The sequence below is a fragment of the Myotis daubentonii genome, chromosome 3, assembly GCF_963259705.1.
Source record: "Myotis daubentonii chromosome 3, mMyoDau2.1, whole genome shotgun sequence".
Taxonomy (NCBI): Eukaryota; Metazoa; Chordata; class Mammalia; order Chiroptera; family Vespertilionidae; genus Myotis; species Myotis daubentonii.
This window is the reverse complement of record NC_081842.1, coordinates 132,634,443-132,922,800: the sequence shown is the minus strand read 5'-3', so window position 1 is coordinate 132,922,800 and position 288,358 is coordinate 132,634,443. Positions and strand designations below refer to the sequence as shown.

The 288,358-nt window shown below is 38.3% G+C and overlaps 2 pseudogenes; both read left to right on the top strand.

Moving 5' to 3' along the window:
- Positions 1-86,599: 86,599 nt before the first annotated feature.
- LOC132229710 (Y-box-binding protein 1-like) lies at positions 86,600-250,036 on the top strand (annotated as a pseudogene).
- Positions 250,037-278,896: 28,860 nt separating this feature from the next.
- On the top strand, positions 278,897-280,281 carry LOC132229709 (pyruvate kinase PKM-like; annotated as a pseudogene).
- Positions 280,282-288,358: the final 8,077 nt, after the last annotated feature.

Below are 288,358 nucleotides of genomic sequence, written 5' to 3'. Positions count from 1 at the left end.
AATCAATAAATGAATAAGCACTTCAGGCTCAAGAAAAAATACATGCAATAGAACAGTCAAAAATATGAAAACTTGGCAAGTAGTTCTTGAATTTATATTATCTTGCTTGAGTTATTGGAAATCATTCTTGTTTAGTGTTAATTCAGATAGAAGTTGCTGTGTTAGTCAAAGTTTACACTAAACTGTGGCAATCTAAATTGTGATGTTCATGGCAAAATAGATTAATTTTATTTATATTATATAATATATAGTGCATATTGTTGTTCATTAAGTTACCAATAACCTATTGTGGTAGATTAAAGATGGCCATATATTCTTTGCTGCTCTTCTCTTGCAAGAGTGAAGTATATAGTTTCTCCCCTTGAATCTGAGGGGGGAGGAGTCTGTGAAAACTTGACCAATAGAATACAATAGAAATAATGCTGTTACAGTTTCTGGTTGTAAGGCAGGCCTTAAAAGACTGGCAGCTTCATATCTTGTTTTATTGGAAGCCTTGCACCTATTAGAGCTGTGAGTTGCCATGTGAAAAAATTCAGCTACCTTGCTGGAGAGACCAAAAGGAGAGTCCCTGTGACTGTAGGAGAGAGAGAGAAAGAGAGAGAGAGAGAGAGAGAGAGAGAGAGAGAGAGAGAGAGAGAGAGAGAGAGAGAGAGAACCTGAGCTGACCCTAGGCTTTAATTTGTCCTTGCTAAGGTGCAGGGCATGCGACTGGAGCTGTTTTGAACACTGCAAGTCAGCTCAGAAAGTGGCCAAATAGCACTAAGCTGGTTCCAGCTGATGCTGTGCAGCATTCTGCTGAGTCATGCCTAATTTCCTGATCCACATAATTGAGAGATATAGTAAAACGCTGTTTCAAGTTACTAAATTTTGGAGTTGTCTGTTCTGGAGAATAGATAACTGAGAACTTATTTAGCCCCTTCTCTGACCAAGTACTATATTGAGAGCCAGAGAACTAAAGTTATGGCCATCTCTTTAAATTGCTTGGGTAGCTTCCACAAATTGAACCTTGTGTGCTTAAAGGGGGAAAAAGAAATCACTGTATTTCTAAATTTTGCTTTGGATCACCCAAAATCCACTTGGGTCTTCTGTGAAATGGCTTCTTATTTATGTTTCAGCAATGTTTTGTGCATATAAAAAGGTAGATATGTCTGAAAGTGAATAGATAGAGGGATGCTATGGACTGAATTGTGTCCCTCCCCAAATTCATATGCTAACTACATCCTAAATCCTAGCACCTCAAAATGTGGCTGTATTCGGACATAGGGTCTTCAAAGAGGTAGTTAAGTTAAAATGAGATCATCAGGGTGGACCCTAATCCAATATGAAGGTGTTATAAAGGGGGATTAAAACATACAAATGGAGGGAACACCATATGAAGATACAATGAGACAAAGCAACCCTGTGAAGACATTGATCTTGGATTTCTAGCCTCCAGAGCTGTGAGAAAATAATTTTCTGTTGTTTAAGCCACCCAGTCTCTGGCACTTTGTGATGACAGTCCTAGAGAACCAATACAAGGGCTTATGAAGAACTGGTGACAATGAATTGTCCTTTTTTTTTTTCCCAGTGGGAAAGAAGCAACAAAAAATAGACTTCAAACTCTCCGAATTCAGTATGTAAACCTGGCATCTTCAAAATAAAGTCCGGCTCCCTGTTCCTTGGTGGAGCCACATTCTATGGAGGGCACACATAGGCATCTCAGAAGCTCCAGAGAAAGCCTCACTTAACTCACTGTGCCAGCGGAATATTTCATGTATTGCTAGCATTTTGAGAAGCATATCAACCAGTTGATATTTATACACCAGCATGGCAAGGTATCGTTATAATAGTAGATGGGCACCATTTTTGTTTTACTGAAGGGAAATCCAATATGAATATAATAGCAACTTTTCAAATATGAAATTTAATCCATGCATATAAATCAAACTGAGAATCTATTCATTATTAAAAGGGTGGCATATTTTTATTACGCTGAGAATGAAACACAAATACTGTGAAAAATTTAGTGCCTTTTCTTGAAATTTTTAGACACTTATCATACAGTCATCTAGCTGGTAAGAGCAGTCATTTTAAAATATTGCCATGAAATTAATAAGTTTGAAGTTTTATGCCTGAAAAGGGGATGCTCCATTTCAGTGAAGTAGGCAAATTTATTTTTTATTTAAAGCTTCCTAAATACTTAAGATGTTAAAGTACTTCGGTAATGGTCTGATTCCAATATGTGTATGAAGAATATAGCTCATATTCTTGTCATTATTAGTCATGGCCACAGTGTTCTTCCCTGAAGTACTTTCAGAAAACTGCGTATATCAGAAACTGATTAAAATGACCTAAAGTATTAATTCTTAAAATATGATGTTCCAAACATTTTGCAAGTGGTTATTTTCTATGTGACATTTAATATCAAATAATTGAAATGATTTTAATAACTCATAGGAAGGAGTGGCCTTAGGAAAAATAGAGCCTGGATCTGATTGCTTTTATTGATTATTGATTATTACCATTAATAATGGATAGACCTGCAGTATATTATGTCATGCAGCTTTGGAAAGCTTTCCATTATATCAGTTGGAGAAAGGCCTTTTCTTTTTTTAGAAGATGAGGTGTTTTTTTAAAAATATATTTTTATTGATTTCAGAGAGGGGGAGAGAAAAAGATAGATAGAGAGAGAGAGAGAGAGAGAGAGAGAGAGAGAGAGACATTAATGATGAGAGAGAATCATTGATTGGCTGCCTCCTGCATGCCTGCCCCCAACTGGGTATTTAGCCCACAACCTGGGCATGTACCCTTGACTAGAATCAAACCCTGCACCCTTTAATCCACAGGCCAACGCTCTATCCACTGAGCCAAATTAGCTAGAGTTGGGGGAAGGGATTTTATGCCAGTTCTTAAAAGAGCCATTTCTGCAGATCAAGGAGTTCCTGGACTTGTGAGGAACTTGACTGCAAATGGCTTTTTCTGAGTGGCATGGGTAGTTGTGGGGCATTCTGCTTTCAGTAGTAATCTGCTTCTGCTATTTTGTAGCATTCAAAACTTTAGGAAAGTCTCTTAACTTAGCCTCAGTTCCTTCATCTGTAAAATAGGATTAAATATTGTGATGTATAAATTACTTAGTGTAGGAAATAATTAATAGCTATAATTATTTTTATTATTATAATCCTCCAAGTAGAATGTTCTCTGCTTTCCTTCAAGAAGTAATAGTTAATCCATTCTTCATTCTCTCCTCTAAGAAAACTCATTTTTCACTAAATTAATTTGATGCTATTTGTCTCTATTTCTTGCTAGTGGGTGATGTGAGGAATTTCAAGGCTACCAGTGTAAGAAGTCACTTTATCAGCATGTCACATTCTCTGGCAGAGAGGAAGAGTAACGTGTATTGAGTGTCAGCAGTGTGCCAGTTACATTGCTATGCACTTAATGTACACTATCAGTGCAAACATCACACAACACAGTCCATCATTAAATATATTTCACAGATGAAAGAAACCGAGGATTTAGAGATAAGGACTTGCCCAGGTGTTCCAAGCTGAGATTCCAATCCAGATGTGAACTCCACACTTCAACATCAAGTTTCACAACCTACTTTACAGGAAGCAGCAAGAGCGGATATATCCATGTTCTATATTTGTAAATTACTCATAAATCTCTATTTTCTTTTGTGTTTTTATCAGACTTATTTTTTCTTCTAAAGCCAAATTTCTCTTTTTCAAAATTTTAATATTTTTTAATATGATTGATTTTACACAAAGAGAAAAAGACAGCTTTGTTATCCACTCATCTACTGATGGCGCTTGGGCTGCTTCCAAATCTTGGCTATTGTAAATAGTGTTGCAATGTACATAGGGGTGCATATATTCTTTCAAATTAGTGTTTCTTTTTTTCAGATATATTCTCAGAAGTAGAATCATTGAGTCATAAGGCAGTTCCATTTTTAATTTTTTTAGATAACTCCATACTGTTTTTCAAAGTGGTTGTATGAATCTGCATTCCCACCAACAGTGCACAAGGGTTCCCTTTTCTCCACACCTTCACCAACACCTGTTTGCTGATTTATTGATGGTAGCCATTCTGACAGGTGTAAGGCAATATCTCATTGTGGTTTTAATTTGCATTTTTCTGATGATTAGTGACTTTGAACATCTTTTAATATGTCTATTGGCCATCTGTATGCCTCCTGTGTCAAATATTCAGGTCTTTGGCCAATATTTTAATTAGATTGTTTTTATTTTTGTTGTTGAGTTGTGTAAGTTCTTTTTTTTAAAATATATTTTATTGATTTTTTACAGAGAGGAAGGGAGAAGGATAGAGAGTTATAAACATCAATGAGAGAGAAACGTCGATCAGCTACCTTCTGCACACCTCCCTACTGGGGATGTGCCCGCAACCAAAGTACATGCCCTTGACTGGAATTGAACCTGGGACCTTTCAGTCCACAGGCCGACACTCTATCCACTGAGCCAAACCAGTTAGGGTGAATTGTGTAAGTTCTTTATAAATTTTGGATATTAATCCCTTATCAGATATACATTGTTGAATATGTTCTCTCATTTAGTGGATTGTCTTTTAATTTTTTGATGGTTTCCTTTTCTTTGCAAAAACTTTTTAGCTTGATGTTGTCTCATTTATTTATTGTTCCTTTTTTTCCCCTTGCCTGAGGAGCTATAGCAGAAAAAAAGAAAAACTGCTATGAAAAATGTCTGAGATTTTTCTGTCTTTGTTTTTCTTCTAGGATTTTTATGTTGTCAAGTCTAACATTCAAGTCTTGTATCCATTTTGAGTTTATTCTTGTATATAGTATAAGGTGGTGGTCAATTTTATTTGCATGTATCTGTACAATTTTCCCAACACCGCATATTGAATAAACTATCTTTACTCTGCATGTTTTTGCCTGCTGTGTCAAATAGTAATTGAAAATAAAGGTGTGGGTCTATTTCTGGGCTCTCTAGTCTGTTTCATTTATCTATATGACTACTTTTATGCTGTTTTTTTTTTAAAAAAAACTATGCAATTTAAATATATTTTTATTGATTTCAGAGAGAAAGGAATAGGGAGAGAGATAGAAACAACAATGGTGAGAATCATTGATCAGCTGCTGCCTACAAGCCCCTTAGTGAGGATCGAGCCCACTACCCAGACATGTGCCCTGACCTGGAATCAAACAATGACCTCCTGACTCATAGGTCAGTGCTCAACTGCTGAGCTTCACTGGTCAAGCAATATCATGATCCCTCCAGCTTTGCTCCTCTTTTCCAAGATTGCTGTTGCTATTTGGGGTCTTTTGTGGTTCCGTATAAATTTTTTGAATATTTAGCATAGTTACGTGAAATATGCCATTTGTATTGGGTTGAACATGTAGGTTGCTTTGAGTAGTATAGACATTTTAATGACGTAATTCTTCTTGTCCATGAACATAGTATGTGCTTCCACTTATTTGTATCTTTTTCAATTTCTTTCTTCAGTGTCTTATAATTTTCAGAGTACAGGTCTTTTACATCCTTGGTTAAATTTATTCTTCAGTATTTTATTATTTTTGATACAGTTGTAAATGGAATTGTTTTCTTAGTTTCCCTTTCTGATAGTTATTTATCCTATATAATAAAGAGCTAATATGATAATTACACCAGATGGCAGAATGACCTTCCAGAATGACCTCTGGAATGACCTTCCGAAATTACTAGTGGGTGGGAGGCAGGGCCATGGGGCAGTGAAGCTGGGGCTGCAAGAGCCTACTCTTCTACTCTTGCAAGAATTTCATGCATCTTGCCTCTAGTTGGTATATAAAAATGCAACTGATGCCCCCCCTCTTTGCCTCATTGACCCCCATACTTTCAACAATAAAGATAAATAACAGCATTAAAAATAAAAATGAAACTGATTTCTGGATATTTATTTTGTATCCTGATACTTTTCTGAATTTATTATGTTCTAGTTGTTTGTTTGTTTTTGTGGACTCTTTAGAATTTTCTACATACAGTATAAAATCATCTGCAAATAATGATAGTTTTACTTCTTCCTTTCCAATTTGAATGCCTTTTATTCCTTCTTCTTGACTAATTGCTATGGTTAGGACTTCCAGTACTACGTTGAGTAGGAGTTGAAAGTGGACATCCTTGTCTTGTTCCTGATCTTATGAAAAACACTTTTATTTTTTCTACATTGAGTATGATGTTGAGTGTGGGTTTGTCATATACAGCCTTATTATGTTGAGGTATGTTCCCTGTTTTCCATTTTGCTAATAGTCTTTATTATAAATGGGTGCTGGATTTTATTTTCTGAAATACTTTTTCTGCATCTGTTGATATGATCATGTATTTTTTATCCTTCATTTTGTTTATGTGGAATATTGCATTTTTGACTTGTGGTTATTGTGCCAACCTTGCATTCCCAGAATTAGTCCCACTTGGTCATGGTGTATGAATTTTTAAAATATATTGCTGAATTCAGTTTTAACTATAAAAATTTTTGACTTTTTATGCAGACTCACCTTTTTTATTTTATTAAAAATGCTATCAAAATGCCATAAATCCATCTTTGCCCTTGTGTCTGTTCCCTTTGTTTGTTCACAGCTGATGTCTTCAGTGTTAAGAATTCCCTAGTTATAAAATATTACTTCTTGTTCACTTTGCATGCAATTCAATATCATGATGAATTCCCTAAAGAGAAGTAGCTTGCTTCTATATTTGAACTCACATTCAGAGGGAATTTATTTTAATATTTCAACATCTGTACAAAATGCTTTACAATTACTTTTAAGGCATTAATTCTCATATAAACACTGAGTAAAGTCACCAAGAGTAAGTTGGGTAAAGAATTCTCCAAGATTACATGGTCTATTAATTGCAAACCATAGTGCTGTCTTTTTCTATCCATCTGCCTCATACATGTACCAAGCAGTAGGCAATGACTTTGAATTTATGGGGTCCTCAAATTATGGTGGTGACTGGAAAGAGATTTATGTTCAAGCAAAAACATAAAAAGACTAATAAAAGACAGTTTAGTAAACTGCAAAATCAGATCATGCCAAGCCTCTGCTTAATGTCTCTCAATGTGTCTCTCTGTTGCATTTAGAATAAAATCCAAATTTCCTACCTAGGCCTTCGAACTTTATGTGATCTGACCGCTATACCACTCACTCATTTTATTTTGTATTAGTTTTCTGCTTGTGTATTTGATACTAACCGCATTTTTCTGTTCTCATTCTTGCATCAGGGCCACTGAATTAATTGTTGCTTCCTTCCTAGCAGATTTCCTCCTTAAACCTTGACACAGCCAGTCTCAGGTAAAGTGTTACTTCCTTAGACAAGATTTTCTTAACAGAATAGTCCCTCCTCTGGTCATTTTCTAGCAGCACCTCACTATTTTATCATCATTATTTCAACATCAGTAATAATTAGAGCATTTATCACTATTGATATTGTCTTATTATTCCTTGCTTATCCTCTCCCCCACCAGACTATAGCTCAACAAGAATAAGAAGCTTGTTTGTCTTATTCAATTCTTTTTATCAGCAGTGCCAAAAGTGAACTTAAATACAAATTGTGCAGTTAATAATGTTTTTGAATGAATAACTGTTAGATGTTGCACAGGTATTACATTTGTTTGCTAGATATCTTTGGTAAAATATGGCTTTCCCAAAGGGAAATGTTGATTAGCAATTATTGCCAAAAGTTTTCTCCTTTCCCAATGATATATTTGCCTGTTCCTTGTAAAACCATTTGTGGTTAATTTGTTGGTCTTTGATCTAATCATGCTACAGATGTTCAGAAATGCCATCTTTCTGTGCATTGAGGCTCAGTCACTAGGGTTTGTAAAAGTAATGGGCTGTGCCCAATTTTTCCCCAATGTGCTCAACTCTCAGGGACAATGAAAAGAAAGATCTATCTTTTGCCTAACAAGGAGAAACTTAAAAGAAAATTCAACTTTTTGTTTTCTCAAAGAAAAAAAAAGTGGGGGTTGGGTGAGAAATCCCAGAACTGAATTTTCTAAATTAAAATATTCAATTAGATTTTGCCATTTCCCTAGAGTGCAATATTCTTAGTTGTACATTTGAGTAGCATGTGAAGGGTGAGTTATGACATATTGAGGCTGAGGTCAGGTAATAGAATTGTGATATAATGTGTTGACATGGCATATATTTCCCCTTGATTTCAGTTATATTTGATGGGAAATGGTGAAAAGGCAAACTTTTAATCAGTAATTATTCAGTTATGAATCAGTTTGATTTTAGATATAGATGTTGCTCTAATCTATGGAAATAAATTGGATATATAATCAAAGATACACAAACCTATCTTGTATTTGTATCAATATTGGACATATATTATTTCTTTTCTTTTCTTTTTTTTTGTTTTGTTTTTGAGTTAAATACATACTTTTTTTTTTTAAAAATTTGCCCCATCACTCCTTTTTTTCTTTTTCTTTAAATATTTTTTTCAATTAAAGTTGACATATAATATGTTAGTTTCAGATGTACACCCCAGTGATTAGACATTATATAACTTACTAAATGAGACTTACCGATAAGTCTCATATCCATCTGACACCATACATAGTTATTAGACTATTATTGATTATATTCCTTATGCTGTAGTTTACATCCTCATGACTATTTGGTAACTACCAATTGTACTTCTTAATCTTTTCCCTTTGTTCCCCCAAACCTCCTTCCATCTGGCAACAGTCAAAATGCTCTCTGTATCTATGTGTCTGTTTCTATTCTTCTTGCTCATTTACTTATTTATTTACTTTTTAGATTCAGTTGTTGATCGATATGTACTTATTGCCATTTTATTGTTCATATTTTGATTTTTTCTTCTTAAAAAAGACCCTTTAACATTTCATGTAATACTGGTTTGGTGGTAACGAACTTATTTAGCTTTTTCTTGTCTAGAAAGCTCTTTATATGTCCTTTGATTCTAAATGATGGCTTTGCTGGGTATAGTAATCTTGGTTATAGGTCCTCGATTTTCATCACTTTGAATATTTCTTGACAATTCCTTCAGGCCTGCAAAGTTTCTGTGGAGAAATCAGCTGAAAGTCTTATGGGAGCTCCCTTGTAGGTAACTAACTGATTTTCTCTTATAGCTTTTAAGATTATTTCTTTGTTTTTAACCTTTTGCGTTTTAATTATGATATGTCTCAGTGTGGGCCTCTTGGGTTTATCTTTTATGGTGCTCTCTGTGCTTCCTTGACTTGTATGCCTATTTTCTTCACTAAGTTAGGGAAGTTTTCTGTCATTATTTCTTCAAATAGATTTTCCATTTCTTGCTCTCTCTCCTCCTTCTGGCACCTCCATTATACAAATATTGGTACACTTGAAGTTGTCCCAGAGGTCCTTACACTATCTCATATTTTTTGATCCTTTTATCTTTTTGATGTTCTGACTATTTTGTTGTTTGTTTGTTTGTTTGTTTGTTTTGCTTCCTTATATTCCAAATTGCTGTTTTATTTTTGGCTTCATCGACTGTACTACTGATTCTTTATAAATTAATCTTTATTTCAGTTAGTGTATTCTTCATTTGTGACTGATTCTTTTTTATGGCTTCCATGTCATTTTTTATGATGTTGAAGTTCTCTCTAAGTTCATCTACTCTACTCCTAAATTCATTTAGCATCCTTTTAAACAGTGTTTTGAACTCTGCATCTCATAGATTGCTTGTCTTCATCCTGTTTAGTTCCTTTTCTGGAGTTTTGTTCTGATCTTTCATTTGGAACATGTTTCTTTATCTTCTCATTTTGGCAGCCTGTCTGTGTTTATTATTAGGTAGAGCTGCTGTGTCTCCAGGCTTGGTAGAGTTGCCTAATGTAGTAGGTATTCTGTAGGGTTCAGTGGCACAGCTTTCCTGTTCACACAAGCTGCATACTCGAGATGCATCCCCCTGTGTGGACTGTGTATTCCATCCTGTTATAGTTGAGCCTTGATTGCAGTTGGCACATTGTGATAGGGATTTATGCCCAAGATCTGTCATAGAAAGGATTGGCTGTGACCACTGTGGAGGTTCAGCTGTGCAGGGACCCATCCCATGGAACAGGATTTACTTCAGCAGGGTTCTGATGCTCTCTGAGTCCACCCCTTGAGTATGTCACTTATGGAGTTGGCTGTTGATACTTTGATGTGGTTTGAAGTTTTTCACTAGATGTGCTGGTTCTGGGGCCTCCCAGGAGTTGCAAACCAAGGTTAGCCACTGCCTATGTTCTGCTGGGGCCACCTGGCATGAGCTACAACATGATCTGCAGATGGCTGCTACTTATGCTGGGCTTGGAGGTTCCCTGGAGAAGTCAAGCTGTGAACCAAGTCTTGCTGCCCCTAGTGCTTGGCCTGGGGTTACTTATTAAAAAGTAAAGGATGTGCTGCATCCAGATACTGCTTATTTGAGAGATTTTAGGAAAGTCTGAAGCATGAGCCAAGACAGATCATTCATATGAAGAAATCACTGCAAAGAGCTTGAGTGGGCTTACAAATTGGGTTGATTGTCAGGGAATCACCAGGGTGGGGTGAATGGGAATAGTCAGGTTGATGGAGACTCAGATATGGCACCTGCCTGTAGGCTCTGTAAGGGAAGGACTCAGGAAGGGAACAATGGCCCCTGCCAACCTTTCTGTCTAGGAGAAAGCTGCCCCTCTAGCTCTCGCCCTGATGCCAGACACTTCAGTTCCTTCCCATATGTCCCTGCTGCCTTTTGAACTGGTACCGCAGTACAGGAGGACAGAGTGAGTGAGTCCCAGTAAGTCTGTGCATAGGGTCCTTTAACAGGAACTGCCTGGGATTCCAACAGCCCTCTTTCTCAGTGAGCTACAATCCCTACTTGCTTTTACAGCCAGAATTTATGGGGATTTTTTTTCCTGGCACTGGAATCCTGATGGGGGCCTGATGTAGGGCTGGAAACTCCACAGCCAAGATATCCTTCCTGATTTTTATCTACCACATGTGGGTGTGACATGCCCATTCTGCATGTCTGCCCCTGGTACCAGTCTTGATGTGGCTTCTTTAATTCCCTAGTTGTAGGACTTTCATTCAGTCATATTTCAGGTGGTTCTGAATAATAGTGGTTCAATAGTTTAGTTTTAATTTTGATGTGGTGGTGGGAAGATGCAAATACTGTGTTTACCTATGCCACCATTTTGACTAGAACTGGCTCCCTGGCCTTGATTTTCAAAGTGTGGTCTGAACAACCTCCTGAATTACCATTACCTATTGTTGTGAAAATTCCGATTCCCAAATCTCACCCAGACTTACTGATTCAAGGATGAGAATGAGGCTTCAAAATCTGCATTTTAATAAGCACCCTTATGTTATTCTTACACAAACTAAATTTTGGAGACAGTTTAGGGACTTGAGAACATTATTGTATAATTGCTGATATTTCTCAAATAATTAAACTAGTTCTTGAGAAATCATAAAATTATAGAGACTTTTAGTTTGAAAGATCATAGAATTGTACCCTCATTTTAGAAAACATTTTATTTAGAATTACTAATATGTAAGTTACCTGTTGAATCTAACCCTTCAGAAAGACTCATTCTTAAATGATCCGGAATAATGGTGTTTGATTGCTTTTTCTTATCTGATGCCTGAACTCAAAGTGAGCAATTTAAGAGACAATAGGCCCAATAGAGGAAAACATGTGGAAGAAGAGCCCTAGCTCCTTAGTTTATAGGAATCACAAAGAGCAGTCAAAAGGGTAGAGAGAAATGACCTTTAGTCTTTTTCACCATGAGTCCTAGGTAGGCTGTCTGGTGTTGCACCTCCCACATTCAGGAAGGGTAGCATGAATGTCTCTGTAGCAAATCAAAAATCAATTTTGTTCTACCTTCTACATCTATGTTCTGTGTGACATTGGAACAGGTCCCCTTTTCTCAGTTATATCATTTGTAAAATGGAGTTAATAGTAGAATCTACTTAATAGGATTATTTTGGTGATTGAGTTGATAAGGATAAAGAAATTTAAAAAGTACCTTGCATTTAGTAAGCTTTCAGTAAATGTTAACTGTTGATATTATACTAACTTTTAGGATTAAGGAACTAAAAAAAATCTAAAACAGGAAACTGGAACTATTATATTTGCACATGAGAGAACTGGTTCCAGTGGTGTTTGAAGTAATATTTTCTCTTTTTCTATTCAGAAGCTAGGATAGTTATAGCTTTTCCCACTTCTGTTCTTGATCTCTAGGCCAAGATAAGTTTCCAAGGGTAATTACTTTATTTTATCTCACAGTGGAAAGACTGGGGCTTAGAGCTAATTTGCCTATTTATTTATCTTGACTGGGGGAATGGAAAGGAAAATAATGGTACTATAAAACTCTCACTAGATAACCTAGATTGCCTTGCACTGTGGCATAAATTTCTACTCATTTGCCCATAGTTTATTAAAAAGGATTATTTTACTATTTCTAATGCAAATTATGTATATTTGGTTACTTCCTTGACTACCCTTATTCCCTATTAAATGTTAAACCTGGAAGGAACCATTTAGTTCATTTCTCATTCTCCCTACTTGCCACCTTCCCTCCATCACCACTGCCTTTCTTACCCCCTCCCCCCTCCCCCAGTACCACCACCAGTGTTTTATAAATAGTGAAACCAAGATTAAGAGATGGTAAGTTACTTACTTAGGTGGTAAATTGGAATTTGATATTATGTTTGTCTGATGCCAAAGCATGTTTTTAACCACTAGGATAAATAGCTTCACTTCTAAATTAGAAAAGCATTTGAACAGGCATAATTGAACAACTAGGATTAAAATAACTTATCCAAAAAGTCAGGAGAACCATTTAATATGTATCTAGAAGAACTGCAATCAAACAAATGTCCAAACATCACCATTGTAAGCTTACCATGAAGCATTATTGGGTATTCCGCTTATCTACCTACGTGCAGATATATGAGTATTTGCATGTTTCTCTACTAATGGCTTTATCATTACCCTGACAGAAACCCACTAGATCCTTGAGTTTATATCTTGTGACTTAAATCTAAGTCATGGAAGTTATCTTGGCACAATAATCATGTTCATAGAACAGTTAAGGCTGCACTTGAATAAATCCAGTGCAAGGCCAGTGAATTGGCTCAGTTACTCTACAATAACAAAGAATCCAAACACCTCAGTGGATTAATATAATAGAAGTTTATTTTTCACTAAACCTACATATCTGCTTCAAGACAATTAGACGCTCTGCTTTACCCATTCTCATTCTAAGTCAAAGACTGGTTGAAAGATCACCATCTGAAGTGTTACTTATCACCATGGCAAAGGAGAAGACAAGACAAGTCTGGAGGATGTAGAACTAAGCACAACAAATGCTGTCGTCCAGAAGTGGCACATGTTATGTCCACTTTCAGATCATTGGCCAGAGCTAGTCAAATGGACCGTCCAGCCACAAAGGGGCTTGAAAATGCAATCCTATCACATGCTTAGAAGGTGAAAATGTGTAAATACTCTATGAACTGCAGTAATGACACTGGCTGCTGAGGAGGGAGTGGAGCTTTCTTAAGAACTGTTCACAAATGGATGGATTTACCTTGTGAATTGGTAAACATTCCCATCGGTGCAGGTTTCAGATAAAGAATGAACAACTGTCTTGTAGATTATAGAAAAGATATGTGACCAAGGGACTGAGTATAACACTTATTCTAAAAATTTGTGTTGTATATGCACCAGCATTTTTAGTAGATAATTTGTATTTTTCAACAAAATTTTTGAAATGCTCTTTTCTGAGGTCACTGTATATTTACAACTTTTTTTTATTATTTCTATTATTTACTTTAAGTATTAAGTGCTTTAAAATTCTTAGAGTATCTTAAAATTGTTAGGAAAACTTGTAAGTCCTCAATCTATGTCTTGGCCCCCACCAATATCTCTTCCTATACTTCTGCTTGGGAACCTGAGGATTAGAAATGATCGCCTTCTATGACTCTGAATCTATTTTACTTCATCAGTTTATGTTGTTCATTATATTCCACATATGAGTGAAACATGTGATATTTGAACAGACCATCCAACCTCAGGGGGAAGGGAGTGGGGGCGGGAAGGAGGGAGAGATCAATCAAAGGACTTGTATGCATGCGTATAAGCATAACCCATGGACACAGTCAGTAGCGGGGATGAGGGCATGTGCTGTTGTGGGGGGTGGTGGGAACAAGCGGGGAGAGGTCAATGGGGGAAAAAGGATTCATATGTAATACTTTAAACAATAAAGTATTTTTTGAAAAAGAGATGATCACCTTAAATATATTGTCCAAGGTGAAGACACCAAGAATCTTTAGTTATAATGAGCAAAACCTGGGGAAAGAAGAGGAATTTTCTGATAAAGAGGCTGTCATGAGAAAATAATATTGACTGTGTACTATGTGTGTGCATGTGTGTGTGTATCTGGGCAGGCATTTGAGAAAATTTTCACCACAATATTTAAATTGATTTATATGTGTAGTGAATATTAACATGTATTCAAATATATGTTTAATGAGAAATAAAACTAAAAGATTATATTGTGGTGAGGCTGCATTATGGTTTTTAATGTGATTCAAAGGAATTACAATTTAAATGGTAAATATAAAGTGGTAATATGATGTCAATTAGGTAAGAAACAGCCTACTAAGGAACAAAAAGGTAGACTTCTACTGAATCAAACTTTCTGGGAAATTTTGGCCAGAGTTTTTAGCAAAGAAGCTAGGCAAAAAATGAAAGTAGAATTTTCCATAAGACATAAAATATTTTTATTAAATTCAGAATTTCTAGATAAGGCAATATGGATATTTAACAAAGCCAATAATGAGCTTTTCTGTTAAATATCATAGATGACCCTTTATTTTTAAGATTTTATCTTTCATTTTAATTGGTTTCACAAAGATATGCCTAAGTATTATTTCCTTTTTATTTTTTCTTCTTAGGATTCTAAACTTGGTTTTGTGGATTGATGTCTTTCATCAAATTTGAAAAATTCTCAGCAATTGTCTCTCCAAATACTTTTTTTCTGCATCATATATTTTTCTTCTCTTATAATTTATTGTCCCACAGGTCTTGCATGCTCTAATCTGTGTTTTCTTTTTTAATTCTTATTGCCTTTGTGCTTCATTTGAGATAGTACTGTTGACCTATCCTTTTTCTATTATGTCCATTTCTACTGATAAGACCATTGAATAGATTTTTCATTTTTTTTTCTGTTCTAAAACATTTTGAAGTTTTCTCTCCTGAAATTTTCCTCCATTTCATTGATTATTTCTATGTTTTCAATTTTTCTTTATCCTAATTGTAATGATTATCTACTGTATTTGTTAATTCTATATCTCAGTCATCTATGGTTCAGTTACCATTGACTATTTAATTTTGTTTATGCATCACTGTTTCCTGTGTTTATGAATGTCCCATAGTTGTGTATTATATGCCACACATTGTGTATAAATGAATTGTAAAGACTGAAGTAGAAAATATTTATTCCTTCCTCCTTTCAAAAAAACTGCCTCTGTCAGACAGCTAGGATGAGAGGCTGATATCTCTAATTTATAATTAAGCTAAATTGGGGTTAGGTTGTAGTTTTATTTAAAAAATTAAATTTGGAGGGGGGGGTCACATTGATCAACATGATCATATAGGTTTCAGGTGTGGGTTTCAATGTTACAAGATCTGATATTGCACCACATCCACCACCCAAAGTCAAATCTTCTCTTATCACCATATATTAGGAATCCCTTACCAGTAGTTTTAAACATTTTGAGGTGTAAAATATTTCTCTTTTTCGCTAGGTGTGGTATCCAAGCACCATGTATCAGATGCTATTCTGCTCTCCAGTCCTGCCTCAAGATTTCTGTCCCACTGGAGATCTCTCTTTGACTTCCAGCTCTGACCTAATTGCTCACATGCTGCTGAGCACCAGATAAAAGTCCTGAAGTTGAGAATTGGTAAATAGTAAAGATTTTCTCTGTGTTTGGGGCTTATATGTATCCAGTATTTCACATTAGCCCAAGGTTGTTAGAAGTTCAGCCAATTTTTACTGGCAAAGTCTCTGACCCAGTAACAATTCTGTTCCTTCACTTGTTACCTTGGATTCAAAGCTGCCTAGACCTGTCCTAGAGCTTATCCCACTCTGATATTTAGTTTCTATTAAATATCCATCAACTCCCCAGTTAATAAATATACATAATATTTAAATTTAACTGGTATTTTTTCTGTATTATGGTGAAAGCATGATCATGTTTATTATACACAGAGCAGAATGTTGATGGCCCTCTGTTTTTGAAATCACTTTATCAATTTTTTTTTCTTATTCTAAAAACGACAATCATTATAAAAATTTTAGAAAGACCAGAATATTGAAGAATACTTCATTCAATATGCTTTTTTTTTATTTTGTAAGGCTACACTAATCCTCTTTGAATTGCATCAATTTAAAAGTATTTGGTGTTTAAGTGGAAAATATTTTGCTTTCTCTTTTCTCAGTCCTCCATGCCAAATTCAGCCATCAACATTTTTGTTTGCTTCTTGGATTCTGCTTGTTCTCCACTATCCTTTCACATATACCTTGTATTATATGGAAGATAAAATGCATCACCCTTATGGTATACAGTGAAATGCAGCTAGCAGTGTCTCTTCCTTCAGAAAAAAACACTCTTCATGGTACTAAAAAAGTAAAGATTCTATGAGGGCATTATGATCTCCAGCTACCAGGACCCTCATGATGAGATGGTATTGATAGTTATCTGGAGACCAAATGTATTTATTCCCTTAATATATAGTATTCAATTACAAGTTTATTAAAAATATTCATGGAAATGTCACATCATACGATAGCTATAGAAATATTCAGGTGTGTGGAAAGGTACATTGAAACTTAGTGATCCTTTCTTGCCAGAGAAGAAAAGAATGAGTCCCAAGCTACACATTACAGGGAAAAAAGATCTCTCCTATGATATGCAACTAGGGAAAGGTACTAAAAGAATAAATAAGTTAAGACAACTGTTGTTAGATAAAGTCCTTTATTTGATAACATATGTCTCTTCTCCTCCTTTTCAGTCAATATCAATGCATAGGTTTAGTCTTGTTTATATAATTTATTTGGGAGCTGTCAGTGTATTTGCCCATGACCTTTCTATCTTGTAAAAGAGGTTGAAGTGAAGTTTCTTTTGTGCATGAGCACTGACTTATTTTTTACATCATTATAGGTAACACAAAGCAGTGTGGTGTACTAGGTTATGTTTGTCATGCACACAATGTTTTACATGTTTATAGATGAGCCTAAACCTTAATAGGTTATTTTCTTCTTTATTAAAATAAACTCCAATCTAAGTTATCTTAGAAATAGCTGGGATAAAATCTTAAAATACCACACGATCTCACTCATTCGTGGATAATAAAGACCATTATAAACTTATGAACAATAATAGATACAGAGGCAGAGCTGCCTCAAACTGATTGTCAAACTGCAGCAGGAAGGCCAGGGAGGGTTGGGGGGCAGGAGGGAGGAGGGTAAGGGATCAACCTAAGGACTTGTATGCATGCATATAAGCATAACCAATGGACATAAGACACTGGGGCGTAGGGGAGGCCAGGAAATTGTCAAGGGCGGGGAAAAAAAAAGAGGACACATATGTAATACCCTTTGTAATACTTTAAGCAATAAAACAATTTAAAAAAATCTTAAAATAAATAACAGTTATGTGCACTTCATAGTTTATGAACACTTTTATATTTATATTAATTATAAAAGTTCACAATTCATTAACTCTGTGATGAGGAAACTGGAGTGGAAACAAAAAGAAAAGTGACATCCAAAAACATAAGACAATTCATTATAGAGTTGGATATGTACCAGTCAGATTCTTATTTCATCTATTTTATTTAGTGAACACATCCACTAAGATAAGGTTAGTATAAAAGAAACCTTAGTTTTCACTCCTAAAAATAGGAATAAAAATATTGAAATAGCATCAGTTCAGCTTTATTTTTAAGCGATAGTTCAAAATAGGTTTTTGGTTCCAGTTTTTCTTCTCTTCCTCATTTAGCTTTTATTTTCTTATCACAGAGGTTACTCACAGCCAACTAGCCAAATGAAAAGTATGGCTTGATTAAGAATCTCTCTTGTCAAGTAATTTGTGCCTAATGTTTTTAGCTTTCCCATGGGCTGTTGTAGAAAATGGTAAATCTGGTTTAAATGAAACCTGATCCTGTTAATGGTTTAATAGCAGCTGCCACAGGGTTATGGCATTTTTCAACAGATGCTTCTGTTTCATTTTAAACATAAACTAAGTCTTGGAATATTTACATAAATCATATAAAATATGCCTATACACTTTTGGCTAAATATATGGTTATACAATAGTTTTAGGCAAGTCCTTATCTTTGCCCATTCATAATTATTTACATAGAATTTTTAAAAATCCTATACTATGCTCTATTTTTTAAAAAGACTATTTATGTCTTGCACATTTCTAAAGAGTTTTTTTTATAAGGGCCCAAGGGTGGGCCCCATCTCTATATCTGGGACCCTGGGCAATGACTTGGTCAATTTGATCATTTCATCCATCTTTATGCCTCACAATATTTATTTAGCACTGACAAATTGCTTATACAATGATGTGCATTATTGTGTCAACTGAAATAAACAGAATAGTCACAAAATTAAATGGGACACTATTTTTCCTTGAAGAGGTAGACCTTGTAATAGTAATTCAAGCTATTGTTATGCCTAGGATTACTTTCCCTGGAGTGTGATATGCAACCATCTTTTTAAAAAAGTATTTCTTCTGCATCAAGCATTTATGCTGGGTACATAAATGATACAAAGATGAATGGCAGGCAAGTAAAACAATGACTATGACAAAATATAGAAACAATTATACAATAGAGGTACCAGTTCAAGCAAAAAGGACTGGAAAGTATAATATACCATGTTAGCTAATGTACTAGCACTACAAGTTTGATTCCTGAAGATCATAAAGCACAGAAGTTAACTGGCAAGGTCAAATTTTGTTATATGGGTTTCATTTTCATTGTGCTATGGTTGCTCAGTATCTTGGGATGGATAGGTTATATACATGAATGCATTCAATGGAAAGTTTTTAAGGGCAAAACATAGAAGTACAAACTATCCTTTTACTTTAAATTGTCTATGACATCACTGAATATGCGTGCTTCTAAATCCAAGCCTCCCAATCTCTCCTTGTCTTAATATCTTTCCTAGGTTCTTCCTCCTAAGAAAGATGTGAAACCTGGCATGGCATTGTTATTTGAACTCTTTCTCCTTCATGGGAAGTATGTCTGACTTGACTGTGTTGTGAGTTGATCAGCCTTCCCTTTGTGTGATAACAACTTTGATATAGTGGAGGGAAAACTCAAGTGTCCCTTTCTACAAGGACATTATGACCAGGAACTCAACAGCTTCAGGAAAACTGAAGATTTGATTTGTCTTGGTTTGGAGCACTGGCTGTGCAATCTCTATTTTCAGGTTTGTAGTATGATTTTGTAAGTAGAAAAATAATTTAAGATTTTTCTAAAGCTGCTTCTCTCAGGTCTTTAGCTTCCTTTCATGCTATTGAAAATTTCAACAAATCATAAGCCTTTAAAAGTAATTATATTTTAATGCTGATTTATGATAAAGCAGATTAAATTTATGTTTACAAATAAGGAATGCAATTCTAGAGTTAGCGGGAATCTTAAAGATAATTTAACCCAGACTTCTATGTTAAGAATGGGCTAGGTGCCCTAGCCAGTTTGGCTTAGTGGAAAGAGCATTGGCCTATGGACTGAAGGGTCTCAGGTTTGATTCCAGTCAAGGGCACATGCCTGGGTTGCGGGCTCAATCCCCAGTATGGGGAGTGCAAGAGACAGCCAGTCAATGATTCTCTCTCATCATTGATGTTTCTATCTCACTCTCCTCCTTTCCTCTATAAAATCAATAAAAGTATATTAAAAAGAGAAATAAGCCAGTCAGAGAAAGATAAATATCATACGATCTCACTCATTTATGGAATATAATGAACAACATACTGATGAACAAAAACAGATCCAGAGACAGAGAAGCATCGATCAGATCATCAAATATCAGAGGGAAGGTAGGGGAAGGTGGGAGTAAGGGGGAGAGTTCAACCAAAGGACTTGTATGCATGCATATAGGTCTAACCAATGGACACAGACAACAGTGGGGTGAGGGCATGTTGGGGATGGGGATGGGGGGCAATAGAGGGTAAGGACAAATATGTAATACCTTAATCAATAAAGAAAAAAATACAGATATTCCTTTCACAATGGTTTAAGAAATCCTGATTATTTTAAATAGTTTATTATAACAGTTCTTCACCTCTGACTTTGCGAATAAATATTCAACCTTTATATACATATATATATCTCCTATCTAATAAAAGAGAAACATGGTAATTAGCCATACGTCTGCTACCCTTCCCATTGGCTAATCAGGGTGATATGCAAATTAACTTCCAGCCAAGATGGCGGCCGGCAGCCAGGCAGCTTGAAGCCAACATGAGGCTTGCTTGCTTCAGTGATGGAGGACTCCAACATTCCCCGCCTGCCGCTGCCGGCCTCTGAGCTTGCAGTTTAAGAAACATTGTTACAAATATAGAAGCTAAACAAAACCCCAGAAACCTGCTCTCAGCCAGCTGGGATCTCAGAGCTGGAGTTGAAAAAGTGTTTCGATTATAGAACCCAAACAAACCAGATACCTGCTTTCAGCTGCCGAGGCCTAAGAGCTGGAGCCAAGCCTCAGAGGTAAAGCTGGCCCAGAATTAAAAAATAAAAAATAAAAATGGAGCGGTTGGGAGCTTCAGTCACCCACCAGCCTGAAAACAGCCCTCAGCCCCTCACCCAGACTGGCCAGGTACCCCAGTGGGGACCCACCCTGAAGGGTGTGTGACCAGCTGCAAACGGCCATCATCCCCTCATCCAGGCTGGCCAGGCATCCCAGTGGAGACCCCTACCCTGATCCAGGACACCTTTCAGGGCAAACCAGCTGGCCCCCACCTGTGCACAAGGCCTCTATCCTATATAGTAAAAGGGTAATATGCCTCCCAGCACCGGGATCAACGGAGCCGCGAGGCCTCCCGGCACCAGGATCCAAACCCCCTGATCTCCCTGTGGCTCTGTGTGTGACGGGGGGCGGGGCCACAATCTCCCTATCCGCCCTGCTCTGTTTATGACAGGGGAAGGCGCCCCAACTCCCTGATCAGCCCTGCTCTGTGCTTGATAGGGGGAGCTCCCCAACCCCCTGGTCTCCCTGCGGCTCTGTGTGTGACAGCGTGCTGCGCCCCAACCCCCTGATTGGCCCTGCTCTGTGTGTAACAGGATGCAGCACCCCAACCCCCTGATTGGACCTGCTCTATGTGTGACAGGGTGAGGCGCCCCAACCCCCATCCCCCCGGGCCCTGCTCTGTGTGTGACGGGGTAGAGCCATAACCTCCCCATTGGCCCTGCCCTGAGTGTGACAGGGTGTTGCGCCCCAACCCCCTGATCCGCCCTGCTCTGTGTGTGACAGGGGGCGGTGCCCCAACTCCTCTATCGGCCCTGCTCTGAGAGTGACAGGTGGGAGCTCCCCAACCCCCTGATGGGCCCTGCTCTGTGTGTGACAGTGGGGAGCTCCCCAATCCCCTGATTGACCCTGTTCTTTGCATGACAGGGTATGGAGCCCCAACCCCCTGATGAGCCCTGCGTTGTGAGTGACAGGGGGCAGCACCCCAAACCCCTGATTGGCCCTGCTCTGTGCGTGACAGGGGGTGGCACTGCAACCTCCCCATCGACCCTGCCTTGAGTGTGACAGGGGGCGGTGCCCCAACCTCCCAATTGGCCCTACCCTGAGTGTGACTGAGGATGGCATCACAACCTCCCAATCCGCCCTGCTCTGTGCATGACAGGGGACCGCACCCCAACTCCCCAATTGGCCCTGCTCTGAGCCCGACCAGGGGCTGCACCTAGGGATTGGGCCTGCCTTCTGCCACCCGGGAGCAGGCCTAAGCCAGCAGGTCGTTATCTCCCGAGGGGTCCCAGACTGTGAGAGGGCACAGGCCGGGCTGAGGGATCCACTTCTCACCCGAGTGCACAAATTTTTGTGCACCGGGCCTCTAATATATATATAAATTAAAAAGAAAAGAATGGGCTAAGATAGCCATTCAAGCCCCTTAGTTTCAGTTTAGAGTCTCCTGAGGACAGATTTAAGGTATGTTTCCTTATCAAAAGTGCTTTTTGAGCTTCAGTTGTGTGTTGGTCATTGATTGTTCTAAAATACAAAAGTAAAAAGATCTGGTTTCTGCCTTCAAGTTACTTGCCATTTTTTTGATGAGACATACATGTGTTCACACAAAATGTTCATACATTCCTATAGCATGTGAGGGGACATCAAAAAGCTCCCTTTGCCATACATATCATTTCAAAGCAAGCGCTCTTGTTTATCTCAAATCAAACAAAGAACAACAAACAGAAAAAGAAAAACTTGGGCACACACCATTTATCCTATATAATAAAAGCCTATATGCTAAGTACCCATTCATCCATTCATCCAATCAAAGCATAATATGCTAATGATATGCTAAGGCCATTCAACTGCTTGCTATGACGTGCACTGACCAGCAGGGGCAGACACTCTGACAAGTAGGTTAGCTTGCTGCTGGAGTCCAGCTGATCAGGGCTGAGCAAGATGGGCCAGACATGCCCTGGAGCTCTCCCATGGTCCTTCCCCAGCTGGCCAACCTCCTTTGTCCCTCCTTGGCCCTGATCATGCACTAGTGGGGTCCCTCAGCCTGGCCTTCACCCTCTTGCAATCCAGGACTCCTTGGGGGATGTCAGAGAGCCAGTTTCAGCCAATCCCACAATCCAGGCCAAGGGACCCCACTGGAGCACAAATTCGTACCAGCCTCTAGTTTATATATATTTGGAATTCTATTTTATAACCAAGTCTTTTAGCAGAAATGCCATTACATAAAATTATTCAAGGCAAACACCATGGAGGATCTAAAAGAGAAAATAATAGCATACTAAGTATAAATCATTCCAAAAAAATTGTTTATTTTTGTCCTATATGTCCAAATATGTTCTTCCTGATTGTGATATTTTCTTCCTTACCTAATATTTTATGTTTTCAGTCTCTACCCCCTTCTCCTCTCAACTCTAACTGATGGAATTGTTAAACATGGACATTTCCAGGAAACACATAGTCTTGTTCTACAACTTAGCAGTTTGATATCCTTCTTATGTGATGGCTTTCTTGTTTTCTACTTATTTTAAGTTGAACTCACTAGCAATTTTTTCTTTTAGCTAATTCCATTACAATGATTAGCTTAAATATCTTTTTGGGGTAGTCTAGGTATGCAATTAAGAAACCAACTCATATGAATTCAAGGGAGTATTGAAAAATCACCAAAAATTTGAAGAAAACTATAGAAAAGTTACAGAAAATATTGAACAAACCAGTGACTTAAATACTGTACCGAGATAAAAATGAAAATATAACCATAAAAGGAAATAAATTGTGGTATAGATTATTAGCTAACGTGGAAGGTATCTATAAATTTCCTCTAACTTTTTCATTAATTGGTACTTAAAATTCTGTGTTCTATAAATTATGGCATGGAAAATTATCAGTAACTTTTTTTGTAAAACATAATTTGTATGGTAAAGTTATCTATACTAATAAAAGGGTAATATGCTAATTAGACCAGAGAGACCAGATGTCCTTCTGGACAAAGCCACAGTGGCAAAGGCTGAGGCAGAGGTGGTTAGGGGCGATCAGGCTGGCAAGAGAGAGCAGTTAGGGGGATCAGGCCGGCTGGGGAGAGCAGTTAAGTGTGATAAGGTTGGCAGGGAACAGTTAAGGGTGATCAGGCCAGCAGGGGAGCAGTTAAAGGCATCAGGCAGGCAGGCAGAGTGGTTAGGGGAAATCAGGCAGGCAGGCAGGCTGGTTAGGGGCAATCAGGCAGGCAAGCAAGTGAGCAGTTAGAAGCCAGCAGTCCGGATTTCAAGAGGAATATCTGACTGTCTAAACTGTCAGTTGGACATCCTTTGAGGGGTCCTGAATTGGAGAGGGTGCAGGTCGGGCTGGGGGAACACCCCTTCCCCCCCACTGTGCACCAATTTTGTGCACCCGGCCTTTAGATGATCATAAAGAGATACATATCTTATGTTTAAGATAAAATCAAGAAGTGATGTTTAAAATTTACAAAGTCAAGAAAAGTAGTTGTTTGATAAACAACATTAGAATAACTTGATTTTGCTAAAATTTACTTGATTTTTAACACATTACTAAATTTTTCCTTCTTTTATCTTTGATGCCGTACTTAAAAAATACTTTGTGAAAAGTAAAGATTTATTTTCAGATCCACTAACCATTAACCATTACAGATGGACATGATTGTCCACTAATGTTCTTATATGATAGTGAATAACAGGAATGTTCTCCCTCTGTAAACTTATAGGACAGTGATGGTAAACCTATGACATGCGTGTCAGAGGTGACACACGAACTCATTTTTTGGTTGATTTTTTTTTGTTAAATGGCATTTAAATATATAAAATAAATATCAAAAATATAATCCTTTGTTTTACTATGGTTGCAAATATCAAAAATTTCTCTGTGACATGGCACCAGAGTTAAGTTTGGGTTTTTCAAAATGCTGACACATCAAGCTCAAAAGGTTCGCCATCACTGTTATAGGAGATAGTGAGTGAGTCTTTTTAATGATATGTGAGACATTATTTTATGATTATAAGACAGAATATGTAGAAATGTAGATGTTTCTGTTTTATTAAGGTGAAAACAAAAAAATTCTCATCTTGAAACCCTATTTTCCTCCTATTGACAATTCTGAAGTACAGTCATGTGCCACTTAACAATGGGAGTACATTGTAAAAAAACTTGTTGTCAGACAATTTCATCCTTGAAACATCATAGACTGTACTTATACAAACCTAGATGATATAGCCTACTACACACCTAGGCTTATGGTATAGCCTGTTGCTCTTAGGCTACAAACCTGTACAGCACATTTTTCTACAGAATAGTATAAGATTAAATTAAGCACAAGATAAAATGATGTAACCAACCAACATGGTAAACACAAGATGTATGACACTGCTGCTGGCATACCATGGCATACTGTAGTACAGCAATTTTTAATAAATAGAAAGAATATACTCTAAAATAATGACAAAAACTGTAGAATAGTAAATACATAAAATAGTAACAGTCATTTGTTATCATTATCACATATTATGTACTGTATTTAACTGTATGTGTTATACTTTCATACAACTGGTAGCGCAGTAGGTTTGTTTACACCAGCATCACCACAACATGTGAGTAATGTGTTGCACTACAACCTTCCAACAGATATGACATCCCTAGGTGATAGAAATTTTTCAGCTCCATGATAATCTACATATCATCATATGTATTGTCCAGTATTGAATTAAATGTTGTTATGTGGAGCAAGACTGGATGTGGATTTTTCTAATGTGAGTTTTCCTAAATGCAAACATTTCTGAACAAGTAAATGTAAATATGAGTACTCCTTTTGGAGTTACTCAGCAAAAGAGTAGCTTAGAATGGGGGAGAGTAAAATAGATTTGGAACAGAAATATAGTACTTGCAATGCAGCCTTAGATTAAAGGAAACAAATATAGTCAAATGAATCCTGATATTTTCTCTCCTGTGTCTGTTATGAGAAGGAGACTTCCTCTCAGAGAGGGGTTGGCAGAACCAGGACATGTGCTTAGCCATGATCTCACATGTTCTACCATGGTGTTATCAGGGGTAAAATTCAGGCTAACAACCCTGAGCATGCGGGAGGAGATTGGAGAACTATTTGATTCAGCCACCACAGCATGTGCAGAAAAAATATAAGAGAGAAATTTATGCAAGCAAGATAGCCTTTTACTTTTTCCCATAAAACCTTTTCTATCACTTTTCTGAATATTTTATTTCCTGTGTCATTATTTCCTCAAAGTATTTTATTATTCAAATATTAAACATAGAGAAAAGTTGCAGTAAAAACCCATATATTTGCCACTAGATTCTTTACTTATTACTTATTCTTGTTACTTATTTTAGAATTTAATATCTAAATGTTTTGGAGGGATAATTAATAGTGAAAGAATATTTGATAATTCCATCTCAATGCAAATATTAGACAGTTATTTGGAATAATAAATTAAAGTATAAAATAAAACAAAGAAAAAACTAATAAACATATAAAATAATGGCAATATCTGAAACAATTATGTAACTCTGTTAATATAAAAAAGTTTATTTATTCTTTTAATCCTCACCTGAGGATATGTTCATTTTTTTAATTGACTTTTTAAGAGGGAGGAAGGAGGAGAGAAACATCGATGTGAGAGAACAACATCGACTGGTTGCCTCTTGTATGCACCTGAACAGAGGGTGAACCCACAACCTAGGTATGTACCCTGACAGGGAATTCATTTCACAACCTTTTGGTGTACAGGAGGATGCTGCAACCAACTGAGCCATCCGGCCAGGATAAAAAATTTATTCTTTTAAAGCAAGCAAATAAAAAGCTTTGGTAAACTGAGTTCATGATTGACCTTTTCAATTTTGCAAATTGTTTCATTGTTCCAGAGAAAATTACCTGCATATGTAATAGTTTAGGTAACAGATTTACTTCTTAATAGGTAATTAAACTTCCTCTCTGTTTGGATGATCCAAAAGCCCGTGTAAAACATACTCAGCTTCCCACTGAATTTCCAGTTTGTTTAATGGCTGAAGTAGAGAAAGCAGAATCAGGTATGGAAACTATAACTGGACTTTCAAGGGAGAAAAAGAGAAAAACATCTGTGCATCAATGGGTCATGAAGCTAAATCCTCATTACACTCTTCTCAGGGATAGTTGACTATTTTTTAGTATTCTATGAATAATATTTCAAGTTTTGTTATAGTACATAAAACTAGGTAATATGTTTTAATCATTAATGCATTTCTTTCTATACCATTCCGTTTAAGGAAAAGGTAGTTATCTATAACAATACTAGAGGCCCAGTGCATGAAATCTGTGCATTTGTGGGGGGGGGAGAGGGTCTCCTCAGCCCAGCCAGAGCCCTCTCACAGTCCAAGAGCCCTTGTGGGGGATATCTGACTGACGGCTTAGGCCTGGTCCCCATAGAGGCAGGAGAGGACATCCTTAGCACTCTTGCATTGAGCGCCTGCCCCCTGGTGTTCAGTGCATGTCATAGCGACTGGTCATTCCACCATTCAGTCGATTTGCCTGGTGCACAAAATTCTTGCATGGGGGGTGGGGAGGAGTCTTTCAGCCCGGCCTGCACCCTCTCGCAATCTGGGACTGCTTGGGGGATGTGTGACTGCTGTTTTAGGCACGATCCTGCAGCAGGATTGGGCCTAAAATGACAGTTGGACATCCCTCTCACAATCTGGGACCGCTGGCTCCTAACTGCTCGCCTGCCTGCCTGCCTGATTGCCCCTAACATCTCTGCCTGCCTGCCTGATCACCCCTAACCACTCACCTGCCTGTCTGATCACCCCTAACTGATCGCCTGCCTGCCTGATCACCCCTAACTCTCTGCCTGCCTGCCTTATTGCCCCTAACTGCCTCTGCCTCAGACCCTGCCACTCAGCTTCATCCAGAAGGCCGTCCAGAATGAAGTCTGGAAGGCTTTTTGGCTGTCCAGTCTAATTAGCATATTATGCTTTTATTAGTATAGATTATTTTTCATATTGCATTACCTATTAATCACATAAATAAATATGAAACTATTTAATAGAAACAAATTTTTCTCTATGGCCTTATTGCTCTAATATACTTTTTAATTTTTCTGGGGGACAATTTGACATTTTTGCCTAGTCTATATTTTAATTTATTTTTTTTTTTGGCATGCTCACAGGAATGGTAACCAACAAATGGCTATTAAAGGGAAAATATTCTTAGAAAAAGGTTCTCAAATAATATTTTATTTATAAGCCTCTGTTTTCAAAGGTTGGTTTAATCAAGGGCTAAATAAGCAAATAATTTTCTTAGAAATATTCAGTGTACACAAGTTTCAATTATATTTTGCAAAAGAACTATTTTTATTATTAGTAATAATTGTAGGGGATTGATTGATAGTAGTTGCAATAATAATAGCAAGAATAGTATTATCAGCATAATACTGACATTAGAAGCATTACTAGTAAAAAAAAAAAAAAACATGCATTACATATTTTTAATGTGCCAGGCACTGTAAGTGGCTTATTTTTATTTTTTGAAATTATCAAATATTTTAAACATACTTCACAGAAAATAACATAACATACACTAGTACCTAGTACCCAGCTTTGTCCATTCTTGCTATTTTGCCATATATTGCTTCATATCTTTTCTTTTAAAAAGTAACAATTTACATGTAATTAAAGCCCTATGTGAACTGAAGCTTGATTCTATTTTCAGCCCTCTGACTTATTATTTTCATGATATTTTAATACACCTCCTACGTATGTATGCAATTGTAAACAGTACATGCTGGGGTCCAGCCCCAGTGGGCCAGGGGTTCCCAAAGGTGTGGACGGAGTCAGCAAAAAATGTTTTACACAGAGACAGCGTTCAGAACTCTCTAGCTCTCTTTAGTCTCCGTGGATCTTCCTGTACCTGGCTGAGGCCACAGAGAAAGATCCCGAGGCAAACTGAGCCTTTATTTTATAGTAAACAAGGTAGTGGTTACCAAAGTTACACTGTTCTTGTGAGTTTCACTTGTTTTGGCCACTTCCTGTACCTCCCTCAGCCCATTAGATTCCCAGATAAGATCTAGGGAGCATTATAAGGTCAAGCCTAATTATGCTAAGAGGACTGTGCCCTCTAAGCTGGGACTTGTTTGTGACTTTGCCAACAAGTCAGTCTGAGGCTTAACCCTATAGCAGCGCCCCACAAAGATGTATCTTTTCTATGTATTAAACATTTATATAAATATGTCACACTTTACATCTTCTTCTGCTACTTCATTTTCTTTCAATATTATCTTTGAAATTTACATACACATAATATATTCATTTCTGGTTTAATGATTTAATTGCTGTATAGATTTTTTTGCATGATTATAGCAAAATTTTTTTAAAAAAATATATTTTATTGATTTTTTACAGAGAGGAAGGGAGAGAGATAGAGAGTTAGAAACATCGAAGAGAGAGAGAAACATCGATCAGCTGCCTCCTGCACATCTCCTACTGGGGATATGCCCGCAACCCAGGTACATGCCCCCGACCGGAATCAAACCTGGGACCCTTCAGTCCGCAGGCTGACGCTCTATCCACTGAGCCAAACCGGTTTCGGCAGCAAAATTTGTTTATTCTTTTTTTAAATTAGGAATTCACTAACTTAATTGTGGTTCAAGTGAAAGTATTGGCAATAAGTTAGAGTGTATATCAAACATACCCAAATTCTTAAGTATTACCTGGAAAATCAGTTTGTCATATATATATATATATATATATATATATATATATATATATATATATATATATATATATTGGCCTGGTGTATGAAATTTGTGAATGGAGATGTGTCCCTCAGCCCGACCTGCACCCTCTCCAATATGGGAACCCTCAGGGGAGCCCTCTCCAATCCGGGAGTTTCTGTCTGCCTTTACAATCATATGAGCAAATTGTCTGAGATCCCCAACCCAGTTTGGTTTGGTGCTCACAGAATAATAGAGGTCTTTTTTGTTCTTTGTTTCATTGGTGGAGATTTCCTAGAAGTTGCAGGATATCTTCCTTTTAATTTTTCCTCGACACTCTGACTTTACTTATGTCTCTCACCTTTGCTTTACCTCCATCCCTCACCTGCAACAGTAACTTGCTCCAGGCTCACTTTACTCTAGTGCAGTGGTTCTCAACCTTCTGGCCCTTTAAATACAGTTCCTCATGTTGTGACCCAACCATAAAATTATTTTCGTTGCTACTTCATAACTGCAATGTTGCTACTGTTATGGATTGTAATGTAAATATCTGATATGCAGGATGGTCTTAGGTGACCCCTGTGAAAGGGTCGTTTGACCGCCAAAGGGGTCGAGACCCACAGGTTGAGAACCACTGCTCTAGTGTCTAGGGCAGTGATGGGGAACCTATGACACGCGTGTCAGAGGTGACACACAAACTCATTTTTTTGGTTGATTTTTCTTTGTTAAATGGCATTTAAATATATTAAATAAATATCAAAAATATAAATCTTTGTTTTACTATGGTTGCAAATATCAAAAAATTTCTCTATGTGACATGGCACCGGAGTTAAGTTAGGGTTTTTCAAAATGCTGACACGCTGAGCTCAAAAGGTTCACCATCACTGGTTTAGGAGATCCTGCAATGTGTCTGCCACCAGCACTATGATTTCCAGCATTCTTGGTGCTCCCTGCACTCTGGGCTTCCACTTCTGGTCTAGGAGCTGCCACCAGAATTATGATACCCTTCAACACTTCATGTAACACTGGTTTGTTGGTGATAAACTCCATCAGCTTTTTCTTGTCTGTGAAGCTCTTTATCTGACCTTTAATTATAAATACAGTGGTGCCTTGACTTATGAGTTTAATTCATTCTGTGACGGAGCTCGTAACTCAAATTACTCATATGTCAAATCTTAAAGTGAAGGAGTGAGACACGTGATGCTGGGCTGATGTTGTGGCATTCACTGTGACGTTCGCTGTGCCAACTAGCGGTGGGGTATCTGAAGCTGGCTCATAACCCGAATTTTAGCTCGCAACTAAAAGCAAAAAATCAGCCAAGAGACGGCTCATATCTCAAAAAACTCGTTAGTCGGGACACTCGTAAGCCAAGGCCCCACTGTAATAGCTTTGTTGGGTACAGTAATCTTGGTTATAGGTCCTTGCTATTCATCACTTTTAATATTTCTTGCCAATCCCTTCTGGCCTGCAAAGTTTCTGTGGAAAAATCAGCTGACAGCCATATGGGTATTCCTTTGTAGTTAACTAACTCCTTTTCTCTTGCTGTTTTTAAGGTTCTCTCTTTGTCTTTAACCTTTGGCATTTTATTTATGATGTCTTGGTGTGGACATCTTTGGGTTGCTCTTGTTTTGGACTTTCTGTGCTTTTGGACTTGTGAGTCTATTTCTTTCATCAGGTAGGTGAAGTTTTCTGTCATTATTTCTTCAAATAGATTTTCAATATCTTGCTTTCTCTCTTCTCCTTTTGGCACCCTCATAATGCAAATGTTTGTATGCTTAAAGTTGTCCTAGAGGCTCCTTACACTATCTTCATATTTTTTTATTTATTATTTTTTTGCTTTTCTGATTGGATGTTTTTTGGTTCCTCATATTCCACATCATTGATTTGATTCTCAAAATCCTCAGTTCTACTGCTGAATCCGTGTAAATTAGTCTTTATTTCAGTTAGTGTATACTTAATTTCTGACTGGTCCTTTTCCATGTCTTTGAATTTCTCACTAAGATAAATTCTCATAAAGCCCCTTGAAGCTCTCATTAAGATACTTGAGCATCCTTATAATCATTGTTTTGAACTCTGTATCTAGTAGTTTGCTTCCATTTCATTTAGATTTTTTTTTCTGGAGATTTCTTCATTTTTTTTTCATTTGTGACATGTTTCTTTGTCTCTGCATTTTGGTTGCTTCCCTGTATTTGTTCCTATGTATTAAGTAGAACTGCTATGTCTCCTAAAATTGGTGGAGTGGCTTTGTATAATAGGTGTCCTGGAGGGCCCAGTGGCTCAGCCTCCCTAGTCACCTGAGCTGGGCCCTCTAGGTATGCTCCTGTGTGGGTCTACACCACCATGTTGGTTCTCTGTTTATTCTTATTATCCATATTGTCTCCAGTTTTACTCTATTGCTAACAAGGCTCTGATGATTCTTCTTGGACTTGTGCTCCTTGTGCATGTGGGTATTAATTTCACTACAGTATATCGATCGAGGAGAAGAACACTGAATCACAGGGCACACACTTCTTAAATTTATAGCAGAGTGACTCATTGCCATCCAAAGTAGTTGTGTCAATTTACTTTCTAATAGCTGTGTAGGTGAGTTTCTTTGGCTCATATTCTATAAATCCTTGTTAATATCAGTTTTGCCAGTTCAATTGATATAAAAATATATCTATTTATTTTAATTAGAATTTTCTAGAATATAAGTGAGTTTGAACATTTTTCCCATATATTTTTGTTGACAGCTAGGTTATATTTTGTGAATTGTCTGTTCCTATGCTGTATCCACTTTTTCTTTTTCTTTTTTCCTCATAATTTGTATGTATCCTGGTGTCTTGCCCCCCCGTCCTCCCAGTGGGATGAGCAGTGGGAAATACTTGATTTCTGATTCAATTTTTGATTGTCATGATCATTCAATTATTAACTCAATTAAAAACTAATTGCATTAGTTAGTCATAGTATTATGTTATCTTTTAAAAATTTATTTCCTTTTGTTATAGTTTTATTTGCTAAGTGTATAGTTTTATTGGCTCTGTGTATTATTCAATTGATATGTACATATAAAAACACATATAAAGTGCTATTATAATTTTTAAATACTACTGAATTTAGTTATATTATTCTTTTTATTACCACTATGAATTAATAGATGTCCTGATTTTTACATTTTTCTTCATTTTTTAAAAAATATAATAAAATTGCAATAAATACATATTTATCAACAATTGCATCTAATAATCAAAATAAATAAACAGGGAATCTAATGAACAAAATAGACTGATGAATAAGATAAAACCAGAGACATGGAAACATGGAACAGAGTGACAAATTTCAGAGGGAAGGGGGGACAGGGTGGAAAGAGATTAACCAAGAATTTATATGCATATATGCATTTCTTAATAGACACAATCAATAGGGTGGTGAAGGCCTGGGGTGGGTTAGCAACAAGGTAGAGGGGGGAAGTGAGGGAAAAATTGAATACATCTGTAATATTATCAATAATAAAGATTTTTTTTAAAAATAAAAAATAATAAAACTGCTCATTTGCCTTTATTAATACTTTTCATTAAGTTTTTGTTTTATGTGTATTTATATTCTTAGCTTTATTAACTCCTTACTACTGTATTCTTTAGGTTTTATTTGTGGTTACTTTTTAATCTCCTTGATGTAAAACTTTAACTCATTTATCTTCAGTTTTTAATTGCCTGATAGTTATGGGTGAAATCACCAATTATGATATGATCTATCCATTTTTCCCTGTAATTTTGTCAGATATTGCTTTATATATTTTAATTCTACTTTTAAGTACATTCCAGTTTATAATTGTTATAGTTTTGTGGTGTTATTATTTCTTTCATATAGATGTCGTCTCCTTCTATATATCTATGAATGCTTTTGTATTTATATTGTAGTTCTTCTATTATTAATTCTATAATCTGAATTTTCTTGATAAATGTTTTAATGACATATATTATTTTCATAAACTATACTAGAGGCCTGGTGCACAAAATTTGTGCATGCGGGGGTCCCCTCCGCCCAGCCTGTACCATCTCCAATCCAGGACCCCTTGGGGGATGTCCGACTGCCAGTTTAAACCAGCAGTCGAACATCCCTCTCACAATCCTGGACCACTGGCTCCTAACTGCTCACCTGCCTGCCTGCCCGATTGCCCCTAACTGCCCCCCCTGCCAGTCTGGTCGCCCCTAACTGCCCTGCCCCCCACACTGGCCTGTTTGCCCCACACAGCTTGCTGTTTGGTCATCCAGTTGTTTTGGTCATCACAGCCCCTGGCTTTATATATATATATATAGATATTTAAAAAATAAAACTCATTATCATGCTGTTTGGGATTTGTCTTAGCACCATAAAGCTAGATTTTTTGTGTGTGTGTGTGTGTGTACTAGACAAGTAGATAATGTGCTTTTTAATAGGTAAGTTTACTTTTTTATAATTATTGCTTTCTGTTATATTTGTACTTATTGATAACATTTAAGTTTTTATTTTTGTCTTCTATTTTTCTGCTTTTTTAAAAAATTACCTTTTATATTAATTTCTTTTTAATTCAAAATAATTTTCTTTATTTTACTTATCTTCTGCTGTTTAAAATCTATAGCCTTTTTTGTTAATTATTTTAAACATTATAGTTAATTTTCTTTTTTTTTTCCTGTTTTTGTTTTTGTTTTTAATATTTTTTTTTTATTGCTTAAAGTATTACAAAGGGTATTACATATGTATCCATTTTATCCCCCCGCCCTAGACAGTCCCCTAGCCTCCCCTATCACCCAGTGTCTTATGTCCATTGGTTATGCTTATATGCGTGCATACAAGTCCTTTAGTTGATCTCTTACCCCCCTACCTCCTGCCCCCCAACCCTCCCCGGCCTTCCCGCTGCAGCTCGACAATCTGTTTGAGGCAGCTCTGCCTCTGTATCTATTATTGTTCAAAAGTTTAGAATGGTCTCTATTGTCCACGAATGAGTGAGATCATGTGGTATTTTTCCTTTATTGACTGGCTTATTTCACTTAGCATAATGCTCTCCAGTTCCATCCATGACGTTGCAAATGGTAAGAGTTCCTTCCTTTTTACAGCAGCATAGTATTCCATCGTGTAGATGTACCACAGTTTTCTAATCCATTCATCTACTGATGGGCACTTAGGCTGTTTCCAGATCTTAGCTATGGTGAATTGTGCTGCTATGAACATAGGGGTGCATATATCCTTTCTGATTGGTATTTCTGGTTTCTTGGGATATATTCCTAGAAGTGGGATCACAGGGTCAAATGGGAGTTCCATTTTCAGTTTTTTAAGGAAACTCCATACTGTCTTCCATAGTGGCTGCACCAGTCTGCATTCCCACCAGCAGTGCACAAGTGTTCCTTTTTCTCCACATCCTCTCCAGCACTTGTCGTTTGTTGATTTGTTGATGATAGCCAGTCTGACAGGTGTGAGATGGTACCTCATTGCTGTTTTGATTTGCATCTCTCGGATGATTAGTGACTTTGAGCATGTTTTCATATGTCTCTTGGCTTTCTGGATGTCCTCTTTTGAAAGGTGTCTATTTAGGTCCTTTGCCCATTTTTTGATTGGATTGTTTATCTTTCTTTTGTTAAGTTGTATGAGTTCCCTATAAATTTTGGAGATTAGGCCCTTATCAGATATGTCATTGGCAAATATGTTTTCCCACACAGTGGGTTTTCTCGTTGTTTTGTTGATGGTTTCTTTTGCTGTGCAGAAGCTTTTTATTTTGATGTAGTCCCATTTGTTCATTTTTTCTTTAGTTTCAAGTGCCCTAGGAGCTGTATCAGTGAAGAAATTGCTTCGGCATATGTCTGAGATTTTCTTGCCTTTGGATTCTTCTAGAATTTTTATGGTATCCTGTCATACATTTAAGTCCTTTATCCATTTTGAGTTTATTTTTGTGTATGGTGTAAGTTGGTGGTCTAGTTTCATTTTCTTGCATATATCTGTCCAATTTTCCCAACACCATTTATTGAAGAGACTATCTTGGCTCCATTGTATGTTCTTGCCTCCTTTGTCAAATATTAATTGAGCATATTGGTTCGGGCCAATTTCTGGGCTCTCTATTCTATTCCATTGATCTATATGCCTATTCTTGTGCCAGTACCAGGCAGTTTTTGAGAACAGTGGCTTTGTAATACAACTTGATATCTGGTATTGAGATCCCACCTACTTTGTTCTTTTTCAGGATTGCTGCAGCTATTCGGGGTCTTTTTTTATTCCAGATGAATTTTTGGAAAGTTCGTTCTAGATCTCTGAAGTATGCTGTTGGTACTTTAATGGGAAGTGCGTTGAATTTATAGATTGTTTTGGGTAGTATGGACATTTTGATGATGTTGATTCTACCAATCCATGAACACGGTATGTTCTTCCATCTGTTTATGTCTTCCTCTATGTCTTTTTTCAACGTCCTGTAGTTTTCTGAGTAGAGGTCTTTTACCTCTTTAGTTAAGTTTATTCCTAGGTAGCTTAGTTTTTTCGGTGCAATGGTAAACGGGATTGTTTTTATAATCTCTCTTTCTGAAAGTTCACTATTGGTGTATAGAAATGCCTCAGATTTCTTGGGGTTAATTTTGTATCCTGCTACATTGCCAAATTCATGTATTAAGTCTAGTAGCTTTTTGATGGAATCTCTAGGGTTTTGTATGTATAATATCATGTCGTCTGCAAATAAGGACAGTTTTACTTCCTCTTTTCCAATTTGGATGCCTTTTATTTCTTCTTCTTGCCGAATTGCAATGGCTAACACTTCCAGTACTATGTTGAACAGGAGTGGTGAGAGGGGGCATCCCTGTCTTGTTCCTGTTCTTAGGGGAAATGGTGTTAGTTTTTGTCCGTTGAGTATGATGTTGGCTGTGGGCCTGTCATATATGGCTTTTATTATGTTGAGGTATGATCCTTCTACTCCCACCTTGCTGAGAGTTTTTATCAAAAATGGGTGTTGAATTTTGTCAAATGCTTTTTCTGCATCAATTGATATGACCATGTGGTTTTTTTCTTTCAATTTGTTTATGTGATGTATCACGTTTATTGATTTGCGGATATTGTACCATCCTTGCATCCCTGGGATAAATCCTACTTGGTCATGGTGTATGATCTTTCTGATGTACTGCTGGATCCGATTTGCTAAGATTTTGTTGAGGATTTTGGCATCTATGTTCATGAGGGATATTGGCCTGTAATTCTCTTTCATTGTGTTGTCTTTACCTGGTTTTGGTATTAGGGTGATGCTGGCTTCATAGAATGAGCTTGGAAGTGTTCCTTCCTCTTGAATTTTTTGTAGTAGTCTGAGGAGGATAGGTTTTAGTTCTTCCTTGAATGTTTGGTAAAACTCCCCTGTGAAGCCGTCTGGTCCTGGGCTTTTGTTTGATGGAAGCTTTTTGATGACTGCTTCAATTTCTTCCATAGTTATTGGCCTGTTGAGATTTTTAGATTCTTCCTGATTGAGTTTTGGAATGCTGTATTTTTCTAGGAATTTGTCCATTTCCTCCAGGTTGTCTAGTTTGTTGGAGTAGAGCTGTCCATAGTATTTTTTAACAATCATTTGTATTTCTGTGGGGTCTGTTGTTATTTCGCCTCTATCGTTTCTGATTTTATTTATTTGGGTCCTCTCTCTCTGCTTCTTGGTGAGTCTGGCTAGAGGTTTATCAATCTTGTTTATCCTTTCAAAGAACCAGCTCTTGGTTTCATTGATTTTCTGTATTGTTTTTTTGGTCTCTATGTCATTTATTTCTGCTCTAATCTTTATTATCTCCTTCCTTCTGCTCACTCTGGGGTTTTCTTGTTGCTCTCTTTCTAATTCTTTGAGTTGTAGAGTTAGATGATTTACTACCATTTTTTCTTGTTTTTTGAGATAGGCCTGTAGAGCTATAAACTTCCCTCTCAGGACTGCTTTCAATGTGTCCCATAGGTTTTGGATTGTTGTGTTTTCATTGTCATTAGTTTCCAGGATGTTTTTAATTTCTTCTTTGATCTCATTGGTAACCCAATCAATATTTAGTAGCATGCTATTCAGCTTCCAGGTGTTTGAGTATTTTGGGTTGTTTTTATTGTAGTTTATTTCTAATATTATGCCATTGTGGTCTGCGAAGACGCTTTTTATGATTTCAATCTTCTTGAATTTGGGGATACTTTGCTTGTGACCCAATATGTGGTCTATTTTTGAATATGTCCCATGAGCACCTGAGAAGAACGTATATTCTCTGGCTTTGGGGTGAAGTGTTCTGAAGATGTCTATTAAGTCCATCTGATCTAATGAGTCATTTAGGATTGCTGTATCTTTGCTGATTGTTTGTCTATAGGACTTATCCAGTGCTGTCAATGGTGTATTAAAGTCCCCTACTATGATTGTATTGTTGTCGATCTCTCCTTTGATATTTTCCAGGAGTTTTTTTTATGAATTTGGGTGCTCCTACATTGGGTGCATATATGTTTACCAGGGTTATATCTTCTTGTTGTATTGATCCCTTTAGTATTATGATGTGGCCTTCCTTATCTCTTGTTAAGGCCTTCACTTTGAGGTCTATTTTGTCCGATATAAGTATTGCTACCCCAGCTTTCTTTTCCTTTCCATTTGCCTGAAAGATATTTTTCCATCCTTTCACTTTCAGTCTGTGTGAGTCCCTTCTAATGAGGTGGGTTTCTTGTAGACAGCAGATGTATGGGTCATGTTTTTTTATCCATTCAGCCACTCGATGTCTTTTGGTTGGAGCATTTAGTCCGTTTACGTTTAAAGTTATTATTGAAAGGTACTTGTTTGTAGCCATTTCTTTTTGTGTGTGTGTGTGGCTGTTTTCTTTCTGAGCTTTTTATTTCTTCTTTTTATACCAGTCCCTTTAGCATTCCTTGCATTGCTGGCTTGGTGGTGACAAACTCCCTTAGTCTTTTTTTGTCTGTGAAGCTTCTTATTTCCCCTTCAAGTTTGAATGATAGCCTTGCTGGATAGAGTATTCTTGGATTCAGTCCTTTGATTTGCATCACTTTGTAAATTTCAGTCCATTCTTTTCTGGCCTGATGTGTTTCTGTTGAGAAGTCATTTGACAATCTAATGGGAGATCCCTTGTATGTAACTTTCCGTCTCTCTCTTGCAGCCTGTAAGATTCTCTCTTTGTCCTGAACATTTGCCATGGTGATTATGATGTGTCTTGGTGTGGGTCTTTTTGGGTTCACCTTGTTTGGGACTCTCTGGGCTTGTGTGACTTTTTTCTTCCCCACCTCAGGAAAGTTTTCTGATATTATTTCTTCGAGTAGGTTTTCTAATCCTTGTTCATCTTTCTGTTGTTCTGGTACTCCTATTATTCGTATGTTGTTTCGTTTCATGTTGTCCCAAAGCTCCCTTAGGCTCTCCTCCTGTCTTTTAATTTTTTTCTCCAATTGCAGTACATTTTGGGTGTGTTTTGCTTCCTTGTCTTCTAATTCACTTATTCGGTCCTCCGCTTCTCCTAGTCTACTGTTGATACTTTCAATGGAGTTTTTCATTGCAGCTATATCACTCTTCATTTCTTCTTGGGTCTTACTTAGGTTGTTGATTTTTTCATCTGTTTCTTCTAGCTTCTTCCATATGTTATCGATTTTTTCATCTGTTTCTTCTAGCTTCTTGCAGAGGTTGTCGATTTTTTCCTCCATCCGGTTTATGCACTCTAGGATCCTTATTCTGAATTCTTTATCTGTCATGTTGCATGCCTCTGTATTACTTAGCTGCTTTTCTGGAGAGTCCTCCTTCTCTTTCCTTTGGGGGTTTCTTTGTCTACCCATGTTTGATCTCACTGACATATCTAGACGTTGAGTTGTTCAGTGGTTGCTCCCTTCTTGGCAGTGACTCCTTGGTCTGTGGTTGCTCTTCGGGCGGTTGCGGTAGCAGCTGCTCTTCAGTTGGCAGCAGCTCCTCTGGTGGGTGCTGTTCACAGCTGTGGTGGCTCCTCCGGCTGGTGGGGCGAGGTTTCACGTACAGCTGCTGTTCCTCAGCAGAGGATGAGGTGCTCAGGAGGTTGCTGTTGCTTGGATCTGCAGGGGAGTTCTGCTCTTCCCGGCTGTAAACCCTCTCTCCAGCTGAGCAATTTCGCCAATTCGGTGTGAGTGTTACTAGCTTCAGCTGCTCGTTCCATTTGCTCCGGGACACGACCTGGGACACGTCTGCCTATATCGCCGCCATCTTGGTTCTCTCTAAACATTATAGTTAATTTTCTTAACTACACATTTAACTATAAATTATCTTTAAAATCTAAGTTTATCCAGTACTTCTCTTCTCTTGCTGGATGAGGCAAGGACTTTTGGTATGCTTTAGCTACCCATTAAACACCTCCATCTACTGTTACATTAGTATTAGGTAGGCTTTCAGTTTCTCTTAATTAAGCAAAAAAAATCTGTATAATAAAAGCAACTGTTAAGGTGAATAACCAGAATGACTGATCACTATGATGTGCACTGACCACCAGGGGGCAGACACTCAATGGAGGAACTGCCCCCTACTGGTCAGTGTGCTCCCACAGGGGGAGTGCTGCTCGGCCAGAAGCCGGGCTCATGGCTGTTGAGCACAGCAGCAATGGCAGGAGCCTCTCCCACCTCCACAGCAGGGCTAATGAGCAGTGAGCTGAGCGGTAAGGAGTGGAGAGCAGGCAGGCAGTAAGGATCGAGGGGTCCTGGCCTGCGAGAGGGTGCAGGCCAGATTAGGGACATCCCCCAGTGCACGAATTTTGTGTACCGGGCCTCTAGTGTAATTACATTTTTATTCTCTATAGAAAATTAACTTACTGACATTCTTTTTTTAATATAATATTTTATTGATTTTTTACAGAGAAGAAGGGAGAGGGGTAGAGAGTTAGAAACATCAATGAGAGAGAAACATCGATCAGCTGCCTCCTGCACACTCCCTACTGGATATGTGCCCGCAACCAAGGTACATGCCCTTGACCGGAATTGAACCTGGGACCCTTGAGTCTGCAGGCTGACGCTCTATCCACTGAGCCAAACCGGTTAGGGCTTACTGACATTCTGGATCGATATCTGTGTTTCAAAATATTTTTAATATAGCATGTCTTCACTCTGGTTCTCTTTTTCTGAATTTTGAAATAATTTTTTAGTAAGTCATTTAGTTTGGATCTGTGAGTGGTAAACTATTATAGCCACTGTAAGCTTCAAAAATCATTATTTTATCTCACTTTTGATACATTATCCACGTATAAAATTTTAGGACAGTAATAGTTTTTCCTCACTATTTGTAAAAGGCGAAAGATTTATGCGATCTGAAGAGAAACCAGAGCATTTCCTCACTATTTGATCCATTTTCTTTTTGTGTCTATTGTGGCTGATGAGAAATTGGTATTGAGGAGAGATTAAAGAATCTTAAGAAGGGAAATTGTGTATTTCCATTTCTATTTTAGGCAGATCCCTCTCATAATGTTTAGGAGAATTTATTTGAAGAGGACATATCTAGAAATAGATCAATTAGAAAAGATTTAGATTGGTCCAGTTAACAGATAAGGATCTGAATTAGGGCAGAGATATAAAGTTGTAGAAGAGAGTATACACTTATAAAATATTAAAGAGGTGCAGTAGAACTGATCATAGAACTAAGGATAAGAATGTTCCTGTTGATTAATTAGTGAGATACAATTAAGGATGATTCCTAATTTTTTAGCATGGGTAGATGTGGATATCAAACAGCAGATGATAAAAGAAGGAGGGATAAGATTAGAAAAAAATCCATGAGCTTGATTTTGGACCTACTGTTATTATATTGTATCTAAATAAAATGTTCAAGAGACCATTGGGAATGTGTAGGTGAAGCTCAGAAGAGAGCTGGAGAGTAGAGAAGGAGAATCAGTATATTACAGAGGCATAAACACACAGACTCTAGCTGGAGTGGTTGAGTTTAACCAGAGAAGGAATGTAGAGTGATAGAAGTGTTGGGTTGAGGGCATAGTTCAAGGAAACGGCAGTGTTTTGTGTAAGGATGTTGGGGGTTTCTACCATAATGGTCAGACTCAAAACCTACACTGACTTTTTAGGTGACATCTCCCTATCTGTCTTGTTCTGCCTATGAGCTGGGCAACACAGAGCTTCATGTTCAATCTCCATGTTCTTATGTTGTGGCTGGGGCTTTCCAAATTTCTTAGTGATTATGCCTTGTTGGGTCAAATACAAGCTCCACTGATTCCTTGGCTCAATTTCTAGAGCCCTTGGGGAAAACCCTGAGCTTTGGTATCCATACCTGACCTGGTTCCCTTTGAGTAAACCATTATTATCAGCTAATGATTACTAAAATGCAACCGCCTCCTGACAACTAAAAGTGACTTTTAGAGTTGTGTATACCTGAAAATGTTGAAATTTTATACACAGAATTCATATATATCAAATTATGCCAGTTGGCTTTAAACAAATATTTGTGAAAATAAATTAGAAATGAAATATGTAATGAAGCTAGGTAATAAATGCCAACTTATAAGGCAACCTAATTAAAGTATATTGTTTCTTATACTTGAGAACTTGGATTTGCTTTACTTATAGGCAGAGAAGGTAAGAGGTGACCCACATCATAGTCTGATTTTGGAGGATAATGAATAGAGATAGCAGTCCTCAGAAAGTACAATTTTAAGCATTCTCTGTTGGAATTTAATAGATTTAAGGCTTTAATTTTCTATTTTAGATGCAAATATCCTAGGTGGATAACAATATGTGTGCTGTTGTCAATATGCTTTGTGTGCATAAAGGGAAAGTGAGGAGCAGGGGGAGGGGGGTACAATGAGCCTACGGTACTGGCGGTTGGAGAAAGACCAGATCCTATATAATAAAAGCCTAATATGCTAAGTGTCCAGTAGTCCAGTCAACTCTTCAACCAATCAAAGTGTAACATGCTAATGATATGCTAAGGATGCTCAACCAATTACTATGATGTGCACTGACCAATAGGGGGCAGACGATCCAGCCAGTAGATTAGCTTGCTTCTGGGGTTCTGCAGATCAGGACTGAACGAGACAGGCTGGACATGCCTTGGAGCCCTCCTGCGGTCCCTCCCTGGCTGGCCAACATCCTGTGTCCCTCCTAGCCCTGACCATGCACCAGTGGGGTCCCTCGGCCTGGCCTGCAACCTCTCGCAATATGGGACCTCTCAGGGGATGTTGGAGAGCCAGTTTTGACCTGATGGCAGAATGACCAGTTGCTATGATGTGCACTGACCAACAGGGGGGAGACGCTCAACACAGGAGCTGCCCCCTGGCAGTCAGGGTGCTTCCACAGGGGGAGCACTGCTCAGCCAGAAGCTGGGCTCATGGCTGGCTAATGCAGCAGTGGTGGTGGGATGTCCTACTGCTGGCTTAGGGAGTGGGCCTAAGCCATCAGTTGGATATCCCCTGAGGGCTCCTGGAGTGCAAGAGGGTGAAGGCCAGGCTGAGGGATGCCCCTCCCCTCCCTCGTGAGTGTACAGATTTCGTACACCAGGCATCTAGTAGTGCATAAAAGGCCAGCCCATGGGAAAGAACAAATCTAAAAGTTTTCTGTTAGTTGCAGGTCATATTCTTAAGACATAAATAATAAATTAAGAGAGTAAAAGAAATGATTATGGTCTCACTAGACAAAAAGGTAGAAAACTATCACAGTTGATTTTTTGTTTAAAATATTAAGTTTAAATGTCCTGTCAACTCTGAAGCCACCATGTGGGACACTTAAAACAGGCATTTGCAATGTGGATTTCTTCATTTATTACTTCCTTTTTTATTCATTTAATGTTTTAGATTTAAGCATGGAACTAAAAATCTTACGTTGGAATGTTTAACTTTGAGAAAGTAGGTTCTGACATAGTAATGTTATTTTAGCGATACTGAGTTTTAGGATACTGAGACAATGAGAAGCAATTACTTTTACTAACTTTTTAAATTTTATTTTACAAATTAGATGTATTTTTATTTTCTTTTTTTCTTTATTGATTAAGGTATTACATATGTGTCTTTATCCCCCTCATTGCCCCCCCCAGCTCATGCCCTCACCCCCCTGATGTCTGTGTCCATTGGTTATACTTATATGCATGCATACAAGTCCTTTGGTTGATCTCTCCCCCTTACCCCCACCTTCCCCTACCTTCCCTCTAAAGTTTGATGGTCTGATAAATGCTTCTCTGTTTCTGCATCTGTTTTGGTTCATCAGTTTATGTTGTTCATTATATTCCACAAATGAGTGAGATCATATGGTATTTATCTTTCACCAATTGACTTATTTCACTTAGCATAATGCTCTCCAGTTCCATCCATGATGTTGCAAATGGTAAGAATTCCTTCTTTTTTACCACAGCATAGTATTCCATAGATGTACAACAGTTTTCTAATCCAATCTCTGCTGATGGCCACTTAGGCTGTTTCCAAATCTGAGTTATTGTTTTTTGTTTGTTTGTTTTAATTTATTTTTTTAAATATATTTTATTGATTTTTTACAGAGAGGAAGGGAGAGAGATAGAGAGTCAGAAACATCGATCAGCTGCCTCCTGCACATCTCCTACTGGGAATGTGCCTGCAACCCAGGTACATGCCCTTGACCGGAATCGAACCTGGGATCTTTCAGTCCACAGGCCGACGCTCTATCCACTGAGCCAAACCGGTTTTGGCCAAATCTGAGCTATTGTAAATTATGCTGCTACAAACATAGGGGTGCCTGTATCCTTTCTGATTGGTGTTTCTAGTTTTTGGGATATATTCCTAGAAGTGGGATCACTGGGTCAAATGGGAGTTCCATTTTTAGTTTTTGAGGAAACTCCATACTGTCTTCCATAGTGGCTGCACCAGTCTGCATTCCCACCAGCAGTGCACAAGTGTTCCTTTTTCTCCACATCCTCTCCAGCACTTGTCATTTGTTGATTTGTTGGTGATAGCCATTCTGACAGGTGTGTGATGGTACTACATTGTCATTTTGATTTGCATTTCTTGGATGATTAGTGACTTTGAGCATGTTTTCATATGTCTCTTGGCCTTCCTTATGTCCTCTTTTGAAAAGTATCTATTCAAGTCCATTGCCCATTTTTTTATTGGGTTGTTTATCTTCCTTTTGTTAAGTTGTATGAGTTCCCTGTAAATGTTGGAGATTAAACCCTTACCAGAGATAACATTGGCAAATATGTTACCCATGCAGTGGGCTTTCTTGTTGTTTTGCTGATGGTTGCTTTTGCTGTGCAGAAGTTTTTTATTTTAATGTAGTCCCATTTGTTTATTTTCTCTTTGGTTTCTATTGCCCTAGAGGTTGTATTGGTGAAGAAATTGCTTAGGCATATGTCTGAGATTTTGCTGCCTGTGGATTCCTCTAGGATTTTATGGTTTCCCATCTTATATTTAAGTCCTTTATCCATTTTGAGTTTATTTTTGTGTATGGTTTAAGTTGGTGGTCATTTCATTTTTTTGTATGTATCTGTCCAATTTTCCAAACACCATTTATTAAAGAGACTGTCTTAACTCCATTGTATGCTCTTGCCTCTTTTGTCAAATATTAATTGAGCATAGTGGTTTGGGTCAATTTCTGGGTTCTCTAGTCTAATCCATTGATCTATGTGTCTGTTCTTGTGTCAGTATCAGGCAGTTTTGAAAATAGTGGCTTTGTAATACAGCTTAATATCTGGTATGAGATATCTCCTACTTTGTTCTTCTTTCTCAGGATTGTTTTGGCTATTTGGAGTCTTTTTTTATACCATATGAATTTTTGGAGAGTTCATTCTAAGTCTGTGATATATGCCATTGGTATTTTTAATGGGGAGTGCATTGAATCTATAGATTACTTTGGGTAGTATGGACATTTTAATGATGTTGATTCTACCAATCCATGAACACAGTATGTGCTTCCATCTGTTTATGTCTTCCTCTATCTCTTTTTTCAGTGTCCTGTAGTTTTCTGAGTACAGGTCTTTTTACCTCCTTAGTTAAGTTTATTCCTAGGTATCTTATTTTTTTTGGTGAAATGGTAAATGGGATTGTTTTATTAATCTCTCTTTCTGTAAGTTCACTATTGTTGTATAGAAATTCCATAGATTTCTGGGCGTTATATTTGTATCCTGCTACATTGCCGAATTCATTTATTAAGTCCGATAATTTTTTGATGGAGTCTTTAGGGTTTTCTATGTACAGTATCATGTCATCTGTGAATAATGACAGTTTTATGTCTTTTTTTTCAATTTGGATGCCTTTCATTTCTTCTTCTTGTCCAATTGATATAGGTAGCACTTCCAGTACTATGTCAATTACTTTTAGCCCATTTTTTACCAGATCATTCTTGTTTTCTAGTTTTTCCTCAGGGCACTGCGGCTATATCTTCCAAACCTACTGCACTGTGCTGTGAACTTGGCTTCTAGAATGCAGATCCCAGTTTCCCTAAAAGGAAGATAGGTAACATCCAAGAAACATGAATACTGACATGTTCAATAAGAGGACACTACATACCATGAGAGGAAGAATGTTTTATGCTTTAGAAAAATGCTTTGGAAAAGGCTGATTTTAATTTGCTCTGCTCTGAGCTCAGGGATTGATTGAAGCCTCCCATTGAAAGACTGCACAGGGACGTTTTGCTCCAATTCAGAATAAATTTACACAAAAATAAAACATAAGATATCTTTGAATGTATGTCTGCTACATTGCTTATATTTATTTATTTTTCTTGGAGGATTCCTAAACATATTATTAGCAGTTAATATCCCCCATGGGTTTGTTTTCTAATATATCAGAACTGTGATACAGTATGTTGTTTCTGCCACTGATATGTTGCTAAGAGATTTAATAATGGGTAAAAAAACACAACATGTGGTAATTCATTTCAAATTAAAAGTTTATTAAACTCTGGCTTGATGGCTTTCTGGCTATTTACAATTAAAGGAACAGACCTTAGGGAAGGGGTGACCACGTGGTGTGTGTTCATGGCTGCAACATTTCCCTCTGAAAAATATGTTTATGATCTTCCACAAGCTGTCCCACATTGATAGGCTCCAGATGTAATCTGCTGAATCTACTACAGCCCCCAAATCATGGAAAAAAAGTGACTTTAATGTTCACTTCTAAATACACATGTGCATGCATGTGCTCTCACACACACAGCACACGCATGCACACACCTCAAGAAGATTCTGAGTTTAATCCGATAGTTGATGTTTTAAGTGCTGATAAGCTTTGCAAAGAGGTGGATGCCTAAGGCCAAAAATAATTATGAAATGCTGGAAGAAAAGAGCTATGATATAACTTTTGGGTTATTACCATTTTTAGGCTGTCTTACTTTTTAGGAAGCAAACTAGGGAATTATTTGTTATGCTTGATAATTTTATTTTGTATGTGTCTACATTGCATTAACAATGGTCTCTGGCACGATCTATGTGTTTTGTGATGTAGAATTTAATTCAGGAGAGTTTTATCATGCTACCACTATCAGCAAAGCATGTTTCTAAATGATGTGAGATTATTAATCAAAATAACATGAAATCCCTGGCCTCCAGGGGTTTACTTGATCTCATGCCCACTCCACCACTGAGATCTGTACATGTCCACATGCTGACTAGATGATGGGAGGGCCTACCAGCACTTTATTCACATGCAGGACCAGAAAGCTTTGTGGGAGAGACCAAAGGAGTGAAGCAGATATAAGTGCTAAGTAGCAAAGATTTAGTTGTTAGGTGAGAAGGGAGGTTGTGGGAAATGCATGTTTTCTGTCTATCAGATTTGTTTTATATTTCACCATTTCAGTGTGGGATTCCCCAGGAGAATGGAACTGCATGAAACACTCTCTAACCTGCTAAAAGAGAAAACCTTCTCACTGAATTTCTATAAGACAGGAAGTATACTGTTATAGTCTATACTATCCTATGAGACAATAAGGCATACTATATACACAATTACAGTTACAGAGGCCACTGTGGGACAGTATAAATGAGTACATTATGAGCTCATATGAGAGAGGTTGGCAGGTGCCCAGAAACAAATGAGTGAGCTTTTGAGGGCAGTTGAAATTTGCCTGAAATTCTTTTTAATGTAACCCCAATTTAAATCCTATATTGGTAAGATCTGGGGAACTGTATGTCAATTTCACAGTCATGTCCTAGGGAAAGGCAAACATAGATGGAAATTGTTTTGGGTAAAAACCTGGGTCTTTTTACCCAAAAGACAAGGACAAGACTAGTTTGTGCTTTGGACAAAGATAACATGTAGTTCAAAAGGTGAACACAATGAAAAAAAAAGTCATGAGAAAAGTTAGGAAGTCAGAATGGCACCAAGTATCTTTGAGTAACTGTTAGGAACCATTGGATTCCAGCATACATGAAGGGATGGATTTGGGCAAGGATAACTTTAAGGCAAGAAGTCCAGTATATTACATTAGCTCAAAGAAGAGATGGGTGGGGCCTGAATTAGAGTAATATAAGATAATACAATTAAGAAAATTTAAGAGACATGTTAAAATTGAATCAACAGGATTTGGTAGGTGAATAGTTATGTCATAATTTAAAAAAACCATGAAATTATAGTCTTGAGTATTTCTATCTCAGGTAAGAAAAATAGTACTACCCTTATCAGAGATGAGGTACTTAAAGGAGCTGGTTTCAGATAAATGTTTACCAATGGTTTGGGTCAAATTGAGTTTAACGTGTTGGTGGAATTAAAAAGACAATTACTAGCGTGGAGTTAAGAAAATGGACTTAAAGTTCAGAAGAACCATATGATCTTATCCTGATAAAAGGGGAGACTAAAGCAATAGGAATGGGTGAGTTTACCAAGGAAATGTGAGAAAAGTGTAGGAAATCTTTATTTAAGGAATAGATGAGAGAAAGAACAAAGTAAATTGCAAATGAGCAATCCAAACAAGTAGGAGAAATATCAGGAGGTATGACATCATAGAGGTCATGGGATTTTAAGTCTCAAGTAGAGAGAGGGTGGTTACATAAGCAAAATATTCTGTAGCAGTGCTGCTCAAACTTTACATGCATACAAATCACCCAACTATCCAGGCCAGTAGTCGGCAAACTCATTAGTCAGCAGAGCCAAATATCAACAGTACAACGATTGAAATTTCTTTTGAGAGCCAAATTTTTTAAACTTAAACTATATAGGTAGGTACATTGTTATTAACTTAATTAGGGTACTCCTAAGCTAGCCTTTGTTAAAAACGTCCTCAATCTGATTGAGGTACGTTCGCTGAGGTGGACCCCTTCCAACTCTCCCATCCACGCTTGTCTTGTATACTTGTTTCATCTAACTCCTTTCGTTCATCCTCTCTATATGTCCAAACCATCTGAACATACCTTTCTCAATCCTCAACACTACATCTTCTTTCACTCCACAATGTTCCCTAAAATTAACTTAATAAACTTTACTTAAAGTTATAAGTCAACTTCTCACTGTACGTGTGCGCCTGCACGTGGTATTTTGTGGAAGAGCCACACTCAAGGGGCCAAAGAGCCGCATGTGGCTCATGAGCCACGGTTTGCCAACCACTGATCTAGGCGAAATGAAAATGCGGATTCAGCAGGTCTGAGATGGGGTTTCGATCCTAAAGTTTCCACACGGTGCAGGTCCATGTGCTGCTGGTGTATGAACCTCATTTTGCCTTAGCAAGACTCTGGAAATACTGACTAGGATAAAGATGAAAGCATAGTTTGCTTTGACAATAAAATGAATGTTGATACTCTTTGAGAGAATAGTAAGAAACAAGGGCACAAAACCTGGTTATTATTTAACAGGAAAGGAACAAAAGGGGGGGATACCAGATAATATAAGGGTGCTATTGATACAGCTTTGCAAAAAAACTGCATTTAACATTCTCCAACTCTGCTCCCCACTGATTGATGGGGGAAGGGACTAGATAAAGGCAGTTTAGATGCATGCCCAGCAAAGTCTGAGTGTTGTGGAAAAATGCTTGCCCATCACACAAACCTGGAAATAGATAATTGGCCAGTATGGGCATGGCCACTACAAGCTCACAAAATCTAAATACATATATAACTTCAAAACAGAGAAAGCTCTCTCTGGTCTTGGCTCCAGGGTGCCTGGCTCCCGTGGCTCCTATTGCAGGGCACACTCCCCTGCGCCCACATGGCGCACGGCCATGATGGACTCCACACATGGACTAATAGACTTTCATCTGTCCTGAATGCTAACTCCCACCTGGCCCCCTGTCAGGACTGGCTTGGGGGAAATGGGACATTGCAACCTGAGACATGTAACTCCATGCAAATAAAACCTTCTATATCCCATCCTCCTGTGGGGGCTTCTGAAAATGCTTATTTCGGTGGTACCCCAAGAACCTCCCATGAGTGACCAGGGAGTTTAATTCTCCAGTAACAAAACCAAACTGTAATGGCCACAGGAGGAAGGAAGAGAGAGGAAACAAAGGCAGTGCATATAGGGGGAGCTCTTGAGTATGCGATAAAGGAGAGATTTTCAAGAGCAAGCTTAACGGAGTCATGAGTTGAGGGAAGTTTGCTGTAGATTTTAGGATGGACACTTACCTCTCACTTCATAAACAAAGGGGAAAGACCTGGAGGAGGCAAGATTGAGAACAAAAGAGAAAGAGGGAAATTGTTGGGATGAGTTTCCACCATAAACAAGATAGAGGAGACTGGTGAGTATTGGGAAGGAGAAAGAATAATTCTTCCTCTGAGGTAAGAAAAAAAGAGAAAATAATTCAGAGTAGATTAAAAAAATCCCCTCCAATGTTTTATATGCAAGAAAATGTTTGTAAAATTAGAGCAACAATAGAAAACTAAAAAAAAAAAAACACCTTTGTGAAACTCAGGAAAAATCATAAATCACTGAAGAACAATGATGTACTTTGGAATTCTAATTTTAAATGTCTTAATATTATTAAATAGTTTCCCTTCTGGTCCCTCTGAAAATAAGTGATTGCTTTCACAGTTGGTATAGGTTTTGGCTTGAGGACAAAATAAGGATGCAGAAATCAGGCTCTGAGACCTCTGGAAGGGCCGAGCCACCCAACTGCAGAAAAGCACTTACTCAGAGCATGAGAGTTTTGGCATTCTCTTTTCATCTAACATTATTAAGAAAATTTGGGACTGGGTTTTACTGCTTACAGATGTCTCAGTGATACACAGGTCAAATATACACACTCTGAGACTCCCATAAGAAGGGTACCATGTATCCAGGACGCCAATTCAAAGAACCTTTGAGATAACATACCTTAACTTTGGTATATGATGATTTTCTGCTTCAGCTAGTGATCCCATGTTGGTACTCTATTTCCAGCTATATTCCTTTGCCATTAGGGCATTCACCCACTTTTGTAAGTTTACTTTGTTTGGAGTATAGATATTTGATGATGCCATGATCTCTTTTTTCACTAGAGATTCCTTGCCATGCTTATAATGTATATAGTAGCATACATAATAGGAAACAAAGAGTCATTGGTTATCATATCATGTACCACACATAGAAATCAATTAATATTATGTGTTTTTTTTAGTATAAAAACAGACTATCCAACCTAACTGATTAAAAAAATGTTAAGTTTCACTCAAAATCAACCAAAATGTTAATAAATTCTGAAAGAAGTATATTCATACTTAAATATAAATTTGCCTGTGTCTATCATTCAACAAACTTAATGAAAAGGTGCTTCTTGAATCTTCTGTGAAGCTTAGAACAAATACTCATGTCTGGGCTCTGCCCCAGAACAAATATATCAAATTCTCTGGAGGCAGGACATGGACATTATTATTCTAAAAACAAAACAAAGAAACAAAGCAAAAAAACCCAAACCTCCTGTGATTCTAATGTGCAGCCAAAGTTGAGAAACACTGATGTGCAGCTGTTGATGGCTCTGATTTTCTTCAATTCCTTAAAGTATAGCAATGGGTTTCTACTTCCTGGCATTCTTTCATGCTGTGTCCTCTATCTGGAAGAGTCTTTTACTGACATGAACTTTTCATCCTTTATAATCTAGCTTGCAACTTCCTTTTCAGAAAATCCCTATCAGTGCCTCCGGTGACTGACCCCAATGTTCGTTTCCTTCATAGCAATTGTGTCCTAGTATTTCCCATTTGTATGTTTCCCCATCTAGACTACATTACTCATTATCAAAGCCAGCAAATAGAAAGGAATAGACTTGAATTCAGAAAACCAGTATGAATCACCAGTTGACTACTTAATATTTGTGAAACCTCTGTGAGAAAGTTTTTCATGCATGAGAATTATGAATAGTGATAGCTGAATTTTTTACTTTCAGATTTATGGGAGAATAAAATAAGATAATAAATGTTAAAGTGATCCATTCATTTTCAAATTAGTTTGATGATATTGCGTTACCTGAAACTGCTCTCTGTTGCAAGCAGAAATTCTGGGTCCTCTCTCGTTTTGGTTCCTAAAGATTATTAGCAAGGCAAGAGCTGGCCTAGTTATGTGCAAATTGCAGTCTTGCTGTAAATGATACACTCTTTAAAAAATTTCTTTTTATTGATTTCAGAGAGGAAGGGAAAGGGAGAGAGAGATAGGAACATCAGTGATGAGAGAGAAATCATTGATTGGCTGCCTCCTGCACACCCCACACTGGGGTTCGAGACCCCAAGCAGGGCATGTGCCCTGCCTGACCTGGAATCAAACCATTACCTCCTGGTTCATATAGTGACAATGAACCCTTGAGCCACACCAGCTGGGCCTGACTCCATTTTAAATGAAGTTTGTTTATTAATTTTCATAGATTGTTTGCTTGTTTGTTTTACTGTTGAGTTTTGAGAGTTTATACATTCTGGATACAAATCCTTTGTTGAATATGTAGTTTATAAACCGTTTTCCCCAACAGGAGTTTGCTTTTCTATTTTTTAACACTGTCTTCCACAGAACAAAAGTTTTGCATTTTGATTAAGTCCAACTAATCATTTTTAGATAGATTATACTTTTGACATCATGTATGTGAACTTTTTGCCTAACCCTATACCTCAGGGTTTTCTCTTCTGGTTTTCTGAAAGTTCTCTTGTTTTATACTTTATATTTAGATTGATGATCCATTTGGACTTAGCCTTTGAATAAAGTTGAGGTTAAGGATGAAGTTTTTTTGTTTTTGCACCATTTGTTGAAAATACTATTCTTTCACCACTGAGTTGCCTTGTACCTTTGCCAAAAATCAATTGGCCATACGTATGTGGTTCTATCTCAGGGACTTATTGGGTGGCCTGGTGAGAAGGTTGTGGCCTCTCTAAGTTCTGGAAAGAAGAGAAGACAAACTAATTAGTAGCAGTGGGAGCCGTAGAAGCTCAGACGGAGAAGAGTTGAAGGCCCGTAAAACTTAGAACAGGAAGCAATGGACAGGCTGGTTAGAATTTCATTGATGTGCATTCATTAAGAGATCTGTGTGAGTAGATGTGGCCAGTTTTAGACAAGCCACCACACCGTGTTGCCTGAAGTCCTTAGGCCCCCATTTCCTCATATAGGAGATAAGGAAAGCAATTTTCAGATACTAATAATTACCTTTATCATACTGAGGCATACTTTTAGTGAATAATTTGTGAGTCAGTTGTTACCCTGCTTCTATGGAGGAATTACGAATTTGATATTTGAAAATATAATATATGACTTTGCTTTTGACAGTTGGAGTTGAATTCGTGGAGAGATGGTCCGAAATAATTTCCTATTATGTCTAATTACTTTCAGGTAGCTTGTAAGGAATGAGTATTTCTATAAAAAATATATATAAGATTTTAAGAATTTGGAATGGCCACTTCAGAGTCACCATTAGGTGAAAAGTTGGGGCAATTTTTAGAGATAGCATTTGTTTTCTTAGATTTCTTAAATTCTCAAACAGCATAAATGGATGTCAGTTATCTGAATGCAAAATTCAGCCTGAGGGAACCATGGTATGTTTCAAAGTTATCAATCTGCACGAAAGATAAATACCTGCAATTTTTAAATGCCTTATTTTAATATGTCATGAAAAAGTATCAAAATACTTTAAAGTTTTAAAAATATTTTTTAAAAAGCATCAATTGTTCAAGGAAAATTCCTCCTTCCTTCCTTCCTTCCTTCCTTCCTTCCTTCCTTCCTTCCTTCCTTCCTTCCTTCCTTCCTTCCTTCCTTCTTTTTCCTTCCTTCCTTTCCTCCCTCCCTTTTAGATCAATGAAGTTATCACCTTGTAACTTCATTTACAAACTGAATAAGACTTCCAATAGCTGCAACATTAAACTCACCAAATTAGGCCTCAACTGGAAAATGTCCACACAGACGTTAATTGGAGGTGTAGTAAGGATTGTGCCATTAAGTGATTTATTTTTAAAAAAAGTTATGATTTGTTTTAAGCATTGTCTTGTTTTGTGAACTTCTTCACCATCCATTATGGTTAATTGCAACAACAAGATTCAAGTAGATCATCTGTTTTGATCCACTTGAATCTCAAAGTCATTTCAGACAACTGCTGGAATTGAAAAAGCTTTAAACAGTCATGCAGGTCTTTAATTGTAAATTAGTTTTGACAGAACTACGATGCAAAGTCCCGTTTGGTTCCAGAGTGATGCTAGCTGACAGCCCCTCACTGCTCCAGGAGCAGAGGAACATGTGGAAGGAATTGTTCTTTTACATTTCACAGCTTGTCATTTCCTCTGCAGGGCAGCCCCTGACCCCTCCGAGAGATCCTGACACCCATAAGGGAAGTGTTCCCACTGATGTAAAGGAAGTGGAGAAGCAGTTTAACACTAAGAAAGGAGGGAGGAGGGTGTGTCAAAGGATCTGGGGGACAGAGAGAGGAGATGGGCTTAAAACGTTTCCAGCAGGTTAGAATCTTCTGCTGTGTTGTTTCCGTTCTTGAAAGAAGACTGAAAAATTATTTGGAAGGGTTTAAAACATTATGAGGTTTTTAAAAGCTACATTTCAAAAATCTTTTTTTTTTAAGTGGAAATGGCAATAAAAATGAATGTGTCACATGTGAATGATCAAAACAAAGGTTTGAGGGAAAGGTCCAAATGTGTGTATACTGCTTTCTTCCAGTGTGTTTCTAATTACAGAGTGTGTGTGGATTAGATCCACACATCAGATTACAGCTCGTGTTTTCAGGACATTTTACACCCTTAACATTTTATTTGCTCTCATATATTCATCACAGTCAATTTTCCCCTGCATCTGTGCTATTAAACAGTGCAGTAAGGAACATAAGAAGACAATTGGGTGTATTATCATTCAAACTGGTTTACCTTTCTCTCCAGTGAATCAACATAGACCATTTTAAAAAATCCTCCATTATCAATATTTTAGGAGACACTCATAAAGTCAGTTTTGAAAGTACTTCCTTTTCTTTTTCAAATACTTGAAAACCTTTTTCAGGATGCATGCTTTTCTGAATGTGGGCTTTAATGCAGGGGTAGTAAATACTTACTCCCCACCCCCGCCTTGTTTTGTAGATGCGGTTGTGGGTGTGTGTGTATGTTCCTAAATCTATCATGGTGAACATGTTAAGAAACACAAGCATGCCATGTGTATTCAGCAATTGTTCAAACAGATGTAATATCCAAGCAAAGAATTTCTTTTGTTCTCAGCCGCTCTCATTTAATCTGTTGATACCCAGTGCCTCAATATTTGACAAATGTCCTCACACAATAATACTGCAGGAGTGGATATCGACTGGATATGAGACACTACAAGTGACCCAGCAGGGTAGGAAAATGCCAACATATCTGAACAGCTTCCAAAGCCGTGGTTTAGGAAAGGTTACTGAGGACCTGCAACAAGATGGACTTATCTTTGGCCCCACTGTTCAACCAGAACATTTCTAGAAGTACCCATAGTTAAATGCACAGTTTGGATAAGCTGGAAACAAGAAACTATAGAGCTATAATGTTCTTCTATTCCATATTTATAATATGTGATTTTTATGCTTGAGTGGGAAGAATTTACTCCTTAGACGTGACAAAGCAGCAACCTAGCTTTCCAATTGTTCTAGTGTGTAGCATTAGTGTTCACTAGGACTCCTTTAATTTTTATTTTACTGTGATAATAATACTTAACATGAGATCTACCTTCTTAACGAAATTTTAATTGTACACCACAGTATTGTTAAATCTGTTGTCCAGCAGATCTCCAGAACATATTCATCTTGCAGAAGTGAGACTTTATGCCTTTCTATTAGCAACTAATTTCTTTTCCCCCAGCCCTTGGCCACCACCATTCTATTCTGATTCTATGAGTTTGACAAGTCTTTAGCAGGGTAGCATTTCCATTAGTTAAGTATGGTCCTTGTCAACTGATAAAATTATAAGTGGGAATAAAAAATAAATGAGTTCACTTACTCTTTCTAAACCTGAGGCTGGCTTTCAAAACTTTAATAGTATGACTGATTTGCTACCTTTCTTCCGGTTTCTAACATGGTATAAGTATGTGATTGACTGTGTTCAATGTGGAAATAATTGAAATAAAAATTGGCAGAAAATGACAGTGTTTTTATCTGGAGTGATTCATTCAATCTAAATAGATGGTACAAATAAAAAAGGAAATATAAATTAGGGAAAAAAAGGATTTTGAGTTAAACAGTTAACTATTTCCTTTGGCATAAGATAGGAGAAAATTAGACTCTTTTGGAATTCTATTCATTTTCTTAGAGAAATCAGTCTGTTCATGAAAGCTCACACCTTGTCAATGAGGGACAGCGGATGTTGGGCTTTGTAGCACCAACACATGACTCATTGTTTTTGAATATTTTGTATTACTAGCCAACAAGTTTGACCCACTTTTATTTGTAAAATCACTGCTATTTTTGTTAAGCTTATTTGCTATATTTTTATTTTACATTGAATTTAAAAATTCAATGAACACTGGAGCTTAGCTATTTTAACAAAATTTGAGCAATTAGAATTTTGCAGGTTTGAAGTTTTAGTGAAAAAATCCTGTATTATTTCCGACTTACATAGAAATAATAATATAAAGGAAATAGTGCTAGTTTTAAAGACATTGGTAACTCCTGTAATGTAGTTTAGATAAATAGGTTGTAGAAAAATAATTTAGTGAAAAACAATAAAGAGCCCCAAAACACTAAATTTCTTCTTTCATTATATCACCCTCTTTCTCCAAACAGATTTATTCATTAGTTTTGTTTAGTTAGACCAGCATACTGTTTTAAAAGCTGTCTTCTCCAGCTTTAAAATGATATTAATCACACATAAAACTTCCTCAGGCCAAATATTTAAAGGGTGTAAGCATTTTCTTTTTGAAGCATAATTAATTATATCTCCTTATACCTTCATCTAGACTTATAATAAAACATTTTTTTCCTTTTTTCCAACTTGCTGATATTAGGCATCATGTGTGTGAATAATTGCCATGGAATATACTTTTAACCAAGTGTGGTGAACTAGTTGTTGGAGAGAATAGGAGTTGATCCTCTTGATCAAAAAAAAATTCTATAGAACAGGTCATGTTTGATAAAACTAGTATTTGTTGGATACATGGTTTGCAAGTAATTTCTCTCAGTCTGCATCTTGCTTTCCTATCTTCTTAACAGGGTTTTTCACAGAGTAAATATTTTTAATTTTAATGAAGCCAAATTTATCAATTTTTCTTTATTGGATCTCTTTTTGGTGTGAGTCTAAGAATTTTATGCCTAGCTCTATACAGCAAATATTCTCCCCTGTTTATTTTTTTCAAAAACTGATCCATTTTGAGTTACATTTTATATAAAGAGTGAGGTTTAGGTAAATTTTTATTTCATTTTATTTGCTTTTTTTTTTTTGGCCTATAGATGTTCAATTTCTCTAATACAATTTGTTGAAGAGCTACCTTCCCTCCACTGACTTGCTTTTGCAACTTTCTTAAAAATCAGCAGTTTTGCATAATTTTCTGGACCTGTTTCGGGCTTCTTGATTCCCTTCCATTGATTTATACCTCTGTCTCTCTGCCAGTATCACACAGTCTTGATTACTGTAGCTGCACATTAAAGCTGTATAATTCTTTTCATATATTGCTGGAATCAATTTACTAACATTATGTTGAGTATTTTTGCATCTAAGCTTCTGAGAGATAATAATCTGTAGTTTTGCTCCATAAACTGGCATTCTCTGGTTTTCTTGTCAGAGTTATAAAGGCCTCATAAAATGAGTAGGAAATGTTTCATCTATTTCCCAGAAAAGATCATGTAAAATTTGTGTTAGTTCTCTGGTAAATTTTGGCAGAATTTTTTAGGGAAGTCCCCTGAGCCTGGGATTTGAAAATTAATAATAGTCCTAAAATGGCTATAGGACTATATAGATTATCTATTTCATTTTGGCTGAGTGTTGGTTACTTATAGTATTTGAGGAGTTGGTCTATTTCTTTAAGTTGTTGAATGTAGCAGCCTAAAGTTATTCCAGGAATTCCTTTGGTTTCCTTTTTAATGGCTGTAGTTTCTATAATGATATTCAGTTTCATTCCTGATATTAATGAGTTGCTGCTTCTCTCTTTTTCAGTCTTGCTAGAGTTTTATTGATTTTTTTTAGGAATCAGTTTTATTTATTTATTTTTTGTATTGATTTCCTGTTTCAATTTCATTGATTTCTGGTTTTATTCACCATATTTTCACCTACTTGCTTTGGGTTTATTTTTCTCTTTTTCTAGGTTTTTGACATGAAGTATTAGATTACTGATTTTTTTTTTCTGATGGAAGCATTTAGTGCTATAAATTTCCCTCTCAGCATTTCTTTAGCTGCATCTCTGAAACATTGATATGTTGTATTTTCATTTTATTCAGTTATGTTCTACATTTCCTTTGAGACTTCTTCTTTGGCCTACAGATCATTGAGAAGTGTGTTGTTTAATTTCTAAGAGTTTAAAGATTTCCTCTCCTTTTCCTATTATTGATTGCTAGTTTGATCACAGAACATACTCTGTATGATTTGAATTTTTTTTCAATTTGTTGCAATTTTTTTATGGCTCAGGATATAATATTTTTGAATGATCTATGATCACTTGGGAAATAAAAAGTATGCTGAGCTGTTTGATGAAGTGTTTTACTTGTATGTGTATTTAAATTTGGTTTTCTTTCTTAATTGTGCTATTTAGATCTTCCATATCCTTGCTGATTTTGTTTCTAGTAGTACTATTATTTGATGTGAAGGGAGTGTTAAAGTCCTTAACTACAACTGGGATTTAAAAGAATTTTTCTTTCAGTTCTATGAGTTTTTACTTCATGTCTTTTGAAGCTCAGCTGTTTGGTGCATATGTATTTAAGATTAGTATGTTTTACTAGTATATTGATTTTTTAATCATTATGTAATGTTCCTATCTGTATGGTAATTTCTTTACTATGATTTCTATTTAATATAATAATATTATAGCCAACTTTACCTTCAAAAAGTAATGTCTACATGGTATATTTTTAAAACTTTTAATTTATGTCATTAAATTTTCAGTACATTTTTGGTAAATAGCATATAGTTAGATCATTTTTAAAATTTGCTTTGCCAATATCTGCCTATTAATTGGTATAGTTAGACCATTTATATTTAAGGTAGTTACTGATAGATTAAAGCTTAAGTCAATCATTTTAATATTCGTTTTTTCATTATGTCCTCTGTTGCTCTTTCCTCTGTTCCTCTTCTAGTGATAATTCTTTAGTTTTCCTTTATCTGAGACTGTATTTTTCCTTCATTCCTAAAGGGTGGTCACTGGATGTAGCATTTGTTGTTGACAAGTTTTTTCTTTCAGTACTTGAAAAGTGTGCTATTTTGGTTTGCACAGGGCAGCTTGTGCGTGTGGGGCTCCCACTGGACCCTGTTGGTGATGCCTGAGAGGCAGAGGAGCTTCCCACGCCTGGACACTTGGTGTTTCTGAGTAAGGAAGGGAGTCTCCAGCCCCAAGGTATTAGGAAGCTTCCTAGACCAGGCCCTAGCTGTGGTGGGATCTCCCTCTGGTTCTTGTGGGGGAGGACTATGTCCTCCAGCAGGGAAGAGGAGAACATCCTCTGGATAATTATTTTAGTTGGGCTCCTGGTTTGTCTTTCTCTCCAGTGATGCTGGACTCACCTGGTGTTGTTGGAACTTCCTTTCGGTGGGTAGATAATGAGCCTACCTGGATCATTATCTACTATTAGGATGGGATCAGAGATGTGGGTCTAGGTTAATTTCTTTTGTTGGGAGGGGTGAGGGTGGGTGGAAGATCCCCTGCTCTTTATTGTCACTCCAATGCTGGGGTTCCTCTTTACACCTTCCAGAATCCCCCTTTGGTTGCTTCCACACCGCTTCCAAGGTATATAGTTGTACATAGAGGGAAGGAGAAGGGATCAATGAGTCTATGCCTGTGGTCACAACTAAACGTCCCCCCTCCTTTTTGTAGGGCCCTAAAGCACTTTAAAAGTTTGTTAACATTTCACTTAAGATTAGAGGAACATGGAAGTAAAACATATTTTAATTGTGCCAAAATATAGATAACATAAAACTTACCATTTTAACTACTTTTAAGTGTACATTCAGTGGTATTTAGTACATTCCTATTGTGCAACCATTACCTCAATCCATCTACAAAACTTTTCATTTTCCGTAACTGAAATTATACCCATTAAACAATAATTCACCATATCCTCCCTCTTTTAGCCCCTGGCAACCACCATTCTACTTTCTGTCTCTATGAATTTGACTATTCTAGGTATCTCATTGAAGTGGAGTCATACAGGATTAATCCTTTAGTGATTGGCTAAATTCACTTAGCACAATGTCTTAAAGAAGGAGGTAAAATTTGAATTGGTAACATTCATTAATCATTGAAGTTCTTCAAAACAGTTTTGAGGAGAAAGGTTTAAAATTAGTAGCTAATTTGGGACGTTAAAGCTTATAAAGCCTGGTATACAGTATGAACTCAACAATATTAGCTAATTATTATTATTTTCTTCTGGATTTTATTATTCCTTTTCTCCCTAGCACAAATAACTAATAGTCAGAAGTTAGGATGTTGAGCACAGTTTTGGTTTTGTTTCTTTTTGTGACAACTAGCCCTGATGCCTGTCTGCTACTGGAAATATGCAACAAAATACTTAATAGGGAGAAATCAGATAGTGCAAATTTAGTGGGAACTTGCATACAGAAATAAGACAGATGTACAAGGAAATAGTGACTCCAAAGGACACACTGGATCAGATGAATTTAATTGACATTTATAGAACATTTCACCCAAAAGCTGCAGAATACACATTCTTCTCAAGTGCACATGGGTCATCCACTAAGATAGACCACATGTTTGGACACAGAACATGTCTCTACAAGTTCAAGAAGTTTGAAATCATATCAAGCATCTTCTCATATCACAGTGGAATAAAATTAGAAATCAAGCAGTAAAAACACCCCAAAATAGTTAAACACATGGAGGGTAAATAGCATGCTATTAAACAGTAAATGGGTTACCCATAAAATCAAGAACGAAATAAAAACTTCCTGGAAACAAATGAAGATCAACATACAACAACTCAAAACCTCGGGACAAAGCAAAGGCAGTGCTGAGAAGAAAGTTCATGGTAATATAGGCCTACTTCAAAAAACAAGAACAATTAATAATGAACAATTTAACCATACAACTTAAAGAATTAGAAAGAGAATAACAAGAAAAGCCCAGAGTAAGTATAGGAAATGAAATAATAAAGAATAGAGCAAAAATAAATGAGATAGAGACTAAAAAACAATACAAAAAATCAATTTAACTAAGAACTGGTTCTTTTTTTTTTTTAAATATATTTTTATTGATTTTTTACAGAGAGGAAGGGAGAGAGATAGAGAGTCAGAAACATCGATGAGAGAGAAACATCGATCAGCCGCCTCCTGCACATCTCCCACCGGGGATGTGCCCGCAACCCAGGTACATGCCCTTGACCGGAATCGAATCTGGGACCTTTCAGTCCACAGGCCGACGCTCTATCCACTGAGCCAAACCGGTTTCGGCAAGAACTGGTTCTTTGAAAAGATAAACAAGATGGGTGAACCATTAGCCAGATGCATCAAGACACAAAGAGAGAGGACCCAAATAAATTAAATCAGAAAAAAAGTGGAGAAGTAAGCACTGACACCACAGAAATACAAAGGATTATAAGAAATACTAAGAATAACTATATCCCAACAAACTGGACAATGTTGATGAAATGGAAAAATTTGTACAAAAATACAATCTCCCAAAATTGAATTAGGAAGAATCAGAAAACCTGAATAGGCTGATAACAGCTAATGAAATAGAAGCAGTAATAATAATAATAATAATAATAATAATAATAATAATAAAAGCCCCAGCAAACAAAAGCCTGGGTCTGGACAGCTTCACAGGGGAGTTTTACCAAACATTCAAAGAACTAACACGTATACTCCTCAAACTATTCCAAAAAAATACAAGAGGGAGAAACATTTCCAAACTATTTTATGAAGCCAACATTATCCTAATTCCAAAGCCAGATAAAGACAGTACAAAGAAAGACAATTATAGGCCAATATTCCTGATGAACATAGATGCTAAAATCTTCAACAAAATATTAGGAAATCAGATCCAGCAATACAGTAAAAAGATCACACACCATGATCAAGTGGAATTTATTCCAGGAATGCAAGGTTGGTACAATATTCACAAATCAATAAACCTGACACATCACACAAAAAAATTGAAAGACAAAAATTACATGATCATATCAATAGTTGCAGAGAAAGCATTTGACAAAATCAAACACCCATTTTTGATAAAAACTCTCAGCAAAGTGGAAATAGAGGAAGCATATTTCAATATGATAAAGGCCATATATAACAAACCTACAGCCAACATCATACTGAATGGGCAAATACTAAAACCATTTCCCCTAAGAACAGAAACAAGACAAGGATGTCTGCTTTCAAAACTCTTATTCAACATAGCACTGAAAATCCTAGCCACAGCGATCAGACAAGAAGAAGAAATAAAAGGTATCCAAAATGGAAAGGAGAAAGTAAAATTTTCATTATTCTCAGATGACAAGATAATGTACATAGTAAACCCTAAATACTCCACCAAAAACCTACAAGATTTAATAAATCAATTTGGCAATGTAGCAGGATACAAAATCAACACCCAAAAATCGATGACTCCTTTATACACCAATAATGAATTCTCAGAAAGAGAAACTAAACAAACAATCCCATTTACTATTGCAACAAAAATACTTAGGAATAAACTTAACCAAGGAGGTAAAAGACCTCTACTCAGAAAACTACAGGACATTGAAAAAAGAGGTAGAGGTAGATATAAAAAAGTGAGAAAATGTACCGTGTTCCTGGATTGGTAGAATTAACATTATTTAAATGTCCATACTACCCAAGGCGATCTACAGATTCAATGCAATCTCTATTAAAATACCTACCGCATATTTCACAGTTCTAGAACAAACACTCCAAAAATTGATATGAAACCAAAAAAGACCCCAAATAGCTGCAGCAACCTTGAGAAAGAAAACAAAACTGGAGGGAATCACAATACCAGATATCAAGTTATACTACAGAGTCACTGTAATCAAAACATCCTGGTACTGGCACAAGAACAGGAATACAGATCAATGGAACAGAACAGAGACCCAAGAGATCGACCCAAGCCATTACACTCGATTAATATTGACAAAGGAGGCAATAGCATACCATGGAGTCAAGACAGTCTCTTCAATAAATGGTGTTGGGAAAATTGGACAGATACATGCAAAAAATAAATGAAATTAGACCACTAATTTACACCATACACAAGAATAAACTCAAAGTGGATAAAAACCTTAAATGTAAGTCATGAAACCATAAAAATCCTAGAACAAATCATAGGCAGCAAAATCTCAGGCATCTTTTGTAGCAATAGGTTTATGGATACATCTCCTAGGGCAAAGGACACTAAGGAGAAAATAAACACATGGAGCTACATCAAACTAAAACGCTTCTGTACAGCAAAAGAAAGCATCAACAATATTAAAGGGGAGCCCACTGTATGGGAGAACATATTTGGCAATGATACATTTGATCCAGAATATATAAGGAACTCATATAACTTAACAAAAGACAAATAATCCGATTAAAAAATGTGCAAAGGACCTAAATAGACACTTCTCCAGAGTGGACATACAGAAGGCCAAGAGACATATGAACAAATGCTCAAAGTCATTGATCATCAGAGAGATGCAAATTAAAATGACAATGAGGTATCACCTCACACCTATCAGAATGGCTACCATCAACAAATCAATAAATGACAAGTGCTGGCGAGGATGTGGAGTAAAGGAAACCCTGCTAGTGGAAATGAGTGGTGTAGCCATTATGAGAAACAGTATGAAGTTTCTTCAAAAAATTAAATATGGAGCTGCCATTTTACCCAGTGATCCCACTTCTAGGAACATATCTGAAGAAACCTGAAACACCAATCAGAAAGAATGTATGCATCCCTATGTTCAGTGATGGTGAACCTTTTGAGCTCGGCGTGTCAGCATTTTGAAAAACCCTAACTTAACTCTGGTGCCATGTCACATATAGAAATTTTTTGATACTTGCAACCATAGTAAAACAAAGACTTATATTTTTGATATTTATTTTATATATTTAAATGCCATTTAACAAAGAAAAATCAACCAAAAAATGAGTTTGCGTGTCACCTCTGAGACGCGTGTCATAGGTTCGCCATCACTGCCTATGTTCATAGCAGCACAATTTACAATAGCTAAGATCTGGAAACAGCCCAAGTGAGTAGATGAGTGGATAAAAAAGCTGTGGTACATCTATACCCTGGAATACTATGCAGCAGTAAAAAGAAGAATATCTTACCCTTTGAGACAGCATGGAGGGATTTGGAGAGTACCATGCTAAGTGAAATAAGTCAGTCAGAGAAAGACAAATATCACATGATCTCACTCATATGTGGAATCTAATGAACAAAATAAACTGATGAATGGAGTGGATCCAGAGACATGGAAACATGGAACTGAGTGTGGAATTTCGGAGGGAAGGCAGGGGAGGGTAGGTTGGAGGTAATCAACCAAAGAACGTGTATGCATATGTGTATAACACATGGACACAGACAATAGGGTTAGAGAAGGCCTGTGATGGGGGGCATGGGCGGGGGCGGGCTAGAGGCAGTCAATGAGGGGAAAAGGGAACATATGTAATACTTTCAACAATAAAGTTTTTTTTTTTAAAAAAAAATCAGATCTTGACTCTTATCATTTAGTGTCTTTTGTCAAGTTTTTTAATCTCTTAGTCTTTGTTACTTCACCGATAAATGAAAATAACAGGCCCTATTTGTAGAGTAGTGATAATTTATGTATGTAAAGTTTCATACAAGATGTAGTAGCTGCTTACTAAATCACTCCTGTGTTATGGAGTTAATCACCATAATGTCAGACACACTTGGATATATCCTGCTTAGCTGTGGTATTGGTCAATGACTCTCTTTTTCCTTACCTGTAATTTTCTCTTAGCAATAGGACTTACTACTAGGTAAAAGAATTTACTACTCTAAATAGCTTTGGATGTTCTAAGTTCAGTGAAACTCTTAAAATGATGATAACCAAGAATGCTCATAATCAGCATATTAAAATTTCTGAATTCTTTCATTGTGCTTAAGATGGAGAGTTTAATATTTGTTAAGAATAAGGAAAAAGATACTGACTTTCATAAAAGGGTAAAATCTTCTTAAGGGTGACAGAAATGGGTGACGTTTAAAATTATTTTTGGAAAGAATTACCAAGTATATTTTGCTCTTACAATGCAATATTTTATTAGGCAAGACATGCTTGTATGAATCTGTTTTTATACTACAAAGCAAAATATTTGGAGATTGCTTCTGGATTAATATGATGGCAAAAATATTTGCAGTTCTCTGTTGGCAGTAAAGTTATTCAAAATATCTTGAATTAAATAAGTAACATATGCAAATCTGTTTTTGTAAACTGAAAAGTACTATATAAGTTATGTGTTACTATTGATAAACTGACTGTGATATTTATAAGTGGCACCAAAGTGTCATATAGGTTTGAGGTTCTATGCAGACAGATTGTGGCTTAGTGGTTTGGATAGAAGTGTGAGTAGGGATATTTTTATTGCATTCCTGCTGCCAATGATATTAAACATCCTCAATATGAAACCATTAAAATTCTTAACACTTCTGAGAAACCAATTTATGCACTTTACTTTTCCTTAAAAACTTTGGACTTTAGAGGGAATAATATTAGCCAAACCTATGCTCCAATTTTATGATACAGTACTTGCCCTTTGTCAACTGCTAAATTTTGGAATATCAAGTTGTTGATTTATTTTTCCCAGGTAGAAAAGAGAATTTCCTAATAATATGTCAAGCATTTATCCATCTATGTTTGCAGCATCCAAGACATTACTGTTTATAAGTTTAAACCATGCTGCTCACAAAGAATGTTATCAACTCTGGTTTGTTCAAGTTGATAATTCTATCATTGCATAGAAAGTGATTAAAACAGTTTTGCTTTTTAAACTAGAAACTAGGTGTAAAATATCACATTTAAAAAAATTTTGAGCATCTATTTCTGATGTAGATAACCAAGGCTAAGATTTTGGTCTGTGGTTTCAGCCATGGTCATTGCAACATGCCATTGAGAATTCATACTTTGGTGCTCATTTTGGCCTTTAAACTGTTCATTTGTACTGTGAACTAGATTATGTGCTTCTGACTGTCAGTTAGCTAAATACATTTCAAGTCAATTTACTAAAATAGTCACTGTTTAGCAGTATATTTGGACAGAGTTGACACCTTTGACATTTTCTAAAATGGCAAAAATAGCTGTACTTAAGGGTATGATTTATGAATGTTGTGTGCCTACAGAACTTCCATCTGATTATGGTTTTTGTTTTAGCTACTAAAACTCTTTCCACAAACTGCTGAGAGGGCAACTAATTAGTGCTGTGTGATCAGATATCTAACACAGACACACACGGAGAAACACACAAAAATAATATCAATCCAAAACCTGTGATCACATTGCTTCTTAGAATTGCCTCTAACAAGAGGAGAACAGTTGAGACCACAGCAAAGACAGAGAAAGTAAGGAAGAGAGGGGAAGATTGATAGTATAGAGCTGCCTTTATGAAACACATATTCTTTGGTATAAATAAGGAAAGCAACTTACATTGATTAAAAAGTATTTTGAATCCTTAGTTGTCTTCTAGATTGCTGGCCTCTATTAAAAACTTCTTAAAATAATAGATAGCTTTAATTCTTCAAGGAAAAGAAAAATTATATCATCTTAAAGATTTTCCATATTTATTATATAGATGTGACTTGACTGCAGGGGGAAAAAAGAGCAAAATCTCTTGTATTGCAAGTTTTAAATGTACCAAGCTAAGGTTTACTTAATTAGAACCTCGAGGCAATAAAGGAGCCCTTTTTAAAATTCTGTGATTCTTAATATGCTAAATAATGCAAAGCTTAGACTCTTCAAGCATGAGACACACATCTGGCAGCTTAACATTTAAATTACAGGGTGGGGGGAATTCCTCACTTCAGTAGTAATTTTCTCAAAGAAAAGAATAGGAAATGGATTTCAACTAAATTTAATTTCCTTTTAGATTTCCATCTTGTCTAATTGCAGGCATTTTTAAAGGATCTTTGTATTTGTGTACATATTTTCTGTACATTTTATTAATCTTTAATTTGAGATGATTTTCACTGTTAGAACTCTTGAAAAATAGTGCTATATTTTACTTGTTTTGAAAAATCTTCTTTCAAATAATGAAAATGGTATAGAAAACAAAGAGAAAATGAAATTTCAATGACCCACAAAAAATATTGCTGACAAAAAGTCAGTTCCACTTTTAAGCTTTTAATTTTTTTTAGTATGAATGTTTTCTCTGTTTTGTCATTTCCTGAATATTTTTTCGTGCAAAAGTTATTATAAGCAGCATTCTTTCTTTGTATTTCTCCAAAGGACAGTGTCAGATCCTCGATTAATTTTACAAAGGTCATTTGGAAAAACTATTAAAAATATGCCAAGTAAAAAGATTAGCACAACTCAGGGAAAACACACTTTTATAAATATATGCATTTATATATAGGTAGGGTACTGTAATGTTACAGTTTTGACAAGTGTTTTCCTTGTGCACCTCATGCATTATTAAAAATATGATTGTTTCATTTATTTTTCTAGGTTATCCCTGCTGACACATTTCAAAGGCATCAAGAGGTTACTGTTATTTGTAATTATTTGATCTTTTTCTCAATATACAAGGATCTGATAATTAAATTGAGTAATAGTTCACATGAAATAAAATGGACTTTCAAAATAATCCATATTTGTATTATTAACACATAGACATGGGTGCTAGTTAGCCCATGACAAATGCATGTATCCATTTCCACTTTTTAATTAAAAAATTAAGCAATATTGCAACTTTCTATTTTAGCTATGGTAGAATAGCTGGAGCTAGACTAGCTCTTCTGCTCTAATCCACCATTAAACTGAGCAGAATGCATGAAGCAATTGATTGGGGGCATTGACCATTGGAAAGCATAAGAATAGAAACTTTTGAGACAAATCCTGGCTCTCTACCTGGGCACAGTATTCTAACTGTAGACCAGTGAATTAGAATGGAATTCAAGCGGAGAAAGTTCCACTGAACTGAGGAGACAGCATTTGGCATTCGGGGCAACTGAAACAGCTGGGATCTGTAAGTAGAGAGAGCAGGGAGATAGGCAGAGAAGAACCCAAAGTCAGTATAGGGACTTCCCCATGAGCCCTTTGGTGACTGTAGTTAATAATACTCTCTTGCATATTTCAAAGTTTCCAAGAAAGTAGGTCTTAAAAGTTCTCATCCCAAGAAAAAATATATAACTATGTGTGGTTATGGATGTTCACTAGACTGTATAACATATACACATATATTAAATCATTATATCGTTTACCTGAAACAAATATAATGTGATATGTCAATTATACCTCAAAAATTATGAAACACAAACTGGCAAAAAAGGGGAAAATTAGATAAATCCTTAACCATTGTTTGAAATTTTAACATCCTTTTTCATTAAATGATAAAACAAAGAGACAAAAAGTAAATAAAAAAGATATAAATATCTGAATGATACTATCAACTAACTTGATCTAATTGATACTTACAAAGCACTTCATCTAACACAGCAATATACACATTCTTTTCAAGGGAACATAGAATGCTTGCAAGACAGATCATACAGTAGGTGAGAAATTAGATCTTAATATATTTCAAAAAATTTAAATATAGGACATGTTTCTCTGACTTAATAGAGGAAAATTAATATATATCAAGGCAAGGATGTCTAATCTCATCATTTTATATATTGGAGTCTTAACCAGAACAACAAAACTTCTAGAAGTAAACATCGGGGAAATCTTCATAATCTTGGCAAAGTTTTCTTAGACATGATACAAAACTATTTACTTTAAAAAAAAGAACAAGTGATACATAGGAGTTAACAAAATTAACCCTTTTCTCTTCTTGTTGCCATTAGAAAAAATAAAAGGCAAGTTACAAACTGAGGGAAACCATCTGGAGTACCTGTATCTGACAAAGTTTGTATACAGATTATACAATTTTTACAATTCATTACTAACAAGAACAGCTCACTTTTAAAAAGTTATGATTTGGACAGAAGTTTCACAAAAGGAGATATGGAATGTCCAAATAATTCATGAATAATGCCTAACAATCTGTAGCCATCAGAAAGTGCAAATTAAAACAATAATGTGCTCTAGCCGGTTTGACTCAGTGGATAGAACATCAGCTTGTGGAGTGAAGGGTTCTGGGATCAATTCCAGTCAAGGACACATGATCTGGTTGAGGGCTCAGTCCTCAGCAGGGGGCATGCAGGAGGCAGCTAATCAATGATTCTCTCTCATCATTGACGTTTCTCTTTCTTTCTCTCCCTTCCTCTCTGAAATCAATTAAAAATATAAAAAATAAAAAAATAAAACTGTAATGTGTTACTACTTCACATCCACTAATATACTAAAATTAAAAAGCTTAACATCATCAAGTACTGATGATGATTTGGCAGAAATTTTCAGATATTACTGGTAGGAGTAAAAATGGTACAACTACTTTGGAAATCTTATAGTTTTAAAAATTAAATACTTATCATATGACCCAGTAGTTAATTCCACTCCTATGTGTTTTCCATGAGAAATAAAAACATATGTCCACAAAACACTTGGCCATAAATGTTCACAGTGACTATCCTCACAATAGTCAAAACTTTGATACACTGAAGCATCCATTAACAGATGAATTAGTAAGTGAATTTTAGGGCATTCCTCAAAAGGAATATTACTTAGCAATAACAAGTGATGAGACTGAAAATACTATCCTGAGTGGAAGGAACCAGCAAGAACAGAGTAAATACTGTATTATTACATATGTATGAAATTTTATACAGAATTCTAATCTGTAATGATAGAAATAAGATGAGTGGTTGCCAGAAGTGTGTGTGTGTGTGTGTGTGTGTGTGTGTGTGTGTGTGTGTGTGTGTTTTAGGGATAGGGTAATTAACTCCTAAAGGCATGGGGAAATTTGGGGGGTGTTATACAAATTGTTTTGCGATTTTTACTTGTGATAGGAGTCACACAGTTTGTTGAAACTCATTGAATTAAAATGTGTACATTTTATTCAGTGTAAGTTAGAACTCAACACATTAATTTTAAAAATAAAAATACATTAAGGTATTCTGGATTTAACCCAGGGAAATGCAGAGTGTGTGGTAGCAAAGTTGCCAATGACATCATGATGCTATAAAAATGTTTATAATCCAAGCAAAAAGTGAAGTGGTCCTTGCTCTTACCTTTTAGCATGAACATATCATGCACAGTGTAAGTGATGAGGTGAGATCTGTAAAGGGAGTTTGTGGAGAACCATCAGTCCTCTGTTGATCTTATTAGCACCCCTGCCTCCAGTCTTAAATGATTGGTTCATATGTCTAATCAGGGCTAAAAAATTTTAAAAAATGTTTTCAATCTCTTTTTTTTTCTTTTTTCATGTTGGCCCTAAAAAAATTAGAAGGAGGGCAGAACTTGGTTGGATACTTATTTATTTCTGAGTGCTACGCTTCTATCCATTCTCCTCCATCTTGAGAATAATGGTTATTGATCCCTACAGAATTTGATCAGGGGCAGGGCAGGGAGAGAAGGCAGAGAAGGGTTTATCTCTCTGGTGCTGTCATAATTGTAGGAGTTGTTAGGTTTTGGAAAATATGACTCTTTCATGGAATGCTTTCCTGCTTTGTTTAGACATTCCCCTTCCATATCCTTCTTTTTATCAGGGATCCCTCTCTTTGGCAGTTTCTTACCACTCTTTTGTTAGAACTACACATTTAGCAGTACACTTCTAAATTTGTTTCATATATATATATATATATATATATATATATATATATATATATATATATATATATAGTGATTTTGAGTGCTGAGAGAAAGAAAGTAGTCATAACTGAATGGAGAGACACAGTAGAACACAACACTAAGAAGGGAAATGAAAGGAGAAATGAATATTATCACAAGCTAATCAGCACACTAAGAAAAGAAAAGGAAGAAGTAGAAAAATAAAATAAACAATAAAATAAAACATACTTATATAAAATGTGATAATTCCCTCAATAAATGACAGTGTCACACTGAGTTTAAAAGGAAATTCCAGCTATATAGTGCTTACAGTAAATATACGTGAGAGTGAAAAAGAGAAGCTGAACACCTACTGATGAACTGATACCAGAAAATTTTAAAAAATATAAAAGCTGTTTTTTAGAAATAATGTCAACATCAGGTAAGTTGGTATTTAAGGTTTAAAAGAATCTAAGCAGTAAAAAAATACATTATTTTAGTGTAAATTTATAATTTATGAAAAGATATATGATACAACCTATGTGCACCAATAACAGAACAGCTGACTATAAAACCTAAAATGTCATATATATATGGATATATACAAAATACAATAACAGAAGCACCCTTTCTGACCATCTACACTAATAAAAGAGAAAGTTGTAAATTGACCATCACTTTGTGACACCCACCAGCCAATCAGGGGTAAGTATGCAAATTAGCAGGACAAAGGTGGTGGCAGCCACGAAGCCAGCTGGAGCAGGTGGGAGGCTTGGGTTGCCCTCAGCAATAGAGGAAGCCAAGCTTCCCTCCTGCCCTGGCTGGCTGCTGAAGGAGGGGCCTGTGGGCAGCTGCTACAGAGCCGGCCTGAGCAAGTGAAGCTGGGTCGCCCTGGCCGGCTGCCAAGGGAGGGGCCTGCAAACGGCCCTCAGCCCCTCACCCAGGCTGGCCATGCCACCATGGGGTGACGGTCCCCGCTGGGGGGCATGACCAGCCTGAAAACAGCCCTCAGCCCCTCACTCAGGATGGCCATGCCCCCCAGTGGGGATCCCCACCCCAATGGGGGCATGACCAGCCTGCAAACCACCACAGGCCCCTCGCCCAGGCCACCCTGCCCCCCAAGGGAACCCCCACCCTGATCCAGGACACCCTTCAGGGCAAATCAGCCGCCCCCTATTCATGCACCAGGCCTTTATCTATACTAATAAAAGGGTAATATGCTAATTAGACTAGGAGACCTTCCGGATGTTTTTCTGGACAAAGCCATGGTGGCAGGGTCGAGGTAGAAGCGGTTAGGGGCCAAGAGGGGATGGCAGTTGTGGGTGATCAGGCCAAGATGGGACGGCAGTTGTGGGTGACCAGGCCATTGGGGAGGGCTGGTGGGGGTGAGCAGGCCGGCAGGCAGAGTGGTTAGGGTCAATCAGGCAGTAGAGTAGGTGAGTGGTTAGGAGCCAGCAGTCCTGGATTGCGAGAGGGGTCCCAGATTGGAGAGGGTGCAGGCGGGGCTGAGGGACACTCCCCTTACCTGTGCATAAATTTTGTGCACTGGGCCACTGGTAATCTAATAATATTATAAATTAATTGTTGAAAGCTGATTCATTGGTACAAAGGGTTTGGGAAAAAAGATCTTCTTATATTTTGTTTGTATTTTTTTCTGTTTTCTTCTATTCTACTCCCTTTCTCATCTTAATTTTGGCCATATCAACTGCACCATCAATGAATTCTGTTTTAGACTCAAAGCAAGGAACTTTTTGCAATGGTTTACATGATCCCAATCTCAAATACTTAAGTGTCAGGCTTGTCAAAGAAGCAGTACCTATCACATTTGACTTTCCCTAAAGAAGGATATTGTTTGGTTTCTGACTTTAGTTTGGTACAGTGCACTATATCGGGTTCAAAAGATACAATGAAACCTTTGATGTTCAAAATGAATAATCCATAAAGAACTTGGCCGGGGAAAAGAGATTGGCTGGGTCACCTTTAGGGAGAAAAAGCTTACAGACATGGAGACTATGATATTGTTCTGGCAATATCATGAAAAAATGTGCACACAGGCCATTCCAAAGGGCAAAGGCTGGCAGCATTCAAACTCTAGATGAAGAGAAGAGGGCAGGCAAGCAAGGCTTTACCTGCTCATGGTATATGACACATGTATACAAAAAAATATAGATGTTGGGTAGTATGGACACATTGATGCTGTCAAATCTTCTAATCCATGAACATGGTATATTCTTCCACTTGTTTGTGTCTTCCTCTATTTCTTTTTTCAATGTCATGCAGTTTTCTGAATACAGGTCTTTTACCTCCTTGGTTAAGTTCAATCCCAGGTATGTTATTTTTGTTGTTGTTGCAATGGTACAGAAGATTGTTTTTGTTTTGTTTTAGTTTTTCTTTCTGAGAGTTTATTATAGGTGTATAAAAATGCCACTGATTTCTGGATATTAATTTTTGTATACTGCTACACTGCCAAATTATTTTATTAAATCTAGTAGTTTTTTTATGGAGTCGTTAGGGCTTTCTAAGTACAGTGGGGCCTTGACTTACGAGTGTCCCAACTAACGAGTTTTTCGAGATATGAGCCGTCTCTAGGCCGATTTTTTTGCTTTGAGTTGCGAGCTAAAATTCGGGTTACGAGCCAGCTTCAGATACCTCACTGCTAGTTGGTGCAGCAAACGTCACAGTGAACGCCACAACATCAGCCCAGCATCACCTGTCTCACTCGTTCACTTTAAGATCTGACATACAAGTAATTTGAGTTACAAGCTTCATCAAGGAACAAATTAAACTCCTAAGTCAAGGCCCCATTGTACAATATGATGCTAACTGTATATAATGACAGTATTACTTCCTCCTTTCCAATATGGATGCTTTTCTTTTTACTTTTTGTCTCGTCTTTGTGGCTAAGACTTCCAGTACTGTGTTGAATGTGAGTGGTAAAATCAGACATTCCTGTCTTGATTCTGACCTGAAGGGAAACACTTAGTTTTTGCCCACTGAGTATGATGTTGGCTATAGGTTTGTCATATATGGCCTTTATTAAGTTAAGTTATGGTCCCTCTGTTCCCACTTTGCTGAGAGATTTTTTTATAAAAAATGGGTGCTGAATTTTGTTGAATGCTTTTTCTGCATCTATTGTTATGATTATATGTTCTTTTTACCTTTCATTTGTTTATGTGATGGATCACATTTATTGATTTGTGAATATTGTACCAGACTTACATCCCTGGAATAAATCCCACTAGGTCAAGGTGAATAATATTTTTAATATATTGCTGGATCTGATTTGCTAATATTTTGTTGAGGATTTTGTCATCTATTTTCATCAAGGATACTGGCCTGTAATTTTCTTTCATTGCAGTGTCTTTATCTTTTTTTGGAATTGGGATAATACTGGCCTCATAAAAAGCTTGGGAGTCTTTCTTCCTCTGGAATTTTTAGGAATAGTTTGAGGACAATAGGTATTAGTTCTTCTTTGAATGTTTGGTAAAACTCACTTGAGAAGCCAGAGCAATCTATAGATTCAATGCAATCTCTATTTAAATACCAATGGCATATTTCACAAATCTAGAGCAAATACTCCCAAAATTTGTGTGGAACCAACAAAAGACCCTGAATTGCTGCAGCAATCTTGAGAAAGAAGAATAAAGTAGGAGGGAACTCATCCAACTTAACAAAAGGAAGAAAAAGAATCAAACCATACTATAAGACCATTGTCATCAAATCAGCCTGGTACTGTACAAGAAACCCCAGAAATTGACCCAAGACGTTATGCTCAAGTAATATTTGACAAAAGAGGCAAGAACATACAATGGCGTAAACATAGTCACTTCAATAAATGGTGTTGGGAAAATTGCACAGGTACATGCAAAAGAAAAAATGAATCTAGATCACCAACATACACCATACACAAGAATAAACTCAAAATGGATAAAAAACTTAAATGTAAGTAGTAAAATCATAAAAATCCTAGAACAAACCATAGGTAGCAAAATCACAGACATTTCTCTTAGCAATATATTGCCGATATATCTCCTAGGGCAAGGGAAACAAAAGAGAAGATAAACAAATGGGACTACATCAAACTAAAAAGCTTCTACACAACAAAACAAAGCATCAATAAAGTGAAAGGGGAACCCATTCTATGGGAGAGTATATTTGCCAATGATACATCTGATAAGGGGTTGATTTCCAAAATATATAAAGCACTCATTCAATTTAACAAAAGGAAGACTAACAATCCAATTAAAAAATGGGCAAAGGACCTAAATAGTCTTCTCCAAAGTGGACATTGAGATGGCCAAGATACTTATGAAAAAATACTCAAAGTCACTAATAATCAGAGTGATGCAAATTAAAACAACAATGAGATATCACTTTACACCTGCTAGAATGACTACCATCAATAAATCAACAAATTACAAGTGCTGGTGAGGATTTGGAGAAAAGGGAACCCTAGTACACTGCTAGTGGGAATGCAGTCTGGTGCAGCCAATAATGGAGTTCCTCAAAAATTAAAAATGGAATTACCATTTGACACAGTGATCCCACTTCTAGGAATGTATCCTAAAAATTCCAAAACACCAACCAGAAATAATATATCCATCACTATGTTCAGAGCAGCACTGTTTACAACATCTAAGATCTAGAAATAGCCCAAGTGCCCATTAGTAGATGAGTGGATAAAAAAAGCTGTGGTATATTTACACAACAGAATACTATGCTGCTGAAAAAAAGAAGGATCTCTTACCCTTTGAGACAGCACAGAGGGATTAAACTGAACAAAATAAGCCAATCAGAGAAAGACAATAGTATCATAGCATCTCACTCATATGTGAAATCTTATGAACAAAATAAATTGTTGAACAAACTAGAACCAGAGGCATAGAAGCATGGAACAGATTGATAAATCTCAGAGTGAAGGGGGGAGAGGGAACAGAAAGAAATTAACCAAAGAATATATGTGCATATATGCATGACCCATGGACATAGATAATAGTAGGGTGAAGGCTTGAGGGTTGGTTGGTATAGTATGGAGGAGGTCAACAGGGGAATGAAGGGGGAAACATCTGTGATACTTTCAACAATAAAGATAAATTTAAAATAAATAAATAAACTCTTTACATACATTAAAAAAAAAAAAGATGTTGGGTCAACCTTTTTGTCAAAGCTGTGGTTCTATGGAGGCACTCCAATCTCCAGCAGCTTCTGGGCCAGGCTATTTGTTAGAAGACCCTGAGGCACACCTTGGCATATGGGTTCATTAAACGAGGGGTCATCAAGTCAATGACTTAAGAGGCATAGAGCTTAAAACCTGATTTTTTTGATAGCTCTCTTCACTTGTTTATAATTTAAGAAACATTTGTTGATCTCTGTGATCAAGATTATAGGAGAAACAAAGGTAAACAGGGTACCTTGTATGCAAGGAGTTTCTGATCTAGGTGGAAGGTGATATAGCATCTAGTGGGTAGAGGCCAGGGATGCTGCTAAACATATTAACATAACAAAACACAAGACTGTCCTCACAACAAAGAATTATTCAATCCAATCAATCCAAAATGTAAATAGTGCTTAGGTTGGGAAACTATAATATAAAATAAGTCATGCAAAATATGAAAAAAATAAAAGCATCTCGGGTGGGATGCACTGGGTACAGGCAGAGAACAGAACTCCTTAATCTCGAGTTTTTATATTGAATCATTGGTTGGAGGTGCAGAGGAGTTCCTTTGAAAATTTGATCCCAGAAATATAGCTAATGATAGAGAACCTTACTGGGATGAGGGCAGGAAAGCAGCTCAGACACAGCTGCTGCTCATCAATTGCATCCCTGGGGTGAGACCCATAGTAGACTTCTACTTGAAGTTTATACATTGAATTAAAACCAGGAGCATAAAACATCTACGAGCCTCCTTCTTAGTATCATTTCTTTTACCCCCACTTGTCAGGTCTTATGTAAGCACTTACATTCCAGCAATGTAAGCTTACATATCCTCTGAAGTGAAAATCTGTAATATATTTTTGCACTTTTTGTTTTTAACCCCAGGAAGCATTTTTAATAAAATTTGTTCGTGCCCTTTGGACTGCAGTCTTGGCATCTTAGAAAAGGACCAGGAATTGCACAATAAGGTAAGATAAAGACTGTAGAAGTTGGCTTTGAAAAGATCATGACAACAGCAGTCCCTGATTATTAACTATGATTTCTTAAAATATATTACCAGGTAGAATGTAATTTGGTCTTCAAAGGAGGTTTTGAAATGCAGGACATGTTAAGCAGCTGACACTTATGAAATCAGTAGTGCCAATAAATTTTTATTACATCCGAATCAGACTTCTTTAAGCTGTTGAAGATGTTAGTAAAATTAATCAGTCTACATTCCTTTTTCCAGCTTGGGCGGGTGATTAGAAAATGTGCTGATTGTCCTGTGTTTTGTTTGGCATGATCAAGGCTGCCATGAAGTCTGTCCAGAAAATATCTTGAAAAGTTTATATAAATTACATAGCCAGGGCTTCCAAATGCTAGCTAAATTAATTTTACTGGTATTTCTGTATCCAGTTTTTAAATACCTAACCATTTCCAAAATCTATATTCACATAGACCATGTGACTTTTAGTTATAAATATTCAGAAAATTTAGCTTGGATGGAAAATTAAAGTGAAAAGATTGCCCTCCAACCTTACCCTTTCCAAGACAAATGATGTGAATCATTATCTTAATTCTCCATTATTCTGAAAAATAAACATAGAGACAAGTATTATGCTGTTATCTTTAAAATAAATTTTGTTTTTATCTTTAAATAATGGACAACCATCTGATTTAATAAATGACTGAGTTTTTAATGTCCAGATGCATTTACAACTGTGGTTGTTTCTATACTGCAGTCTGTATTAAAGAAGAAAACTTAGAAATCCAAAGTTTGGTGAAATTTGTAACAATGGAAGATAATATTTATTCAGTGCTAGAAAATTACTAGGTGCCAGGTTATGCTCTCAGTCTTCTCTATCAAATGACTCATCTTATTCTCACAACGTAATGGGATAGATACTACTATTATTTTCATTTTCCTTATTTTACGGCAGACAAAAAAATAAGGAATGGGAGATGGATTAAATTAGCCAAAATAACCTTGTTAATAAATATATAGATGGGCGTTGAGCCAGCCTTTCTGTTTCTAGAGCTCATATGTGTATCCATCATGAAATAATACTTTGAAAGAGTTGTGTATTTCTTTATTCTTTCATCCAGGTATATGCTTTTTAATTCGTGGATCTTATACCATTAATTTAAGGGCTAGTGTATGAAAACAAAGGACCATTTGATGAGAAAAAAAATTCACATACTTTATACATATTATGTAGTAGGTACTTCTATGTATACTCTTTGGGAAACTAAAGAAAGGATATCTCCTTGACACTCTAAGATATTGTTGATCTAATATTAGCCTTTAATATTTTTTGGTACAATTTTCATACCAATTTTTGGCCTTAAACTTTGGGATTACAAGGAAGGCTAAAGTGGGTAAGGTGAGAGAGACTACAAAACCTAAACTCTATTTTTTGAGTTTACATGTTTAATTAAGGAGTTCCCTTTTCTAATTTCATCTTTAATAATGCATATATTTTAAATGTGAGTCAGTTGCTTGGAAAAGCAAGCTTTTAGTCACTATTTCCTCTTTCTAAGGCTCTCTCTTTTGATGAAAGAATCCCCTTGCTCTTCATCTGTCCAGATGGGCAGATGAACAGTGCTCCGCAGAGCCCTGCATAAACAATTGGAATTTGTGGTCCGAAGTGTCCAGAAATGCTGGTTGTTTTCCTAGAGGGCAGTAACAGAAGCAGGGTTGTTACTTGAGGAGTCTCTCCAGGTGAATCTGAGCTACACGGACAGGGTATGATACCTCTGGATACTGCTAATGGAAAGCCTGTCCTGAAAAATTCCTTGGTAAACACATCAGACATGAATTAAATAAAGAAGAACTAGTATTCTTGTTGGATGGTCTCAGGATTTAGGCTGGATTTAATTTGGAGCTACATGTTTAATTAAGGAGTTCCCTTTTCTAATTTCATCTTTAATAATGCATATATTTTAAATGTGAGTCAGTTGCTTGGAAAAGCAAGCTTTAGTCACTATTTCCTCTTTCTAAGGCTCTCTCTTTTGATGAAAGAATCCCCTTGCTCTTCATCTGTCCAGATGGGCAGATGAACAGTGCTCCGCAGAGCCCTGCATAAAGATCCTGTAAGAGTTTGGGGAAAATGCCACTGCTAAGTGGAGCCTAATTATGCTAGCACCATATTGCTTTTCCACTGCACTGCCATTGGCCTGTGAACTGCAAGACTGCTTTCTCCACGCAAAGACTTGCCCTCTCACGGGTTCCATCATTGTCAGGCACTTTGAGAAGGTGACTTAAGTCTGAATTTCTTTAGGAATCAGCTTGTGCATATTGGGACTATCTCAATAAGTTCATTGTTGTGGGAAGACAGAGACAAAAACACATTCAAGTTACAAGTGACTGAGTGCTATGGACTAGGGGGATTATAATGCTTACTAAATCTAAGTCTGAGACTCCCTATTTAAATTAAGTGTTTTCCCTTTTTTCATCTTTTCATGGTATTAGGAATTAATTTGGATCTTCAATTGATATTAAATTCTAACCTAGAAAATTCTTAGGGTGGCTGTGAAAAAATAGAGTTAATGCACTTTACACATGAAGCATCAGTTGTTCAAATAACGGATGCCCAGAAAACAATTGGAATTTGTGGTCCGAAGTGTCCAGAAATGCTGGTTGTTTTCTTAGAGGACAGTAACAGAAGCAGGGTTGTTACTTGAGGAGTCTCTCCAGGTGAATCTGAGCTACATGGACAGGGTATGATACCTCTGGATACTGCTAATGGAAAGCCTGTCCTGAAAAATTCCTTGGTAAACACATCAGACATGAATTAAATAAAGAAGAACTAGTATTCTTGTTGGATGGTCTCAGGATTTAGGCTGGATTTAATTTGGAGCTATGATTTTTTTGGGGAGATGATAATAACAGCACTGATGGAATTGAACATGATGTCATATTTATTTGCTTTGATACCTCAGATGCACCTGGTGTTTGTTGTTATCTATGACGTGCAATTCTGTGATCTTATTAACACAGCTTCTTAGCAGAGTACCCTCACCCCAAACCTTCCTCCTGTGCATTTTTTTAAAGTGCACATTACTGGGGCAGGCATTAAAGCTTCATGCTGCTGACTTCTGATCTTCCCAGGGCAGTTCAAAAGCACAAGTAATCCTCAGGATTCAGCCCTTTAGTCACTATTTCCTCTTTCTAAGGCTCACTCTTTTGATGAAAGAATCCCCTTGCTCTTCATCTGTCCAGATGGGCAGATGAACAGTGCTCCGCAGAGCCCTGCATAAAGATCCTGTAAGAGTTTGGGGAAAATGCCACTGCTAAGTGGAGCCTAATTATGCTAGCACCATATTGCTTTTCCACTGCACTGCCATTGGCCTGTGAACTACAAGACTGCTTTATCCATGCAAAGACTTGCCCTCTCAAGGGTTCCATCATTGTCACTCTTCTTCACTAACTGATTGGCCCATGGAAAGAATTATGGTCAAGGGGCAAAACTCTGAACAGGATAGGGACCCCAGGCTTTGCTTCCTACCATACAACACAATTAAATGGGCTTATCATGTCATGAGATGCACGGCTTTGAAATTAAATATATTTTGCCTTCTTAAAATGTTTACTATGTAGCAGCTTCATAGAAATGCTATAAAGAATGTGCAAGAAAGGATGTTAAATGTTCCATTGATCACCCATGTTACATACAATGCATTTTGCCAGATGCTACTTATATCCTTAATATTCTAAAGCATTAAGTGCTATACTCCCACTCCCAGGAATATTTTGAAGCTATTATTTCAGTTTGTCTTCATAAAAATCCTATGATCTGTATAAAAAATATTATCTTCATTTTCATATAAAAAATAAATTCATGGATTTTAAATAATATAAGTTGCAAAAATCTTGGGTAGACTTGCATGTCTTCCAAACATCCCTTATTGGCCCTTTTCACTGCAACACTGTACTCTTTAGTTTCCAAAGAATTTTAAAACACTTCTTGTCTCTCATTTTATGTTGTGTTTAAAAGAGTGCTAATTAATTGGTTTTGGTTTGTTTGTTTTTTACCAATTTTGTATAAGAATGGCAAGCCTCATAAAGCAAGTTTTTAGTTCATGAACTTGAAAATCATAGTCTGAATTTTATCAGTTTACATTTGAATATTTCCTGTTGATTTCTTCAGTGGGTCAGACTCTGAGCAGTCATAGACATAGTATATAAAATGTGACATTCAGGAACAAATTTGCACCACCAATTTCTCTTTTAAATATAAGCATTCATTTTTCTAAAACATTACTATTGAAATAATCTGTTTTTTAAATGATGATTTTATTTGGCTTTAGGGTATAAAGAGGACATAGAACTGTAATGGATCTATTTTCTATCTTTTAAATGTTGACAATATCCTAGTTAAAGCATTATTCTCAGGTATAGATTCAAGACAGAAGTTTGTGGTTGGCAGATTGTTTTACTTCCTTCGCATGAAGAGGCTCCCACATGCTGGACTCACATGAGAATTTTCCTGAACATATTCACCTCCTTTTTGGATTAAAAACTTTCATTTCTTTGTGTTTTTGTTCCTTTTTAGGTTCATTTCTTTGGAGATGAACTAGTTTTTATAATTTTATGTCTTCTAAAACATCTATTTGAAGGATTTTTAAAAACATATTAAGATATTTTTTTGAAAATCAAAGATTCATAAAATTTTTGCTATTTTTAGAATCCACAGGTGTTTTCATTTGTGACTAGACAGCTGGAGATGGAATTCATTGTTGTTATTTTGGTATAAGTACTTAATGAAATACCTCTAATAGCTATTTTGGAGTATTTATTATATGCTTATTACCATTTTAGATACTGTGAAAGATAGACAAATATACTGCATCCCATTTCCACCATGAATTTAGATGAATAATAAAGACACATACACACAGATGAAACAAATAGAAAGCAAATTCATGCACTCTATCAAAAAACAGCTATACTTTAACAAATTAGGAACTTTAGGTAGAACAAATATATGGTGCAATTTTGGGTGGCAATTTCAATTTTCTATACAGTGATCAATAATAATACAAGTATAATATGCTAATTAGACCAGATATCCTTCTGGATGTCCTTCTGGAAGAAGCCGGGGCTGTGAGGGAAGTCCGGGTCCCAGGTGGCCAGAGGGAAGGAAGGCCTATTCTTGCACAAGTTTTGTTCATCAGGCCTCTAGTATTGAATAAAGTATTTGAACAACTCATGAAGCTATGCAAATCAAGTATATTTCGCTAGACAATTCAAAGCTCTCATATTTTAAAAGAATTTTGCCAATTTTTAATTTATTCAGGAATCAAATAATTCAAAATACTAACACTGGCTTCTTTTCTAAGAACATATAAGATGGGAGTGGCACTGGTACTGTGGGAGGGCCCAGAGGCCCCAGGGCCCTGGGATGGGAGGCCACAGAGGCTTCTATGAAGGATTGGGCAGCTGGCATCCGGACCAAGGTTGCAGCCAGAGTGACGGCCAGGGCCAAGGCCACAGAGCTCTCAGAGGCAAGGCCGGGGACAAGAATTGATTCTCGTCACCAAGTTGGGCCTCCAGGTCAAAGACATGAAAGTCAAGTCCTTGGAGGAGATCTGTTTCCTCCCTGATCAGCAAGGAATCAGAACATTAACTTTTTCCTGGGGGCAGTGCTCAAGGATGAGGTTTTGAAGATTATGCCCATGCAGAAGCAGACCCACCCTGGCCAGAGGACCCGTTTCAAGTCACTGGGGACCACAATGGACATGTCGGTCTGGGTGTTACTGCCGTCTGTGCTTGGTCATCATCCTGGGCAAGCTCTCTGTTGTCCCTGTGCAGGAAGGCGACCAGGGGAACAAGATCAGCAAGCCCCACACGGTCCCTTGCTAGGTGACTGGCCACTGTGGTTTTGTGCTAGTGGCCTCATCCCTACCCCCAGAGCCGCTGGCATTGACTGAGCCCCTGTGCCTAAGAAGCTGCTGCTGCTGGCTGGTATCCACAACTGCTACACCTCAATCAGGTGCTGCACTGCTTCCCTGAGGAATTTAGCCAAGGCTACCTTTGAAGCCATCTCCAAGACCTACAACTATCTCACCCCCGACCTCTGGAAAGAGACCATGTTCACTAAGCCTCCTTATCAGGAACTCACTGACCATCTTGTAAAGATCCACATCAAATAAATAAGTAAGTAAAAGTTTTTGTGCAGAGGACCTGGGCTCCAGCTGTGGCCAACACATAATTTTATACGAGAAAAATAAAGTGACTTAAGCCATTTAAAAAATACTTACACTAGCCCTAGCCAGTTTGACTCAGTGGATAGAGCATCAGCCTGTGGACTGAAGTGTCCTGGATTCAATTCCAGTCAAGGGCACATGCCTGGGTTGCGGGCTCTAGAGATTTGATGACACATTGCTTCCCCTGTGTTTCACTCTAAGGCAGTGGTTCTCAACCTTCTGGCCCTTTAAATACAGTTCCTCATGTGACCCAACCATAAAATTATTTTCGTTGCTACTTCATAACTGTAATGTTGCTAATGTTATGAACTGTAATGCAAATATCTGATACGCAAAATGGTCTTAGGCGACCCCTGTGAAAGGGTCGTTTAACTGCGAAAGGGGTCACGACCCACAGATTGAGAACCACTGCTCTAAGGTTTTTCTGACTACTATAACCTGCCTGTGAATCCAAAGCAACATTTTGCAGTTTCAAAATATTTCAGCTACATTATTGTGAAAAACCATCTGTGAACTGATATCAAGGAATTCCAGGCAACTATCCTCTTGCTAATGATAATTAAAAACATTTGAGAAGTATGTAAAGAAAAGAAAGGGTTTTAACACAATGATCTTATAAATACAAGTCATGCCTAATTTTCTTCTTCTGCAAGCTAATGGTTTTCAAATGATTTTGCAGTAGCATTTTGTAATAAAATCTTATAGGAGCTCTCAACATATAAACAGTTGAAAGTTGAACTGTTTTGGTGGAAGCGGAAGAAAAGCTCGGTTAGGTTAGCTGCTCCCTTTCTCTGTTCCTACCACAGCAGGACTCCCAGGAACCCCTCGTAGAACTGCAGGGCTGTTTCTCCCATGGGATAATGTGTTTTCTGGACCCATCAGCCTGGGCCACACAGTTCTCTCGAGGTCCAGTAAATTAGCTCCACAGACATTGTATAGTCTCGGGCTTAAATTTATGTTTTTGAGAGTCACAGGCGGTGGAATTGAGGAACTTGGGTGGCAGTGCTAGAATGAAGAGGCCTGTTAAAGCAGAGAGCAGAGGTTGCCAAGGAGTCCTGGTGGCCTTCAATTCTCTGGCTCCTATGTTCCTGAAATCCAGCTGCCTTCCTGCCTTCTCCATTGGTTGGTAGTTCAAACCTTCCTTCAAATTCCTTTTTACTGAAAACTAGTTCAAGCTGAAATTCCTTTATTTGCAACCAATATTCTTGCCTTAATACCAATACGATGGCCCCATTCTTTTTTAGTTCTAACAACATTTATAGAAGTTGTTTCATGTGAGATAAGACAAGCATGTGTGTGACACAGTCTGCCATCACAGATGTGAGAATTCAGTGAGACAATCTGGATTGTAAAGCAATAATTTCAATGCAAAAAACTATGGCTAATTATGTTTCTGTATGGTCAGTGATTCTATAAGTCATTCTGCAGAAGGTATCACTGAATATAAACTTTGAATCTCCTAAAAAACTTCATTCTTTCCCATTTCTTTAATTTCACTGATAAGGGAGAAAGCCTAACTGACAATTCTGCTTGGAGAACGGGAGAAATTGAAGGTAATTCACAGGATATATCTTACTTAGAGGAACTGCACAAACAAAGATTTTCAGTTTGATATGTAACTGCATCTTTCTATTTTAAATTTACATTTTTTTTAATTCAATTAATCTTTACTCATTCTTTCTTTCAGTATTCCTTTATCCAACAAATATTGATTGCATGCCTATTACAGGCTATACAATTTGTGACTTGGGAAAGTTCATAGTCCAATGAAGTATATGGATGTTTAAAAACAATAATATGATGTGATAATCTTACTTTTTAATTGCACATATTGTCACATATACACATGGAAAAAATGATCAACAAATTGTTTAAGAATAGTGGAAAGTTCTCAGAAAAAGTTTGAGCCAAATCTTGGAGAGAAGACTACAGTGGAGAAATGGCGACAGTTTTATGTGGACAGTATCTGGAGATGGAATTGAAAAGCATGGCTACGGTTGTCACATGCTGTAAACATGATTTCACTTGTGTATCTAAGCAAATACTAGTTATTGCTCTCTTTACCTAGAGGTGTATATACAGGTATATCTGTCTATGAAAGCATGCATATAACAAATATGGAAATATATGTGAAAGACTGAGCAATGGAGCTTTTCAGAAGTAAAGATTACAGGATTTTACAATGGTGGTAATCATCAGTGGTTGGGGAAGGAACATCGGTGAGGGATGTGTGGAGGAAAGGAGAATATGGAGTAGCTAGTTAAAATATTCTGTTCCAAACTACTGCCCACCTCAAGACTCATGCCCTGAATGGTTTTTCCATTGGACTTTTGTCTGCCTTATAAATAAATAAAGTAGACTTGCTTCCTAAGGAGTTTTCTCTTACGCTTCCATCCTGGAACCACTATTGAGAGGACCTGGTATCAGCTCAAGTTTTGTTTATCCAGTCACATTTTTTATAAGTCCTACTGGTTTTCACTTAAATTCAAAAGTCTAAATATTTTAACCAAAGCTTTCCTCTAGCAGCTGAAGTGTGGTCTTCAGGCTAAACAGTGAGTTGTTCCTGGGGTCAAGAGATGCAGGCCTGTGCTTAAGGAATATCAGGCAGGAAGGAGAGCCAAGAGCCTAGAGGACAAGAAATATGCATGTCTCTTCTAAAACTGAAAGCATATACAATTAATGCAATTTTCAAGTAAGAAAAAGATAATCTCTCTGTTCTTAAGAAATCTTGGTTTGTAATAGTTTCTAGGGGGAAGATGACAAGTACACACACATTAAATTTCATTCAGTAAAATAACAGTAAGAGCAGATGCAAGCTACTGACTATGGTGTGCAGATGAGAGAGATGGAGCTTCTGTTCAGTCATGTGTTAAGTTCCTGACTCCTGTTTGAAGTTTGCCTAGACTGTCGAAGCAGCTCAATTAAGATCTTAGGTTCCTAGTTCCTCCATTTGTCCCTGTTGCTTCTCTATGTTATCTCTGATGACACAGGTCTCTGTTGGTCTGCATTGGTTGGGATGACCTAGTGTATGCAATTTCACACTATCATTATTATTTTACACATAGATTTAAAAGATTAAGAGTTTACAAGGATATCAGAGATTCCGTTTCTGATAGATCCTTTAAGGTGCAACTCTGAGGTGTTACTCTTAGTAAACTTTTCCCCATTCTCAAAGTCAAGACTAGGGACTGCAAGTACAGCTCCAAGGACAAATTCTGTCCCCCATCTGTTTTAGTAAATAAGAGTTTAACTGGAACTCAGACACACTCACTTGGTTGTGTATTGTCTTTGGCTCTCTTTCCCCACAATGGCAGAATGGAATAGTTAAGGCAATGACAATGTGGACCACAAAGCCTAGAATGTCTACTGTCTAGCTCTTTACCAAAAAGTTTGCTCACACTTGCTCTGCACAGAATTAGATGTTTCTCTGTCTTCTCCTGACACTCACATTATGCTTAAAATATAAATATGCTTGTCTCCTTCACCAGGTCAGGTTCCTTATGTGCTTCGGTTTTCTGTTGCTGCATGATCAGTCACTGAAGGCTTGGTGGCTTGAAACAGCCATCTTATTTGCTCACAATTCTGTGGATTGGGAATTCAGGCAGGATACATCATGGAAGATTCATGCTCCACCATGCTGGAGGCTTCAGCTAAGGTGGCTCGGTTAGCTGGGGTCTTTAATTGGGACCATATATCTGGGGCCTTGGGCTTGCTGTCAACTGAGATCCTCACTTTTCCACCTGGGTCTCTCTCCACTGATGCTTGGGCTTCCTCACAGCATGGAGCCTGGATTCCAAGTGGCATTTTGCAAACCCAGAAGGTGGAAACTGCAGATATCTTAAAGCCAAGCCTTCAAAGTTACACAGTGACTTACACCGTATCCTGTTAGTCAAAACAAGTCACAGGGTCAGAAAGAGGAGGGATAGACTCTACATCTTGATGCCAGAGTAGGAAGGTGACATTGCAAATAAGCATATTTGGAAGAAATATATTGAGGGGTTTCAATATATTGAAACATTACCTACTGAATTTTGCTTCATTCATTTCTCTATGCATAGCTTATAGCATAGTGTTCAACAAATATTTCTCAAATAAGCTAAAAGAAATGAAAGACTGTCAGATTCGTAGATAGACCTAAGTATGAATTCATTTTGCCACTGCTCTGTAACCTTGAACAATTTGCTTAAATTTTCTGACACTGTTTTGTCCCTTATCAAACTGGAATAATAATGCCTGTATTGTGGATTGAATGGTTTTTATGAAAGCTGAGAGATAATGTATTTAAAGTAGCCTGTGTAGTGATTGGAAGATGTAGATTTTTAACAAAGGCAACCCCTTTTAATAACATTAATAATAATACATTTCGAGGGAAATGTATTTTCCAAGGTTAAATTAGAGGGCATAGGTCACTCTAAAATGATTTCTCACTTTCTACCACTGCCCCTCTGTTCTTCAAACACATTAAGCTCTTTATTACATAAAGGCCTTCACATTTGATGCCTCCTTTTTCTGGATGTTCTCTCAGTTCTCAGTGGTGTGGTTAGCTGCACATATTGCAGATCTCAGCATCATTTTTCCTCCCCAGTGAGTCCTTTTCTATCTATGCTGCATGGAGTAGTACCCACCCCTCTTCTGGTTGTTTACTTTCTCATCTCCTTGTTTATTTCTTTTAAAGTACTCATCGCAATTTAAATTAACATTTTATATTTATTTTATTTATTTGCTTATTTCTGTTTACTCTCACTAAATAAAAGCTGAAGGTAGGCAGGAACCTGTCTTGTCTGCTTAAACCTGGGTCTCTGTGCCCTAGGTATAGAATGCTGGTTTATAATAGGCAATCAGTACATAATATGGAATGAATAAAGTATGAATGAGTGACCAGTTAGCTTCCATCTCTTTCTCAACTCCCTGGGCTGTCATACCTATTTATTTATTTCCAATCTCTTACTTCTCTTGAGATTGCTACCATTAAAAAAATAATATGGGATAATTAACCTCTATATACATTTTTTTAAACCAGATTTGAGGATACGGGGGCTACTGAGACCTTTATAAACTCAAGTTTTAAATGGTCTGACATACAATCTGAACAATTTCCTTGATGTTTTATTAGAGCCGGTAAATTATTTATTGGGGCATCCCTTACTGGAATCCTGTCCAAATCCCCATAAAATAGTTTTCACACAGAATACTGTACTACCAGCTTCAAAGATATAGATAGAATGTTGTGTGGGAAGTATGTGCTCCAATGCAGCAAACTTAAAAGCATGCGTTTTCTTTCTCTCTCTCTTATATGGTCCATTTCCTCCCTTCACCCTCCTCCCATCCATGTCTGAATTGAACTTGCTGATTTGGGTAAATTTGGTAAGCTGCTAAAGATTCAGTAAGTCATAGATTTTTTTTTTTTTTAGGTGTAGGTCCTTTAGCTAGTCAAATGTAAGTTTATCTCATTTGTAGCTACAAATAATAATGAAAAAAATACTTCCAAAATATAATTTTAAGACTGTTACATTTTCTCAACAAAAAAGATAGCCAACTTAATCCCTTTACCTTTTTCACCCAGTCCCCCTAACCCCCTCCTCTGATAGCTGTCAGTCTGTTCTATGTATCTATGAGTCTGTTTCTATTTTGTTTGTTATTTTATTTTGTTCATTATATTTCACAAAGGTGAAGGGATTAAGCAAAAAAAACAAAACAAAAACAAAATACAAAAAAAACAAACAACAACAAAAAAACACAATAACACAAACTCTTAGACACAGACAACTGTATGATGATTACCAAGGGGAAGGGTCGGGGGGAGGTAGAAGAGGGTAAAGGAGGGTCAAATGGTGATGGAAGGAGACTTGACTTGGGTGGTGAACATACAATATAATATATGGATGATGACTTATAGACTTGTGTACCTGAAATCTATATCCTTTAATTAACCTATGTCACCCCAATAAATTCAATAAAAAAGAAAGGTACCCAACTGAGTTGCCTCGGAGTGTGTAAATGAGAACACTGTTCCAGAACAGTTTATGTGGGTGGGCCTGCTGCCAGCAGTGTCTGGTGATCATAGGCAAGGGTCCTCTTGGCTGTTCCTGGTGGAGTTGGAATCATAGCCATCTTTTCTGGGCCAAAGGATGTTTAATTTTTTTTTAGATATATTTAATGGCGATATAGGATGACTATCTTTTGCTAACATTTTAGATAACACAAGCTATCAAAAGTGTGTACCTCAATACTTTTGTAGTAGACGCTTTATTTCCATCTGTCTTAAGCTCCCATGATACCCACATATTTTTTGTGTGTGCAACTCAACATATGAATTTTGGGTGTTCAGCATCCTGCTCTCCCCATCAGACTTTAAGTTTAACTGTACATTTTACAGGAACAGAGATTAAGTCAGTCATGTCCTTTCTGGCCTATCTACAATGATTAATAAATTGCAAGCGCTTAATAAATATTTATTAAATTAATGTATTAAAAAGTGAGGGGCAAAATAAGAATGTTGACATTTTCAGAATTAAGATCTGGGTAAAAGACCAATGGCGTAAAACTTAACTTTAGATGTCTTGGACTAGTTTTTGTACTGGGGTTGTTTCTACCTGGTGAGCATGTTTCTCCCCCAAGAATTCTTCCACTCACTCCCTTTTCTGATAACAGAGCACCCTACCCACAACACATATCCCAAGGGGTTGGGCTGTGATGTATATTAAGTTTCTATGACCACTATGATTGGTTCAGGGCTGGGCATGAACTAAACCAGGCTGCCCAAGCCCTATCCCAGGATTTTATATTTTGTTACTTGGCAATAGAAATTCTTTCTTCTCTCCACAGTCAACCTGGAATGATTTAGGTTGATATTCCTTGTGGCCTTGGCCACCCTTTCTTTTTACCACCCCTACTCCCCCTATCTCCTCTTGTTGATATTTTTCATTTATTGCCTGTTTAAAACAAATATATGTAGAAGTCTCATGATGCTTTGCAGGTGACACGTATTCTATTCTATACAAAGGAAAACCAATAAAAGCTGCATCAGAGAGACTACTCAAATTCGCATTAATGATGGGTCTATATGGATAAAATTATATGCCTACATGAGAACATGCATTTTAAGTAAAAAAAAGATACTGTCCACAGGGACATTTTTAAAATTTATTTTCCTATGAGGGGAAGAAATTTAGCGAGAAATTTTACAATGTCCATTCAGTTATTTACATAAATAACAACTCATTTGCTTGGGTCAACAGAACTATAGGACCTCCATGCCTGTGGAGTGAATTGGTTCTCTGTTTCCTAATGCAGTACCTTAATGTTTGCACAGTGGCTTCTTTAAAGAAGTAAGTCAGATTATGTGCAAAATTCCTCTGGAAGTAGTGCTAATGAATGCTTCGTACTGTAGATATCACTCCAGTGGTTTAAAGAAGTTAACATACTTTTCAGAGGTACCTAACTCCCAACTGGGGAGAAGGTTCAGTAACAAGACAATCTTAAAATGTTTCCATTACCATTCAAATACAACTGGGTGGGTAAGCGACCAGAGAATCACACACTTTTGGAGCAAGAAGGCATCTTGGGGATTATTTAGTTCAGCCTTGTCGGTTTACACACATATAAAACTGAGACCTACAGAAGTTAAGTGACTTGCCTTAGGTCATACAAGTAATGGAAATAACCATAGAACCCACCTCCTTTCCATCTCAATCCAGTCCCAATTATAAAAAATAAATGCTCCCTAGAACTCAGCTAGTGTTTTATGGTTTCCTGTTTGTGTCTCAATTGTAAGCTGTTTTGGTATTTATCAATATATGATTAGAAAGTGCTGATTTTTGAGAAAATGCAAATAATGGATTAATGTGTTTTCTCCTGCCATGGGGGTGGGGAGTGGGCAGATGCCAAAATGTTTGCAAAACACACATGTTGCTGGCCACACAGAGTGAGATCTTTGTGTGTTCTCAGACAATGATTTATGAGACCGACCTGAATTTGTTGCTTAAGGAAAGTATGAGTTAACCATAAACATCACAACAGGAAAGTCGTTCTTTAATAAAATGATACACTTTTCTTTTTATAACACACATGTGATTTGACGCTGAAATAAAATGCAGATGCTACTTTGATTGGCGTATTCCCTATTGTGCTTTTCCAAAACACCTTCACATATGGTCTGCCTCATTCCTGAGAAATGACTTGTTGTTTATGTCATACAAACAGAACAGATTGATTTTACAGTGAGTAAGGAGGATGATGAATTGTACGTTGGAGAGAAATCCTGTCTCAGCAATCTAAACACTTGAAAATAAATGTTGCCTTTTAGGAAAGACTATCATCATACACCCAGGGTCCCTTTATTTCATACCCCTTCCTAAGGGTTAAATAGATCGGCACATACAATCGCAGAAAACAGAAGGGTAGTTCCAATCACCAAAAATATATATTTACTTTTCATCATTTAAACATATCCTGAGACCTAACTGTAAAACGAATGGCAGAGTTGTCCCAAGGAACCAGCCCCAAATATCTAATATTTCAATATTGTGTCTGTGCTGTTTCCAGAATAAAACGTTACTCATCTGGGTTGGACAATAGTATTGTTTGTTTCTCAGGAAATTTTAAATATAAAGTCCTTATGTTAAACAGTTTTCCTGAGTTCTCCAACTTTATCCCTTCAGAATTATTTTGCACAATACAGAGAAAATAATGTCTGTGCCCACTCCCATGACAATAGGCTAACCACATCTATTTTTGTAGAATTTTTCAGTTTATAAATCTCTTAATCGTCCTATACCTTTCTTTTTTCATCTGGTGCTCACCACAACTTTATGATATGATATTATTAACCTCATTTTACAGATTATAAAGCAGAAATCCAGAGTGAATAGATGGCTTATATACCAGCACACAGCTAGTTCGTCTGCATCCCTATCCAGTTCTCTTTCCTCTGTAGCATGATACCTACCTTCCTGGTTGGCCTTAGATGGACCTGAAGACTTCAGTTTGTGCATTTTGCATTTAGTTCTTAAAATTTGATATTTTGAAGTTTGTTCCTCTTGCATGTCTAGGAGAGCTGGATGGATGTGGGGTGAAGATAAGATGCCGCGGAGGGGAAAGCTAACTAAGCTAGCCACAGAATGGCCCATCAGAGCAGAATCCCGATGGCGGAAGATCCCTGAAAGTTATTTATCAACTAGAGGCCTGGTGCACAAAAATTTGTGCACTCGGGGTTGGGAGAGGAGGTCCCTCAGCCTGGCCTGTGCCCTCTCACAGTCTGGGACCCATCAGGAGATAAGGACCTGCTGGTTTAGGCCTGCTCCCGGGTGGCAGAAGGCAGGCCTAATCCTAGGTGTAACCCCTGGTCGGGCTCAGAGCAGGGCCCATTGGGGAGTTGGGGACCCGCCCCCTGTCATGCACAGAGCAGGGCGGATTGGGAGGTTGCCATGACACCCTCAGTCATGCTCAGGGTAGGGCCGATTGGGGGGTTGGGGCACCACCCCCTGTCACACTCAAGGCAGGGTCCATAGGGAGGTTGCAGCGCCACTCCTGTCATGCACAGAGCAGGGCCGATCAGAGGGTTGGGGCTCCGCACCCTGTCACACTGATCTCGGTGCTGGGACGCCTCGCTGCTCGCTGATCCCAGGGCCAGGACGCCTCTCGGATCCCCTGATCCCTGGCCCGGAGGCCTCTCGGCTCCGCTGATCACGGGCCGGGAGGCCTCTGGACTCCGCTGATCACCGGGGCTGGGAGGCCTCTCGGCTGATCACCGGGGCTGGGAGGCCTCTCGGCTGATCACCGGGCCAGGAGGCCTCTGGACTCCGCTGATCACCGGGGCTGGGAGGCCTCTCGGCTGATCATTGGGGCCGGGAGGCCTCTCGGATCCGCTGATCACCGGGGCCTCCGTCTCCGCTGATCGCCGGGGCCGGGAGTCCTCTCAGATCCGCTGATCACCGGGGCCGGGAGGCCTCTCGGATCCGCTGATCACCGGGGCCGGGAGGCCTCTCGACTCCGCTGATCACCGGGGCTGGGAGGCCTCTGGGCTCCGCTGATCCCAGGCCCTGAGGCCTCTCTGCCCTGCTGCTTCAGGGCTGTTTGGCTTCACTCTGCTTGGAGCCTGAGTATGCAAATTAACCGCCATCTTTTAGCTTCTATAATTGAAACATTGTATCTTTTGGAGTTGTTGCTTCAGGAGCTCAGAGCCCCGCAGCTGCAGGGATCCTTGACTTTCTCCATCGCTAGGGCAACCAAGCCTCCTATTCTCAGCTGCCTGGCTGCCAGCCGCCATCTTGGCTGACAGTTAATTTGCATATCTCACTGATTAGCCAATGAAAAAGGTATCGGTCGTACGCCAATTACCATTTTTCTCTTTTATTAGTATAGGATGATTCACATACAAGTACACATTTATTGACTGGCACCTTTACCTTATTATCTGTGGCTAAAGCATGACAATCTATTCCTACTGAGAAGGAATAAATCCTAGTGACTAAGAATACAGGCTCTGGACCATAATATCTAAACTCAAACAAATTAACTTTCTGATTTACAAGTTGAGTAAACTTAGATAAATTTCTCAAACTCTTTTTACCTCAGTTCCTATAAAAATACTTATTTGTAAAATGAAGCTAGTAGTACTGACCTTATTTTCATGAGTTCAAATATGTATGTAAAAATAAAATAACGGTGAACTTCTTATAGCATATAGTAAATGCTCAATAGATGCTAGCTAATATTATAACTGAGGCTTCTTTCGCTCTGTTATCCTCCACATCTATATGCTTTCCAGCTTTATTTTAATGATTAAAACAACTTCTTGTTTGTTTGTTTGTTTTTGGAGGGGGCAGGAAACATTGCCAGTAACTAAAAGACTTGCAGTTAGAAAATAGGATGTTAGTAGTAGAAAAAGAAGAATAAACAGAATGTGTTAGTTTTCCATTGCTGCATGACAAGTTATACAAATTTAGTAGCATAAAATATCACTTAAAAAACCTCATAGTGCCCTAACCAGTTTGGCTCAGTGGATAGAGAGTCAGCCTGTGGACTGAAGGGACCCAGGTTCTATTCTGGTCAAGGGCATGTACCTTGGTTGCGGGCACATCCCCAGCAGGGGGTGTGCAGGAGGCAGCCGATCGATTTTTCCCTCTCATCGAAGTTTCTAACTCTCTATTCCCTCTCCCTTTGTCTCTGTAAAAAATCAATAAAATATATATTTTTTAAAAAAACTCATAGTTTTTATAGGTCAGGAGTCTGGGCATAGATTGGCTGGTTCTCTGCCCAGGATCTTAAAAAGTTGTACTCAAGGCATTGGCTGGGCTGTGTTTTCATCCGGAGGCCTAATAGGGGAAGAATTCCCTTCATGCCCATTCGGGTTGTTGTCACAATTCATTTCCTTGTGGCTGTATGATGGAGAGCCAGGCTCTTTGCCTGCTATTGCCTGGAGGTTGCCCACAGTTCCTAGAGGCCTCCCATAGTCCTACGCAGTAGAGCTTCTGCATCATCATGGCCACTACTTTACGAAGCCCACAGGGGAGTCTCTCACTTCAGGGAGAACCCCTATGGCTTTTACCTGATTAAGTCAGGGCCTCCCTGGATAATCTTTCACTTGATTAACTTGATCCCTGCACGTTTGCCATTTTCTGTTGACTAGCAGCTAGTCATGGGTCCCACCCACACTCCAGGAGGGTCATATAGAGAATGAAAACCAAGGGGCAGGAATAATGGGGATTGGCTCATGGGATCCGCATCTGTCTATGCTGATAGGAAGATGATCAGATGGGCTGCTGCTCTTTGTGGCAGTATTGGGTAATTGTTTCTCTACCAGCAATAAAATGAATCACTGCATATCGAGTGCAATCTAGTTTGCCTATCAGTTGAAATTTGCACCTGCTTCTTTTCTAGACCTGAGGCTGAAATGAGCCATGTCTATGATTGATCTCCCATAGCCCCCCATGTTCTATATGCTCCCTCCTATCTCTCAGAAGATTTTTCAGTTATACTCTAGTGTCTTCACGCCTTGGTATGTGACCATGTACCTATTATTTCTTATACAGGTTAATTTGGTTATATTTTCCTAAATAGCGTTTCTTCTGGGGTTTAAATTTCATGTCTAATTTTTATAGTGCTCTTGGTGATCAATTAACTCAGTTTAAAGATTATTCCCTAAAAGGGTTTCTCTCTGACATCTTTAAATTTAGATATAAGAAGCTATAAAAACTCTGATAAATGGTCCCATTTCCTGGACCACGTAGTCCACTACATTAATAAAAAACATCACATCACCTTTTTCCTCATCTATGTCTGCAAAAGTAAAATGACAATGCATACTTTACTTACCATTGTCATTTCCTAGGTTAATTTAAGGCTTTAACCCTTACAATAGAAGCAGGGTAATATGTTGTGTGGACACTGTTGGTGGCACCACATCTGTCATTCTTCTTTTCTGTCTTTCTAACTGGTGGTGCCACCTCCAATGATTGAAAATGGTAGGTGTTTCCCAGTCTCTTGTGCACTATGGGTGGTCATGGACCCAGTCTGGCTGATGATATATAAGAAGATACCAGCTTGGGCTTCCTTCCTCTTAAAAGGGAAACAAGCAAGAAGGAAATCCCCTTTCACCACTCTCACACTTGTTTCCTCTCATTCATTGATGCTAGCAGCTCCTGAGGATGTTTTGTAGCATTAGAGGAAGAAAATAGGAGAGAAACTCATCCAGCCCCCCATCATGTTGAGCCATCGCATATGACCTCTTTCTACCTATCCCATGGTTCCTTTTACATGAGGTAATTAAATGCATATATTGGTCAATACTTTTGGATGACCATTTTGTTGTTCATAGCTGAAAGCAATCTTACTGAGATAATGCACCTCTGATAATGTAGTTGTGATGCATTGAGGAGCTGGGTTTTTTTTTCTCATTCAATATTTATCATGTTTACGTGATGCCCTAGATTCTGGACACATAGTTTCAGAATACTTTCATATTGTCTGGAATCCACCGAAGCATAATGTGTAACTAGTTGCTTTTTAGTTTAGTACAACTTGGAAAACGGGCACAGTATGGTGCAGGAGATTCTTCTCCATGGATACCACTCTGATTCAGCTGGGGCGGTGGAGAATGAGGTGAGTAGAATTAATTTAGCCAACTGTCTGGAAACCTAAGGACACCAGTGATAAGATTTAAATATGCAGGAGCTCCAGATTATGAGTTAGTCTAAATTATAGCTGCATCACTTAAACAATGAAAGGGCAAAGCTGGGCATGAAGAAATGTTGGGATCTATTTAATGTAAAAACTCAAATGACCAGTAAAATAGATAACGTTCTGTTGTAATGTTTGCAAACAACATCAAGAAAACAATTGAGTGGGTGTATTTTGAGCTTCAGGCATTGTAAATTCTTTCACTCTCATATACTTTATGCCTTCTTTAATAAACTGGGGAGTCTTGGGCCAGCTTCATCGGTGACGGTAGGTGGTCATTCATTTCACAATCCACTAATTTTCATGATTATTCAGTATTTTATGTTACCTAAACTGCTTTGAATTTTGTCTTACTCAAATTGTAATATGGCAATAGCTTATATGATTTCAGAATCATTAATTCAATTGGGGTTTTCAGCATATAAAAGTTACACTGTTATTTCTCCAAATACAAACAAAAAATTAAAGGTCTGAAATATGCTGATGGTATATAAAACATTTTTTGAAATATACATCAGTGATCTGTTAACCAAATGTGTCTTGTTGAAAAGATACAGAGTAACTACGAAATTCTTATGAAGGAAAACAATTGATATCAACTATAGTCTAAGCTGCCTTTTAAAGAGGCAATCATATGTTTACCTTAAGTTTATTTTTAGCTTAACTACAGAATTGTACATTATATGGCATAAATAATAATGTGGCTACTTAATATTTAAGATGTTTTTGTTTTAAAATATTTTCTTCATTTGACATTTTATAGGGTTTTACAGGAATATACTAACACTATGCTCTACCTCTCAATCCCTCCTTTCTGCAATACTCCATCCTACCTAAAATTTGATGCTTACTGACAATTTTCTGTTGAGTTGTCATAACAATCTATTCTAATACTTTCAGGGATGGGTCTCTTGTTATATTTCAAGGCCACCCAATTTATTATGAACATTTTGACAGTTTCAAAGTTTTTTTTCTAATATTGAGTTAAAATCCATGTCCCTGTTTTTAAAATTATTAGTGACAGTTTGATTCATTAAAATCCCATATAAAAAGCAATCAACTTATTGCTCTATTTATCTTCTTTCTTCCTTCCTTTCTCCTTTCCTTCCTGCCATCATCTATCTTTTCAAAAGTCTATCTCACCATTTAAAGATTTGTTAAATATATGTAAATCAATTAGTTTTAGATGATCATATCTCAATTTCAATATCCCTCACCTTCTTATCCAATCACCCCTTACAGCGATGAGCAACTTCACAAAATAGGGCTCTACAGAGAATTTGGAAGAACTCAAGGATGTAGTTCCCACCCGATAGCAGCCCAAGGAATACAGTATATTCTTTTCATGTATGGACTGAAAAATATCATGGTTTAGTCTATTACGGGGTTAAAATAGCAACAATATCATCTGGCAAGAGGCTAACCCAGGGGTGGGCAAACTTTTTGACTCGAGGGCCACAGTGGGTTCTTAAACTGGACCGGAGGGCCGGAACAAAAGCATGGATGGAGTGTTTGTGTGAACTAATATAAATTCAAAGTAAACATCATTACATAAAAGGGTACGGTCTCTTTTTTTTTAGTTTTATTCATTTCAAATGGGCTGGATCCGGCCCGCGGGCCATAGTTTGCCCACGGCTGGTAGTGTATGAAAGTGAGTCTCTTAGCTAGTGATGAGTGAGCCTAATCAAACTGCCATATCTATACCTAACACAAGATCTTATTTAATTCTCAAAATATCAGGATGAAGTTGTTGATATGTCTTCTGCATTACAAATATGAAAGTGATACAATTTTCTGTAGAAACAATTTTAAACTGGGAAAATTTCCAAAACCTCTGAATATATTATTCAAGAATATCCAAGTGAATGTTGCAGTAAGAGAGAAACGATGAATATATGTGATATTAATAGTTATATTGTTTGATAATTAACATCTTCATTTTTTCACTCAACATATATGTCCAAAAGCCATCTCCCTGTGTATGGTTGGGAAAAACCATAGTCATTTCACTTCTGCTTCTGAATTGTCATCTATGGCAATACTTTTTCCAAGGTAGCCATGCTCTTGTTAGCGTTTCCCAACTCCCCTTTGATCTCATTGGTTCTACTGGGCCCTTCACCACCCAGCCTTTTGGGTAACTATATTCTTGGGTTGATGTATTTCTGTGCTGGACTCTTTGAATGAGTGATCTGGTTCAGGCCACACCTCCATTCTCTTTCATAAATTTCCCATAATACAATCATAGAGGCTTGCTATTATAATTGATTCTCTAAGAGATTGAAGTAACTGAAGAGAACACAATGTAGGAGAATCAATTAAAAACTTAATGCTAAATATAACTGCTCTCAAATTTCAAGGGGGAAAATATAACCTTTAAATTAAACCATCTACAGGAAATTCCCACATGGATATTCCTCACTTGTCTTCCAAATCTTGTCTTCTTTTCTTTATTATCAATCTTCACCATGTCCACTTACACTCTCCTTTATGAAAACCCCATTCTCTTCACATGGGGTTTTCCCCTATGGTCAGTCTTCTCTCTCCCCCCCAGCCAATCAATAGGCCTCAAAACTCCCTTAGAAGGAAGTTTCCCAGAGATAGTAGCTATGGAATGAGAATGGTAGCTACGGAATGAGATAAGAGTCCAGTGTGCACTTGACCCTTCCAAGTGCATTTCTCTTTTTTAAAAAAATATATTTTATTGATTTTTACAGAGAGGAAGAGAGAGGGATAGAGAGATAGAAACATCGATCAGCTGCCTCCTGCACACCCCCTACTGGGGATGTGCCCACAAGCAAGGTACATGCCCTTGACCAGAATCAAACCTGGGACCCTTCAGTCCCCAGGCTGACGCTCTATCCACTGAGCCAAACCGGTTAGGGCTGCATTTCTCTCTTTAGCCTCTGTAAGCTTGAGGTACAGCTTTGTCTCCTGTTTTGCCTGATAGTCAGTGAATAACTGTTGTATACAACACACACAAAATAGTACATGCACACATACACATTCACCTCAAAAACAGCTCATATTCTTAGAACAGTCCAGTCTATGTTTATATTAAGGAAAATAAACATTTTTCTAAATATAATATCATCCTCACCAATTCCCAGCCCTCAGGATGCTACTAATTTGCAGCACTGGGCAGGATAATTGTAGTTTCCAGAAGCATCTTTTCAATTTCAGAATAGGTCTTAGTGCTTAAGAAATGTAACCCATTAGAGGGCCGCTACCCATGAATGCCCACTTTTTAGCTCTATCAAAACCCAGATTATAGCTTTCGTTTACCTCATACTATGGAAAATTACCAGGTAGGACACCTTTCTTGCTTCCCTATACAGAAGTTTCCCTATATGGGCTGACATATGGGGCAAGAAGTTGGACTTCAAAGCCTATTATTAGTCTAGCATTAGTTTTAAAACAGTTATTGGCAATTTTTTTCTTATGACAGGAACTAATAAGCAGGTTTCTTCATATTTTGCCATTATTTGACGATAGTTTATAAAATTTTATAAATGCATCAATATACATGAATTTGGGGTAAGCATTAACATTTCTGTTTGTCTGACTATAATGAAAGGACACCCTGACATCAACCCTCTCTCTAAATAAAAATAAAAATTTTACCCTCATCCACATATTTGTCATTAAGCTTTTATTCTCCTTCTCACACTGTTTTGAATTTGAGATAGCAACCTGCCCACTCCCCCATCCCCTCCAACCTTTATATCAGTTCAGTACCTAAGGACTTTATATTCTTTCCCTGTAACATCCCTAAACAAACATCCCTCTTTTACTTTTCTTTTTTTAAAAAAAATATATTTTATTGATTTTTTACAGAGAGGAAGGGAGAGGGATAGAGAGTTAGAAACATCGATGAGAGAGAAACATCGATCAGCTGCCTCCTGCACATCTCCCATTGGAGATGTGCCCACAACCCAGGTACATGCCCTTGACCGGAATCGAACTTGGGACCTTTCAGTCCGCAGGCTGATGCTCTATCCACTGAGCCAAACCGGTTTCGGCAAACATTCCTCTTTTTCATTGCTTTTGTGTGTGTGTGTGGTTCAGTTATTGTGGTGTTCTATCTTCTAATCTCCTGATCCATCCTAGACACTAACTAGAAAGATGGATTTCTTAAACCTGAATCACCATGCTGTGCTGCTTCCAGCTGTGAATGAAAATAACAAGTGACTGCTTTAACACAATTCTTTAACACAGCAGATAGGATGTGAGGACTATCTAGCAGGCATCACCTCCAAATGCCAGATAGGTGGAGTTCTTAGACAGGGCCACTGAGTCCTATGGCAAAGACCTGTGTGGGAGAAAGCCAAGGACTATGCTGAGGCTGTCGGGAGTGTGGGCTCTACTACAAGAGCACAGGTGAAAGGGTTTCTTTTTCTTTCTTCTTCTTTTTTTAATCCTTTCAGTGGTTCTCAACCTTCTGGCCCTTTAAAATACAGTTCCTCATGTTGTGACCCAACCATAAAATTATTTTTGTTGCTACTTCATAACTGTAATGTTGCTACTGTTATGAAACTAATGTAAATATCTGATATGCAGAATGGTCTTATGCAACCCCTGTGAAAGGGTCGTTCGACCGCCAAAGGGGTCGCGACCCACAGGTTGAGAACCGCTGCTTTAGGAGAAACATTTGTTGTGACCTGTAGATGTAGAACAGGAGAATTGGGCTTAATAATAGTAAATCTCAAATTTTTATTCTTACCTTGGGTACCTTTCTGATTCTCCCTGATAGCAGATCGGAATCAAGGGAACAACTTAAGAATAGCGGTACTTAGGATATTTTAAATTAAAGTTGTTTGGGGATTTATCAGGCCTCAGAAGTCTCCTCTCGGTAATTCAGTTTATGGATTTGGAAATAGAGATTTTTATTCTTATTTTTAGTTTGATATATGACCATTCTGCTTGCATGTGCTCCCTCTCCCTCTCCCTCCACTCTTTCTCTCCCCTATTTATCAATTTTAAATTTGCTCCTCAACAGTTAAGGCAAACAATAAATGGCTTAGCTTATTTTCAGATTTTCCCCAAAACTGAGATTTAATTTAGCTTCTCTTACTCACCAAATACCTCTATTATTAATGTTTCCCTCTCATACTATCCCACCTCACTCCACCTCACCCCACTCTCCACAGAGACTAGTAAATAGTCTTTTCATCTCTGCTGACCGGTTTTTTCTTCCTTTCAAACACATACTATCTTCTGCCATCTTGTACAATTTTAATAATATGTCTGCATTACTTAATCCCATTGCTCATCCACTTGCTACTTTATCTTTTTTTTCTTTTATCTCTAAAACTATCATCTTTTGAGCTGAGACCCAAATCTAAATACCTCCTGAGTTCTAGACCAAGATTGCATGCTAGTTCCTTATCAGTCTTTCAAAGTCAAAAGATACTAACTTGAACTCACCAACCTTCTCCATCAACCAGATCTGTTTCCTAATCTGAAAAACAAATCACTTGCAAATGGTCTCTATTGTTGTACTCACTCTAAATTTTGGAATCTAAATTTTCCCTATCCTTTGTTTTCTGTATTGAATCATTGATTTGCTCAGAAAATAATTGTTTGGCACCAATGAATGTACTCAGTTCTGGAGATACAAAGATGACTAAAATGGTCATTTATTCATCATTATGTATTTGATGTTTGTTCTTAAATTTTGTGTGTCATTTTCAAACATGTATTTTTTATTTTTTTATTAAATCTATTGAGGTGACTTTGGTTAATAAAATTACATAGGTTTCAAGTGTACAATTCTAATATACATTATCTGTATATTGCATTGTGCGTTTACCACCAAAAGCCACATGTCTTTCTGTCACCATATATTTGGCCCCGTTTTTACCTTTACTGCTCCTTCACTCTACTTCCCTCTGGTAACCACCATACTGTTGCCTATGTTGTTTTATTTGTTTGTTTGTCTCAGTTGTTGCTTTCAGTTTTATATCCACATATGAGTGAAAGAATTTGGTTTATGACTTTTTCCATCTGGCATTTCGCTTAGCATGATATTTTCAAGATCTGTCCATGTTGTCGCAAATGGCAGTATTTTTCATCTTTCATAGTGGCTGAGTAGTATTCCATTGTATATATGTACCACATCTTCTTTATCCATCATCTACTGAAGAACAATTTGGTTGTTTCCATGTCTTGACCACTGTAATTAATGCCACAATGAACATAGGGGTACATATATCTTCAGAAATATGTGTTTTAAATTTTTTGGGGGTAGATACCTAGAAGAGGGTATTATGGTAACTCTTATGCTGATTTTTTGAAAAACCTCCTTACTGTTTTCCATAGTGGCTCTACCAGTTTACATTCTCACCAGTAGTGTATGAAGGGTCCCTTTTCTCCACAACCCTCCAACATTTATTACTTGTCTTGTTGATAATAACCATTCTAACAGGTGTGAAGTAGTATCTTATTGTAGTTTTGATTTGCATTTCCCTAATACTAATGAATTTGACCATCTTTTCATTATCTGTTGGTCATTTGCATGTCTTCTTGAGAAAAGTGTCTGTTTGTGCTCTTTACCCATTTTTTTCATATGGTTGTTTTTAAATATATTTTGGACATTAACCACTTATCAGAGGTCTTGTTTGCAAATATCTTCTCCCATTCAGTTAGTTGTCTTTTTGTTTTGTTGATGATTTCTTCTATTGTGCAGAAGCTTTTTGGTTTGCTAAATAGTCCCATTTATTAATTTTTGCTTTTACTTTTCTTGCCTTTGAGGTAAATTCATAAAATCTCTAAGACCAGGGTCCATAAGTTGTAAGTACCTATGTTTTTTTTCATGTAATTTTTTATTTCAGTTCTTATATTTAGGCTTTGATCAATTTTAAGTTGATTTTTGTATATGGGGACACATAGTAGTCTAGTTTCATTCTTTTTCATGTGGTTTTCCAATTTTCCCAGCACCATTTATTGAAGAAGCTTTTTCTCCCCCTTCATTGTATGTTTTTGGCTCCTTTATTGAAATATTTGCCCATATACATGTGGGTTTATTTCTGGGCTATCAATTCTGTTCTGTTGTTTTGATTATTGTTGCTTTGTACTATAATTTGAAGTCAGGGAGTGTGAACCTTTGCCTTTTTTCTTTTGTTTTGTATGGCTTTACTTTAAAGGTATTGGGCAACATATATTTTATTTCTCATGCTTTTTACTCAGCCCTATGTCTTCAAGATTGCTCCATGTCAATGTGTATAATATCTCAATAACTAATATAATGCATGTAATATTCTAACAGATTCTAAGAGCCGTGCACTATTTCATGGTGTGCATTTACATTTTGTTTGTTGGTACAATACTTCCAAAAACATTATCAGTAACAAATTGAAGTAAATATGTCCCTTTCTGAGAAAATATACCTACAAATAGGATTGCCAAGTCATAGTGTACAACTGTGCTTATATCCACAAGTCTTATATCTGCCAAAGGCACATGAGAATACTGTTGTTTCTCATATCCTCCTACATATGGTATTACCCAATTTTCTAATTTTTGCCAATATGATCAATTGTAATTGGTATTTTGTTGTTTTAACTTTTCTCTAATTACAAAGGAGCTTGGGTATATCTTTAATATACTTATGGTCATTTGGGTTTCTCCTCCTGTGAATCTTGTTCATTTTCCATTTTCTATTTCTATTTCTATTTCAACTTTGTCCATTTCCTATTGAGTTTTTTGCACTTTTCTTGTTAATTTGTGGAAATTTCTAGTAAAATATAGATATTTGTACCTTGATGGTATTAGATGCTTACTATACCTTTTCTCAACTAGTCATATGTCTGTTAAATTTTCTCTGTTGGCCCTTACTAAATTAAAATCTTTAATTGTAATATTATTTCACTCCATTACTTTTTACATTATGATTTATGCTTTTTTTGAGTTATACTTAAAAGTTCTTCTGCATTATAGATCAACATATATCATTTTACATTTTCTTATTCTAACATTATAATTTACTAATTGCATTAACATATCAATCCATTTGGAGCTCACTTAACCCAGTTTTACTTTTAATCCTCATATCAAACCAATTTTCCCTTTTATCTCTACTTAATAGTATGTCTTGGCCAGGCCAGCATGGTTCAGTGGTTGACTATTCACCTATGAACCAGGAAGTCATGGTTTGATTCCTGGTTAATGCACATGCCCAGGTTGCAGGCTCAATCTCCAACAGGGGGCATGCAGGAGGCAGCCAATTAATAATTCTCAATATTGATGTTTCTATTTCTCTCTCCCTCTCCCTTCCTCTCTGAAATAAATAAAAATATACACTTTTGAAAAAGAGCATGTCTATTATTTATCACATAGATGAGGAAACTGAGGCTTGGGCATTTAAATATTTTGTCTTGTGACATAAGCAAGGACTAGTCAGAGCTGTGATTAGTTCATAAGTGCTCTTTCCTCTATATTTTCTAAAGGAGGCTCCTTCTATATTGTAATTTCCTTGAAGGCAGAGGCTGTACATTGTCATGTTTTATGCACAGTATCACTGAGAACAATGACTGGCACATGTAATTGCTCAGTAAGTATTTTTTAAGTTGTGGTATTTTTGTTCTATCACTTCTGTTCTTTTACCCTCTGTAGATTATCACGAAAGCTGTAGAATTAGTTTTTCATCCATTCTGCTGACAAGCCCTTTCCCTAAAGTGCTGCCATTTGATTAGTTTGGCCTCAGCCTCTAAAGGCTGGACACACTCCAGGGCCTGCTGGTGGAGATTTGATACTGCCATTTGACTTGGAGAGTGGCATTTTGGTGGCACTACTGGAATCAGTCCAGGAACTAATGGGAACATCAATGATGAGTTCAAATCTGGGACACATTAAAGTAATTGTGCGGATAGGACAGCTCTGGAGACATGAATTTTCATCTGTATCTTGATGTTACATTGTTGCCACATCCTGAATGACAAGCTTCCCAATGATGTATTCAAAAGCTTAATGAGAGAATCTATATCTCCTATCCAACTGTTCATTGCTTTGGTATGGAGAAAATTCAGTTCCAGTCTTTGAGTTTCTGCCATGGACGGCAGTATCTGGATGCCTCTGTGATTTTTCCAGGTGTTGGCCATATCTGACCTAACTTCCTGCCAGCTCATAATGATGTGGCTCTGGTAAGAAACTATCAACTCATCTCTGAGCCTGTATGTTCATGCATTTCAGCACAACCATTAGCATTTGTCTGGAGCACTGCCTTAGAGTTTTTAGTGGTGGTTGACTGTCGAATGGGGGTTGGGGGGGGGGCAGAGCTGTCCATGAGAACAGAATTTAATTTTTTTAAATATATTTTATTGTTTTTTTCCAGAGAAGGGAGATGGATAGAGAGTTAGAAACATCGGTGAGAGAGAAACATCTATCAGCTGTCTCCTGCACACTCCCTACTGGGGATGTGCCCACAACCAAGGTACATGCCCTTGACTGTAATCGAACCTGGGACCCTTCAGTCCACAGGCTGACACTCTATCTACTGAGCTAAACCAGTTAGGGCTAGAATTTAATTTTTATGATGATATAGTTAGCTTTGGTTGTATTATTAGTTGGGGGACAAAAACCAAAAAGAGAACATATCAGATCAAACCTTCAGTATTCCATATTACTTTATGAGATTGACTCAGATCCACAAACCTACACCAATACTCATACAGTCTTAGATGTCAGAGTATGACCAGCACTTAAGAGCCAATGGGACATGGCAGACTGGGTAACTCTGGAGTTTTTATTTGGGAAGAACCAAAGGATAAAGAGGAAAATTATTTATTCATTGTTCAATGTAAGGATACAGATCAGATTTATGAACATTGGCTATGGAGTGGATACTGCGGATACAAAAAGTGTATCAGGAACAGCCTCTACCAGCAAGATATCAACCATTTACTCAGGGCCAGGAGTCTATTATGGGTACTGTTATTTTGAAGATAGAGTAACTAAGAGTTAGGAGAGTTGAGTAACTCACCAAAGTTTGCTAATATAGTAACTATCATATATAGGAGTTAGATACAGGCCTTCTAATTCTAAGTCATGAGCTCTTTACACAATGATGCAGCTACCCAAGCATCAGTGACTTAGTATTAAAGAAACTGGAGGAATAGGAAAGGAACTTCATCACCTGGGCTGAGAGCTTTAAGAGAGGATCCTGAGTCACTGAGGAACCAGCCAGTTTTGCCTGTAGAAACAGTTGCTGGAGTAGTAGGCACTGAGGACAGATAGATCCACAGCAACAGATTTTTATGCCAAAGGAGAGGCATCTTTCATTGGACTTTTTATTATAAATTCCTCCCTGGCGCCAGGATTGGTTTAAAGTTGGGAGTGGGAGGGGTGACAAGCCAGGCCATAGGGATTTAATAATGCTCAGTTACTATGTTTAGAGAGCTAGGTTTAGAAAACATAGAGCAAACTATATCATTTTATCCTTTATCTAGTTTCTTTTGAAAAGTATGTTTTGAATGCTTTCCTCAAAGTATTTGGATACAGATTTAATAGAATAAGTTCCTTTATCAAATCAACATGCACTATTTCCTTGTAGGAACTAAAAGCATCATCAAACCTCAAAGTTGAAAAGGATACTTTACTAACTAAACATTTGCAACCACAAGTGAACAAAACATATTATGCTTCATGTAGACCAACTGTAATTATGCAAAATAAAATGTTTAACTCATAATTGCCATTGGTTTGAGATGGTTTTATTTTTCTGTACTTTTGTGGGATGTTCCTTGGTAACATTAAAATATATATATTCAGAGAGGAAGGGAGAGGGAGAGAGAGTGAGAGAAATAGAAACATCAATTATGAGAATCATTGATTAACTGCCTACTGGGGATCGAGCCCAAAACCAGGGCATGTATCCTGACTAAGAATTGAACCCCTGACCAGGAATCAAACTGTGATCTCCTGGTTCATAGGTCAAAGCTCAAAAACTCTGCCACACCAGCCCAGCCCTTGGAGACATTTTAACCTAGAAATATAGCTTAGCTCAGTGGTTAAGAGCACAAGGTATGTAATTTACTACTTGGTTTTAAATCTTGACTTTATCAATTAATGATGTCCTAGAATAAGTTTAAACTTTTTGTGCCTCCATTTTCTCTGTTTTCTGAGGCAGAATGGCAGTATTAATTTTATGTGGGGGTGCAGAGAATTTTATTTGGTTCTTTAGAAATAATTCATTTGTGAATCAGCATTTTAATGTGTTAGAAATTCTTGATCAATCCTTTTACTTAAAGATACAGGATAAACCATTTTTTATAGGGCTTTTAACTACCTACTAATGTAATTTGTGATGCATTGTTTACCAGTTAATCCCCAAATTACTCTTAACTTTGAAGTTTTCTTTCAATAAAGGAAGATGCGTTGACCTCACGTGTCCAGTATGCTATTTTTTAAAAGGGGATAGATGCCAATTATAAATGGATGTACTATTTCTCTACTTAGCCTGATAGTTTTCATTTGTATTTATTACAGTTTTAAAAGAATTGAAAGCAAAATGTATAAAGCCTTCAAAATGGGTTCTTGTTCTTTATACTCTCTTCATTCCTGAAAATAAATTTACATGCTTTTGTGAGTTTAAAATTTTGCCACAGTTTTCAAAAAATAATTTAAGCCAATATCCTAAAGTTTTATGAAATAAATCACTGTTCTTAAAATTATCTCCATTCCTGGAAAGACTATTTCATATTCCTGTAAATGAGTTTAAGGTTATTACTTGAAAGTCTAGAAGGAATTAATAAGCAGGTTGAGGGTGGCCATGGGTGATGCTACAGAAGGATTCGTGTGTCTTACTTCCACCATCACGTGTGAACTACTGTCACATCTTCCACTCTGCATCCGGTGGTACCACAGTGAGTTCCAGGGAGAAAGGCTTTTTCCCTTTTTAACTCAACCTGATGAGCTAATGGGTTTTCATCCAAGGCTAGGAGAAAGCATTTTGAGTATCAGTGTTTCTCAAAAAGACTTTTTCTTTGTTTCACAATATTTAGAAAGTTGACATGGCATGACAATATCAGGAAGTCATAATTCTGGTCAGAGCATTCATTCATTTTTTTTTTAATGACTGGATTACAGACTATTGTGCCCCTTTCCTCATGCTGCATAATAATATTTCTGGTGAATTGTTAAATCATAGAAGTAAAATAAATTATAAAATAAAGAAATTACATGGTAATATGATTTGATAGCTAGTGATTAGGTGTCTACAGTAACACTGGTAAAAATCAGATCTTGATAACAGGCAATTTTAAAATAATTTCCCAAGTAAGATCAAGTGTAGTTGATTCTATGTACACACTGTGCAGTAGTACTGTTAATAAAGGTGATAATGGGAGTGATGGTGTTGATTCTTTAATTAATGATATATAGTATTTGTATAACACTTAAGAGTTAGGCTAACTATTTTAACATATGTTATCCAACTTTCTAAAACAATCATAGAAGAATGTGTTTCGTTTTTATTTAGAAAACTAGAGGCCTGATCCATGAAATTCGTGCACAGGTAGGGTCCCTAGGCCTCGTCAGTGATCAGGGCCGATCTGTGGGGTGACCAGTGGGGTGATCAGGGGGCTGCCCTCTCACCAACCCCACCACCCTGTCGCTTCCCTCTGCGGGCGACCAGTGGGGTGATGGGGGGGGGGCCCTACTGGCACCCACCTTGGCTGGGGGCATCTCCTGCATTGAGCGTCTGCCCCCTGGCGGTCAGTGTGTGTCATAGCGACTGGTTGTTCCATGGTTGTTCCGCCATTCAGTCTATTTGCATATGAGGCTTTTATTATGTAGGATAATAAATTATTGCTCAGAGAACATTAGTCATGTGCCTTATTCATACAGGACACTTTTTGCCTCCATAAGGCTTCTATTTACTATTTAGGCCTATGCTTAACAGTTGATTATATAAGACTATTGTAATTTGATTAGATAAGTGCTTCCTCAGCACTTTTTTTCTTCTCCTTTCACATGAAAGGTTTTTAGTTACTTTGAAAAACTGGCCTGCATTGTGTGACACTAGTTTCTCTTCATAAGCTCCAAATTAACTTCAGAAACCTTTCATTTTTTTCACTAAGGCTACTAATGTTACTGAGGAGATGAGGAGATCTCAGTTCTTGTCTTCTTGAAGGAAAGATTTCAGTCAGGAGACAATGTGTAGAAAAGCAAGCAAGAATGTATTGACAGCAACAAAAACATACTTAGAGCAATGAAACAAGGAAGGGCATAGAGGAAGCAAAAGAAGAGACAAGCTAGACTGCTTTGACTCCCTGAGAAGTCAGAGAAGAGGGAGAAAAGGGGGCCTTGGAGACAGGTTCAGGGCATTAGCCCAGGACATGCTGCTGCTGCCCATAGCTCCTCTAGTTGCAAGTCTCCTGGGGTCCCTTAGAGGTGGTGTGGGAGAAAAAGAGATGGAAGGGAATAAGATGGTTATACTCCCTGGGGGAAGAGCACACTGGGACCTTTGTTTTCAGGGGTTTTAAAGGCTGGGCATTTAGGAGAGTTCAATGGATCAATAGAATGTTCATCTGCTTTATGCTGATGTAAAAAAAATGAGATTTATTCTCTTAATTTGTTTGTCCTTGAGTGTGGACGGTAAATGACACTTAATTGTACTTCTGTTATCTGTCTTCCTAAGTAGGGCGATTTAAGCTATTTACTCTTTGGTTGGGAAAGAGAAGTGCAAACCATTTACTCTTAAGTGTCCTTGGTTTAGGGAAGATAGGATTTACTAGGTATCTACAAACTGCTTTTTAACTACCTGTCTTAGTTTCCCTATTCTACTTGACCTGGAATTTTTCTAGTTTCTTGCTATTCTATAACACTAACATTATAAACTAAAGGCCTGGTGCGTGAAATTTGTGCATGGGGGAGTGTCTCTCAGCCCAACCAGCACCCTCTCCAATCCAGGACCCCTTGGGGGATGTCCGACTGCCGGTTTAGGTCCCATCCTGGGGCCTAAACCGGCAGTCGGACATCCCTCTCACAATCTGGGATCTCTGGCTCCTAACTGCTCACTTGCCTGCCTGATCACCCTTAACTGCCTATGCTTGCTGGCCTGATCACCCCCTAACTGGCCCCCTCCTGGCCTGGCAGCCCCAAAACTGCCCCCCTGCCAGCCTGGTTGCCCCCTAATTGCCTCCCTGCTGGCCTGGTTGCCCCCTAACTGCTCCCCTGCCAGCCTGCCTGATTGCCCCTAACTGCCCCCTGCCGACCTGGCCACCCCCTAACTGGTCCCCTGTTGGCCAGCCTGATCACCCCTAACTGCCTCTGCTTGCTGGCCTGATCACCCTCTAACTGCCTCCCTGCCAGCCTGGTTACCCCCCTAAATGCCTCCCTGCCAATCTGCCTGATTGCCCCTAACTGCCCCCCTGCCAGCCTGATCACTCCCTACCTGCCCCCCTGCCAGCCTGGGTGAGAGGGTGCAGGCTGGGCTTAGGGACACCCCCAGTACACAAATTTCATGCACCAGGCCTCTACTATGATAAATAATATGGCAACATTAACAGTGGATTCTGAGTGTCATATTTTGTCCAGGTGTAGAATATGAATTTTCTGTTATTGAATTTTAGTTCTGCACTTTGGTATAAATTTTTGCCTTCTGGGAGATATTGATTATCTCAGATATAACAGTGGATATTATTCTTTATAATTAGAAAAAGTTCTCTTTGGGAGAACCAAGATGGCGGCGATATAGGCAGACGTGTCCCAGGTCGTGTCCCGGAGCAAATGGAGCGAGCAGCTGAAACTAGTAACACTCACACCGAATTGGCGAAATTGCTCAGCTGGTGAGAGGGTTTACAGCCAGGAAGAGCAGAACTCCCCTGGTAAGGTAAAAAACAACAACCAGGGATTTGGGCAGGAAAGTTTGCCAGACCTCTGAGCCCAGAGAGTCGGAGGGAGACCGCGTGGCAGACAGCCGCGTCCCTTGGGACAGGCACAGCCCCTGACGGGGGGAAAGGAGAACCGCGGGATTCCGGGCGCCGCCAGGGAAATTGAGAGCTGGGTTCTGTGATCACGGAGGACTGAGCCTAAAGGGGGCAGCCTGAAGAGCTGACCTGACCATGCAGTCCCGGTAAGAGAAGAAGCTTACAGAAACCAAGCCTTCCCCATTTCCGCGGCCGGCATTTGTTTGTTTGTTTTCACTGAATCCTGTTCATGGGACATTTCGGATACAGACACTCACCTGTGCTGAAGAGAGGGAGAGTGTGCGGAGGAGTGGAATCTGGGGAGAGACTGGGGAAAGAGGGGGAGCCGGGAGAGGTGGTAGTGAATTGAGTGCTGAGACACCCAGAGCCCGGGACTGGGGCAGCCACCCGCTCCTGAGAGGGAGTCTCCTCCCCCCAGCCCCCAGGCAAGGAGCACAGCCACACCCAGATTCCACCCTGTACGAGATCAAGGATTAAGATAACCTGATCAGTTCCTGGGAGTTAACAGGGTCTGGCCTATAGGGGGATTTTCAATCCCAGCAACAACATAGCGCCGGTAACTAACTATTACACAGTCAGCTCTGGGCAGTGAACTTCCACTGGACAGACAGGCCCTATAGCCTCAGAGGCCAACCCCAGAACACTGCCAACCAGAGGCTGACCCACAAACTGACTCTTTGCTAAACACAAAATAAGGCAGTCTGGGAAATAAATGCGGCCTGCTTTAAAATAAGGACTGTGGTTTACAACACAGAGGAACAGTATATCGCAGGGAAACTCAACACTCTCCTGAATACCTGGAAGGTCTAAGGCGAGCCACACTGAAGAATAGAAGAAACGAAGGACCTTCACTACTGCAATTTTTTTTCTTTTTTCACTTTTTAACTAAGAAACCAATTTTTTTTTCATTCTTTTTTTTTCTGTTCTTTTTTTTTTCTTTCTTTTCTTCTTTTTCCATCACCTGATTTTACCCTTTTAATTACTACCTTCTTATTTTTTAACCAGTATTATTACTGCTACCATTTTACCATTTTTTAAAGTGCCATTTTATTTTTTCTTTATTTTATTTTGGGATTAGTGTTCACCATTCTATTTTCATCGTTATATTATTGGTTGTTTCTAGTTTGCATTCATATCCAGGGAGCTGTTGCTGGAATTTGTTGGGATTAATGGCTGTTCTATAGGAGTATTCTCCTCATATAAAAAGTCTCTTCCCTCTTCCACTTCATTCTCTCTTTTCGCTCTTTTTTTTTTCTTTCTTCTTTTCTTTCCTCGCTTTTATTTTCCCCCTTCCTTTTTCCCAATTTCATTTTTGCACTCCCTTTTTTCGGTCCCTACTTTTCTTTTCCTTTTTCTCTTTTATCTTTTTCTCTTCCTTCTGCCTTATCCCCTAATTCTCTTAATTCAGGTGGTCACCTTTAATTGGGGTTATTAATATCGTGAATATATTTGTGTATAGTGCCTGGTACGTGGTGCCTTGTTGTGTTGTATTTTGTGCCTTTAAATCAACGCAGCAGATCCAAGCAACAGCAACCTCCTGAGCACCTCATCCTCTGCTGAGGAACAGCAGCTGTACGTGAAACCTCGCCCCACCAGCCGGAAGAGCCACCACAGCTGTGAACAGCACCCACCAGAGGAGCTGCTGCCAACTGAAGAGCAGCTGCTACCGCAACCGCCCGAAGAGCAACCACAGACCAAGGAGTCACTGCCACCAAGGGAGCAACCACTGAACAACTCAACGTCTAGATATGTCAGTGAGATCAAACATGGGTAGACAAAGAAACCCCCAAAGGAAAGAGAAGGAGGACTCTCCAGAAAAGCAGCTAAGTAATACAGAGGCATGCAACATGACAGATAAAGAATTCAGAATAAGGATCCTAGAGTGCATAAACCGGATGGAGGAAAAAATCGACAACCTCTGCAAGAAGCAAGAAGAAACAGATGAAAAAATCGATAACATATGGAAGAAGCTAGAAGAAACAGATGAAAAAATCGATAACATATGGAAGAAGCTAGAAGAAACAGATGAAAAAATCAACAACCTAAGTAAGACCCAAGAAGAAATGAAGAGTGATATAGCTGCAATGAAAAACTCCATTGAAAGTATCAACAGTAGACTAGGAGAAGCGGAGGACCGAATAAGTGAATTAGAAGACAAGGAAGCAAAACACACCCAAAATGTACTGCAATTGGAGAAAAAAATTAAAAGACAGGAGGAGAGCCTAAGGGAGCTTTGGGACAACATGAAATGAAACAACATACGAATAATAGGAGTACCAGAACAACAGAAGGATGAACAAGGATTAGAAAACCTACTTGAAGAAATAATATCAGAAAACTTTCCTGAGGTGGGGAAGAAAAAAGTCACACAAGCCCAGAGAGTCCCAAACAAGGTGAACCCGAAAAGACCCACACCAAGACACATCATAATCACCATGGCAAATGTTCAGGACAAAGAGAGAATCTTACAGGCTGCAAGAGAGAGACGGAAAGTTACATACAAGGGATCTCCCATTAGATTGTCAAATGACTTCTCAACAGAAACACATCAGGCCAGAAAAGAATGGACTGAAATTTACAAAGTGATGCAAAGCAAAGGACTGAATCCAAGAATACTCTATCCAGCAAGGCTATCATTCAAACTTGAAGGGGAAATAAGAAGCTTCACAGACAAAAAAAGACTAAGGGAGTTTGTCACCACCAAGCCAGCAATGCAAGGAATGCTAAAGGGACTGGTATAAAAAGAAGAAATAAAAAGCTCAGAAAGAAAACAGCCACACACACACACAAAAAGAAATGGCTACAAACAAGTACCTTTCAATAATAACTTTAAACGTAAACGGACTAAATGCTCCAACCAAAAGACATCGAGTGGCTGAATGGATTAAAAAAACATGACCCATACATCTGCTGTCTACAAGAAACCCACCTCATTAGAAGGGACTCACACGGACTGAAAGTGAAAGGATGGAAAAATATCTTTCAGGCAAATGGAAAGGAAAAGAAAGCTGGGGTAGCAATACTTATATCGGACAAAATAGACCTCAAAGTGAAGGCCTTAACAAGAGATAAGGAAGGCCACTTCATAATACTAAAGGGATCAATACAACAAGAAGATATAACCCTGGTAAACATATATGCACCCAATGTAGGAGCACCCAAATTCATAAAAAAACTCCTGGAAGATATCAAAGGAGAGATCGACAACAATACAATCATAGTAGGGGACTTTAATACACCATTGACAGCACTGGATAAGTCCTATAGACAAACAATCAGCAAAGATACAGCAATCCTAAATAACTCACTAGATCAGATGGACTTAATAGACATCTTCAGAACACTGCACCCCAAAGCCAGAGAATATACGTTCTTCTCAGGTGCTCATGGGACATATTCAAAAATAGACCACATATTGGGTCACAAGCAAAGTATCCCCAAATTCAAGAAGATTGAAATCATAAAAAGCGTCTTCGCAGACCACGATGGCATAATATTAGAAATAAACTACAATAAAAACAACCCAAAATACTCAAACACCTGGAAGCTGAATAGCATGCTATTAAATATTGATTGGGTTACCAATGAGATCAAAGAAGAAATTAAAAACATCCTGGAAACTAATGACAATGAAAACACAACAATCCAAAACCTATGGGACACATTGAAAGCAGTTCTGAGAGGGAAGTTTATAGCTCTACAGGCCTATCTCAAAAAACAAGAACAAATGGTAGTAAATCATCTAACTCTACAACTCAAAGAATTAGAAAGAGAGCAACAAGAAAACCCCAGAGTGAGCAGAAGGAAGGAGATAATAAAGATTAGAGCAGAAATAAATGACATAGAGACCAAAAAAACAATACAGAAAATCAATGAAACCAAGAGCTGGTTCTTTGAAAGGATAAACAAGATTGATAAACCTCTAGCCAGACTCACCAAGAAGCAGAGAGAGAGGACCCAAATAAATAAAATCAGAAACAATAGAGGCGAAATAACAACAGACCCCACAGAAATACAAATGATTGTTAAAAAATACTATGGACAGCTTTACTCCAACAAACTAGACAACCTGGAAGAAATGGACAAATTCCTAGAAAAATACAGCATTCCAAAACTCAATCAGGAAGAATCTAAAAATCTCAACAGGCCAATAACTATGGAAGAAATTGAAGCAGTCATCAAAAAGCTTCCATCAAACAAAAGCCCAGGACCAGACGGCTTCACAGGGGAGTTTTACCAAACATTCAAGGAAGAACTAAAACCTATCCTCCTCAGACTACTACAAAAAATTCAAGAGGAAGGAACACTTCCAAGCTCATTCTATGAAGCCAGCATCACCCTAATACCAAAACCAGGTAAAGACAACACAATGAAAGAGAATTACAGGCCAATATCCCTCATGAACATAGATGCCAAAATCCTCAACAAAATCTTAGCAAATCGGATCCAGCAGTACATCAGAAAGATCATACACCATGACCAAGTAGGATTTATCCCAGGGATGCAAGGATGGTACAATATCCGCAAATCAATAAACGTGATACATCACATAAACAAATTGAAAGAAAAAAACCACATGGTCATATCAATTGATGCAGAAAAAGCATTTGACAAAATTCAACACCCATTTTTGATAAAAACTCTCAGCAAGGTGGGAGTAGAAGGATCATACCTCAACATAATAAAAGCCATATATGACAGGCCCACAGCCAACATCATACTCAACGGACAAAAACTAACACCATTTCCCCTAAGAACAGGAACAAGACAGGGATGCCCCCTCTCACCACTCCTGTTCAACATAGTAATGGAAGTGTTAGCCATTGCAATTCGGCAAGAAGAAGAAATAAAAGGCATCCAAATTGGAAAAGAGGAAGTAAAACTGTCCTTATTTGCAGACGACATGATATTATACATACAAAACCCTAGAGATTCCATCAAAAAGCTACTAGACTTAATACATGAATTTGGCAATGTAGCAAGATACAAAATTAACCCCAAGAAATCTGAGGCATTTCTATACACCAATAGTGAACTTTCAGAAAGAGAGATTATAAAAACAATCCCGTTTACCATTGCACCAAAAAAACTAAGCTACCTAGGAATAAACTTAACTAAAGAGGTAAAAGACCTCTACTCAGAAAACTACAGGACGTTGAAAAAAGACATAGAGGAAGACATAAACAGATGGAAGAACATACCGTGTTCATGGATTGGTAGAATCAACATCATTAAAATGTCCATACTACCCAAAGCAATCTATAAATTCAACGCACTTCCCATTAAAGTACCAACAGCATACTTCAGAGATCTAGAACGAACTTTCCAAAAATTCATCTGGAATAAAAAAAGACCCCGAATAGCTGCAGCAATCCTGAAAAAGAACAAAGTAGGTGGGATCTCAATACCAGATATCAAGTTGTATTACAAAGCCACTGTTCTCAAAACTGCCTGGTACTGGCACAAGAATAGGCATATAGATCAATGGAATAGAATAGAGAGCCCAGAAATCGGCCCGAACCAATATGCTCAATTAATATTTGACAAAGGAGGCAAGAACATACAATGGAGCCAAGATAGTCTCTTCAATAAATGGTGTTGGGAAAATTGGACAGATATATGCAAGAAAATGAAACTAGACCACCAACTTACACCATACACAAAAATAAACTCAAAATGGATAAAGGACTTAAATGTACGACAGGAAACCATAAAAATTCTAGAAGAATCCAAAGGCAAGAAAATCTCAGACATATGCCGAAGCAATTTCTTCACTGATACAGCTCCTAGGGCACTTGAAACTAAAGAAAAAATAAACAAATGGGACTACATCAAAATAAAAAGCTTCTGCACAGCAAAAGAAACCATCAACAAAACAACGAGAAAACCCACTGTGTGGGAAAACATATTTGCCAATGACATATCTGATAAGGGCCTAATCTCCAAAATTTATAGGGAACTCATACAACTTAACAAAAGGAAGATAAACAATCCAATCAAAAAATGGGCAAAGGACCTAAATAGACACCTTTCAAAAGAGGACATTCAGAAAGCCAAGAGACATATGAAAACATGCTCAAAGTCACTAATCATCCGAGAGATGCAAATCAAAACAGCAATGAGGTACCATCTCACACCTGTCAGACTGGCTATCATCAACAAATCAACAAACGACAAGTGCTGGAGAGGATGTGGAGAAAAAGGAACACTTGTGCACTGCTGGTGGGAATGCAGACTGGTGCAGCCACTATGGAAGACAGTATGGAGTTTCCTTAAAAAACTGAAAATGGAACTCCCATTTGACCCTGTGATCCCACTTCTAGGAATATATCCCAAGAAACCAGAAACACCAATCAGAAAGGATATATGCACCCCTATGTTCATAGCAGCACAATTCACCATAGCTAAGATCTGGAAACAGCCTAAGTGCCCATCAGTAGATGAATGGATTAGAAAACTGTGGTACATCTACACGATGGAATACTATGCTGCTGTAAAAAGGAAGGAACTCTTACCATTTGCAACGTCATGGATGGAACTGGAGAGCATTATGCTAAGTGAAATAAGCCAGTCAATAAAGGAAAAATACCACATGATCTCACTCATTCATGGACAATAGAGACCATTCTAAACTTTTGAACAATAATAGATACAGAGGCAGAGCTGCCTCAAACAGATTGTCAAACTGCAGCGGGAAGGCCGGGGAGGGTTGGGGGACAGGAGGTAGGGGGGTAAGAGATCAACTAAAGGACTTGTATGCATGCATATAAGCATAACCAATGGACATAAGACACTGGGTGATAGGGGAGGCTAGGGGACTGTCTAGGGCGGGGGGATAAAATGGATACATATGTAATACCCTTTGTAATACTTTAAGCAATAAAAAAAAAAAAAGATAAAAAAAAAAGAAAAAAGAAAAAAGAAAAAAAAAAGTTCTCTTTTTTTCTTAATGGACAGAAAACTAATTTTCATGGACATATTTCCATTCAGTCTCACTAATGAACAACTTCCTGTAAACATTACATTTGAATTTTAAAAGCAATGAATAATGGTCTTTATATAGACTGTCAATCTATATATATAAAAGCCAAGTGACCAGAACAATGGAACGACAGGAACTCCCCGAATGACTAGTCACTATGATGCACACTGAAGTGGTCAACCAGCCAGATCAGGGCCTGGATTGGCCTCCCCCTCAAATTCCTGTGCCCCCCACATCTGTCCCCATCCCCAATCGGCTACCCCCCCAACTGGGGGCTGGGCTGACCAACCTCCCATGACCCGTCCCCTCAGACAGCCAACTGACCTCAGACCCTGCCCCCAGCCAGCCCTGCCCTAATCAGCCCCAGGCTGGCCAAACCCCACCCATGCATGAATTCATGCATCGGGCCTCTAGTCTCAACATATAAGACAATTTTTCAAAAAAAAAATCACAAACCAGAACATTAAAACAACCATTTTAGTTGTTTGATATAAAAACAATTTAATGTTTACTTATAAAATTTATGTCTCTGAATAATAATGATAAGAGATATATCTTTTTTGTATATATTTCTTTATTGATTTCAGAGAGGAAGGAAGAGGGAGAGAGAGATAGAGACATCAATGATGAGAGAGAATCATTGATAGGCTGCCTCCTGCATGCCCCCTACTGGGGATCAAGCCCACAACCTGGGCATGTGCCTTTGGCCGGAATCAATCCCAAGACCCCTCAGTCCACAGCCCGACACTCTATCTACTGAGCCAAACCAGCTAGGGCTATAAGAGATATATCTTGACAGCTTATATAATATCTCCTTTGTCTTAGTAAATAATAGGGTGATAAATAATATTTTGGCAAATAACTAAGCTCAATGTATATTCAGAGGTATATCATACTTCTGTTCAGGGCTCCCTGTTTTGTTTACTTTAACATGGAAAAATTCAATTCTTTCTAAATGAGAAATTCCAGAAACTAGACTAATAGACATCTGTTATTTGCTTTGCCTCAAAACAAAGGTTTTGAACATTAGTTTTTTGTTTTTTTGTTTGTTTGTTTTAAGCTTCAGAATTGAAGCTGTCTACTGACAGTACTTGAGAATAACTTTAACTCTAGGTAGTGTTTGAATTTCTTTCAAAAACATCACAGTTAGACTCATATTCCTCTGGGCCCTCTCTGCAAGGGACATAATGAGGTGGTCACTCTGCTTAAAACCTCTTCCCTCTCCTTTTGACCTTGCTGCCTTCTATTCGTTTTTCAAATGAGTGTATCATTAAATCCCCATTTTGATTCTTATAACACTGTATTCCTCTCATTTTTAATGTCTACCATTGGTGAAATTTACCTTTATTTGTAATTAAATTTGTTAATATTTCTCTACCCTCACTACACTGGAAACTCCATGATGGAATGGACTATATCTGTTTTGTTGTTGTTGTTGTTTGTTTCTCTGTTTAACTATTTTATTCTGACCACTAGCACATTGACTCTAGAATTATAAATCTATAATAATAAAAGAGTAATATGACAATTAGACCAGACATCCTTCTGGATGTCATTCCAGACATTCTTCCAGATGAAGCCAGTGCCGGAGTGAAGCCTGGGTCCCGGGTGCCTGCTGGTGGCCAGAGCAAAGCATCCCGGGTCCCAAGTGCCTGGCAGCAGCCGGAACAAAGCCTGGGTCCTGGTTGCCTTCCAGCGGCTAGAGGAGGGAAGCCCGGGTCCCAGGTGCCAGAGGGAATCTGGTGCCAGCAGCTGGGGTAAGGAAGGCCTACTCTTGCATGAATTTTCATGCACCGGGCCTCTAGTATATAAATAAAACAGCTTGGTAGATGGATCAGTTATTTAATGGAAAGAACCTAGCCCTGTCCACTCTTTAGCCATAATTATTAACATCCTTTCTATATACAAATGCAATCATATTTTTCCTAAAATACATTCACCTTATTCTGTTATGGCATCAGAATCAAATCAACCAGATCTCATAATCTAAATCAGAACCAGATCTGAATTAAGTTTCTTGGCTACAGCTACTCAAGTATAGCTCCTCTTGATCTAGAGACCAGTGAACAAAAGGTCTGATTATCTGAATCTTGCCTCCAACTCACACACACACACATACACACACCTTGAAGGGTATAGACATTCTCTTCAAAATGGGAGGAAAAGTGACATATCGATAATTGTTCCATAGCAATTTTGAAATCCAGCTGGGCTCATGCTTTTTGTGTTTTTTAAAAATCTTTACTATTGAGAGTATTACAGATATTTCCCCATTTTCACCCCATTGCCGCTCTCCACCCAGTTCCTGCCCCACCCCAGACCTTCACCACCATGTTGTCTGTCCAGAGGTAATGCATATATGCACATAAATTTTTTGGTTAATCTCTTCCTGCTCCCCACCCCCTTTCCCTCAGAGATTTGTCAGTCTGTTTCATGTTTCCATGCCTCTGTTTCTATTTTATTCATCTGTTTATTTGTTCATTAGATTCCTTGTTCATTTATTTTGATTTTTAGTCTCAATTGTTTATAGATATGTATTTATTGACATTTTTCTTCTCCTTCTTCTTCTTCTTCTTCTTCTTCTTCTTCTTCTTCTTCTTCTTCTTCTTCTTCTTCTTCTTCTTCTTCTTCTTCTTCATATCCTGCAACATTTCAGGTAATACTGATTTGGTGGTAATGAGCTCCTTTAGCTTTTTTATTGTCTATGAAAGTCTTTATCTGACCTGCAATTCTAAATAATAGCTTTGCTGGATAGAGTAATTGGGTGCAGGTCCTTGCTATTTACCATTTTGAATATTTCTTGCCAGTCCCTTCTGGCCTGCAACATTTTTGTTGAGAAATCAGCTGACAGTCAAATGGGTGTCCCCTTATTGTTAATTAATTGCTTTTCTGCCGAAACCGGTTTGGCTCAGTGGAAGGAGCATCGGCCTGCGGACTGGGGGGTCCCGAGTTCAATTCTGGTCGAGGGCATGTGCCTGGGTTGCAGGCACATCCACAGTGGCGGGGGGGGGTGCAGGAGGCAGCTGATCAATGTTTCTCTCTCATTGATGTTTCTGACTCTCTATCTCTCTCCCTTCCTCTCTCTGTGGAAGGTCAATAAAATATATATATATAAAAATTGCTTTTCTATTGCTGCTTTTAAGATTATCTCTTTGTCTTTAACCTTTGGCATTTTAATTATGATGTGTCTTGGTGTAGGCCTCTATGGGTTTCTCTTGTTTTGGACTCTCTGTGCTTCCTAAATTTATAAGTAATTTCTTTCACCAGGTAGAGGGAGTTTTCAGTCATTGTTTCTTCATATAGGTTTTCAATATTTTACTCTCTCTTTTTTTTCTCCTGGCACCTCCATAATGCTAAGGTTGGTATGTTTGAAGTTGTCCCAGAGGTTCCTTTGAACTATGTAAGTTTGTTTGCTTCCATTTCATTTAGTTTAGTGTGGTTGTTTTTTTTTCGTGTGTTTTCTTTTTTCTTCTTTTTTTTTTCTGGAGATTTCATCTGTTCTTTCATTTGTGACATGTTTCTTTGTATCTGCATTTTGGCTGCTTCCCTGCCTGTGTTTGTTTCTATGTATTAGAAAGAGCTTCTATGTCTCCTGGAATTGGTAGAGTGGCCTTGTATAGTAGGTGTTCTGTAGGGCCCAGTGATTCAGCCTCTCCAGTCACCTGAGCTGGACACTCTAGGTGCCCCTTGTGTGCATAATCTTGTAGTTGAGCCTTGACTGCCATTGGCATTACTACAGGAATTGACCTCCAGGCCAATTGGCTGTGAAGACCAGTTCCAACTGCAGTGGAAGAGCTGCTGTGCAGGAGACACCTGTATGGAGCAGGACTTGCTTCAGTGGAACTTTGGTGTTCACTGAGTCTACCCCTTGAGTGTGTTGCTTGTGAATGTGTAGAGTTGTAATCTGCTATAACTTGTTTCATAAGTCCATTTCTTCTAGGAATTACTTCCTCCACCGCTGTGATTTTACCAAATAAATGTTCTTTTACAGTTTGGATCTTGGTTCTAAATTTTTTCCTAGCCAGAACCCAAGTACCAAGGTTGCTGAACTCAGGTTTGAAGTCTGACCCCATGGGTCAATCACCTCGTATTGTTTCTGCTACCTTCAATGGAAGTATTTTGTTATACAAAGCTTGATGCACCAACTGATAAGCTAACCACTCTGCCTAAAGTAATTCGTCAGATCTGCAAGATTTTATGCATATTTTTACCATAGTTACTATAAATGATGATTTTGCAAATTGTTCAGTATCCATATGGTATCAATTTTCTCACTGCTTTCCCTTCTACAAAGTTTCCTTGCTACTTTCTCAGCCTTCACCCATAATCTCATCTACTAATACCAATGCCACAGGTTTTAGATTTTTGCTATCATAGTATATTTTTTGGTACCAAATTTTTTAATCAGTTTTGTATTGCTAAATTTTTATACAAATTTTATATATAAAATTTTATATATAAACTAGAGGCCCAGTGCACGAAATTCATGCATGGGGAGGGGGGTGTCCCTCAGCCCAGCCTGAACCCTCTCCAATCTGGGACCCCTCGAGGGATATCCAACTGCTAGCTCCCAATTGCTTGCCTACCTGCCTGCCTGATTGCCCCTAACCACTTCTGCCTGTCAGCATGATCACCCCCAACCACTCCCCTGCCAGACTGATCGATGCCTAACTGCTCCCCTGCCAGCCCAATTGCCTCTAACTGTCCTCCCCTTCAGGCCTGGTCACCCCCAACTGCCCCCCCCCTGCCGGCCCGGTCACCCCTAACTGCCCTCCCTTGCAGCCTGGTCGCCCCTAACTGCCCTCTCCTGCCAGCCTGGTTGCTCCCAACTGCCCTCCCCTGCAGGCCTTGTTGCCCCTAAATTCCCTCCCTTTCAGGCCTGGTCCCTCCCAACTGTTCTCCCTTGCAGGACTGATAACCCACAACTACCCTTCCCTGCTGGCTATCTTGTGTCCACATGGGGGAGGCCATCTTGTGTGTTGGAGTGATAGTCAATTTGCATATTATCTCTTTATTAGATAGGATTTTATACAACACCATCATATTTGCTCACAATTCTGTGGGGGTAACAATTTGTGATAGGCTTATTGGACAGTTCTCCTGTTAGTCTTGCCTGGGATAACTCATATGGTTGCATTCATCCTGCAGGTCAACTGGGAATGGATAGTCTATGATAAGTTCACTCATGTGTCTCTCAGTTGGTACTTGTCTCTCTCTCCCCATGTGCTATATTATCCTCAAAGAGCCTGATTTATACTTCTTCACATGGTGGTATCAGAGTTCCAAGAGGGCAAGAGCAGAATATTCAAGAACTCTGGAGTCCTACACTCAGAAACTGTAAAATGTTCCTTCTGCCAGTCTGTTGGCCAAAGTAAGCCTCTGGCTACCTGTAATTCAAGAATAGGGAAATGGAATGTCTGTGTTGATGAGAAGAGCAAGAAAATCAAAGTGCAAAGGGATATGTGCACAGGTTTGGGAAGGATTTTTTCATACATATAGGGTTCTGTCAGGAAAGCAGAGACATTGAGAATGCCATGGGATATGTAATTTATGATAGGAATTACACTATGCACAAATGTGTAAGAGCTGGGGAAGTGATGATCTGAAACGGGGAGCTGGAGGAGTGCCATAGGAAAATTCACTCTCCAATCACCTTGAAATGTGGGCTCAGTGACAAGTCAGGGCATATAAGAGAAACTGAGGGGCCAAGTACAGCCAACCACTAAAGTGGAATAGCAAGGGGAACTTTCAGAAGCACCTATAGAAATGTGGCCTCTTGGATCAAATATATGATCATGAGTAGGAAACAGCTGTTGTTCAACAGAGTCAGAAAAGCTACCCTCATTGCAGAGAAGAATGAGGACAAACTATATACTGCTGAGCACCTTTGTATTTCACCATCACTATCACTGGCCATAAAAAGACTTTCAAAAAGTAGTGGGTATTGCTCTGGGGCCTGCTCTGCCTCCTTATCCCCACCCTGCCCAGTGATCACTGCTGCCCTCCACTGCAAGGGGTGACCTGGGCCCAGTGGCCCAGGTGGCATATCCAAGTGGACTGACTTTCCCGCTTCAAGCTGAGCTTTGGTACATGTGCCCAGCAGTTGGCAGAGGGAGAACCGTAGCTGTGGGCACGTGTGTGAAAGGTGAATCACAGTGTAGAGTCCCTGGGGGCCTCGGTGAGTTTTCACTAAACCAGAGGGTTTTTTGCATCTGGTGAAGTGCAACATTAAATAGCAAAGTAAAAATGACCACAGATTGAGAGAGGAAGAAAATGTTTTATATTTTAGTACTGTTAATGGTGTTCCCCCCTGCTATTTGAACAAGAGATCTGTTATGGGCTGAATTGTATTCCCCAACATTTATCCTGAAGCCCTGACACATACTATCCGAGATTGTAACTGTATTTGGAGATCACATCTTTAAAAAGGTGATTAAGTTAAAAGTGGTTGTTAGGCTGGGCCCTAATCCAATAGGACTTGTGTCTTTATAAGAAGAGGAAATTGGACCACAGAGACATCAAGGATGCACCGACACAGAGGAAAGACTGTGAGGATACAGCGGAAAGGAAGCCACCTGAAAGTGAATGCTGCTGACACCTTGTTTTGAACTTCCAGTAACCAGAATTATGAGAAAACAAATTCCTATTGTTTCAGTCGTCAGTCTGTGGTAACTTATTATGGCCCTAATGAACAAATATGGGCCCCACATTTTCATTTTTTGTTATGCACTGGTTCTTGAAAGTTATGTAGCTAGCTCTGATTTTTTAAATGGATAAGTTGACTCTACTTTGGGTGATTTTAACCTAAAATTATATAGGGAAGGAGATTCTAGAAAACATTATTCCCAGTTTATTCAAGTTGACAACCCAGCATAGGAAAACAAACATTCCTAGAAAAGCAAATGCATGCTATTCCATGCCCTGGCAATATTTGTGGAATGCAGATTGTATACTTAATACTTCCCTGGGCACAGAGGCATGTACACAAGCAGACATATGTGCCCTGGTTCTGCTGAAATGAATTGCTGCTTACCAATGCCTATTCATGGTGTAGAATTGGCAGACAACCTGAACACTGTCATAGGTGTTTTTAATCAAGATTGAATTTTGACATTTCCATTACCAAATAAATGGAAGAAAATTTCTGTGTTCTGAAACCATGATCCTTCCAAACATATACAGGATCTGACATGTATGCTCCTTATCAGGAGGTTATGAAGCCAGAATATATGAAGCATCCATGACATATCAGCTAATAATACATATTCATCCCGTCTTTATTGTTAACCTTTGCTTCAGTGCACTCACACCAAGATTGTATGTTCTATAGCTGTGTTTAAACAGCTTTTTAATTTCAGTTGTTGCTGGAAGCACTGTATTGGAAATTAGACATTTTTAGTACTTCATTTATTATTGATTTACTCATCTGTCTTGTATATAGATGCCGTGTCACTGCAGTATGGACTCCTAGCTCTGGATGTAAATGCCAATGTTTGGAGGGTGCTTGTTGGCAGCGTAAAGTCCTAGAATTGGCCATGCCAGCATTAGTGCCCGGTGGCCTTTGGCTTTCTGGTTTTTAGTACATGAGATAAGAGAGAAGAGTAATACTCTGATTTTTTTTACTGAAATTTCTGAAAATAGTTAATTCAAATAGACCACAGGCTTCAATTTCCCATGGGAACAGCATAGTTTAGCTTTGATATTTATTTAAGTGATGCTCTTGCAGCCTTCCAGTAAATGCCTAAGCCTTCTTCTAAGTTATGCAATTAATAGGAAAACAAATAAGCATTTGACTTCTTAAGATACTTAAAGATCCTCAAAACATTCAAAAATCTGTTATTTAACACTCCCTGGTTTTAAAAACATAATTTCCACAGATCTTTCCCTAGTGTACAGTACCAAACAGATAAATGGTTTTATGATATATATTTTAAATATTAAGTATTGAACAAAGTTGAACTATTATCCCAGAGGATTCTGATTCCCCAGACAATTCCATAGGCCTTACTTTTTTCACCATATCATAGGATTTAAAAGAAATTGCATCCTAAAGTTTTAATAATTAATATTAGTATTGAAATCAAGTCCCGACTAAAGCTAAAATATGAAATATTTCCATTATGGAAGCAGAAAACTTTGAAAAGCTTCTGAAAAGGGAACCCTGATCTTCGTTTTCATTTTCATACTGTTTCAAAATCCAGCACGAATAAATGTGGCCATATCAAGTGACACCCCTGCCACTGGTGGTGCATCACATATTTATATTTAACCACAATTTGTGAGTCACTATTTTGGGTTAGCCTACTGATCAGCATTGTAATATGGAGCGATTGCTTTCATGTATGTCTTGAGCCATGTTTTTATGTAGACACTGCCCTCTGGATTTAGCATTTAGTGTAATTCACCATCTGACTTATTCATTTGTTTATTAAATCAAACTTTTCAAAGAAAGTCTGAACTTTATAGGGGGATACGTTTTCCTTCAAGATTGTGAGTTTGGCAGCTCTTAACAATGAGCTCCCCTGGGTATACAAATTCTGAGAGAAAATCCATAATAATTGGGAATATTATAAAGCATTATAATTTTTAAAGCAGAGATAATAGTTAGCTTTTTCTTCTTATTTTCTTTCTAAGAAGTATATAATTGAGGATATCAACAATAAAGAACATTGAATTCTTTCAAATATTTTTTTAATAATCACAGATGGGAGGCAGCTAGAGTTTCTCTGGTCACCTGCCACTATCCTCTTCTCCAATTCTGCTTTTATATTTTTATAATTCTCAAACTATTCCTTCAAAGTCTACCTCAATATCCATTTTCTCAGCAGATGGCCCCTAAGCATTCCCGGCTACATTGCCTTTTATCCTCTCCAAACATACAAAACTTGCCAATTAGGCATCAACAATTGGTATGTAGCATGTCTGCTCTCCCCAGGAAAAAAAAAGAACAGGGACAGAGTCCACAGCATTTCTGCTTTGTTGTTCTCAGTGTCTAAAATAGTGTTGGTTGAACCATAGGTGATGAATACAAGAATCTCCAAAATATCCATACAGATATTATTTGGCAGAGGCAAGAGCTGTCCCTGACCACAGTTCTGAGGTTGGATATAACTTCCTGCTTAGTGGTATTAGTTTCCAGGTGGCACTGTTTGCAGGATGGAAAAACTGTCACAGCTGAATCACGGAGGGCTTTATGCTTGCTCAAGGGACTTGGGGATTCAAAAGGAAGTAAGAACCTATGTTGGAGACAAAGGTAGACATTACCGACAGTAGTAATATAGCAAATGATACTTGTTATTTGTTAATCCTGTACAATTAACTCTGACATGGGGAAAATATGGTTTGCAGGGCTATAATGTAATCACAACATATCCCAGGAAATCATGTAGGATTTAACAGCAGGTGTGAAATTAACCAATGCTATTTTCACAAATGCTATAATTAACCCAGATTTCCAGGAAGGGGTCTTTAAGGTTCTGTAGAATTCTCTGTAGTCGTTTATCTTTATGCATTTGCTCCTAAAATGAGGGGTGTGCCCTCAAACGGGTTTTCTCCATGTGTTTTGACCTGCTCATAATTCTAAGCAAAGAGGTAAAATGTCAGAACCATGTTTGTTCATCTACAGCTATTCCTCTTTTCTTCCCTGTGCTTTTAAAATGTGTGTTGCGGGTTTCTGTTAATGTTTAATTTTGCTTCCAGTAAAGACATTCTCTATATTTGGCTTTGTTGTATTTGCCACTGAAGAATGCAGAATTTATTATTATGTGCTTTAAGCAATCATTTAACACTGACATTTTAAGTATGACAATAATCCAAGTAATTGTCACCCATTTAGTTAACTGAAAATATCGTTATTTCCTGAGACAACTAATTATAATTCAGTGTTACTATATTTTAATTGTAGATATGTTTGCTTTTGTGTTTATTTTGATTTAGGCTGTCTTCAAGGACATCCCTAGTCTCAAATTTGGCAATCTGCTCTTATTCTCTCTCTGCTGCTTTCTGAAAATAAACAAAAACACTGCAGTAGCAATATTGAAGAAAAACAAGAAGGTTTTTATTTTCACAAGCTTTGCTCATGACTTCAGGATGCTGGATAACATGTTGTTTTTAAAACAATCTGATGAGCTGCTATATAAATGGGGATAAATTCCCAAACATACTCCAAGATACTAGAAGATGAGTTCAGATATCTCAGGTACTAGTCTTCTGTGTAGATCTTCACTGTGGGAGGAATAAGGTCTTTCTCTTTTGGTTTCATTGACTTGGGTTCAAGTTCCCAGTATGGCGTTTCCCCCACTTGGTCTTCTAGTATGATTTGCTTTACATTGGGATTATTGCACTGGCCCTTCATTTTGAAAATCCCCTAAATTCAGGGCATTTATGATTTCCTAATTCATCTTTCCATTCAGAGCTAATTTAGAAAGAGGTTGTCTTTCATTCACTTTCATCAAGCCATTTAATACACCGAAGTCCAAACTTACCTACTGAGTGTTTTTGTTGTTGTTGTAGTTGTTTACCAAGTTGGACCTAATAAGTAGTGTCATAGTTGTAAGGAATAGCACTACAGGAAATGTTACATTTCACATAATAACATATTTTATGCTGTTTCTTTTCTAAGCTTATTGTGTGTACATGTCTGTGATTGCATTCAAGGAGATGTAATTCTAGTGCTGTGAATTGTTTCAGAACACACACACACACACACACACACACACACACTTAGCTGGGAAATGTTGTGTAGGAAATCTCATGGCAACTTCTCTAATGACATTTGTTTCTCATGATATGTTCAGTGTGGGCATTTAATGATTATCCTGTCGCCTACAAAAATATACAAACGTGTAGCAGCAACCACAATGCCAACACCTAAATCAATATATAATTTAATTATTTTCTTTCACCTCTGTTATTCAACTGAAAAATGGTACTGATTATTTAAAACAAAACTAGCAAAAACTTAGGTTGTTTTGATTTCATGACTTTTCATGACTTTGGTGACATAATCAAGGCAAACATAATGATGTGTTCTACATTCTTCTGGTATTTCTTAATTCATTTTAATTTTGTTTATTTAATATATTTTTATCTATTATCAATTGCTATTCTAGGTTTTGCAAGCTCTTACAAATTAAATGTACTAAGTTATCAGTATCAGTAAAAGATAATTTAAACATAAATAATTTTAAAAGGAAAAGCCGAATACCGTGGTCTACACAATGAGGAGTTTATTTTTTTCACATAACAAGGAGTAGGTAAGAAGGCAGTTGATAGTATTGATTCAGCAGCTTAACTCTGGAAGGATTCTGGCTCAGCTTCTCTGTGATTCTCTCTCTTTACCCCTCACAATTTCAAGAGCTCCAAATACCAAAGTCACATTCAAAGGCAGGAAGAAGTTCCAGCTAGGAGTGAGCTTCCTCCTCCTTTATCTTCTACCAGGGAGATTATTAGCATTCTCAGAATTTTGGGGGCATCCTTCCCCTTGCTTCTCATTGTTGAGAACTGAGTCAGATAGCCAGCCACTCAGTTGCAAAAGGGAGCTGAAGAAGAGACTATGTAGGTTTTTCTTGCTTCTGTAGTTGCAGGTGGGCAGGAGACAGATTGGAAAGTACTTCTGGGTAGTCAACTAATCATTGCTTCATGGTCCATGTAAACCTTGCAATTATTTTAATGAGCTGTTTTTGTTGAATTACAGAAAAAAATTTCCCCTCAACCCTCAAGCATGGCAAATGCTGAATTCATATTAAGATTTATATTAAGTTTCTTTGGTCAAAATAACAATATGTTAATATAAATTTGCTCAAATAAAAAGGAAAAGTAGCAGTGGATAGTGGTGGAAGATAAAGAATAGAACTGACCTACTGGCCTCAGAGATGATTTGACCCAGAGACTCAATCATTCTGCCAAGAATGCTTTTCCCCATTGTCATAATCTGACATGGAACCACAGCTCATTCCATCTTATTCAGGTCTCATCGACTGCCATCTCCACACAAGTGGCCTTCCATAGTCACCCAATACTCACATTCCATATGATTATCTATCCTACTTTGATCTTTTCATAGCACAGTTTCTGATTATGATCTTAATTTTTAAAGTAAGCTGCATGAACAGATGACTTATATTGCCATGGTACCATGGATGTACTGAAATCCCTCCCTGAGCATAGGGGAGGGGTTCCTTGACTACCAGCTAATGGAAGAGAAAAAAGGCCAAGCATTGTTCAGCGATGAGAGGTATAAGCAGCAAGTGGATTGCTGCTGTATTATAACTCACTCAGGAGTACCCTGCTAGATAGTAAGCAGGGGAAATTCTCCAGTGCAGAGTTCATCCTGGTGCAACTAGTTATCACCTTTTTCTTAAAAGTGACATGACCCAAGTATATATACTCAAAGTAGAGATAAATGTCCTATCTGATTGGACAGGGTCCTAAAAGGGAAAAGATGAGAAAATATGAATAAAGACTTTTGGGGATTTACCTTTGAGTAGATACAAAATGTGAAGATTTTTGTATTGCATGGTAATACCCATAAGTAGCATCCATCCTGCAAGAGGCACTAAACAAACAAGTAGACAAAACTCAGATGTTTTACATCAGCCAGTCTCTATTATTGACCGCCTTAGTGCTGGCACAATGAGGTCATGAGCCAAACAGACATGTGGAAGATTTGGAAGTTATACATTGGTCTAACTAATTCAGCATCCATTCACCATGACTTAAATGATTGCTGCCAAATGTCCAACCTGCCATCAATAGAAATCTTGCCCTTGACACAGCACCATCCCCCAAGGAAACCAACCAACCACTGGTGGCAAGTTGACTATATAGGACTCTTTTCTCCTTGGAAGAGGCAGTATTGGAATCAACACACTTTCCAAATTTTTACTTGTAAAATTATATATATATATATATATATATATATATATATATATATATATATATATATATATATATATATATATATATGTACTAGATGCCAGGTGCACAAAATTTGTACACTCAGGGGGGGAGGGGGGCCCCTCAGCCCAGCCTGTGCCTTCTCGCAGTCTGGGACTCCTCAGGGGATGACCACCTGCTGGCTTAGGCCCACTCCCAGGAGGATTGGGCCTAAGATGGCAATCAGACATCCCTCTGGCAGCCCGGCAGCCCTTGGGGGATGTCCACTTGCCAGAGGGGAGCAGGCCTAAACTGCAGTCGGACATCCTTAGCGCCGCTGATGAGGCAGGACAGGCTCCTACCACCACCGCTGTACTGGCAGCCATCAGCCTGTATTGTGGCTGAGCAGAGCTCCTCCCATGTGAGAGTGCCCTGACCACCAGAGGGCAGCTTCTGCATTGAGTGTCTGCTCCCTGGTGGTGGGTGTGTGTCATAGTGACCAGTCATTCTCAGTCGTTCTGCTGTTAGGGTCAGTTTGCATATTACCCTTTTATTATATAGGATAGAGGCTTGGTGCACAGGTTGGGGCCAGCTGGTTTTCCCTGAAGGGTGTCCTGGATCAGGGTGGGGGTCCTGCTTCGGTGCCTGGCCAGCCTGGATGAGGGGATGATGGCTGTTTGCAGCTGGTCACACCCCCTTCAGGGTGGGGGTTCCCACTGGGGTGCCTGGCCAGTCTGGGTGAGGGGCTGAGGGCCGTTTTCAGGCTGGCGGGTGACTGAAGCTCCCAACCTCTCCTTTTTTTCTTTTTTTTTTCTTTTTTCATTCTGGGATTTATTTACCTTCTATGGCTGTCACTGGAACTGAGAGCCGGCTTTAGCTCTGAGACCTCGGCTGCTGAACGCAGGTATCTGGGTTTGTTTGGCTTCTATAATTGAAACACTGTTGCAGCTCCGAGGCCTGGCTGGCTGAAAGCAGGTTTCTGGGTTTATTTTAGCTTCTATAATTGCAACATTGTTTCTTAGAGTGCAGCTCAGAGGCAGGCAGCAGCAGGCGGGGAACCTTGGCTTCCTCCATCACTGGAGCAAGCAAGCCTCCTGTTCGCTTCAGTTGCCTGGCTGCCGCCCACCATCTTGGTTGGCAGTTAATTTGCATATCACCCTGATTAGCCAATGGGAAGCGTGTTAGAGGTACGGTTAAACCATGTTTGTCTATTATTAGATAGGATATATATTTGTTTTCATTGCTAATTGAGTATGGCCAGTTTCACTATATGAGGATTTATAGAATATATATATATATATATATATATATATATATATATATATATATAGTGACCGTCTGACTGCCGAACCATCTGACCATTAGCTATGACATGCAATGACCACCAGGGGGAAGATGCTTAATGCAGGAGCTGCCGAGCTGTGGTGACTTGGCAGTGGCGGTTCTCGGGTGAGAACATGAGAACTGCCCTCTCGCAATCTGGGACCCCTCAAGGGATGTCAGAGAGCTGGTTTCTGCCTGATCCCTGCAGGCCAGGCCAAGGTGGTCCCACCTGCTGTAGGGACCCCACTCACTCCACAAATGCCCTACAAGCTACGGCACCACCCCAGGTGTGGCTGGCCAGAGAGGGACCACCGGAGTTGGTTCCAGGGTGTGTCTGGCCCGTCTCGCCAATTCCTGCCCCACCAGCCAACTTCTTTCCTTTCAATGTGCACAAATTTGTGCACCGGTTCACTAATATATACATACTAGAGGTCCAGTGCATGAAATTTGTGCACTGGTAGGGTCCTTAGCAGCTGCTGGCTGGGTTCTCCCTCCCTTCCCCTGGCCAGCCCTGGCACCTGTTTGAACTCCCAGTTGAGGGGATAATTTGCATACTACAATTTTATTATATAAGATATATTGATTTCAGAGAGGAAGGGAGAGGGAAAGAGAAACATCAATGGTGAGAGAGAATCATTGATTGGCTACCTCCTGCAAGCTCCCAGTCTGCAATCTGGACATGTGCCCTGACCAGGAATCAAACCATGACTTTCTGATTCATAGGTCAATGCTCAACCACTGAGTCACACTGGCTGGGCTATAGGGTGGTTGTTAACCTAGAATGTGGAGCAACATTGCTTAGAACAAGGAATTCGCTGTACTGCAAAGAAGATGTAGTTATGAGCACATGCTCCATTAATCCTAACACATTCTCCACTATCCAGACATTTCTAATCTGATAGAATGGTGAAATATTATCTTAGAGGTATAGTTGAGATGCCAGTTTGAAAATGTTATCCTGTAAGGTTAGGGCTCCATTGCTTCACGATGGAGGATATACCCTAAATCAATGACCATGACGTGGGGTGTCTCAGTACGTAGAATAATTGGGAACCAAGAGCTGAACTGAAAATGACCTCACAATTACTCCTAGTGGCCCACTTGGAACTTTTGGGTTTCCTGACTTAACAATTCTAGACTTTATAATCCTGGAGGCCCTGGTTTCCAGAAGAGAAGTGTTTTCACTAGGGAAATCAGACTTTTTGTGCATAGAGGCCAGCAGGCAAGGAAAGGAGTCACCACAACTGGCAAGATGGGAAGAGGAGCTGCTGCTACAAACTGGGGCCAAGGAAGAATAGGTTTGAGTTTCAGGCGATCCATGTGGGGCACGTCCTGGTCTTCTCATGCCCAGCTTTAATGGTCTACTGCCCGAGAGGAGCATGCTGTCTGGGAGTTCAGACCCTTCAGTAGTCTTCATTCAGACCATTCCACCAGGAAAACCATCTATAACAGCAGAGGCGCTGTGAGGGTGAGGGGAATCTGTGAGTTATGGTAGAGAAGGGTGATACAGAGTTTCAATTATAACTCTGAGATCAGCAAAGTCTTTTGCATGTTGTGATCATTTTGTTTGTTTCAGGATGACATCCTGGAATTATTATAGCAGTTGTAGCTTTCCTGTAATGCTTTCATAATATTGTTTGAAAATTCCCTTTTAACAATATGCAGACAATTCATTTATAAGAATGTCATTTCAATATAACTTTGAATATATCAAAATATTTATAGAAATGGGCCATTATTTAAATGTTGTATAGGATATTTATAATTTTTAAATTAATGTAGTAAATATTTTCTAAAGGTTCTTTATAAATAGTAAGTTCACAACAAATAGGTCAGTTTCTCTTTATATCTCTCTTCTATTTCTGACATTCGAGTTCAGTTTTACCAGGTGCATGAACTATGATTACTTTGGAAATATGGCTCAGAGGTTAGATATTTCCCCCCAGGGGAAATGCTTAGCTAAATTAGACATTGTGGAAGGTCAATTTCCAGAAACATCCAGTAGTATTTGGCCATTTGTAGATGTTTGAATATGTGCACACACATACATGTATTGATACAGAGACTCAAAAATTACTCAGAAAGAATTTAATTAGCTCTTTAATTTCTAGATTTCCTCAGAGCTATCAACACAAATTACTTTTTATAATAGGTGGCTAAATAAAACAACTCAGGATTAAATTGGAAAGAAAAAGACTTAATATATTATGTATTTTGTTGTTCTAAGTTATGAGACTATATGTCCCTCCATTTTTTGCTCTTTATTTTGAAGTTTTAAAATAAGTATGGATTAATAATCACTAAAACTTCTCTTGACAATTGGAAGGATTTAAACTTTTTTTGTAACAACAAGAACACTTCTCTGTAAGCAACGAGGGAGAAGAGACTGAAAGTCAGATTACTTAGTCAGAAAAATACTATTATTATTGATAATAAAATAAATAATTATATTAGTTATCTTAAGTGGACACTTATTATGAGACTATTATTACATTATCTTTTTTATTTTTCTCTGAACATTTGGAATAGATATTATTTTTTAAAGCATATAATTGTATTTATTTTTAAAGATAGAAGAAGAGAGAGGCATAGAAATAGAAACATAAATTGGCTGTCCCTTACTGGGGATTGAACCAGGCATGTGCCCTACAGGGAATTGAACCAGTGACCTCTTGGTTCATGGGTTGATGCTCAACCACTGAGCCACATCAACAGGGCTGAAATGGGTATATCTTTTAAGCATAGATATCTTATAGGCATTATCTTATTTTGGAGAGATTAAGTACTTTACTCAGGTTCACACAAGCATGTTGTTATGGAGATGAAATTCAAACAAAGTCCATAATTTAAAAACTTATACTTTAAAAATGATACTATACATTTTCATATATATATATATTCTTTATGCTATGTGCATTTTTCAATTCAATTTGATTTGATTCAATTCAGTTGAACCAAATCTTATTGAACACTAATAAGACCTACTTATTGCTCCAGACACCTGACAAGATGACAGTGATAACACCCTTAGCTTTCTTGTCAACATTTTGTCATTATTTTTTCCTAACTTGTCCTCATCTTCATTATTTCATCTTTATAGTTGAGAGTATTACCGATGTCCCCATCTTTCCCTCATTGTTCCCTCCACCTAGTTCCCACCCCAACCCAGGCCTTCACCACACTATGGTCTGTGTCCATGGGCTATGCATATTAATTCTTTGGTTAATCTCTTCCTTGTGTTGGAATGAGATGATGTGAGACTCACAATGTATTTGCCATGTGTCCACATTTTGCTAAAAAGGGCAAAATTAAACTTGATCCCACTACAGTATCTGGGAGTATTATGGTTCTTTTAATAGTTGATAATAGTATATCAACTTCCTGTTTCAACTCATACACTGCAAGTATATTTTTTCTCTCTGTCCTATTTTCAACACATCTGGTATTCTCAATAGCTTGGGTTGCATTTCCATTTCTGTACTTCTTACTACAATCCTATTTACCTAATACACACTATCTAAATTTTGGTTTTAGGAAAGAAGCAGAAAACCCCAAAATACACCTTCTCTGACCCACTTATAGATGCCATTAGAAGAATCACAATATGATTTCTTCCATTAGTATATGTTTTTAACTTAAACATTGATTCTGCAATAGTGGGGTTGAATCAAAACCAGAAGCCAATGTTGTGACTTGAAATGACCTTCATTGTCTTTAGTGACTTCCCAGCTTTGTATCATAAGGCAATCCTCCTTTAAAACTGGCAAGCAACTTTCTAGGCATCTGACATTCTCTCATTTAATCCTCATAATAACCTGAACATGTAGACATTTCAACTTTTTATTTCTTCTGAGGCCCAGAGATTAGACAGTTTACAAAATATCACAAAACCAGTAAATAGAAGAGCAGGATTCAAACTGGCCTCTCCGCTCTCAGCCTGTATGTGTCTTGCCTCTCCTCACCCCATGACACCTGCTTATGCGTTTACATGCAGCTCACCAATGCAATTGCTTTCAAAGAGAATCGCTTTTACTTTATTGTTCCAATTATTAATAAACTCCCATTATGCATAAAGTAATTTGCCATTTTCACTTAAGAAGTGCTTTGTAAACACTTTAACTAATTAGGCCAGGCAAATACCAAAAAGGTAAATGTTCTCCTTCTTACTAACAAACTAGCTGCAATGGTAAGCGACTTCCTATAGCCAGAAGGAAAGCGTCAACAATAACTGTGACAAAACTCCTACATTTCTGCTTCCTGAGCTGGTGTCATTGTTCAGGCAGAGACACTAGGTGTCCTTAGCTCTCATACATCTTACTTATCAGAAGCACCAGCCAGCCCTATGTTTACTCATTCTTGACTCTAAGATAATTTTTCTTAAAAAAATAGATGCATTCTAATATCACATTCAGTATTTATTATGGATGTTATTCGTAAATGGCAAAAAAATGATGTTCTAAAACACAAACACTTATATAGTGAACAAAATAGATTTTTTTCAGAAAGGCTAGCAGATTTTGGTTGCCTTGTCTCAAAGTAGTAACTTTGTTTTCAAAGTTTGATTTCATTTTCTTTTTCTATTGTGGGATGAAACATTTTGTCTGTCCCTGCCCCCCCCCCCCCAAGTCCTCCCACTCCCATTCAGAGACGGTCTTTGGAAATAACAGCCTAAAGAGTTTGGGAGTCTCTTTGGACTCCTTCAACATACTTCAATCTCTGTTTTCTCATTAGAACATTCACACTTTTGTGCCTCAGTGGGAATGATCAATTATTTCAATGTCAGTAGTGGTAATATTACCCCTAAGATTTAGCAATTTTCAAAGATCTTTTAACTTAATTAGAGGCATTTGTTGTAAATTGAATTAAACCTGTTAAAAGTGCAATGTGTTATATTAAAAGTATAATACCCAAATTGGCCATGGAGACACAATTTTAAGGAAAAAAATTAGTTTAAAAGTTTTAACATCAAGATAAACTTGTGAAGTTATCCTTTCCATAAAGTTTTCTAAAAGTTGAAATAATCAATAACAGTTTTATCTAAAACATGTTGGTAAATATGAATGTACAAATATTTTTGTAAAAATATTTCCCTAAATACTTGAAACTATGACAAAGCAGTAGCAAATTTGAGCATTTTTAATAACTTTGTAAAAATAAAACTGGCCCTAACCGGTTTGGCTCAGTGGATAGAGCGTTGGCCTGCAGACTGAAGGGTCCTGGATTCGATTCTGATCAGGGGCATGTACCTTGGTTGCGGGCACATCCCCAGTGGGGGGTGGGGGGGTGTAGGAGGCAGCTGATTGATGTGTCTCTCTCATCGATGTTTCTGACTCTCTATCCCTTTTCTCCCTTCCTCTCTGTAAAAAATCAATAAAATATATTAAATAAAAAATAAAACTGATGTCATTTTTATTCGCTATATATTAATCAAATCATCATCACATGATTATGGTATTATAATGGTTCATTTTTTGTCAATGATCTTTCTAAATAAGTGTTTCCTTGTTTTGATATATTTCACCTCATTTTCTTTAAACATGGTGTCTCAATAAATTTTCCCAAAGAGTTTCTACCAGCCAAATTATTTAATTATATATTGTAGTGTGCTTGTGAGGCATTTCTCAGTTGCCATTTAGAAAATCTTAAGGGTGGTTTTCTAATTTTTTAGACACAAATGAATAAGTTGGCATGGACTGTCTGAATATTGAAATGGATAAGTTAAAGGTATAGATGACCTGATTGAAACAGATCATAGTTTTTAGCTAAACCATTTAGAAATATTATTTATTTAATAAATACTTGTTTTTAAACACCACTGTGCACAAGGAACAGTGCTGGGACCTGGGCATAGAGCAGTAAGAAGATAGACAACTCCTGCCTTCATGGAGCAAACAGCCTCACTGAGTCACTTATGTTAATGTCAGTTTGAAGTTAACTTCCAGGCATATGTGAGTGACAGCCTCCTTCCTGCCAATCCCTCAACCCCCATATACTTAGAGCATGGATTGTGGAAATACACAGATATCAGACTAAAATTAGGTTCAAATCTAGATTCTGAGGTTGGCTCTAACTCTTAGTAGCTGTATGATCTAAAGCAATTAATTTAAACTTTCTTAGTCTTCATTTTTTCATATGTAAAACTAGAGGCCCTATGAAGGAAATTCGTGCAAAAGTAGGCCCCAGCTTCGTCCGGAAGGTCATCTGGAAGGTCGTTCCGCTGTTTGGCCATTCAGTCAATTTGCATATTATGCTGTTATTATTATAGATGTGTATAGTAACACATGTCACCCAAAGTGGCCCTGTGCATTAAATATACATGTATTATATTACTTAGTGTGTTCAGCACATAATAGCTGCTATTCTGATATCAGTCATTATTGTCTATGCCAAAATTTCTCACCTTAAAAATTCTTACCCATAAACTATTTTTCAGGGAACTAAAGAAGGAGGAGGGTTTTGTCCAGATTAAGTGGGTTCACAGTTATAAGCCAGGATAAGGGAGCATGATATCTTCAATGAGTGCTTGGGTTCATATTGCTCAATGTCATTGTAGCCAATGTCATTCAAAAATAAAATTTATATTAAACTTAGTGACCAACATTTATAATTTTTAGGTTTCATGTCATTTCCACATACTTTATATTAACGCTGGTCTCAAACGCTCTGATGGTTTTTTTATTGCCATGTTGCTGAATTCAAACTAATATTTCCAGTTCTTATACCTGTTGAACTTTACTTACGTACAACTGACTATTGGGAAAATTCCCTTGGATATATCATAAGCATTTTTATATGCAGTTCAATATGAACTTGTTTTTCTCTTTCCCATAAATGTGTGTGTGTGTGTGTGTGTGTGTGTGTGTGTGTGTGTGTGTTTCTGATATGTTCCCCATTCAATCACCTTTGGATGAGTTTCCTAAGCCAGAAACTTTGGAACCATTTTTGATTCTTCTCTTTCAGACCCCATATTCAAACAGTCCCAAGTCCTGTTAATGTTAGTCAACTATCTCTCAAATCTACACATTTATCTCTGTCCCTCCACTCCTCTCATTCCTCAGAAGAGCTGCTATTTGCATTTGGGGGTCTTGTGAGTTATATTGTATATCTTCAAAGTATCATGTTGAAGTTCTAACATCTAGTTCCTCATAATGTTTTCTTATTTGGAAAGAGTGTCATTGCAGATGTAGGTTAAGATGAAGTCATGCTAGAATAGAGCTGGTGTCCTTATGTGTGAAGACTCGGACATACAAGGGGAAGAGGCCATGTGAAGATGGAGGCAGAGATTGGATTTATGCTGCCCCTAGGAATGCCTTGGGCTACTGGAAGCTGGAAGAGGCAAGGAAGGATTTTCCCCTCCACTTTCCCCATCACCTCCCACTCCAGAACCGTCTGAGAAAGCCTGGCCCTGCCAAATCCTTGATTTAAGACGTTTAGCCTCCAGAACTATAAAATCCTGTTGTTTGCAATCACTCAGTTTGTGGTTATGGCAGTCCTAGGGAATGAGCACAGGGTGCACTACCTTAATTCCCCTTTGCCATGTGATTTAACATAATCACAGATTACAGGGATTAGGTATAGACATCTTGAGGGAGGTGTGGCATTATTCTGCCTACTGCATCATCATACTACCTGCCTACTACATGATATACTACATTCATTTAATGATAATTTGTTGAGTGAGTGAGTTATATCCAATTAAAAGTTTTTACAAAGTAAGAAACATTTTCTTCTTTCATGCTTCACATAAAGAGGCTCACTTTCAAGCAGCCTAGAGTTCCTTGGCCTCAAAGTCACTTGCTAAAGTGATTCAGTAGGTGACTGATGAAGAGTTCCAATGGAGAGTCAGGATACAATAGTTAGAAAATCTTTGTTACCCGTTGTATAAACTTGGGCAAGTCACTTAATTGTTTGGGCTTTATAAAGGTTCTAAAAAAAGTCTGAGGGAATATAACAAAGTCTTATCCAACATTAACATGGTATGACTCAGGCATGTTTCCTTGATACCTTCATTATAATGGCTATCTGAAATGCGAAATCTTATAAATGCTGAGTCCTAGAAGAAGTCTCAGCACCACTGAAGATATTTATACTCAAAACTTGGTGATGAATGGAGCATAGTATTAAACAAGTGAGAAGTACCAAATAAAGCATTATTACAGGTGGTTGTGGTGAAAATAAAACTTAATTTTAAAAAAAGCAATATCTAGAATAAGACTACCTGCCTTATTGTGGCAATTTTAGTTCCATGGATTTATAGTGACTTTTAAAAATGATGATTATGCACTGTTAATGATGGGGTTTTATTTGCATAAGCTTTTCAAGGACTTCTGTTTATTGTAGAAGAGAGTTTAAGAATGCATTTCAGACTTTGTTTTTCAAAGCAACTTTGGTCTTTTAAAAATTATTATTGCACTGATGGATCGCAGAAATCTTGTTTGATTTCAGGTCTCTATAAGGATTGAGCATGGAAGGAGGATATATGTGTGTCATATGAAATGTGGCTGAAGTTCAGAGAAATAGGTTTCATTTAATAGCTGAATACTGGATGACCTCACCATTCTTCTCACCCTCTGGCAGCTCACCCCGTGAGCAATAGAGGAGCTGCCTGCATGAACTGAGGAGTAGCTGCTGGCCTCAATGTGATTTTGCAGTGATCTGTGTGCTCTATGGCTTCCTTCATAACCAACAAATCAATTCCCTCTATACGTATTACACACCCCAGTGGCAGAGGCCATTTATTATCCTTTTGATGGCCATACTCTTTGTACATAACCAAGAAAGATTACAGAGGAAGGAAAGAACATTTGAAATGTGGGTGAAGGTATTACACAATGGCACTGCCACTGCATTTTATAATATGCCTTGCATGTTTACAACAATAAAAACGGTGCTTTCTTTCAAGACAGTTTTGAAACTCAGATGCAGAATTTTCTTTTGAATGAAATATATGTTCGGAACAATATCTGGAGAACTAGTTGTGGATGAAATTCTATACCAGTTCACGTTTAAATTTCGTGTGCAAATTCAAAATGATTAAGAGAAAAGTACTGTAACTGTCATATTTTCTTTTCAAACGGGATTTGTTTATAAGGCTGTATTTGACTAGATTTGTTCAATTAATGACTTTCAATATATCCTTTATTTGGCATCATCTAGTAATAACTGATTCTTTTATTAATTCCTAACTTTGCAGTATATATTTTTCAAAACTTAAAATGATTGATTCCAGGTTTTTCCTAATTCTTTGAATCCAGTTGCAATAGTTACCATTGTTAAACAAACAAATACAAATAAATTTCAAATTTAGTTGATTAGGTACAAGATAACTGAATATTTTGAATCATTATAAATTATAAATTATGTAAATTGTAAATGATACCCAGTGAAGTCTTAGTGTTATTTGTCCTAAATTAAATGTTCCATAAACAAATATGTGTATCTGAATGTGGGTGGGAAACATTTTACCAGTGAAAATAATGGTAAAAGCATGACTTTATAGTGGGTTTCATGCATAAACATTTAAATTGTTAGTCATTGATGTCAATGGATATGAAAAGAACAGGAAATTTCCAAAGGTCAAAGAAGCTACTGTCTTTTCTGTTTTGCATCATTTGAGACTTTCCAGTTTTTTGCAAACAACACAATACTAAATCTGTATTTGATTTTCTCTTCTCTTTGAAGAGGGAAAACAGTGACAGATAATTAACTGAAGAGAAGATTGTGCACAGAATATTTTGCTTTAGCAGTATAGAAAGTTCTGGGTTTCATTTCTCATGATGGTAAATGTAGTCAGGTACTCTGGAATCCTTCCGTAAGAGAGTCAGCCCCCTGACTATATTGCCTTTGGTAAACCAAAGACTCTTAGGGGCCTATTTCCTGTGTAACTGTTCCTCAACTGTATAATTGAAAAGCATGCTCAGTACAAAGACTGCACGTAGTTTTCAGTTAGATGATGCTCTACACATTCATGTCAAAATACAAACAACAAAAAAGAACTGCCGATGTTAAGATTGGTGCCTTCTTAATCCCGTGCAAACCAGAAGGCTAAAGTCCTGGATTGAAATTCTTTGGGATTGAAATTCTATGGGGAATAGTGAGTTATTTTTAACTTTCTATTGTTAGTTTTTTTTTTTCTTTTCTCCCTTTTAGACTCTTGTTTCTATCTTCTCTTTTTCATAGTTCAATTTTCATCATATTTGATAATCTTCAGAGAGAGATGAGCACTTATAGGTGAAATCTGTCTGCCTATAAATTTCATTTCTGTTACGTTCTCACGCTGTCTCCACCTGTTATGGTTAGTCACAAAGTCACTGAACTACTTACCATGGTACTGGCTTCTTCATTGGAAATATGTTTATCATCAGGACTATTTTTGGTTGAGAAACTTACCAAATTATTCTAGAATATCTTTCAGGAACAGATTTAGAAGAAATAATCCAGGAAGTTGGAGGCTAGTTATTATAAATCTTGATTACTACCTCAACAAAACCAACATTTTATTAAACTGATAATGGTATATGCCAAAATATTAACTGTTTTAATTAAATGACAATTATATGCCTATCCATTTTTATATTTATTTAAAAATAAAAGGAACCACATCATCTTTTAAACAGGTCTCCTACACTTCTTGAGCTCAATGGAAGGCCAGCCTACTTCAAAGTAGTTTCGGTAAATATTAGAAGAGGAGAAAGAGGGACAAGCAGCAGATTGCATATTTATTACTTTGTAATAATAGCAGAAGGTGAGCACTGTTCAAAAGGTTTTGCATCTGTTAACTTGGTCATTATATTGAGCCTGGGATATGGGTGGTATTACCATGTTCTTTTTTCATATGAGGAAACTAAGGCATATAGAGGAGTTATACCCATGCAGTCAGATTCCAGAGTTTGTACTGTTAGCCACCAACCTATAGTAACTCTACTATATGTTCTCTGAATAAATTTGTGGGACTGAATGGAAAATGAGTACTGACTCTGTAGTTATGTTCAGATAGCCTTTTCATTCTCTCTCCTGCAAAAAAACTAATTTTAGAAAATTTGCCCAGGGTACTGGTTAATAATGCGGATTTTGTAATCAAAGAAAACACGAAAATTTCAAAGGAAACATCAAAATGCTTTCTTCAAAGTAAAGTCCATTGCTAGCTACACATTTCCCCCATCTTTCATGTAATTTGTGGATACTGTCCCAATAGAACTTTTCTTATTTTGAGGCAAACCATTCAGAGACCCAATTTTCCACTTCTTCGTACGTTGTGAAGTGCTGCTCAGAAAGTGCGTGTGCCATCGATCAGAACAAGTGCTAATCTGAAGGAGCAAGGTCTAGTGAATACAGCGTGTGAGTTAATACTTCCCAGGCAAGATCTTTAAACGTGTCTTTAACTGGTTTTAAAGTGTGTGAGGGTGCGTTATTATGACATGTCTTCTGGCCCATTCTGGTCATTTTATGGTCAAAGTGTGGTTCAAATTGATTATTTGCTGTTGGTAACAATCAGTATTAATGGTTTCACCTGGTTTTAGAAGCTCATAATACACCACACCTTCCTGATCCCACCAAATGCAGAGCATTGTCTTCTTTCTGAAGCGATTTGGCCTTGCAGTTGATGTTGATGGTTGACCTGGATCAACCCATGATTTTGTGTCTTTGGGATTCTCAAAATAAATCCACTTTTCGTCGCCAGTCACAATCTGGTGAAAAAAAGACTTTCTTTTGTGCCATTGAAGCAACATTTTACTGATGACTTTTTGGTTTTCCATTTGTCTTTTGTTCAGTTGATGTGACACACATTTTCCTTCCTTTAAAATCTTTCCCATTGCTTGTAAATGATCAGAAATTGTTTGCTGAGCAACGTTTAATCTTTCTGCAAATTGTTTTTGAGTTTGACACGCATATTCATCCAATAATGCTTGTAATTGTTGGTCTTCAAACTTTTTCAGTTGACCTCGACATTCTTTGTCTTTCACATTGAAATCATCACTTTTAAAGTATTTAAACCACCGTTCACAAGTGTCTTGAGATGGAGCATGTTCACCATAGGCTTCTGAAGTATACGATAATTTCCCTCAACTTCCCCCCTGCCAGCCTAGTTGCCCCAACTGCCCTGCTCCCACCGGCCTAGTTGCTCCTAATTGCCCTTCTCCCCCCGCTGGCCTGGTTGCCCCTTACTGCCCCTCCTGCCAGCCTGGTCACCCCCAACTGCCTCCCCCTCCAGTCTGGTCACCCCTAGCTCTCTCCTCTCCAGTCTGGTCACCCCTCACTGCCCTCCCCTGCCAGCCTGGTCACCCCCAACTGCTCCTTCTGTGGCCCTGGTCACCCCATGCAGCCTGCTGCTCTGCCATTTGGTTGCCCCTCACTAACCCCCCTGTCGGCCTGGTTGCCCCACACAGCCTGCTACCCATCCATTTGGCTGTGATGGTCGCTTAGGTTTTTATACATAGATCACTATGGATAGGTAAAATAAGCAGGAATATATTATAGATTTTGAAGATTTAAAAAATAACTTGTTTATAATAATTCATGTTCATATTGCTTTTAAATTTTAATTGTTGAAAATACACAAAATTTATCATCTTAACCATTTTAAGTGCATAGTTCAGTAGTGTTAACCAATCTCCACAATTTTATTTATCTTGCAAATCTGAAACTATACCTCTTCCTATCCTCTGGCAACCACCAATCTGCTTTCTGTATCAATGAATTTAAATACTCTAGGGACCTTATGTAAGTGGAGTTGTACAGTATTTCTCTTTTTGTGATTGGTTTATTTCAGTTGGAATGCCCTCTAAGTTATCCATGTTGTAACACATGTCAGGATTGTCTCCCTTTTTAAAGCTGAATAATATTCCATTTGATGGACAATTGGTTTGTTTTCATCTTTTGTCTATTGTGAATAATGTTGCTACAAACATGAGTATACACATATCTGTTCAAGATTCTGTCTTGAATTATTTTGGATATATACTTGGGAGGGGTATTGCTGGAACATATGGTAATATTTTAAAAAATATTTTTTGAGGAATTGCACCATTTTAAGTTACCACCCATAGAACACAAGAGTTCCAATTTTTCCACATCCTCATCAACATTCGTTATTTTCTGGCTTTTTAAAAAAATGTATAGTTGCCATCCTAATTGGTGTTAGGAGATACCTCATTGTGGTTTTGATTTGTATTTCTCCACCCACAGTTCTTTATGTCCCCCTTCAGTCATCCATTGTAGCAAAAATAAATATAAATAATCTGAGTCCTAACTCTTTCAGAAATAATTCCATTCCATTTTACTTTCACTGTGTCTTTACTCTTATTCTCAATCCATTTTACTTTTGGTTGTGCTTCCCGGCCAGAATTCATCTATCACTTCTTTGTAGCTCTCCTGCAGTTGCTGGCCATACTGGATCTGGAGATTTCTTCAAGCATCTCCATTTTGCCCTGGCGTCAGTGTCCTCAGAACTTCAATTAGCTCAATGGCGCAGCCAGGGCTTCTGGTACATTATCCTGCTGGCAGCTTGTCTCTGGTTCCTGAGGCTCTACCTGCATTACTTTGGCCAGTGGCTTTTCCTCCGGGCCATTTCAACTCCTGTTACAAGGTGAGTGCTTTTCCCTGAAAGTGAAAGGAATGTATTTTCATCTTGATAGGCCCAATGAAAGCACAAAACTCCTCTCCCCTCCATTTACCATAAGACCTAAAATGCAGGTATAATTTGAAAAGACGAAAATGTTTTTATCTAAGAGCAGAAATGTCTATTACAGTTATATACATATCTGATGGGCCTATATATACAAATATATAACTGGTACATCAATATATGTTTAAACTTTAAAAGATTCAAATATGTTATAATACCTGAGCAAAATCCAAAACAGAGTTTAGCAACAATATTTTATTCTATTTTGATTTTATCAGAGTGACTTAGGCTAAAGGTATTTTAGAAGCCATGTATGATTTATCACCTATACTCAGAGAAGCAAAGATTGCTTCTTCTGCAAAATGATTGAATCCAAGCAATTACAAACTCAAGCCCAGGCAGCTTTCTGAGCCATTATCCTCTGGGAAAAGACACTTTAAAGGTTATCTCTCCATAAACATGATTCCATAGACATTATAGGTAGGCAAACAGATATCAATACTAGTAAAATTTATTTTCTCAAATGTAGATGGTATATAAAAAAATAAAGATGTGTACACAGTTTCAATTAAGAAGATTACAAACAACTCTGGGTCTCCATGAAAAATATCCATCCATCCCCACACATACAGTTCTCGATCATTTAAAAAAAATTACAAATATCTGAGTATTAGAAAATATGCAAATGTATACATACTATACAACTGTATTTTCAAGGGAGAACTTTTACATAAATATTATATTCCTTCTCTTTTTCTCTTCTTTTTTCTCTTTCTCTTTCCCTTTCCCTCTCTCTTTTGTGTGAAAGTTTCCAAAGCAGAAATAACAAATGTTATATTCTTGAGCTAGTTGCTTTTTGCTATTTACTATTTCACTTCTTCAATAGAAAAGGAAACTCTATCTTTAATGGTTGTTAATAAAATAAACCAAAGAATATTTTGACAGCTTAGTATAGTCAATTTCTTAAGCAACAGAGGTATTATAGGGTATTTTGTTGGTTACTGTCTATATCCACCAGCTTGAATCACACATTAGTTACATGTCACATTGTAGTTCTTTTTTTTTTTTAACAAATCTTTATTATTGAAAGTATCACATATGTCCCCTTTTTGACCCCCATTGACCTATTCTAGTCTGTCTCCACCCCCTGCCCAGGCCTTCAGCACCCTATTGTCAGTGGCAATGGGTTATGCATACTAGCATATACATACAAGTTCTTCCGGTTAATTTCTTCACATCGCCCCATGCCTTCCCTCTGAGATTCCACAGTCTGTTCCATGCTTCTATGTATTTGGATCTATTTAGCTCATCAGTTTGTTCTGTTCACTAGATTCCACATATGAGTGAGATCATGCGATACTTGTCTTTTTCTGACTGGTATATTTCACTTAGCATGATACTCTCCAGGTCCCCGAATACTGTCTCAAAAGTATTTGAAAAGACAAAAGAGATCCTTCTTCTTTTTCCTGCTCCATAGTATTCAGTGGTATAAAAATACCACAGCATTTGTATCCACTCATCTACTGATGGCACTTGGGCTGTCTCCAGATCTTAACTATTGTAAATTGCGCTGTCATGAACACAGAGGTGCATACATTCTTTCCCATTGGTATTTCAGAGCTCTTAGGATATACTAGTATTCCTAGAAGTGGGATCACTGGGTCAAATCACAGTTCTATATTTAATATTTTGAGGAAACTCCATACTGTGTTTCATAATGACTGCATCAGTCTGCATTCCCACCAGCGGTGTGCTAGGGTTCCTTTTTCTCCACATCCTTGCCAGCACTTGTCATTTGTTGATTTATTGATGGTAACCATTCTGACAGGTGTGAAGTGATACCTCATTGTTGTTTTAATTTGCATCTCTCTGATGATCAGTTACTTTGAGCATTTTTTATATGTCTTTTGGTCATTTGTATGTATACTTTGGAGAAGTGTCTATTTAAGTGTTTTGCCCATTTTTTATTAGATTGTTTGTCTTCCTTTTGTTAATTTGTATGAGTTCCTTATATATTTTGAGATTAACCCTTTATCAAATGTATCATTGCCATATATGTTCTTCCATACAGTGGGCTCTCTTGTTATTTTGTTGATGGTTTTTATTGCTGTGCAAAAGCTTTTCATTCTGATGTAGTCCCATTTGTTTATTTTCTCCTTAGTTTCCTTTGCCCTAGATGCATGGTCAGCAAACTGCGGCTTGCAAGCCACATGTGGCTCTTTGGCCCCTTGAGTGTGGCTCTTCCACAAAATACCACAAAATACCACATGCGGGTGCACACATACAGTGTGATTGAAACTTCGTGGCCCATGCGCAGAAGTTGGTATTTTGTGGAAGAGCCACACTCAAGGGGCCAAAGAGCCGCATGTGGCTCGCGAGCCGCAGTTTGCCGAGCAGCAATTCGCCGACCACTGCCCTAGATGTATCTATAAACATATTGCTATGAGATATGTCTGAGATTTCACTGCTTGTGGTTTCTTCTAGGAATTTTATAGTTTCATGACTTACATTTAAGTCCTTTATCCATTTTGAGTTTATTCTTGTGTATGGTATAAGTTGGTGGTCTAGTTTCATCTTTTTGCATGTGCCTTTCCAGGTGTCCCAACACAATTTATTGAAGAGACTGTCTTGACTCCATTGTATGTTCTTGCCTCTTTTGTCAAATGTTAATTGAGGATAATGGCTCGGGTTGATTCCTGTGCTTTCTGTTTCATACATTGGTCTATATGCCTGTTCTTGTGCCAGTACCAGTCTGTTTTGATTACAGTGGCTTTGTAGTATAACTTGATATCTGGTATTATGACCCCTCTAACTTTGTTTTCTTTCTCAATATTGCTGCAGATATTTGGAGTATTTTTTTATTTCGTAAATGTTTGGCGTATTTTTTCTAGGTCTGTGAAATATACCATTGGTATTTTAATAGGGATTGCATTGAATCTGTAGATTGTTTTGGGTAGTACCGACATTTTAATTATGTTGATTCTACCAATCCATGAACATGGCATTTTCTTCCCCTTATTTATATCTTCCCTATCTCTTTTTTCCAATGTCCTGTAGTTTTCTGAGTACAAGTCTTTTACATTCTTGGTTAAGTTTATTACCAAGTATCTTAATATTTTTGTTCCAATGGTAAATGGGATTTTTTTTAGTTTCTCTTTCTGAGAATTCATTATTGGTGTATAATAGTGCCAGCAACTTCTGGGTGTTAATTTTGTAGTCCCCCACATTGCCAAATTCATTTATTAAATCTAGTAGTTTTTTGGTGGAATTCTTTAGGGCAGCGGTTCTCAACCTGTGGGTCGCAACCCCTTTGGAGGTCGAACGACCCTTTCACAGGGGTCGCCTAACACCATCGGAAAACAAATATATAATTACATATTGTTTTGTGATTAATCACTATGCTTTAATTATGTTCAGTTTGTAACGATGAAAATACATCCTGCATATCAGATATTTACATTACGATTCATAACAGTAACAAAATAACAGTTATGAAGTAGCAACGAAAATAATTTTATGGTTGGGGGTCACCACAACATGAGAAACTGTATTAAAGGGCCGCAGCATTAGGAAGGTTGAGAACCACTGCTTTAGGGTTTTCTATGTACATTATCATGTCATCTGCAAATAATGAGAGTTTTAGTTCCTCCTTTCCAATTTGGATGCCTTTTATTTCTTCTTTTCTGATCACTGTGGCTAGGACTTCTAGTACTATGTATATACATGAAAGGCTAATATACAAATTGTCCCTACGGGTGTTCAACCAGGAGATTGGGAGTTCGATTGCTTGCTATGATGTGTTCTTACCATCAGGGGGCAGCGCGGAGCTAAGGAAGGCTCCAGGCAGCAGCCAGAAGCCAGGGAAGAAAGGACTCGGCCAGTAGCTGGAAGGCCCCAATCAGCCCTGATTGCTGGCCAGGCCTAGGGACCCTTCCTGTGCCTGAATTTCATGCACTGAGCCTCTAGTCCTATACTAATAAAAGAGAAAAATGGTAATTGGCGTACGACCGATACCTTTTTCATTGGCTAATCAGTGAGATATGCAAATTAACTGCCAACTAAGATGGCAGTTAACCGCCAAAAAAGATGGCGGCTAATTTGCATATTGCAGGCAGGATGGTACAGCGCCATCAGAGAGCGGGTAGGGGGCGTGAGTGCCAGCGGTCGCCCGGGACCCGATCCGGCTGGCAAACCCGGACGCGAGCCGGCGGGGCGGCTGCGGCGTGAGTGCCGGTGGTTGCCCGGGACCCGATCACGCGGGCCTGCGGGGCGGCTGCAGCGGTCGCCCAGGACCCGATCCGGCCAGCAAACGGGGATGCGAGCCAGCAGGGTGGCTGCGGCGTCTGCCTGCACTCACACCCTCAACCCGGGAGAGCGGGTTGGGGGCGTGAGTGCCGGTGGTCGCCCGGGACCCGATCACGCGGGCCGGCAGGGCGACTTGCCCCCAACCCACTCTCCCGCCCAGCAGGGGACCCTCATTTCCCTCCATCACTGGTTCTGCCCCCAGCCCAGGCCTGACGCCTCTGTCAGAGGCGTCAGGCCTGGGCTTGGGTCAACGCCTGAGGGCTCCCAGTATGTGAGAGAGGGCAGGCTGGGCTGAGGGACACTCCCCCCCTACACACACCCAGTGCACGAATTTCGTGCACCGGGCCCCTAGTGTTAAATAAGAGTGGTGAAAGCAGACATCCCTATCTTGTTCCTGTTCTTTAGGGGAAATGATTTTAGTTTTTGCTCACTGAGTATGATATTTGTTGCAGGACATTGTCAGACACTGTGACTGGCCCTGAGTACCCTGGTTGGGGCTATCAACAATCCACAGCTATGCCTCCCTCTGCTGGGCTGGGTGCCTTTGGAAAGGATCAAGATGTGCCCAAGGTCTGCTTTCCCTAGCCCCAGACCCTGGATTAGATCAGGCAAAGATTCAAAACCTCTAGATACCTGCCTCTTCCTGCAGTCTAATTGACACTTGGGTTTTATTTGCCTCAGGTTATCGACAACAGGGTGGGGTGAGAGGCCTTTCAACAGGGTGGGGAAACTGCCTTCCCCACAAGTAAAAATTTCCTGCTTAGCAAAGGTTCTCAAGAGAAAGATGTCATCTGCAGTTTGAGGGAGTGTCTCAGTACAGGAAATTGGGGTGGCTGCCCTCTGAGCTCTAATTCCAGAGCCCCGAATCCTGCTTCCACTCGCACAGCTCCAGTCTACCCTGCCTTCCCGCTGCCAGAGCCCAAGGTGAGTTGCTGCACAGGAAATTTTGTGTGTTGGCCCTTTAAGAGAGTGCCTGCATTTTTTGTAAGACAGCAACCCTGCTGCTTTTCACAGCCAGTTATAATGTGGGCACCTTTCTCAGTTCTGGTTCCCTGGGCTGGGGAGCCCAGTTTGTGGTTTAGACCCCAGAGTGCTTAGTGGGAACCCAGAGCTGAGATATCCCTCCAGAACGTCAGCTGCTGCCTGTGGGATCTCGGTCAGCCCTTTTGCACCTCTACACTTTCTATCAGTCTCTACGTGGTCTCAATTTTCCATCCTTGGTTATCAGTGTTCTCTCCAGCTAGTCTTTAATAGATTTTTTAGGGTTTTTTTTCCCCTGTATTTTAGTTCTGTTTCCAGTTTGGTCCTGGGACAGTGTCAGTGTAGCTTCCACTTACTCTGCTGCCATTTTGGAATCCCCCACCTTGTAGTTTTGAGATATGACGACAACTATAACAACAATGGGCATTTCTTCTGCTCTTACTCTGTTTTAGGTTCTCTGCTTAAAATGTACACACATTGTTTGATATTCACATCAGCATTAGAGCAAAGCATAAAACTTAAAGCAAAGATTAGGAGTGGATAAAATGAAGAACTTTTTAGTGGGCAGTTGATAAGTTGAATCCACAAGCAGGATTAACTACAAAACAGCTTTATAAAGGTTGCTATGCAGGGGAGGAGAAGTTTAGAGTGCAGCAAAGTCCCACTTTGCATGGAGGGAAGGTGGCAAAGCCTGGTCTAGGCTACTTGAATTACTGGGCTCAGCATGGATTTAACCCTTATGTCCTTAGGTTTTGCCAAGTTGCCTCCTTTAGAACAACTAATATATTTGACATTTTTCTTGTTAACACTATTGTTATTATTGTATTATGAGTCTATCTAGAGAAATCATAAGCAAAATTAATCAGCTAAGCTAAAACTCTGAAGAATTATTAGATTTATTTTATTCTAATTTTTTAGTAGTGGACCCATTAGTAAGTCTGCTGGTATATTTTGCATTTAAAATAACGAACTGGTGAGTATGTGTGAACTATAAGAAAGTTCTTAGTCTATAGAATGATCTGCTCAGTGGCTAAATTGATATTCTGTCTGTGGTTGCATATGGCACAAGAAAAATGGACAAGGCAGAATTTGTCTTTTCCTTAAAAGTGAGCTGTTAAGGTGGTACTTGGGGTTCAGAAAAAAATGAAGACTCCTACCACTTTATTTTGGAGTACTAGTAAGTTTCAAGTTTTCTGTATAAAAAAAATGAAACAAAGCACATAATTCTTTTAATTGTTTTTTACACCTGGCATTTTATATAATTCCTCTTTAACACAACTATTTGCTTTGTTTTCCCACAGGTTCGATTTTTCCCCTCTTTACAGTTGAGGTTTGAACCCACCTTCATCACTTCACTTCAGAGAAGAGCTGTTTGTAGTTGTGATGAAGCCTTTAATGCTGAATGCAATGATACTTCCTTTGGTTCTGATCAGATGGGGCTGTCAGCTGCTGTTTGCCTATTGCCCTGAGGTCTTGTCAAAGTTAATAATTATTGTGGAACTATGGACAGTTCTAGACCCATTGGCAGTGTTTATAGTGGATACTGTCCTGGGAGTAAGTCAAATAAAATAATTGGAATATGAGTCCTTGATATAGAATTTAGCTTTAGCTCCTGAATCAGTTGACATGGGAAGTTTCAATAAGCATGCTTAATTCAATATTTATCTTAAAATGAAATTTTAAAGTTTTTCCTTATAATAAAAATCATGGATGTCTAATAGAATCAATTGAAGTGTAATTTTAACTATCTTAAATTAAAACTTGCTAAATAAGCAGGAAATAATGTTGGGGATTAAATCCAAGCTAATTGGCACATTTTCAAAGAAGTTTTATTTTATAACATTTTGTTGGTAACTATGTTTTAATATTATGAATTTTTATAGTAAAACTTCAGCAAAAAGTAACCATACAGTAGTTCCTGTAATTGTTTAGGTTATTATTTGCTTTGGGATCTAACACTTACTCTTCTGTAATAAATATATATTGAAGAAGAACAAAAGCTTTTTAAATTTTTCTAAGTAATAACAGTTCTTAGAAATTACTTTATGGGCATTTATTTAGACTTTTGGACACTTATGAAATGACAAAAACAGTATTTTCACCCTAGTTCCATACACCAGGTGCTAGATGCTTTACTGAGAAGGCCTCTCCCTTCCCTTTGCTGTTGGCTAAGCTGGACTTTCACCTGCTCAGGGTTTCTGGGCTCCTCTTAAAGATCTTAAAATCCTTGATGCACTCACTGAGCCTGATCATTTTTTTAAGCTTCGTGGGAGAATCCTGACTGCTTATTCTGAGTGGTTTGACCTCTGCTGGAAATGCTTAGGAACTGGAGGGAAATGAGATGGTTGACTCTGCAGCCACGCAGATCATTTAACATTGCTAAAGTGAATTAAAGGCAGGGAACATTGGGACTATCAGTGCATCTAATTTCTAGTTCCACTGCTAGGAATCAGAGGCATAGCCCTGTCTCAAGAAAATGTATTAGTACTTGGAAGGCTGACTTGTTTCCAGGTTCTGGCCTGTGAGTATACACTGAAGCCCCAGTACCATGGATGACAAGACAGAAGAGGGAGCCCTGTCAGTCCAGGTGGCTGTGTCTTCTATTCCTGTAGCTTAGCCTCATTCTGATCAAATGAATTAAGCTGGAGCCAATTGGATTTCATTCCCATTCCTACTTCTCTCAGACTCTAGGTTAATGAGGAGATGCACCATCAAGGTGAGTTGAGCAGCAGATGTAGAGATGAATGCTGTCTGCATTCTGGTCGGCTCAGATCCAGTGGCATCTCACAGTTCCTCGTAGAGGCTTACGGTGCATATGGAGCAAGCGGAGTGCTAGTCTCATTCTATTGCTACACCACATGGAACACCACTTGGGGAGGCTGCGCCGTGGGCCCTTATGCTCTTCTGAGATCTCATAAGGAATTGCTCCCTCATTCCAATCAGATCCCCCTGAGAGATTAGTAGCTGAATGGTGCACTCTGTCAAAGGCAACTGAAGAAATTGAGCAGCCCTAATTTATTCTGGGGCCTCTGATGCAATATAAAGGAAAGTAGCTTCTCGCATGGCCAGTTCAGAAGTCTGTAATTGTTGGATGCTAACCTGGATGCTAATAGTTGAGTATAACCCACATCTTTCTCTACTCAGAAAGAAAAGCTGAAGGCTCATTGCCAATCTGAACAATTATTGACTCTCCAGTTAGAAACTATCATGTATCAATCCATCATGTATCAATATCTACTTTTGCTATCTTTAAAAATGTCTAAAGTTGCATATAATCCACAGAACAGCAGCACTGGAGTCCACACTTGGACCCTCCACCAATTCATCAAGATGTTCATTTTAACATGCTTTCCAATGATTCAACAGCACGTTGAATTTTGAGAAGTATCGGTCCAAAGAAGTGGTTCGCAAAGTGAGGTTTATGGACCAATAGCAGTAGTTTCCCATGGAACATAATAGAAATGCAAAATCTAAGGCCCTGAACCAAATCTACTGAGTCAAACACTCTGAAGAAGGGCCCAGCCTCTGGGAGGGGCTATGTATTTTAACAAGCTGAGGATCATCTATGTTTGATCCAGGTCAGCTAGCCAAAAAGAGATACTACCTAATGGTACTGGTAGTTTTTGCCCTAAATTAATTTTTCTCATGGCAATCTTAAAGAAGATGTGGCAAGTGGGATTATTTGAGGTTGAAGCATTGAGTGGCTGTTGGTGTTTCTAATAACACTTCATTATTCTCTCAGTTTGCTGGCTCAGAAGCTGGCAATGCATTCCCTGACCCCCACTGATGATGCTATGCTCACCAATTTCATTGAGTTCATAATTTCCTTCTCTGCCTATGCCATAGTGTAAATGAAAAGTAGAGGGAACATTTTCTATTGAGTGTCTTAATTGAGCAGCATGTATGTATTGACTATATGCTCCCTGCACAGGATTTTAAAAGACACAGAATAAATATGGCATTGCGCCTGCCTTCAATATAGATATGAATAACATGCAAGAACAAAGATCAAACAAAAGTAAAATGCAAGCATTTTCTTTCAACTAGTAAATCTTGAGAATCCATTAGCAGTAGTTGTGCAGTAACAGAAAGAGCACAGATTTAGTCAGGGGAACCAGGTTCTGGGGCCCAGCTCTGCCATTTGATAGCTCTGTACTGTTGGATAAGTCAGTTAGCTTCACCAATCTTCAGTTTCCTTATATGTATCACAAAAGTAATAGTACCTACAAATATTAACACCTACCTTACTCATTTCACTGCATGGTTGGAAGAATCAAATGACAGCAACTGGGTATAAACTGTGAAAAATTCAAAGCACCATACATATGAAATTAAAGGAAAAGGGTAAGGCTTATGATGAAATAGTAACTAATGCTTTGTAGATGATGCAATATGTAACAGCCATTGCCCCAATAGTCCAGGCAGGAATTTACAAACTAGCTGGGGAATAAAATAGACACACAAAAGAGGTAGTATGGGCAGTGTGTAATGAATGTCAGTTGTGGTGTTTTAGGTCTTTGTTCAAATGATACCTTTTCAAAGACGTATTTTCTGATAGCAATACTTAATAACACCCCTCATCTCTCCTATACTTTTTTATGCTTTATATTTTTCTTCACAATATTATCCACTAATATATCCTGTATATTACTTCATTTTATTTATATGCTTATTCCCTCCCCTCTACCCAACACACACACACACACACACACACACACACACACACACACACACACACACACACTTAAATGTAAGCTCCAAAAAAGGTAAAGCTTTTGTTTAATTTTATCCACTCTTTTATCTTGAGTTTAATGATACATAGTGGATATTTAATATACTACATGTGGGTCAAATGAACAATTAGTATCTATTGATTAGATTATGTTATTAGCATTAAACATATATCATTTTGTTGTTTGTTTCACTGATGAATCCCATGCCTATTTCTTTACCTTTAAAATAGAGCAGAAAAAGTTGAGATCTGGAATAGGAGAGATCCATGACAACCTTTGCAGATTTGCTGCCTAAAATCCCAGAAACATACTCGCATTTTTATGAGGTAGACCACTTAATAAGTACAGATATAAAAGAAGGTATTGGTGAGGTGATGAAAAAAGCTGTAGTTGAGAATAGGAGCACCTAAATAATGGTCACTGCCCAATCACTAATAGCTATTTTGGTGTAGGGAAAATGCAAATTAACCTCTCTAGGTTTCTATTTGCATGTGATTTGTGTTAACTAGTTTTGGACATGCCTTTTTAACCTACATTTATATAATTGTCAGTTTAAAAAGTAAAGAAATTCTTCTCTCGTACATTAGATAAAAAGTATAATTCTTTATATATATATTGAAAATTACTTCCACTTGATATCATAGGCATCATAATTAAATAGCATCATGTTTTATAAAACTCAAAGGTCAAAGGTGTCATATGACAATGCTTTAGTTTCATAGCATTTTATATTTGTTTTTAAAGACCTCATGACCTTGAATTTATTTCAAACCAAACATAGAATTTTTTTCTTGCCTAAAATAAGGACTTACTGTTAAATTGACCTAACATAAACTTTGATTATCAAGCCCATAGTAAGTAGCCTGCTAACATTTTTTATAAGTTTCTAAAATAAGCCACATATGTTATGCATAGCAGAAATTAAACTCCTCTAAAACATGCTGCAGAAAGAAATCTTTCCATCGCCATATTTAATTTCTTCATATCTTGTGTTCATTAAATTCAGAACTCCATGGTACATAAATAAAATGCCTTTACTTCAGGAATTGCATACAGAATTTACATATTTAAAGGCTTATAGGTAAATTGAGAAAAACTTGGTAAACCGACCTTGCAAACCCAGTCTTTTTCTTTTCCTTTGTAGCAGATGAAGATCTGGTAATCTTTAATACCTTGAAATTTTTATTTAAAAATAAATCATGGTATTATGTGAATTTTGTGAATTTAAATTAATCTGACTTGATGTTCAGTGTTTCCATCCTTATTTTTTACATTTATATTTTCTTTTGTCAGCGGCTTACACATAATGAGGAGACTCTTGTGGCTGATGCAGCAAAGCTGTACTGGGCATTTGTAGGAACCAAGCAATCGGGGATTCTTGGTATAATGCTCATGGTACTGATTTACATTCTCCTGTTCATCATTGCTTCCTTTATTTTATATTTGTACTGGAGTCCCAGTGTACAAATTCATGCACCTTGAAAGGAACTGTGGGCCTGAGGCTGCAGTAGGCACAGGGGCAGGTCTCCACTCATCCTCCACGACCCTGCCCAACCCCTCACGCTGCCCCCAGTCCCCTGTCTGCCAGCAGCCCCTCTCCCACTGCCGCTGCTCCCACACACTGACGATGCCAGCCCCACTTGCACCCGCTGATGGAGCAGAGCTATTGGGGCCAGAGCCAGCAGTGGGTGCAAGCGGGGCCGGCACTGTCAGTGGGTGCTAGTGCCCCATTCACCCCTCAGGAGCAGGGGGAGGTGGAGAAGCCCTCAGGGGCGATCAGGGCTGGCAGCTGCCAATCACACACACTGATGGCGTCGAGTGATCAGGACTGGCGTGGGGAACCGGAGGCAGGTGCAAGTGGCAGCTCTGGCGTCGGCTGCGGGTGTGAGTGGGGCCAGCGCTGGCAGCAGGTGTGAGCTCCGGTGGGACCGTGGTGTGCAAGAGCAAAAAATTTTCAGTATCCACCAGAGGCTTGCCCCAGTGATAGTGACCGGTGCCCCACCTTGGTCTGGCACCCCCCACTCACCTGCTCCACCATCCTACCGCAGCCAACACCTGCCATGTTCTGCATACGCCCCCTGGTGGTCAGCACACGTCATAGCAACCAATTGTTTGGTTGTTCAGTTCAGTTCTGGTTTCGCCTTTCAGTCTATTTGCATATTAGCCTTTCATTATATAGGATTGTCTCAGGTAAGGTGTTGCAGTATTTTTGTTATTTCGAGTGTTCAGTTATTTTGTTATATGGTTAGGCTATGTATGAGAACATGGTTAAAGTAGAGAAGTTAGAACCATGTCTAAATGGCTAAGGTAGAAATCTTGGTTGTATGTAACAATTGTCATGAAAACCAGCCAAGAAATGTTTTGACTTTCAGAGAAATGTTTTTTCAATAATAGAGAAAACTAATTTTGCTATAAATTTGTTTGCAGTATACAATACACGTTTCTTCAAACCAAGGACCAACAAAAATTAAAGATAATCGCTTAAAATCCAATGACATTCCAGAACATTTTTTTGAGAAGCTTTCATTTTCTCCTTTTTCAAACCCACTTTCTTCCCACTCTTCCCACCCCTGACAACATCACCAATAGAAGAATCATCCTTCAGCTTTGATCCTGAATATCATAGAGTTTGGCTGGCCAGGTTGTTAATTTAGCAAGCAATGAATCTTCTGAAGAAAAGCAACAAGTACAAGGCAGTATTCAAAAATTCTAGGAAATTTTCCCACTCTGTTGATGGTTTCCTTTGCTGTGCAGAAACTTTTTGGTTTTCTGTAGTCTCCCTTGTCCAGTTTTGGTTTTCTTTTCTGTACTTTTAAAAACCATGTTTTATATCCATCACATAATTGCCAACACCAATGTCATGAAGCTTTCCCCTTATCATTTCTTATAGAAATTTTAAAGTGTGAGGTCTTATATTGAAGTCTTTAATCCATTTCATATATGTGCATATATGAAAATTCTAAAAGAAAGAAGAATATTGAAACTGACTATACAGGGGAGGAAAAATGATTGTGCAAGGTCTCTGAAGACACAAGATAGAGCACATGTAGACACAAACCTTGAATTTAGGGAAAATGCCTTGTTTCTGGATGTGATAGGGAAAGCGGTGAGGGTAAATGCAAATGCATAGAGGTCCCTGACAAGGTGCTGAGGGAGTTCTCATATGATAGCCGTTATTATTCTCTGTGTAATGGGAGGTGAAATCACTCCTCAGTTCTTCCTTCAGCAGATAGAAGAGGCCCTGACACAGCTGTAGTAAACTTGTTAATTCTTTTGGGGATGTATGTTGTTTTGGCATAGGCTTGTTTTATATTTTGACATGTCATGAGCACTGCATGTCATTTTTCCAAGCACTTACTTTCCTAGGAGAGGGAAGGAAGTATTCCATGATCATCCAGTTTTCATTTGACTACTAACTTGTTATGTGGCCATGGGGCAAGGATATTTATTTGCTAGATTTTAAGGCATTTTATTGTGTACCATGGCAAAGAGAACACATAGTTTAGATCTTAGAAGAGACTCTCCATGAATCATTATTATTTTAAATGACTAGGATGTACTAGAGAAGTTAAGGAAATAAAATAGTATACCATGTAGTTCAGAATTTTGTAGGATTAAAAAATTATCAGATATTTATTTCCATATCAACATCTCTTTTCACTTACAACTATGATTTTTTTGTCCAATGTCTACATTTTTTTTATTAAGATAACTTCTGAAGTATGAAAAAGTAAGCTCAGAATGTATGCATTAAAAACTAGATTCTGCCCTAGCCAGTTTGGCTCAGTGGATAGAGCATTGGCCTGTGGAGTGTAGGGTCCCAGGTTCGATTCTCTTCAAGGACATGTACCTTGGTTGCAGGTTCCCCAGCCCTGGTTGAGGTGCGTGCTGGAGGCAACCAATTGATGTGTCTCTCTCACATTGATGTTTCTCTGTCTCTCCCTCTTCCTTCAACTCTCTCTTAAAAGAATCAATGGAAAAATATCTTCCAAAAGTAGATTCTAATCTTTTGCTACCTGAAACAAATAGTTGTGTCTTAAAAATAAAACAGAAACATTACCCAGTGGGAAAATTTGAGCAGGAGAAGTGAGAAGGTTTATAATGGATGGATAATTTATTAAAGAAAAAGCAAAGATAGAGTTTCTGGACATCATAGAGAATGAACCTGAAAAGATCCAGGGTGAATAAATAAGTTTCTTTCACTATCCTAACCTAGCACCTAATTATCTTCCATGCTGAACCTATCCTATTCAGATCTAGGCATGCTCAGTAACCTGAAGCAGGTTTTGCTGTATTTTAGAAGCAGATGCACTTAATATTATTTTGGATAATGATAGAATTACAATGATCTTCCATGGAGAAAATATCTGTATTTTCTATATAAATAAATAAAATCACTCCATTATGCCCACTGAAAAATCTCTCTTTCTTGAGGTTTGCAAAATACCTTTATCTGCAGTAGTGGAGAGGTAGGCAACTCAGTTCTCCCATGAAACAAACACTGTCCTCATCGGATGTATCTGGGCAATGAAGTGGAGTTTTGCTCTTCATAGGCAAAGAAACATGGAAATCGTAAGATCTTAGTGATAAATGCCAATGTGGATTTGGGCATGTGGAGTAATCCAAATGTTTACGCAACAATCCTAACTCTTTCTGGGCTCTTGGACCAGTGCTGTCAAACATGTGCTAGCATTGTAGGGGTCCAGGGGAGATGAAGTCTGTTGTTCAGGCTGCTAATGGAGAATTTTCCTTAGCTCTGGGCACTGGAAGCTCCACATTATGGGGACTGGCTGAGCAAGCTTCAGCTTGGCCACTATTGAGTTTGGCTGATTGGATCTCATTCCTCCAGGAACTGAGTAATTTCTTGCTGAAGGGTTTCTACTAGAAAAATTCTCACCCCCGTAGTTAGTAGGAAAGTTGACTGGCATGCCAGTTCCTTGCCTCCATTCAAGGAGGTTCTTGAGCTGGGTGTAATTATTTGAACTGGATTATATGGCTTTTAAAAAACCATTAATCTTTTAAATGATTTTTCTTGTTATAGGAAAAACATATGTTTAGAAAAAATAAAAAAAATAAAAGGAATCAAAAAGTAAAGTAAAAACCACCAACAAGCTCACCATCTAGACAAAACACTATTAATCTTTTTGAATTGTATTTTATTCTTTTTCTCATGTATATTTATTTTTACAAAATTGAAATTATACTGTAAGCATAACTTTATCTGTTGATTTTAAACTTAATATTCTGTGATAAATATTTTCATATTCTTTACTTACTTCATGAACATTTAATGCCTACATAATATTTTATACTATATAAGCAGCATAAAATATTTAAATATTTCTTTATTCTTGGAAAATAGATTGTTTTATTTTTGTGCATCTTATAAATAATTCTGATGAACATCTTAAGACACAGGGGCTTGTTCACATTTTAAATTATTATTTGAATAGTGTCCTAGACACCCAGAAATGCTGATTTAGAGAGTATGATATTTCTAAGACACTGGATAACTGCTGCAAAATTGTTTTCTAGAGAAGTTGTATGGAGTTGCACGTCCACAGCAATGCATGAGGGAATTTTCCAAACTATACTCACCTCATGTGTCAACCTCTAATGATCTAATGTAAGGAGTCTCATCCTTCTCCAACTGTATTTCTTGGTTTACTGGTAATTAAACACATTTTGGTGTGTTTTTGTTTGTTTGTTTGTTGTTGTTGTTGTTGTTGTTGGTAGTTAATCCTCACCCAAGGATATTTTTCCATTGATTTTTAGAAAGAGTGGCAGGGAGGGGGAGAGACACAGAGAGAGAAACATTAATGTGAGAGAGACACATCGATTGGTTGCCTCCCACACTTGCCCCGACCAGGGCCAGGATAGAGTCTGCAACTGAGGTATGTGCCCTTGACTGAAATCAGTCTAAGGGCCTATGCTCTATCCAATGAGCAAAGCCAGCTAGGGATAACTATTTTTAATGTGCATGTTATTCATTTGTATTTCCTCCCTGTGAATTGCCTTTTATGTGTTCTCTTGCCTTTCTTCCTATAGAGCCGTGGTCGGCAAACTGCAGCTCACGAGCCACATGTGGCTCTTTGGCCCCTTGAGTGTGGCTCTTCCTAAGCCTTAGGAGTACCCTAATTAAGTTAATAACAATGTACCTACCTGTATAGTTTAAGTGTAAAAAATTTAGCTCTCAAAAGAAATTTCAATCGTTGTATTGTTGATATTTGGCTCTGTTGACTAATGAGTTTGCCAACCACTGCTATTCAAATGTTTTCTCTACTGAGTTATGTGATTTATATTCATATATATTAAGTTATCATATTTTAAAGATATTCTATTCATTTTATAATTACATTTTAAATGCAATTTTATTAAAAATAGATCTTTATCATTTATATACAGTAGTTTGCTCATTTTATGATATTTAAATAACTCTCTAATTTAAAAAACTTTCCTCATTCAGAAATTTTATAACTACTTACTTCTATTTTTATGAAGTTTCAAGTTTTTTCATTGAACTTATATAAGACGTATAGACTTCATTTGATATGAATAGTGTCAAGATGTAAATAAAAAAATGAAAAATCCTTTTATTTTTTGTCTTTTCAAGTTTTTATTTTTATACTTTTTTTGTATTAAAAAGAAAAGCATAATTACCACAAATTACAAAAGGACTAAAGCAGATTAGAATAATGAATCAATCAGCCTGGAAAGCAGATACTCTCAATAATATTACTGTTATAATACAAGTTCATTCAAGTATTTTACATTGTTTGTCCTTTGTGATATCCTTGCACATGGCAAGGTAATGTACTATGAGCACAAGGTGGAACCTTCTCTGCAAAGCCAGGTGACATGTTTTCCTCTCCAGTGAGAAATGGGCTGTAAGTTCCTATCTGCTCTGACACTGTTGTCAACATGGTTGAAGGAGTTGGTGGGGTTGGGGCAAGTCCAGAGACCCTCCACACAGGAGATGCTATGGGGTCCCACTCAGGAGGGTTCCAGATGATCCAGATTGCTCTACCCAGGCTTTTGGCAAAAACACCAACCCTCCCTAGCTAGTCATCTTCCTTGCCCTCCCCCTGCCCCCCCCCCCCCCCAATTCTAGGGCCTTCTGAGCAGCTTACATTATTTTCTAAATCAATCATCAGGAAAAGGGTGGGAAGCTACAATTGAACAAAACACAACCACTATGACATGTGGCTCAGCACCTTGATCTGAGCCCCAGGGTCCAGGGTGGGGCAGGGCCCGGCAGCCCCTTTCTACAGGTGGTTCGTCTGCTCCCAGGTTCAGGAGAGGGTGAAAGAGAAACCTGCCCTGAGCAGGGCTGAGCCACACAGTCCTTCTGTGGTGTTCATTGCCCAAAGGTTGTGTTGGCATGGACCGATCCTGGGAGGATACAAAAACCGAAGAAGACAAAACAGAAAAAGAAAAATGTCTCCTTTCTCCCCATCCTCAGCCTATGTTGAGATGAAGTCCTCACCTCAAAGGGGCTTCCTCTTTCTGGGGTGTCTGTGGGGTGGGATCAGAAAGAAGATGGCAGCCCCTGGCCTGGGAATAAACTCTACGCAGAACAACCTCTTCCCACACCCACAAGGCTTCCTTGTGCCCCAAATCTAGCAAAGGACAAACACTGAGGTTTCTGTGGTGCTGGATACAGTAAGAGCTGAGTGACATGAAGCAAAGGGGAGATACAGCAAAAGAGGTAGGGGTGCAGCACCCAATATCTGGTACAATGTGGGGCAGGCACCAGACTGGGCAGGGGAAGGGCACAGATCCTGCTGCCAGAGCGGAGATCAGACACTCATCCGTGGCTTTTGAGATAATTGTGTCACAGGAACTAAGATGAGTTTCCCAACATACTAACCACCGGGAGGGCAGAAATGAGGGTGCAGGCCAAAAGCAATGAGGTGCCCAAGGCAGAGGCAAGCTCTTGCCAGCCTAGGATACTGTTCCCTACACAGTTATCTTTTTTATAATCTTCATCTGGTGATATCTTTGTGAATTTTTAGAGAGAAAAGTAAGAGAGAGAGAGAGAGAGAGACACACACATCAATGTGAGAAACATCAATCTGTTGCCTCCCTCATGAGCCCCACTGGGGACTGAACCTGAAACCTAGGTGTGTGCCATGACTAGGAATCAAACCCGAGATGTTTTGATGCATGAGGTGATGCTCCAAACAACTGAGGCACACAGGCCAGGGCAGAAATCTTTATCTTTTACTGGAGGCCCAGTGCACAAATTTGTGCACAGGTAGGGTCCCTCGGCGTGGCCTGCGGGGATTGGGCCAAAACCTGCAATCCAACGCCGCCTGGCTCCTTAGCCCAGCCTGTGCCCTCTTGCAGTCTGGGAGCTCTTGGGGGATGTCTGACTGCCGCGGAGGCAGGAGAGGCTTCCACAACTGCGCTCGCCAGCCATGAGCCTGGCTTCTGGCTGAGCAACACTCCCGCCGTGGGAGCACACTGACCACCAGGGGGCAGCTCCTGCGTTGAGCATCTGCCCCCTGGTGGTCAGTGCACATCATAGTGACTGGTCACTTGGCCATTCAGTCAATTTGCATAGTAGCCTTTTATTTTATAGGATTTTACTGGTCTGTTCTTTAAGTTGGTATTATCTTTAGATATTAGCTATTTTGTCATTTTGCTTTACTGGGTTTTATTTTAAGTAATTTAAATTCATTAGCTATGTTTCCAGTGTCATGGACAGAGCTTCTCTTTCTAGAGCTTCTTTCAAAAAAAAAAAATACATTTTTACCACCCTTTTATAGATGGCCTCTATAGGCATTGGCATTAGGGAAAACTGAGAACCATCTGCACCTCTCGTGGTGTTTGCTTCATATTTGGACTTGCAGCATCCCCCAGAAACCTTCTGAGTAAAGCTTTTGTTGATATTATATGGACCCTTTAACCTTTTTGGCTTGTAAAATAGCTTTTAATTGTGACAGTATTACAGATATCCTCCATTTTACCCCTCTGCCCCCCTCTACCCATGGATCCTTTAATTTTTGATCCTTTATCTGAATAGTCCGAAAGATCTACAGGCTCTCACACATTTTTCTATAATATGCAGAGAATGAACACTCACTATTCACATGTCTGATTTGTTTAAGCTTTTCCATTCCTGGAAGCTGTACACAAGTCTGAGAGACTGGTTGGTACTCGAGTTAATTAGTTGTGGGGGTGCTGATGCCTTCTTAATCATTGACTTAATAGTTTCAAATAGCCTTATAAGTTTTAGCTGCTGTCATTTATTACTTAGAAAAATTAATTTAGATTAAAATAATTTAAAGGCAGGTTTTGATGAGAATGTTATGAGCAGATTCATTGTCTAGGGAATATGTATCAGATAATCAAAGATTTTCCATTTTCTGAATCAATCTCCTTTACTATGTTCCTTACTAAAGGCAAAATATTATTTATCAAGTAGAGGAAATTTTCTAAAATTTCTAATTAATATAGAGCTAAACAATTTTCTTCTTCCCTGAAACTGTCACCTAGCTGTGGGCGCTCTGTGCCCAGATAGGCAGGGTGAGCTGTGCACACTGTGGCATGTGTGCATAGGGATACACCTCTTTAAAGATCTGGGTGTTACATTGTGGGAGCTCCAGTAAACTGAATAATTGTAACCAAAAGAGCTTATTGCTGTTGGTAGAGATACATTCACTGATTGCCCATTTGCCACAAGCCACTAGGATCCCCTGACTGTTCCTCAGACCCTAAGCTCTCTGGTGAGGGCAGCTGCCTATATACTGAGTCCCCTTTTATCTTTTCTTCAGCAAACAGAGGGATCTATTTCTACTTCAATGATCCTCATCTGTAGCTGCAGGAAGCTGGGTCAGAGACAAACGCAGCATTCCTTGCCACAATGTTCTCTTAAAAAGATAAAATAAAAGCTGGTCAGTTAAGTATAAATTGTTAATTGGTCATCTGATGAGTTGGCCTTTGGTAAATTAGCCTGCTTTCAATACCTCTAGGATAAAAGAAACCAAAAAATAATCTTTTGGAATTTCTATTTTTAACTCAAACTTGAGGGCAAATGGGCAAGTGAGTTTGGATCAACGGACAAACACATGTGAGAAGTGTATGCACCCAGATGAAGTAACCATGTGCAGGCCTATTGGAACAGTCCAAATCCCTGGCTTGAGCTTGTTGCAGGCTGCTGGGGTGAGACATTGCCCTTTCCACTCAGTGTAAGTACTTGCACCTGACAGCAGGTACTGTGCACCAGCTGGTGACAATCCCTACTTCACTCCCAGCACTATGCAATATCTACAAAGCCTCCTGGAGGACTTGCATCATACTTATCACTAAAGTAATTGAACAAACAAATAATCAACAAAAAGAACAGCTATTTTGTTTTGCTGCAAGAAGCCAGTGAATCTTACATGTATTTTAAATGTTATATAAGTAGTCAAGTGAGCATAAAAAATACAGAGGCAAAAACCATGACACTGCACGGGGAATGAAGGGCAAGGCTCTTGACCCTTGAGTTCTCCTTTCTCTTCCCCAGAACAGTGCCTCGCACACAACAGACACACGACAAATCTTTGGTGAATTAAAAACTAGAATAAGTACATTTTCTTAGTGATGAAAAAGCACCTGTCTTTCAAATAAAATGTGGATCACAGTTCATTTTAAACACTCAGCTGGACTCTAATGAAGAAGTGTGAAGGCTATACACACAGCTCTCATGTGTGTTAATTTCACTTATCAAAGTGGACAGAATAGGCTTTTAGCTTAAATCCTTTAGCAACAGCCAACTTTAAAAAATTGCAGCATAATGTGGAAGGAGAAGTTTAAAAGGGTCACAGTGATGTACATAGCAGGGGAAATGCAAAACATTTAGGCAGTAAATGTAAAAAAATTCAAAGGACCCACATCATAGAAGCAGAATGCTCTCTAAACCTCCCCCCCCTTTTTTTTTTTAACCAATTCCCTCCTATCCATTCCACTATCCCAACCCCTATATTCCACCTCCCTCCACAAGTAGTCTTTTCTCTTTAATGATCTGGTGTGTAAGCTAATGTGAGGCATGCTTGGATGCTCAAAACCACAGTTGGGTTCCTAGGGATCTTAGTCATATTTGCACAGGAGCTGTCATTCTGCACAACAGATAGAAGTTGCCTCAGCCTTCAGTCTGGGTCTAGTGCTTAAATATCACCTTCTTTGCCACTAACACTCACCATGAGACCAGCACCTCTATTAGCTCTGTGCTTTCCCAGAGGCTAAGAGCCCACTGATGAGTGTGACCTGAGAAAGACTGCCATAGGTCTAGTTCACCTTATTCTTTATAGTTCGGGTTTCTCTAATAAAACCAATCCACCTTCATAGCCTGCATCAGTATCCATATGGGAATGTAGAACTTGGGGATTAGGAAGAATAGACTTCAAATCCTAACTAATATATTACTGGCTCTCACTACCATCTTAGAATCTCCAAGTATAGGTTCAAAAAATCTTCCATCATATGCCATGTAAATTGGCATTAAAGATGACACAGAGCATTTTTAATGTTTTTCTTTCAGTTATTGAATAGTAATATCTGTCACTTCTATCATTTCCTGAGCACTCACTATGTGACAAACATACAGTATAAAGATTATTTAATCCTTACAATAGATCTGTGATTCAGGACATTACTGCCATCTGCTTTCATAGGTGAAGAAACCAAGCCTTGGTGAGTTTAAGTAATTTGGCTGAGATCACACAGTAGGCCAGTGGCTCAGCTGATATTCTCATGCAGTCTTTGCAACTCTAAAAACTTAAGTATTACTTGTCTATCATATTTTAAACATTTTTTAAACAAGAGAAGACAAGGGTGGGTGGGTGGGTGGGTGGGTGGGTGTGAAGAGATCAACCAAAGAACTTGTATGCATATATGCATAACCCCTGGACACAGACAATGGGGTGATGAAGGCCTGGGACGAGGGACTGGAGCTGGCTAAAAGAGGCCAATGAGAGAAAAAATGGGACATAGGTAATATTTACAGCAATAAATATTTAATTTAAAAAAAGATTACTTGAAATTTACATGTGGGTTTAATTTTCTCCACATGAATGAGTATGATGTGTTGGTTCCATACCTGGATTAAAGGCAGTTAGGCCTGGCTTGAATTTTGCTCTGTCACTAACTGTGTGGCCTTTGGCAATAGTTTTACCTCTGAGACTGTTTCCTTATCTTTAAATATGAATAGTAGAATCAAGCATAAAACTTTTATTTTCTCATTTGGGAATTAATTAATTGATTTTAAGTGTATATTTCTAATAAATTTATAATTTAGGCAGCTAAGTTTAGTTTTAAAATTTAAAACAAAATTTAATTTAATTCTTTAAAGGTGGACATGTTAGCTAAACAAATTAGAACCTTTAATTAACTTTGATAACTCCAAACATACATGCCAACAGGATTTAAAATCAACATTATTAAGCCCTGGTCAAGTGGCTGAGTTGTTTGGGTAACTGTTCCATACACCAAAAGGCTGAAGCTCGATTCTTGGTCAGGGCACATACCTGGGTTGCAGGTTCTAATCCCAGTAGGGGTACATATGGGAGGCAATAGATCTCTTTCTCCCCCCGCCCCTTCCTCTCACTCTAAATCAATACAACTAATAATAAGAGCATATCCTCTGGTAAAGAATTTTTTTAAAAAACACAACATTCTGAAAAGAAACTAATTGCCTTCTCCAAATTACTTCTTCATCTAGGGCACACTATCTTAGTAAAATGCCAAGATCACTCATTCTGGGGGAAAAAAAATGGAAAGAAGGAACGGAAGATGGAAGAAAAGGTAGAAGGAAGGGAGGGAAGAATGGAGAGAGGAAGGGAGGGATGAAGGGAAAATAACTCCAGAGAGAATCCTCAAATCTGTCCTCTCTCTCATCCTCCATATCCATCTTCTCCAGGTTCTGGCAGTTCCTTAGGTCTTGTTTATGTCATTTTATACACAGGCTCCTTTCTCTGTCCAATATGCCCCAATCTCTTCCGTTACTTACTGTAGCATTAATATTCCAGCTGGTCTCCTTATATTTCTTCTTGCCCCTTTTAATCTATTCTCCTCACTATAATGATTGATTTTTAAGTAAAAATCTTTATATCACTCTTGCCTTAAATCCATTTCATTGCTTCCTATTGTTCTTATAATAATAGTTCTCTTGACCTGAGACCTGCCTTCTCCAGAGGTACTACCCTAATACTCCGAGTTCTCATCTCTCTGTTATCTTCACATGCAGCTTCTCTCCATTACCTTCCTGGAATCCTCACCACCCTCTCCCCTTCTGGAAGCTTTTAGCAAGTACTTGGCATTTGGTAGGCATATGGGAATATTTGTGGACTGAATGAATAAATAAATAGGGAATGAATTAAAAGGATTTGCCCCTTATAAACATGAGCCTACACATATACTGAAGGATAGATACTTCATAACTAGGAACATATAGTAAGACTGTTTCTGGAAATGGGGGTGGAGTTTTTTACTACTTCCCATTGTGTGCACATTTTTATTTTCTCTATTTCTTTTTTTTTTCTTAAATTATTTTTCCTTATTTATTTTCTTGCTTCTCTTCATTCCTTCTTTGTATTTCCCTTTCCCTCTATTTGGTACAATTTCAAACCAAAGCTATTTGAATTTCTATTTTTAACAGAATGGTGAGTTCTCATGGGTTTCTAGAAAGTCAATCTTAATGTCATTCACTTCATCGAGTCATTGCAATTCTGATATGTGGATTTTAACATTAAAAAATAAGAATGGATTTTGGCAATCATTTGCTGGTCAAGCTAAAAAGAAGTTTGACTACTTACATGCTGTCTGTTCAAAGCTATACCAGCACCCTTCCAATCTATATAAAAAAGAGGTAATATGAAAATTGACCATCACACCCTCGCACAAGATGGCTGCCCCCATGTAGTCAAAAGACGGCCACCCCTATGTGAGCACAAGATGGCCACCACAGGATGGCCAGCAGGGGAGGGCAGTTAGGGGCGACCAGGCCAGCAGGGGAGGGCAGTTGGGGGGACCAGGCCTGTAGGGGAGCAGTTAGGCGTTGATCAGACTGGTAGGGGAGTGGTTAGGGGGTGATCAGGCTGGCAGGCAGAAGCAGTTAAGGGCAATCAGGCAGGCAGGCAGGTGAGCAGATGGGAGCCAGCAGTCCCGGATTGTGAGAGGAATGTCCAACTGCCGGTTTAGGCCTGATCCCACAGGGATCGGCAGTTGGACATCCCCCGAGGGGTCCTAGATTGGAGAGGGTGCAGACTGGGCTGAGGGATTACCCCCCCCCCAGTGCATGAACTTTGTGCACTGGGCCTCTAATGTTATTATATAAGTAGATAATAATTTTCCAACTTATATCATAAGTGCATTTACTACAATAGCCATACTGCTAATACTATGTGTAACTTTTAGAATTAGAAATAAGCAATCATATTTTATTCTTCTTCATTTTCATATTTAAAACAATTTAAAATTATAGATTCCATTCTTTTTATGACACTTAAAATACCATATTAGCTAAATGTTCACACTTGTCCTTTTAGCTTTAAAAGAAATGTCACATGCTAGGTTTCTGTAAATGACCCACATTCAGATGTGAACCAAACATAATAGCTTCTGCCACTCACCAAGCAATGAATTGCTGCAAATGTAGGACACAGGGCAGAGGACTTTGTAAATTACTTTGTTTTATTGGCCATCATCAAAACCTGTGACATGATATGTGACCTATTTCTACAAACAATAATGCCTAAGGCTTTACAGACAGGTAGAATGTAGTTTCTCTTTTAATTACACTTTGAAAAAAATAATTTAAATTTTTTCAGACATATTGAATAGATATACTCTTAAAAGAAATACAAATTTTCAACCATCACCATATAATAATGTATATTTCAATAGAATATCATAAAATTTTAGCTCTATATTAAAAAACAACTCAAATCTATAAAGCTGCAAATAAAGGACAATGAACTTGTAATTTTTCTCCTAGATTCACTAATTATTAAATTGTTATTTGCTTTTCTCTTCTTTCTTCCAAAATGATCTAATATCTTCAATATTATATAATTCAATCTTATACTTAAACACTCCCCAAAATGGCATAAAATGCATGAAGACTCTTAGTGAACTATATGAAAATAACACTTCCATAATTAAATATGATCATGGAAAGTTTAAACTTAATATTTATTGAATTACTCTAATGTTGCCTATACAGAGAGAATAGTTTGTTTTCTCTCTTATCAATGTCTACCAATGCCCAATTTACTTATGAAATTGGAACTTTTTAAAAAATGTTTATCTTTACATAAATTTTCCTAACATTTAGTTGGACTCACTTTCTAAGAGGATCAGAAAAGTGAAAGTTCAATAGGCAAGCACCAACTTTGATCAATGTGAACTGCAAAAATACTCAAAAGGACAAAATAATTCACTTTTGGATAAATATTATATTATTTGACTAATCATATTATCCAAATGAATCACAAAATTATCAACAATTATATATTATTTTAAAATTTGGCATATACAATTATAGGCTATTTTCTCCTTGTCCGTGTAAGCTGGTTCATTTGAGCTGAAAAATGTTCTAAAAACTAATAAAGATTGGTAAGTTGAGTCATTAACAACCCATCATGAAAATGCCACTAAAAATGCAAAAAAAAAAAACAAACCCAAAAAACTTTTTTAACAAAACTAAAATGCAATTAATCTTTTTACAGCTTTCCATATTCCAGTGTGCCATTTTGTTCTCTGTTAAAACATTTGTTTACCATCCTGTGAATCTTAGTTTGAATGTTACATAATTATATTTTCATACAGAATGAAGAAGATATAAGGATGAGACAGACATTTTCTGGGCCAAAGAAACAGAAGCTAGAAGAAACAGGACTCTGATTCCTAATTAATTCAAAGTTAATTGCATTGTTGATAATACTGCACTTAAAATCTTCATATAGAAAATGTTTATGGCAGGAAATTGAGAGTAATTTAACTACATTAAATCTTATTACCAGTAAAAGAAAAAGATGAATGTTACATTAAACAAGCTTAAGAGAATGGTAAAGACTAGTTCTTGTTTAAAAATGCAATTAACAAATCATTCAAATGGCCGACCTAGAATCTCAAAGCACAGTAAGAGTAGTAGTTGCATGTCAAGTTGACACCAAGCCAGATGGCCTATCTTGGGCCATCAGTGATGCTGGTGGCAGTTTTGCTTTTATTTCCGTTCTGTGATGAATGAAAAACAGTTGGAAAAGAAAAGACAAACAGATCTCATTTGGAAGTTAGACTCAAAAAAATATATCTTACTATTTTGGAGAGAATCAAGATAGAGGTCATAAAAGGAAGACATGCATTATATCAGTTATTTTAAGTGAAAGTTAAGATGATGGATGAAATAAACTTTGAAGTTAGCTTTGAGTTTAAATTCTGTAACTTATAAACGAGACTAACTTTTTCATTTTAGTGTATTAATATGTAAAAGACAATTAATTAAAGTTAGATAATGCAATGGATGTGAAATTGCCATTATAATAGGAAATCAATAAATTTTAGGTTTGATTATCTAGTTTATTTAAAGCAAAATATATTTATTCTGATCATTGAAATAAAATACTTAATTTTGTATTTTGTGTGTAAAGGCACTTCCATGTGATGTTTAACTATCTTTTATTTTATTTTTTTAGAGAGAAAGTAAAAGGGAGGGAAGAAGGGGAGAGAGAAAGAGAGAGAGAGAGAGAGAGAGAGATGGGCTGGTTAGCTCCTGGGCCAGGGATCAAGACTGCCACCAAGGTACATGGTCTTGATAAGGAATTGAACCCAAAATCCTTTGAATCCATGGGCCGACACTCTAATCACTGTACAATTTATATATTGGGAATTTTGTAAAAATGTACTTCTCAAATTGGTGTTGTATTAGAATTCTTTTTTTAAAATTAAATATTTATTGTTCAGATTATTACATTTGTTCTTCTTTTTCCCCCCATAGCTCCCCTCCACCCAGTTCCCAACCCATCCTCTACCCTTACTCCCCCCACCACTGTCCTCATCCATAGGTGTATGATTTTTGTCCAGTCTCTTCCCGCATCTCCCACACCCCTTTCCCCCCAAGGATTGTCAGTCCATCCCTTTCTATGCCCCTGATTCTATTATATTCACCAGTTTATTCTGTTCATCAGATTATTTATTCACTTGATTTTTAGAATCACTTGTTGATAGGTGTGTATTTGTTGTTCATAAATTGTATCTTTACCCTTTTCTTCTTCTTCCTCTTCTTAAAGGATACCTTTCAGCATTTCATATAATACTGGTTTGGTGGTGATGAACTCCTTTAGCTTTTTCTTATCTGTGAAGCTCTTCATCTGACCTTCAATTCTGAATGATAGCTTTGCTGGGTAAAATAATCTTGGTTGTAGGTTCTTGGTATTCATCACTTTGAATGTTTCTTACCACTACCCGCTGGCCTGCATAGTTTCTGTTGAGAAATCAGCTGACACTCGTATAGGTACTCCCTTGTAGGTAACTGACTGTCTTTCTCTTGCTGCTTTTAAGATTCTCTCTTTGTCTTTTGCTCTTGACATTTTAATTATGATGTGTCTTGGTGTGGTCCTCTATGGATTCCTTTTGTTTGGGGTTCTCTGTGCTTCCTGGACTTATAAGTCTATTTCTTTCACCAGGTAGGGGAAGTTTTTTGTCATTATTTCTTCAAATAGGTTTTCAATATCTTGCTCTCTCTCTTCTTCTGGCACCCCCATAATTTGGATGTTGGTACGTTTCAAGTTGTCCCAGAGGCTCCTTACACTACCTTCATATTTTGGATTCTTTTTTCTTTTTGTTTTTCCAGTTGGGTGTTTTTTGCTTCTTCGTATTTCAAATCTTTGACTTGATTCTTGTGATCTTCTAGTCTGCTATTAGAACTCTGTATAACATTCTTTATTCCAGTCAGTGTATGCTTAATTTCTAGTTGGTCCTTTTTCATAACCTCAAGGGTCTCACTAGATTTCTTGAGGGTCTCACTAAGTTAATCAGCGCTTTCTAGAGAATTCTTGAAAAACCTTATAAGTGTGACTTTGAACTCTATATGCAGTAGTTTGTTTTCCTCCATTTCTGTCATTTGTGACCTGTTTCTTTGTCTCCACATTTTTTATGCTTCCCTGTGTTGATAGAGTGTCTTTGTGTGCTAGGTGTCCTATAGGGCCCAGTGGCTCAGCCTCCCAATTACCTAAGGTGGACACTCTTGGTGTACCCCTTTGTGGGCTTTGTGCACAGTCTTGTTGTAGTTAAGCCTTGATTGTTGTAGGTATCATTAGGAGGAATTGACCTCCTGGCCAATTGGCTGTGAGAATCAGCTGTGTCTGCAGTGGGAGAACTTCTGAGCTGGAGGCACCCTTCTGGGGCAAGATTTGCTTCAATGGGGCTTTGGTTCTCACTGAGTCTTCCCCCTGAGTGTGTCCCTTATGGATCTGAGGAGTTGTAATCTGGATGGTCCCACTCTGACCACTGGGTACCCTTGCTCTTGGATATATAAGGAGCTGCTAATTTAGTCTCTGCCTGAGGCTACCCAGCAGGAGCCCAGCTGTGAAGCAATGCAAGCTGCTTTGAGGCCTGGGACCTTCTTTTGGAATTTCTGGGTTTCTCTGACCCAGCTGCAGTTAGGTAATTTTCATATTGCAAAGGGCCAGGACTTTCATATGCAAAAGCCTCTGCACACAGCTTGGGTGAGCTGAGGTCTCTGGGGATCAACAGGGCAGAGTAAGCAGCTATGGCTGCTCCTTAGTGCTACCCTAAGGGGCCCCGCTTCTCAGTGTCCCGGTAATCACTGCAAGTACCTCTGAGAGAAAGCTGCCCTTGAGTTCTGACCAATGCCAGACAGTCCAGTTTCTCTTGTATGAGTCTGGGTCCCCAGAGACTCACCCAGAACTGGAGTTCAGAGCAGTCAGGAGCTTTAGACTCCCTCCCGATTGAAAAAGACAACCGTGTCCTCAGCTGCCACCCCGTTCCGCGTGCGCCTTCATACCTCTGCACTTTGCTTCCGCACCTCCTCTGAGTCTCAGTGTGCTTTTCTCTTTCCTTCTAGTTGTAGAATTTCCACTCAGCCAGCCTTCCTGTGGTTCTGGATGATGTCTGTTTTATGTTTTAGTTGTATTTTTGAAGTGGTTGTGCGAGGCAGCAATTTCTGGTGTTTACCTATTCCTCCATCTTGGTTTTTGTATTAGAATTCTTTACATACAGACTATTTAGCAACACAATTCTGTGCTTCTTAAACTAGTTCCAGATGTACTTGGTAAGGTAAGTATATTCTAGGCCAGGAGAATGACTATAATATTTCTCAAGCATTTCAATTTTACTCAAAGTAAATATAAACATTATCTTAAAACAAATATACTGATCAACAAGGGCTATGATATAGTTTCTATTCTCTGAAATTAAGGATATTTAATGCAAATGTTTTATAAGTATTGATCTAATTAATGTTTTTAATGTTTTTCAGTATGATATTTCATTGTCATTTTACTAGTATTACAAGAAAAACAGTACTTTACTAAATTAATATTTGGAGTTGTTTTGGAAAGTGGGAAAAGATTAAATAAGTAGTTCATCAGGTTAGGTGCTTTCCCAAATTGATCTATTTATGATTCACATTTGAAAACTTCCAACCAAGCAAAACCTTTCTGCTGACTGGGCTGGTCTAATGGAGTTTCTATTATAGGGCACTAGCACCAAGTCATGGAGAAAAAATAAATCAAAATTTAAACTTCTTTTGACAACTATTTCACATTTGAACTAATTTGATGGTCATAATAGAAATTAATGGCTAAATATTTCTCATATTTCTACAATCTATTTCTTAGACATCAAAATTCAGAAGTAATAGGGTTATTGGAGATAACTGCAAAAACCCAGATTGTTGTTGAATTCTATTTAGTGGAGGAAATTATTAAATTATTTCAGAAATCTAAGTAAAATAATTTCTGGAAAAGAAATAGAAATAATGAACTAAATAAATCAAAATTGATAAAAATCATAATTTTAAAAAATCAAGTCAATTTTTATTTATTGATGTGAAAAGAAGTCAGAAAATATTATTGGAAAAAGAAACAGGGTATGACTCAGAATGTGAAAATACCTACTGTTATGAAATTATATCTATACAGGCAAAGAAAGATGTCTGGAAGGATGTTCAACAAAATGTTAATAGTTATCTCTATTGATGGGATTTTGAGCGGTTTATATTTCTTTTTTAACTAAATTTATTGGGGTGAAATTGGTTAATAAAATCATACAGCTTTCAAGTGTACAACTAAAAAAAATAAGGAAAGAAAAAAATCATCTGCACACTGCATTGTGCACTTTTCACCCAGAGTCAAGTCTCTTTCCATCCCCATTTATCCCTCCTTTGCTCACTTTTGAGACAAAAGTAAACAATATTTGGGGAAAAAACAGATAACATGAATTTTGTCCTTAGATTGCACAATGATTCTTGAATATTAGATGCATTTCAGCACATCCACAGTGCATAAACCAAGTTTTTTATGCCATATGATTTGGGGATTTCCAATCAGGAGCTAAGTTATACACTGAGTGGCCAGATTATTATGACCACCTGACGTTTGTAGGCAAATTAGCTATAATTTCATGCTGAGGTTGCTTGAGGGCCAGACCATTATAAATAGGGAAGCAGGTTGTTTACCACGACAGTAGAAGTGATTTTTTTTTCTGAAGATATAGGTAAACAATGTGATTTAACAGCCTTTGAATGTGGGATATATACACACTGAGTGGCCAGATTATTATGACCTCCCCATCAGTACTTTTTGGGCCACCTTTTGCCTTCAATACTGTGGCGATTCTTCTTGGCATGGACTCCACAAAATGTTGAAAGATGATGCCAGGAATCTGACACCATGCCTGATGAATAGCACTGTCCAGTTCTGTGAGATTTGATGGTTATGGAACCAGCTGCTGATGGCTCTTTTAACTTCGTCCAACAAATGCTCAATTGTATTGAGATCTGGTGATTGTGGGGGCCACCTAAGCAAGGTAAATTTTCCCTCATGTTCTTGAAACCACTCCTGCACAATATAAGCACCGAGGCATGGCACATTGTCTTGTTGGAAGAAGCCATCTCCATTGGGATACGCCATCAACATGATAGGATGAACTTGATAAGCAACGATACTTAGGTATGTTGTGCTATTCAGACGTTGTTCCACATGAATTAAAGGGCCCAAATCATGCCAGGAAAACATGCCCCAAACCATAACACTGCCCCCACCAGCTTGAAGGGTTGTACTCATGCATGTGGGGTGCATGCTTTCATGCTGTTTCTGCCAAATTCTTACTCTGCCATCTGCATGACGCAACTGGAAACGTGATTCATCAGACCACATGACTTTTTTCCAATGCTCGACTGTCCAATCCTTGTGTTCCTGTGTGAATTGGAGACGTTTTATTTTGGTAACTGCAGACAGCAAAGGTGTTGGAACAGGCCTTCGGCTTCCATATCCCATACGATGCAGTGTACGGCTAATTTGCCTACAAACGTCAGGTGGTCATAATAATCTGGCCACTCAGTGTATAGTCAAAAAAGTCTGAGCGATGGAGAGGAATTAATGGCGAAAGAAAGAAGGTGAGTATATTTGGGTTGAAGTAGATTTGCTTTTCACGTGAACAAAAGAAACTCATCTGTTAGCATATCCCTCTTCCTTTTCAGACTCAGATCTTCTTTTTTTTAAAAAAAAAATATATATTTTTATTGATTTCAGAGAGGAAGGGAGAGGAAAAGAGAGATATAAACATCAATGATGAGAGAGAATCATTGGCTGCCTCATGCACGCCCCCTACTGGGGATCAAGCCCACAACTCAGGCATGTGCCCTTAACCATAATCTAATCTGGGACCCTGCACTCTGCAGGCTGAGGCTCTATTCACTGAGCCAAACCAGGTAGGGCTAGACTCAGATCTTCTTATAGAATAAAAGATTGGCTTCTCTGTCTATGTGTCCTCAATCTCTAACAGGGTCTGCAGAATGTAGCACATCTTTACTGTCTATTTGTTCAATACATAAAAGACTGCATGTATGAATGATTGAACAATTGAACATAGTTTGCCTATATAATGAACATATAATCTATCTCATCTTGTTCTCTACTTGATAAAAACCTAACTAGTAGCTTAAAAAATTCCACATGGGCCCTAACCGGTTTGGCTCAGTGGATAGAGTGTCGGCCTGTGGACTGAAAGGTCCCAGGTTCGATTCCGGACAAGGGCATGTACCTTGGTTGTGGGCACATCCCCAGTAGGGAGTGTGCAGGAGGCAGCTGATCAATGTTTCTAACTCTCTATCCCTCTCACTTTCTCTCTGTAAAAAATCAATAAAATATATTTAAAAAAATTCCACATGGGTTTACTATTAATATACTCAATTAGTATTGACTTCTGTTAATTTAATAGTTAATATATCATTATAGCAGCTATTTGCAAGATCACAGTCCCTTATGAAGTAAAACAAATTCCACTTTACCATATATTTATGTTGGTTTCTTCTTCTTCAAAAATTCTTGTCTAGCAGCATAATCTTTAAAAGGCCAAAATTGTCAAAATTATCTTTAAAATTAAGATAATTATCTGTCTAGGATAATTACAAAGTGCCTGGGGTAGGTAGAGTACATTTTATTTTATTATTAAGTTTCACAATATGGAAGTTTAGCACTTTGGAAGCAATCCAAAATTGAATACCAAAATAATTTGAGTTGAACAATAGTACCTAACAAGAGAATACAAAGAAAAATAGAAAATTATTTTAGTATTTATTATTTTAGCTAGTGGAGGAGGATGATAGAGGTAGATGGAGGAGGGGGGAAGGGAGATAGAATTGGGGATCTGGAGGAAGAGGAGGATAAAAGAACATTCTTAGGTACTAGAAGGAAAAGTAAAGGGGATTGTAAAATTTCTTAATTCTTTACATTTAATGTTTATTCCCTTCTTTGTAAAATAGCTTAGCTTTCCCATGAAGGACAAGAGTAGATCTTATACTAAACAACATAAATTGATGAACAAAAACAGATTCAGAGACAGAGAAGCATTGATCAGACTGTCAAACCTCAGAGGGAAGGCAGGGGAGGGTTGGGATACGGGGTAGAGATCAACCAAAGGACGTGTATGCATGCATATAAGCCTAACCAATGGACACAGACATCAGGGGCTGAGAGTTGAGTGGAGCGTGGAGAGGGCAATGGCGGGATAAGAACACATATGTAATACCTTAATCAACAAAGAAAAAGAAAAAGAGTAGAACTTAGGAAGAGGCCTCAAACCTTGAAATCAAAGAAAAGACAATTTGATTAAATGTAATTAAATCAGACAATTTATTCAAAGGCATTTGTATCTTAAGTAAAATAATTTGACTTAGATTCTGTTGGGCCATGAACAGAAATTAATATATCCAGAAATTAATGTAGCTAGATAAATCGCTGCTGTCTCTAGAATGTGTAGACTTGGAATCAATCAGTAATGCGATTTCAGAAACGTTTGTGGAACTTATTTGAAAATTTCAAGAGCACCTACTGTTTCTTGTTGTTGGGGTTAGTTAGGTAAGCATGGAGAAATATTCTCCAATTGAGCTCCATAGACATACATGTTTTATTTGTTGTGTCTCTTCATGACTTTGCATTTACACCATGAATACTTCCTGATTAAATTTTTACATGTCATTCTTCATAAACTGTTTTATATTTGCTTTTTTATAGATATTAATTCAACTATCAATACTCATTTTAATATAACTCAGGAACAGCCAGATGGAATATTTTTGAAATTTATTTTAAATTATAGTTGATGTATAATATTATATCGGTTTCTGATGTACATAAATTTTGCTTGTTTTGTTTATTTCAATAGGGAAGCAAGGTAGCCCTGTTGAATAATTGATGTATTAATTTCAAGTTATAATGCCAGTTTAATTGAGAACAATTATCTGTAATCTAAAATGCTAAATTGAGAGTGGATTAGCCATTTTAATATAAAAGTATTTCAAGTAAGTCGTCTAGAATTCTTGCACTTTAAAATTTTGAACTAGATCTTTGCCATAGTGCCAACTATTAAGCATGTGCTTCTCATTTTTATGCTTTGGATTAAAAATTGCTACATAAATGGACACTTTATAATATGCTTAATTTCCTTTTATTAACTTGATAAATTCAAAAGCACAGAACACATTTACAGTATGATGAGAATTTAAGATTATTGCATTTTGTAATTTTTATATTGTTTATATATACAATTTGTCATTTGTGAAAAGACAGCCAGATGATAATTTCAAAGTATTTTAGCTAATTTTTTAGAAGGAAAAGGTCACTTTCAGTAGTCAGAAAAGACACCATTCTATTAAACTAATTTGCCTACATGCAAATTTTGTCATTTTTACCTCATTAACTATTTATCATGGAGTAAAAAATATATATATTCATGAAGGGGCAGCTCACAGCCTGATGGAGCTGGAACTAATATTTTGCAACTCTAATGATTTTCTGCATCTTTAATTAGATAGCATAAGGTTGATATGATTAGGTCAGGATGTAGTGTTTTTCATTAAAATACATTTTAGAAGCTGTATTCATAATCTGCCCTTGCAATTAAATAATGAGCCTATGAATTTAATATTATCGACCCAATTATTATCCCATGCAAATGTATACTTTTAATAAATTTGTGCCGTAGGACTTTCATTAGCAACAGAAGAAATGATATTTCTAGGTACACAGATTGAATGGGCATGGTTAAACTTATATAATAGTTTTTTAACATATCAGGAAACAAAGCTTCAATACTTGGGAATTTAATTCCAAAATGTGCCTTACTATTTGTTGAAGACTAATTTACATTGTAATTATTTTCTTAAAGAACTACCACTTTAAAATGGGCTATTGGGGCTCATACAAATAGCAGGATGTTAGGCAGAGATGGAGGTTTACAGAAAGTTGTGCTTCATGGGACATTGGAGTATAAACTTAGAAATCCATTCAAGCAGTATAATTGGAAATAAAAACTAAAATGTCTATTTCTACAGCATCTATATTATCTGAGAACCGCCATATGCAATTAATGAAGATTATTTTTGTTGTTGTATGTTAGAATCATTTTTATTAACAGATGCCTCTACAATGGAAATATGTAAGGTACTCTGAGAAGGAGATGCCCACCTCTTATTATGAATGTGTGCAGAGAAACATTATGCACAGAAACATACCCTGTTCCCTCAGCTTTGCATAAGAGTTGCTATTTATCTATTCCTTTTGCACACTTGGATAGTAATCATAATTACTTGAATTCTTTAGTTCAGTCTTCATGCAATTCTGTTATGAAGGTTATATGCAATTTATAATGTTTTGTTATTTTTAACATATTTTTATTGATTTAAAAGAGGAAGGGAGAGATAGAAACATCGATGATGAGAATCATTGATCGGCTGCCTCCTGCATGCCCCCTACTGGGGATCAAACCTGCAACCCAAGCATATGCCCTTGACTGGAATCGAACCGGGGACCCATCAGTCCACAGGCAGATGTTCTATCCACTGGGTCAAACTGGCTAGGGTTGCAATTTATAATTTTTAATAAAGTGAGTTAATTAAAGAAGCTGAACCTACATTTAGCACTGAAGAGGTAAAACAAAGCCTTTTTACTGACAGAAAACTGTGGACAGTGTGTCATGGTATATGACTATAGTGTTTCCTATAAGTATTACTCATTTCTACTTGGGGAATAGAATAAGGGAGAAGGAAAAGCTTTGATGCGGTCATGAATGGCAAGGTGGTAGCAAACAGATAAAATGGAAGCATGTTGGTAAGGATTGGGGGTGGAGACACATGATAGACTTCTCCATGCATAAGAAGACAGCTAAGAGAGTTACAGTGACAGGAAATACCAAGACGAGTTTGAAAACTGAAAGCAATTCGTTTGATCAGCACAGATGACAGAGGGTGGAAGAAGGGGAGAGATCAGCCTGTAGAGGTAGACTTGAAATTGCCGATGTGCACAATTAGTGGGGACTATATTTTATCATAGGAAATAGAAATGGAAAATTTTAATGAAAAGAAGTAACTCATTTAGTTAAGAATTTGGGTTGCCTTTGAACAGAACTCTATAAATTGCTTAGAGTTCTTAAAGCTCCAATTAATACATTTGCCTATTGGGAAGTAAATAATTCAATCTACTCTGTCTAATACATAGTTCAATTTTCCATCATTGAGAGTGTTTATTCAATGAAGTTCTAAGTTATCCATGCCATTTTCTAACTACCCCATTCAATTCAATCCCACAATCACTTATAGATTGTGTTTTATGTGTCATCAAGTAGTCATTATCCTGGCTTGCATCAACAGGACAGGCCCATGGTTTCGAGCATTTTTTGAGCTTGTTGGAGACCTGAAGGTAGGTGAAGATAAATAACAAGCTGAATTGTACCTACTCAAATCTGAAATTAGGAATGGAGTGTGGGAGATAGTAGAAATGGAAATCAGGAGTCAAACTGAACCAAAAATGGTAGATGGCAAGAGTAGTTACTTTAAAACAAAGGACATTTGAATCTTGTTGGTTCAAAGCATAAACAGGCTGCTTTGATTATAGAGATGGGAAGCAGGAACATAAGTCAATTAGAGCTAAGGAGCACTTTAATTCATTATAGCAAGAGAACAAAAGGTGACCCCTCAAACTATCTGCATGTAATACTTCTGGTCCCTGACTGCAATTCCAGGAAAATCATATTCACAGGCTTTACCTGTGGAGGTCCCACTTCCAAATTGACTGAAAGGCTTTTTACACTAAATGCTGGGCACTGATTTAAGTATCCACCAATAATAAATAAACATCATGCACTCCAAAACAGAATTTTGAGTGAAAGAGACATAAGCAGCAATGTAGGAGATAAATGAACTGCTCTTCGATGGGAAGACAGTACATGGGATGTTAAAAACATAACTTTGTTGCATTGAAGAAGATCCTTAATTTTTTTCAGTAAAGAACATACTTTAGGGACCCAGATGAATATAGCCAAAAGTATGCCTACATTATCTTAAATAAGCAAGTTTCTGCTCAGTAATCAAATATATATTCTGAACTCATTATCTAGTGTTATTTTTTCCTGCATTGAACAAATTCCCAATTCTACAGAAGCATAAAGACAGTTATCTTTTAAAGGTTTTATATAATATGGATTGTATTTAGAACTACTAATATTATAAAAAATCCAATTCTTAGACAATGAAGATTAATATTAACCCAACTAATTTGAAAATATAAATCTTAGCTATTATTTATGAGGGTGATTAAAAAAAGGTATATGACATCTGACATTTCTCTATTTCTCTTTTGCTTAGTTGACTTGAATTATGATAAGCAATGAACAGAGGCTAATGCTCTGTGTTAGTATGGTGGATTGGGTTAATGATATGCATTTCTCCCTTGATCTTTTTTTTTTTTTAATCTCTGAACTTCTGGGATATTTGTTTAAAACTTACCCAATACATCCTTAAAATTTCCAAAGGTCATTTGGTCATGGAGAAATTTATCTTGTCTATAAAATGAAAGGATAGATAATGTCTAAAGAGAGGAAGAAGTGGGAGTTTTCTGAGGATACCTCAAATGTTTGCATTTTAAGGTTGACAGATCCATTTACATTTTGTTAAGTACTTTCCCCCTTGATTCTAAAATTATTTCTATTTGAAGTGAAGTGTAATCCATATGTTTTTGATTCATTAACACTTAATTTGTTAGCATCCCTTTACTGGAGTGCTATATACCAGCCTTTTCATCTTTTTTTTATAAGCTTATTTTCCTCAGACACAGGAAATCAAGTTTTTCTAAGAGTAAACAAACTTAAACTCAAAGAGACATGAGAGAGTTTTGTTTATAACAAAGCACCTATTAGCTTTGAACTACTTCTGTACTCAGTATGCAAATTTCTTTTTTAGAGTTCCCTAAAAATCAGATATATTTGTAATTAAATGCGCCACAATACAGTTTTCTGTTTCATTATATACTGAATTTTTCTAATATCTTACTCTAATTTCTCTTCATGATAAAACAGCCAACTGTTAATATATTAATGAACAAGTCATTAATGGTAGTTATTTAATTGCCATCTTATTATTTATTCTTATTCATAATGCAGGAGCTACTAATAATTTTAATAATTATGTGGTAGGAAATGGAATTTTGTGTAAAGCATTAAACAGTCTGCTTTTTTTCCTCTTTTGGGAGTACATTGTTCTTTACCAGGAAGAATGAAAGTCAAACGCTTTGTCATATCTTACTGTTATTTTATAAACACAAGTTCTCCAACTTTACCTGTATCTGTATAGCTTTAATGAGACTAAAATAAAACTATTGAAATGCTATCTCTCTTATTACTCTTTGTTCATTTTTTCTATACCTAATTTATATAGAGGGTTGTTTGGGCTTTTAATAGTCACAAAGCTTGGATAACTTAATATTGCAAACATGTCACCATATTACTTCTACCTGTTCAGAAAAATTATTTGTTTGACTCCTAAAACTCACATTTTTAGGAAATTAATCAAAGAGAATTTTAAAAAAATAATAAATAAACATAGTTGGTATTGTTCTAATTTTAGTGATAAAAATAATGGGACTCAGAGAGATAAGTGACCTTCATTCATTCAACCATTCATTTCTTTATCTACCACTTTTTTATTGATCGTGTTTTATATAATAGGCCCACTTCTTAGGTACAAGTGAAAGTGCTGTAATATGAAACAGTATCTGTTCCATTATCGTCTAGTAAGGAAGATAATCGGTGAGAATATAAGGAGCAATACAGTAAGAGAATGGAGAGAAGCTATGTGTGGGTGGTATGGTGGTAGCTTGAACAAAGATAGTATTAACCTATTTAAAGGAGCCATTAAAAATCTTCCAAAGGAAAAGCTAATTGAGATAGGTATTTAAGATGAAGAGTAGTAAAGGACAAAAAAGGAGCAGGTAAAGGACAATTGGGCACCTAAAGAAAGGGCACTCCAAGCAGAGGATGAACTATCAGGGTATTTTGGAGGACAGAAAAGAGTTTAGTGTGGCTGGAACATAATCGATGTAGGCAAAAGGAAGCATCAGATTTAGATAAATAGGCAAGGAATAGATATATATTAGCTTTGTGTCCATTCTAAAACCATAGTTCCCAGTACTTAAATATGAGCTGGTGCAAAAATATCTGATTCAAGGAGAACTATAAAATGAAGTAAAAAATTATAAATTCATACACAAAATTGTCATAAATATATATGACATTTATCTTATATTCTTTGTGCTTTTCTAAATTTTATCTTAATTTTCCTGATAATTTTTTTCATAGTTAGCAAAAAAGACCTATAAAAATGATCTGTGAAAGAGAAAACTATCAGACACAATTTAAAATCTTTTACAAGCCACTATCGCATACCACTGAGGAACATCTATGCTATAGAAAGAAGATGAGACAGATAAAACTAGCAATCCATGTTATGCTCACAAATGGGTGTCTGAGCCATGACAATCTGTGTGTAACATACTGGCCTCATGGAGGCAAGAAAATCAGAAAGCATCCATTTTTAAGAACATATTGGCTAACATGTTCATAGTGTATCTCACATATTCTGATTGCTTTCTTCAAGAGATGATGAAACATGTACCTTGCTTAACTTGGTGGTAGAACCTGGTCACACCTTGTTTCTCCAGATGAGAGATTTAGTTGGTTGTTTCTTTTTCCCCAATTACTCCTTTCCAATTAGAAATACCATTTGGTTTCCACTGTCACCGCCAATAGCAACAGTTGTGGTTTATGCCTCAATTAGGTCCTAAAACCCAGCTAAGCTGCTGTGGCTGTTCCTGCTGTACATTTGGCAGGAGCAGAGTCACCATGCTGCACTCCAAGTGACACACACGCCATCTACAATTCGTTCCTGGTTTCCAGGCTGAGCCCTTGGCTTCTCAGGCAAGCTGCTAGACAAGCTCACAATGTCACCCTGCAGCCTGTCACCAACTCAGTCCAAGGCTCATTTGTCCCCTTGCTTTAGATACTTGCTTATTTTTAATTTCTTTTCTTTTTTTTTCTGGTTTATATACTTTTTTAAATATATTTTTATTGCTTAAAGTATTACAAAGAGTATTACATATGTCTCCTTTTTTCCCCCCCCACCCTTGGCACTCCCCTGGCCTCCCCTACCCCCCCAGTGTCTTATGTCCATTGGTTATGCTTATATGCATGCATACAAGTCCTTTGGTTGATCTCTTACCCACCCCCCTCCTGCCCTCCCACCCTCCCCAGCCTTCCTGCTGTAGTTTGACAGTCTTGATATGAAAAGTGTGTTTCTGGGAGGCAGGATGGTTTGTAAATATTCTATGATTCATTAAATAAATAAATCTTTCCCTATCTAAACATTTGATCCTTCTAGATTGCCTTCAAATCTTTTGTTTTTCACATTTAGCTCATATTCTTTACATGGGTCTCTTCTAATTGTCTCAGTCAACATATAAAACATAAAAGTCATGAGTAATAAGCCTGTTTTCATCATTAGGATGGAATGAGCCATGTCAATAAGTTGCTCATTTTTTTAAAACAAAGACTGCAGTGCTTTAACTAAACCTTTAGTTGTTTTTTGTTTATTATATAACTAGAGGCCTAGTGCACAAAATTCATTCACTTAGAGGGGGGGGATCCCTGAGCCCGACCTGTGCACTCTTGCAGTCCGGGAGCTCTCAGGGGATGTCCGACTGATGGCTTAGGCCAGTGGTCGGCAAACCGCAGCTCGGCAAACTGCAGCTCATGAGCCACATGTGGCTCTTTGGCCCCTTGAGTGTGGTTCTTCCACAAAATACCAACTTCTGCACATGGGCCAAAGAGCTGCATGTGGCTTGTGAGCCATGGTTTGCCTACCACTGGCTTAGGCCCGCTCCCCATGGAGAGCGGGCCTAAGCTGGCAGTCAGACATCCTTAGCGCTGCCACAGAGGCAGGAGAAGTGCTAGCCCCCATGAGCCCGGCTTCCAGTTGAACAGCACTCCCCCTGTTGGAGCACACTGACCACCAGGGGGCAGCTCCTGTGTTGAGCCTCTGCCCCCTGGTGGTTAGTGTGTGTCATAGCAACCAGTTGTTCCACTGTTGGGCCAATTTGCATATTAGCCTTTTATTATATAGAATGCTTTAGCTATTATAAAATCTAAAACAAAAGAGCAATATAATCTAAATAGAGAAAGTTAAATACCCTTGATTGAAGGTAATTGACTTCAAACTCTGGGCAGTCTACATAGAATAGTCACGATTTACTCAGGGACAGAGATACTGATACATACACAGTGCATTGGTTCCAATCACACCATTCCTCTAGAGCATGCATTGCCAATGGAACTTTTAATTTGTAAATCAAATTGTCTCTATTGCCAATTCTTTTAATATCAATATTCTACTTTTAAAATCTGGAGTTTTCACATTTAAATTTTCAATTTTTTTTTCTGTATATCCTAGGAATAATCTAAAACTCCTTTTAAAGGAATCCTTGGGCATCCCTTAAAATATTGTTAAAACCATCATAGCAGTCAGCAGACTCTACTAAGAGAAATGTTGAGTTAAGTAATGAAGGTCTTAGTTCATTATTTAAAAATATATTTGCCTGCCTAAAATGAGTAAAATAGCTCTGACCGGTTTGGCTCAGTGGATGGAGTGTCGGTCTGCAGACTGAAAGGTCCCGGGTTCGATTCCGTCAAGGGCATGTACCTTGGTTGCAGGCACATCCCCAGTAGGGGGTGTGCAGGAGGCGGCTGATCGATGTTTCTCTCTCATTGATTTTTCTAATTCTCTATCCCTCTCCCTTCCTCTCTGTAAAAAATCAATAAAATATATTTTGAAAAAATGAGTAAAATAAACTTTAAGAGCTTTATTAAGATATAGTTTATATACCATAAACATAAAGTGCTTAAGTCAGAGGTCTTTATCCAGTTCATAGCAATCACCACAATAATTTAATTAGAACATTTTTATCACTTCAAATATTATCATGAAAATAGAAACTTTAATCTAAAAATAAAACTCATAGAGCTTTGATTTCTGAGAAAACATATTTGGTTCCCAGTTTAAGTAACAATGTTCCAAGTACCTAAGGGTATAGGGCAAACCTGGGGATTCTAAAGAGTTCAGCGCACACACACACACACACACACACACACAAAACACCTTTCCAAAGCAGATATCCAACATTTGCTTTTCTGAAAATGTAAAGGCCATGCTAGACTCTGCCTTTGCAGTCAGATTGCCTTAATGGAGTTCCCTCCCCCACAATCTTGTCTAGTCAAATCCTCCCCATGCAAGGGGCAGGCTGGATATCAGCTAGTTTGTAAAGTTTTGCAGGATCTACCTCACAATCCAACAGAAATCAACTTCTCCATCTCCAGGTATTCAGAGCAATTAAGAACTTTATACTGACTATATTCTGATCATATTTTAGTTTTTTAGTTAATTTTATTCCTTAGTAATCAAAAATTCTTAAATTTTTTTATTTCCCCTGTTTCTTCAAAATATGTTTTCCTCTCAATGCTAGACTAAGAACTCTTATACATTATATATTCAAATAATGTATCCTTGAACTAAATATGTCTTAGTAGAAGCCCACTTCCTCATGAGAAAGCCATCTCTGGCTCTTCTCTTATTTGTCTGGGGCTTAATAAGCAAAAACAATCCCCTCCCCTGCAAGTTCCCATGAAGCTTCATGTAGATTCCATAGAGACAAGAATATACACTGCTTGCTCCTCCCTCACTGCTTTCTAGGAATCAGCCTACTACATAGGATATTTGCATACTCTGAATTCATGTATAACATTATGTATACATAACCTATATTCTTTTTTTAAGCTTGAAGAATCCAATCAGTCTCTCCCAACCCCCCCACCCCAAGGTTTATTGTTGTTGTTTTGGGGATTTTAGAGCAACATAGCCTAGAGGACTTTCAACCCAAGGTTCAATAATAAAAAAGTTATTAATAGTATGAAGATTTTTTCTCTTGAGCCTCATGAAAGCTCTTAGGATGTTCTGTTGTTGCATAGCGTATGGCCATGTAAGAGGAAGTAGCACTAAGATAATCAGGATCAAAAGGAAATTGGTTCTGTTATGAAAATCGTGCTTTTCTGAAGCTCTCATTTTATCATAACTTCAAGGTCAAAGCTAAAACCTACTACGGTTTTTATTTAAAACACCATTTATAGTCATCCTTTTTTCTCTTCCTAACTAGAGTATAGAACGATTTCAATGCTGGAGCAGATTTAATAATTATGTGTAAACAATGGTGGAGATTAGCCCAATTAACATCATTCTCTTAATTACCATACCTGGAAGGGAGTGGTTATTTTCTGCAATACTTATGTTGGAGTCCAGAGTCAGTCATGGAGGAACAGTATACTGTACTGAAATTTGTCATAGCTCACCAAGAACTTTAGTGTCACAAACTAATGTACTGATTGTCCTGAAGATTATTTGACAACAGTGCTAAGAAAATGCTGCATCTCTTTTTGCCTCCCATTTTTCTCAAATTCTGCAAGATCATTTGAGTCCATCAGCCAAACTGTTGAAAATTCATCAAAGGAATGTTTCGTCACCAAGGGGCTGATGTAAACAGGAGAGAACTCACAGGGTTTCTGTCCTCTTGACAGTGACAAATATTTCCATTATTCTTGGCAGGACATGCTGCATATGCCATCTCATGTAACTTAAAACTTGATTTACTTTATAGTTTAATGCATTTGCCTACTCTTCACGAAGAATAATTAATATCAAATGTAACCTCTACAAATAAAATGTGACATTCAGTCCTCCGAAGCATAACATCGACACCATGTATTTCTTGAGTCTGTTTTACTTTATTTTGGTGAAGGGATTCCAACACCAGGATAATGTGTATTTGATGTGGATTCACTGAGAAGCAAATCCCCCCCATCTACATGAATCAATGTTAGAGAAAGGTTTAATTTTTAACACTAAGTGGCGATGTTATAGATGGACTAAGCCACTTACTAGCTTAGGCAGTAGTAATTCTTCCTTTCTTCATTGCCTCCTCCCTCTTTCCCTTTCTTGTTTCTTTGCTTTCTTGCTCCCTTCCTTTCTTTCTTCTCTTCTTCATTCTTTGAGCAATTCTCTGCATATCAACTTTCTTGGTTTTGGTTAGAAATCAAAGCTATATTATATAATCCTCACTCTCGAGTATTAAGCAAACCATTTTACAATTATGATGTTGAAAATGCCTATGCGTTCTTTGAAATGTTTCTGTCAACCACTGGTATTTCCCATTTTCAGTATTTGGGAAAATTAGCACCAGAAAAAATTTTAAAGTGGGATATAATGAGGGAATATGATGGCAGTTAGCTAAACAATTGAATTGAATCACTTTTTGTTAATTGTCATTCCAACCTCAAGACAGCCAATCCTGACATTTCTGAATGAGAATATAATGGTGAAAGAAGCATCTGTGTTTAGATTCTTTCATAAGCCTAATAATTATGAATTTGTTGACTTAACAAATAATAGTCTGTATAGTGTAAACATACAAATTGATTTTTCATTAATAGATATATCAGAGGCAGTATAAATATAATTTTCACATGTTAAAAAAACAGAAACACTCAGCAAGTATTTATTTATGTAATTCATTTATGTTGTTTCTAATAAAAGCTTTCCCAGCCTCAACTAACTTATAACTGCTTCCCAATGAGTGGCAAAGTATAGAAAGTTATGCTGTTATGTCATTGGAGTGGAAGGAAATGTTTATATCTGCTTTGATTTGGGGTGAAGAATTGCCTTATATTGTAAGAGTATCATACAAATATATAGATGGGAACATTGCTTCACAATTCAGTGCTGAAAAGCAATCCTAAGAAAATGGAGCCACTTTAGAGAAGGGTATGTCCTTTTTTGGGCCCCTTTAAAACTTTCAACCTAAAAGATTTTACTTCTATTATCTACACGGTTATATTAATATTGATGTACATGCAATTAATTTTTATATTTTAACTTAAAACATTTGAAGGGAATAACAGTACCTTACACTAATATCATATATTAGCGTCTTTTGCTTGTTGTCAACATAATTATTTGCTTCTTAGAAAATCCTTGAGATTGTCAGGTCAGGAAATTTCACAGGTGAGGAAAATCCATGCGCCTCAGAGAGATGACTTGCCCCTCATAATAAACGTCCCAGCCAGGACTAAATCTAGGGCATTGTTCTAGGCATGATTTTTGTATCTGTGAGAACGTTACAGGAAAGGGACGAAAACCTCCTGAATAATAACCTTTTGCCTTTAATGTTATAATTTCTAGTAAATAATTTGTAAATAGGTTATATGACATTTTACTTGCCTTTTAAAAAATATATATTTGTATTGATTTCAGAGAGGAAGGGAGAGGGAGAGAGAAACATCAATAAGGAGTGGGAATCATTGATTGGCTGCCCCCTACTGAGGATTGAACCTAAACCCAGGCATGTGCCCTGACTGAGAATCGAACTGAGACCTCCTGGTTCATAGGTTGATGCTCAACTATTGAGCTACACCAACTGGCCTGTCCTTGCTTTGAAATCTGAAAATGATGAATGGTACAATGTTTTCTGCTAGATTTTCACCACAGGAATCTCAGCTTATCTGCCCAAACATCAATAGTCAAACATTAGAGAGTGGGTTTTTAGTTTTTTATTCTACATCAACTTGAAATTGAAATATTGCTCCTAAAACCTTTATCTGGAGCAGGGTCTGATCCTGTAGTAAGACCCAATAAAGAACTACCCAGATGCCCATGATGAGATTCAGTGGGTTAGGAGTGTTTCCAGATTACAGAAGACCACTCACAGGACTAGAATAGCATATTTTACCTGAATCCTGCAACCTTGATGGAGGAAAATTTCAAAGACATATTCATAATTTATGTGTCTCAAAATATTTAAGTATATGTTTTTTAAAGTTGTCTTCCTGAAACAAGACTAAAAAAGCTGAAAATGTTATTTTATGCACAAAAAAATAAATTCAAAGATTGAAGTTCAATATTAAAACAATGGCCAATTCTGTTCAAAAGAAGAAAATCAATCAAAGCAGTTATTTGAATTTATGTTGTCATTCAGAGTCACTGTCTCAACTGGAAGTTAAGAACTCTCACAGAATGGACTTGGGATCCGGATAGTGTAACTTTAGTTATTTCGTAAATTAAACACTTATTGGGATGACAATGATTAACAAGATTATATATGGTGATGAAAAAAAATATGGATTGCATAACTTTGGATGCTATCTTGTCCTCTATTTCTTTAAAGATATGTTTTTATTGATTTTTGAGAGAGAGAAAGAGGAATAGAGATAGAAACATAGATGAGAGAGAACCATGGCTGCTTCCCACAGGGCCCCTACTGGGGATTGAGCCTGCAACTTCAGGCATGTGCCCTGACTGGTAATCGAACTTTGACCTCTGGTTTCATAGGTTGACACTCAACCACTGACCCACACTGGCCAGGCTTGTTCTCTACTTTTAACACACTCTTGTATCCTTGTGACAATGACAGAAAAAGTGCAGCATAAAAACTTGTGTGTTGCCCTAACCAGTTTTGCTCAGTGGATAGAGCATCGGCCTGCAGACTGAAGGGTCCTGGGTTCGATTCCGGTCAAGGGCATGTGCCTTGGTTGCGGGCACATCCCCAGTAGGGGGTGTGCAGGAGGCAGCTGATTTATGTTTCTGACTCTTTATCCCTCTCCCTTCCTCTCTGTAAAAAAATCAATAAAACATATTTTTAAAAAAAGTTGTGTGTTGGTATCAAGGCCCAGGAAAATGCATGAAATCACACAGTACATCTGTCTTCAGTCCCTTTGCCTTTAGATATAAATGAAGATTCAGGTATAAGAGGAAATGTCACTCTTTTCCCAATTATCTTCATTGGCCTCTCACCCTTAGACAATCTTCCCAAAATTATAACCTCACTCAAAACTGCTTACAGTTTCAAAATATACACCCTTGCTCACTTCCAAACAGGAAATACCACCAACCTTCTCCTATGTATACAGAAAACTTGCAGTTGCTACTCTGTGAGTGCATTCTGTCACCCCACATAGCTGTAGGGTTTTTAGCATATTTACAGATACCGCATGATACTTTGGTCACAGCCAAGTTTTTTCCTGGTCAAAGTTCTCTGAGCTTTTTTCTTCCAAATCATCTTATTCCTCCCATTATTTCCTTTCCATGACAACACATTTACACATATCTCTCTTCCTCTCTGTCTCACTCTCAATCTCTCTCTCTCTCTTACACACACACACACACACACACACACACACACACACACACACTGACACACACAGCCTCTTTGAATGTTCCCTTCTTTATACTGTTTCCTTAGTTCCACTAGATATAAATCACTGCATAAACTAGGGACTGAAGACCTGGGAGCCCCAAACCCCTGCTGTTAAACTCAGGTTTATAGACTTGTTATTTTAATTATGGCTTTATAAACAACAGTGTTTGAAGCAATGTGTAGGTTAAGTAAAGGAACACTGAGGATTTCAATTGCAGGGATGTTTGGAAGCCATGGGCTTGGAAAGAACACTTGTACTTTTGCATGTGAAACAGCCAGATCTGAAACACATTAGCCCTGCTTTCAAGATTGGGTTAGTTTAAGAGGGAAGTTTCATTGCAAGCATAGATGACTCTTCTTAGGAACTGCATATTACTGAATTTTGAGCCTCAGCTTGGACACCTGATCTAGTGTGTGAAGTAGAATTGACCTATGGGAGGAGCAAGGATATTTTCAGTTGTAGTTTAGAGTGTTTTTGCTTGTTTGTTTTGCCTTGTTTTCACTTTTTTCATTAGCATTTTTTACTTATTTATTTCTAGTTAAATTATTGATGTATTTTCGTTTACTCAATGGCAATGCTCTCTTAAAGGAAGAGGGAAAATTACTTGATTTTTGAAATTTAAAATTTGTAATTGGGGACCCTCATTTGGGTATATTCTTTAAGCCATTTGATATAATTGAATGTGACTATGACTATTTCAGTTTATATTATAAAATACATCTAGGGTGTATTATTACTTTATTTTATAAAGTTTAGTATTTAACTTGTAATACTTTTATATCCTTCTATTAAAGAACATCTCTAGCTAAACTTATAAAAATGCTTTGTTAGTTCCTGATGTAATTATTGATTCAATGCTGCTGTTATTACTGCATCTACTCCACACTGTAAATAATTTAATAAAGCACTTTCACATTCATAATTTCAATGACATACTCTAACTTAAGAGAAATATTTTATTTTTCAGTTTAATAATGAAATGAAGACTTCAGAAAGGCACTGACATGTGGACAAGTTTCTGATAAGCACCAACAGAGCTCTTGCCTGTAGTTGTTTGAATTTGATAATAAGACATGATTTAACATTAAGGTATCTCACATAAAAGAATTGGATGGAGTTTACTAATCTGTTGACTATGATACAATTTAATCTATTAAATTTAAATCACTAAACTAAACATTAAAAATAACTTTATAATATCTAGGTTATAATCTACCTTCTAAAAATGTTGACTATGCATATCACACCCCACAGTATATTATAATCTTCATGAGAAAATAGCAAATAATTTCAAAGAACATATTGTTCTGTGAAAATAGATAGAAACTATAAACATTTTTAAGTAGAAAACAATTTAAGGCGATTGTTAATGTGATAATGAGCCAGTTCTGTAGAAGCTGGAGCATCAGGGGCCACGGTAGGTTGGAGGTAGTATGAGAGAAATTGTTTACTTCTTTAAAATTACACATAAAAGCCTTCAGATCTCACCACTGAAATGATTCTGTCCAGATGTGGACAGTGGTTGAATCACGTGACATGGCCTCCTTGCTGTTATCTTCCTCTTGGATTCTCGCAGGAATTACTGCTGCTCCCAGTGGCTGAAATGCAGAGTTGCCTTCCTCCTGTGTTCAAACTAACAGAAGTTCGGGCACGCTTTCCTTTCTTATACATAGCTCTAGTAGCCCTTAACTTATAAAAATAATAACTACTTAGAACAACGGCAAAACAAGATGAAAATGTAAAAGGTTCTGAGCTTTCAAAGCAGTTTATGACCCTCCTACCGTAGTTAATTTGCTCAGTGGGAAGACCCCGATCTATTAAACCTCACTTCAGAGTCCCAGCCACCACACCTTTACCCTGACGAACACATAAATTTTTAGGAACTTCCTACTTCCTTGCTTTTTAACTCCCAGTTTGCTGCTAAACAGAGAAAACTCTTTACAGCCAACATGAGATTGAAAACAATCTCCTAGGGTCCTTGAAGGTGGCTAACGAGGATCTTTATTGAGTTCGTTTTCTGGTCTGAGAGAAACAGTTTTTCCACAGCTGATTTACAAACCTATGATGACTGACAGGATAAATAAGCTGAATTCAGGGAGAAATTCAAGTTTTCTTTTTCTGGGAACAGAATTATCCCATACAAGCTCAGTGATATAGCAATCCCATTCAAGTAATTATAATATTTCTACAATAGAAATTGTGTATTTGTATTACCACAAGCAGAGGGAGGTTACCATACTGTTAAGTCATAGTAAGGGGACAATTTAAAAAAAATTAAAAAGTTTTAATATGCTTCCTGAAGAGTGCCACACAGAAGAGGAGGCACTATTATTTAACATGGTATCTTGAGCCTGTTAGACTTCTGAAAATAACCTTATTTTCCCAAGAATAGAAAATGTGAAAATAAAGGAAAAAAAAAAAGAAAATGTGCCTGCTAATGAACCTGTAATCATCAGGCTTCTTAATTAAAAGAATGTGAGGAAAGAGAGGAAGGGAGGCGGGGAGGTGCTTTAGCCAGGTCATCCCTCATTCCCGAGAGGCATCATGTTGCTTATAACATCAATAAACTTTCTTCTTTAAAAGAATTATTTAGTCTGCAAGCAGCAAATAAAATTTTATTTTTTCCTCACACATAAAGATTGTCCCAGACAGACCACCAGCCAGTAGTTAAAAAAAATCAAATACCCAAAACCTCAGGGTTTATTTGACGTTATAGATCAGATTATTAAAAGTCACATGTGGGAATAGGATTATAAATGTGTAAACTTCCTTTCATAAAAGTCACTACAGAAATGTGAAGCCTGTATATTCTCATTATTTGCATTTTTATTTGGAAAGTTAAAAATATGTGATGTTTATTAGGGGATCTGCAGGTGTTAGATATTTGGCAAAACCTCTCAAAGGATCAATCATAAAATTAATCCAAAGCACAGGCCATATGATTAAGAAATGGAAGAAGAGATCTGAACCACTGTTAGACTGAGGATAGATCAGAAGCTTTAGTTACAGGACAGATCATCCAGCAAAACCATCTTTAACATGTCAGGCATTCATGATATATACTGAATGCCTACTAAGTTGTCAAATACGTATTAGTGGTAGCTAATGATGAGTGTTTATTCTGTGTCAAGCTATGCCCAGTGCTTCACATGGATTATTCCATGCTCAGAGTCAGACTGTTAGATAAGTACCATTTCAGATGAGGATTCTGAAGCACAGAGAAATTAGATAATTTGCTCAAGATTACTCAGCTATTAAGAATGGAGTTGGGATATGAAATCAGGACATGATAAGATATGCTTCTCTTTAAATTTATCATACAACCCAGAATTTTTATTATAGGTGTTTATCTAAAAAAATAACATGCTTGCACATTAATCCTTATAGCTCTGCTATTCACAAAGGCCAAAAATTACAGATCATTAAAATTCCCATTAGCTGGTGACAGTAAAGGAAAAGGGATTATGCAGATATAACTAGGTTACAAATCATGTGGTTCTGAATTAATCAAAAGGGAGAATCTTCTGGGTGGGCCTGACCTAATTGGGTGACCATTTAATTTTTTTTATTTATGTATTTATTTTTAAATTTACTTTATGGGGTTTCTCAATTTTTAAATTTTTATTGTTCTTGTTGTTAGTTCCATGAAACCATATTTATCTTAGTAGTTTTAAATGTTTTATTTGCATCCTGTGTCTTTTTGACATCTTTGTACAGGTGGCCATGGATAGAGCCCATGTCTAGTATTACCAGTTCAAATTCTGCTTTTTAAAAATGTATTTTTTCTCAGATGATAATTTTTGTTTTATTAAATTTATTAAGGTGATATTGGTTAATAAGATTATAAAGATGTAAAGTATACAAATCTATAATGTATCATCTATATATTGCAAAGTCAAGTATCCTTCTGTCACCATATGGGTGAGCTTTATTTTATTATATTTTTAAACCCTCACCCAAGGGTATGTTTATTTATTTTTAGAGAGAGAGAGAGAGAGAAACATCAGTGTGAGAGAGATACATCCATTGGTTGCCTCGTGTACAAGCCTTGACCAGGGATCGAACCCTCAACCTAGGTACGTGCCTTGACTGAATTGAAACTGCAACCTTTTTGGTATATGGGACAATGCTCAACCAACTGAGTTATCTGGTTGGGCCCATATGGGTGGGCTTTTTCATGTGAGTCCAGGCCTTTCATGAAGGAGAGATTTGATGTAATAGAGATCCTTTAATTGGCCTTGAAGAAACTTGTTGTTAACTACCTATGGAGGAGGCCATGTGTCAAGAACCTAAGGAACCGAAAACAGTCCCCCACTAACAGCTAGCTAGAAAACAGACTTCAGTCTTACAACTACACGCATCCGCCAAAAAACAAATGGGCATGGAAATGGCTTATTCTTTGGTCAGGCCCCTCATAAGAGCACAGCCTGGATGATACCTTGCTGGAGCAGGTCATAATTATGCAAGAAGTCCTTCAGAAGGCTGAAGGACCTTGGGCTTTTAGCAAGGGTTAAAAGCTATGCATGGATTGTTCTGCCAAGACAATGAATGGCTCTAGGCAATCCCCTAATCTGAGTCCCCTTACTGTTTACTAAACCTTACCTTTGATATGTGTGTTTGCTTTGCTAAAGGGCAAATGTATATTCTAGTAAATAAAAGCAAAGGGGACAGGAAAGTCAGAGGGCCACTCCACTAGAGGGTGAGGTCTCTGCCTGGCTTTCCCCCATGCCTTCTAAATTTATATTTTTTGTCTAGTATTCGTTTATGCACAGCTGCTTCTCCAGATTCCTGAACCCTTGCTGCAAAAGGCTGTGGCAATATCTTGTTTGTGGCTGGTATTACACTGACCAAGAGGGCCCAATTAGCCTGGACTTCTGACCTACAGAAACTGTATGATCAAAATGGGTATTGTTTTAAGCTACTAAGTTTGTAGAATTTGTTACACAGCAATAAAAATCTAATATGCCATGTATTGTATCATTATATTTACGTGAAACATCCAGAAGGGAGCCTTAAAACCCTGAGGGGAGAAAAACACACCTGTGGCTCTGGATAGAGAAACAAGAACAAAGGGATCCTTGGTGTGTGAAGAGTGTGCGATGTGTATGGGATCTTGTATATGAACTGACATAATGCTGAGTCCATTACCAAGATGTATGTGTGTTGAACAGATTTAAAGAACTATAGCAGCGGCTTTTAGAAATTAACTAAATCTTAGACCAGTGGTTCTCAACCTTCCTAATGCCATGACCCTTTAATACAGTTCCTCATGTTGTGGTGACCCCCAACCATAAAATTATTTTCGTTGCTACTTCATAACTGTAATTTTGCTACTGTTATGAATCATAATGTAAATATCTGATATGCAGGATGTATTTTCATTGTTACAAATTGAACATAATTACAGCATAGTGATTAATCACAAAAACAATATGTAATTATATATGTGCTTTCTGATGGTCTTAGGTGACCCCTGTGAAAGGGTTGTTCGACCCCCAAAGGGGTTGCGACCCACAGGTTGAGAACCGCTGTCTTAGACCAAACTGAATGTCACATGCAGGCAGCATATGAAAACAGTATTCACAAAGTCTTGGAAATTTAAATTGCCATAAAGACCACCACCCAAAGGTGAGACAGAACTTGCTCTGACCCTGACTGGGTTGATTGCTTGATAAAACAAAATAAAAGAAAAAAAATGATATTCTCCAGAGATATTTCTAAAAATCCAAGATATAATGCAAAATTACACAATCTACAAAGAACCAGAAAAATATGACCAATTCTCAAGGGAAAATATGATATGCAGATTCTTACCCTGTGATGACCCAGATGTTAGACTTTGAATCAGCTATTTTGATCATCCTTCATGAACTCTGTAATAAATGGAAATATTGAAGGTTTCATGAAAAAGGTAGAAAAAGCTTTCATGAAACATAATTAAATTGTTAAAAATCAAAGATAGAGGAAAAAATCATGAAAGCAGATGGAGGAAAATAACATTACATATAAGGCATTACTTATCAGAAAAAATGTAGGCCAGAATACAGTCAAAGAACACCTTTAAAGTATTGAATGAAAATAACTGTCAAGCCCTAATTTGATATCTGATTAAAATATCCTTCAGGAATGAGGGTTAAATAAAGCATCCTGTTGTGTGGAAAAACTAAGAGTTCCTCCAGCAGATCAGATATAGAAGAAATGCTAAAGGAATTTGTTCAGACTGAAGTGAAAGGATATCAGAAGAAAATTAGAAAATTCAGTAATGATGGTGTAGGGCAACACAATGCAATATAGCTTGGCAAATTTAATAGACAATTTGTTCTGCTTTAAAATTCCATAAAGTATGCATGACTTTAATTTTTTTTTAAGCATGACATTGTCTTCAATGCATGCAAATGCAATAAGTATAGTAACAATAATATAAAAGATGAAGAATAAAGGAATCTATATGTGTATAGGCTTCAATGTTTCACTTCAAATGGTAAAATATTAACTGTATTAGACTATGAAAAGTTAGGAGTTACATTTATAATTCTTAGAGTAAAAACTAAAATATTAGTAAAACATCCCAAATGTAGATTAAAATGGAATACAGGAAGTATTTAAATAATCCAAAAGAAGTCAGAAAAGAAGAGATGATAAAAAGAGATGATATAGAGAAAAATAAAAAAATCATGTACCTGGACTGAAACAAATCCATAGTGAAACTAAATTCAAATGGTCTAAACACAACAACTAAAATCCAGTAATTATCAAATTGAAAAAAGATCCCACAACATATCTAACTATGTCTACAAGGAACCTACTTTAAATGTAATAACATGGATAAATTAAAAGTAAAATGATGAAGAAAAACATTTTAGAGATTGTGATTTTTACTTGATTTGTTATGCTGATGAGAAAACAAGTAGTGAGAATTATGCTTTACAGACATCGCATTATTGCTACATTGTTGTGATATGGCTTTATATTGATTGTATACAGAGAAAAAGTAAGATTGGAATTAAGGTAATAACCACATGTGCAAACAAAGCATAAATCCCTGGCACAGCCCTTAGCAAAAAGTTCTTTCAGTTAGGAGATAATTAATATTGGTGCATGCAGGTCAGTCATTGCTTTGAAGGATAAGCTTTGAATAGCTTCATTTATTTAAAAAAAAAATCCATCCTATTGGCCCACCATGGCTGAAGAAACCTTCTGAATTCTCCACTTGTGTCTCTTTCAAACATTGTGCCCAGGGGTTTTGCTACATCTGACTGAATATCGGTTTTATTTGTTCAAGGTCAGTCTCACTTCAAGTATACAAACACTAACAAAAAACCTCAGGTGATTATATTAGTATTATGATGTCATATTCATAAATCATATCATACTGTTGATGTTTATTTGCCACATCACCCAGCAAAATTCTTCTAAAGTGTATGTGTAATATTGTAACAGCTCATATTCCCAGGTTTCAAGGTGTCTACCTAAAATTTTAAATGCAATGTTCTAATTTAGTTGATAAGATTAAAATGCACATTGTAAATAATATGCATAAATACCTGTAATTATTTATGCCATGCAATTGCAACGGTGCAAGATTTCTGAAATGTTTCCTAATTTAGTCTCCCCAATAAATGAGCTGGTTTCTCTCTCCTTTACCCAATTCATATAAAGCTTAGTTTTGAGATCAGAATTTGGGTGCATGAGTATATTATTTAAAGAGGACAAAAGCCTGAAGCTTGTCCTTTCTGTTCCTTAGAAACTGGGAGATAGGAGTGAGAGGTATAGCATTAGAACCAACAGAGGCAGGTTCTCTGACATGTAGTTCTCTATCTTGTCTTCTATCTCGTCTTTGGTCCAGAGAGGAAGTGGGTTAAAGTAGCTGATGGAAACTCAGAGGGAAGCCTCCCTCCCTCCTATATACCATGCACTAAGAATATAGGATACAGAAAAAAAAAAACCCAAGATGGCAGCATAGGTAAACACCGGAAATTGCTGCCTCGCACAACCACTTCAAAAATACAACTAAAAGAAAAAACAGACATCATTCAGAACCACAGGAAGGCTGGCTGAGTGGAAATTCTACAACTAGAAGGAAAGAGAAAAGCACACTGAGACTCAGAGGAGGTGTGGAAGTAAAGTGCAGAGAGGTACGAAGGCGCATGCCGAAAAGGCTGGCAGCTGAGGACGCAGCGCATGTGGAAAGGGCTGGCAGCTGAGGACGCGGTTGTCTTTTTCAATCGGGAGGGAGTCTCAAGCTCCCAACTGCTCTGAACTCCAGTTCCGGATCAGTATCTGGGACCCAGACTCATACGGGGAGAAATTGGACTGTCTGGCATCAGGAAGAACTCAAGGGCGGCTTTCTCTCAGAGGTGCTTGCAGCGCTTACCGGGACACTTAGATGTGGGGCCTCTTAGGGTAGGACTGGGGAACAGCCATAGCTGTTTGCTCTTCCCTGTTGATCCCCTGATACCCTGCCCCACCCAAGCTGTGGGCAGAGACTTTTGCATATGAAAGGCCTGGCCCTTTGCAACCTGAAAATTACCTAACAAACTGCAGCTGAATCAGAGAGACCCAGAACTTCCAAAAGAAGGTCCAAGGCCCCACAGCAGCTTGCATTGCTTCAGAGCTGGGCCTCATCTGGGCACCTCCAAACCCCAAACAAAGAAGAGGAATCTCTCCATAGCTCCTGCTGGGTAGCCTCAGGCAGAGGCTAAATTAGCACCTCCTTAGAGATCCAAGAGCCAGTGTACCCAGTGGTCAGAGTGGGACAATCCAGTTTACAACTCCTTATATCCATAAGGGACACACTCAGGGGGCAGGCTCAGTGAGCACCAAAGCCCCACTGAAGTAAGTCTTGCTCCAGAATGGTGTCTCCAGCTCAGAAGTTCTCCCACTGCAGACACACCTGATTCTCACAGCCAGTTGTCCTGGAGGTCAATTTCTCCCAGTGATACCTACAACAATCAAGGCTTAACTACAACAAGACTGTACACAAAGCCCACAAAGGGGTGCACCAAGAGTGTCCACCTCAGGTAATTGGGGAGGCTGAGCCACTGGGCCCTATAGGTCACCTACCACAGAAAGCCACTCTATCAACACAGGGAAGCATAAAAAATGCGGAGACAAAGAAACAGGTCACAAATGACAGAAATGGAGGAAAGCAAATTATTGGATATAGAGTTCAAAACCACACTTTTAAGGTTTTTCAAGAATTCTCTAGAAACTACTGATTCACTTTGTGAGACCCTCAAGAAATCTAGTGAGACCACCGATAAATTTAGTGAGATCCTCGAGGTTATGAAAAGGACCAACTAGAAATTAAGCATCCACTGACTGAAATAAAGGATAGTATGCAGAGTTCCAACAGCAGACTAGAGGATCACAAGAATCAAGTCTAAGATTTGAAACACGAAGAAGCAAAAATCACCCAACTTGAAAAACAAAAAGAAAAAAGAATCCAAAATATGAAGATAGTGTAAGGAGCCTCTGGGACAACTTCAAGCGTACCAACATCCGAATTATGGGGGTGCCAGAAGAAGAGAGAGAGCAAGATATTGAAAACCTATTTGAAGAAATAATGACAGAAAACTTCCCCTACCTGGTGAAAGAAATAGACTTACAAGTCCAGGAAGTGCAGAGAACCCCAAACAAAAGGAATCCAAAGAGGACCACACCAAGACACATCATAATTAAAATGCCAAGAGCAAAAGACAAAGAGAGAATCTTAAAAGCAGCAAGAGAAATCAATCAGTTACCTACAAAGGAGTACCCATATGACTGTCAGCTGATTTCTCAACGGAAACTATGCAGGCCAGAATGGAGTGGCAAGAAATATTCAAAATGATGAATACCAAGAACTTATGACCTAGATTACTTTACCCAGCAAAGCTATCATTCATAATTGAAGGTCAGATAAAGAGCTTCACAGATAAGAAAAAGCTAAAAGAGTTCATCACCACCAAACCAGTATTATATGTAATGCTGAAAGGTATTCTTTAAGAAGAGGAAGAAGAAGAAAAAGGTAAAGATACAAATTATGAACAACAAATACACATCTATCAACAAGTGAATCTAAAATTCAAGTGAATAGATAATCTGATGAACAGAATAAACCGGTGAATATAATAAAATCAGGGGCATAGAAAGGGAGCAGACTGACTATTCTCGAGGGGGAAGGAGTGTGGGGTGTGTGGGAAGAGACTGGACAAAAATTGTACACCTATGGATGAGAACAGTGGGTGGCAGGGGTAAGGGCAGAGGGTGGGGTGGTAACCGGATGGAGGGCAGCTCTGGGGGGAAAAAAGAGGAACAACTGTAATAATCTGAACAATAAAGATTTAATTTAAAAAAAAAGAATATAGGATACAAACCATGGTAGAAGGGAGATTGCCTATTCCTGGGAGCATGGTGCTGATGGGAAAAGCTGGAAGAGCAGCTATGTTGAGAGACAATAATTGTGCCACTGAACCTCCATGGAGGTCCACTGTGGCCATTCCATACCATCAGCTGCAGGGTAAAACAGCAAGACCAGCGGTTGGATAGAGGTAATGCCAGAAACTTGGCAGGGTCACAGCTGCATCAGTAAGAGCTGAGGGTTGGCTGAATCATCCAGGAACCACCACTGGGCCTCCACCACCAACCAGAGAGCCTTATCTTGAGTTACATCAACTGCTGACTTCAGCAGGACAGGCAGTGACCAGGCAGTATGGAAGGTTGCCTCTACAGCCAGAGGGCATGAAAGGATACTGAGGAGAACCAATTGCCCTTTGTCCTCGCACCATCGCATTACCTGAAGCATATTTTATTCCCACAGGTCTCTGAAGTATCTCTTCTGACTCTTTGGAGAGAAACAAATTCATAGGAGGGACATTTTTAAAAATAATAAACGAATGAGTCATTCAGAAAGGTCTCTGTGAAATAGTTTAGATGGAGTGGCTGGATTTAGAATGTGAAGAGCGAGAAACGGAAGGGGACACCCAGGTGTTAGGGGATGGCGAAGACCCGAGGAACTTCCTTTTCAAAAGGGGTGGGTGGGTGGAAATCAATAGTTCTATTCCAGCCAGGTGAAATTTCAGATGCCTAATAGATCTGCATGTGCAGATGTCCAATTGTGGAATAGAAAGTCTGTGGTTGCTTGGGGAAGAAGTCTGGAAAAGCAACATAAATCTGAGAGTCATCAGCATGTACAGGGTATTTGAAGTCTAGGAAGAGTATGTCAAGAGAGGGTTGAGAGCCCACAGGGAGAAGACTACAGACCTAAAGGCACCGTGTAGAGGTCTCATGAAGGAGACTGCATCACCGTGTAGCTACAATCAGTGTATCTTCCCCAGGAAAGGACTGGAAATAGTTGAGGTATTTATCAGTCTGGTGGGAAAACACAGACTCAATGGTGATAAAATTCTGTAGAATTAAGGACATTGAGAGCATTTGTGATTTAGGTAATATTTTGGCACAGAAAAGAGGAGAAATGAAGAAAGCATGCTCAGGCAAACTGTGAGAGTCAGATATCCACATTCTGTTTATTTCCACTAGAACTTGATGAATCTGGGACAAAAGCTTCCACACTGAACAGCTGGAGTATGAGATCCATCACACACACTGTGGAAGCTTGAGCTCCCATAGCTTTTTATCCTGTGTATTAATAAGTCTTGAGAATGCAAAAGGAGAAAATTTAGTTAGGGTAATGTTTTGTACTTCTATGTGGGATTATGAATCCTTAATGTTATTGTCTCTACTGATGTTTGTTGGACTAGGAAGAGGCAGCTGGCTCTCTGTGGTTTTCACAAGAAGATATCCACCTCACCAGGCTATCACAGTGAGGAAAATTTTAAATGCATAAATGAAGATGGATCATTTTCCCAGTCCCATTGCTTCTCTTTGTGGTGCCTTTTGCCCCGAGATTACACAAATGGATGGTTTTATGGCCTCTGAACATAGCACAGCTGTAGATACAATATATAATACAACAAGAAATTGTTCAGAAATGGGGGAGATTATGGAAACATTATCTGTGTAATGCTGTCAAGTTCAAAAGCTGCATGTGTCACCAAACCCCATATAGCACATACCAGTCATATAAGTTAGAAATAGCCTAGAGCTATTTTTAAATGATGGCCATGACTCCTTAGAATATTCTTGGCATTGTGCTTTTATTTCTTTTTTAATTTATTTTGTGTTAAATGCAAAAATGTTTTCATCTTTTATCATTTTCTGCACATCTTTCTCCTGAAGCTAGGACCAACTCAGCATGCCCTGGTGTGAGGCGAGGCCCCCAGCATGCCAACCCATTACACCAGAGTCATCAAAGGTACAATTTTCCTTGCGATCCACTAATTTTCAAAACGATGGAGTTTTATAGTCATTCATAAGGCAGCCCCAGGAGCATGAAACAATATTGAAATTAAGCTTAGTGTGTGAAAACATTATGTACTTTTCTTCCAACCCTTCTGCATTTATGTCTCTGTTCTCTGAGTGATAACATCACTATGAAAGCTCACAGCTACACTGGAGTGTGTCACTTTGCCTATACATAAGGGTGTGGGGCCCTTGTAAATCTTGGCTCTTCCATGACTAGAAGCTGATTAAAGTGTGCTGGCTTGCTCTGGAGCTTGGTTTCTTCCTGTGCTTCCACTGTCATTGCCAAATACCAGCAGTCACTGACAGGGCTCCCTGGTCTGCCTCTGCCAAGTGAAATGTTTTGAAATTAAAAATCTGAAGAAATGGTGCAATGAGTGCTTGATCAGGTGGTTTCTCCTTAGGAAACTGCTTAATGGAGGAAATTCAGCACTACCTCCCAGTGGCGGCCCAATGCAGAACTGGAATTTAAAGAAACAGGATTTCTTTCCTTTTTTTAAACAGAACATGATTGTGTTAAACACAAAACTTCAGTACAACCAAAAAGTAAAACACCACAGTAAAATAATAACAAAAAAACCCTAGTATTTCATTTGCAATGCATGATAGATGGTTAACATCTTTACATGATTTCTTTCTTAAATTACACAAATAATCTCAAGGGCCTCAAAGTGAGCACCTTTGTTTCTTGAGAGATATTTATTTTTAAATATGCTTATTAAATTTCTGCTAGTCAGTGCAATACATGCTTGATCTAGAAAAAAATTGGAGAGCGAACAAAAGGTATAAAGGAGAAAATAAAGATGATCCAAATCTCACCAAAATTTAAGTCATACTATGTATGTGTGTGTGTTTCAATATACTTATAGTATTTTTCAATGTTCTTAAAGGTTCTGTAAAAACGTAATGTTAATACTTACATAGAATATTACATTGCATGGAAGTATCAACAATGATATCATTTATTTCTTATTATTTATCATTTAAGTACTTTTCTCTCTAATTGTACACTATTATGAATAATAATTAACATCTTGGTACATAAATATTTTTTGACTTATGAGATGATTTTCTTATGTTCATTTACTAGTGGTCAAATTAGCAAGTTAAAAGTATAAAATTTTAAAAGGCCTGTTATAAAAATGCTCTCCAGAAGTCACCAGTGTACAGTGTAGAGCAGTGTACATTCTCACCCAACATCACCAGCACTCAATATTATCCTTTTTAAAGATGAAAAACCTTTCTCAGGTGCAATGTCATAAAATCTGTTCAGTTACTTACCTAAGATCACATCTTCAACCTGGACAATACCACTAATAAAGGTGATATTTGTCACCCATTAGTTTAGTTCATCAGATATCATTATAGCTCACAGCTATGTTGTTTTTGTTTTGGCCAACATTTTTTGGTTCCAACACCTTTCCAGTTTGTCACTAACCTTTTACTAATGACTATGGGTTTTTTTTTAAATGAGCTTCAATTCTTAGTGACTTGTTCTTTCTGAGTTTTTCATTGCTTTAATGACTTTTAAATCTTTCCCACTTCCAAAATTAGTTAAATTGGCTAAGATGATTCCTAGTTTTAAACATTTTTTATTTAAACATTTAAACCTTTGATGTATGTGAGAATTTATGTTGGTGTGTGGGTAGCATCATGAGAATCCAGTTAAGAATTCATTACTTCTTTATCAGTCAAGTTCCTCTTAAGTAGACTTGTATATACTAGGCCCTATTTGGGAGCTAAATATTCTACTACCTTCATTATCACTTGTTGTAGACCATAGGATTTTCATTGTTTCTCATTCATTCTCATATTGAATCATATACTCTTATTCTCATTGTTCTGCCATTTAAAATATATCACATACAGTTTCACATTCTTTTAGATGAAATTTAAAGTCATTATCAAGGTTAGGAAGAATGTTATCAGAATTGTAACTGAAATTGCTTTAAATTTACAGAAAATTCTCACTGCATAGTTAACTGAAAGTCATACCACAAGACTGTGCAAAGTAAGGATTCTGTTCAATATACAATTAACGGTACTGTGAAAAGTGAGGACTACATATATAAATTAGTTTGTGAATATATTTTATCAATAACCTTATCCAGGAATATGATTCATCTAAAATATTTATAACTTGCAATTTATATTCCAAGCATATACATTAATTAAATATTTTCATTTTTTATATCTATGAAGGAAATATTATAGTTTTTACATAGGTTGGATACATTTTAAGATATTTCCTAGTTGCCTTAGCTGGTTTGGCTCACTGGATAGAGCGTCGACCTGGGGACTGAAGGGTTGTGCCTTGGTTGCAGGCACATCCCCAGTAGGGGGTGTGCAGGAGGCAGCTGATCAATGCTTCTCTCTCATCAATGTTTCTAACTCTCTATCTCTCTCCCTTCCTCTCTGTAAAAAATCAATAAAATTATTTAAAGAAAAGATATTTCATAGTTGTTTTCAATATACTTCAAATAAACATTATTACATTAAATCTTTGATAGGAAAATTACTAATTTAGTAGGATATTTATCTTGTGTTTGATTTCTTTTCTGAATTCTCTGATTAATTTAAAAGAGACTTTTTTTTCTATTTATTCTCTTTAGTTTTCTGGAATAGTAAGGCAACTCTTGCCCACTCTTATGCTCCGATGATTATATTCTTTATTTTCAATTAATCTTTTATAGAATTAAAATTGTATATAATTTCAGGATAATTTCTATAGCACTAACGAGTATCACTTACTTGTTTTTCATTTGAATTGAGTTCCTGGGACTTCTGTCAAGATGGCAGAGTAGGTAAATGCTGTGCTCACCTTCTTTTAGGACCACAACAAAATTATAACTAAGCTACAAAACAACCATCTTTCAGAACCAAATGAAGTCTAGCTGAACAGAAATTCTGTAACTGAGAATATACAGAAGCCACCTGAGACTGATAGGAGGAGATTCAAAAGGTTTAGTTCCACACTCATGTGTGATATATAAAAATCAAGAGGGATACTTCAGGCTGTGAAGGTCACCCCTGAGGAGTGAGGGGTTCCAGCCACACACTAGGCTACCAAGCCCAGTATTCCAGGGCCAGAACCAAAACCCCCAAAACTTCTGGCCTTGAAAACCAGCATATTATTGCTAAGTGAGACAGAGAACTGCTGGAGTCCAGGTGTTTCTCTTAAAGGGCCTGCACATAGACTTACTTGTTGATGGACTCACTTGCTCTGAATTCTGGTTCAGGAGCAACAACTCATAGAGCATGAAGGAAACACGAGGAAGAACTATTGTCTGGCTTCAGGGTGAGAGCTAGAATGGCAGCCTTCCCATAGACAGAAGTACTGGCAGAAACCTTTGTTACTTTGCTGGGCCCTCCCACTGCAAGCACAGGACAGCATCATATCTGAGTCTCAATCAGCTTGAATGACACTGTTTAGTCCACGATGGTACTTCCCTGAGACCCTGCCCCACCCAACTTGCTGGCCCATCCAAACCATTTCCAGTGGCTTTTCCATACAAATGACATGCCTTGGCTTATGCTGCAGACATTCCTAAAATCTCTCAAAGGTTCACAAACTCTAAATAAGCAACATTTGGCCTTAGCAGCTCAGTACTCCTGGCTAAGTGCCTCCAGTGGCATTCAGCCTTGGTTTGAAGCTTAGCCTCTCCCAGGCACCTGCAAACAACAACCATCTGCAGATCACTTTGTAGCTGATACTTGGTGACCCCAGGCAGAGCAAAGGCAGCAGCTGACCTTAGCCTGCACCAGAGTCCCTCCAAAGAGGCCCCAGAACCAACACACCTGGTGGCTAACATCAGACCACACCAGAGCACCATCCTACTACCTCCACAAATGACACATCCAGGGCAAACTCCCTAAGCACAAGAGCTCTGCTTTTAAAATGAATCTCACTCTGTCAGGTCAGCCTCTGCATGATAGCTCCTCCATTATAGTCACAGCCAGTTCTCACAGCCAATTAGCCTGAGGGTCAATCCCTGCCATTGATGTGCCAATAGCAATCAAAGCTCAATTATAATAAGAGGGCACACACAACTGACAAAAGGGAAACAACTGGAGCACATGGCTCAATTGATCAGGAAGGCTGCACTACTGGGCCCAACAGGACACCTACTATTTGAGGCCACTCTACTGAGACCAGGATACCTAGCAGCTCTACCTACTACATAGAAACAAACATAGGGAGGCAGTCAAAATGAGGAGACAAAGAAACATGGCCCAAATGAAAGAACAGAACTAAACTCCAGAAAAAGAACTAAGTGAAATGGAGATAAGCAATCTACCAAATGCAGAGTTCAAAACATTGATTATAAGGATGCTCAGTTAACTTAGGGGAAGAATAGGTCAACTCAGTGAAAACTTAAACAAAGAGACAGGAAACATTTAAAAGGAGATAAATAAAAACATAAAAAGAACCAGTGAGAAATAAAGAATACAATAACTGAAATGAGGAATACATTAGAAATAATCAGCAGTAGATTAGATAAAGCAGAGTATAAAATCAGTGACGTGGAAGTAAAATAGCAGTAAATTCCCAATCAGAATGGCAAAAAAGAAAAAAGAATTTAAAAAGTGAGGATAGATTAAGGTGTCCCTGATACAACTTAAAACATACTAACATTCACATCATAGGGGTGCCAGAAGGAGATGAAAGAGACCAAGGAATTGAAAACCTATTTGAAGAAATAATGACAGAAAACTTCCCTAACCTGATGAAGGAAATAGACACACAAGTCCAGGAAGTACAGAGTTCCAGACAAGATGAACCAAAAAAGACCCACACCAAAACACATACAAATTAAAATGTGAAAGATTAAAGGCAAATAGAGAATTTTAAAAGCAGCAAGAGAATGACAGTTACCTAAAAGGAAGCTCCCATAAGACTGTCAGCTGGTTTCTCAACAGAAACTTTGTAGGCCATAAAGGACTGGCATGAAATATTTAAAGTGATGAAAAGCAAGGAACTACAACCAAGACTATTCTACTCAATTTCTTGAGCCTCTGTGTTTTTTTCTAATAGTTTTAAAGATCAGTTTAAGGTAATATAGAGACTTTTATCTATCCCTACATAACATGAAGACAAATCACACTCTGTTTCCCCTCCCTGAATCACCTTATGATCCTGGGTAATAGAAATAAGTTATTAGTTTTATTTTTAATCTGTTTTAGCTTTTTGTGCATATCTCCTCTACTCTACATACAGTGGAGTATCTCACTGCCATGAAACTCACAAAAAGAAAATATGATTATTTCCAAAAGGAAGTTATCTGGGAAATGCAACTCTATACAATGGAGACAATAGTTTATATTGTTAGGCTCAGCAGTTGTCCCACATGTTTTCAGAGACCTATATTCCAAATGGAATCATACTTTTCTCTTTCATTAAGTAACTAGAAGCCCAGTGCATGACATTCCTAAGCCACAGTCGGACATCCCGCCACCGCCGCTGCACTTGCTAGCCATCAGCCTGGCTTGTGGCTGAGCAGTTCCTGCCTTGAGTGTCTGCCCCCAGGTGGTCAGTGCACATTATAGTGACTGGTCATTTCACCATTTGGTTGATTTGCATATTACCCTTTTATTATATAGGATGGTTTAATTAAATGATTTCTCCAAGACAAAAGTGTTATCTTATTTTTAATATGAATTTAAGTATGTGTATTAAGATAAACACAATAATAATATGTAGTCCTTAAATGCAGCATTTCTTCTCATTGTTTCCACTTAAAAGTGTGGGCGTGGAGTCACAAATCAAATAACTTTTAAAGGAAAAAAGGGCAGCCCAGCTGGAATGGCCCAATAGTTGAATATTGACCTATGAACCACGAGGTCATGGTTCAATTCCCAGTCAGGGTACATGCTATGGGCTCTCTCCCCAGTGTGGGGTATGCAAGAAGCAGTTTCTCTCTCTCTCTCTCTCTCTCTCTCTCTCTCTCTCTCTCTCTCTCTCTCTTCCTTCCTCTCTGAAATCAATAAAAATATATTTAAAAAATAATGAAGGGGTAAGGGGCTAAGTTTAAAGAAATTATCAAAGATGGCCTCATCATTTATCATTTCATCTATTTGCCAAAGTCCTGAAACTTAGAAGTTATGAAGTTTTTACCTCCTTTGGGAACCTACCACACAATAGGTGAGATAAGATATTAATACATTGACCTCTATTTCTAAATTCTTTTAGAATGGCATAAATGAGGTAAGAAATCAGGGATATTTAAAAAGTGACCAATTAAGCCATTAAGCCAGTGGTTCTCAACCTGTGGGTCGTGACCCCTTTGGGGGTTGAACGACCCTTCCACGGGGGTCGCCTAAGACCAGCAGAAAACACATATATAATTACATATTGTTTTTGTGATTAATCACTATGCTTTAATTATGTTCAATTTGTAACAATGAAATTGGGGGTCACCACAACATGAGGAACTGTATTAAAGGGTCGCGGCATTAGGAAGGTTGAGAACCAATGTTAAGCAGATTTTAAAAATATATACAGTAGCATAAAACAAATAACTCTACTGAAAAGTTTCGACCACTCTTCCATGCCACTAAAGGAGGAGCCTTATGAGACCAGATGGGCCTTTGCATTGTAGAAGTGCATTGTGACCCTTGGTGTACAAATCTAAGCCCCAAAACACAGCCTCCAACAAAGGGAAACCAGAGCTCAACATGCAACTAAAAATATAAAACTTAACTCATAAGAAACATTCAGTCTTGAGATATATATTTAGGAGAAATATGCATAAATGTGTATTTTATTTCCATGTTTGATTTTTCCTGCTTTGAGGGAATGAGGCCCCAAATCCACTATAAAGAGATTGCACATCAATGTCAATACCTGTACACTGTTTTGGTGGAGGCCTATTGAAAAAAACTTAGATTATAAATATCATTTTTTTAAACTTATTCTAAATTACTCTGCAAAAAAATTCCAACTAAAGTGTCATTCATTAAGTGTTTATATTTTCAAAAGCCTATCGATTATTAATAACATGTTAACTTGATAAATTACTTAAGTATAATTATCTATTTGCTAACAAAAATAATAATTGTTTTAAAATAATGATAACAACAATAATTAAAAAAACATCAACATAATTTTACTTGCTTTACCATATCTCATCTTTGTAAAACCATGAAAAGTAGAGTGTAATTCTTACCTTCTTAATGGAGGAATTGAAGCCCAGGCAACTTAATGTAAAGCACTGAGGTGGCATTCAAACTTTGATCATTCTGACCCAGGTGCAATTAATGTTCTTTTCTCTATATTGTGTCAAAATGGTTCAATGAAAATGATTCATTTTGTTTTAGGAACACATCCTTTCCAATCGTCATCATAATAAAACACAGTAGCTACAACAAATTATCATATCACCTGTGCCCAGACAATGTTGATCAGTCACATGACAGAAAAGGCAGGGATTGAAATTATTTAGAAAATCCAGAGTGAGGTATGTCAAAACACAGCAACGTTTGAACAATGTTATTAATAGTCATGACTACAAAATGAACGCTAATCAGATATGATTTGTTGAGAGTTAATAAAGCTCCTACTTGCTCCTGTATGTCCTCACTTGCTCTTTCCTGATGTCTTTTCAGTTACCATGAATTCTTCAGGGTTACATTCATCACCTAGTTGAAAAGGCTGGAAGCTGTGTTTTGAATGGGCAATTTTGGCTCATTAATGAAGGAATTCTGCAAGTCATTACAAGAAGACAATGAAACTAAAATACTACTAATAAGACATCGCAGGACTATATACTTGCTTGAATCTTTAAAAATTATTGAAAGGGTCAAATATCCTTGACAGTGAGTCTTGCATTTAGTGGGCCATTGTTCTATCCAACACTACAATAAATACCTTGGAGAATGTAAAGACATATAAAGTATGTACTAAATGTGCTTACTAGCCAGTAGTGTAAGACAAAAATTAAACACATAAAACAATCATAGAGTAGCAGTTACAATTAATTGCTCAATTGTTTGGTATGGTTTTGCAGTGTATATATAACCCTGAGGAAACATGTGTGCCCATATGATATGAGGCATATCTACATATCAAAAAGTTTCAGAGGTAATGTCACTTCTTACAGAATTTGTTTATATCAGAGAATTTATTTGTCTCCAAATGAATCAGTTTTATTATCACCTGAGGAACTGTTGGAAGCAAATAGTCCCTAGAATTGAGGCCAATAAAACGAGTACACTGATAAATTTTTCTGGCCTGTTGGCACCACTGCTCTGCCTGTATGAAATGTGACCAAGGAGACTCAGTATCATACTCCACATCACTCTCTTCCACACCACACAGGCAACCCAGTCTATGAGACAGGGCTTTTCTTTGAAAAATGTGAGGTTGCTTGTTTTGCCTCCAAATCAAACATCATGAAAATAAAACACACATTTTGAAATTATTTTCCTTTGTGGACTCTATCCTTATTCACACAATATGCTTTGAAAATGTGTCTGGAATATAATAGAATGTTCAATAAATATTATTTCATTGAGACCACAAATACTAGGAAATAGCATCAGATTATTTCTGATAATGTCTTCAGATACATAGTTATTTTATGATTAAAAGAAAGGCACTGATAAAATATAGTAACTTGGTTTTTAGAAAGTCATTAAAGCAAGCAAAGTTGCTAATATATAAATATTATGAGTTGAAAATTTGTGGAATTCCAACTTTTAAGTCAAAAGGACACAAAACTATGATTTCAAAAAGGAATTAATAATTATTATTTAATTAGCAAGCATCACGGGCATTTCTTGAACCTCTTATTGGTAAGGGTTATGAGTTGCTGAGAACAGAATTCCTATGGCTAGTTGGAGAGGAAAATAATGTATAAAGGGTACTTGTGGTTGAAAGGGAGTCTTGTAAATGTATTCCTAAGTCTGGAGTGTATGTTGAGTGAGCCAGTCTGAAGGATGTGGTACAGAACTCCATGAAATATACTCAATTGCCCTAAATTTAGGTAAATTAAAATATTGCTGCATAAGAAACATGTATGTATTTTTTAGCATTTTTCTATAATGTTCAGCTTTTGCTAACATATCCAATAGCAAAAATAAATGTATAAATCCTTGCCTCATTAAACATTCGTTGATCTATAAATTATTGGGCAAATATGTAATATTGGTGGTTTGGAGGGAAACAAACAGGAGCCAAATAAACATTCTGCCTTTAAGATGCTTCCATGGAGGATGTGTTGAAGCTTAATTAGTGTCCTGGATTTGTGTAGCTGACAGTAATAAACTGTGGGATGTAGTAGAATTCTTCCCATTGAACATATGATTTTGAATATAAACCTGATGGAGCTCTTTTGAAGGACACACAAAAACAATTTTCCTGAAAAATAGATAGACCATTGTCTTTGATAACACTGGTTGAATAGTGAAATATTGTTATTGTATCATGGGTTGCTTGACTGAATTATTATTTTAAATTTAACAATTATTATTCACTGCTTGAATATTAAAAACAGAGGAATTAAATCTGTCAAGTTTGAAAGTCAACTAGTTCCTATGTTTGTTCTAAAACTAACTAAAGATGAAGTTCACCTTAAAGTAATCAGATTCAGGGTTTGTGTCCAACATATATTAGATCCTAGAACATTCAGGCCGATTGGATCATTGTGGATGGCAGGAAGTGGTGGAATAAAACTATAAGCAATAGGCTCTGCCACACACAGTGCTGAACTGTCAGGCTTTTTCCGATTCTGTGGCTCAGGCACCCGCCAAGTAGATTTGCGATGAATAGCGCCTATATTGATTTTTCCATAATGGAGTGTAAAAGAAAAATGGACAGGTTTTGTTGCAGGTATTTTCATGGGGTACTAAATTGGTGGATTAGTTGCAAACAGCAGTACTGATAAAGTCTGCTGTCCATCTTGATGGTTGGGTCTTTCTATTAAAATGACACATAAATAACCTATTATATCCCCCACCCATGGAAATTCAAATGCACCTGTCAACTTGATAAAGCACTTGCCTGGAGGGAAGCATTGTTTACATTTTCACTCTATTCTTCAGAAAAAGTGAGATTCTAATTATTTCTCCCACTGTAAATTAATGCTGACTACGAAGGTTAGCATATCTCTGCATTGTTACATCTTTGGGAAAGTTAAATAATAGAACTGATCCATCATGTGTTTTACAATATGTGTTTTTTGACAGCCTTTCCTGAGCTCTTCCACCTCATCTCTCTCTAAATGCTCATTTCTTCTTTAACTTTTGTGCTCTCTGCATCTGTCTTTCTCTTTTCTAGCCCTTGAGAAATCTTTTTTGATAACTATTTGTTCCAAAATTTTGAACTTCTGCCCTTTTTAGCCTGCCTTGTATTGTTTTCTTGTTGAAAAATACATTTATGATTTTCAACCCACAGGTACTTCAATGATCGTATTCTAATGCCATTTTTATTTTCCTCTTGGGATATTTTTTCCATTATATATGTCATGTCTGAAGACATATCATATGATTATATTCAGAATTCTCACCTTATAAGTAATTGGCTTGATTTTCTTCAGAATTACTTTACCTTTTCCTTTTTCTTCTTATTGTTATCCCTTGGTTAATAATTGTAATGATAATTACTTTAAATAATGCCCCTAATAGTAAATTCTTACCAATTTTTTTTTCATATCTTTCTCCTTCAACTATTCCTCTTTATCATCCTCATCTACACACTCTAATCTTTACCACCCCAAAAAATTTATACGTGCGCAGAAAACACATACGAACACAAAGCCTTTATAAATTTCTATAACAACACAATTACAGTCACCTAAAGTAAACTTAGGTACAAGGTTATTTTGTAATCCTGAATCCAGTGTTTCCTATTGTCTTCTGTGTATAAACATGCATTGACTTATTTATCTATCAGTCATTGTACTCATTAAACTGTATGTGTCACAAGGTGGGCTTCGAATTAAAATCAGCTGAAAGAATAAATATTCAAAATATCAAGTGCAGCTGCCTATTGGAAGAGCCCTGCTCAGTCATTCCTAGAGCTGTGGCTGAGACAGAATGACTTGCCTCATGTGAATCATGCACATCATGCACAGCCTTCTAGCTTATTCTTAAAGTATTTCCAGTGGATCAATTGATTCCCCAATTACTCAAATATTAAACCAGATTTTAGCTTATTCTTCTATAATGCCTGATTTTTCCACAAGTAAATTCCTGCCTTAGTTCAAGATATTTACCACAAAATCACTGGCAAACTTAAATTGGGCATTTTCAACAAAACAGACTAAAAAGTCTGTAAATATTCTTCATTGAGCTAATTTAATAAAAGTTAAATGACAACTTTTAGCTAAAATAGTAAAGCAATTTAATAACTTTTAGTTAATTCATGAGTTTTGAAGTCAATTTTAATTTTTTGAGAAACCTCCAATACTGTTTTCTATAGTGGCTGCACTAATCTGCATTCCCGCCAATAATGCACAAGGGTTCCCTTTTCTCCATATCCTCAGCAACACTTTTTATTTGCTGTTTTATTGATGATAGCCATTCTGACAGGTGTGAGGTGATATTTCATTGTGGTTTTAATTTTCATTTCTCTAATGATTAGTGACATTGAGATCTTTCCACATGTCTCTCTGTATGTCCTCTTTGGAAAAGTGTCTATTAAGACCCTTTGCCCATTTTTTAATTGGATTGTTTCCTTTTTGGTGTTGAGTTGTATGAGTTCTTTATAAATGTTGGATATTAATCCATTATCAGATGTATCATTGAAGGATGTGATCTGCCATTTAATTGGTTATCTTTTAATTGTTGATGGTTTCCTTTTGCTCTGAAAAATATTTTCAGCTTGATGTAATCTCATTTGTTTATTTTTCTTTTGTTTCCCTTGGCCAGGAGATATAAGAGAAAAAATATATTACTAAGTCACATTAGTAACATTTTACTATCTATATTTTCTGCTTGGAGTATGATGGTTTGGACTCTTACATTTAAGTCTTTTTTTCCATTTTAAATTTATTTTTGTATGTGGTGTAAGAAGGTGGTCTGGTTTCTTTTTTCTTTTTTCTTTTATTTTTTTGCATGAATCAGTCCAGTTTTCCCAACACCATGTATTGAATAGACTATCTTTACCTTTTGTATGCTCTTACCTCCATGGTAAAATATTAATTAACCATAAAGACATGAGTTTATTTCTGGGCTCTTAATTCTTTTTTGTTGACCTATATGTCTGTTTCCAAGCCAATACTATGCTGTTTTGAGTATTAGTTTGATATCAGATAGAGTGATTTCCTCCAACTTTGTTCCTCTTTCTCAAGATTGCTGTGGTTGTTTTGGATCTTTTGTGGTTCCATAAAATTTTTTGAATTATTTGTTTCACCATTCTTACAAGTCTCAAAGTAGCCTCATCTGTTAATCCTCAGGTATAAGACTTCTATACAGCCGAAACCGGTTTGGCTCAGTGGATAGAGCGTCGGCCTGCGGACTGAAGGGTCCCAGGTTCGATTCCGGTCAAGGGCATGTACCTGGGTTGCGGGTACGTCCCCAGTGGGAGATGTGCAGGAGGCAGCTGATCGATGTTTCTCGCTCATCGATGTTTCTAACTCTCTATCTCTCTCCCTTCCTCTCTGTGAAAAATCAATAAAATATATTTTAAAAAAAAAAGACTTCTATACAGCTAGTCTTCAGTTGGTTAGTCAGGTTTATTGTTCTATATTTTAGTTGTAAGTCCAGTTTGGTCCTTGGAGGAGTGAATGTAATTTCTACCTACTCTGCTGCCATCTTGGATGCCCCTTGAAATCAATTTTTAATAATCAACTTATACGTCTTTAAAAACTCTAATTTATTATAATTATAATTAACTCAGGATAATAATTAATCTTTTAACTAAAATTTTGGATTTATTTTATTTCCTGTAGACTTTAATTGAGAAATGCTTGGTAATCATGATCCTGTCACTTAAGTCTTGATTTTATGATTCCTAAGACGGACATATTTATGGATCATGTTTAGTATTTTGGCATTGTACTCTTCCAGATATGAGCAAAGTAGAAGAAAAAAAGTTTTGTTAAAAAGTAAGTTTGTCATGATTTTCTGATCTCTAGCAACAAGACTAAAAATATTACTTTATATAATACTATATTCTTCAGATTTAGATTTCATATGTATTTTCATTCTAGTTCATACTTTAATATATTTTACTATATTTCAGATATTGAAATTATCTTAAAAACCACTAAGAATAATAACTTCATTTTAATATTGAGAAAAGAGAAATGAAGAATTTTGCCCAAATGAAGAGAATTCAAATCTAGAATTTTTTTCTCATGACTATTTCAGAAGACTACTTTCCAGAGATAAGGGATGATGATAAGCCAGAAGCATCGGCAAAATCAATGGTTTATTGATATTAATATTACAATAAATGTTAAAATATTATATATGTTTACATACTTTATGATTACACTGGGTTTAACTAAACAATCCAAGGTTAACATATTTAAAGTGTGTTGGGTTTTATCTTAGTCTAAGAGAGGAACTGGGGGATGCATTTTTTCAATATTTTCTTATTTGCCTTTAAAGTTTTTTAATATAAGTAATATGTATTAGATGACTCACCTTAGGGAACAACAATAAGAATAATTTATAAATGAACATATATAACATTTTGCATTAAATTAGAGCCAATCTTTTTTTAAAAAATATATTTTATTGATTTTTTTACAGAGAGGAAGGGAGAGGGATAGAGAGCTAGAATCATCGATGAGAGAGAAACATCAATCAGCTGCCTCCTACACACCTCTTACTGGGGATGTGTCCGCAACCTTGACCGGAATCGAACCTGGGACCTTTCAGTCCGCAGGCCGACACTCTATCCACTGAGCCAAACCGGTTAGGGCTAGAGCCAATATTTTAGAAGTCAAAAAATACCTCATTTCAAATTTCTGTTAACCAGATTAATAATTCTAACCATTCTGTGGCATAGTATAAACCATTGCAAACTGGGTTTGCCTATAAGCTAAGAGTTATAACAGAATGACTCTGCTCTGCTTGCTACACAAATACCCACCCTCTGAAAATCAGTAGCTTAAGAAATAACAGCTTCATGTTTCAGTATGAGCTGGATGTTCTTGGCTAGAGGGCTACTCAGCTCCATGAGGACAAGCAGGAAGGACCCAATGTTGCCTAACCCGTGGCTTTCAGGATTGTTCTATCATTAGCATTACTAAGGGTGGAAGAGAACATGGAGTCCTGGGAGGGGTTCCACAGGGATGTTCTGCTAATAGCGTACATCTCCATTCACATTGCTCTGTCACATTAGGATAGATATGCCTTTCAAGTGAATTTCTTCATTCTCATCAGGCAATATTCCTCTTTATCTCTAGTAATTTTTTTGTCTTGACATTTATTTTGCCTGTACAAGCTCATCATCTTTTGTATGCTTATGGTTTAAATGGTATATTTTCCCCACCATCCCTTTTACATTCATTTTGTCAGTGTCTTTATATTTAAAATACATATTTTGATGAAAACATATAATTGGGTCTTTTTTTAAAAAATTCAATTTTAAATCGAGGGGCATCTTATACATGGAAGTCAGCCAAGGATGGAACCTCAGGGAATGCATAGCTGCCCATACCTTGTCAAACAGGCTTCCTCCAATCATGAGCCTTATTGTTACTACCTCAGCTGATGCCATAAACTATTGACACCTTGACTTTAACTAGAGTCTGATAATTTAAGGATGCATACTTTTGTCCTTTAAAAAAAATCCTAAAATCTAATAAAGTAATGTAAAGGAACATAATATTAACCAAACTAGAGGCCCAGTGCACAAATTCGTGTACAGGTGGGTTCTTGCCCGCTCACCCCAATGGGGGCCCATCGGGCCTGGCTGATGAGGTGGAGAGTACACAGATACAACAGGGACCGGAGCATTCTGAGCCCATAAAGATGTCAAAAAATGAACAGATAAATACTGATAAGTGATTGTCTTACATTCAAATGGAATGTAATCAGCAATGCAAAAGAGCATGGAAATAGATCTGCAGAGAGATAATTTGAACCTCCTCCCACTGAGTGTATGATCACACAGTGGAGAAAACAGGAAGAACAACTCCTTAAGATGCCAAAAAAGAAGAAGACCTTAAGAGGAAAACCAGGAAAATGTTTAAAATATTTATTTCTTAATTTTGGGTTGGAAAAAGTGGGGGCATCTTACACATGGGGGGTGTCTTATACATGGAAAAATATGGTTAATTCAAGTTTTCAGTCTATTTACATATGATATACTAGTAACTATTGGTAAGTTTATGGTTAAGTCTACTGACTATCTCATTGTTTTCTATTTGTCCTTTCAATTATACTATTCTTCTGTTGCTCCTTTATTTTCTTCTTTTGGGTTAATACAAAATATCTATATATATAAAATCCCAGTGACTGGAACAACTGGAATGACCGGTGGCTATGATACACACTGTGGCAGCCAACCAGCCTGATCTGGAGCCTGATTGGCGCCCCCACCTAGTCAGCCCAGCCCCAGCCATCCCCACCCCCAGTGGTGAGTGGGGCTGGCCGGCCAACTGCCTGAGACCCCTCCCACTCATCAGCCAGGCCCGATGGGCCCCCATTGAGGTGGGCGGGCAAGAACCCACCTGTACACGAATTTGTGCACCTGGGCCTCTAGTTTGGTTAATATTATGTTCCTTTACATTACTTTATTAGATTTTAGGATTTTTTTTAAAGGACAAAAGTATGCATCCTTAAATTATCAGACTCTAGAGAAAGTCAAGGTGTCAATAGTTTACTATTTTATACTCCACATCTCGCATCTGACACTTCATACTCCTATTTCCCTTTTTCCCAGTCTAACTTCATATCTGGCACTTCTCACTTCCCACATTCTACTTCATAAATGCAGTAAACTTGCAAAAGTATAATTTTGTTTATTTTCCCCTTATTCTTTGTAAAATTGTTGTGATACCTTTTATTTCTATGTGTTATAATCCCCTTTTTATTTAAATGGGTAGTTGTTTTTCAAGTAAATTTGTGAAAATAAATAAACATTTATTTTATATTTTTCCATTTACTCACCACTACCAGCATGATTTATTCTTTCTATAGATACAAATATTCATATTTTATCATTTACCTACATTTCCTTTTGTAGTACAGGTCTGCTGGTGACAATTTTTTACACTCATTAATTTGAAAATGTAGAAACAGTTATAACAGATAAATCTGACCTATTTTATTATAATTCAAAAACCCACACATATTAAAAGATATTGATCAAACATGAATTAATCTTTAAGGCATTATGTTGAGTGAAAAATCAGACACACAAGTGTATGTATGTACTATATGGTTTAATTTATCTGAAGTTTAATGATAGAGAAAACACTGCTTTGATAGAAGTTCTAAATCATTGTTTACTCAGGCAGGAAGCTGCAGAAGTGGCAGGAATTAGTGGTAGGTAATGAATGGAATGAGGCACAAGAAAACTTTTGGGTAGTTTGAAATGCTCTATATCTTAAGCAGTATGATATTATTGGTGAACTGTCTACGGCCATACCACCCTGAACGCGCCCGATCTCGTCTGATATTATTGGTGAATATATTATTTACCTTTAAAAACGTTTAAAAACATAATTCAAACAAAATAGAGGACAAAATACATGGCCTAGAAGATGTCTTAGAATTTTTTTTTAATCCAAGTTCCTCATTTTATGGATGAAGAAACTGAGACCCGGGGTTTACTAGTGACTGAGGCAGGCATAATTGTTCCTTTTTTTTTTTTTTTTTTCCCCAGGGCAGTATTCTTCCTAAGGGAAAAACAAATATATGAGATATTTCTTTACAACGAAATCCTCTCCAAACACTTGTTCTCCACAGCACAGCCTTAATAATAAAAGCACAGATAAAGCTGGGTAATATATATTTATGTTTTAAAATGAATATAATTTCCTAGTTCTATTGAAATGAGCACTTTGGCAATATTTTCTGCTTACTTTACAGTTTTAAACTGTGCCTTTTACAAAGGCAGTGGCAACAGAGTTTAGTAGCCTGGATTCTGGGGTCAGATGGCCTATGGCCATATTTTGGCTCTATAGTTTAGTAAGTAACTCTCATCTTAGATAATCTACTTGACCCTTCTTACTTGTGATAATGATAATCAGCCAAGTTTATAATGAGGAGTGAATGCCATATATATATTAGAGGCCCGGTGCACAAAAATTTGTGCACTAAAGGGGGAGTGGGGGTCCCTCAGCCCGGCCTGTGCCCTCTCGCAGTCTGGGACCCCTCGGGAGATAATGACCTGCTAGCTTAGGCCTGCTCCAGGGTGGCAGAGGGCAGGCCCAATCCCTAGGTGCAGCCCCTGGTGGGGCTCAGAGCAGGGCCGATTGGGGAGTTAGGGCACCGGCCCCTGTCATGCACAGAGCAGGGCGATCAGGAGGTTGTGATGCCACCTTCAGTCACGCTCAGGGTAGGGCCGATTGGGGGGTTGGGGCACTGTCCCCTGTCACACTCAAGGCAGGGAGGATGGGGAGGTTGCGGCGCCACCCCCTGTCACTCACAGAGCAGGGCCCATCAGGGGGGTTGGGACTCTGTACCCTGTCATGCACAGAGCAGGGCCCATCAGGGGGTTGGGGCGCCGCCACTCTCACACTCAGGGCAGGGCTGATGGGGAGGTTATGACTCTACCTCGTCACACACAGAGCAGGGCCCGTGGGGGGGGGGGGGTGCCGCACCCTGTCACACACACAGCTGCAGGGCGATCAGGGGGTTGGGGAGCTCCCCCGTATCAGGCACAGAGCAGGGCTGATCAGGAGGTTGGGGCACCTTCCCCTGTCACAAAGAGAGCAGAGTGGATAGGGAGGTTGTGGCCCCACCCCCTGTCACACACGGAGCTGCAGGGTGATCAGGGGGTTTGGGCGCTGCCCCCTGTCACGCTGATCCCGGTGCCAGGAGGCCGCGTGGCTCCGCTGACCCCGGTGCTGGGAGGCATATTACCCTTTTACTATATAGGGTAGAGGCCTGGTGCATGGGTGGGTGCCTGCTGGTTTGCCCTGAAGGGTGTCCTGGATCAGGGTGGGGGTCCCCACTGGGGTGCCTGACCAGCCTGGGTGAGGGGATGATGGCTGTTTGCAGCTGGTCACACATCCTTCAGGGTGGGGGTCCCCACTGGGGTGCCTGGCCAGCCTGTGTGAGGGGATGATGGCTGTTTGCAGCTGGTCACACACCCTTCAGGGTGGGGGTCCCCACTGAGGTGCCTGGCCAGTCTGGGTGAGGTGCTGAGGGCTGTTTTCAGGCTGGGGGTGACTGAAGCTCCCAACTGCTCCTTTTTTTCTTTTTTCTTTTTTTTTATTCTGGGCCAGCTTTAGCTTTGAGGCTTGGCTCCAGCTCTTAGGCCTCCACTGCTGAAATTAGGTTTCTGGCCTTTGCTTACAATGTTGCAATCCTACTGGCTGAAGCCCGGCAGACTAAAGCAGCTTTCTGGGGTTTTGTTTAGCTTCTATATTTGTTACATAGTTGCTTAGAGTTGCAGCTCAGAGGCCTGCAGCAGCAGGTGGGGAACGTTGGAGTCCTCTGTCACTGAAGCAAACAAGCCTCATGTTTGTTTCAAGCTGCCTGGCTGCCGGCCGCCATCTTGGCTGGCAGTTAATTTGCATATCTCGCTGATTAGCCAATGGAAAGGGTAGCGGTCGTATGCCAATTACCATGTTTCTCTTTTATTAGATAGGATATCTATATCTATATATCTATATCTATATCTATATCTATATCTATATCTATATCTATATCTATATCTATATCTGCCTAAGTGACCATTATGACCAGTCCAACAAATGACCGGTCAACTGGTTGACCAGTCACTGTGATGATGCTCTGACAACCAGGGAGCAGATGCTTAATGCAGGAGCTGTCCCCTGGTGGTCAGTGCGCTCCCACAGACAACCTTTCGTGGCTGACCAACCTCCCACAGTCCCTCCACCCGGCTGACCAACCTCCTGCGGTCCCCCTCCCCACTAGCCAGCCAGCCCTGATTGGCCTTGATTGGCCTGATCGCCGGCCAGCCTGAGGGACCACACCCATGCATGAGTTCATGCACTGGGCCTCTGGTCGTTATTATAAAATGGGTCATTGACTGTGTTAGTTTTCTGGGATCACCATTACAAAGTGCCACAAACGGTGTGGCTTACACAGCAGAACTGACTGTGTCATAATCCTGGCACCTCAAAGGCCAAGGTCAAGATGTTACTGTCCTACTGATGGTAACGAGGGAGAATATGCTCATACTTCTGGTGGTTTATTGACAATCATTGGTATTCCTTGGCTTATAGATGCATCACCCCAATTTCTGCCTTTATGTTAACAGGGAATTTCCTTGTGTGTATATCTCTGTCTCAGTGGCAAATTTTCCCTTCTTTTACAGACACAGAAATACTGCATCAGGGTACACCCTATTGACCTCATCTTAACTGATTAACTCAAAAACAAATAAGGCCATATTCATAGGTACTGAAAATTTAGACTGTATACCTTTTAGGGAGACATGATTGAATCCATAACATTGTCTTCATCCCCAGTTTATCCCTCAATATCAGCCAGAGATATTCTTTTAATAATGTCATATATGTTACTTTGTTCAACAATGTGCAATAATTTCCTAGTTCGTTCATAACAGAAGCTATACTCCTCAATGATCTACACCTACCTAAATGCTCAGGTTCCTCTCTTTCTCCTCCCCGTCCCCCCAACCCCAGTCTCCTTGCTCTTGTCTTACCTCCTATTTAGCTTAAGCCTTGTTCATTTAGTTTCAGTTTATTGGCCTCTTTGCTTTTTTTTTAAACATGAGGCAAATGTACTCCCTCAAAATCATTCTTGCTGTTTCCTCTTCTTATGCTATTCTTCCTGTTAAATACATGACTCATACTCTCACTTTATTCAGACATTAATGTCAGCTTAAGTAGAGCAAGGACTTTGTTTCTGTGGTTCAATTCTGTGTCTCCATATTCTTTTGGTACAAAGAAGGATTTCAGTAAATAGGTTTGAGTAGATGGTTGAATGAATGAACTACTGCATGAATTGTGCTTTGAACAAAGGTTTTTACATAAAAAATCCCAAATATGTTTATTTGTAATTCTATTCATAATAAATATTTCCCAAAATAGTTAATGATGTGATCAATTATCTGTATATTAATTTACTCCCTTTATATTCTTTTCTGGAAATTTCATGCTCAAAGAGAAAGCTACATTCAAATAAAGCATGAGATCTATTGTTCAAGTATGACAATGAAATGGGAAACCGACAATATCCTTCGAATCTCAAAAAGTATTAACATTCTGGAAACTTGGACTCACTGAAAGTCACTAAAGTAAAGTGAATACCAAATTGCCCCATTCTTATTATTTTTAATTAAAAATTATGTATCTTCACATATGTGGTATTTTTTCTCTCCCTTCTTCTAAGTCCCAACCCAGAACAGATTTCCAACATGAGCCATGTATTTTCATTATTTACAAATATAATTTATCACTCCTCAAAAGCCTTAAAATTTTTAAATCTCTCATAGGGCATTTAAAACTTACTATTTTAAATTATAGTTATTTACATTTGTGTAAGTTTCATGGATGCAAATAACATATATATTTTTCCTATATATATCAAGGCATCTAGCTTGAATGAGTGATTAAAAATGGTTTTGAATAATAAAAAATTATTTATTCTTAAAGCACAAATTACACATATTGATTTCTTTTATAGTTGTGAAAAATCATGAGAAAACACTTTCCTGTAAGGGGAACATTTAAATTAAATACAATCTGTTTTGCATGAAGATAGACTTAGTTCATCTTTTCTGTCTCTTCAGTATTCTTATAAAGGTAGGAATGTGGTTTTTATTTCCTTTGTTTCAGAGTTACTATCCATAAAATAAAAATAATACTTTCTTACTTGTAGGACTATTTAATGAGGCAATTAATCATCACATAATGCATGGTAGCTCTGGAGTAAAAGTTTGATGCGTGCAAAGGGGTATTATTTTAGGAGAGTTATGACATGGGCCATCTTTGGTGTGTGGGTGGAGTAGGCGGGTGATGTGGTAAGACAGCAGCTGAACAAACTCACTAAATTAAGAAATAGGGGGTTAAAACTTGCATTATGGAAAGTTGGTAGAGAATTCACATCACTGATACTTCTGAAGGAATGATCTTAGTACTATTAGAAAACTGACATAAAAGAGCAATTGTCCTGCATATCAATTTTGCAGTTGGCATAAATGAACCAATTTCAGCAGATTCAAGGACAGGCATGACAATAAAAACAAAACAACAACAGCAAAAGATTGCCTTAAATACTCAACTCATTTAAATCACATACTTCATTTATTACTTTTTTTAACAAAGTATATTCAGTGCCTCTAATGAACCAGTCTCTCTATTCCCTCTCCTCATGAAGCTTAAAAACAGACATCAACAAGAAATTATAGAATGTGCTTGGTAGTAACACTTACAGTATGATGAAAATAAGGCAGAGAGGATGGTTGAGGCTGGAGGTGGCATTTCATGTTGGGGTTCAGTAGAGACCCCATTGATAAAGTGACATTTGAGTAGCACCTTGAAGGAAGGGGGTGAGCCAGTGGATGGTTGAGGAGGATTCATGCAATAGCCATTACAAAACCTCCTGTAGAAACTTGGTCTTTGGTAAGTTCACACTTGCTGCTTCCAATTCTCCCTCCTTGACTTTCGGCCAATTTATATTACTTAGTTTTGAATGTTTAAAGAAATTATAATTTATATAGTTTTGTTCATGTTAGTTATACAAAAATATTTGAACAACTAAATATTGTTGTTGTTGTTTTATCCTGAAAATAAGGTAAAACACACACACTTACATACACATGAAAACAACCCTTATCTCCATTTTCTGTTTGTCACATCTAAGCAGATATAGAGGTGCTGGCTGAATAATGACTGTAAAAAGAAAAGGCAAGTAATCTTCATATTCGTAGACATCTGAAGTCCACATTACCAATATTTAGTGGCTTAGTGGCTTTAATGGATTTGAGAAAACTTTAGCCAGGTCTATGTACCACATTGCTGGCAATTGGACTAAAACTGGTTGTCTTAACTAAGTCAACTGAATTATTTTTCTTTAGTTCTGTAAAACCAGGAACTAAATATTAGAGCAAACAGATAAATAACCTCCAAACTTTATGGTTTTCTTCTTACTGAAATTCAGAAGAAGGAAAAGAGTCTCTTTTAATATATTTTATTTATTTTTTATTCTTAAAAATATATATTTTTATTGATTTCAGAGAGAAAGGGAGAGGGAGAGAGTGATAGAAACATCAATGATGAAGGAGAATCATTGATCGGCTGCCTCCTGCATGCTCCCTACTGGGGTTGGAGCCCACAACCCAGGCATGTGCCCTATAGGGGAATCGAACCATGACCTTCTGGTTCATTGGTGACAGCTCAACCACTGAGCCACACCTGTTGGGCAAAAGAGTCTCTTTTTAAATTTAAAGATCTGGGTATATTGTGCAATTCTCTGGGCATGTTGTATACATTTTATTTTATACAACCAGACTTTAAAATTTAAAAGTGTTCATCCTGTATTAATAGAGTGAAGTATGGGAGTGGAAAGTACCGCTGGCTATGACATCATGACTATTTAACATTTAAAGAACATACTTACAACCTGTAGGATTATCTCAAAGAGAAGTGGATGGCCAGTGCCAACAAGTCTTGCCTTTTTCCTTATCTTTCTCCTTTCTGTCATCCTTTGATTCTCCTCTCAGTTCCTAATTTCAGGTCTGTGGTGGGGTGTGTTCACTCTGGTCATCCACTCTTCATCTGGTAACTTGTGCTTCATATGCACAGTGAGAGTAGCAGAGGGATTTTGCTCTGTGTTCACACTCATTCTGAAACAAATCTATAGCTTGTTCACATATAGTTGCATTAATACTATTATTAATATTTGCATACATATATACACAAAATTGTGGCTATACTGCTAAGCTCTGTGACTTTCTACTCGCACGAAATAACCTGTATTTATTTCTATCTCCAGAAACATTGAAAATTTTCATAACCAAAAATTGAAGTTCTTTGTGGTCTCCTAGTGTGTTTCTTAAGAATATTGCAGTAGTGTATAAAAAGCACATCTTTCTGCTAATAGATGCAAGATGTAAAATGTTGAGATTACCAAAATTAGAGATGTTCACTATATCAAAACTTACTATACAATGTGTATACAAACATATACGGGTAGACATTAGCTTTTCCCAATTGCATGATTTCTATCTAAATTAAGCACATATAATTTTGTTTAAAAGTAAGGCTTTCTGAAAATATAACATAGTTTATTACCTTTCTCTAGATTGGTTCATATTTAAGTGCTTGTTCTATACTCCAATGGTTATGTTAACAAAAAAGACCATCAAGGCATAATCGTTTTTGCTGACCTAATTTATTTGTAAGTTATCTTCCATTAATTTTTTGCCCTTTTATTTCAAAGCAACACAAAAAATAAAGAATATATAAATTTGCTGATATACTAGTAGATAGGCTGCATGAAAATTAAAAACATCACCAAACATGTATATGCTTCCCAAACTTCTGATGTTATCCCAGGTTTCAGTGTTAAAGTCAAGGTCATAGGTTAGACTCTTATGTGAATCAGTTATGTCTTTGTCTGCAAAGTGGATCAAGGAAGAGCATTCATTTTTACCATTTGAAATACTGACACTTGCTATGTCCTTCCATCCTGTGAACAGAAACTACCATGGTATTTTTATGGACACAATCTCTGAAATTTTGACATTTTATGTACACTGAGTATAGGATATTGTGGAACTACAAACACAACCTTAGTCACACATTTGCACTTATTAATTTTGAAGGTACATATTGCTTTCTCTAACAAAATACAGCATTCATGGGTAAGATGCCCATTTAACTGAGACCCAGTTTTTTAATGACATATTCTCTCCTAAAAAATGGGGAATAAAATCACAATCATCAAGGCACAACTTATTTGGAGTTTTAAGCTTCAAATACACAGGAGAACAACTGGATCATCCAGTATGACCTAATTTCCTGACCCTGGTTCCCTCTTGCCAACTTTCTACACTCGTAAATAGAGTGCAAATTCGAGAGAGAAAAGAAAAGAAATCCATCGAAGAGCTGTTACAATTGTATCTATGCAGTAAATCTATGTACCACTGTGTAATTATAATAACATAAACAAATCCACTGAAAGGACATTCACATCAGACCTAATTTCATGCTGAACTATTATAATGCAATTAACAGCCTCATAGTCCTGTTTTAATTAAGCTCTGTTGTGAAATATGCAGCATTTGAACCTGTTCTGGCCTGTTTCATCTACCATTGAATTACTGCCCTTAACTTGTTTTTCTGTTGAACGATGAATTTCATTTAAGAATTACTATAAGTGGTCTGGCATTCTGTGGGTTCTTCTAAGCTTTTGTGCCTCCAGATAAAGGCCAGTGTTAGCTCCTCAGATGTGTCCTATATGTGCAGTTTCTCTACTCCCTTGTCTCCATAGATTTATTAACTCACTCTGGGCTTTCCGGGAAATGAAGGGACATATTTGATTGGTCTAATGAAAGAGATTTCAGATGACAGGAGAGTTAACTTGTGGAGCTAACTTCAGATGTTGTAGGACACAGTAGCTGTCTTCTGGCCCATCACTGCAGAAATACTAGTGAACTAAAATTTTCCATGGATATTATTTAGGCTGCCAAATAGTTTAACCATTACTCTCTAGAAACAAAAGCATCAATAAAAAATGCAGTTTATATACAAATCACATCTTGCTTCCTTCTTTTCATCCTTCACTTACTCTAGTTGAGACTGTCTGGTTGTCTTGTATATGCCTTAACAAATCTTCCCCTTCCTCTATTTCAATTGCTTTCATGACCTGAAGTAAAATTAAATGGAAAATATTACATGTGGACATTTACATTGGTGATCAAATATCACAGGTCAGTTTGCTGAGCACCTGGTTACTCAACAGCTGGTTTTAAAGAAATAGAGTTAAAAGCGAAAAGAACATAGATTATTCAGAAATAAACCTAAGGACCTAAGAAAAATCTAATGATAATTTCTTCACCATTCCTTTCGTCCACGTCCATCATCCTCTGATCTGCCTCTCTTCCCGTTTAGTTCCTGTTATAAAATATCCATGTTCTTCTTCTTTTTTTTTCTTTTTTTACCTTGTCCTACTTTCTTAACTCTAGGGAGGATTTTAAGAAGGTTTCAATGCTAAGCATCCCCAATTGCTTCAGGCTGTCTTTGGTTGTAAGTCAGAATATAAAGCAATTACCCGTAGGGTAGAGTGTGTTCATGGCCAATGGGAGAATGTTCAATATATTAGGAGGTAACTGAAAATATTATTTTCTGTGTGAGCAAATGGTTCATATTCTTAACCATTTCTGTGAGGTTTTATGGGTCATTCTCCCTCACTTCTGTTGGGTTCTACCTTCTTTTCCAAAAGGAGGTGTATATTCATACAGCAAAATAATAGGATTTAACTTGATCCACAAGCCTCATTGTTGACAGGTGTATGATTATCACAACTTTCTCAAGAGCTGCTAGCTAGAAATGCTGGAAATGACCACAATTGCTTTAGTATTAGAACTTTATGATCCCCCAAAGGGGGAAATAACATATTCCTGTATTTTTCTAATTAATCTTTAATTCAAAGAACCTTGAGAACCTTCCATGGGATATTAGTGAAACCTGTGGTGATTTTGATGCTGCCTGAATTTCTGTATGCTGAGACAAGCTACACTGCACCCCTTTTGAGTTAATAAGAATGTTTGCGAAGTTCCTGCTCAGACCCAGGATAAAAGAATCTTCCCTCTAATTCTTCCACATGACCACTTACTTCATGGGCAAGTTCAGCATTCAGAATCATGTTCAGACACATTCCCATCCTGCATCCATGCTACTGCACAGTGATAACAGTGTACCGTATGATCAAACATTTTACAATATGATGTAATTGAAACCCCATAGGCGTAAGGGTTAGATCAACCTGGGTTCAAGTATCAGAGCTGCCTGGCTCCTGTCGGAACCTCAGGGGACCACTATGTCATATACCTCTTTTCCCTAACTGAACTATTTGAGAAAATTAAGGAAACACAGTAACCTGACTAAAAGAAAGAGAAGTGTCAGACTCATTCCTGAACAAGCTGTTTGGAAGATGTGACTCTAGATCAGGAGCCAAGGGTGCGTTCTAATTCTTCACCCCATAATGAAGGAGCCTTCCCACAGACAGAGCTGAGCTGCAAAGTTGTCTCAGAAGAGGCCTACTATTGTTAAAACTAGACTATGAACATGCAGCGAATGTGGGCACTTCCTGGGGGCAGCCTGGATACAAAACAAACACACACACACACACACACACACACACACACACACACACACACACACGACAAAACAGCAGGATGGGGTAAGGAGGACTACTCTGATTTTTTATTTCAAAATCCTGAGTGGGGAGGTTAAGTGAAGTGGGGAGAGATAGCCTAGAGAAGGGCAATCTAAGCTGGAGGAGTAAGGATTATCAGTTAGTAAATATCATCATATGACTGTGTCTTTGGGCAAGTTACTTAGCATTTATGAACTTTAGTTTCCTTATCTATATAATGGGAATAACAATACCAATCTGACAGAATTGTAACATTGAATATTAACGTGTGTGTGTGTGTGTGTGTGTGTGTGTGTGTGTGTGTGTGTGTACACTGCCCCAAGTAGTGCGAATATCATTTCTGGACCAGCCACCCCTTCTTCTCTGAAATCAAAGATGTCTCTGGGCTGGAGGCAATTCACTCCTCTCTTTCCCAGGATTAGAGATGGTTAAAAAGGAGAGGAAGAAGGAAGTACATATCAAAGTGAATAATAATTACTTTTTTAAATCTACTTTGCACAGTTTACTGCCAAAATTTCAAGGACACTTACCTTTTAAAAGAAATCAGCTTCCAAAACAAGAGTTGCAGCTTTTCAGACAAATAAATACATCTTCATAGTCCTTTCAACATGTGAGTGGTGTCCAAGGGTGCACTGGGCGTGTTGTATAGTATATTGCTTTCCAAGGCTGAGGGGCCCCTGTCTATCGAGGCTCCCGCCTAACTCGTGCCTCCCAGTACTTGGTGTAATGAGCAGAGACCCTGTGGTTCTCCAGGACACAGCATGCTTGTTCTCTCCTCATCCCTTTTTCTCCATTTCGCCTGAAGTTTGTCCTTTTACACCCAGAGGCTGGGAGGCATCAGTGAATGAGCTGACTGCAAAGGAGAGATGAGACAAACGTAATACCTGGCCTGGAGCTGTGTATGCAGGCTGGGGAGCTAGCAGGCCTTGGTTCTGATCCTGCCTCAGTGCACAGACTTCTTGAGGGCCTGAAAAGCATCTTGTCATCATCTACCTCCTCATTTTACCTGGGGATGTGTAGTGTCATTTAACATCCTCACTAGACTATCATGCAGATTGAGAATTTATTATATAAATTTATTAATGACCCCAAAGTTGCTACCACAGTTTTGACATAGTTCAATGAGTTTCTCCTTCATATTTATTCAATGCTGAATTGATTACTGTCCCTCCTCACACCTGCCCTGCCTGCTCGCAATGGTCCTATTTTAGTGGCCTCACTAGCCAGAGGTATCTCATGCCTTTGTCACCATTCAGGTGTCTCTTTCACTCACAGCTCATACCTAGCTAGCAACCAAACTCTAATGATTCTACCTCAGGAAAAAAAATATTGATTCTTTCTCCAATTCAACCCCCACTGCCCAAATGCAGGATTTCCCCATCTACCTTTGGTGAGATGATCTCTAATCTCTCAAACTTCTGGTCTACTCTTCACACAGTGTTCTCTGGATTACTCTGGAAAGAAATCAAACCAAGTCTCTCTCTGCTCAAAATCTTCCAGCAGCTTCTCCCCTTCATGAATTACATTCAGAATACCTTAGCACAGCATGCAGCATCTTCCCAGCGCCAGACAGTGTTTCTAGCTTCACATGCTGGTTCTCACATCTCTCCTATAATCCCGTCCACTGATACTTCAGTGGCCCTTGAGCTGCTGGGCACTTTCCCATATCAGTGCTGGATGAGTCCTGCTCCTTTGCCAGAAGCACTTGACACTCTTCTTACCTATTCAAATACTGCTAAGTGGTGGTATACATATACAATGAAATATCACTAGGCCATTAAAAAGAATGGCATCTTACCATATGTGACAGCATGGATGGACCAAGAGGGTATTATGCTCAGTGAAATAAGTTAGTCAGAGAAAGACAAGTGTCATATGATTTCACTTATATGTGGAATATAAAGAGCAAAATAAATGAACAAACAGACATAGACACAGAGAACGAACTGGTGGTTTCCAGATGGGAAAGGATTTGGGGACTGGGTGAAAGAGGTGAAGAAATTAAGAAGCACAGATTGGTAGCTTCAAAATAGGGGATGTAACTAAAGGAAAGGGAATACAGTCAATAATACTGAGATGACTATTTAAGGTGCCAATTGGGATACTGGAAATACAGAGAGGAATACTGTGTAAAGTATATGACTTTCTAACCATTAAGCTGTACATCTGAAATCAATACAAAATAAAATTGAATAGAAATAAATAAATAAATAAATAAACGAATAAAAGAGCTAAAATAAATAAGTCATTAGAAACAGATAAAGAAAGAAAGAAATCTCATTAAGGTTTTGAGACCCAGATCAAACCTTACGTCCTCAGCAAGTTTCCTCTGTGCACTCACCACTCTCTCACTGTTTTAAGTTGATTGTATGCTGGTAGAGACTGTGAATTCCTGCTAGATAGTTAGTTCCTGAAGCATGTTTATATTTTCTCAAAACCCTAGCATAGAATGGTCCTCAGATAACTTCATTTTTTTATTGTATCAAACCTTGATCTTTTCTCTAATTCAAGCCATTTCAGGATATTTACTACTTCGTTACCTGTTCATCCAGATTTTAATCTTGCCTTTTTATTTTCAAAGAAAAAAATTGCTAGCTAGAGTCTTGGGAATTTGTCAATTATAGACTTGAATTAGACAGTAATTGGCCAGAACTTTCTTCCATATTATTAAATCTTTCCACATTTCTGAGGTTTAAAACTATTTGTAAATCATTTTAGGAGGAGTTAACTTTGGAGAACGTGTTTGATACAGGCTTTGTGCAACAACAGACAAGTGTTTTCTGCCTCAGAAAGAGCTCGTGAGGAAAGAATTCCACTGAATACTTTCCTCTTTCTATTTCTGAGCCTACTGGTATCTTTAACTATAGAGATTGGAAATAGAAAGAACCGATATCGCTCAGCAGTTACAGTAAGAGATAACGAAGATATTTAGAGACCAGAATGTTTATCAGTTTCAAACAAATTTTGGAGCAGACTACCCTAATTTTCATCACCAATATTTTAAACCATCAATAGGACAGTGTCTTTTCAATTCATTCATAATTCAGCTTACATTGATGAAGGCCCCACAAGGTACATTGTATTAAATAATGGAATTGTTACTTGAAAAACCCTACTAGAAAATAAAGTCCAGAAAAGTATAATAAAAGTTGTGGTTGCCAGGTTGCTACTAAGGAAAAATAGTAGATATATACATAACATATGCACAATTCCTTCCCTGTGCACTTCAGTGTAATGTGTCATTATTTTACCTTGTACACTCTTTTGAGGATGCCAGAAACTTAACACTTAGCACAATGTCAATAAGGGGGGGGGGGAAGCAAAAATTTATTTTGGATGGGAAAGCACAAACATCCATTCATAAAACCATTCAGAAGCATTTTTTTTTTAATCAACACTGTCATTGTCGCAGCCTGCTTGATCTTCCTACTTTGGGTTAATATGGGAACCAATTACAGATTCATCTGTGTAGAATTAACTTTATGGAGCACACACCGGGGATTTCTCTATCTTCACTATTTAGATATATGTCATAAAGATATGCATGGAATGGAGTGCAGGCACTGCAGAAGGCAGAGTTTCAGATTTATTGTAAAATAATTTAAAATTGCTTATGCTCTTGCCAGAAGTTAATTAATTTTTTTCTCATCTTTTCTGGGTCTGGGGGGCCGGGGGTGTCTCACTAGGTGGCAGTGTATGATTATATCTGGAAAAGCCTGGTGTCCAGTCCGGCATCTCCAGCTGTGACCTCCAACACCGAAGTACAATTTCTGCATCTGCGCTTGGTCCAGAAGACATTATTTCTCGTGTGTCTACATACACCGTTTACCCCGGTGGGTTCCAAGAACTCTATTTTCTAAGACTCCCTGGTGGTGCTATTATTGAGGTATGTATATATGAAAATATCTAATGCTGAGTATATTCTAGTGCACAAATGTACGTTTGTGTTTGTGTGTGTTTATACTTTATTTCAAGGCTTCAAATTACTTGGAGAACATATTGCAATGAATGTTGCTAATAGCATAGTGGCCTTGAAGATGTATTTCTGTGTTTCCTAAAGAAACAAAGGTGCGGCATAAGGTAAAACAATGACTGTGCACATAGTTATATGAGAGAGAGGCAGGAAACAAGTGAAATAATTCAGAATTCTGCCTGTGAAAACTTTGACTCGGGTAACATTTGCAAACAGCAGCAGGTTTATAAAAAGGGTTCTCTGAGGTCATGGACACTTCAATGCCTCAGCCAAGTGCACCGCCCTTTGCTTAAGTGATCTCACACAAAATAAATGAGAGTGGCATTTCTTTTTCTTTCTTTCTATAATGAAAATCTTAAAAAAATAAAAAGCCCCATCTCTAAATATTTAAAAGCTTTTTAAATTAGCACTTGGAAAAGATCTTGAAGTCATGTTTCTTCTTAAAAAGTTAGAGTTTTTAGGTAAATTTACTGACTAGGGGAAAAAATCTCTCACATGCAACAACCATATTCTCAGAATACAAACTGCTAGGCACGTCAAAATCATAGACATGGTCCCATTAGCATCAGTGTTGTTGAGTCATGAAGTCTGAAAGATTGTTATTCCCCATATTTGGTGGAAATTAAGGGTAGAGGAGAAGGAAAATTCAAATACATATTGAGTTTTGGCTCCCTGGTCTTGCTGACATGCAAAGTGGCACAATATTCGTTGGTAAGAACTTGCAGCATAAAAATATTTCTGCTCCTACCACATTTTCCCTATGGACTTTTGTCATTGTTGTTTTTGTTATAAAATTGATAAAGTGCATCTTCATAAAAATCCCTTTTGAATATAACCTTGAAAGAAATTTCTAATTGTTTCCTACTCGGTCTTGCAAATAGGGTGCTTCTTTCTACTGCGCCAGTCTGCAACAGTGTTTGGGTGCTTGAGTAATTTAGACACTCTATGCGAGTGGTTCTCAACCTTCCTAATGTCGCGACCCTTTAATACAGTTCCTCATGTTGTGGTGACCCCCAACCATAAAATTATTTTTGTTGCTACTTCATAACTGTAATTTTGCTACTGTTATGACTCATAATGTAAATATCTGATATGCAGGATGTATTTTCATTGTTACAAATTGAACATATTTAAAGCATAGTGATTAATCACAAAAACAATATGTAATTATGTATGTGTTTTCCGATGGTCTTAGGCGACCCCTGTGAAGGGGTCGCGACCCACAGGTTGAGAACCGCTGCTCTATTCAGTAAAGCACAGATGTGCTTACAATCAATCTTCCCTTCAGTTCAACTCCTCTCTCCCATGCTGAGGCGGGATGTCAGAGGAATTGCATATACCGCAGTGAAGCGGCAGGCAGGCAGGTTGTGACTGCATCTGATGTCACTCCTTGGGGGCGTGGGTCACGGCTGCTGTTGCTACTTTTGTATATAATCCTTTTCAGACTTCAGCAGCATTTGCTTTAGAAACTTCCTTGTAGAGCAAAACTGCCATCACTTTTCTGTTTTAATTCACACAGGCATGTGCTTAAATATGTGTACCCCTATGAGCTGAAATAAGCCAGGAAACCAGGATGCCAGGGGTGTCAGCCCTTCAGCAGTGAGGCCTGACTGGAGGCCCAGGGGGAGGGTGGCCTGCTCTCATGAGCAGAACAATCAACAGGGCTTTTTGGATCACTCACTCCTGCATTTGCTTCAGAACCTTGGCTTAGTCATTTCCCACTACTCTGTCTACATCCTTATCTGGAAAACTGGGTTATGAATATTTATACTACCTGTCTTGTAGGGATTTGGGGCAAATTAATGAGATAATATCTGCAAAGTTATTTTAGCTTTCCTAAAAACAGTGCAGTAAAGATTATAAAGTAATATGGATCATGCAAAATTCATTTAATTGTAAACATTTTTTCCTAATACAAATAGTAACATTATGCTAAAAATAAACTCACTTCTGCAAGGGTTGCATGGTGCTGCAGTCCGTATTATTGGCCCATCTAACTTCCATTGCCTGTTTTCAGTGATGGTGGAAGTGCACCTGCGCACTTCTGAGCTTCTGCCTAACTGATATTCTAGCAAATATTTAGTCACCTCCCCTCTTTCTGGCCCCAACTAATGCACTGGGTCCTGCTCACCCCTGCGTCTGCCATCTAACTACCCAAGTCCTTTCTCGTGTTTATGTGGCCTGCTTTCTGCTCTATGAAATTCAGTTTTGAACCAAACTATCCCCATGCACCTTCTCTCACACTTATCACATGTGCTAGAGTTTACTAGCCTTTCTTAGCCTGTTCCCGGGATTGAATTGTGTCTCCTAGAGGGAGGAAACCATGAAATAATACCAGAGCATATTGAGGATTAGGCAGATTTTCTTTCAGCCACCTGTCTGGCTAGTCAATGATCTTCCTACTTTCCTTTACATCTCTTCTGACCCCTAACTGGTACTGCCAGGCCCATTAATGGTTTTTAAGCTATAAACCCTGAAATTGGAAGTGATTTGAGACTGGTCTTTTGCAAACTCAGTGAGAAATGAAATTCATGTATTATCTTTCTCAAAGATGTATGCATCGTGAAGAACTTTCAAATATCAACACCTAGGTAGATTCTACTTTCTGGATTAAAAACAAGCAATCATCTATTAGACTGTTAAAGATGGTTTATAACTAGTCAACCACTTGGATTAAAGTTAACTTCTGTCCTTGAATTGCCTATTTCTGTACTGGGTACATTGATGATGCTCAAAGAAACTTATTAACTGCACTGGAATTCTGGATGACAAAGTGTACTATGTGATTGGTAATTAGGCACCACGATATCCTTGTCATGAATGCCCACGTTGTGTGAATCGAGGGAACCCACGCCTAGGAAATGACTGAGGCACACTTACACTCACCTGTAAGGGCCATGCCACATTGTGATGCATACGCTGATATGGAAAGAAACAGGCAGCTGTGTCTGGGCCTAATTTATTTACGAAATCCACATGGCAAAAAACGACTAAAATAAATGAATACAATTTTGCTTCACTCTTATAAACTGAACTCTAGCCTCAAATGTTTTATGGTGGGTTTTCATTAAATAGGGTGTCAGGTTATTGGGTTCTTTTTACACGTAACTTGTGACAAGAGTGATTTCTAAACCTGTCCTTACTTTAATATGAAATATAGGTCATATATTAACCTTCTCTTTTTGCTCAATAAAACTCTAGCAATTTGAGTTTCAACAAATTATCTTCAAGTTTTGATTTTTGTGGAAAGCCATGCTTCTGGAATAGAATGATTTCTGCACTAAACAGGTCACATTTCGTGAGTCTGAAATAGAAGTTGTATTACAAACAATCTTCCCTATGGCTTTCTGTTCGCCATTTTTTTTCCATCCAGGTTTGTGACCCAAGATGGCAAGGCCCTTACTTACAGTAAAAAATAAAATCTCCATGTTTGTCAGAAACAGTCATGGGTCGGTCAGGCCTGAGCATATGTTCCTAATTCCATTTTCATCAGCTCCTCTGAGATCAGCCATTACATCGTTTCTCCGCAGAACAATGCTTTGTTTCTGTTCAGTAGGTAGGATGTCTTGAGGGTTTCCTTTTTGCTTCTTCTTTTTTTTTCTTTTTTTTTTTGGAAGTACAAAGTTACTCTAAAGTTTTTAGTGCCACAAAACCTAGAAACCTAGGCAAGACTAGTGCAGATTCATCAAGTCACAAATAAGCTTCTCAATCCCAGGGTATCCGTCGCAATTAAGAAAGTCCTTGGAGCATTAGTTGGGTGGAATGGGAAAAGGGTTTTTGTCATTAGAGGCAGTGTCGCCTGGTGGTCTGAGCCGAGAAGTGGGAGTCAGGAACTCAGCGATCTCGGAGGCTTGCGAGGCCCTGCTGCGCGGCTCCAGGCAGCTCTCAGCCTCAGGAGGACGGGCTCACCTACTTTGAATCTCCCATCTGAAGAGCTCCTTACCCAGGGCCAGGAGATACACAGCAGGAAGCCTGATTCCTTGTCTGCAAAATGAGAATATGAAAATTTGCCTAAATAACAGCTTAACCAATTAGAGGTTGTTAAGTGCTCTGCTGATAGAAAGCAGCAGGAGAAGAAAGGCAAAACTGAACAATGGAAGCGCAATGTGATCATAGCTGGGTTTTACTCAGCTCTGGATTTCTCTTCCGCTCGTGGACTTGAGTGACCACACAGTGCAAAGAGCAGGTGTGGAGAGACTGGACCTCGCCTCATTACCCTCAATGAGAAGACAGCAGATGACGCTGACTGTATATTGCAAATCTGAACGAAGCTTTGAATAAGGGGGGACAGGGGAGTCATAGTTGGCAGGGAAAAACTTCATACAAATAACTGCCGGTTTTATTGTTAATTCTTCTATTTTAAAATCTTTCAGAAAAGATATTCTAGTGTATTTGGAAATTCTTATATTCATCTGCTACAATGACCAGTTTGAGGGCTGTGTGTGTGTGTGTGTGTGTGTGTGTGTGTGTGTGTGTGTGAGAGAGAGAGAGAGAGAGAGAGAGAGAGAGAGAGAATAACATGAAAGAGAAATTAATAAGTAAATGCAGAAAAATTGGAATCTATAGAAAATATTTATTAAATACGTATAAATTGTTCATGATAGAATACATTTTCAGGGGGGAAATTTTTTCGTTCAGTTTTTTGAATGAAAGTCATTGCATATGGGAAGGGGCAAAGACATCCTGTGTTCCTCATGGCACATAGATTTAGGCTGACCCAAAGAAAAGAGTAAGCTTAATTCATTTATGCAAATGGAAGAAAGTCATGTTTTCATTCCCCAAATGTAGAACACTTTACATTTCCTGCACCTGCAGAAAAGATGCAGTAAGTCTTCTGGCACTTTGCTTACATGACAATATTGAAAATACATATTAAAATTTGGTAGTAGTAGCAATAGTTACAGCTCTGCATAAAATTTTGCTAAAATATCAAGTACAATAATGTCTTTATTTCTGGTTTTCAAATTCAAACTTAACAGTTGACACTTTTATTGATTTTTAAACATAAGGTCCTATCCAATTTTCCTTTCACTAAGACTGATGGGCTCTTTTAGTGAACTATAGAGGGTCATCATTTTGTTATATCTGAAATGTACATCCTGTTACAAGCAATATCTTAAAAAGAAAAACCAGAATGTAAAGCGAAGATGAATTTAATTATCAGAATAGCATAAGAATATAATGTCACTTACAAGACACTCTCATATCATGAAAAGATTTAAATAGATGCATATATATGAATTTATCTCCTTTTAAAAACTACTTGAAAAATTATTCTCATATGTATGTTTTAAAATAAGTTACTTTATTTCTTCATAATAAATGGTCAGTGTAACTTGCCATGAAATGTTTTGTCTTTCAAAAGGAGTAAGTCATGTAATTTTCTTCTCAGGCTTGACTCATCATTTATATATATTACTGTTAACTTATAAAGGGGAAATATCACATTTTTTGTTATCATTAGTACATTATAATTTTAAAATAAATACAAAAGATTCCATAGGTTTTCAAGTAATGTAGTTATTTATTTTTTTAAATGATTTCAGTCATAAGGTCAAATATGAACTGTTGGTAAATAATTAATTTTAGTATAACTATGTCTGATTTCCTTAGAAAATCATGAAGAACTGTTTTGAGTCTATTTATTATATTTTGAGGTGTGATTTTTAGAAACATGTTTGAAATTCTACAGATCTTTTCTAAAATAACTGCTCTTATCCAATCTTTTAAAGTATTAAATGTCTCTAAAATGCATTTTTACTAATAATTTGAGATAATCATTTATTAGCAATCCTCCCTTTTCACAGATTTCAGACTTTTTAATTTGTGTGTATAAGCAAAAGGATGATTAAATACATATTTTTGAAAATACCTAATAATCCTCAGCATCTTAGATTTCTTTTTACACTCCAAATAATTGTAACTTATGAAAATTCACAGAAAATATTTGTTCTAGTATTGTATTCATATATCTACCAGAAATAACACATATACATATGTTAAATTGGAGAAAAAAATTATTAGGAATCCAAACCATAGGGAATGTCTTAGAAGGTATATTAAGTATAAAAACGATAGTTTAAAAAAAACCCTATTTACTAACTAAAATGTTAACTAAAACTTAGAGATAAATGTCTAAGATTTTTAGAGGTAAAACATTATAAAGGTAAAAAATTCAATCTCTTTTGCACAGTTAATAAAGGTTAAATGTTTTACCTTGAATAAAAATATGTCTACTTTTGATTCTGTATATTTTTACCTTTTACAGTATTGGACTTTGGAAACTATGTCTTGAAGGGCGACCTTCTAAATGTGGAAAAATATCTTTGTGGTTCTCTTTATTTATGAATTTTGTTACCACAAAGTTGGAAAGTTTTTGAGGTTTTGCCTTATAAATTTAATTTAAACCCATGCATCCAAAAGTCCGTGCTTGAGCTGAGCACTTTCAAAATGTGCCGTGATACTGCTGATCAGTGATTTTTATCTGGACTCCATTTGACAAGGCTGCCTAAAGCTGATTTCTTAAAGAGTCAGAGAATTCACTTGTGAAAAAACAAAAAGCAAGAGACAAAATCCTTAACATAATTTTTCTTATAATTACATACAGAAATATTATGAAAATATTTGGATCCTTTTCATAATTGTTTCAATATTAATCTAAAAACTACCTACCAATGCATTGATTTCTTCTCTGTAAGAATCCATAGATATGAGTATTAGCTTCTCTTTTTTAGCTTATGGAACAAATTCTTTCATAATTACCTCCCCAAATTGTTTAATGATTATATGATAAAACAGTATAAAACCCAGTTGCTCAATGTCAGTCATTTTTACATACTTGTACTCAATAAATTATTTTTAATATCACATTTTCTAAAACACTGACATAAAACCATGTAAGTTTATTTTGTGCAAAATCACATATAGAATGCTGAATGACACTTAAAAGACTGAAACAGTAACAGGAGCTTATTTTCTGAAGCAATCTTGACACTAATGCTAAATTGCAACAAGGAAACATCTAGCATTTTACCTTTATGAGAAAAGGCTTTTTACATTTTTAACATAATTCCAAGAAAAATAAACTGGAATTATGTATAAAGATATGTACACTGTAACCAAAGGGCATTTATATTCCCCTGCAGAATACTTACTATGATTTTATTGCCATTTTGCGTCATTTTCTAAAAGATATAAAATACAGTCAGTAAACAAACTAGACTTTAGATTTAAGGTGACAGCTGTTCCTTCAGAAACAATATTCAGATATTTAATCTTAAGAACTATGAATATTTTACGACCAAGTAAGTATACTTTTGCAAGAAATGACAGGATTGTATTCTGTGACTTGTAATCTTTGCAGCTGTGATGATCAACACGGCCACCACTACCAGCAGCCATCATCACTAAATCACTAATGTCAGCCATTACTCAACTGATTGAGGAAATTAACATTTGTTCTCTACTTTTTCAAAATGCAAAATATTCTTTCTCTAAAATAATGTTTATTCAACTATTACTTACACAGAGTGTCATTTCTTTCTAGTTCTAGTTTTGAAATTTATAGTTGTGATCTTATTCTAACATACTACTTACCCCTAGCTCAGATTGCTGTACTTTGGGGACAGGAATCTGATTTTCATGGGGAGAAAAGTACATTTCATTCCAGAGCCATGATGGGTTTAACTAGGCCTCCAAATACTGCTGTGCTGCCACAGTGAATTAGTGTTATCCATACACGCGTCCTTAACAGTTGGCAAAGTAAAACAAAATTTATCCAGAATGTTGTATCTATTTTATTATTCCTCATCTTAGTCCTTCTCACCATGTTTATAATGTCCTCTCACTAGAGTTTTATTGATCTGTATTTCTGGCAGCTGCGTATGACCCATTTCACCAGCAGATTGTAAATAAAGTCAGCTTCATTTTTCCAGTTAGATACTTGTGGAGATAGATATCTGCCTTTATTAGCAGAGAATGCACTATCTCTTACCTAAGGCCTGTTTTAGCCACACAATTTATAAGAAATCCAGGTAACTTCTTGACTCCAAAGAGAGACAGGCCTGCTTCAAGCATAAGACAGAAGGAACTCAGCCTGCTGCTGTGGCCATGGCAGTGGGCCTCACTGTTGAATACCAACTCCACATGGTCTGAAGGAGCCTTGTCTGCCTCTGCAGTCTTTTGCCTTCCCAATGCCTATAAAAGGCACAGAGATGTATCCAGACTTGCACTCCATTCCTTCACAATCATAATATCTAACTCCCAGGGACAGAGGCCTGAGGGCTAATCAAGTCCTCAGTGGCTTCAGCCTCAGCCACATAGTTTGCCAGAATTAGTTTTCCTCCAGAAAGGTTGTGAGAGTTTTTGCCAATTTTTGTGTTGATTTTATGAAAGGGTAGAATTTAGAGTTTCTTACTCTGCCATTTTCATTGATGTTCCATTTTATTTCTAAAAGCTAGATTCTGACAGTAAAATTACTAGGTCAAAGGATGTGGAAATTAAAAAAGGATAGATATGTATATGTATATTTGCTACATACTTACATGATATATGGATATATAAATATATATTATAAATATGGTAAGGAGGATAATCTTCAAATTGCCCTCCAAAAATGTGAACAAATATATAACCACAGTTGCAGTGAATGGAAAGGTTACCCAACATTTGATAATCTCTTTGTCTACAGCCACACAGATTTTGCTCACTTTAACTTAGTAGGATAGTGCTATGTTTGAAATATGAGACCACCTGAATGTCATAGTTCATTGTCATTTTCTGTCCTTGAAAAATGCTACGTTAGCGGTTCTCAACCTGTGGGTCACGACCCCTTTGGGGGTCAAACAACCCTTTCACAGGTGTCACCTAAGACCATCAGAAAACACATACATAATTACATATTGTTTTTGTGATTAATCACTATGCTTTAATTATGTTCAATTTGTAACAATGAAAATACATCCTGCATATCAGATATTTACTTTACGATTCATAACAGTAGCAAATAACAGTTATGAAGTAGCAACGAAAATAATTTTATGGTTGGGGGTCACCACAACATGAGGAACTGTATTAAAGGGTCGCGACATTAGGAAGGTTGAGAACCACTGTGCTACATGATTAGGGTTTTTTGTTGTTTTTTTTTGGTGTTCATTAATGTGACACATTTTTATATACAAGTATGTCAAGGAATTTTAGTTGTTTTAACATTTATTTTTAGCACTATTCTTCCCAATAAACAAAGCAACCCATACAATAAAATTGTAATTATAATTATAACTAGAGGCCCAGTGCACAAAAATTTGTGCACTCAAGGGGGGGAAGAGGGGTCCCTCAGCCCGGCCTGTGCCCTCTCGCAGTCTGGGACCCCTCAGGGGATGACCACCTGCTGGCTTAGGCCCACTCCCCAGGGGATTGGGCCGAAAATGGCAATCAGACATCCCTCTGGCAGTCCAGCAGCCCTCGGGGGATGTTCACTTGCCAGCGGGGAGCAGACCTAAACTGCAGTCGGACATCCTTAGCACTGCTGAGGAGGCAGGAGAGGCTCCCACTACCACTGCTGTACTGGAAGCCATCAGCCTGGCTTGTGGCTGAGCAGAGCTCCTCCCATGTGAGAGCGCCCTGACCACCAGAGGGCAGCTCCTGCATTGAGCGTCTGCCCCCTGGTGGTCAGTGTGTTTCATAGTGACCAGTCATTCCCAGTCCTTCTGCTGTTAGGGTCAGTTTGCATACTACCCTTTTACTATATAGGATAGAGACCTGGTGCATGGGTAGGGGCCGGCTGGTTTGCCCTGAAGGGTGTCCTGAATCAGGGTGGGGGTCCCGCTTGGGTGGCTGGCCAGCCTGGATGAGGGGATGATGGCTGTTTTTAGGCTTCCTGCACCCCCTTCAGGGTGGGGGTCCCCACTGGGGTGCCTGGCCAGCCTGGGTAAGGGGCTGAGGGCTGTTTTCAGGCTAGTGGGTGACTAAAGCTTCCAGCCTCTCCTTTTTGTCTTTTTTTTTTTCATTCTGGGATTTATTTACTTTCTGTGGCTGTCACTGGAGCTGAGAGCCGGCTTTAGCTCTGAGGCCGGCTCCAGCTTGAGGCCTCGGCTGCTGAAAGCAGGTACCTGGAGTTTGTTTGGCTTCTATAATTGAAACACTCTTGCCATCACTGGTGCTCTAAGCTCTGAGTCTGAAGCTGGCTGAAAGCAGGTTTCTGGAGCTCGTTTAGCTTCTATAATTGCAACATTGTTTCTTAGACTGCAGCTCAGAGGCCGGCAGCGGCAGGCAGGGAACCTTGGCTTCCTCCATCACTGGACACTGGAGCAAGCAAGCCTCCTGTTTGCTTCAGCTGCCTGGCTGCCGGCCGCCATATTGGTTGGCAGTTAATTTGCATATCGCCCTGATTAGCCAATGGGAAGGGTGGCGGGGTTATGGTCAATTTGCATCTTTCTCTTTTATTAGTGTAGATATTATTTGCTTATTTTCTAGCAGAAATGATTTGAAATGAATGACTCTATATAGATTGATAACAAAGTATTCTAAGATCACTTTCTCAACACATTACAGTAATTAAAAGTGAACTGTCTTGTACAACAATTAACTCAGAAGTGACAACAAATAAGTTTCTTTAGCAACTGTAATTAAGGATAGTAATAGTGTATTTCCTCCTCCACAAACTTATCAGAGCAAAATCCATTTGTTAATTTGATGTATACATGCATCCAAGTCATTTTATAGGAGTACATTTTTGATACTTTACAGTGGCAGCTGTGATGAAGACAAGGGACATAGTTAAAATTGTATGAGCGAATTAGAAGATTCAATGTGACTCAGAAGCTACATACTATTGGTTCGTGGCCCTGCTGTTGTGCAGCAGATAGAGAAATGCTTCCAGGTAACAAGTCCAGCGAATATTACCAGTTCTGCTCCCAAATCCTTTATCTACCCACACACTGTGGAATCTTTGAGGAACTAATTAATGAAGACATACTATGGTGTATAGATATACCCCAATAATTCATTTCCTAGAAGATAAAGTGATGATTGAAGTTGTTACTCTGAATCTAATTCTCAACAAAAAAGGAAGACTAAATGACAGGACACTTAGGAGACAGTGACCTTGTTTTTTGAAATTCCTAATTCTGTCGAAGGCTGAGTGCTACCCAATTTGATATTAAGAATGTGTATTTCAGTTCTGAGAACAATTGGCATAGTTCACAACATGAGGGTCTAAAAGGGAAGTTATCTCAAGAGGCATGGACAAAGCTCGAGAATTGCAATTCTGACTTACATTTTAGATAGTCTTGATATGAAAGAAAAGAAGGCAATTAAATAAATGTTATTATGGCACAGAATATTTCCCAATAAAATTTAAAAGATCATATACAAGTAAGTCCAAAAATATATATAATAAAGAATAAATATAAGAGATGGTTAAGAAGAATGACAGGGAAGCAAATGATAGAAAAAGACCACAACATTTTAGGTTCCAGTGGGGGAAGAGGACTCTAAGAAGGCCAGGCAAGAGAGATTCAACAAGACAGGAAAAATTAAGGTGTCCAAAGATAACTATTTTTCCCCGTGCTATTTAGTTGTATGTGTCAGACATATAATCTTTTCTATGTAATCACAAAATGTATCTATTAATTCACATTATAATAGATATTTTGATGAAATGGCTAAATTCAGTTAAAAGAAATTGATTCAAATATCTGTCTCGCTCCTTCCCGCCCTCTTCCCCTCCCTCCCTCCCTCCGTTCCTCCTCCCCTCTCTCCTACCCTCCCTCTTCTGTTTTCATTTATGTTGGCTTCCTGTGTATGTTTTTTTCATAAGGTAGCATAGATCCAGGCTTATATTATTCCTAGCATTTGGAAGAGCATTTTCTTTCCCTAGTATCCCAATCTGTACTTTCTGCCCATTTGCCCACCCCTAGAGAGAGGCTTTCTGATTGGCTGGATATATGATTTATAGCTCCAATGGGAGCTGGAAAAGTAGCTCTAAAAGATAAAATGGCTTCTGTAACCAAAAGAAGAGCTTGTCTGATAAGCAGATATCCTCTTTGCTATCCAGAGAAATGCATTCAGTTTGCCAATATAGATGTAGACATGCCTCCCTGCCTTTCTCATCAGGATAGCCTCCTGTTCAAGAGGCCAAGAGTTCTGCGGAAAACAATTCTTCAACAGCCTGCTTGGGAAAGTTAGATACCTTCAAGATGTAGAAGAGACATATGAAGTCAGTGAAATTGATGATTATTATAAACATCCCAGAAATAAACCCAAACTGTGTGTGACAAGGGAAACAGGATGTTGGCATGATTGCTAGTGGTGCTCAAAGATAATTAGTCTTGTATATACAGAGAGCTTCTCTAGGGACAATGAGTTCCTACTAAAAGGAATGTTGTCCTGTGTTTTCCTTCAACTGTTTTTTTTTTCTCCCTCCTATCCATTTCATCACACAAAAGTTATTAAAGGCAAAAAAGAAAATCCCAGTGTTGTATTTGAGTTTGGAATTTTTTTGATATATAGATTAGGGTAATTCATTTTCAAATGTGTCTTAACTGCTAATAACCCTGTGTTCTGTGTATTAGTAAATATACAAATATTTACTTCCTGTGTTCTATATACTAGTAAATATTATACACATTTTTACTTATATTTTGGTGTGTGTTAAAATTATTGTGAAAATAGAAATGAAACCAGGCTTCTGAGCAAGATGACAGCATAGATAAATCCAGTACTCACCTCCTCCACAACTACATCAAAATTATAAGTAATCCTGGCTGGTGAGTCTCAGTTAGTTGGAGCGTCATCCAGTACACGAAAGAAGGGTTTGATTCCCTGTCAGGGCACATATGCAGGTTGCGGATTTGATACCATCAGGGTATGTTTGGGAGGCAGCCGATAGATGTTTCTCACATTGATGTTTTCTCTCTCTCTCTCTCTCTCTCTCTCTCTCTCTCTCTCTCTCTCTCGGCTTCTCTCTAAAATTAATTTTACAAAATTAAAAAAAATGTATACACTATCAAGAAGGATAGCCCATGAAAATACCTGTGCAGTGTGGGAGATGGAGAAACTGTAGAGTTTGATGTGGTCGAAGGAGAGAAGGGTGCCGAAGCAGCCAATGTGACTGGCCCAGATGGAGTTCCCGTCACAGACACGGTCACTATGGCAGACTCCATGGACCTCCCCGTAATGCTTGTGAGATTGGAGAGATCAAGGATGGAGTCCCAGAGGGAGCTCAACTTTAGGGACTGGTTCATCGAAGTCCAACTTACCATCCAAGGTACTGTAGGTGACCTTCTGGCCCACGACCTGTCCCAGCTGTGGGAGAGGCTGAAGATAAAGAGAATCAACAAGAGTCCAATGGTCCAAACCAGCCATCTGTTCACCACAGATACCAATGCCTGTACAACTATCAGCATCATCCCCGTCCTCCTAATGCTCCTTCACAAGATGGCAAAGAGACCAAGAGACGTGCCATCTGAGAACCCTGCTCTGACCACTGAGCAGAACAGTAACACCAGGCTCCCCAGGCACCTTCACCATCACTGGGTGACCTAAATAATGAATGACCATCCAAAAAATGAAACAAAGAGCAGACACAACCTTACCAATACTAAAGAAACATCCAAGCAATAAACTGGAAGACTAATAACCAAGACGTGGACATTGGAATGTTTATGATTATTCTTTACAAAACAAGTTCAAAACTAGAATGTCAGCCAATGTTTCTAGCAATTTTTCTGGAATGCCTGCACAGAAGACAAGAGAGCGACCTCCCCAGTTTTGGCAACGACTAGGTTTATAATTTTTTCTTGGTTTTTACTCTTTTGGTCATATGAATTGAAAGAAGAAATATTAATACCACATGGGGAGAACCTCAACCAAAGAAATCTGAAATATATAGTAAATGCTTTTTTGTTCCCTTTTCTAGTTCATTTTGGATGCTGGTGCTAAACTTCCAACTTTCATGATTTAAAAAGTAATTTTATACTCTTTTTTTTTCTAGATGAGGGGAGGATAACATTTTTGCTTTCTTATGCGACTCTAAAAACGTGCAGCATGAAGTTCCTCAAAAATAAATTTTTTTACCCTTGAAAGGAAAAAAAATACACTAAACTACAGAAAAACCATCATTCTAAACCACCTAAGGCCTAGTGAATGAAATTCCTACAACTAAGGATTTAAAGAAGGAACTACATTGAGCCTAGTAGGAGGGGCAGAGATGTGAAACAAACTGGCCCAATGCCATTGTGTGGCAGATAAAAATTGGGAGATATTCCTCAGCTGCAGAGGTCCCCTCCTGAGGAATAAGGGGTCCAAGCCCCACATCATGGACCCAGCCCAGGGTTCCAGGGCCAGGAAGAGAAGTCCTCATAACTTCTGGCTATACAAACAAGCAGGGAATGTGTCTGAGAGAGACAGAGACTGCTGGAGTCACAGGTAGTTCCTTTTAAAGGGCCCATGCACAGACTAACTCAAATTCAAACTCACTGCCTCTGAGTTCCAGTGCTGGGGCAGCAGCTTGAAAGGCACCAGAGGCAGACATGGTGGTCACAGCCAGTCCTTGCAGCTGATTGGCCTGGGAATAAATCCCTCTCATTGATGTGTCAATGTCAATCAAGATTTAACTACTGATCAAGAGAGTGTACGCAGCCTACACAGGGGTTACCACATGGAGTACCAAGTTTGGGTGAGTAAGGAGGCTGAGCCACTGAACCCTAGAGAGCACTTACTACATAAAGCCACTCTACAAAGCCTGGGAGATATAGCAACTCTAGATAATACATAGAAACAAACACAGAGAGGCAGCCAAAATTATGAGACAAAGAGATATGTTCCAAATGAAAGAATAAGACAAAACTCCAGAAAAGAAACATAAACAAAATGGAGACAGCAATCTACTAGATTCAGACTTCAAAACACTGGTTGTAAGGATGCTCAATGAACTTAGTGAGAACCTCAACAGCATTAAAAAGGACATGGAAACTATAAAAAAGAATTAGTCAGAAATGAAGACTATGGTAACTAAAATGAAAAAAAAAATAGTTTACAAGGACTCAACAATAGAGTATCAAAAACAGCTGAGAATAAAAATAGTGATTTGGTATATAAAGTATCAAAACACACCTAATCAGTACAACAAAAAGAAAAAAAAGAATCCCAAAAGATGAGGATGGTGTAAAGAGCTTTTGGAACAACTTCCAGGGTATCAATATTTGCATCATGGGGTGCCAGAAGGAGAAGAAAAAGAGCAAGAAATTAAAAACAATAAAATGGTGATAAATATATATCTATAAACATTTTAATAAGCAAAATAAATAAGCAGAACAGAAACAGACTCATAGATACAGCGGACATTTTGACAGTTGCCAGATGGGTGAGGATTTGGGGGATGGGTAAAAAAGGTGAAGGGATTAAGAAGTACAAATTGGTTGTTATAGAACAGTAATGGGGAGGTAAAGTATAGCATACAGAATATAGTCAATAATATTCTAATAGCTATGTATGGTTTCAGATGGGTATGAGATTTATTGGGATGATTATTTAGTAAGCTATATAATGTCTGATCACTGGGTTGTACACCTGAAACCAATATAATATTGTATGTCAACTGTACTTGAAAAGTAAAAAATGATTTAAATACTTTCAAGTCAAAAAAATGAAACTAGAACACCAACTTACACAATACTCAAAAATAATCTCAAAATGGGTAAAGGACTTAAATTTAAGATGGGAAACCATAAAAATATTAGAGGAATCTATAGGCAGCAAAATCTCAGACATTTGCTAAAGCAATATCTTCACCGACACAGCTCCTAGTGTCCCCCCTCGATAGAAACTAAATAGAAAATAAACAAATGGGACTACATCAAAATACAAAGCTTCTGCACAGCAAAGGAAACCATCAACAAAACAACAAGAAAGTCCACTGCATGGGAGAACATATTTGCCAATGTTATCTCTGATAAGGTTTTAATCTCCAACATTTACTGGGAACTCATACAACTTAACAAAAGAAATATAAACAATCCAATCAATAAATGGACAACAGACCTAAATACATACTTTTCAAAAGAGTGTTGGGGTCCAGCCCCAACAGGTCCAGGGGTCCCCAAAAGTGTGGACGGAGTCGGTGAAGAAGGAATGACACAGAGGCAGCGTTCAGGTGATCATCATAGCCAGGTTCTCTAGCCAGGATATCTAGCCAGGATCTCCAGCCAAGTTCTGTCTAGGATCTCCAGCCAGGTTCTGTGTTTTATGGTCTTGTTACATCTGTATTTATACCAGTTGATTTTAATCCTATCAATTTCTATTCCAAAGGTTAGGGTGTTTCTTATCACCATTCCAGGGAGTAAAAATTATGTAGCTTAAGCGTGATTGCTCATAGTTAAAGTGATTAAATACCTGCTGGGCACTTAGTTAAGGGGTTTTATTCCCTCCCTAACTTCAGGGAAAAATCCCTACCTGGGGAAACAACCTTTCTCGTAGAGGTGACCTTGGTTAAAACACATGGGTCCCAGAAGGGGAGCAAACACATCAAGAACAATATGCCATATATGCCAGGTCCCCCGAGACATATGCTGTGCAGATGTTTCTTCCCTTCAGCAACTGTGTCAAGCAGCAAGGATGGACCAGCTTCCAGCAAAAGAGGACATACATAAGGTCAAGAGACATACAAAAACATGCTGAAAGTCACTAATCATCCAAGAGATGCAAACCAAAATGGCAACGAGGTACCATATCACACCTGTCAGAATGGCTATCATCAACAAATCAACAAATGACAAGTGCTGGCAAGTATTCGGAAAAAAAAGAAACCTCTTGCACTGCTGGTGGGAATGCAGACTGGTGTAGCCACTGTAAAGAACTGTATGGAGCTTCCTCAAAAAACTAAAAATGGAACTCCCATTTGACCCAGTGATCCCACTTCTAGGAATATATCCCAAGAAACTAGAAACACCAATCAGAAAGGATACATGCACCCCGAATGTTCATAGCAGCACAATTTACAATAGCTAAGATTTGGAAACAGCCTAAGTGCCCATCAGCACTTTTAATCCAGAGTGGATTAAAAAACTATGGTACATCCACTCAATGGAATACTACGCTATTGTAAAAAGGAACTCCTATCATTTGAAACAGCATAGATGGACCTGAAGAGCATTATGTTTAGTGAAATAAGTCAGTCAGGGAAAGATAAATATCACAAGATCTCACTCATTTATGGAATATAATGAACAACATAAACTGAAGAACAAAAACAGATCCAGAGACAGAGAAGCATTGATCAGACCATCAAAATTCAGAGGGAAGGTAGTAGAGGGTGGGGGTAAGGAGGAGAGAGCAACCAAAGGACTTGTATGCATGCATATAAGTATAAAAAATGGACACACAGACACTAGGGTGGTGAGGGCATGAGTGGGGGCAGAGGACCAATGGGGTGATAAGGATACATATGTAATACCTTCATAAAGAAAAAACTAGCCGAAACCGGTTTGGCTTAGTGGATAGAGCGTCGGCTTGCTGACTGAAAGGTCCCAGGTTCGATTCCGGTCAAGGGCATGTACCTGGGATGCAGGCACATCCCCAGTGGGAGATGTGCAGGAGGCAGCTGATCGATGTTTCTCTCTCATCGATGTTTCTAACTCTCTATCTCTCTCCCTTCCTCTCTTTAAAAACTCAATAAAATATATTTAAAAAAAAAAAAAGAAAAGAAAAAACTAAAGAGAGAACCAAGATGGTGGCATAAGTAAACACCGGAAATTGCTGCCTCCCACAACAACTTTAAAAATACAACTAAAAGACAAAACAGACATCATCCAAAACTGCAGGAAGGCTGGCTGAGTGGAAATTCTACAACTAGAAGGAAAGAGAAAAGCACACTGAGACTCAGAGGAGGTGCGGAAGTAAAGTGCAGAGGTATGGAGGCGTGTGCACGGAAAGGGGCTGGCAACTGAGGACGTGGCTGTCTTTTTGAATTGGTAGGGAGTCACAAGCCCTTGACTGCTCTGAACTCCAGTTCCAGGAAGTCTTGGGGGACCCAGACTCATACGGGGAGAAACTGGACTGTCTGGCAGTGGGCAGAACTCAGAACTCCAGGGCAGCTTTCACTCAGAGGTTCTTGCAGTGATTACCAGGACACTGAGACACGGGGCCTCTTAGGGCAAGGCTGAAGATTAACCATAGCTGTTTGCTCCACCCTGTTGATTCCCTGAGACCCCACCCCACATAAGCTGTGGCAGATGCTTTTGCATATGAATGCCCTGGCCCTTTGCAATATGAAAATTACCTAACAAACTGCAGCTGGGCCAGACAGACCCAGAACTTCCAAGAGAAGGCATAAAGCCCCACAGCAGCTTGCATTGCTACACAGCTGGGCCTCATCTGGGCACCGCCAAACCCAAAACAATGAAGGGGAATCTGCAGATCTCTTCATAGCTCCTGTTGGGTAGCCTCAGGCAGAGGCTAAATTAGCACCTCCTTAGAGATCCAAGAGCCAGGGTACCTAGTGGTCAGAGTGGGAACATCCAGATTACAACTCCGCAGATCCATAAGGGACACACTCAGGGGGCAGACTCAGTGAGAACCAAAGCCCCACTGAAGCAAGTCTTGCCCCAGAAGGGTGTCTTCTGAACAGAAGTTCTCCCATCATAGACACAGCTGATTCTCACAGCCAATTGGCCTGAAGGTCAATTTCTCCCAGTGATACCTACAACAATCAAGGTTTAACTACAACAAGATTGTGTACAAAGCCCACAAAGGGGTGCACCAAGAGTGTCCACCTCAGGTAATTGGGGAGGCTGAGCCACTGGGCCCTATAGGACACCTAGCACAGAAAGCACTCTACCAACACAGGGAATCATAGAAAATGCAGAGACAAAGAAACATGTCACAAATGACAGAACTGGAGGAAAGAAAACTACTGGATACAGAGTTGAAAACGACGGTTATAAGGTTTTTCAAGAATTTTCTAGAAACCACCGATAAGTTTAGTGAGACCCTGGAGAATATGAAAAAAGACTAACTAGAAATTAAGGATACACTGACTGAAATAAAGACTAATATACAGAGATCCAACAGCAGACAAGAGGATCCCAAGAATCAAGTCAAAGTTTTGAAATATGAAGAAGCAAAAAACACCCAACCAGAAAAGCAAAAAGAAAAAAGAATCCAAAAATATGAAGATACTGTAAAGAGCCTCTGGGACAACTTCAAGCGTACCAACATCCTAATTATAGGGGTGCCAGAAGGAGAGAGAGAGCAAGATATTAAAAACCTATTTGAAGAAATAATGACAGAAAACTTCCCCTACCTGGTGAAAGAAATAGGCTTACAAGTCCAGGAAGCACTGAGAACCCCAAACAAAAGGAATCCAAAGAGGACCACACTAAGACATATCATAATTAAAATGCCAAGGGCAAAAGACAAAGAGAGAATCTTAAAAGCAGCAAGAGAAAGACAGTCAGTTGCCTACAAGGGAGTACCTATATGACTGTCAGCTGATTTTTCAACAGAAACTATGCAGGCCAGAAGGGAGTGGCAAGAAATATTCAAAGTGATGAATGCCAAGAATCTACTACCAAGATTACTTTATCCAGCAAAGCTAACATTCAGAATTGAAGGTCAGATAAAGAGCTTCACAGATAAGGAAAAGGTAAAGGAGTTCATCACCACCAAACCAGCATTATATGAAATGCTGAAAGGTATTCTTTAAGAAGAGGAAGAGGAAGAAAAAGGTAAAGATACAAATTATGAACAGCAAATACATATCTATCAAGTGAATCTAAAAATCAAGTGAATAAAATATCTGATGAACAGAGTAAACTGGTGAATATAATAGAACCAGGGGCATGGAAAGGGAGTGGACTGACAATTCTTGGGGGGAAAAGGGTGTGGGGGTGCAGGAAGGGACTGGACAAAAATCGTATACCTATGGATGAGGACAGTGGGAGGGGTAAGGGCAGAAGGTGGGGTGGGAACTGGGTGGAGGAGAGCTATGGGGGGAAAAAGAGGAACAACTGTAGTAATCTGAACAATAAAGATTTAATTAAAAAAAGAAAAAACTAAAAAATATAAAAATAAAATAGGAAGCTTTAAGCTGAAAAAAAGGCAGGCAGGAAGGAAGGAAGGAAGGAAGGAAGGAAGGAAGGAAGGAAGGAAGGAAGGAAGGAAGGAAGGAAGGAAAAAAATAAGAGAAGAGAAAGAAGAGAAGAGAAGAGAAGAGAAGAGAAGAGAAGAGAAGAGAAGAGAAGAGAAGAGAAGAGAGAGAAGAGAAGCCAAACCACAAAACCCAAATTGTAAGCTTCTGTTATACTATAGAATTGGCTTAACAATATGGCATTTCAGGGGGTTTTCAATATGCAATTTTTTTTCAGTGAAAAAATAGGCAAAAAAACACTGCTTTTATTCAGTCTACTTAAATCTTTCTCTGAAGCATGGTAAGATAATATGCTATTTTTTTTCAAATGTTTGGTGTTATCAGTGTATTAAAGTTTATCCCTAATGAAATGGTCCTAGCTATTCAGGAGCATATACAGGAAATGAACAGTACACTGGAAGACTCCTTTGATGTTTAAACAAAAGACATGAGAAGAATCCATTAAAATTAAAAGGTATTTTCCCCTCACTAATTTCTGTATGTATTAGAAACAATAGCTAAAAATCATTATTATCCTAAATATGTTTTCAGGCAGCATAAAATCCTTCTAATTTTTGTTAACTTAGAAAGAGTTGCTTGGCTACTGTGGAATTTGAAGAGGAATAGGATGCCATTTTTCACATTATTTTTATAGTAGTACTCTTTTATTCAGGAGGAATAAGGAGAATGGCCAGAAGATCATATAACCAAATCTAAATAAACCCCTTCACCATTTACCTGAAAATTTTTCACTTTTTTTTTCTTAGAAAACACTTCAAGAAAAAAATATGAAAAGGTTATATAACAAGGACATGAAGTTACTTAAATGAGTTGTTAAGCAAAGCAGAAATTTTGCATTCTAAGAAAGCAACACCTAACCCCAAATTGACTGGCTCAGACTTGGACTCCTTGCATACACCTCAACTTTTTCTAATGGGATCAAAGTAGCTCACCTGCCTTTACAGTTCTTATATTATCCATTTTTCTCTTTACTCCCTTGCTTTCCTCTCTTCCAGCTGAATGTTTAGAGTGGAATTTATGACCACAAATGGACAATGAACCTCAGAGGATTGATGGGTCATAATAAATCCTGAATCATTATGAATCCTTTGTCCTCATTACAGAGCAAAACGAACAGTGGATATTTAGGGCCCTGATCTTCTTCTGTGCAGCCCCTTCTCTCAAACAGAAAGCAATGCTTATTGGAGGGGTCAAATTTATACCTATAATTAGGAAACATGGGGATACATTTGATCCTGGTGATTTTTCAATCCCCAGATTTAATCATTGGCTAAGTATTATGATATCTTCAGGCTAATATAAGACACATTAAGTATTTCACTAGGTGTTCCCTCTATTGGCATAATTTAGTACATGTATACCTGTCTATATTTTTCATCCTCTGTGGCTATTACTGAAAACAGATCAACATACATTAATATCCCTGTCAACAAATCTCAACTTTACAAAAACTCATAAATATTCTGGACATGTTTTAGGAGTTTTAATTATTGTGCCTACACCACCTCATGCAACTAGGCTCTTCCTTTAAGACTACACTTGAGTGTCACTGTCACTGACTTCTTTCCGTTCACACCTCCAGTTTTGCAAACATTATTACTCATAACTCTGATCCCTAGGTACTTACCTCCACTTTCACTTAATAGATGTGTATTTTAGCCCATGGTTTTACCTTCCCCATTAGACCATGAGTTACCTGTGCAGGGATATTTTTTTTTTTTTGTACTTACCTTACTGAAATTTAAGATCTCTGATGGCAGGAATTTTTGTCTATTTTCTTTACTGCTCCCCTCCCTCATCCTTTAACACTATACTTTGAACTAGTAGATGCTCAATAAATTTTTATTGAATTAAACAATAAACTTATAGACCACATTTATTTAACTTTATATTTACTGTGCCATAAGACAATGAATTGAATGAACAATATAGAGATCAGCAATTAATTGATACTTTTCTTTGTGTGTGTGCTTTTCCTTTAGGAATTAGTGGCTCCAGTTGAAGGATGGGTGTAATTAAGAAAAGCAATATTTTCTGGCCCCTGAAAGATGCCCATGACTACAGTATATTTCCTAATTCAAGGAATCTCCTACTACATTGTTGCACAGCATGAGTTGTTCAGAATTTTAAAATGCAAGTCTATAGAACATTTTTGTTGCTCTTGTTGTTTTATATTTATTCCCTTGCTATTGAACTAACCTTACTGATCATTAAGTATCAAATAATAGATTCAACATATGAGTTAGTCTCACACTTTCAATATATATATATATATATATATATATATATATATATATATATATATATATATATATATATATATATAGTGTGTGTGTGTGTGTGTGTGTGTGTGTGTGTGTGTGTGTGTGGTGTGTAGAGATTTACTAACATGCTTTTACAAGAACTAATTTTTCTTATTGAAAAGGAACTCAAATGTCCATGGGCTCAGTGCTATAATTCACACCAATGTTGAAATAAGATCTTGGCATTGTCTTACCTTTGAAATAAACACCCCATTTGCATTGGTATTGAAATAACTTATTTAATTTAGATTTTTGGATGTACATGTACCATTAGTTTCTTAATAGAAAAATAAAGAAAAAAATGAACTTTGTATTCTTTTTTTAATAACCATTATTTAAAAATTTGATTACATTTGCAGATAATTGGTTTTGCATCTATATTTTTATATTGTTTATTATTGGGTGACATTGGTTAATAAAATTACTGGTATGTAGGTTTCAGGTATACAATTCTATAATATATCACCTGCATGTTGTATTGTGTGTTCACCAGCCCAAGTCACCTTCTGTCACCATTTATACCCCATTTGCTTTCTTCCACCTCCCCCCACCCTCTTTCCTTCTGGTAATCGCCATACTGTTGCCTGAGATTTGGAAGCAGCCCAAGTGCCCATCAGTACATGAGTGGATAAAAAAGTTGTAGTACATTGACACAATGAAATACTACTCATCCAAAGAAAAGGAAATTTTATCTTTTGCAGTGGCATGGATGGACCTGGAGAGTATTATGCTAAGTGAAATAAACCAGTCAGACAAAGAAAAAGACTTTATGATCCCACTTACATGTGGAAATAGAAACATGCAGATACGGAGAACAGACTGACAGCTGTCAAAAGGAAGTGGGGTTGGGAGGCTGGGTGCAAAAGGTAAAGTGATTAAGCAAAGAAAAAAAAAGAAACTTTTATTATGATCAATTCCTCTCATTTTATGTGGCCCTTCATGAACTGGACAAATAATTCCAAAGGTAAGGAGAGATTGGGAAGCTTTTATAAATAGATTATCTACAAAACAGAGCTCTAACATAAGAGTTACCAGTATATCCCTTTAGCAGTATACACATATTTATATAAAGTGTTATTTCAAAATTAAAGACAGGTTTCTTGGAGTATATCCTATCTAATAAGAGAGTAATATGCAAATTGACCATCACTCCAACACACAAGATGGCCACCCCCATGTGGACATAAGATGGCTGCTATAAGGTGACCAGGCCTGCAGAGGAGAGCAGTTGGGAGGGACCAGGCCTGAAAGGGAGGGTAGTTGGGAGGGACCAGGCTGGCAGGGGAGGGCAGTTAGGGGTGACCAGGCTGGCAGGAGAGGGCAGTTAGGGGCAATCAGGTCGGCATGGGAGCAGTTAGGCATTGATCAGGTTGGCAGGGGAGTGGTTAGGGGTTGATAAGGCTGGCAGGCAGAAGCAGTTAGGGGCAATCAGACAGGCAGGCAGGAGTTGGGAGCCAGCAGTTTGGATTGTGAGAGGGATGTCCAACTGCCGGTTTAGGCTCAATCCCACAGGGATCGAGCAGTTGGACATTCCCCAAGGGGTCCCAGATTGGAGAGTGTGCAGGCTGGGCTGAGGGACACACACACCCCATGCAAGAATTTCATGCACTGGGCCTCTAGTGTCTGTGTGTGTGTGTGTGTGTGTGTATCTGTGAATTCAGTCATCAGTTTTTCTCCATATATTGAGTGTAATTTATAGTGCTACTAATTGTTTTTTAAGAATGTAACTAGTAAAACAAGCTTTGCTTTATATAACAGCTAGAAATTTACTTGTGCCATTTATATCTATATTTTATTATACAGAAATAATACACAATACAAAATGGTTATAATTGAAAACTATATCTTAAAAGAACCTTTTTAGTAGATCATTCTTATTAGTATGTACTGTGTTCTTATTACCTAAATATATTATCCATTTGAAACTAAATTTGTAAAGGAATTAAAATTTTAAATGTTTGCCATAAATTTAAAAGTGAGATCTGTTAAACGTTCTTTGTACTAAATTTGGTGACAATACATAGATCATACTCAGTGTCAGTTGAGCAAGTGGATGAAAAATGAGTGATTTTCATCCTTTAGTTAAGTATGATGCTAAGTAGTATGCACTAGCATTAAAAGCAAATTACTTATCACTTCAACAACCACAGCATGAGAGCACTCTATTGAAAGCTGTATATTCAGTCTTTCTTGGTCCTCAGTTTTATTAAATAAATCAACTGATAATGGTTGGATAAGCAGAGGAAAAATTATTGATGGCATTATGGCATTTCCATTTTAAAAGTGCTTATTCAAGATGTCTCCAAATTGGTTTATTCTAATCACTAAGTATTCACACATGTGCACATGCACACATACCAACACACACACACACACACACACACACACACACACACACACACACATATTTAACATATAAAAAAAGTAAAAAGAGAAAGTCTTCAATTAATGTACAAGCCAAAGCAATATACAGCAGGCATTTCCCAAGTTGTTCATGAACTGTTACCTTGAAAAACTCATCACAATTATTACTTGGAAAATATATATATATATATATATTATACTAATATATATAATTAAAAGGTAATATGCTAATTAGGCCAGACATCTTCCAGACATATATCCAGACATCCTTCTGGACAAAGCCACAGTGGTGGGAGCCGAGGCAGAGGTGGTAAAGGCTGATCAGGCCAGCAAGAGAGAGCAGTTAGGGATGACCAGGCCAGCAAGGGAGGGCAATTAGGGGCACCAGGCCTGCAGGGGAGGGCAGTTGGGAGCAACAATGCCTGCAGACAGAGGTTAGGGGTGATCAGGCAGGCAGGCAGAGGTGGTCAGGGGCGATCAGGCAGGCAGGGGAGCAGTTAGGGGCATCAGGCAGACAGGCAGGGTGGTTACTGTCAATCAGGCAGGCAGGTGAGCAATTAGGAGCCAGTGGTCCCAGATTGTGAGAGGGATGCCCGACTGCCAGTAGTTGGACATCCCTGAGGGGTCCCCGATTGGAGAGGTTGCAGGCCAGGCTGAGGGACCCCCCACATGCACCAATTTCATGCACCGGACCAACAGTCTAACCTAATAAAAGAGAAACATGGTAATTGGCGTACAACCGCTACCCTTCCCATTGGCTAGTCAGGGAGATATGCAAATTAACTGTCAGCCAAGATGGCGGCCAGCAGCCAGGCAGCTTGAAACTAACATGAGGCTTCCTTGCCTCAGTGACGGAGGAAACCAACGTTCCCCGCCTGCCTTGCAGACCTCTGAGCCTGCAGTTTGAAACATTTTAACAAATATAGAAGCTAAAAAAAACCCCCAGAAACCAGCTTTCAGCAAGCTGGGATCTCAGAGGTGGAGTCAGAGCTGGAGTTATACATTGTTTCGATTACCTACTTTCAGCAGCGGAGGCCTAAGAGCTGGAGCCTCAGAGCTAAAGCTGGCCCAGAATTAAAAAAAGAAAAAAGAAAAAAAGGAGCGGTTGGGAGCTTCCGTCACCCGCCAGCCTGAAAACAGCCCTCAGCCCCTCACCCAGGCTGGCCAGGCACCCCAGTGGGGACCCCAACCCTGAAGGGTGTGTGACCAGCTGCAAATAGCCATCATCCCCTCACCCAGGCTGGCCAAGCACCCCAGTGGGGACCCCCACACTGAATGGTGTGTGACCAGCTACAAACAGCCATCATCCCCTCACCCAGGCTGGCCAGGCACCCCAGTGGGGACCCCCACCCTGATCCAGGACACCCGTCAGGGCAAACCAGCCAGCCCCACCCATTCACCAGGCCTCTATCCTATATAGTAAAAGGGTAATATGCCTCCCAGCACCGGGATCAGCAGAGCCGAGAGGCCTCCCGGCACCAGGATCAACGTGACAGGGGGCAGCGCCCAAACCCCCTGATCGCCCTGTGGCTCTGTGTGTGACATGGGGTGGGGCCACAACCTCCCTATCCGCCCTGCTCTGTGCCTGATACGGGGGAGCTCCCCAACCTCTGATCGCCCTGTGGCTCTGTGTGTGACAGGGTGCGGCGGCCCAAACTCCTGATCGGCCCTGCTCTGTGTGTGACAGGGTGTGGCGCCCCATCCCCCACCCCCCACGGGCCCTGCTCTGTGTGTGACAGGGTAGAGCCATAACCTCCCCATAGCCCCTGCCCTGAGTGTGAGAGTGGCAGCGCCCCAACCCCCTGATCGGCCCTGCTCTGTGGGTGATAGAGGGTGGCACCACAACCCCCACCCCTCCCACTGGCCCTGCTCTGAGTGTGATGGGGTAGATCCATAACCTCCCCATCAGCCCTGCCCTGCCCTGAGTGTGAGAGTGGTGGCGTCCCAACCCCCTGATCGTCCCTGCTCTGTGTGTGACAGGGGGCGGTGCCCCAACTCCCCTACCGGCCCTACTCTGTGAGTGACAGGGGGGAGCTCCTCAACCCCCGGATTGGCCCTGCTCTGTGCATGACAGGGGGTGGCGCCGCAACCTCCCCATCGACCCTGCCTTGAGTGTGACAGGGGGCTGTGCCCCAACCCCCCAATGGGCCCTACCCTGAGTGTGACTGGGGGTGGCATCACAACCTCCCCATCCGCCCTGCTCTGTGCATGACAGGGGGCGGCACCCCAACTCCCCAATTGGCCCTGCTCTGAGCCCAACCAGGGGCTGCACCTAGGGATTGGGCCTGCCCTCTGCCACCCGGGAGCAGGCCTAAGCCAGCAGGTCATTATCTCCCAAGGGGTCCCAGACTGCGAGAGAGCACAGGCCAGGCTGAGGGACACCCCCCCGTTCCCTTGAGTGCACAAATTTTTGTGCACCGGGCCTCTAGTATAATAATAAAAGCATAATATGCTAATTATACTGGATGTCCTTCCTGATGGTAAAGCTCGGGCTGTGAGGGAATCCTGAGTCGTGGGTGCCTGCTGGAAGCCAGAGGGAAGCCTGGGTCCCGGGTGCCAGAGGGAAGCCAGTGCCGGCAGCCAGGGAAAGGAAGGCCTACTCTTGTACAAATTTTGTGCATCAGGCCTCTAGTCTGAAATAAAATTTCAAAATTAATTTGTATTTCTCTGATTTCTAATGACTTAAAAGTATTTCACATGTTTAATGCTTATTTTCATTTTTCTGTGAATATTTTGCTTATGACATTTGCTATTTCTCTATTGGGGTGGTTTTTTGTTTGTTTGTTTGTTTTTTAGTTCATCAGAGATTGTTATAGATTACAGCTATATTGTTTTTGTTTTGGCCATCATTTTTTGGTTCCAAACACCTGCCTGCCTGATTGCCCCTAACTGCCTCTGCCTGCCTAATCACTCCTAACCACTCTGCCTGCCTGCCTGATTGCCCCTAACCACTTTCTGGTAGCAGCCAGCTGGGGTGAGGGGCCATGGTAGTTCTGGTCTCTGGTCGTTCTGGTCTTTCTGCTCTTTTGGTCGTTGGGCTTTTATTATATAGGATGCTAATTTTATTTCAGTAATATTGTACAAATTTCCATGCCATCCACATATGGTAATTGAAATAACCTCTTTCTACAGACTACTGTTAATAATAAGTATTAATAGCAAAAATAACTTCTTACTAAAAATGTAAAATCATTTCATTATAAATATTATTTGTTTGTATGATTAATGAAAATGAATGATTTTACTATTGAAACTCACAACTTCTTATTTATCTTTAATGGCTCTTTATATATTAAGTGCAGTGAAAATCTATATAATAAAGAGCGAGGGTCATTACTACCAAAGGCTCGACCAGACCGGAAGTCAGTACTCGGGTGCCCTGACCCAGCACTGACTGCCTAGGGGGCTGCAGATCAGGCCTGGAGAGAGGCCTGCAGAGAGAGAGGCAGGGTCTGATCCATAGCCTCTGTGGTAGCCATTAATCAGAGCTTGCCTCTCTTTCTCTCCCAGCCTGGCCAACAGCCACACCTCCATTTCTCTCCAGGCCTCCACTGGGGCTGCTGATCAGCCCTGCCTTTCTGACCAGGCCCCATTGATAGGCCCAGAGATGCTGACTAACATAGAAACTGACCAATCATAACCAAATCTGGGTGAATGTAAGGAGCCAATGGCTGCCTAGGAGGCGGGGCTTTTGACACTGACTGGCATAGAAACTGACCAATCAGAACCAAATTGGCTGGCAGGGAAGGGCCGTTGGTGGCAAGATCAGACCGGCAGGGGGAGGGAAGTTAGGGGTGACCAGGCAGGCAGGCAGAGGCAGTTGGGAGTGAGATCAGGCCAGCAGGGGAGAGCAGTTAAGGGTGGTCAGGCAGGCAGGCAGAGAGGTGAGGGTCGATCAGGCAGGCAGTCAGAGGCAGTTAGGGGCAATTGGGCAGGCAGGCAGAGGGGTTAGGGGCATTCAGGCAGGCAGGCAGATGAGTGGTTAGGAGCCAGTGGTCCCAGATTGTGAGAAGGGTCCTCAATTGGAATGGGATCAGGCTGGGCTGAGGGAACCCTCGTCTCCGTGCACAATTTCCATGCACCACGCCTCTAGTATGTATATATTTCTTGTCACTAAAAATACCAAGGTTGCAAGTTGTTCAGTTTGCTTTAATATATATTTTGCGAAAGAACTTTACATTTTTATGTAATTTAATCTGTAATGTTCTTTGTTTTCTTAACATTTATATTTAATATTATAGAATTTCTCTTATATTTTTAAATGCCACTCATTGTATAATAAGCACTTATAGGTTATGTATTTTTCCTAGAATGTGATTTATTTTTTATTCTCATGCCAACACCAGGCTCCATTAATTGATGTAGCTCATAAATGAATCAAAGACAAACTATGATTAAATTGCATACTACTGAGAAAGATTTGCTGTCCAAAGGGTAGAATGCAAATAAAGCACAACATTAAGAAAAATATTGGACCTAGATAATAGATATATGAGAGTTCATTGTACTCCTTTTTGTAATTTTGAGTATATGTTAAAATGTTCATAATAATACATTAAGATGACTGATGATGCACAATAGGAAGAGATGATACCAGGTAGTCTCTATATCAGGTGTGAATATAGCTCTACTCAGTTGAGAAATATAGAACCACAAAAGTAAAGGTTTTAAGTTCTGCACCAGGTATATGATGGTTGTACAGAGATGAGGCCACAGTAGATACTCCTGTTCAAAAAGAGACATGGCAATCCCTGAGCCATACTGAAACCCCAGAGACAGTTGGGAAGGTCTTTCTTCTTTGGTTTTAAGGAATGATTTTTGATTAGTCTTCAATTCTGCTTCATGGTATAAGCTCCCCCAATTTACTCTTCTCTATGACTCTTGGCTCCACCTTCTGGGAGCTCCTTCCTCTGAGATTATCCTCTGTAGCCACATCTGAAGTGAGCTTCGGAGGATATGTCCTCTGGAGTCTGAGCAGCTTTGTCAAACTGCTTCCTGATCCTTGGGGCCTCAGGTTACTTTAAGTCTCAAACAATCATGGTGTCTTTTATCTCAGGTTAGTGGCTCTTTTTGACAGCACATCTGTCTTGAAAACTTTTTGAGTTTTTAGTTTATTTGATTCCAGTCAGTTCCATGTTCCAATGGAACTTAAGTTCTTTTTGAGACATGACCAATTGCAGGTGCCCTGAACTTATTAAGCACTGTGGGAAAACTACATGGTTTTCCTGAATCATTTTCTGCTAAATTAACTGAGTACTATCATAATCCACCCAGAGGTAATAACGATGGGAGTGAAGGGCTTACCATTGATTTGATCCTTGCCATAGGGCTATCTTTGCTTTAAGACCCTCTCAAGTTTATTTTATACTGGTGGGTGGGGAAAAGCAGTTGCCTATTCCAGTTTTACAAATATCCACATTTTTTCACTCCCCTTTCATTTCTGTTTGCTAACCAGCAAATTATTTTTTAAGCTCATCTCTTTGTAGTACTTGTCAAATGCAGTCAGTATATCTAACACATGCTACCAATATTCTGCTTTCCCCATATTTTAATATCCTAGGATATATAAACTCATTAGATATTTTTCAAGTGATTGCTGGCAACAATTACTAGTTTAAAAAGAAAAGGTTATTTCGTGCACCTGCTATTATATATACACTAGAGGGCCAGTGCACGAAATTCATACATCGGGGGAGGGGTCCCTCAGCTCGGCCTGCACCCTCTTGCAATTCGGTCCCGCTGGCTCCTAACTAACTGCCTCTGCCTCAGCCCTTGCATCCGGGACCCAGGCTTCCCTCCTCCAGCCAGCCGCAGGCAACCAGGATCCAGGATTCCCTCCTTCTGGCCAGCTGCGGGCACCCAAAACCCAGGTTTTTCTCCCTCTGGCCAGCCGCAGGCACCCAGGATCCCAAGTGGCACCACCTGGGGTGGCTGCAGGCACCCAGGACCCCGGGCAGTGCGGCTCGGGCCCCAGCTTTGTCAGGAAGGATGTCAGAAGGTGGTCTGGAAGACATCTGGTCTATCTGGTGTAATTAGCATATTACCCTTTTATTAGTATAGATCATAGGTCCCTGGGGGACTGCACAGCATTGTCATCATTCTCACTCTGTGTCCAGATTGATAGCGATGAGGAGAAAAGGAATAAAAGGCAGAATGATGGGCTTTTAAAGCTTCCAGAAGGACATTAAACATGTCTCTTCCATTTCTATGGTCAAAGTAAGTTACATGGTCACAGGTGGGAGTACATAACTCTCCATTAGTTCAGCATAAAGGTGACCTCAAGTCACAATCCCCCAGTCATTACCTCTTCTGATCTCATTTACACATGATCTTGCCTTTATTTACCATGCTCTATCATCCTGAATTTTTCCTATTTCCTAAACATAGCTGTTCTTTCAGCCTAAATGATCATTCCATGCTTTCTGTTCAAGCTGATATCCACACTGTTAAATTTCCTCAGTGGTCCATGTGGTTAACTCTTTTGCCTCTTGTCTTTGCTCAAATGGCACCTTCTCACTGAAGCTAATACTGACTCCTCTAGTTGAAAACTGAATCTCACAACCACACATTAGAGACTTCTCTAAATCTGATGAACTTTTTTTGTAGTCTCACAGCCCCTAAGTCTTATGTTATTTCTTATGAAGGTCAATTTAACCCTTTTTATTTATCCCAGCATTAGGCACAGCAGCTGAGACAGCAACCCATGAAGAGGATTTTGAAAGCATTTGCTCACCAAATATTCTCCCCAGAAAAAATATCTGTACAGGTGAAGTAGAAGGAAGAAACAAACAAAAATAAAAACAAACAAATAATAAAACCCCAATTTAATTGAATCAGGAAGCAAGATTTTAATAAATAATTCTGAAACAAATTCCTAGATACCATGAATTAGGAGGACATGGATATTTCCTGGAAATCTGTATTTTAAAAATGCATTGAATGTAATTATGAAAAATTGCATATATTGACTAATATACAAATTAGCCATACACTGCATAGTATGGGATATGGAAGCCAAAGGCCTGTTCAAACATCTTTGCTGTCTGCAGTTACCAAGATAAAACGTCTCCAATTCACACAGGAACACAAGGATTGGACAGTCGAGCATTGGAAAAAAGTCATGTGGTCCGATGAATCACGTTTCCAGTTGCATCATGCAGATGGCAGAGTGAGAATTTGGCGGAAACAGCATGAAATAATGCACTCCACATGCATGTGTACAACCCTTCAAGCTGGTGGGGACAGTGTTATGGTTTGGGGCATGTTTTCTTGGCATGACTTGGACCTTTAATTCATGTGGAACAAAGTCTGAATAGCACAACATAACTAAGTATCATTGCTGATCAGGTTCATCCTATCATGTTGATGGCATATCAATGGAGATGGCTTCTTCCAACAAGACAATACGCCATGCCACGGTGCTTGTATTGTGCAGGAGTGATTTCAAGAACATGAGGGAGACTTTACCTTTCTTAGGTGGCCCCCACAATCACCAGATCTCAATCCAATTGAGCATTTGTGGGACGAAGTTAGAAGAGCCATCAGGCAGCTGGTTCCACAACCATCAAATCTCACAGAACTGGACAGTACTATTCATCAGGCATGGTGTCAGATTCCTCGCATCACCTTTCAACATCTCGTGGAGTCAATGCCAAGAAGAATTGAAGGCAAAAGGTGGCCCAACGAAGTACTGAAGTACTGACGGGGTGGTCATAATAATCTGGCCACTCAGTATATCCCCCGTTCAAAGGCTGTTAAATCACGTTATTTACCCATATCTTCAGGAAAAAAAGTCATTTCTGTCATGGTAAACAACCTGCTTCCCTATTTATAATGGTCTGGCCCTCTAGCAACTTCAGCACGAAATTATAGCTAATTTTTCTACAAACGTCAGGTGGTCATAATAATCTGGCCTCTCTCTCTCTCTCTCTCTCTCTCTCTCTCTCTCTTTCTATATATATATATATATATATATATATATATATATATATATATATATATATATATAGAGAGAGAGAGAGAGAGAGAGAGAGAGAGAATAATGCAATAAAACGGTATAATTTTGTCAATGTCAACATAATACATTTTTCTTTGCTCATGATATACTTATAAGAATATATTATATCAAAATACCAGATATTAAACTATATTACAAAGCCATTGTAATCAAAACAGCCTGGTCACTGGGACCGGTTTGGCTCAGTGGATAGAGCGTCAGCCTGCAGACTGAGGGGTTCCAGGTTCGATTCCAGTTGAGGGCATGTGCCTGGGTTGCAGGCACATCCCCAGTAGGGGATGTGCAGGAGGCGGCTGATCGATGTTTCTCTCTCATCGATGTTTCTGACTCTCTGTCTCTCTCCCTTCCTCTCTGTAAAAAATCAATAAAATATATTTAAAAAAAAATAAACCAGCCTGGTACTGGCACAAGACCAGGCATATAGATCAATGGAACAGAAAAGAAAGTCCAGAAATCAACCCATGCCTTTACTGTAAATTACTATTTGACAAAGGAGGCAAAAGCATACAATGGTATAAAGAATGTACATGAAAAAAAATTAATCTAGACTGCTACCATATACCATACACAAGAATAAATTAAAAATGGATAACAGACTTAAATGTAAGTTGCAAAATCATAAACATCCTAGACAAAGACATAGGCAGTACAATCTCATACATATCTCGTAGCAATATTTTTGTAGATATATCTCCTAGGACAAGAGAAACAAAGGAAAAATAAACAAATGGGACTATATCAAACTAAAAAAGCTTCTGTACAGCAAAGGAAACCATCAACAAAGTGAAAAGAGAACCCACTATATGTGAGAACATATTGGATCCCCTCCCACCCCGCCGCCCAGAGCAAGGATGATGAGCCAGGTACACAAACTCACCAGGACAGAAAGTCCTCTGTACCTCGAAAGGGGCAAAACAAGAACCCCGCCCCCAGGGTAACCTATACCCCTCTAGCATATACTGATCAGGCAGTTTGCACCCCCTGACCTTTTCCTCCGTAAAGATATCTAGGCCTCAGTTGTATTTTAGCTCCTGGCCTAGAAAAGCAGCAAAAGCAGACAAGTGGCGCCTTGGCTGCCTCAGGACCAGCTACATTGACTAATGACCCCCTGCCCTTGCACTGACCAATCAGTGGAGAACCAAACCCTGCAAGAGCAAATCTAGAAAGCTAATTAATATTCTATTAAGAACCTTCCCTGAGACTTCCTCTAAGAATTCCACTTGCAAGAAAGACATAACTATGCTCAGGACAAAAGACCCAGGGTGTGCTCTCCCTCCGAGGAGCACACCTGTGCCATTCCCACACAGGCATGTATCTCCCAACCTCTAAGGGACCCCCTGAGACTTGCAACCAGGGGAGCAATGGGCAGCAGTAGCTTGTCCTGGGTTACCCTCCTGAACCTGTCTCCAAGGCCCCTTTTTCTCTGACTTCTCAGTGAGCTAAAGCAGCCCAGACCTAATACCCTTTATCGCAGTGCTATGTAGCCCTTCCCTTTGAATATCCCCAACTCCCAACCCTTTTTCTTTAAATAAATTCATATAGCCTTCCTGTATGCCACTGACTTGAAGCTTTCAGAAAATATTCACCAATAATACATCTGATTAGGGGTTAATTTCCAAAATATATAAAGAACTTATATAACTCACCAACCAGTAAGACAAATAATCTAATGAAAAAAAATGGGTAAAAGTCCTGAATAGACAGTTCTCCAAAGAAGATATACATATGGCCAATAGACACATGAAAGAAAGCTCAACATCACAAATCAGCAGAGGGATACAAATTAAAACCACAATGAGATATCACTGCACACCTGCCAGAATGGCTACAAAGCAACAAATAACATGTGTTGGTGAGGATGTAGAGAAAAGGGAACCACTATGTAAAACAGTATAGAGTTTCCTCAAAAAATTAAAAATGAAACTGCAATTTGATCCAGTGATCCAACTTCTGAGAATATTTCCTAAAAAAAACAAAATGCCAATCATAAAGAATATATGCACCCTTATGTTCATAGCAGCGTTATTTACTAGCTAAGATCTGGAAACAGTCCAAGTGCCCATCAGTCAATAAGTATATAAAAAATATATGATACATTTATACAATTGAATGATATGCAGCCATAGCAAAGAAGGAAGTCTTACCTTTTGGACCTGGAGATTATTATGCTGAGTGAAATAAGCTAGACAGAGAAAGGCAAATACCATATGATCTCACTTACATGTGGAATCAAATGAAGAAACCAAAGCGTCGAACAAAATAGAAACAGTCATGATACGCGGAACAGAATGACAGCTGTCAGAGGGGAGGGGAAGGAAAGGACTGGATAAAAGGTGAAGGGATTCGTTAAAGAACATATATATGTATAACCTATAGACACAGACAACAGTATGGTGATGGCCAGAGAGAAGGGGGTGCTGGGTGCTGGGTGGAGGTGGGCAAAGGTAGGGAAATGGGAGACCTATAATAGCATCAACAATAAAATAAAAAGTTAAAAAATAAAAATGTAAAAAGCAAAGTGAAAAAAAATATATATATTAGGATTCTAAACCCCCCCAAAATCACTAAATCATATACCACAGAAGTTATATAATAATGCATGAGAACAATAAAACTTATGAAAGTTTATATCAAAAGGATAGATATTGAGGAAATTTTAAAATTACTTCTGCATCAAAGTGGAAGTAAACAGCACAATCACAAGTTATTAAGTAATTAATGGTAATGAGTCAATTAGAATATTATATATTAGAACTTATGAGATATGGCCAAAGTTATTTCAGATAAAAATACTTTTATTATTAAAAAAAAATAAAATCTAGAAGCTAGAAAAAAATATGACAGAAAAAATAAACCTGCCAAAACGGAAAGTCATTCAGAAAATAGAAACAGAAGTTAATCTTAATACTTTTAAAAAATGATAAAGTTCAATATTAGTTTTTTCTTCTGGTGAGATTGAAAAAGAAAAGTAAAAGTTTCAGACACACAACATTAGGAATCAGAGAAGTGTGACATAACTGCAGGAGTAAAAAAGAAGTTAAAATTTAAGAGTTTAGTATACATAGTCCTCTAGTGATAATAAAAATATTTTAATGGGATAAATAATTATTTAAAGTATCAAATTTATTTTAGAGAGATTGAGTTCCTAAATTAATAAACTTGAAAAACATTTTTAAAGTACTTTGCAAAATATCTTTCAGAAAATCATTTAGAGGAGATGGATTTGAGGTTGATTTAAGTAAACTCATTAAGGAACTGATGAATCCTATGTTATTAAATTATTAGGGGCCCAGTGCACGAATTCATGCACCTTGAAAGGAACTGTGGGCCGTGAGGCTGCAGTGGGCACAAGGGTGGGTCTCAACCCATCTTTCCTGCCCCCGCCTAACCCCTCCTGATGTGGCCTGGATCTCCTGTCTGCCAGTAGCCCTGCTCCTGCTGCCGCCGCTCCCACATGCTGATGGCATGGAGCAATTGGAGCCAGCGCCTGCAGGGGGTGCGAGTGGAGGATTCTGCCCCGATCACCCCTCAGGAGCAGGAAGAGGTGGAGAAGCCCTCAGGGGCAATCAGGGCTGGCAGCCGCTGCTTGCACACACTGATGGTGCCAAGTGATCAAGACTGGCACCGGGCACCAGGCGCCAGCAGCAGGTATGAATGACGGCTCTGGTGCCAGCAGCAGGTGCGAGTGAGATCTTTACTGACAGCAGGTGTGAGAGGTGGCTGCCAGCCCCAATCTTCCCTCAGGAGAAGGGGGGAGGTGAGGAAGCCCTGAGGGGCAATTGGGGTCAGCACTGGGCACTGGCAGCAGGTGCAAGCACTGGGCAGGACTGCGGCACACAGGAGCAAAGAATTTTCAGTATCCACCAAAAGCTCACCCCGATGACAGCCACTTGCACCCCGCCTTAGTCTGGTGACCCCGTTCACCTGCTCCACCATCCCGCCGCAGCCAACACCTGCCATGTTCCACACTCTGCCTCCTGCTGCTGATGCCCACCATGTTCCACGCGCGCCCTCAGTGGTCAGTGCACATCATAGCGACTGGCTGTTCAGTTGTTTGGTTGTTCGGCCTGTCTATTCACATATTAGCCTTTTATTATATAGGATTCTAGATAACTGAAGAATTGAGTTGCTAATGATTTTAAGACTCTGAAGCTATCCTATCTAATAAAAGAGAAACATGGTAATTGGCGTACGACCGCTACCCTTCCCATTGGCTAATCAGTGAGATATGCAAATTAACTGCCAGCCAAGATGGTGGCCAGCAGCCAGGCAGCTTGAAGCTAACATGAGCCTTGCTTACTTCAGTGAAGGAGGAAACCAACGTTCCCCGCCTGCCTTGCTGGCCTCTGAGCTTACAGTTTGAAACATTGTTATAAATACAGAAGCTAAACAAAACCCCAGAAACCTGCTTTCAGCCAACTGGGATCTCAGCTGGAGTTGATACAGTGTTTTGATTATAGAACCCAAACAAACCAGATACCTGCTTTCAGCAGCAGAGGCCTCAGAGCTGGAGCCAGAGCTAAAGCTGGCCCAGAATAAAAAAGAAAAAAATGGAAAAGTTGGGAGCTTCAGTCACCCATCAGCCTGAAAACAGCCCTCAGCCCCTCACCCAAAATGGCCAGGTACCCCAGTGGGGACCCCCACCCTGAACGGTGTGTGACCAGCTGCACACAGCCATCATCCCCTCACCCAGGCTGGCCAGGCACCCCAGTGGGGACCCCCACCCTGAACCAAGACACCCATCAGGGCAAACCAGCCAGCCCCCACCTGTGCACCAGGCCTCTATCCCATATAGTAAAAGGGTAATATGCCTCCCAGCACCGGGATCAGAGGAGCTGTGAGGCCTCCCGGCACCAGGATCAGTGTGACAGGGGGCGAGGCCACAACCTCCCTATCTGCCCTGCTCTGTTCATGACAGGGCAAGGCACCCCAACCCCCTGATCAGCCCTGCTCTGTGCCTGATAGGGGGGAGCTCCCCAACCCCCCCCCCCCATGGGCCCTGCTCTGTGTGTGATGGGGTAGAGCCATAACCTCCCCATTGGCCCTGCCCTGAGTGTGACAGTGGCGGCAACCCAACCCCCTGATTGGCCCTGCTCTGTGGGTGATAGGGGCTGGCGCCCCAACCCCCTGATCCACTCTGCTCTGTGTGTGACAGGGGGCAGTGCCCCAACTCCCCTATCGGCCCTGCTCTGTGCATGACAGGGGGGAGCTCCCCAAACCCCTGATCGACCTGCTCTGTGAGTGACAGGGTATGGAGCCCCAACCCCCCTGATTGGCCCTGCTCTGTGTGTGACAGGGGGTGGCACCGCAACCTCCCCATCAACCCTGCCTTGAGTGTGACAGGGGGCAGTGCCCCAACCCCCCAATTGGCCCTACCCTGAGCATGACTGAAGGTGGCATCGCAACCTCCTGATCCGCCCTGCTCTGTGCATGACAGTGGGCGGCGCCCAAACTCCCCAATAGGCCCTGCTCTGAGCCCGACCAGGGGCTGCACCTAGGGATTGTGCCTGCCCTCTGCTACCTTGGAGCAGGCCTAAGCCAGCAGGCTGTTATTTCCCGAGGGGTCCCAGACTGCGAGATGGTACAGGCCGGGCTGAGGGACCCCCCCTCCCCACCGAGTGCACAAATTTTTGTGCACTGGGCCTCTAGTCTAATCTAATAAAAGAGAAACATGCAAATTGACCGTACCTTTGCTATGCCCCAAGCCACAGCCAATCAGAGTGACTATATGTAAATTAACCCAAACAAGATTGTGGCTGGCAGTCACAGAGCTGGAGCAAGCAGGAGGCTTGGTTGCCCTGGCGATGGAGAAAGCCAAGCTTCCCGCCTGCCTTGGCTGGCTGTGGCCTCTGATAAAGGCAACAAAGTTTCAATTGTAGAAGATACATAAATCCCAGATACCTGCTTCCAGCCAGCCTCCACTGGGAGCTTGGGTGGCTAGGGCCTGTGGCCAGCCTGCAAACAGCCATTAGCCCCTCACCCAGGATGGCCACACCCTCATGGGGTGAGGGTCCCCTCTGGGGGCTTGGCCAGCCTGTAAACAGCCATCAGCCACTCACCTAGACTGGCAAAGCACCCAAGCAGGACCCTCTACCCTGAAGAGGGTGTGGCCAGCCTGAAAACAGCCATCAGCCTCTCACTCAGGCTGGCCAGGCACCCCAGTGGAACCCCCACCCCTGATCCGGGGCACCCTTCAGGGCAAACCAGCCAGCCCCACCCATGCACCAGGCATATAATAAAGGTAATATGCAAATTGACCCTAACAGCAGAACGACTGGGAATGACTGGTCACTATGACACACACTGACCACCAGAGGGCAGACGCTCAATGCAGGAGCTTCCCCCTGTTGGTCAGTGCACTCCCACAGGGGGAGCTCTGCTCAGCCACAAGCCAGGCTGATGGCTGCCAGCACAGCAGTGATGGCAGGAGCCTCTCCCACCTCCTCAGCAGCGCTAAGGATGTCCGACTGCAGCTTAGGCCTGGTCCCTGCTGGAAAATGGACATCCCTCGAGGGCTCCTGGGCTGCCAGAGGGATGTCTAACTGCCAGCTTAGGCCCGATACCCTTGGGGAGCAGGCCTAAAACAGCAGGTGGACATCCCCCGAGGGGTCCCAGACTGCGAGAGGGCACAGGCCAGGCTGAGGGACCCCTCTGAGTGCACAAATTTTTGTGCACTGGGCCTCTAGTATATGTATATTTAAGACTGATGGATAACCATTAATTGTAATGTGTACACATATCCATACACACTCACACAAACACATACACAATAATTACACACCTGAAGAAAATATTAGCAAGTTTTGCATAGAACTAAATTAAGAAAAATATCCTGTTCCTAAAATATCCTGTTCCTAAATAGGGTTTGCTAAATCATTGAGCAATGACCCTGCCCCATGTTAAAATATATTAATACAGTGCATAATATTAGTAAGCAAAAATTTTAAAAAATTTTATTGATAGAATTTATTATCCATTCAAATATTTTAGTAAGGGAAGGCTGATTCAATAAGTTGTTCTGAGAGGATTTAGAAGAGTAACATCAGCAAAAACGTGGGCAGGACTTTTCTACCATGTTTACCCCAAATCACCCAACATTTTATAGTCAAACACTGGGAAGAATACCTTGTGAAAGTCCTGAAGTCCAGCACACTGTGGGGTTAAAAATAAAATCCAAGATTAGACACTCTTAGGAGGGTAAGAGGAACAGTTTCACTTTACCTGAAGCACAGCTAAGTGCCAGGAGAAACTCTCTTGGCCAGTGATTTTGTCCACAGGAAAATGAGTTTGCAAGTGAGTGCCCAGCTTCTCTAGCTGTGCACAACTGTGTCAATGAGCCTTACTTCCTTCTTGCCTCAGCCAAAATACTGTGGTGTGCTGCACAACTAAAAGGCAAAGAAGGGTGTGGAGAACAGCAGCCAGGGCTTAAAGATAATAAAAAACAGGCAGATCCTAATTGCTTTGAGTCTCTGTTAAGAATTCTGCCCGTGAACCACTGGCGACACCTCACCTGTGTATCTCTCCAACTGGCCCATGGGCACGTCCAGTGCTCCACTTGTCTCACCCACAACCCTCCCCCCACCCCCGCACCACCACCACCTCATGGTTAGACCCCCATTTGTTCTCCAAAGAGTAGACAGAGCAAATATGTGCAGACAGCTAGTGAGCATATGCAAAAAGCCAGCCTGACTGTAGGACTGGGAGGAAGCACACACACTTGAGCATTTAACTGCATCCCAGGGAAAGCAAACAGCAGGCTGTCAGAACCTGACCTGGCTTTGCAGGATCAAGTAAAATCATACATTCTTAAGAATTTCCACCAGCAAGAGGAAGAAGAAATGTGGAGCAGTTATATTTATAGGAAGTTTAGAAAGCCTGGGAATTCTTGGCAGGATTGATAGAAGGTGTTTTTATCCTTGAAGTTAATGCTTAAACATTGAATGCAATAGAGGACTGCTTCTTCAAATGCTCAAGACTAAGGAATATAAAAAATTAAGGAATCATAATATCACCAAAAACCCAATAATATTTCAACAATGGACCCCAAAGAAATAGAGATCTACAATTTGTCTGATAAAAGATCAAAATAGTTGTTTTGGGGAAGCTCATTGACCTCTTAGAAAACAGAAAGATAATTTAATAGAATCAGAAAAATGATATATGAAAAAATAGGAAGACTGACAGATAGAAATCATTAAAGGAACTAAATAGAAAATCTTTATTTTGAAGAATACAATGGCTAAAAGGAAAGAAAAAGAAAAACAGAGAGTGCCAACAACAGACTTCATCAAGCGGAAAACAAGAATTTGAGATGTGGAAGAGAGGTCATTTGGAACTATGCAGTCAGAAGAGAACAAAGAAAAAAATAAGGAAAAAGAATGAAGAAAGCTCATGTGAATTTTTATTTCCCATCAAGTAAAAATATCTATGTATATTGTAGTCCAAGAAAGAAGAAGAGAAAGAGAAAGGGACAGAAAGCTTATTTAAAGAATTAATGGCTGAGGAACTTCCAAATCTGGAAAAATATTTGGATATCTAAGTTCATAAAGCTCATAAGTCTCCCAAAAGATTCAACCTAAAGACATCTTCCCCAAAATGCATTATATAAAAAAAATGTCTAAAATCAAAGAGAATTTTAAAAACACCAAGACAAGAAAATTCCACACATATAAGGGAACTACCATGAGGTAACTCGCAGATTTCTCCGCAGAAACCTTGCAGACTAGAAGAGAGTGGAAAGGTATATTCAAAGTGCTGAATGAAGAACAAAAAATACCAGTCAAGAATATTTTACATGGCAAAGTTGTTCTTCAGAAATTTAGAGGAGATAAGGGCTTTTCCAAATAAAAGCCAAGGGAGTTCATCACCACTAGACCTGCTTTATAAGAAATACTCAACAGAGGTCTTCAAGCTGAAACAAAAAAAAATAGTAATCAATAACAGTAAACCTGAAAATATAAAATATGCTGGTAAAAATAGGTATATACTCTATATATTACTGGCATAAAAATAAATACATAGACCAGACCAATGGGAAAGATTAGAGAGTCCAGAATTAAACTCCCACATACACAGTTAAATAACCTCTCTATATAAAGCCAAGCAACCAAAACACGGGAATGACCAGAATGATCGGAACGACCAGAACAACCGGTCACTATGACGCACACTGTGGCAGCCAACTGGCCAGATCGGGGCCCCCATCAGCCCCACCAACCATCTCCGGCTCCTCCCCCTGACTGGCCCCATCCCGGATCAGCCACCCCACCCCAGGACAGGCCTGCCAGACCCAACCCATGCACAAATTCATACAATGGGCCTCTAGTATTTGATAAAAGAGCCAAGAGCACCCAACTGGGAAAGGAGAGTCTTCAGCAAATGGTGTCGGAAAAACAAGAGCAAAAAATGAAATCGTATCTCTATTTTACATTATTTAAACAAATTAACTTGAAATAGATCAAAGCCTTAAACATAAGCCCAAATACCATAAAAGTACCAGAAGAAAATACAGGGCAGAAGCTCCTCCACATTGATCTTGGCATATTTTAGGAATGACACCAAAAGCACAAACAAAATAATCAGTAATCAACATCAAACCTAAAACCATCTTCACAGCAAAGAAAGGCATCAGCAAAATCAAAGACAACCTATCAAATGGGAGAAAACATTTGCAAGCCATATATCTGAGAAGGGATTAATATCCCAAATATGTATTAAAAACTCATACAATTTAATAGCAAAAACACAAATAATTCATTTGAAAATGGGCAAAAAAACCTGAATATATCTTTTTTCCACCCAACAAATATCTCCAACATATTCCAGTATATTATTAATACACAAAAGAGAAAAAAAATAGTGCAAGAGAGCTGGGCAAACATAATTTAAAATGGATTTTAAAACAGCATTTATTTCGGCACAGGAGTAACACCACTGCCCTGGGAGCCTCCAAACCTCTCTCTCTACAGCAGCCTGAGCTGGACCACCGGGAGGAGCCACTTGGAAGCCCCACAGTGCTGTGCTCATTGCCTTCATTCAGACCCAGCAGCTGCATGTGGCCAGGGCTGACGCGTTCCTGGAACACAGGTGTGGCCCTGACATTGACTCACCGTTCATCACAGCTCGGAACACTGGCAACTTTTGGCCAGGCTTCCCGATCAGTGGAGATGTTGAAGGAGAAGATTAAGTCTGCAATGAATGTGGCTCGTCTGAACTTCTTTCCTGTAACTCACGAGTACCATGCAGAGACCATCAAGAACATGCAGGGCCTCAGAAAGCTTTACTCTTGATCCCGTTCTCTACCGGCCTGTTGCTGTGACCCTGGACCCTAAAGGACCTGAGATCTAACTGGGCTCATCAAGGGCAGCAAGACCCTGGAGGAGAAGCTGAAAAAAAGGGGCCACTCTCAAGATCATACTGGATAAGGCATATGTGAGAGTGTGAGGAAAACACCGTGTGGAGGGACTCCAAGAACATTTGCGAGGTGGTGGAAGTGGGCAGCAAGATCTAGGTGGATGGTGGACTTATGTCTCTGCAGGCGAAGAAGAAAGGTGCTGACTTCTTGGTGACAGGGGTGGAGAATGGTGGCTCTTTGGGCAGCAAGAAGGGTGTGAACTTCCCTGGCACTGCTGTGGACATGCCTGCCGGTCAGAAAAGAACATCCAGGATCTGAATTTGGGGGTAGAGCAGGATGCAGATATGGTGTCTCTTTCATCCACAAGGCATCCGATGTCCACTGAGTCAGAAAGGTTCTGGAAGAAAAGGAAAGAACATCAAGGTAATCCGCAAAACCGAGAACCACAAGGGGGTTCGGAGGTTTGATGAAATTCTGGAAGTCAGTGATGCGCTCATGGTAGCTCAGTGGGGGTCTAGTCATTGAGATTCCTGCAGAGAAGGTCTTCCTTGCTCAAAAGATGATGATCAGACGGTGCATCCAAGCCGGGGAGCCTGTCATCTGTGCCACGCAGGTGCTGGAGAGCAGCGGGTCCCACCGGGGCTGAGGGCAGTGATGTGGCCAATGTGGTCCTGGATGGAGCCGACTGCGTCATGCTGTCCGGAGAGACGGACATGGGGGACCAACCCTGGAGGCTGTGCGCATGCAGTGCCTGATGGCGGGTGAGGCAGAGGCGGCATCTACCACCTGCAATTATTTGAGGAACTGGCTGGCTCCCACTCCCCACAGAAGCCGCTGCTTAGGGCGCTGTGGGGCCCTTCTTCAAGTACCCCAATGGGGTCATAATTGTCCTCACCACGCCTGGCAGGTCTGCTCACCAGGTGACCAGGTACTCACCAGTGCTCTCCTCATTGCTGTGACCCTTAATCATCAGACAGCTCTCCAGGCTCACCTGTACCGTGGCATCTACCCTGTGGTGTATAAGGACCCAGTGCAGGACGCCTGGGCTGAGAACTTGGCCCAGTGGACCTCCGGGTGAACTAGGCCATGAATGCTGGCAAGGACTGAGGCTTCTTCAAAAAGGGAGATGGGGTCATCGTGCTGACTGGGTGGCATCCGGCTCAGGCTTCACCAACGTCATGCTGTAGTGCCTGTGCAGTGATGGGCCTCAGAGCCCCTCATTCAGCCCCCTCTCATCTCCTCCCCACAACCCACCCCTAGGCCAGCAATGAGGGTAGAGTGCACTTGGGGCTGCCGTGTGGCACTGGTGGGCTGGGACACCAAGGAAGAAGATGGATGCCTCTGTAAACATGGCCATTTTTAAATCGTGCTCAGGTGAGGTAGCCCAGAGCCAGGCTGCCCATCTTACGGCCCCACCCAAGCAACAGGGACAGGGTGTAGGACTGGAGGCTCCAGAGCTTAGCATTGAGGGCAAAGCTCCTGCTTCTCCTCCTTTGTACACTCCCTTCAGTTCCCAGAGAACCCCGAAGCCTGGCCTGGGGCCAGGAGAGAGCCAGCTGGAGAGGCCAGTGGTTCCAGTTTCCCGAGACTCTGGCCCTGCCCTCCACTTGCTTCTCCAATCCCCTCAGCTTCCCACACTCCCACCTGTCCTGCACTGTGCACTTCTGTTCCTGCTCCACTCTGCGGGTGCAGACAAACACCCTCGCTTTCATTTCCCCCACTACTGCAGCTGCCTCTGGGCCTGTTGCTACAGAGCCTACCTGTATCTCAATAAACAGCAGCTGAAGCAAAATAAACACAGAACAGCATTAATTTCAAAATACTTTACTGAAATAGATATAAGTAGACAAATAAATTTAATCGAATAAAAAACTGAAAATAAGCACAAAACAAGTATAAGAATTTGATGTCTGTGCTCTGGTTGGTGTGGTTCAGTTGGCTGGGCATCATTCCATACACCCAGAGATATGTAGAGAGAATTTCTAAGATTAGGACTGCATAATCAATAGAAAAAAATGAGCCTGGCTGGTGTGGCTCAGTGGTTGAGTGTAGACCCATGCAACAGGAGGTCACAGTTTGATTCTTGGTCAGGGCACATGCCTGGGTTGTGGGCTCCATCCCCAGTGGGGGACATGCAGGTGGCAATGGATTGATGTTTCTCTCTCTCTCCCTTTCCTTCTCCCTTACTCTCCCTCTAAAAAAATTAACAAAAGTATTTAAAAAAGTATTTTATATATTTGGTAAAGCATTTTTGTCTGTATTAAGATATATATGTATATACATATATATATATATATCAAATATATATCTATGTGTGTATCAAATAAATAAATAATAATTGTATGTACATTAATGTATAAATGTAGCAGATAAAATGGCACACTAGTGTTGAATAAATATTTATTCAATGAGTAATTGGATTATTGATTAAATGATTAATTCAAATATTTCTACTCTAGTTTTTATACCTTATTCATTTTTTAAAGGTATTGGAAATTATATTTTATGTAAAGAGTTTTTATTGTGTATGCAGTCAAATATAGGTTTTTCCTCTATCTGGTCCCCCTCTCTACACCAAAAATGTTCTCAATTATGGATCATACTCTCCCATTATTTTTCCATGACTTTATTTTTTAGAATTAACACTTTACTTCCTGGAGAATTTACCTTATGGAGGAAAGATTTAGCCTCGTTTTCTTTGCACTTAATCAATTCTCCTTAGACCATTAATTGCATAACACTTTCTTTCCCAACCGAACTAAAATGAAAGGGAATTTAATCTTGCTCCCAACTACCCAAACCAACTACCAGGGCTGCCCTCTATGGGTTTATGACAATAAAAACTCTAACCCCTCAGGTCAGATAATCATATGTATGATAATTAACTCTATGAGTAATTACTGTGTTATGCAAATAAACAATGCAGATGAGCCGTTTCATTAAACAAGCACCATGGGGTCATTAGGCTTTGATCTCTGTCCTAGTCTTTTGGGGAAAAATGCTTTCTATGAACCACTCTCCTGAACTGGCAATAAAACATTACTGGTAAGCTCACATTAAGCTGAATAATATGCAGACTGCTTGATTCGTATTGAATATGTGTCTGGCGGTTGGGGCCCACTGTAATGAACTAGCCCACAAATCACAGCTTAATGGGAATCTACTATTACATATTGCTTAATTAAAAGTTGTGAGCTTATTAACATGTGTCTTTGGCACTGAGCTTTGGGGATGTAATCTCTGTGCAAATAAGACTAGGTTGTAAAAGTTTTATAGATTGACGATGATATTATAGTCCATACCTTAATAACCCATCATTTCCTAAAAGAATTTTTCATATCTCAAATTCTTCTATCCAGCTGTAACAGATTCTTTTGTTTATGTTTTTCAGTGTGTAAGACCCACTGTAATGGGCTGATTTAAAAACAAAAACAAAAACGTTATATCTTAAATATTTTGTCTGGACACCCTTTCATCATTTAATCTTATTAGCAAAGTTTTCTGGGAGAAAGTCTTAGAGCTTGCCTTTCATTAGAGAGTCTCCAGGTAGTAGAGATCTATTAGGTATGGGTTTGTAGAATTTCCATTATAAATCTCTATTTTCAGAGATTTATAATTCAGCTATAAAAATGTTGCCCTAGGCTTCAAGTTGGAATACAAGGTCTTAGTCTGAGAGAGTACATTGTTAACACACACAAAAAAATTGTGTTGTTGTTTTCATCTTACCAAAATGAAAAAAAGTAATGGCATGTAACCATTTTCAAATACTTTCTGATAAACCACTGTGAGATGGTGTGTGGAGCTTTTTGTTTTGACATGACGTTTTACAGGATGTTTGTTTGTAATTTTTAACTGAGCCATTGGTAGCTTTTCTTAAATGTCAAAATAAAAGATGTCTTTCACATGCCTCATACTCTATCTATTTTTTAGTCTTCAATTTAATCTCTCCAGACTGGACACTTCTGATCCTCTTTGGTGGACCCTTTGATGTAGAGCACTTCTTGAGTTCTTGCACGGAAATATCTTCATTTACTAAATCCTATTAATATTTAGGGAAAAAGTTATATTGTTCTAAATAAATGAACTCCATTATTACCGTTTTGAGTAATCGTAGGTGCATTTTAATTAAAACTTACACTTCATACTGCAGGATTAAAAAATATCAGTGACCAAAATGTACTGGGAAGAATGGTGGGAGAGGACCCAGCTCACGTTCTGCTATGAAATGGCTGTGTGACTTTGGGAGACTTACTTAAATGCTCTAAACCTGTTTCTATCTGTTAAAAGAGTTTGAGGACAAAATGATCATTCCTTTGGGATTTGAGGTTTTTATATATCTGCTAATTAATTGCACATAGCTTGCCAAGTTCACCAATGACCTTCATGTCACTAAATCAATAGAAATTTTGTAGTCTTCAATTTAATCTCTCCATAATATTCTAAAAGATAACCACTTACCACATATGGATGAGTTAGGTTCTAAATGACCTTAATGTCAGGTATTTGTGATGCTTTTTCTGTTTTTTATTTTTTCCTCCATACATCTCTGCTGTTTTCCTCTCAGATCAACTCAGTCAGTAAATGTTGACATTCACAAGGCTAGTTTCAATGGACTCCTCTTTTACTGTCTTGTATTTACTCCTGAGGGAGTAAATAGTGGCTTTCCGGAGGCTTCAAATATACCTTTTCCCAAATGTTAATTTAGAGCTCAGATCTCACTTCTGCACCAAAGACCTTTCAGATTCAAACGTCCACACAATTCCTCTTGAATCAGTGTCCATATGATTATTCATAGATCTCCCCACCTCCTAGTCAAAGCAGCTCCTTCTCTTCCCTATTAATTATGTGGCTTCACCTTACACCCAATATTCATAATCCTTGGCTTCATCCTCATATCATTTATCTGTATCATACTGTACGAATGTGTTCATTTTATTCCTAATATCACTCTTTGTTTAGGTCACTAATATTTTCTTTGTTAATATCGTTTTTAGGTCACTAATATCCAATCTTTTGTACCTGCCTCCACCTCCTATCTTACATTATTCAATTCAATTTGAAAATTGTATCCAGAGGTACACTTAAAGTAAAAGACAATAATTCCAACACAGTCACCAGATAGTTTACAGTCATTTAATAGCTATATATCACACTGAAGCTCAAATCTCAAACCCCTGCTATACAAAACCCTGCGTGATGTGCGTATCCAGCTTCAGCCCTTGGAACACCCATTCACTCTGTTCTAGTCCTCCTGGTTTCTTCCCTGTAAGCATCTTTGCCTTTCCTGCCTCGGGCCATGGCATGGTGTTCCCTGTACCTGGAGTACACTTGTGGCTCTCCAGTACCTCTTCCAGGTAACACTCCTCCGCACTCTTACCGGGGGAGAGACATAAGGTGGGCCTTGGGATAGGCTTTCTGTGTCTTACCGAATGTCCCTCTTTATCTCTAGGGTTTAAGCCTTATGAAGTCAGGGTCTTTCGCTGTCTTTCAGGAGCCTGACCTGAACTCTACCTGGTGCCTGGCACATGGCAGGTACATAATAAAAGCTTGCTATCTGACAGACTGTAGAGACTGGGTCCAGGTCATAGCAATGTCTGAGACTCTGTGATCAGTAGGAATTACATATCACACCTGCCACTGTCTAAAGTTGTTATGGATTATGTCATATGGTTCCATGGAGTGGTAAGAAAAATTAAGCAATAGCTACTGACAATATGATTGAGCCTATTGGTTTATAATAACGAGAGTATAATGGAAGGACTTTTAAAAGGCTATCTGGTAGCTTAGAGTGGATGTAGACCAGGCTTGCCCTGAAGTTCTGAAGTTGCCATTACTATTCACTATGTTTTAGATAGGTACCTTCTCTCTCCAGGTTCATCTTCTCCCCTTTCTTTAGTTTGTTGTTGTTCTAATTGTTTATATATTGGTCAGTCATTTCTCTAAGAGAGACATTCATATTATATATATATATATAATCAAATTTATAACCTAAACCTTTCCATAATTATTTTTTTTACAGAAAAATTAAAGGCTACTGTTTAACAAAATGAAAGGTTCTTTATGGTGGAATTATGAGCTTTGCAATTTGAATAGCCTTCTCTGACCTGCTCAAATTATACCAGGTAGATAAGACAGAATCTATATAAATTTATATTTCTTAATTAAGAATTTCTACACTTTTAGGAAACTGGGTGTGCTTAGAGTCTTGTAGAGAGGAAAGTTGCCCAACTTTTTAGCTCTATCTAGGCCTTCTTCCAAGCTTTCAGGGCTGAGTTACACTGACAATGGTGGATTCCACTGACTAAGACATTGAAAATGCCATAGACCATGAGAGCGAAACAATACTTCTATTCCTTACACATGAACATAAATGACATCATTAAAAGATTTCTTGTTGAGAGAACAAAGATGGCGACATAGGTAAACACTGGAGAATGCTGCCTCGCACAACCACTTCAAAAATACAACTAAAAGACGGAACGGACATCACCCAGAACCACAGGAAAGCTGGCTGAGGGGAAATTCTTCAACTAGAAGGAAAGAGAACAGCATACCGAGACTCAGAGGAGGCGCAGTGCGGAAAATACAAAGGTGCAGAGGTGCGCGCGGAGTGGGCTGGTGGCTGAGGGCACAGTTGTCGTTTTCAATCAGGAGGGAGGCTCAGGCCCTGAGCTCCAGTTCTGGGTGAGTCTCTAGGGACCCAAACTCATACAGGAGAAGCGGGACTGTCTGGCATCGGTCGGAACCCGAGGGCAGCTTTCTCTCCGAGGTTTGCAGTGGTTGCTGGGACTCTAAGAGGCAGAGCCTCTGGGGATGGGACTGAGAGCAGCCATAACTGCTCTCTCCACCCGCCCTGTTGATCCTGTGGGACCCGCCCTGCCCAAGCCCTGCACAGAGCCATTTGCCGGATAGCCTTAGGCAAAGGCTAGATTAGCACCTCCCTAGAGGACAGAAGTTTTCCCACTGCAGACACAGCTGACTCTCACAGCCAGCTGGCCTGGAGGTCAAATCCCCCTAGTATTAACTACAACAATCAATCCTTAACTACAACAAGACTGAGCACAAAGACCACTAGGGGGTGCACCAAGAAAGCATTAAAAAATGCGGAGACAAAGAAACAGGACAAAATTGTCAATGGAAGATATATAGTTCAGAACCACACTTTTAAGGTCTCTCAAGAACTGTCTAGAAGCCGCCGATAAACTTATTGAGATCTACAAGAAATCTAATGAGACCCTTGATGTTATGATAAAGAACCAACTAGAAATTAAGCATACACTGACTGAAATAAAGAATACTATACAGACTCCCAAAAGCAGACCAGAGGAGCGCAAGAATCAAGTCAAAGATTTGAAATGTGAAGAAGCAAAAAACACCCAACTGGAAAAGCAAAATGAAAAAAGAATCCAAAAATACGAAGATAGTGATGAATGCCAAGAATCTACAACCAAGATTACTTTATCCAGCAAAGCTATCATTCAGAATTGAAGGTCAGATAAAGAGCTTCACAGATAAGGAAAAGCTAAAGGAGTTCATCACCACCAAACCAGCATTATATGAAATGCTGAAAGGTATTCTTTAAGAATAGGAAGAAGGAAAAGGTAAAGATAAAAATTATTAACAGCAAATACATATCTATCAACAAGTGAATCTAAAGATCAAGTGAATAAAATATCTGAAGAACAGAGTAAACTGGTGAATATAATAGAACCAGGGGCATGGAAAGGGAGTGGACTGACAATTCTTGGGGGGAAAGGGGTGTGGGGGTGCAGGAAGGAACTGGACAAAAATCGTATACCTATGGATGAGGACAGTGGGAGGGGTAAGGGCAGAAGGTGGGGTGGGAACTAGGTGGAGGAGAGCTATGGGGGAAAAAAAGAGGAACAACTGTAGTAATCTGAACAATAAAGATTTAATTAAAAAAAAGAAAAAAACTAAAAAATATAAAAATAAAATAGGAAGCTTTAAACTCAAAAGAAAGAAAGAAAGAAAGAAAGAAAGAAAGAAAGAAAGAAAGAAAGAAAGAAAGAAAGAAAGAAAGAAAGAAAGAAAGAAAGAAAGATGGAAGGAAGGAAGGAAGGAAGGAAGGAAGGAAGGAAGGAAGAAAGAAAGAGAAGAGAAAAATAAGAGAAGAGAAAGAAGAGAAGAGAAGAGAAGAGAAGAGAAGAGAAGAGAAGAGAAGCCAAACCACAAAACCCAAATTGTAAGCTTCTGTTATACTATAGAATTGGCTTAACGATATGGCATTTCAGGGGGTTTTCAATATGCAATTTTTTTTCAATGAAAAAATAGGCAAAAAAATACCCTGGAGGATATGAAAAAAGACCAACTAGAAATTAAGCATACACTGACTGAAATAAAAAATAATATACAGAGATCCAACAGCAGACAAGAGGATCCCAAGAATCAAGTCAAAGATTTGAAATACGAAGAAACAAAAAAAAGCCAACTGAAAAAGAAAAAAGAAAAAAGATCCCAAAAATATGAAGATAGTGTAAGTAGCCTCTGGGACAGCTTCAAGTGTACCAACATCCGAATTATAAAGGTGCCAGAAGAAGAGAGAGAGCAAGATATTGAAAACCTATTTGAAGAAATAATGACAGAAAACTTCCCCCACCTGGTGAAAGAAATAGACTTACATGTCCAGGAAGCACAGAGAACTCCAAACAAAAGGAATCCCAAGAGGACCACACCAAGACATATAATAATTAAAATGCCAAGAGCAAAAGACAAAGAGAGAATCTTAAAAGCAGCAAGAGAAAGACAGTCAGTTACTTACAAGGGAGTACCCATAGGATGGTCAGCTGATTTCTCAACAGAAACTTTGCAGGCCAGAAGGGAGTGGCATGAAATATTCAAAGTGATGAATACCAAGAACCTACAACCAAGATTACATTACCCAGCAAAGCTATCATTCAGAATTGAAGGTCAGATAAAGAGCTTCACAGATAAGGAAAAGCTAAAGGAGTTCATCACCACAAAACCAGTATTATATGAAATGCTGAAAGGTATCCTTTAAGAAGAGGAAGAGGAAGAAAAAGGTAAAGATACAAATTATGAACAACAAATATGCATCTATTGACAAGTGAATCTAAGAATCAAGTGAATAAACAATCTGATGAACAGAATGAACTGTTGATTATAATAGAATCAGGGACAT